This window comes from Acanthopagrus latus, chromosome 1 (assembly GCF_904848185.1).
Source record: "Acanthopagrus latus isolate v.2019 chromosome 1, fAcaLat1.1, whole genome shotgun sequence".
In the NCBI taxonomy this organism is placed as follows: domain Eukaryota; kingdom Metazoa; phylum Chordata; class Actinopteri; order Spariformes; family Sparidae; genus Acanthopagrus; species Acanthopagrus latus.
Window position 1 is genome coordinate 29,298,050 of NC_051039.1, and position 288,358 is coordinate 29,586,407.

At 40.3% G+C, this 288,358-nt stretch overlaps 1 protein-coding gene and 2 long non-coding RNA genes across 9 annotated transcripts; 1 reads left to right on the plus strand and 2 right to left on the minus strand.

The window, feature by feature from the left end:
• The first annotated feature begins 32,901 nt into the window (after positions 1-32,901).
• On the plus strand, positions 32,902-216,080 carry LOC119026073 (VPS10 domain-containing receptor SorCS1). 7 transcript variants are annotated; one of them, XM_037110191.1, is made up of 28 exons: positions 32,902-33,937; positions 123,841-123,908; positions 134,866-134,965; positions 152,874-153,032; positions 162,981-163,054; positions 166,487-166,551; positions 168,662-168,780; positions 168,990-169,079; positions 170,878-171,057; positions 172,140-172,286; positions 174,041-174,143; positions 179,627-179,703; positions 181,381-181,472; positions 181,829-181,936; positions 185,389-185,506; positions 188,458-188,591; positions 191,671-191,784; positions 193,321-193,492; positions 196,051-196,237; positions 196,892-197,025; positions 198,612-198,738; positions 202,451-202,563; positions 205,228-205,362; positions 208,386-208,485; positions 208,955-209,060; positions 209,691-209,848; positions 209,976-210,023; positions 215,594-216,080. In XM_037110191.1, the coding sequence occupies exons 1-27, from the start codon at positions 33,218-33,220 to the stop codon at positions 210,011-210,013; spliced, it is 3,738 nt and encodes a 1,245-aa protein (XP_036966086.1). In that variant the 5' UTR covers positions 32,902-33,217; the 3' UTR covers positions 210,014-210,023; positions 215,594-216,080. The 7 variants fall into 7 exon arrangements, 3 of the variants coding, with proteins under 3 accessions (XP_036966086.1, XP_036966071.1, XP_036966080.1); XR_005077035.1 differs by lacking the exon at positions 209,976-210,023 and having other exon boundaries at positions 209,695-209,848; XR_005077036.1 differs by lacking the exon at positions 215,594-216,080 and having other exon boundaries at positions 209,695-209,848; positions 209,976-210,019.
• Positions 98,470-107,193, minus strand: LOC119026100. Its single transcript, XR_005077040.1, has 4 exons — positions 106,761-107,193; positions 103,721-103,746; positions 103,554-103,626; positions 98,470-98,606 (listed from the first exon to the last, which is right to left on the minus strand). It is a non-coding gene; the product is annotated as an uncharacterized LOC119026100 (long non-coding RNA).
• Positions 108,285-111,112, minus strand: LOC119026105. Its single transcript, XR_005077043.1, has 3 exons — positions 111,017-111,112; positions 110,852-110,924; positions 108,285-110,173 (listed from the first exon to the last, which is right to left on the minus strand). It is a non-coding gene; the product is annotated as an uncharacterized LOC119026105 (long non-coding RNA).
• Positions 216,081-288,358: the final 72,278 nt, after the last annotated feature.

Genomic DNA, 288,358 nt, shown 5'->3' on the forward strand with positions numbered 1-288,358 from the left:
GAGGAAGCAAAGGAATGGGGAGAGAGACATAATTAAGGAGCAAGAAGGAGAAGATGAGGAGAGGGAAGGAACGAAAGATGGAGGGAAGAAAGCCACTGAGGTAGGAAGCACGAAAAGGGAGAAAATAGAGGAAGCGAACAGCCGGCAGAGCTAGAGAGACAAGTTGAGCCGAAAATCATTCAGCACTAAGCTAAATGCCAACTAAGAATAGACTTTGAATCAATCAAGGCTGGAGAATTAATATATCCCCTGGAAAGAACGTTTAATAGCGGATAGCCCCTTGAGATGAACTCCTTTTTCGAGGGGGTCCAATACAATGGAAACAACATACTGTTAGCATAGATACATAAAGGCTCTCATATAAAGACCCACTCACATGTCATCACCATAAGCCCACAATGCTCACATAAGTGGGATCTATATACCACACAACACGTAATGATAATAATAGCAGTTACTTTAAAAAACAACCAGGATGTGCCTTACCTAGGGAAGGAAGACATCACCATTAGAGGTAGCAGCATGTTTTAAGTAATGATCATTTTGAGTGTACTGTTCTTATGTTAAAGGAACTATTTGTAATTCTCAGACACCTGCTCAGAGGTAGTTTACACATTCTCAGTGTTTAGTTACACCCTTTTTGTTATTTATTTCATATATTTAATTTCTTTCCATGCGAATCATTGTTGAAAGTTGTCAAAAATGTAAAGACGGAAATGATTATTTGGAGACCTCCATTGATACAAAAGAACAACACATTCTATTGATGTAACCAACACAGGTCTGCGTTAGCAGGCATACTAAACAACCCTTGTAACCCACATTTGAGAATAGCTGGCACAAAACCCTTTCCAGCAGGTTGAAATGTTTCATATCAGTTATTGTGAACACCTTTTATGTTCTGCCATTTGTTACAAAGGTACAACACACCAGCTATAGATATAAACACCGGTGTGCAAAAAACAAAATCAGACACTAAATTGCCACTCCTTTTTCAGAGGAAGGAATTCACCCTGGTGTTTGGTGTATAAAAAATGAGATGAGAGCAGCTGCGGAAGAGAATAAAGGGCAGGCTGGTAATTAATCACTGGGGGTGACTGGACTGGAATACTGGTCCTGAAAAGACAAAGGTGTGGCAGGAAAATTATATCAGTTCAGACATGTTGTTTTTTATTAGAACATGTTTGGACTGTGTTTATTATACACTATACTTACTGATATATTCATGTTATCAGTCAGATATCTTACAGTGTGACTCAATTAAATTGATCTCTGTTCTCTACTCCAAAGGAATAAATGAACTGTGACTGGGTCTAAATGAAAATATTTATTAACTGAGTGAAAACCACTAACTATAATGACTTACATGAAATAAAGTCAAATGAAGCAGAAGGCAAAATGATGGCAAGAAAGTACCAAAGGGGAAGAAAGAGCACGGAACACAAGTTTCCTGTTGATTTTATGTTTAGAGGAAACGTGTGTATGGCCGGTCAACCAACCAAGAGTCTCCTCCTTTCAGCAGTCTCTTTCTGTCATTGCTTGAGACGGTAACTTTAAATTATTAAAACAGAGATTAAATTGCACACACATAATCCACCACGACCCATTAAAATATCAAAAATAAGCATCATGTTAACTGAACAGAGACATTTTTATGAGTTAATGCTTCTTTTAGGCAAATTATCGTGAAGAACAATTACTTCATGCAAATAACGTTTAACTAAAACAGTAAATAATTCAAAACTAAATTGCTAAATAAATCGGGATTCTACAACATCTTCTACACTAATGGTGCTAAGATATGTCCTGGTCTCTTAGTCTGTATACTGTACGTATCAACATAGAAGCAATTACCCACACATGGTCAGAAGATGGCAGTACTGTCACTTGATAGAAATGCAATAAAAAACTTCAATGAATAACTCAGGCTTGAAAAATGTTAACAACATTTATACCATGGTCTGGGGGAATACTTGATTCTGACTGGCTGCAGGGTGTCCACTAACCCCTGATATATGGACACCTACTAAGTAGTTCCAGTCAAACTGACTGTTCACCGCTGTAAATCAATGTGCTAGCTGGCGTATCAAATCTGAATCTTTTATTTCTAACACTGAGTGCAGGCCGTCAGTCCTTCAGTATCCTCTGAACACCACAGAGTGGCGACTGTAACACACAAGCTGCAGAAAGTACGCTTCCCCTCTAAACTTACTGATGCGTGAATAATCTCACATCCTTTTCGCTGTTCAGCTCTCTACTTCAGGCTGCGGCCATAGTAACGTTACACACGGCCGATCATTTGTTCGTGAAAATCTTAGTATTGATTTGGGGACAATGACATGACTGGTTAGCTAGCTGGTCTTATTAGCTAGCATGCTGTCAAATTATATTTACTGTTTGTCAACCGTACGCAGTGTTATTGACTTTGAATCTTGCTAGCATAGCGTTAGCTTTCTGGCTCATCACTCAGCGGACTAGAATATCTCCTGTCGTATCTATGGTCCGTCCTATTTACTAGAGGAGTGAACACTGCTTCCATTGCATAAGAACCTTATGGGAAGGAAATGATTGTTCCAGGTTTTAGTCAAACCCTCAGGCATTACCAGGGAAACTTAGTTATGGCTTGTGAAAAACTTTATATTTTGATTGTAAAATGCATGGAAATATAAATTAATGATCTTGATTTATTTTCTTTGGCAAATGACCATAGTATAACCGGGATAATGCCCTTTGAGGTGTCCATAAACAGGAGTTAATGGACTATGCGCAGTGGAGGATGGTTCTTAGGCCTCCACGTCGTCCATTAACTCCTATTTATGGACACGTCATCAGGCATTATCCCTTACTTAATTTTCTTAAGTTCTTTTAATGTTGGTGTCCACAGCCTTCGAGTTTGTCAGCCGAGTTTGTCCATTTCCTTTCTTGAAAGTGGGCAAACTCTCCAGTCTAGATCGCATCATTAATGAAAGTTTTATGGCTGTTAAGTGAGGAGAAATTGTTTTGTTTGAGTATACCTAAGATGACCTTGTTGTACAAAGTAAAAATATGGAAGATCTTCAGCTACTTATGACTTACTTGTCACTATAGAGCTCTGCAGGCACTGGTCGTTTCTTCATAGGGGCAGAAGTCAGACCTGCTCCTTTTTCATACTTATTGCAAGAATTTCATGATTTATTAACTGCAGCAAAGGCACTGTTTGATATTGCATACAGTTAAATAGCCTCATAACCTGTTTCCCAACCCAAAATCTTGCCTCATCTCATAGCTATAATGTCATTTAGTTACAATGCGGTGAAATGAATTACTTCAGTCCACCAGCGGTTCCTTTCAAATCACAATTTACAGTCAACTGTTATAAATAAAGGCAATTCATAAGTGACAGCAGAGCAAGAACACGCAAAACTCAAGCACACTGCTGAACCTCCAGGAGCCAGTCAAAATAAGACTGCATCCTATAATCTTCACATGTGGCGTTTGTGTATTAGCTTACATAGCTCAGTTTTCACAACGCCACAATAAAAAGGAAACGCTAACAGTTGTAGTCTTACAGTTTGTGAATTAATATTAGTTAAACTAAATACATATTTTGGTACACAAACCAGTCTAAAAGAAACATTGAGAGTTCAGCTTCAAACTGCACCTTTTAACTTGCCCAGAGGTGTCTCTATCATCGGACAGCCACACCAATATTTACTTTATGGTTTTATGTCTTTTTACATTGATTTTCCATCTGGCAGCTGTTGTTTGAGATATTGATGAAAGCCTCTGAAGCTTTGACTTTACTAACTAACTAACTGAGGCTATAAACATGTAGCCATTCGCAGCCAACTCCAGCTCATCACCCTCTCCTGTGGCAGACTATAGACTACAGTGACTATAATGACAACACGTCCCTGGCTACTTGGGAGTAGATATGTTTGTAATGCAATACATAGCATCTTGGACGTAATGCCAATTTGTTTTTTCACACTCTGTTGATAGGGTTAGTTCATTGCTTGAATGTTTCAACCAAAAAATATGTCCAAATCTTGCAAAAGCCCCCTTAAATGAGCAAATTGTCCTTGTCAGTAGGTGCTTGAATTTAAAAAGCATGACTGCCAATTTCTTTGTTAGTTTTAGGAACAAAAAAATAAGGATCCTTAGTTCATTTGCATGAGTATGAGGATATGTATAGTGTTGGATATTGTTTGAAATAAAATGGATACATTTAAAGATGCAATGAAGCCAATGGTAATGTCTTCGAGCACTGAGTGGTAAGCAGTTCAAAGTTCTGTACATTGCGCAGTGATGAGTTTGGTAAGGGCAAAATATGAATCTACAGAGGCTACTGTAAATGACTTAATAATAGATTTTGGATGGGCCGTAGTTGTTGAAGTCATGGTGGTCACCTTCCTCATGAAGTGGCATGACTATGGCACATTTCCAGGCAGATGGAAGAGCACACGTTGATAGAGAGTTAAATAAATCGCAAAGTTTATACATTGAAATATGACCAACCAACTTCATAAAGTTGTTCTCAGTGCCATCTGGTGTAAGACCACTGCCACCCATTACTTAATTAATTGCACAGGTAGTACAACAAAAGATAGTACTTGTAGATATAGAACTACTGAAAGATTCACATTCCATAGGTGGATCCAACAAATGAGAGCTACCTACAGAAGAGAAATACTGACTAAAAACATTTAAGATAACATTGGGGTTCATTGTTTTATAAAATAAACACTGTTGTTGAATCAAATCTGTGTACTGGTATTTTAGTTTGAATCATTAATAATAATATGAATTGCTATTGTTCCAGAACTGTTTGGAATATACATATAGATATGTTTTTTAAAGAAGTCTGTTTAGCATTACATTATTTTGTCTTACAAGCAGGATTCTTAGTTGTCCTGTTAATCTTTGAAATGCTATCCCATTGTTGAAATAGAATAATGAAATCAGAACTGATCCAGGATAAAAGTGTACCTTTAATTTTAATTTCCCTCCAGGGGGCATGCTTATCCATGGCTTCACAATAAAGATAGTCCCAAGCATCTTCTAACTGAGGTATAAGTTGAAATCATTTCCGGTTTATTTATTTCATATTGTCTATGAAGTTAATCAGGTTAATCAGTCAAAATTAACACTCTTGCATTTTCAAACTCTATACATTTTGGAGAAAGACTTGATAATTTAATCCTCTATACACATAAGATAGCATGATCACTGAAGTAGTCAGATAAAACACCAACATTTATAATTCAGGAGGAGTTACAATGACTGAGTCTAATAATAACTTATATCTAATGGAGACTATAGATAAGCTGAGTTAAGTTTACACTTTTAAGCAGGTTTTTATCTTTTGATGAAGAACCATTGAGCCAGTTACAGTTGAAATGACCCTAAGATAATCATTTCACCTGAATAGTCAAGAGATGTAAGGTTGCAATGATATGCCTCGAGTCAAGATGGATAGGTGGAGGTATTCAAATATTACCAATAATGAGATGTTTATTTTCACAAACAAAAATACCAAAAAAAAACAAACAAACAAAAAAAAGATGGCATTACATGGTAAGGTCAGGTAGTATGTACTGAGCACCCATACTCTAATGAGGTCAGTTATGTAGAGAAGGCTCCTTATATGTAAGCACATATCTTTTAGACCTTTGACAGTAGCAAACATGAGTCAAAGGAATGATAGTGGTAGACACACTCTTAAGTGGGTCAAAACTCTTTCTAGAGGAGACCAACGGTGAAGTCCAGGTAGATATGATCATGTGTTCCATTATCCACAAGCTCCTTTTTTTCCCTGGAGAGCTTCAGGATCTTTAACTTGTCCTGGAAATTGAGAAATTTATCCAGGGTTGGTAGTGATCTGACTCTGGAGTTTTGCTTGAGGAAGGATGGAGAATGATGACAGCGTGCAATGACATATGAGTTATGTAACCATGGGTAATCCATGCTCTCAGCCTTCTAAGGGACAAACATTAAATGTAGGTTGGAGACCCAACTGTGGTTCTCAGTGGCCTCAGCTTGTTCTGTCAGATAAGACTTATCCTTTTTTTGACTTCTTGTGTCAGGTCCTGTACATCATTAGCGGCAGTTCTCTGCTCAAGTTCAGAGACTTAGTCAAACAATGTAAAAAAATAATTTTCTGCATAGTTAGTTTTCTGTTGCACGACAAGTTGGTTTGATTGTCATAGATGGATTAGGTTGCAAATGGATCTCACTAGGACCTTAGTAAGCAAATGTTTGAGCCAGCAGAGTTGAGCTTGTTGCACACACACGTCCTAGAAAGACCAATATGTTTTAAATAATGCCTGACAAGGGAGCAATGATCAAAACTGATTTAATACAACAGCCATCAAAGGATCTTTTTGATAAAATATGAAAAATGGATACATCAGCAGGAGAATACATAGAACAAAAAAAAAAAAAAACCTCACTTGTATCCTCATAAGTGGGGCACTTGCTTTGATATGTTTTCTCTGCTACAGGTACCGTGCTACCTCTGGAGGTTTGACAGCTTGGTTTGGTCCCTCTACATCTCTTCAGAGTTAGTCTGATCTCTTGTAAGAGAGAACACACTGACTATGTGACAAACACGGCCCCCTATAGGCATCAATCCTCAACAAAGACTCCATTTGAAAAATTGAAGGGAATGCAGGGTCTGTCTGTTTCCTTTCATGCATAGTTGCATTTACTTAGCCTCCCTTTCTTAGCACTTGATTATGTGCAAAGAAATGCCAACAGAGCTAAAAAAAAACAAAAAAAAAAACAAAACAAAACAGACACTCATGCTGTCAACTGCCCAATGCATTTTGTATTGGAATTCTATGAGAACTAGTTCACATGCCATCAGACTCTAGGTAAAAACATGTGCACTCTGAGTATTCATGCTTCTAAGAATGTGACAATTTGTTGCCTAATTAGCTTAGAGATTTTCACTCAATGAAAGATTCATCATAAAGCTGTTATTATTGTCAGCATAGTTTTTTTTTCCGATAATGTTTTCAAAGACAGTATTCTCTCTGCCTGCTTCAAAGACACATCCAGAAAGATGGCAAGAGTTGACACAGATTGCTTAAGCTGCACCCACTATGTGCTTTGAAAAGTCCATTTTGCCACTGATGATATAATAGATGTCTCATGAAACTTAATCCTGCAAAATTCCCGTCTCTCCATTTATCACTCTTAATCATTTCCTGCAGATTTCTCAAGACCACATTTATTGAATGCATCTATCTTTTGTTGAGGCTTTGGACAGAGATGGATAGCCTCACCTGGAAGATTTAAAGACTCCCTGAGCCCAACACAGCACGCTGACAGTTCTTAATTCTTTTAAATTCTAACCAATGCTTTGTCTCAAGCACACCTTCTTACAAATTGTGGACTCACACGAACATGCATTCAAACCAACATACCTGCATGTCACCAAAGCTGAATATGTTGATTGTCAGCGACTCCCAGAACAACGTATTTCACCATACCCCGAACAGCATGACCATTACAACATGAAAGCGACCTGCGTTCCATGGTCACGGGTTGGTAAGAGTTTTAGGCAAAATAACTGCTTGGTTAGGTTTGGTAAACATTTACTCTTTGTGTTGATGAAGCTTCTCAGACATTCAGCTCTCTGTAATTTAAAGTGCTATATCATTAGCAACTCGACTTGTTTCTATATCTTGAAGACGATTCACCTCTCATCCAACTTAATGTTTATACCCTGTCTCCTTACTTCCTCTTTTGCAGACCCAATAATTGCTCCAGCCACTCGAGGTCAACTAACACGAAACATTTAAAATGTGTCATAAAATGCTGCTGTCATAGTTGACCTATATACAGTCATTTTTCAAATGCAAGCATTACAAGCGTTAAGAAATCTGACATTGTTGGTATAATTTTTATTCAAAACATGTCATGTCATCATGCCATGTCACCAGCGACCTTCCGATCACTAGCCGACCTGCTCTACCCGCTGAGCCACAGCCACCCCTATTCAACACATGATTTTCTTTTTTCAAAAATATTTATGGTTACCTCTTTACCTTTGGGGAGCTGCACTAGTGCCCCTTAGTTGACCTGAGGGCACCAAATTCATTATGTGTGTCAGTTGGTTTGTGCTTCAATCATACAGGAAAAGGACATTGGTGAGAATAGTGAAACTACAGCTTTTCAGTCAAGTTGCTTAGCTGCTTCTTCTGCCTGCTTACTCACAGTTGATACAAACAAATGGTCAATCCATCAGTTAAAAGTGTTTAAGTGTGGACAGATGAAGTTACAGCAGCCCTACAGGACTGTTCTGACTGCACAGACTGGCAAATGTTCAGACACACCACCACTCAGGAGTACAAAACATCAGTCTTTAGGTATAACCAGTTGTGTTCGAAATAATAGCAGTGTGTTTAAAACAGCGAGTGAAGTTCAAAATCCTTATAAAAGCTTTTATTTCCATACGTGCAAAGGCTGTGGGAACACTGCATATTCTATTCCAGATCAAAACATGTTGAAACATGTATCAAATTTGTTATTACTTTACAGAAAGTAAAGAAAAAGGAATATTAGGCTGTTTTAACTTGTAACACTGTTAGTAGCCCCTTTCACAAAGAGAAGCCACATTATCGCTGCAGCGGCAGTTCACCAATTCTCCTGACTCTCTCACTCGTGGGGAGGGAGGCTGCTTTCTGGGGGAAAGTTCACTGACGTCTCGGTCTGAAGGGACTGTGATTTTTGTCAGCACAAACACTTGGTGAGTTTAAGTTTTTTGCCATGACAGACGCACTTTTTCGGGCAAATATGTGATGAAGAGTCGGTAGAACGGGAGGACATACGCTTTTCCACATATGTTTCCAGTATTTTTTTCCTCATATAAGTTGCCAAAGACAGTTACACTTACATAGAAACTTTTGTTTGGTCCTCTAACGTTGCTTTGTTGGACATTTGTCTTTATTTAGTTGAATGAGGGACTTGTGTAGTTCACCAATACTGCACGTCTGAATCTACTTCCAGAGGCGTATCAGCGCCAGAGTGAAATTTCACCCCTCACCGCCTCCGAGACATTCACACAGAGGTATTGAGAATTGGCGCAGGATCCCCACATCCAAACAGCAGTGTGACTGGGGCTAGTGTCTGCATTTTTCTTTACAAACTCAAACCTTTACTGTATGAACTTTAAAAATGCTAGAAGATGTACCTTTTCCTGTGAATCACAGTTTATATTTAGTTGTATAACCACTGTTTCAGAGAAGTGCTTTGCATCTGTGTTGCATGACCAACTTGTGAATGACACCTGTGAATAGGTATTCCAGTCTAGGACTATTGGACTACATTCAACAATTCTTCTGCATTTCTTAGTTTTGCCTCAGCATTTTCAATGTCACCCCATAAGTTTTCTTTTGGATTAAGGTCCGGGGATTGGGCAGGCCACTCCATAATATTAACCTTGTTGGTCTGGAACCAAGTTGCTGCTCGATTACTGGTCTGTTAGGGGTCATTGTCTTGTTGAAACAAGGCAACGTGACGTCTACTCTGCCTCCAGAGTACCGGCCACTGTTCATAACCACAGTGGATGTGAGAAAAATCCTGCTGAGGCTGAATATAAATATTACTGCTGGTCCAGATAATTTAAGTGGCCATGTAATAAAAACATGAGCCAATCAGCTAGCTGATATAACTACTGACATTTTCAACAACTCACACAAGATTGTGCCCTCCTGCCTCAAGAGAGCAATTATTGTTTCTGCAACTAAACAGTGTCTAGGCTTAATTACTAGTGCCCTGTGGCTCTCACCCCGATCCCGAGGAAGTGTTTTGAGAAACAGGTTCTCCAGCACATCAAAGATAACATCCTTGCCAGCCTGGACACTAACCAGTATGCCCTCAGAACCAACAGCTCCACAGAGTGATCCACATCTACTGCCCTTCACGCAGTCTTCATGACCCTAGAGAATAAGAACAGCTACATCGGAATACTATATATTGACTTCAGCTCAGCATTCAACACAATCTCACTCATGAAGCTTATGGGACAGCTATCTCAGTTTGAGTACAACACTCTGAGCCTGGATGTTGGACTTCCTCACAAGATGATGCCAGAAAGTACTAATTGGCAGTCGCACTTCCTTGACATTAGTGCTCAACAGCAAAGCCCTGTAAGGCTATGTGCATAGCCCCCTCCTGCTTACACTGTACACCCATGACTGCACTCCCAGAAATCAAGAGACCCTTACTGTTATGTATGTGGATGACACCACAGTCACTGGCCCCATTATAAACAACAGTGAGAGTTCATATCAGGAAAAAAAATCAACAATGTTGCTAGTGTGCCATCAATGCAGTGTCCCTTTGTTGTGAGCACAAGTTTAGATGTTGGCAGTTGGAGGAATGTAGGGATGACATCATGACAACGAGCAGGTCAGATACAGGACTTTAACACAGGGGACTGGACTTCAAATCCCATTTTAACATTGACATACAATTTAGACTGAGTTTACTTATTGTCAGGTTGTTGTTGTTGTTGTTTTTGTCAGTCTCTAGGACTAAATAGACTTACATTTGATTATCTCAAAGTGTCCTATGTTACCCTCATGTGCTGAAATGCAAATACCAAAACCCTTTTTTAGATGCTGGTTTCATATTTCAGTTCAGTCAGACAACTCATGTTTGACATGTTTATTACAACTGTGGAACATCGAGTTTGAAATGTTGTTGATATGTTTGATCTAACAGTACCACAGGTGTTGATCCCTATCGATCATATAAATGAAAGGTTTTCCACTGGCACAACTGAAGTCATTGACTGAACTATCAAATGATGACCCTTTGTGTTGTTCAAAATGACTTTAATTGCATACCTCCATCATTCATGTATCTCTCCCACATTGCCCATATACAAAAATGTTTTGTTACATTTGCATGTGGCAAGCCATCGGTCACATGCTTCATGCAACGGCCTTATAGTTGCCATTGATGCCACAGATTGATCTTTTTTTGTCATGTTGGGGAGTCCGATGCCTTTGCCCCAGTGCTGCTAATGCTGTGAAGAAAAACTTTCCTGTTTTGCCCACAGTACCATTTCACTATGTAATCACCTAGCTCATGAAAATTGCAGAGGTGGTGAATAATTTAATGTGGCTGCGTTAAAAAGTATGTGTTGTACGGTGTCATAATGGTGGTGGTCCAGACACGGGGAGACAGATAGTAAAGTAGATAAAAAGAAATGCGGGTGAGACATTTTTCTTTGTCGCTCATTTACAGCGTTCACATTACCTATTCCTCTGTTTCCAATATTTCTTTATTGTTACTTGAGGGCATGCTTAAATTCAGACGAGGACTGACCTGCTGTTTAGCAGCAGAGGAAATGAACGTACTGTCCCCTTGGCATAATCTCTATTAATCTCCCATGTATTTGAGCACACGTTCTGCACCAGAACTGAACTGCAAAGCATAGCATAATTAACTCAAAGCACAAGTTGTCCACTGTCTTATTATGCATTGTAAGGAAATTTAGTCAATTATGTAATTCCTTCTCAAATTGTGTCCACAATCAACTGTCTTTGAAAAATCTTATTCAGAACATTGTAAGAGGATATTATGCTTCCACATATGTCTTGGCTTGTATTTATTATAGCTCATAATAAAGTATATATTTTAATTATTTTTGCAAATAAACTCTTCACATATACGAGGTTAAAGGTAATTAAATTATTTTGCACAAAAGTATGCCATTCAAACCATTTCTGCTGCTAAATCCTTCTGCAGTCAGAGTTGTGGTTTTTCATTTCTCCAGCTTATGTGCATAGGCATGTGTCAGAGGGGAGGTCCACACTTCTCAAGGCAACATTTGAAGGAATATAATTTGAAAAATGCAGTTTCAGTTTAATATCTTACATTACCATACAGTTAAATGTGACATGAGTTTTGATTTCATATAAGTGAGCAGATATTGTGATATACAGGATGTCGTTGTCTGAAAATACAGTGTGTTCTTGCCACTGAAAAGGGCACTTTAGCGCACGTTTTGGTGCCCAAGAGGGCACTTTAGCATGCATTTTGTCTCCCAAGTGGGCACTTTAGGGCGTGTTTTCATGTCTAACCAGCCAAGGGGGGGCAGTTTAGTGTGTTTTGCCAACCAATAGGGCACTTTAGCATGCATTTTGGCTCCCAAGAGGGCACTTTAGTATGAGTTTTGGCTCCCAAGAGGACACTTTAATGCACGTTTTGGTTCCCAAGAGGGCACTTCAGTGCACATATCTCTCCCAAGAGGGCATTTTAGCACATTTTGGCCCCCAAGGAAGCACTATTATTAATGTGATTTTAATTTCTTTCATATTGTCCAGCCCTACCTGGCAGGTCCCTCTATAGCCTACAACCAACAACAGAGGGTCAGGTGGGACTGGATGTCTTGATCATGGTTATTTTGGCCAGTGTGTAATCAAGTATAGTATATATGAAATATAAATTATTATTCTATTTAATTTAGAAGGATATATTTAAAGTTAAGAATCAAAAGCAACGATTTGAGATCTGTAACACTGACAAGAAAATAAAATGGTGGAAACCAAATATTTATGCAGGGCTTAAGTGGACAAAAATGAATGATAAAGGCTAAAATTTTACCATGTCATCTTTGACTTATGTTAGCTGCTTTTCCAGTAAACTAACATGGCATACTTAGTCTGTCTGGATTCCCCTAAATCCCTAACTTCCAATGATGCCAATATATTTGTGCTAGATTTAGGCTGTTACACAACTGCTGGGTTTAACATGTTAACGTACGCAGAGGTACACTGGGGGAAACGTGGAACTAGTTAGTTGTGCAGTCCTGATAACCTGCTACCTTACCATGTTTACATACACTCACAAGTGTCTGGAAGTGTACAGACACTCTCTGTCTTTCCTCTTTTTTTTTTTTTTTACTTCCATTTAATTTTAAAAGTACAGTAGACCCAAACAAGGTTATGTAATGAAAAAGTAAAGCAAACAGAACCTTTTAAGTTTTAGAATGGAAAAACCATTAGCTGGTATTGTAGCTCAATTTGAAAGGCATCATTACTGCAGAGTCCCTTGGCACTTCAGAAGAATCACAAGAAGAAACACTTATGTAGCTTGGGTGTAAAAGTTATGGATTAAAGTTAGTTCCTAAATCAAAGGGGAAATAAGGAGAGACCGCGTACAGACAGAAAACAGAAACAAATCAATCAATTCATTTATATAGCCCAAAATCACAATCAAATTTCCTCAATGGGCTTTACAGTCTGTACAGTACAACAACATCCTCTGTCCCTAGACACTTGATTTGAGTGAGGGTTAGGGTTAAACGTGCCATGTTGAAGGAAAAAAGACCCTTTTAACTGGGTAAAAAGACCTCATGAAGAGCGACCGGGGACAGATCCCTCTCCCAGGATGAACAGACATGCATTAGCTGTCAGAAAATAACAACAAAAAAAAAAAAAACAAAAACAACAAAAATAACAACAAAACAGAATATCTGATACAAACTGGAATATATGTAAAGTGTGTAGATCCAGGATACGACTGAGCAGGACGAGGCATCGGCAAGTGCTGCCCGAGCCACACAACCTCCTGTCCATCCTGGCCACACAAGCCACACAAGATAATCAGTAATCGACAAGAGAGATCAGAGTGAAGAGGCATACAATCCACAGAAACACAGATATAAGGAGATAGTGAAACAGAGGAGAGAAATGATCCACTGGAGCCCAGGGTGTGCAATCTGGATCTGACAGTATGTGAGGCTACAGGAGCCTGGAGAAGTATATGGTCCCAGGGTCAAAGCCAGCCTGAATGACAAGAGAGGAAGAGAAGCACAAAGGAAAAAAAAAGAGGGCCACAGAGTTGGAGTTAGAGACGCTAGCTTTGCTAAGATAGCCTTTTAAATGTTAAATGTAACATTTGAACAGAAGATGTCGCAGTTCTGGACAGCAGCGCACAGTTTTGGCTTAACTCAAGCGGGCTAGAGCGAATGCCTTGTGTGAGCGTGACTGTGCTAACTGAGCTAACGTTGGCGAGTTTCTGGAGCAGAAGACGTCAAGCTGCTCTTGGACTCTTTGCTGTTTCCAACTAGGACCCAAATCAGAATCAGAATCAGAATCAGAAATGCTTTCATGTCCCGCAGACTGGGAAATTTGTTTGTCACAGCAGCGACAGAATATTACAAAAACAGAAACATATTACAAGAACAGGAACAATAGCAAAAATAAGCAATAGAATTAAAAAGGGAAGAAATAGACATATATACATATTTACATGATATAGTGCAAAATTGACAGCAGTTTTTTTGTTTTGTTTTATTTTTATACATAGATTTTAAATACAGATAATAAATAAAGAAATTGAAAAAAGGACTTCGCCGCCGCCACCATTTGGTTTCATCTCTCATCTCTTGTTGAACTGTTTCTTCGGGGCTGAAGATAAATGTGTGCTAAATTGTGCTTTTACTGCGATGAGGAAGAGGAGTTTATCGGCCGCATCGTCCCCAAGCAACGCACAGGCCTGCCACCAGGTTTTACAGGTTGTGTGTGTGTGGGCCCACTTTGTATGTATAATCTAATTAAGTGTTTGAATGTATTTTGCAAGTATGGCAGTATTTTGAAGGTATTTGAATAACTGAATGCAGTCTTAAAAACCTGTTGAACGGAGAGAAAAGGGAACAATAATGAGTTTTGCTTGAAGAAATAAGCTAATAATTAGTGGTAAGATATTTTGATCTATGCCAAGTTATTTTCCTTACTCTTTAAGATAACTAGTTTCTACTTTTCTCAAAAGTATTTGTATTTAATACGTAATTTAATAAGCTAACACTTTATTTCAGACGTATATTTTGTGTCATTGTACTATTTGTGTTTTTTATTATTCCTAGAAAACAGGTCAATATTATTTGTGTTTCAGTGAAAACTAGTAAACTATTATATATGCTAATTCAAGAAAGTTGTTGGGTCAGTTATTTCAAATAGGACATTTTTAAGGTGAACATATTTTACTGGTAAGTTTGACTATGTATGTGTGTATCATTAAGGTATTTTAATTATCACCCAAAACAGGTAAACCTTCATGGTAGCAACCTTAAACAAAACCAAATCCAAAACACCCCATCATTCAAGTCAAAAGCTAATCATAGTCACTTAGGTGTTTTGTACAGGGTAGTGGGGTGCTACACTTACATGTGTGTCATGTTCCTCATCCATAACAGTAAAAGCTAGATTACATGAAAGATATTTCTTTATCAGTATTACATTAAAGGATCAACTGTAAAAAATATTCTTGAAAATCAGGGTATACATCTGTCTGATCTCTGTTTTTGTGCGAATGACAGTAGGAGGCATGTGATGAATGGCATATGTGATGGCACCTTGTATAAGAGCTTTAAATGAAACAGTGAGAAGATTGAAGATTATGATGGAGTAGTAGTCTTTCAGCCCTCAAAAGGTAGTATTTGGCCAATACTGTGTTGTGCTTTGTGGTTTGGATCCAAAAAGCCAGACATGACCTGCTACTTCAAACCATTTGAGGAGGAATAATATCACTATATCTTTCACAAGCAGGTTTTAGTGGCAGCATCTTATTGATAAGTCATGGAGACATGTGAAGGTGCACCCACTGTGCTGCGTGTGTGGTGCCGTGGCAAGGCCATGACTACAGAACTTTAAGCAATTTAATGGTGAATATGGCTGTGGAGTCTGCCTTCACCCTGGGGTGCAAACAAGGAGGGACAAGGAAACTCAAGTTTACACATGTCAGATGAAAAAACCAAGTGACAGAAATCACAACACCACAGTAAAATTGGACAAATTGCTTAAAGAGAAGGGAAGACTATATTGGGCATAAAGGGCATCTGTAATATAACTTGCCAGTTCTGAAAGGCATACTGCCACAAGACTAACACTTGTATTGGGCATTACTGATAGAAGGCTTAAGCATACTGTTGGGGTCTGAATTAGATACAGAACAGACTTGTACTTTGTTGAAGGTGTGCAGTCACTGTACGAGGAAGGGCACATGACACTCAGTGTTCATTCACTTCTGCATTCAAGACAAAGCGTTGTGCCTTTGGGCCCATTGTGGGCTCACTCAGCCTTTATCTTTGACGATTTCAATGGATGTCTCATAAACAAGTAAGAAGTATTCAAGCTGTACCACCACGAATATGCAGATGAGTGGCTTTACCCCATGCTTTTCCCTGTTTAGAAAAGCGATTCCCAGCAAATGCACCAGCAGAAGTTAAAGATTTTGGTAATGAAATGAGAACGGAAAAGCATTGTGTGAAGAAGATTTGCCCTTCGTCCACCAAGATTAATATCTGTTGGTGACCAAGCTGCTCTCTAGACAGTGAGGGATGTTCCCACAAACTCTGTGATATATCCTTACCACAAAAGGAATACTGTGAATGGAGACATTGTTCATGGTCATATGTACAGCACATACAAAAGAAAACAAAGAAACATTTCTATTGTGCTTTCTAAGGTCGGGAGTATTTTCAGAGTCTTCCACTGTACTGACATGGAGGATCAGTGATTATATGCCAGAGGAAACTATGGTGACTGCACAGTGCAGAAGTTAGCTAGATGTTCTCTTATCAGAACTCCACTGAGCTACATATCAACTGTCCACTTTCCCACAGGCTTTTACAAAACCATAAACACTGCTCAGATAGTTAGACCATGTATGTGTATTCAATGACCACAGTCCAGCTTGATAGTATGTCAGCTACTGAAGACATATCACTGTCTATTAATGCATGTGAAGATGATCACTTATTCATTCAGGGTTTCTGAGCTGGTAAGTAACTAACTGTAATTACTGTAACTGTAATTGAATGTAATTGAACATTTGCATTGCACACGTTTGTATGAATACAAATATCCCTCTTCTCCATTCTAATTCAAAATGTGTGCTTATTGATTCTTATGTCTTTGCACACTTGAATTAACGGGGACCTTTAACTTACATTATCTCATATTATAACACTTGAAGAAATTGAATATTTCATAGATTACATATTTAGAAATACAATTGCAGACTATAAGAAACACACCTGGAAGTCTTTAATGTCTCACTAAATCTTAGGTATAACTGTGTGCCATGTCATTGTTATTAACACAAGTTCAATCAGCGTAACAAGTGATTATCAATACTGAGTTATCTAATTAGCCAATGACCTTTCATTGTTTTTTTTACGTCGCTGTGCCATCGACAGAAAACTTAGTGGACACTACACTTCTTACTCTGATCAAGACACTGAGCCAGGAGTTGGAAATGCCATCAAGTTAACAATGTCTCCAGGGTACAGACAGCTCCCTGCATCTCTGTGCTGCATGTTTACACTGTAGGGTCAGTTACTGCTGTCATGTGAACCTGACTGCCCTGGTGTCATATCCAGGCTGTTTAAAAGCCTGATAGCCACCATATCATTTGAATGACTTCTGCTGTAATGGAACAAACAATGGATTTTCTCTATCAACTCTCCACCAGAACAGTCCTGCTTGGATAGGGTTTTTTTTTTCATTTATATCAGTGGCACATGTGCATATTCATTTGGCTTTCATGACCATGATAAACCTAAAACATTGCGTGTGACATTCTCTATAAACAATGTTTCGTTTGCAATGTCTCATTTTGTCAGCATTGTCAACATTTTGATTAGACTATTTTTTCTGTGAAATATGTGTGTGCATAGGTGCGATGTGTTTTATGCAGTGTTCGTGGCATTATCATTTCTCTCAGAAAGATCAAGCAGGCACAACAAGAAGCTGGAGATAATGCACAGAGCCACCGCATCCACAGAGTCCAAACTGACCGCTATAAGCACACAACTCTCCGACGTAGAAAGTGGCTTGGACCTTTATTTGACAGCACTAGGGCGCCTGCAGTTGATCCACCTGCGACTCTGGCTGTCACTCTATTCGCTTTTAAGCTTTTGCCATAATGGTTTTATTTCTTGACAAAGCTTTTCTCTATGAGTCACAGAACATAGTTCCTGTTTTATATTTTTTAATGTGTTTTCTTGTATGTTGTGTGTACTTCAGTTTTTGACATAGTAGATTTAGAAAAAAAAAAACAAAAAAAACATTCCAGTTCATAAGAAAACTATGCAAAGACATAACAAAGGCTTGCATTATCTCAGCCTAAATATAAAGGGATTACATTCATCTATCAAAAGAAGAAAAGGTCTGGCATACCTAAAGTCAAAGCGCTTTTATGTAGGATTTCGTAAGGAAACACATTTATTGGAACAAGAGGTGAGAAAATTGCGTACTGGGTGGGTTGGTCATGGTAAGCGAGTCACTATGTTGATTAATAAACACTTGCATTGTAAATGTATTAAAAAAGAGCAGTGATGACTGGGAGGATTTTAAGAATTATGAAATATAGTGCCTCTCTGTTGTTATAACTATTGGCAATGCTCCTAACACAGAGGACACATCCTTTTGTGCGTCACTGGACCACAAGATGATAAGAAAACAAGAGCTTTCTTTGTAATAACCATGTTCAGCACCCAAGACAGCCAGATGTTTGGTCTGGCTGTGGTTTTAGAATTATTTAAATTAAGCACATGAATGAAAAATATCTCTTGCATGTATCGCTAATTTGTATTCTGCTGTATTTTATGAATGGGCACTGCCTCTTCAATACACTCTTCACAGCGCTGATCTATTCCTGCTGTGGTATTTGGCTTATGGTGATCACTTCCTTTTCATGGACTGTTTAAAGCTCTTGTCCACAGAAACATGATCTGTTGACCATGCAGCCAGTTTCCTGATATATTCCTTTCTAATAGGAGTGACAGATTGACTGTTTCGCTCGCTAAAGCCCTTTTATAAAGCCATAGATTGCTAAGCTGAGCCGCCGCCAAAACCACAACTCTTCCCAATGAATCCAGGGGCCGACAGGGTGTCTATTTAGTCATAAATATGCAAGGTGGACTCAATTACTCAGCAAATTGTACACACGGCCATCCTGGCCATAGTTTACTGTGAACCCCCCTCAGAAACAAGCCCGTTATTTATTTGACTCGGCTGAAGGATGATGTGCTGCAGTAACTGTCACCAGTTTTTGGAGTGGTTTTTTTTTTTCCCATTTGGTTTCAGAGCAGTAATGGCTTGTGCCATTTCAGTGATTGAAAACAATTGGTTCAACTTCACCGAATCCTATTTTTTTCTTCATTTTTTTTCACTGCTCTCTAAGTGAGTTCACTAAGGAGCACATGCCCTTTGATTGAATAGATGTGTCCAAATATATAGACCATACCCCCAGTAATTGTTGCCAATATATCACATACAGCAGAGATAGAAGATGTTGAGAATTTTCTGAACATGTCTCGAATGTTAAACAAGGGTAACAAGGGTGTCTGAGCTGTTTAGCAGTGATACTTATTATAGAAGCAACTATACTTATTATTGTGTAAATGTCAATAAACATCCAGCCCTCCAGTTTCTAGGTCATAAAATGTATGTGGTTTCTGTGTGTTTTGAATAGACACTTGGGATTAAACAAAATTAAAAAATAAAGAATAAATTAACCAATTAAATGCATATCTTCATTATTTTTCAACAGTAGGATTCTGTTGCGTCTCCTTGTCATTATTCAGCGACATCTCACATCAGGGAGCAGATGCTAATAACTGGTGAGAAGTGAGACAGACTGCTTATTAGGCATGCTCAAACTGAACCACAACACCACCCACCATCCTGCAATTATTCTGCAGTCTTTGTCTGAAATTACAGCTTAATTGAACTTTTCACAATCATACCATTACAGACTGTTCCCCGGGTCAAAGTTGACTGGGTGGCGAAGGGCACTGAAACTTAAAGACATCATTAGCACAACTCTTCTCATAATTATCCTCTCAGGCTGGTGGCTCTGCTCAGATGTGAGGTCAATTACAAATATTCTCACTAGCATGGAGGTGCATGTAAGCAGCAGGTGTGCATTTTCAACCTCAGGAAAGAATTAATCAGTTATGAACCAACTGTATATACTAAATAAATAAAGATATGTTCTAATGAAAATATACATAATATCATAAATCATAATCAGTATTTTGCCAAAGGAAAGAGGGGAGTTCAGTCGTGAAGCTAGACTTCGTACTGTACAGTTTTGAAAGAAGAAAAAAATCACAGTTTTCCTTGGCCTCCTTGGGACTCTCACCAGTTGTACCACTGCAGCTACAGCGGAAACCAGCGGACTTAGAGCTGGGATCAAAGACAAACAAAGGTAAATTATAAATTATTAAGAGATGATTAGTGCACTGCTGGTTTTGGTTTCTTTCTTGGATCTGTTGGCAATATGAAAAATATAAAAAATCATCCATATCCTTTAAAGGGATAGTTTGTGTTTTTTGAAGTGGGGTCATATAAAGTACATATCTATAGTCGGTCTGTTCCCTACCATAATCACCGATCATGACATCATTTTATTTCATCTCCTTATTTTGAACATTTGATTATTTATATATTCTTTTAAACTCAAATTAAACATAAAAATAAATACCGTAATATGTTAATATGTGATATGAACTAATTGTGGCACACACATACCATTTTATTAATGGGCTAATGAAATGACTGAGAATATTACTTACCATCTTGGAAATAAATTAATAAATATTTCCACATACCCCCTGTAATGTCTTCGCAGTCAGACCGCCCTTTCTTTTGGCACTACATTTTCTCAACCGTAGAACCTCTGCATCCCTACGCATTAACGCAGCTGGTGATCTGAATACTGTGTGAGGCCCAGTTGCAAGACAAGAGGTTTATGCACTCAACTGTTTACTTTCGATCAAAACAAAACTTAACAATTTCAGACACAGACCGCAGAACCTCCGTATCCCTACGCATTAGGCAACTGCGTAGGGCCACAATCAGTTCATATCACATATTCACATATTACTTATTATTTATTTAAAAAAAAAAAAAAAAAAAAAAAAAAGAAGAAGAAAAAGAAAATGCAGGATAATTAATTGTTCAAATTAAGGAGATGAAATAAAATGATTTTCATTTAATAATCAGTTGTGTAACGTTTCATATGACCACTTTTGGAGAATCATCAACACTCATGAGTGAGGGGGTACTCATGGTATGACAAAAAGGCTCAGGGGGTACAACCACTGCTCTATATAATGTACACTTGAACTGTTATAGATGTTTTTAGGTGAGCCTTGTTTTAGGTGGTTGAATTTTGCTTTTTCTCTGAACCCCGTTCACTGCAGTACAAAGCTGAGCGTCTGGGCTGGAGCGGCTCTCTACTTCTCCAAACTGAGGCTGCGCTGATCAGTGATTATGGTAAGGAACAGATCGACTGTAGATATGTACTTTATATGACCCCACTTCAAAAAACACAAACTATCCCTTTAAACCTGCATGGACTGTTTGTCTTGCAACTGAGATAGACAACAAGCTGTAAAAACACAATGATTGAAATATCACTGCATGGGGAACACAGCCGCAAACAGCAGAATATTTACACATCCAATACAAACAGTTATGCAACATTAGCATTTATTGAGAGTCACAGCCATTACACTATTGTAGCCATTGTCTAATTATTCTCTACTTTCATCTGTGTTCTGAGAGGCTGATTGGACTGGTTATATTGTGGACTGGTGACAGTGGGACACAGAGGCAGACTGGGCAGGTGAGGATGTGTTGACTTTACAGTGGGACAGGCAGGCTGAGTGAACTGCTTACAGTGGGGTAGACATTCTGAGTGGACTGGCTACAGTGGGACAGCAAGGCTATTTATGGCTATTTAAATGAGCTCTTTTCTGATTAAGCCAGGCTACACTGAGGAAGTGGTCAGTAGGGTTTAAGTGTGGAGATTAACTTGGCCAGTCTAAAACCATCCACTTCTTTACCCTGATGAACTCCTTGGTTGTTTTGGCAGTGTGTTTTGGGTTGTTGTCTTGCTGCATGATGAAGGATCTCCCAATCAGTTTGGTTGCATCTCTTTTTAGATTGGCAGTCAGTATGTTTCTGAGCTCATTCTGCTGCTGCCATCAGGTGTTATATCATCAGTGAAGATCAATGAGCCCATCCCAGAGTAAGCCATGCAAGCCCAAGCCATGATATTAGCTCCACCGTGTTTCACGGATGAGTTTGTGTGTTTGGGAACATGAGGAGATCCTTTCTTTCTCCACACATTAGCCTTTTCCATCATCTTGGTTAAACTTTGTCGCACCAGTCCATAAAACTTTGTCCGAGAATCTATGAGCCTCACATACAGAACTCTTGTCTCATATGCATCATTTGGTGTCAAACTCAAATATTTTCAGTTTACACTAAAAATAAAGGAATTGGTCTTGCTAGTTTTGGACTGGAGGGGACTGTATGTTGAATGTAATGCAAATTATTTTGTAGCCTAAAAGTGCTCTTTAATTTCACAGTAGTATCATATATCATTAATGGCTTTACCTCTAGATAATCACATATTTATGCATGGATTTTTTTTTTACTCTTACTTGAAATACACAAGTACTAGTTCCATGCCTGCACCTTACATAAATTCATTTGATGAATTATTAAAGGGGCTCTGAAACAATTTGTTGCAATTTTCATTCATCAACCTTTTTATTGACCATATGTGAGCAGATTGTAACGTAACATGAAATATGCTTCCCCACTTCTCTCTGATGCTTGCAAACCTGCAGAGGATTTGTTGAAGTAGTTTAATGCTGCTGGACTGTAGCTTCTTTTGTGATGGACTCTACTTGATTTCCTGCAACAATCCAAACAATGTAACTTTATGAGTGCCCCTCTCCAGTCAGAACAGAAAGCAATAGTAGCTACCATTAGTTTAGAAATGGAGCCCGCTGACATAAACTAACAACTGGCTTACAGCACAACACAAGGGCTTCACACAGCCCCGGTGAACATTTGACTAGACAGCTTTAAAGCAACTGGCTCCAGAGAGTCTTGGTATTTCTTTTTTTTTGTGTTGTGAGTCAAAACAAGGAGGAGACTGCTGAATGTGGAACAGGCAGGAATGAGGTGAGGAGCCCTGAGCCTGAGGCACTGCCTGCATTTAAATGTAAATAGTTACATATAACTTTTCAAAAACTTATGCACAAATTTAGCAAACAACTATTTATATTCATATTATAACTAATGCAGTTGGTTCATTAAACATATTTGTGGTTTTCACAGTAAAAAATCTAACTTTTTCCTACTCTGATTGTATGTTATTTTCTGATTTTAGGCCCATTGTGTTAATACAGTATATCAAAATGAAAAAAATAACTGTACAGTCACACATATGAGATTGTGCTGAAAATAATGACACCAAACAAGGCAAGGTAAATAGCTTTTAAGGTGAAATATAATCTATAATCAAAAGTAGTCAAAAACAGCCAATTATATCCCTGACGTCCCACCTTCAAACACAAACATATCTGGCCATCCATGAAAAAGCTACTTAACCTCCCACTTTTCTATAGGAATACATGCTACCTACGGGAAGTGCACTAGTTATAGTAAATTCTTAGTGCCACTATTTTGTAATTTCAACTTTTAGCCACAGTGGCTGCTGTTCAGCAAAAAGTTACATAGTCCAACTGCAAAGCAGAGAAAATGCTTTCCTTGTTAAATATTCTTAGAGCAGACTATTCAAGCACACTGCTTATTGCCTGTGGAACACAGCTTTTTTCTCTTGAACGACCTCATTCTTACTCATATTCTGTTTCCCTGTGACAGAGGAGTTACAGTGGCTCTAAACAATGTCCCTGCCTGAAGTATCATTGAGTATAAAAGGTTGTAGTATCTTATGGATAGGTGGTTTTTCCATGTTTAGTAATAAGTCATCTTGAGCACAACCATAGAGGTAAACAAAGCAGCTAGATGAGCTCCAGCTGCAGTAAGAGAATAGTAACAGATTGTTAATTTCTTGTCTGCTGACTCCCGATAGAAGGCGATGCTGTGCTTCGCTTTCCCTCTGAAGGTCACAGGCACTTTGAAAATCCAGAGCGGTGGTCTGACAATGAGATTCATTAATAATTATCATTGCCTTACTCTACTGCTAATGTTCCTGAGCAGCAACTATTAATATTTCAGCCCTTGCAGGCATGCTTTTAAAGCAGTCATTCATTTGGCCTTTCTAAAGGGATACGATGGATCTTGTTCTCCCTTCTTTACCTGGCTTTCCAAAACTGCCCCCCTCCGCCTCTTCTGGCTGATGTTGATATGAGAACTCAAGATGTTAGAAGGAAACCACAGTGACAACCCAAAAAAGTGTGCTCCCACCTCTCTGCCTGTATTCTTCTGGAGCACTTGAATAGAAAAGCCAGTCTGATGAATAGGAGCTAATGGCTTATCTGTGGCTGACTAAACACCTACTGAATAAACAGCAGCTGGATTCAGTTGCTGCTCTAAATATTAGAAGCACAGCTGATTATATGTCCAATCACCAGCACTTTCTGGGAGAGTCATTTCACCCCAGCAGGATGTTGAAAGGGGATACATTTCCAGGAAGGCAAATGCAAATCTCAGAAGATGCTGAATGCTGCTGGTGAGAGCTGCCTTTGTGTGTGAAATATGCACATTTCCTAAATCGTATGAATAAAGCCACTGTGTAGTGAAATGCCTAATTCAATAGACTGAGAAATTCCTCCGTCTCCCTCTGTTGTTCATGACAATTTCAACAAGGCACAATTGTTGCAACTTTGGCCTATTTGGTGAATTGCAAGAAAGCATCAAATTGTTGCTATTATATTTGTGTTAAATGTGTGTGTGTGTGTGTGTGTGTGTGTGTGTGTGTGTGTGTGGGGGGGGGGGGGGGGGGGGGTCATGAGTTAACAGTTTGAGTCAGGCATAAATACGGTATAACGTGTAAGTTAAAGTATGTGTTGTTTGCTTGTGATTGGTTTGTGTAAGGAACAGCCAGCAGCAGCCGTACTAATATAATGTATCATGATCTGTTTCCCCCATAAACAAGCCAACTTTTTTGGCTGTCACAGTCACATTCCTTCTCCAGGGCTACTCTGCACTGCTGGAGTGTGTCTCTCATGCCAAAATGCAACCTAGGCTTATTTTCTGAATGTACCCGAATCAAATGTTCATGTAAAATTTGCGATTTACTGTATTTTCGTTTTCAGGTCAAACTCATTTTCAATGGCAGTGCTACAGGCAGTGTTACAATAGCATCCAGAGCATTTTTAAAACACTAAGAAGCCTTAACACAACATGAAACTTTGCTCGTGGTATCACCAAGGTCTCTACACATGAACTCGAACATTGTTTGCTAAAAGAGAGTTGTGAACTACTCACACTAGCAGAGGCTTGTTCCGCTGGCAGCCGTCCTGCCAGCTGAGAAGTATCAATTTCTGAATGCGACCTAACATGGAGGTGAGTTAAAGTGGACCGCTCCTAAAGCTTAGCTCCATATAAATGCACGGATGATTTGTTGTTTTGTCGTTGTCTAACCCTAACCCGTATGTATATATATATATATATATATATATATATATTGTTTCTTATATATTTAAGATATATAAGAAACAATACTAAAATCAAAAGCTGGAAAAGTCACATGAGCCATCACGTTGTTTCCGAAAGACAGTGGCGGTCCACCTTAACTCTCCTCCAAGATATGTCATATTCGGAAATCGACACTTCTCCACCAGCAGGATGACAGCTAGCGGAACAAGCTACTGCTAATCTGAGCTGTTCAAAAACTTTCTTTTTAGTAAGCTGTGTGTACACAAACAGTGTTCTAAATGCTCGTGTTCATGTTTAGAGACCCTGGTGATACTACGAGCAAAGTGTCATGTTGCGTCAAGCCTTCTTAGAGTTTTAGAAATAGCGATTTTGATGTTATCGTAAAAGTGCCCATAGTATTCACATCGAAAATGAGTTTGGCCTGAAAACGATAATACGGTAAATTTTGAAAGTGGCTGTTCCATTGTAATTATGCTCTTAAACGAAGGTTTAACTCAGGTACATTCACAAAAAAAAAAAAAAAAAAAAACCTAGATTGCATTTTTCCCCACGATCAGACTTCAAGCTCAACTGCTAAATTTCATGTGTAACGGCTATCAAAGAAAGGCAGTAATGATGTAAAATTTGCTAGCTAGTTAGTTAGCTACCAAGGCATCATCAAAGAGGATGAGCTGAGCTTTAGAGACGGGGTGAGGAGTTCAGACATTCAGAGGGAACTCGGAGTAAAGCTTCTGATCCTTAGGGTCAAAAGGAGACAGCTGAGGAGGTTCCAGCGCCGAATAAGGATGCTTCCTGGACCTGGACTTCAACTCGCTAGAGGGATTATGTATCATCCGGAACAAGAACGCCTCAGGATTCGCCAGGAGGAGCGGGAAAGCGCTGCTGGAGAAAGAGATGTCTGGAACGCCCTGCTTAGCCTGCACGCATGGCGACACGACCCTGGATAAGTGGACAAGAAATGGATTGATGGACATCAGCAAAGTAGTAAGAATCGTTGTAATGACTGTTTGTAAGGAAAGGACCATAATACAGTGTGTTGAAACTTTTCACCCTACTCCTCTGTATCAACAATAATCAGGACACAGAGGGGTCTAGCTAAGTGGTGGGAGCAGGGGGTGTACTAGAATGGGGCCTAATGGGATACTCACATACTGTGCAGCAAGACTGGCAGTGTCAAGGTTACTTTACATCATGAAGGCTCTTTTTCAAGATGACAGCATTAATGAGCACAGTCCACATTCAGTCAGTCGATCCCTCATTGCCATTAGTTTGTGCTTTCATCACCATCTTAATGCAGAATCAAATTACTGCTTTTCAAATACCAAATACCAATACAGAGCGGAGCAAGAGCAGTCACACTCTGCAAATTTGGGACACCGCTTGAAATTCAGTTCTTGAATTGGAAATAGAATTCTAACTAACCACTGGTCTATTTCTGTCGCTGTGCTCTCTTTCTGTGCCTCATGCAGGATTGGCTTTTGAAGGAAGGCTGCAGTCTACATTTCACAAACTCATATTGTTATCGGTGAACAGTTTTGCAATTAATGGCATGCTAAGACACAAACATGCAGAAAAAAATTGCAGGAAATTGAAAGATGCTGAGCTCGGATGTTGAACCCCTCTTCATGAGCCCACGGTAAACTGATTGCTCCTGACCCCACGCCTGCTCTCTGCTGTGGCTGAATACCAATGTTACTTGGAAACTTATTTATCTGGAGTAACTTTTCATTTGAGTCCAACACAGGGAATATAAAAGAGCCATTTACTTAATCCCCCTCTCCCCTCCTCTTCTGTCTTGCCTTGGCTTCTTTTTGTCTGACTTCCTGCCTCTTTTCAACTCCTACTTGTTCATCTAGAACCTTTAAAACTCAAGCTTTTGCCTCTGCATTTATTTGGGCTTGGTTTGTCTCCGGCTCTCTAGTTTAAAGGGGAATTTTTTGGCTCAGGAAAAAAAAAAATCGTGTTAATGCTCTAAAGCTTTTATTGGACTGAGGGTAGCCCTGGGAGCTAAGCAAGGGAGGGGGGAAAATGTTGTATAAAGCAGACTGAAATGACTGAAACTAATATAAAGTGTTGGCTTTAAAGGTATGACCTCCAAAAGGAAAAAAAAAAAAAATGAAACTTCTTAACTTACTTTTTAACCAAATTGCCAGGATAAATTTACATTTCTCTAAACCATGGATGTATTTAAACGTGTCTTTATGTTGCAACTTTATATTTCTTTAGGTTAAATTTTTGTGACAATGCTGTGCTGTGCTAGTCTGGTTAGGTTTAGGCATAAAACCCACTTGGCTAGGTCGAGGAAAAGATCGCATATTGCTTGAAACCTGGTTTTGTTGCCACAAACACAGCTGGAAATAGTCTTCTTTAACTCTCTAGTGGTGTTACAAATGTTGTAAGTTTCAAACTGTAGTTATTGGCTAAGTAGCCCTCTCACCCAGTAACAGCATCATGAACCCTTTTCACCCAATATGGAAGTCCACTCTTATTAATGTCCGTCCATAAATATTACCATAAAGGTCGACTGTGAAAGCTTATCATGACTCATGATTACATTTACTGTTAGACTACAACTTCTAGCAGCCACATAATTATTATGGCACTAAAGGAGGAAGTCAGGCAGAGTAGTAGTAGTAGTAGTAGTATAAAGTCCATTGGGAGAAAGATGGGGACATATCTTGGAGAAGGCTAGGTTAATTGAGTTATGTGAGTTATTTTGAATTACTAATTTAGTAAAGTGATGTCACACATATAATGTAATGAACAAACCTTACATAACACATGTACACTCATAAGTGTACGCTGAAGAAATGGAAGTAACACAGTTATTTTAACCTAAATGATGATGTTTACCTAAACCTAAACCTAAGATCTGGCTGTGCTTGGAATCACATACTAATGAATTTTTCATACTAACAATGATGTCAAAATGAGGGTATAGTTACTGTTCAGAAAGTTGTTTTGTTTTGTTTTTTTCAAATGTCATTCTATTTTATTTCTTTTTCATCACAGACTGCATCTGTGCATGGTAAATCAGCTGTTTCGATTTCAAATTTGGTGCAGTTTAAGAAAATTGATGCCTGATTGAAAGAATGCTCCGCTATTGTTGGAGATGAGTAGCTCCAAAACTGCCAGCCAACTGCTCAGCTTACAGACCACTCTTACCCCACAGCCACTGCAGCCGATGCAGCAGATGACTTCGGTCACATTTCTGTTTGCATCACATTTATTCTGTTCATTTTACATTTGTGTCCAAGAAAAAAAAAAAATATATATATCAACAGCAGTGACATAATATGAAAAATGTCTGTGTATTGTGTTGCGGCAATATCTATTCATGTTAGCATGTTAACCAGCTAACCCTTATCCACTTTGTACCTTAAGAGATGACAGTCCAACAGTAAACAAAACCAACTGTCCCCCAGGGTTCGGAGCTTACTAGTTAGTGACAGCTATAGTAAGCAGCAGTTAGCGGTTACTTTGGTGATATGGTACCCTGTATTTGTTGTAAGAGTTAACTGAGTGGCCAATTCTAACATATTGTGCCTCTGAAGCTTAGCACTGCTTTAGGTAAACTTGATAATATAAGGTACAGGACATTGCCAGAGACCTTCTCCAACTCTTTTCATTTGCACGCCTCGTTTATCTTCATAGATATTTTAGCTTAATTCTTTTCTATTGTTATTTTTCTTTTTTAATCAATCTCGCACCACCCACAATATGCATCACCAGGTGAACGATCTGCTAGTAACAGCATACTTAACGATTGTTCAGAAGGCAGTAGGCAGTATGTACTGATTGAGTTGTTGTTGTAGGCAGTATGTTAGTATGCAATTTCAAATACAGTGTTTTTTCTCAATGGCCAGGCAAGCTACACACATTTTAAAGATGTCAGTAAACATGTGTTCCACCTGCCTCTGCAAAGGCTTTCAACCAAGCTCCCTTGACTAAGTTACATTTCAGTGAAGCCAGGGGGTATATATTCTGTCCTCACTATTGCATCTGTGACATTTTAGTGTAACTTCTGAATCTTAACACCTTGTTGTAAATTCATAATCCGAGGGGGCACAAATCAGACAACTTAGGCCTGCATATTGCTTTTTGCAACATCCTCAAAAATCAATTTCTGTTATTGGCAGGGCATTGATTCCCTGTGAATGGATGGTGAGTCCAGGCGGGGACAGCAGATGATGCGGGATGTTACCGCAGGAGACTCACACACACACACACACACACACACACCACAGAACTGGTTGATAAGTGTCTGTGAGCCATATGGGCCCTGTCCATTGCAGCACCATTAATCCAACACAATATGTCTGCTTAATGCCGTGTGCCGCGAGGAGAGGCAACACTTATCATTTTTAACGTCTCTGGTCAGACATGGCTGGCAAGGATCGCTCTCCCCCCCAAAAAAAGGGAGGGTGTAATCAGGCTTCACTTTAAGAGTGTAATTTAAAGGGTCATTTCACTTGCATTATGAAAAAACATGCCAACATTTCGGAGGTCACTGTGTGTGGCTGTGGCAGTGCATTTAGAGGCAGCAGACCAGAGATCTGCACAGGTCTCAGTTACAGCCTATCATAACCCTCAGATGAGGTTAAATCAGATCAGTTCAGTTCTTTTTGCATTGCTATGTGAGTTTCATGGTGATTCATTATCACTACTGTATGAAAACATGCTTTTGAATTGCAGGAAAAATGCTTGTCAGATAAAGATTTCTTTGCACCAATACAGATATCAATACCTGGGGGTGTAAAAAAAGCTGAATCATATATACATATATGTATATACACACACACACACACACACACACACACACACACACACACACACACACACACACATTTAAACCTTAGATTACATTGCATGTTTTGTACCACCATAGATATATACTAATATACAGTATCTGCAATAATATCACCTGAGCGTTACTTGATAGCAGGTCACATTGCTGCCCCTGTTGGTGTTCGTTCTCTGCACTTTATTTAGGTCTATCCTTTGTCTCTTTACAATCCTTGCATCCATTTTTGCTGGAGTTTACGTTTTATTTTAGATTCAATGCCAGAGTTCCTTAAATTCTCACTTTCTACAGTCTGTGCATATAGGAACCAAGGTTTGGTTGAGCGGAGGGAAAGATTGTTGTTACAGCAAATAAACTGGGTAAAGTCAAGGTCGGGGTTAGGAAACAAAAACACATGGTTAAGGAGCCTTTCATTGAAATTTTTGATTGAAGGCGTTTAAGGCACACTCTGTTTTGGTTCACTGCCACCGCTTTTTGGCTGTTGTCGGCAGCTGTTTTCAAAATCCACTGCACACTTACTGCCCAGCAGACAGATGTAGTTATTCTCTAGTTAATGAACATAATCGAGCATTTAGGAGCTGAATTACAAAAAGTACAACATTTTTTTTTCTCAAGAGTTAGCAGTTTAAGAACACAGCCAACAGAGTGAATATTGGACATTCATCAGGTGGACACAAACCAGCCCACTGTCATGCCAGAGCGAGCAATTGATCTGCCAATCCAGCTGTGATCAGTGTGTCGGCGCGTCGGTCTACCTTGCGTAGGCAAGAAAAGAACAACGAATGCATTAAATGCCAGAAAGTCTGTGTTGGGAGGAGGTTGGGCAGTTACTTCATAGAATGAAAAAAAATACAGCCTGAGTGTTGGGTAACGCTGTAACTTAAACTTTTCCCTTTTTTTTTTTGCTCTGACCCATCCTGCCAATACAACTGACAAGATGGGCCAAAGTCAGGTTTTCTTTCTGGTTCAATTTTATTTAAATTTTCAAACACTTGTGTAAAAAAAAATATGTTCTGTTGAGCCTTTTGACTATGAAGGGGTTTAACAATCCTTAACTTATACAATAAAAAAAAAAAAAAAAAAAAAAACTTCCATCATATTTCTGTCCCTCCTGACAGCCAAATGTTACAAGAGCATGCACAGAGGGACTATACGGCATGTATTCCAACCAGAAAGAAACAATCGGATTCAGTGTTCACATGGTTATTAGGCGTTATTATTTTCCTATCGAAGGGATTGTCACCGTCCCTGATCTGACTGATAATTCAAATCGGGCCAGAATTGGATCAGAAGAGGTTGGATCTTCCGAGGGAATTACATGAGACACTTTTATTCTGAGTAGGCTGTTATTCTGAGTACTACGGTGAATGTGAGGGTCCGTAGAACTGCCGCTAATTAAACAAAATGAGTATCTTTTCAGTTATAAACTCATTTTCATTCAGCTCATACAGTCTCAACCCATTAGGCATGTTTGAAAACATGCATGCGATTAAATTACCCTCTGATTGATTAGGAGATAGAAAGGTTATTGCGTAGATTGATCCTCAGGAAACAGTCACACATCCTAACAACAGAAGGAGAATAAGTGTGGCGGAATGAGCAGCATTGAGCAGTAATCACCACAGATGGGTCGGCATACGACTGTCTTAAAACTGATGTGTTTATTTTGAACACACTCGATGCAACATGTGTTGGGAGGAGGCAGGTTCCAACAGTATGTGGAACTCTGTAATGCTGTAATCTTTTTGCCGTTAATCGTTGCCGTTGCACGTGGTTATTTTCTCCTGCTGGTAAAATGAATCACCTCTCCATGCACAATCTGCCCATTTGATTCCCTCATGGCGGCATCCTCGGCTGTGAGCTAGAAAGCAGCCAGCTGTTGGGGTAGTATGTGGCCATTTGTATGTCCCTTTGTACTACTAAGTGCTCATCAGCAATCACCATAACCCCCAGTCATTAGACAGCAGAGAGCAGCGAGAGAACTTCCAACCTCGCTGCTCCGTTGCGTCCCTGTCACCGGAGATACTCAGGCTCGCATGTTGGGGACCGAATTACAAACTCAAAACACGATGTCTCTCTCTTGTAAGGCGCTTAAATATTAATGGTTTCCATCCGGAAATGCTCCCTGCATGTCTCACCTTACAGGTGTTTCTCTGGCTCGCCCCCAGCTGGTCTGGTACATACACAATAAATACTGAGGCATTGTCTAATCCTGCAGGGATGCAAGATCGGTTGCAAAATGCATGCAGAGAGGGAAGAGCTGGGGGAAGAAAAAGTAGAAGAAAAAAATCTCATGTTCCTATGTTAGCTGTTGAATTTTTTATTGCTTTTTTTTTAATAAATCATAGAAGCTTCCATCCCTGACACACTGCACTCAACTGGAACGCATATATACGTTCCAATTAGCAGAAACCCCTGTTGAGACCAGAAAGGATTGAATCTAAACAGGTTCATCATAGACCAAAAAAAAAAAGAAAAAGAAAAAGAAAAAAAGAAAAGTATTCCCTTTCATTTGCTAAATTAAGCAATTTCTTTCCCCTGAAGGAAGCTGCTGATAATCTGCATTAGGAGACAAACTGCCAGGGATAGACGCTCAGAGCATGTGGCTGCGAGGAGAAATGAAAGAGCAGTAGAACAAAATGAGTGTTTCACCGACTGCTTTAATTATAGCCGACCATATGGTGTGAAATAACAATACGAAGTTAGACGGTCCAACATTATCTCAGTCTGGATCCGAGGCTCCTCCCTCCGTGCGTGCGGGGCTCGATTTGATCAAATCCGTCAACTTGGACCACTTAGACTGAGCCGCACTTTTTTTTTTTACAACACCGCATTTGAGCAACGCCACAACTTGCGCCGCAGTTCCTCCTCCTCCTCCTCCGTCGACGAGTGTCAGTTCAGTCCCCGAGAAGACAAAAGAGAAGAGTGCGGAACAGGACCTCTTCTCGCATCCACAGCACACCAAATCTGCCCGCCAGCAATGGAGAGGGAGGTCATATCTTGTCCGAAGTGGCACCGTGCGCTTTGGTTTCTGCTTTTCAACATGCTTTTCCTCTCCCACGCCGCTCAAGCTGAGATAACTTGCAGGTCGTGCCACCTGGGAAATAAGTGGGGTGCACGGGAATTACTGCCGAATTTTAAATTTCGCGAAGCTGCCACGGAATTAAGGGGAGAAGTTTTTGGATACGGAGACGGGCCGGGGAGATCCGGGGCCGCGAGTGCCGAAAGTCGGAGGCTCCGTTGCGCAGGAGGCTCCGCTGAACGCGGTCCAGAGCGCGCAGGATGCACGGAGCCGAGGCTGAAAAGGAATACAGACAGCCGGCTGCACGCAAAGGGCGAATTTAGTGAGAGCGAGTTTGCGAAGGTAAAAGTTTCTCGCGTCAAAACGAATGGCCAGCGGAAGACCCGCGACGGCGCAGGTGGACCCTCCGCCACCCGGTACGCAAAGCGCGCCAAAAGGAGCAGTAATGATGATGAATCCAGACCCGCCGGCTCGGCCCAGAGTCAGGACCCGGGAGTGGGCACGATCCCGGCGGCCGGGCGCAGAGTGATGCGCTCTGAATTGCGCTGGAGCGGAGACGAGAGGAGAGCCGCCGGTCCAAGGCAGGAGGAGCTAAAACTTAACAGTTCAACGTTCGCTTTGACCGGGGATTCATCTCACAACCAGGCTATGGTGCACTGGTCCGGCCAGAACAGCAGTGTAAGTCCTTTACTATATGCACTTTGAGCACCACCGGCCGTATAAGCGCGAACCGACAGAGGAGGGAGACGTGCGAGTGTGTTGGCCGTCAGGTGCGCACACAGCAGCCCCGAGAGCGAGGAGGCAAACCTCTGCTGCGTTTAAGATGTGTGTGTGTGTGTGTGTGTGTGTGTGTGTGTGTGTGTGTGTGTGTGTGTGTGAGAGAGAGAGAGAGAGAGAGAGAAGGAGACTTTAATTAAATTGTCACCCCCCAAATGGGATATTATGGGATGAAGCTGCTGTCTTTCACCATACCTTTTCCCACATTTGTGTTTTCAAAGACAAAGATGGATCACTTGGGTATTAAGTATAATTATAATGTGTAATATTGAGCTGTAGTGCAGAACAGCATCACGGGAATCACAAGACAGTGGTCAGTGCTTTGTTCCAATTCTTTAGAGATTCTAGATGATCACAAGTTGAAGTGAGGACTCAAAATTCACACACACTTTTGATCTGGCCAGTGTTGTTTTTCTTTTAAGTTTGGAGAGGGGGAGAATGCCCACCGGTAGAGGAGTGTGTGAAAGAGCGATGGGCTTAATCTCAGGAGCTTCTTCAGTCTGAGCAGCTGAATTGATGTCGGGTTAAAGCTGTTCAAGTTGAGCAGGGAGCATCTCTGACCAGAGGGCAGGATTTTCAAGTAGGTTTCTGGGGACAGGTTAAACAATCCCAGCCATCTTCCTTCCCCTTTCTGAAGCCGGGTTTCCTGAGCCACAAGCCTTGGAACGCCCGCAAACTTTGGAGCCGAGGTGGCCTCTCTTTCTTCGCCGGCTTTCAATCCTTTCATGTAAAGGCAGGAATGAGGAGATCAGATCAGTGAAGTTGCTGTATAACAGGAGCTTTAGACCAGAGCCGATAATAAGCTGTCTAAAATGTTTGTTTGCTCTTTGTTTGACATAATCAGATGAACAGCAGAAGCTGCACTAGAGGCGGGTGTCACACCTCAGTACTCTCTTGGCTCCACATGTGTACTGTGTGTTACACTGAGCAGGTTACAGGAGGCAGTTCTGATCAAAAAACTAATATGGATTGTCTGGATGACAGATTTTTGCCTGTAGCCTGCATCTCAGGTGTAATGTTTGAGAATGGTGATTACTTTTAATAGCTTAAAAACAAATGGTTTTGTGGGAAAAAAAAGAAAAGGTTAGGTCAAAGAAAGAAAGGTAAGGTTGTGAAAAATATTGCAGCCTTCAACTAATAATTTGATTATGATGAATTTAATGACGTTTTCTCTGAATTTTATGATTGTTTTCTCAATTTCTCAATTAATTATTTAGACTGAAATGTAAAGAATAGTGAAGCCCACTGTGATGCTTCATAGTTCTTTTCCATCCAGCGATCTAAAATCCAAATATAATCAGGTAACAGTAAAATAAAGGAGAGCGAATCCTCACATTACAGTTTGTAGAATCAGAGAATGTTTTGCATTTTTGCAAACATAATATTCCCGACTCCCTCCAGCTGCATGTCAGAGGATCTTTGAGCAAGATACTGAACCCCTAATTGCACCTTGCATGGCAGCCTCCGCCATCAATGTAAGAATGTGTGTGTGAATGTATGAAGGTGACAAGTGTTGTGAAGTGCTTTGACAGTCAGCAGACTGAAAAAGCGCCACAGTACTGCAAGGCCGGTTACCTTTTAGAAAAAACAACACCAGCACGGATCAAACTGTTGTAGATTATTTCTATGACGACTGATTCATCATTAAATCCACTAAGTGTTTTCTGCTTTAAAATGATTGTTTCGCTGTCAGTCATCACACCTGGATTTTATAATGGCACCGAGATGGTAGGAAGGAAAAAAAAAACAAAAAAATCAAACTTCAAATGGCGCAGGCCTGTGCTGCACATAAACAGATGCAGATGTTTTATTAATGTGTCTACAACACAAAAGGTGAGCACTGTCAGTCGTTGCCTTCACGTCATTGCGACAATGTCAAACATGTCCTGCACCTGAGTCCAGCTCTTCTTACTCGCAGTTGTGCTTCCTTTTGCAGCACATCTTCTGATGGACTTGATTAGAATGTCCCCCCATTACCTGTGATTAAAAGCACAATATGGAAGAAAAGGAGGGATTTTGGCATTCCAGTTCGGACAGTGAGGTTGAAAGATGTTGGAAAATGTTTGAGAACCAACAATTGTTCATATTGAGGAAATCTCTGTTTGAGTCCCTGAGCAGCCTGCCTCCTCCGAGCGTTATTGTATCATTCTGCACAGTGTCATCCGTGGTGCAACGCATTTTATTGCTTGTTTTACCAGCTGCCTTTAATGCAGCATTTTGTCACTCACTGTAGGAGAAAAAAATAGACGGAAGAGGCTTTGTCTCGTATTGAATCCAAACCCGTACAAACAGGCTTTAGGTTGTATCCCATCACGTTTGTCTTTTCAATTTTAGATTATTGCTTTAAAATGTAATTAGCATGGAAAGAAGGGAGTCTTCGGGCAGCTTAAAAACAAAAAGCGCCAGGGAACAGTTCAGATGTATCTACTTGCTGCGAGGACTCATATCTCAACACACCTGCTCCCTCCACTACAGATTCAGAATATGATTACCATTGACGGAGAATCGAAGGCAATAAAACATATAAAATTGTCTTTTAATCCCACACAACTGTGATCCTGGAAAAGGAATAAAAATAAGTGTATTTGTCTGGGCTGTCCATGAGTCAGTGTCCTGACTGTTCCACAACTGCACAGCTCGATGTAACACCCACACCACTTAGCCCTGTCTGTAACAAAACCAATTACAGTCAAACACGTATCACCAGCTCCCATGCCCTCCACTTCGCTTCTGACTGAAATTCCATCCCGTGCCTCAGGTGTTTCTGTGGGCTTAACAAACTACTGTAGCTCATAACAAAAAGTGGGAAAAAAAAAAAAAATCCTGAAAATGCCAGAAACAAGATTTCCATTTCTTTTTTTTGTTGTGATTATTTTTGCTTTCTCTGCCTCTGCCAATTTTTGTTTACCCTCCAAACAAAACTCCTATTACTATTTAGCACCCCTGTTGGATTCTGTGATCTGAACTGATGTGGAGCTATGAAACCATTTGCCCCTATTCTTTCAGTCACACACACACACACACACACACACACACACACACAGCTTACTGGCGGCTGTGCGAAAAGAGACGATCGCGATTAAATATGTAGAGTTGTTGCTATAAGCGGGAACAGACATCCTCAGTCTTTACAATCTGAGCTGTTGTATAAATAAACAGATGAGTCAACAGCATACAGATAAGGCCCTCCTTCACTGCTGTTAATATTTTCACCTTTAAGGCATTTACAAAGCTTGTTTTTATTTTAACATTTCCACATTACTGAAAGCCTGTATGCCAGATTGGATCGGAGGTTATAATTATGACTCATGAAACGTTGGCCACAGGAGTCATGTAAGCCTCGTACAGCAAATACAGGGAAGCAAACGTAACATGAGTAAATACACACACACACACACACACACACACACACAGCAGATGAATGGACAGACTTTAGCAAACGATAGTGCGTGGTATTACAATAAGACATGAGGAGTTGGTATATCATGCCTCTTGTGTGTGTTTGCGTTGTGTCTAGAAACGAGATAGTAAATAAATAAGTGAATAAAAGTGTGAATAAAAGTGTGCACGTTGACATGTGAGTTGCCTTCAGCTGTGAACGTTCTGACTTCAAACTTCTCTCGAGTCAAAGTTTCCACCAGCAGTCCTCAGTCTGATCATGACGCACGCTTTGCATTAGGCAGTGACCTGCAGCTTAATCAAAAACTGACTCACCCTTGAGGGGAATGTTACCTGAAGTGAAACCAAACTGTGTTTTCAGTACATTCCAGGATATGCTTTGCAATCAGGTTGTCTTTTTAATGCAGAGAGCTGTACTAGAGCTGAAAGGAATAATTAATTAGTTGTGTGAGTGATTCAGTTTAATCACCAACTATTTTGATAATTGATTAATCAGTTTGAACCCTATTTCAGAAGAAAAGTAAAGATTCTCTGATTTCAGCTTCTTTAAATGTGAAGATTTTCTGCAAACATTTTTTATACACAACAACTAATACATTAATTGAGAAAATAACTGACAGATAAAAACATATTGAAAATAAGTGTTAGTTGCAGCTGAGGTACTCTCTCAAAACCTTTCCTTTGTGTCTGCTTCAGTAACCGATTCCTCTACATTCTCAATGAAGATGTTTGACAGCTCCCCAAGAACTGGTGGTAAGCTTGTTGCATTCGGCAGTGTAGGTGGACAGCAGTGTAGTGATGGTGGGGAAAGATTGAAAGAATGAATCGCTCTCCAGTTGAGACAGTCATCTCCTTCAGAACCAGGAGGATAAAACAGTGTTAAACAGTCAGAAATTCTGCCATTTATTTCAAGTAAATCACACATTACCACAAATCTGATTTTTGCGCCTTACAGCATCATCTTTAATTTATAATTACAATACTTTGCATTCCCAAACACGAGGCTGAATTGAATCTCAACATAAATTGAATAAGTATATGATATGAAAAACAAAAACACAGCATAACAAAAATGTATTTTATTTCACAATCATTTCACCTTTAGGTTAAGTAATGACAAAGTCTGTATTAAATAGTTGCAGGTGAACATATTCTTTTCTTGTTATCAGTCACATTTGCCATTTAACTGACTTCATCTGAATTTTAGCTGTCAGTTAATTAGCCTTAGATGTTGCATTATTCCCCAATACAAGAATAAATAAACAAAACAACACAGTGTTATCTGAGTAGTGAAATTATGGCCAGCCATTACATCAGAATTTCATGGCTTTACAGATATATTAACACAACATGCTCTTCTCTCAATCTACTGTGCTGAGCAGGAGGTTGTCTTTGTCCTGTGTTTTGCCTGTTAGGCAGCTCTTCCTGTCTGAATATGTATTGCTCCCAACACGCTCCCGATACTGGAAAACTATGGTTTATTAGAACTTTATGCAGCTCAGGCCATCAGCTCTCTCAGTTATGGTAGCTTTGTACTCTCCAAAGTAATTGTTGAGAAATCAGATCGCAATGACATTGTTAGAAATAATTGCACTGAATGGGGCAACAAAAAGTTTTTTTTAGCAAAAAGCTAGGTTAACTACAGTTATTTTGAAGATAAATTAAAAAATATAACCCAGACTTTTTACAGACTGATTTCCTGGTTTGACCAACCACACTCGACACAGTCATGAAAGAAGGCAAATATTTACAGTGGGATTGTAAGTGACATCAACCGTGCTGTCATTTTTGGTTTCATCTCAGAAAAAAGTGTTAAGCTAATCTCCTAACTGTTTCCATGTTTACAACCTGTATGATTAACTAATTGTTTGTCTAATGGAAGTATTTTTACACCACAGCAAGTATTTTGATAAGTTCAGTGTTTATATAAATGATAGAACAGATTATCTGGACTACAAAAATAAAGATGAAAAAAAAAAGTAGTTGTAATAAACCATAGGTTTGCTCTAACTGTATGAATGGGCATCACAACTATCCCTTTGATTCAGAGAGATTTAAAGCAGTCTGATGGTTTATTGGGTTTGTTAGATGTTTGACACAAATAATGTAATCAACCCCTGCTGAAAGAGGACAATGACTTGAAGGTTGTGTTATATTAAGTGATTTTCCAATTATAAAACTATGTCATGCTATTGTTAAACTTCTACATGCATATTTAAAGCAATGCTAACTGCATGGTTCTACAGATGGCATGTCCTAAAATATCAATATATAAAGAGGAGAAAATGAGGCTCTGGTTATTAGAAGGAATTGATAAGGCACAATATGGTTATTTTCAGCCCTCCTCTGATGGCCAATACTAATACGGTAACAAATAATTTCACGTTTGGAAATAAGTTAATAATCTGTACTTGTCTCCTCTGAACACTTGCAGAACATGTGTTGCACATTGCACATTGTGTTTTCTTCCCCTGGAACTGTAAAGCCCACCATGGCGATCACATATCTGACGTAGTTCACAAACCAACCTACAGGGGGCACACCGCCACCTACTGTAGTTCAAAACAACATTACATTAACAGGACAAAGAAAAACAATCTGGTTTCATATTAATGTCCCTGCTTACACCTACAGTCTTCACTGATTTTCACAGAATAAATGACATGATATAAATTAAACAGTACTGACTGATAGATACTGTGCATCCCTCGTAGGAATGTAAAATGATTACAGTAACATTTTCTTAGCCAGCATTTGTAGAATTGTGTGTGACGCCATCATTTACTTCAGTCAGTGCAGTTTCTGTAATGTTAGACACTTGGTTAATGGTACAGACTGTATTCTGGTTTAATGCCGTTATTCTCATTGTCTATCAGTGGGATCCATGGGGGTTGTTGGTGTGTATTGCTGTCTCCCTGCTTTGACACTACCACTGAGGAGTGCCAAAGTTGAAAAAATGTACATGAGGCTTCAATTAACCCAGTGCTGCAACACCGGACAGCACTACTCAAATCGCAAACTCATCCTGTGCCAAGATGTCAATTGTTGGTTGTGAAAAAAGTTGCTGAACTCACTAATTCAATCTCTAATCTCTGGCCCAGAAATTAGAGGCACATCAGAGCCTCCATCTATAATCATGGAAACACAGAGAGAGAACCAAAACCGATCAGATACCCGCTGTGTTCTTGGCTCTTGAGGAGCAGCATTGAGATTCTGAGAAAAAGGTTACAGGCAAAGAGCAGACTCACCATGGGGCTGGTGGCATATTAATCGAATGGATGTACGACATGCACCGGGACAGTATTATTTACATTATGAAATGTCAGGCATTGAGTACTTTGCTCCGTCACTCAGATGGATTCAGGCCGACATATTGTCTACCAGGCTTACAAGTTTACTCTTGAGCTTTAATTCCTCCAGAGACATAGAACATGTCCTGCTGAAACGTGTCCAATAACATTTTGAAGTGAAACTCTAGAGATTTTTGAGTGATGTTTCAAAAGATTTTATCGCCACTTAATGAGGAGTCAATCACATGATGCTCTTTGAAGTGTTGTGAAAAAGTCAATCAGGTATTTCATCACAGTTGACAGTCTCACACTTCCTCTCTGGTTGGTGAGGGGATGTATGGTTGTGTGTGCGTTCTCATAGCCATGGCAACGCCCAATTTACTGCCAATCCTTGATTTGCTTCACCAAAGTCACATCGATGCTGTGCTGTGGGATTCTCTTTGCACCATCCAGCCTTCATAATTTGCTAATTTTCAGACATTTGAAGGCTGTCAACGCCACATGGAGTTGCAGGATGAGCTATAAACTGAACACATTTACAACATGCTCATCCGAGATGGCAGAAATCAAACCTGCAATTCAGGACAGACGCGTGTAAATGGACATGATTTGTGCAGCAGGAGAAAGTGGTCAGGTTAGAGGAAAGTACAACTCTCTCCTCTCTGAGATGAACAGCGCTCTACTATCTGATAGTTTGTCGTGTCTGCAACATATTTGTTATCTTGTTTAAAAACGACAACACGTTAAAAAATATGTTAGAATTAGATGATTTTCAGTCAAATAGGTGTATGGATGGAGCTGTGTTTGTCCTATATTTATTATTCTGTCTCTGTTCCAAACTGAAATATCTCACTATAATAGATGGAATAAAATTGTGTTAACTCGTTGTCATTTGTCATATTTGTAGATCACTCTCGTTCTCAGGCTCGCTCCAGCAGTGCTCATCTAAATGTATAAAAGAAAATCAGCCAAATCAGAAAAAGGAGACAGAATAAGAGGATCCAAGTCAAAGAAACAAACAGTGCAGGAGTTAAAATATGGGAATATCCTAGAGACAGTACAAAATAAAATAAAATAATTATATGATGTATCTATAATGCAATTGGCCAATTGTAACATCACCCACTGGTTTGTGGACTTGTATTTTATACCTTGAGGACTCGTTTTTTTTGGAGCCAGTTGTGACCATTTAGACAAGAGACTGGCGCAGGGGAGGATCGTAAAGGGCAACACCTGAGGGTTTAATTAGTAGCTGGAGCGATCATTTTAATCCCATAAGGTTCTTATGTAATGGAAACGCTGTTCACTGCTCCAGTAAATAGGACAAACCTTAGATACAATGTAGCAACAGGAGATAAACTAGTACGTTCAGCTCATAGAAGCCTTTGGCTCAGCTTTGAGCTGGAAAGCTATTGTTATACTAGAAAGATGTAAAATAGATAACATTGCATACGGCTGATTAACAGCAATTATAATTTGATGGTTTGTTTAACAACCGGACTTGCTCGCCAACCAGCATGTAATTGTCCCCAAATCAATGTTAGATTGATTTCATGAAAAATAATGGGATGAGACGTGATCACTTGTGGTACTTGTGAGTATCAGTTTGTTCAGGACATGGAAGAACTACACTCAGTGTTGCTGTTGTTATTGATTTTAGATACAGGGTGTAGTTCTTCAGTTTAGAATGGTATAATGTCAGTTTTAGTGGCAGTTCTTAGTTTCATAGGTGTCCTATCAGAATGGAGAATGGAATAGACCATGGTATAACCACTGCTACAGTCTTCACCACCCTCTGTAATGCCTTGTGGCTGAGGACTGCCGTACCAGGTGGTGATTCACCCAGCTGGGATTGCCTCAGTTGTGCACTGTTGTTGTGAAGTTGTGAAGTATCCTGGAGTCCATGTTGAACTTCGGCAGCCTACAAAGAAGAATAGCTGAAGTCTTGCTGTTTTTGAGACGGTGTCATCAAAGAAGGAATACTGCACATGCATCACCAAGTAAGATTTTATGTTTTTCATCCAGCAGTTTGCCGCAGTGAGCATGATTGTAATGTCATGCACACACTATGCAGCACACTGGAGACAGCATGACGGCTGCCACACACACTGGCTTTTCCAGAGCATCGCCCCGTATATCTTAACCTCTTGCACATATGCACTTGTAAGCCCAGACAGAACGCCAGAAACAGCTCTCACACAATCTTTATGAGTCCTAAAGTGCTAATCAGGATTAGTCCACATTATCAGTTCTAATCATGATTCGGACTCATAATGTGTATATAGAGAGCATGGCGAGTTTACTGTAGCAAAGCTTCAATAAATACTTTGTGTTCACATAAATAACCTCCATATTCAAATTTCATCTCATAGTGGGTGATGACAGTCATCATTGCAGTCATTTTGGCGATTGAATTTAAAATATAAATACTATTGGGCCAACTAATGGTCTGGCTATCCATCATACAATATAGATAATAGGTTTACATTATCTGACACCTGAGCCAACAGTGTGGACGTGCAAGTGTTATCCAGTAACATCTCTATGAGTGGTTTTGGTCACATTTGTTAAAGGTCTTCATTAGAGGCTTCTCCTTCTCTTGTGCTTTTATTTTCTTAAATCTGTGTCCATGTTTCTTTCTGCGTCTCCTCCACCCGTTCTCCCTCCACCTCGCTCCCATGCACCTTGTAATAGTCATCCCAGGTCACGCCACAAATCACATTGTGAGCTTCCAAATCAGGTTGCGAACATCCAATTGTAACGTGAGTGTGGCCTAATCTGTGCGCTTTCAGACCGGTTACTTAATAGGAGAGAATGAAAAAAAAAAAAAAGAAAAAAGGAAAAGACACATTGAGGCAACAAGCATAACTGAAGCCACTGTGTGGGCTAAGCGATCCTTCGGGTATGTGCCTGGGAGTGATCAGGCAGGCGGACGGTGTCACGGTCCAGTGAGCAGTGTTTACTTGCCATCAGGCTGCATATGCCCATAAACAAAGTAGGATCCCAGTCCCCTCTCTTTTTAGAAAGAAAAATCCCACGCGAAAAGCTTGTAAATGAGTCGGTATTTCATTCAGTCTGAAGATACATGCTTTCAGACGCTCCTCTTCAATCATCCTCCACCTCTGAGTTTCCCCTCTTTAAGTTTTTCATCAGTCGCGCAGTGACAGTACTTCTGCTTTGTCTTTTGTCTCAGCCCACTACATTTGCAGCCCCTTTATTTTTTCACGGATTCGTCTTGTGCTGTACACGAGAAATTCAGCTGCTCACAGTGTGGATTATATAGGAGGTCATTAAAGAGGGTGATGGTTTATGGAAACTCTTGTTCTCGTCTCCCTTTTTTTTTTTAGTTAATGTCTGAAAACTGTGCATCCATTAGAGCTGTTATAGCTTTGTGCTTTTGTCTATCTCATTACTTTATATTTTATTCGATATTGCTGCTGCCCTCTTGATCCTACACTCTCTCACCTTCTTCAGCCTGTTGCACCTACCCCCTTTCCTTTCCTCACCCTCCTCATTAATACACATTTGACAACTGGCTTTGCACTTTCCCTGTTCACATCCTACTCCAAGGACGACCGTGACACGGTAATTTGGAGAGGATCTGTGTCTGAACCTTGTAGCCTCACTACTCGTCTTCGCATTTAAAGTTCAATCTAAAGTAGGGAATTAACTTTTTAAAATGCGAATCTACCAGCCACTGTCACCCGCCTCTCAGTATGTGTGTATTTTTTGTATCTGTGTGTAGATGCGGCAGCCAGTAGCTCCTTCTACTTTCGCTTCATTTTTTTAATATCATTTTTTGAATCCATGGCTACTTCTACTGAAACACAATTTACCTATGATTGAGATGCACTACAACATTGGAAATGCTGCGACCACCCCAGGAAGAGAGGAAAAAGAGGTGGCATCAGAGCTAAGACGACCCCACATGGGGTTTCTCTACCGAGTCTTCTCCAGGCTAATGCCCGGTCGCAGGAGAATAAAATGAGGGAGGTTCACAGAAACATGGTTAACCCCTGACATCCTGGATCAAGAAACTGTACTGGATGGGCAGCCCTTATTCAGAGCCAACAGGACGCAGCACTCTGGTAAGAGGAGGGGAGGGCTCTGTGTCTACGTCAATCATGCTTGATGCTCAAAGCGGTTAAAGTGGATGGAACGGTGTTCACCCGATGTTGAATGATGTCGACCATATTATCTGCCCAGAGAATTCACCAGTGATTTTTTTAAGTTACTCTGTACTGTACATTCAACCAGATGCGAACTCCAAAAATGCGCTGCAGGAATTGTCTGATGTCATCAGCAGCAGCATGACTAAACAACCGGATGGAATTTTCAGAGGTTTGGATTGACAGTCCTGTGGCTGCGTGCTCAGCCACCTCCTGCTCACGCTGTACAGCAATGGCTCTACTTTCAGGAATCAAGGGAACGCCATTTTGAAATATGCAGACTATGCCACCATCATCGGCATACATCAGTGCATCAGTGAGAGCTGAGCTGGAGCATGATTACAGTTACAGTTTCCAATGCTTCCCATTAATTAATAGACATGCAGCCCACCATAGTCTAATTTGCTGCATCATAGTCTCATATTGATCCAAACATATGTATCACCTCTCATAATAGCGCTGGAGATTAACATAACATTTTGCACCCTTGCTTCAGCAATGCATTCTGTACTCCCCAGTCAGCCAACCCCCCTGCGCCCTGCTGTACGAGCACATTACGCTGCCTCCCCCTCATATCAAAGCTGCGCCAGTGTAACTTTAATGAGGTGGAATTATCTATATCTTCTGGTCATGGAAAGAAAAAAATAATAGGAAGAAAGACTTACAAGAACAGCTGTCTCTAACAGTAAAGTTAAGTGCATGTACCAGCTTGTATTCAGTCTCTCTCCAGTCTGTTTGTCGGTTTTGTTAAGCTAGCTGGGCAGTACTTAGTCTATTTCTCTCTGTATTTTATTTACCAGCCACTCCCAGGCAGCACTGTTGTGTGACTCTGTGCCTGAAAAACACGAGACTGAAATGCAACTTGCTTTATTTATTATATTCAACAAATGCCAGTGGGAAGCTGTGTACTCATGAACCACGGCTCGGAATGATTCCCGCGTTGTGTGTGTGTATGCCGTTCACGTGCACTCGACAAAATGACACTCCAGCAACCTCATCCACACAGAGTAGTCAATTTATAGTCAAGATGGCACTCACAGGCACACATGCTCCTGAATCGAGTCAGTGATTATCTGGTTTCTCAGTTAAGGTTTAGTTACAATTCAGAACTTATAGGCTACAAGATTAAAAGCAATACATTGATATGGACTATTGATCATAACTAATAGTCTTGTGTTAAAATTGTACAGCTAGAGCTGTGTAGTAGAGTACATTGTGACGACTGGACTAATCACCTGACAGCAGAGCCAAAGCTTGGAGTTATATTTGATTTTTTCCTACTTTTTAAATTTCCCATTAGTTCACAATTATTGCCATGCTATTTATGAGATAGCCTCTTATTTTTATTTTTTCGTATTATTTTTGTTATTTTTAATCTCAAAGTGCACAAGATTGATGCATTTACCTTTAGAATGTGCATGACTTTATTCCGGGGGAGGTCCACCCACCATAGCCATGAAATCCTGTGGAGAACCAGGTTCCTTGGAATTACCATCTCTCATCACACATCTCCACCCTGGTTAAAAAGGCACCGAAAAGGCTTCCTACAGAAACTTAGGAGGGCTGAATTCCGGTGCAAGTTATGGTAAACTTTTACAAAGGAGCAACAGAAAGCTTCCTGACTGGAAACATCACACACTTGCATGGTTCGTGCATGGCCCCGGACAGGAAGGCTCCACAGCGGGTGATTAAAAACGCCCAGAACATTACATGGTCCCATCTACAGAGCGTCAGCGACATTGGTTAAGTGAGATGTCTGCACAGAGGCCAACAGATACTCAAAGGCAACATCCACCCCAACCACAGCCTGTTCACCCTGCTGCCATCTGGCAAAAGATAAAGAAGTCTCCACTGACATAACACCAGACTATAGAGCAGCTTCATTCTCCAGGCTGTGAGACTCCAGAACTCATCCTCAACACTCCACTGTCTAAAACAGATGATCAATTTACTTTGTAGTAGTGAATCATTATGTTGAAACATCTACCAGCCACTTTAATATTTTACCAAAGCCTTCAGTAACAGCGCTTTTTTTCCACATAGTGGCCGAACAATGACCTTTACCCCTTACTCATGTTTAAAAAGATACATTTGAGTTTAGCCAACATTTACAATAGTTCTCTTACACTTGTGGTAAAAAAGGATTCCATCCTGAAGCTGTTCTGTCTGTAGTTTGAACAACAAGTCCTACAATGTAGCATTTAGAGATACAGATAGTGTTGCACTTGCTAATCCCTAATATATAAAAAAACTTGTGCTACACACAAGAGCCAGTTTCCTTTGCGTTTCTGAGCTGATCTCCTCCTGGCTTCAACTCAAACTACAAAGACACATTTCCCATAATGTCCGACTTTTTCTTCAAAAATAAATCCTTACTAAAAATAAATCATGAATCTATTTGCAGAGAGAACATCCATAAAACAATAGCCAAGAGTCTCCATTTGATCCTTGGGCAGTTACAGAACAATCAGAATGCGTTGTTAACAACAAGTCATTAGTCATGTCAGTCAGACCTGTTGCCTCGATGTTTTGTACATTTCTTTTTGCTAATAAGAGCTGAAATATTTGATAAAGGATGTGTTAGCTCTGGAGCAAACTGAACCTGAGGCTGCTGTTTCTGGGCAAAAATTGGACCAGCAATCAGAACAAAAACCTAAATGCTTGAGCCTTGACTTTTGTACTCCAAATAAAGGCCATTATCACTCCCAACTCGTCATATAAAGCAGTCTTGCTGCCAAATCCGTGTATCTGTGTGTAAGTCAGATACGTGTTCTTTACACTGTAGTGCCATTATCTCCGCACTAACGTCAGTGAGCTGTATTTTCTGGTGACATAACTGCAGCTGCCCCACTGCCCTGTGATGTGATTGACACTTTGATGTGACTGATGGTGATTGTGTTGATGGGTTTGTGGGAGAGAGCAGCTCTGTACAATATTAGGAGAGTACTGAAGCGCAGCTAAGAGGCTGAGCTGCAAGGTGGAGCGCAAACTCACAGATCAGATTTCATCTGGACGTTTGTGACAGGATTAAATGTGATTTATATACTATAGAGAGAGTATTAAGTGATGGTAAGGAGTTAAATGTACTATGGAATGTCTGAAAAAGTCGATTTGCCATATGGAGCTCATGGAGATACGGCTGATACCCTCTGGCTGCGTATTTTCAGTCTGAGGCACAAGGATTCAATTGCTGGTCATGGTGTTTATATATTATCTGTTTCCTTTTGAAACCTCTTCCTCCTTGTAGCAATTCAAATTGACAAGGATGATTCTCGCAGCTATTGCAAGGCAGTCAGAGGTCTTCTTTTCAGGAGGCAGAGTTCCATCTCACCCGTTGATTAGGTTCAGAATTGTACGGGACATTTCTGCGGCACAAATCCAATCCCTGGCAATCTGAAAACCGCGGGAACGTGTCTGAAAGTGAAGATGAAAAAGGTGTTTTTCGCGAGCCGAGCGCGTTGACTGTGAGAAGCAGATGAGATGGACAGTCAAGTTAATTGACCAAGTCTGATATAACATGGGGCACACGGAGTGGTAGATACAGCCAAGGCAGACCCTTAGCAGCACAAAGAAGAGCGGGAGAAGGATCAATTTCTGATTCTCAGCGCTGCTGTTGTTTCCTGCTCTGTTTGCATGTGTATCAAAATAAGACTCAGGAAAGGGGACCTTGTGCCCACTCAAGCTCTTGAAATTGACATGGTGCACACCGAATACTTAATGTTCAAAAGTAAAAACAAGCGCGTCTTTTTTCTTCCTTCTCTGCCTTTACAACAGCCCACACACTCCTGGCTCTGCATGCGCTGTTGACCCAGCGTAGGGCTTCACAGATCTTTTAATGAGTCCATTTCACATTGCTATTCATTATCATCAATACATCCTCCTGCTACCTTGCATGTATGCTGCCACCATGCAAAAAAGTTCAATACAAACAATGCTATTTGGAGCTCATGCTAAAATTCATTATTTCTTGTTTTGTCTTATCTTGCTGGGTGGTGAGGTTCACACAGTGCTTCTTTTCTCTGTAAGCTGCCAAGGTTCTGAAAGGCTGATGTAGGGCATCCATTGTGGGTGCGTGAGTGTGTGTGTGTCTGCATGTATGCTGCAGAACCTGCTGTTGAAGCAGCGCATTACTGACTGGGATCAGCCAAACTCGAACTGTTTCTTTCACATCTGCTCACACAATTAGAAACAAGTTAACAAATAATGGTCTGCTCTTCAGGTGGCAATAATTGTCTGCTGTAAAGTCGTCATGGTTACTTATAATTGAGACCTATGAAACATGATTGTGTCCTCATCAAACACGTGACATTTAAAATCTTTATTCCAGCGCGTGACTAAGAGCTGAGCTAACACCTCCGTTTAGCTGAAGTGCATGATGCCACATTAGCGCTGCAAATCAACACAATGAATTTTAATTGGTATTGCCAAAGTCAGGGTACGCTATCCAAAAATGACACTTAAAACAGCGGATCCTGTAATTATGATGTTCATAGAAGGGGAGATAATACGGAGAGAGTCTTTGTGGAGAGGCTGATCAGTCTTACGGCTTTAATAGATATTCCCTGCAGATTGCAGTCCCTTCAGTGCTGCTGAATGTCAGAATGCACTTGACTGCTGGGAGAGGATGTCTGGACAGCTTTACCATCTTGCTGGGGGTGACATGAATTTTGTGAGCTCGGATGAACAGAAAAGGAGAATTAATGCTGTCAACCAGAGGCTGTTTTTGATGTAGGTTGCCATAGTTTGTAGTTTTCATGATGAAGCTGACTCACTAATCATATTTCTATTCTTTTTCTATAGAATATATTATCTGCCACTTTGTATAAAGACTGTTGCAATGGGAAAGCAAGTTTGTAAAATTGAATTGTTCTCATTTTGCCTGTATAACTGTGTATGAAAGACTAGAGGACAGAATCATTGTTCCAAAGGTATGATAACCGTATTTCCCACACATAGATTTTCCTTTAGCAGACTGTCTTTTGAGTGACTAAATAAAAGGTGCTCCTGACAAAGAAGGCAGACAACCTGCCTATAGAATTAAAATAAACAACATGGTAGTGTTTTCTATCATGTCAACAGTGTGTGTCCATCGGAGTTCTTCATTCTTAACAATGGCCTAGTCTATTAGTTTATTAACCACTCACCAAGTCTTTAGCTTTGATTGTTGTAATGACATTTGTGTGGCAAGGCTTGGTCTTGGATCAGCAGAAAGTAGCGTCACGATGAATCAGAATATGTACACAGCACACTGAAGGTACGAAACAGTGCCCAGCAGATTATTATTTTTTTCTTTTTTCTAATGATGGCCAGTTCACTTTCATTATTATTTCAAAACAGATATGTCGTTCACAATGTTGCAATATCAGGGGAACAAATATGGAGGGTACAAGGTAATGCCCCATATTTGTGGGGGTGATAGATGGAGGCTCCATCTATCGCCTAAGTCGCAAACTGGTTGACAGGAACTTGGTGAACATGTTGCACTGGTTAAACCAAGAGGTCATGAAGATCTGTAACTATAGTGACAGAAGGAGAGCCAGTTAGGTGTTAGCAGCAGGCAAGCAGCAGAGTCCCCCACTGTTGATTTCTTTGACTTGTTTTTTTTTTGACTTTTCAGAACGCATAGTGGCTGATAAAGATCGGAGCACCCTTAGACTCTTAGTCAGTCCTTCAGGTGTCTGTGTGGCAGTTCTATTATTTTATATATAAAGGTCAGCTGGTCCGGGCCTGCTGGAGGTCTGTTATTCTACCACAGCCACGCCTCCACATGTTCAAAGTGGCATACTGGCAGAGGCTTCAGCAGGGTATGGATTTCAAATCAGGCTAACTGCTAATACTTATGGAGCAATTACCCTTGCGCAGTACAGCTGGCTGCAGCTGGGAAGTCATTAGAGCACCGGGCTGACAGACAGCAGGAAGTGTGTCTATTGTGGTAAAACTTATAAGATAACAGACAGATGTGGACACATCTCTTATCTCATTGTCTTCATGTGACTGGACAGACATAGATGTTGGGGGTTCAAACTGGGACTTTGGAAATCTATATTGGATTCATCAAAGTTTAAGGACACTGTAACATGTTGATTCCATTGATATTTATTTTTGGTATAACAGATATGATCTATCGTACACATATGCACAATTTGCTGATTTATTTTCCAGATCAAAACATAATAGAGAAGACAACAAAATATAATTGTAACTTAATAGGATATAATAATGATGTATTTTTTTTGTTCACACTTCAGAGATGCAGACGGGGAATCAGTCAGATCCACATCAAGTAAAGACATCAGTTTGCGTGGTGTTTTTCATGAAGTTACTCATGACTCTGCTTCACACAGTTATTCTGATTACTGCTTTTTTCTTCTGCCTGAGTTGGCCTACTTGTTTTTGCAAGGTAACAGTACGTACTGTATACTCGGGCAGGTTTTGGCTACTCGACCCGTCTATTCCCTCACTGTCTCTGCATATTAAACTGACAGCTCTCGGACAGACAGCTGGGTGGGAGAGACTAAACAAAGAGCAGAGATGAGGAGAAACCTGTCTGTGGATTTCTTTTCATTAAACAATAAAGCAACAGTCTTAACAGATATTGAAATAAAAAAAAAAACAAGCAACATCACTGACATTGTATTGCAGTAAGAAAAAAAATATGGTTAGTATGAAGTATATTTGTTGATTTTGTCGCTTTCTAACTGCAAGAATAATACTATTTTAGTGTTAAGTAGTAATTAGTATAGAGCACATACTGTATCCTGTATATAGTCAATATGTGGTATGAAATGAGGGTATTTCCTTACTGACAGGGAGCTAGCTGGCTGCAGCATTTTCCTCAAGAGATAAAAACACATCTTGGAGAATCTGCAACGTCACAGCTGATAATCTGTAACCGCGGATGTACCGACAACACCTAGCAAATTATTCATTACTACATTAGATGATTTATGAGGCAACATTCAACACTTTTATGGAGCTCCACTAGTTTGAGTCACGACACAGTGGTGCGATTTTGATGCAACACACATCACTCGGGAGCTTAAGGTCAAAAGCTTCCAATTACAGATGATGACTTTTTTGTCCACAGCCCGTAATAGTGACCGGTCTCTGGCTCTGCTGATGACAACTGTGTAATTTACGCTCACACTAAAATGAATAGAGAAATAACATTTGCTAACATATTTTACAGCTGAAAAGGTCTCGACAGTTGTTCATCCAAAACAATTTGCAGGCCAGAAAGACAGATGTGTCGGCGCCTGGTTATTTAGTCACTGATTCATTTGTGTTGCTCTGCTCAGTAAAAAGGACGTTTTTCAAATAATGATCTTCTTCTCGAACATTCAGATTGTTCAGTTTTCTTGTGGCTTCAAGTTTGAAGGGCCTGCTGAAATACAGAAATCTGCAGAATCAAAATCAAACAGCTGCTACAGTATTGACAAGTGCCTCATCATAGGTGTGATTTTCTAAAAGCTGATGGCAAATCAAACTGTCCTACATTTTTGTACTTGTGGCACCGGCTTACCACGAACACCTTTTTTTGTGCCACTGGCAATGCCCTGCAAGAGGTGTCCATGTGTTTCAGGAACCAGGAGAAGTCGCCTAGAACAATAAATCACTTCCTGTTTTTTTTTTTGTTTTTTTGCAGCCCCATCTGTGTATAAAGTCATCCTTGAAAAAACACACCAGGGACACATGAAGACATCTGGAAATACAGTACCTGCCACATCTGCTAATGTCTAAACACATTTAACTCAACCCTGACATTACCATGTGAATTACCATGTATCCCTTGGATGATGCTTTGATCGGCCCAGCTTCCCTTGTCACAGCTCTTGAAGCGGGCGCCCAGCCATCAGAGCCCATTAGACAGCAGCAATGGAAGGCTGTTGACACCACAACTACAGTAGCGGCACTGGATCGTATTTAAAAAAAAAATATCCATCTGCTGTTAACAGCTCAGAAAACATGCAGAGAGGAAGCCACATATTAGCAAGTTGCTGCATACTGTTAGATGTTGTGCAGGCTGTGTGCAGTGTTCCCTCTATGATGAAGCTGTAGCGGCAGAGGTGTCGTGCACACAAATCTTTTGTTTCATGATGGAGTGTGCGATTTGACAAACAAGCTTTTATTTTATGACGGCTGTCACCCACTGGTGACCGTTAACACCAACTGAGATGAGGCTAGCTAGTTGTGGGATTGCAAACAGCTAAGTGCCTGCTTCTCCTACAGGTTTGCATACAGACAGATCATTCAAATTTCCATAAATCAAGTATTTTTGTCCCCTAGCAGCTATTACTTGTCTTGGCAATCCCTCTTAAATTTTTTTTTTTTTTTTTTTTTTTTTTTTCAATATAGATGGTTTACTGTAATATAATAGAATGGGCCATCTATGGAAAGGGAAAGGACATACATTCATAAATATCTCATAAACTGTCAGCATCATACTAGGCAAACAGGTACCCCATGGGAATATGCTCATACGTTGAAGGACGTCCTCAATAGCGCCACCGATGGTCAGTTATTAAGCATTTTGCGTTTGGGCTAAAAACGCATGAACCGCTTGGGGTAATAGAACCATTCTTGTACCATGGGTTTCCTTGATGAAGCTGAGTAGTGGTCAAAAGTTGACATGCACCTGTAAGAACATTTATATCATAGCAGTCTTGAGTTCCAATGACTCATGATTTTTCTGTAACTGAATGAGTGGGGCACAAACTACTTTGCCACAAAAAAAAAAAAGAAAAAAGAAAACACCATGAAGTTTGGATCAATAATGGATTCATTATTGTTCTTAGTAAAATCAGCAGGGTTCAAGTCAGGACTTGGGAAGGCCATTCTGAAACCTCAACACAAGCCCGATTTAGCCATTCCTTTACCACTTTTGATGAGTGTTTGGGATCAATGTCCTGTTTGAACAACCAACTGTGCCCAAGAGCCAATCTATAGGCTAATGATTTCCACATTTCCTGAGGAGTTTGGAGATTCTCCTCCTTCTTCATTATCATTTACTTTCTTTAGGGCAGCAGATCCACTGGCAGCAAAACAGCCTCAAAGCATCATACCACCAGCACCATGCTCGACAGTAGGTATGGCGATCTTGGTGTTAAAGAATTATATTAAATAATTACACTATTGTTTCATCAGAGCAGAGAATTTTTCTCCAGAATATTTTCTTTGTCCATGTGATCAGCAGCAAACTTCAGTCAGGCTTTAAGTTGCTGTATCTGGAGTAAGGGCTCCTGTCATGCACGTCAGCCTCTCAGCTCACTGTAATGGAAAACACGCTTGACCGTGGACACTGCGTCTGTCTTCCAGCAGCTTCTAATTCATTGCAGACTTGCTTTTTGGTGTTTTTTGGTTGACTCTTGACCATCCTGACCAGTTTTCTCTCAGCAGCAGGTGATAGTTTTCTTCCTGATAGTGGCAGTGACAGAGCTGTGCCATGCACATACAAACACTTGTTTGTATAGTTGATCTTGGGACCTGTAACTGATTAGAAATGGCTCACAGTGACTTTCCTGACTTGTTCAAATCAATAATGCACTCTTTCAGATCAATGCTGAGCTCCTTAGACTTTTCTATTGCATTGTTTGTGGCTTAGTCTAATGTCTGTATCAAACAAGCCCTATTAAAATGAGCCCAGAAAAGTCATCAGCTGTTACCAATCATTATCACTCAGTAGGAGTTAAGAGGCCATGCTACAATGCAGATTTGATTACATTTCTATACACATCCTCTATAACACATTGTGATGCGTATCTTTATGTTGATGATACAGTCTTGTACTGCTGTGCTAAAATTAAGCCATTACAATTCTCCTGCAAGCTTTTCACCAACTGCAAGATTGTCTTTTTGACCTGAAATTAGTCCCCAATGCAAACAAAACCAAATTCATGATATTCTCAAGAGCCAGAGATATTGCAGACATAAGGGTTTCCAAATACAAATATCTGGTCTCTGTTTGGATCAGACTCACATTTCAATTTCATATTAACACATTTGTTAGCAAGCTATACCAAAAAAAAGCTATTTATACAGTAACAAATCCCCATGTTCTGTAGAAAACACATCATTTAAGCAGTTTTTTTTTTTCATCTGTCCTGGATTATGGTGATGTTATCTATGGACATTCCACTCTTACTCCACTAGATAAGGTTTATCACTCTGCCCTCAGATTCATTACTGGTGACTGTTATTCCTCTCATCATTGTATTCTATATAAAAAGTTGGATGGGCACCTTTAACAGTAAGACGTGACAGCCTTTGGTTCCTGTTTCCTGTTTTATAGCCTTGAAGAGCAACATCACCATCAGGTCTTTATTAGACAGGTGAGTCACTATTCAACAGGCTCTATTGAACCACACCATCAAAGCCCTGATATTCACAACCCATCATACCCACATGTTCCAGCTGTAATCTAACTATTTTAAAGGCCGTTGTTCCTTCCTGGTTGTGGCAAATAAAGGACACCGTTGACTTCGACCCCTGGATCCAGTATGATCCAGCTCTTGTACTATTCCACTAGTGACTCGATACACCCTGTGCTTTGCACTTTGAGCGCAGACTTTTCTGTTGAAATCTGCCACATACAGGACATCAGTTACTGCATGCTTTGCTCACTGTGAGCAAATGCAGCAGATTGCTGAGGACAAATACATGCATTTAAATTATTCATCCTTTACTATCCTTTTTTTCTAGAGTTAATGAAATTTAACAACATCTTTAATGACAAGAAAAACGTATTTATAATATTTATGTCGATATAATAATTATTACTAATAATCGTCAACACCTATGAGGGATTTAGCCAATTGTTGAGTGATAGCTGTCGCGCATCACCAACAATATCAAAAATTCAAAAATGATTATTCATAGTTGTTGCTTCGGGACCATGGACAGTGCTGTTTGTTGTGTGTGGGGAGGATTTGTGCAGAGGGAAACATTACAGGGCTTGGACGCCCTGCTGTACCCTCTGCTCTGAATAGTTGTCAATGTAAACTTAAGAGTTAGCAGTTTGAGTCAGGCACAGAGACTGCTGTTGCGGTTTGGATAGTTCATTTAGATATATATGAGATATAGATATATATGGAGATATAAAACACAGCCCTCTCCACCCCTCTCCTGTCCTCTCCATCCTCCTGGAAAAAAAAACAAAAAAAAAACAATAATAATAATAATAAATAAATATAATAAATACAAATAAATACAAAAGCAGCAGTGGGGGTCATGTTTCAGCAGCAAAGGTGCTGGGTGCATTTAGGGAAACACTGAAGTGGTACAAACAAATAATATCTAGCCGCTCATGTGGCAAATTTAGCAGGTGTTGTCGTAAAATTATACGACACACACACACACACACACACACAGACACACACACACACACACACACACACACACACAAACACATGTAGATAGATACCAGAATTCAAGTGTGAAAACAAGCACATAAGGATAAAAACACTATAATGAAGTGATGGTCTAGCCACAAGATCTACTGAAAATAATTGTCATTCTACTTGAATATGTGGAAAACTGAGTAGTTTTACTTATTGGAGCATAACAATGCAGGTATTGCAAAGTAAAATAATGAAAAAAATGACGAATAATACTCTGTGTGATGTAAATTGAGATATAACTACCAAACTGAGCGACGATTCCACCGACTGCTCACTGTGTATATCTTGTTACTTCCTCCAAACTCCTCCAAAGTACTTTTACCTCTAAATTGTACTCAGCTGAAAAACGTCAGTGCATTTACACTGTGACGTTGTCACATTATTTTGGAGTTAACTGTGAAATGCCTCAGAACAGAAGCTGTTGGTCCTTCAGTGTTTTTAAGGTGAGCCCTGCTGTTAGTTATTAGCTCTGCTAGACTCAATATTGAGGTACCTGCACTTTACTTGAGTATTTCCATTTTCTACTCCTTTCCACTCCAGCACATTTTGGGATATTGCACTTTTTGTCACACTGCTACTACATTTTTGATGATTTACTTTGCACATTCAGATTAAAGTATAATCAAATATCTGATGTAATATTTTTGATACCATGGATTAGATGATCACAATGACTGACAGGTGATTCACAAGACAGACAGCAGTATATGCATTAGATTGCTGCGTCGTTGCCAGCTACGACATTCATATACATATTGCAACATCTATGTTTAGAATTCGACAACACAGACTAAATGCATAAGCAATTAATAAACAAGGTGGGAAGTCTTCGAGGAAACTTATTCGACATCCTACAGGGAGAGACACCCAGTATGACAGACAGCAGGCCAGGGAAGGCATACAAGGATCGGAAATGGCCATCGCATAGATCCACCACAACAGCTGGAAGAATAGCAGGTCTGGAGCCTGTTTAACAAACTCTGAGCTTAAATCTGACCAATGAGGATTAACTTTGCATGCCAGCAGTATGCCATTAACATCACTGGTAAATACTCAATAGACTTGCATTTCTATAGCAAGTTTTTCAGTCAACTGACCGCTCAAAGTACCTTATAACACTTCTCACATTCACCCATTCACACTCACATTCATACACTGTTGCCAGAGGCTGTCATGCAAGTTGGTGACCTGCTCATAATTCAATCAATCAATCAATCAATTGCTTAGCAGTTTGGGGTTCAGTGGCTTGCTCAAGGACACTTTGACATGCAGCCATGGGATCTGGGTGATTAAACCAGTGACCTTCTCATTACTACGCATTAACGCTCTACCTCCTGAGCTTCAGATACACCAGTTCTTGTTGCGTTAAACAGCAGTCGCACACATGCCAGAGCCCATGGTGTTTTGTTTTGTGTAGTTTGTTTTACTGTAACTTGGAGGGATTTATGTGCGCCACATTTTAGTCCAATACAAATTTCTACACAGGGACAATAAAAGTATGCTCCCACAATACTCCTGGCTGCTCCTTACAATTTATAGTTTTTCAATTTTAAGTTACAAATGCAAGTGAAATGATTGCTTGGTTGAGCCACACAGAAAACAGTTTCTGCAGTTAATCTAGTGAAAAGAATATATCTGTGCCAAGTCCTGTCGCATTTTGGTGTTGTTTATCTCCAAAAGTACCAGATCCATGTACAACAGAGCCCCTAGTAGCCTATCATTTTCAAGTGGTTTTACTGAAGCATTTCTAAATAATTAATTACGAAAGACATTAAAAGGAAAACATGTGATGTTAATTAATCAGAATTTTAAATGTTCCAGACCACTGACCTCAGTTAAAAATCATATTCAGAAAGTGGAAATCTCTGTCTTACAAATCTCTTGTGTACATTAATGGCAGGAAAAAAAAAACAACAACAACAACAAAAAAAACAGGTAATAAACAGTAGATTTTTTGGGAAAAATCAATGTATTGCAGGTGGCAGAATGATAGATTGGATAAGTGTGTCTGACTACATCAGGGTCATTAGTATTTCAGGGCTTCCTGTGGGACACCGTGAATACATAGGTCTAATTAATTCATTCACTAAGCAGTGAGTCAGTCCAGGGGGCAGCAAGGACCTTATAAAGCAAGACTATGTCATATTAGGAATCCTTCCTGGAGCTGACATGAACTGAAAAGAAATCAGCCCACTCCGGTTACAAAAGGCAGTGTGGCCGTCATACCTAGTTGAGTGCTCTCGCCGTGCATCATACCTTTCATACTTTTCTCTGCTGTCGGGGAAATGCATGGAAAGTAAAAGGAAAGCTCAAGTTCAACCATGTGCAATAAGGTGATACTCCATGTGATTATCTTTGTGTGAGCAGTGGATGGCACTTCACACCTTGACTCACCACTTGCCCGAGCGCTGTGCTGTGGAGGTGTATGATAGTGGGAGGCAGTTGAATCGAGTAGCTTGGCAAATTCTGGACACTACACCTCTAATATTCCAAGAATCCAGAGGAATGTAACATAAATCATAAATCTGGTCATTTGGGCAAAGAGAGGCTTTATTTTTAATGAGCTTGAAGATCTGCTGAACTTGACAAACATCAGTCATCAGTGCTGGGATGTATTACCTGACTCAAGCTCAATCATATCCTTTCTGTATTAGACCAATTTGATAGTGATCCATGGCAGTTGTTTTTCTGAGTTAATCAGTTTACAGGCAGTAGTGAAGTCTTTCTTTATCAGTGTTCTAAGTTAGAAAAAAACAAAAAAAAAACCCTCTTTGCAACTACAAAGACATCTTAATAGCATTATCCCCATAAGAACACAGGACTAAAACCCCTTGCGATTGGCCTTGTAATATAACTCCTATATTTTAAGTTTTTTAAATGTTTTTAAGTGTTTTAAATGAATCATTTGCAAAATCCGACTTGAATGCAGTTGCTGTTTCTGCTGTTGTTCCTGTTGTGTGTCTTTTAGCCAATGAATTGTTTGGAGTGTGTTGGTCATGTTGTGCAGTAGCGCCTATCTTGCCTTGCACACAGAGTGAATAACAGGACTGTACACTGTAGCACATTTCTGTTGATTTCACAGCATTATTACTGTATAATGAACAAATGCTTTCTGTATGTATGTATGTATGCTTATACACATATGTTGCTGTAGATATGCAAAAAGCCATAAAGCCATTGGCGGGTGAAATCCTCAGTTACTGTGAATCACGATACAGTGATTTTAAGAGGGATTTTTTTCAGCGGTAGCCCACAAAGAATAACCTCTCTTTGCTGACGGTACATTCAGCATTATCTCCAACGTAGATTTTTCTAGTTCTGTGTTTTCACGCCTAGAGGAGGAGGTCATCTGTAACGTTAACCGTGATGACCACCTGAATTTTTCCACATCGTTTGTTACAAGGGGTTATTGACAAGGTTCTACACCTTCTTCAGCCTTTGACTTCAGCAAGGTAAGCTCATTATTTTGCAACTGTCATGTTAGTTAAGCACAGTTTTCTCATGTAAAGTTACTGCAGTATGTAACTTAAAAAGTGAGGCAAACATTAGTGTGCATATTATGTTATCAAAATAAACTATTTGCACATGACATTTTGATAGATTTTGTTATCTGGCAATATTTAGTTGATGACGTTATTGGTTTGTTGTAGGAGTAACATTACTGGATAAACTTCATCTGGAACGTTGTGTGTGTGTCCTTGCATGTGTGTGTGTGTGTGTGTGTTGGTGCACAGCTCCATTTGGAGAAGCTTGTCACTCATTTTTCTCTTGCTAGCTACCGTGCAGCATGGGTGGGCCAAGGTGAAACAGAATTCCACAAGAGGTAAGACGTTCAAACAACACAACATTTTTGACAGGACTATGTTTTCTGAGCATTTTTGCTAGTCTTAATGTGATCATACCGGGGTCTTATTACCAGTTTGTGGAAGCATAGGTAAACAAATTGCACTGCATTAAGATCTGTAGCTTTCTAGTCAAGTCCCACAGGTTTTTTTTTGTAGCTGCAGTAAAGAAAACCACAACAATTGTCTCAGCTACATAAAGGAATAAGTGAGTATGCATTACATATGTTTTTTTTTTTTGTTTTTTTTTTTCAAAAGCAAACACTGTTGTTTCTCTGCTGACACAATACCTAGATATACCATGTTGAATGTGCACAGAAACCGTGCAAACTTCAGGTTTCCATGTAGGATTTCCGTTTGTCCTTGTACTTTCAACACATTTTGTGCATTACAGACATGCATGTACTAAAACAAAACAAAACCTGAACCAGCTAGATCGCATTAATTTATGAATCTAAATTGTGGGGTTCGGCAATGCACTTTTAAATCTTCACATTTTTCTCTGTAAGCATTTGAAGTTGCATACCAGGAATGGAAAAGAGATTGCTTGCGCTTTCAGCTCTTGTCAGAAGCTCTTCAGTGTCAGATCTTTGTTCGCCTCACACAGTAGCAGGAAACACACAAAGGACACAGTAGCTTGTAGAGATGGAGGCATGGACAATTATGATTCAAGAATGCATGATGATGCTGTTGTTATGGGATATGATGACCTGACAGAAACTGTAGAATTTTCTGAGGTCAGTTCTGATGTTTCACGCACACGTTTGGCTCTCCTTTACTTAAGAATGCAAGCAAAGATGCTTTTACCTGCTTCCACAAAATCCACTCTAATAGAAGATTTTCTAAAAGTTTGCACAACTGCGATGTCACAGATGTTTGTTAGACTTCATGAAGGACTTTCAAAGCTTGAAATTCCTGATGAAAGGATTTGTAATATCATAGATGGACTATCAAAGGAGATCTTATCAAAGATGTATAATGAGGGCTGGTTCAGATCGGATACAACCCGGAAGACATTATTTAATAAAGACTTAAGTTCATGAGCCCACATAGGTTCATCTTGGATTTAATGCTTATGGTAAAGAGCAGATGTGCCTGTATGTCCCAGTGAAAGACACTGTTAAAGCTCTGCTGAACCTGCCATCCATGAGAGAGCTATAATGTGTCAAAAATGCACCGCCCTGAAGATCCAAATGTGCATGAGGATGTGAGGGATGGCAAGACTTTCAAAGAGAACACCCTTCTACAAGAGTTACCTTCCTCAATCTCAGTTATCTTGTATCAAGGTGCCTTTGAAGTTGTGAATCCTCTTGGATCTGGCGAGAACAAACACAAGCTCCTAGCTGTGCACATGACAATGAGTGAGGTATTGCATCCTACCAGGTCAGCCATTGATCCCATGCAGTTAGTCATCCTTTGCAGGGAGTCTGATCATCAGTTTATTGGGGCAAGAGAAAGTGCTGCCCTACTTTGTAAAAGACATTGAGCAATCTAGTATTACCTCGGAGACAGGTGAGACTGTCAAGGGGGTAGTAATTGCAATTGTAGGTGACAACCTAGCCATCAGGCTAACCTATAGATAAGCATCGGTAACTGATTCATTTTTTGTCCCTTCCACCACAGGGAAGAAGACACCAGTATCCAGCTCAGGATCAAGACTACAGTTCGGTTTGAAAGAATACATTCAGGAAGCAGTAAGCAGCTATTTAAGCTGCCAGTCTCTTGTGGCAGATTAAAACAGTCTCCTCATTACTGCACACAGATCTGATGTAACCTATTTTCCACAGAAAATGTATTTTGTGCCTATGTGTGTTAACATTTTAAATGTTGAAAGCTTAAATAAATGAGACTTTGAATGACAAAAACAATGTCTTCATTGTATTGTAGTAATGCCTGTAACAGTAGTCTGCAACCTTCTATGATAAAAAAAAAAAAATAATTGAAAAAAATACGGGACCCTATTATTGTAATACCAATGACAGTATTTTACAGGTACTGTGATTAAAATTACAGTAAGCTTTCTGTTGAATTTACCAGAGCTATTCAGCCCTGCTTGTGAGATGATGACAACCTTCATTCAAAATACACCATACAAATAGTTTTAGCAATTGGCCACTTTATTTTGACATTTTAGGAAAGTCATGTATTAAAATGTTGACAAAGACTTTGTCCTTGTATTGGGGCCTCAGCCCACAGACAGGTTAGGAATCTCATTAAATAATGAAATGTGGCTATCATTGTTTTTGACCTTTTCATGTGTTTTGTTTGGAAGAAAGGAGTATCGACAACCTTGTGCCTTAAGTTTTTTCAAAAAGGTAGTTTAACAACTTGAAATGCTGCAACCCCTTTTCAGTTAGATTGTTTTTGTGAGTATGACTTGCATATGAAACTCCAGCAGAGATGCCCTTTGAACTTCCTTTGCTCTATTTGGTAACCTTCCAGCCAGAGGGCCTCCATGCTGAGTGGACCCATCCAAATCGAAGTGCTATCTTTCCATCTCTGGCAAACTGCCAAGGTATGCCTTGCCAGCTTGACCAGGTGCCCATGGCCACGGTGTAGGGGCCAGAGTCAGGTAGCGCTCTTCAAGCCAGATGGCCCTTGCATGGGGCTACATCACTCAGCCCTCCCTCTGAGTCCTTCTGGAGACCACTGGCCATAGAAATGAAGAATCCTAAAAAGGCAGAATAAACACTCAGATTAAACTAAAATCATTAACAAATACAAATTATTGCTCTACCCACTGCTGTCCCAAACATTTCGACTGGGCGATATGTCAGTGTCAATTTGACATTAGACATATTGCCCAGTCGAAATGTTTGAACGCAAATCACAGGGTTACAACAGTTATGGAATACCTTGTAACATAGTTTTTGTGGCCTGGAAAAGCCATTGACTTGTTATATAGCTTTAATGTGCATCATTTTCTGTCTATGTTCATATTTTGAATTGAGTGTGTTGATTATCAGCCATAATGTTGTAACCATCGAAGGTCAACTTACCACAAGCTATGACACTGTGGAGTGCTCGTATATGGTCCTGTATCACTGAAAAAGTTGAGCTCTAAGCTTTAGTTGTAACCAAACAAGATAACGTCCAATGTGCAAGATGCAAGCTTTGCAAAACATAGTTTAACTATTGGAAACATGGGGCAGCACAACTCCTGCTGAGGGAATACAAGCACATCCAACATGAGAAGACCATGAGAAACGGCTTACCAATCCAGGCAATGTCTGACGCAACAAAAGTCACTGCGAGATCGGTAAGAGGACCAGGGACCAGACTAACATTAGTGCTTATATAAAACTTGAAGGACAATGTATTGAATATGCCTGTAGTCTGAAGTGTGTGGAGTGACTATAAACGTCACTGAAATCAGTACCAGATGTATGTTAGTCTCATACGCGTCTCACAGCATATTATCGTCTGCCCAATGACAATTCCTCACACAGAAAGGCCAACCAAGACAGATTTGAATTTAGTCAAGTCCAGTGCGTTCTAGTGAGCTTATTAACCATGTTGCCCTTTTCCCAGCTTGACTGCTGTAAATTAAGAAAGAAACAATCAATGGTCAAATGACAGACTGCATTGCAGCATGATGTGCTGACAAAAGTTTAAGCTTAAAATGATGTGGCCACTCTCTCCACACAATGCACACTCTGCCTGCAGGCCAGCACAAGGTCAAGGTTAGTGGCAGAAGACACTGTACAAGCATATCTATTCATTTCATATCTGTAGGAAGCCGGTCAGTTGGTGGCTCATACGAAACATCCCTAGGGCCTCACACGGTCTTGATATAATGTTATCTGTCCGCGGATGGAGATTGCAGGCTCAGATAGTGATTTAAATGGTTTTAACACAAAGATTTCTGAAGGTGATAAAGAGTGCTGAAAGTTGCCCAATATCTGGCTTGTTTTTTTATGGACTTTAGAGGAATTCAGATGCGTTGTGATGTGGAAAAAAGGTAATTAGGTTCATGTTTTTATATCTGATGTTGTACGTTAGAGGCTTTGTCATAGTGTTGGTCCACGTGAGTTTGCGGTTTCCCACCCAATCAACAGCGCAAAATTATTCTACCGCAACACATGTCGACCCTCAAACAGAAGCCACTACCCACAGCACGACCCCCGTCACATTTCTCAGACACAGAAGAAGAAGACAGGAACAGTATCTGTGTTGTGTGGGGGTACTTCCTTTCACCTCACTCTCTGCTGTCAGATGTTGACTGAATCAGGTTAAAGATGGGAGGCGCAGAAACAGAAGCATCGCTGATGAAAATGACAGTGCATCTACCCAGTTTGGATATTGAGATGCAAACTTGCCTCCTTCCCCAGGAATACATGTGCTCGGGTAATCTGTAAAGAAAAAAAGAAAATGGAGGGACCTTTAAATGCCTGGCACAGGTGTGTGCAAGAGTAATTGGAAAGGGAAAACTGATTCAAACAGGGATTAAAAACATAAAAAAGAAGTGACTATCTCAATATGCACCAGTCAGAGAGATTTTGAATCTCTAACACTTACAAAATGATGTAGTAATACAAATGTTTTCTGATTCACAGGCAGCATGGAGACAAAAACAATAATGCACTTCACAGATAGTGGTGCGGTGACAGACCACTCTACAGGTTTTTACTTGATGTCACTGTGACATTTACTGATTTGTTATTCAAATAAAGTCTGACACAATGAGCGCAGGCCGACATTTAAAGCTCCCTGTCTGTCTGCCTGTTGTCTGTAGATTCACCCATAACACGTTTTCTCCTCCTGGGCTCATCTTACACTCTGAGCAGACTTTAACACTTCCAGAATAACATGATAATTATGTGCAGCGCATGCACATGATGTGAAAAACAACTTGAGCGCATGGTAGTGTTAAATATTAGCGGAACAATTAGCTGTAATTTGTTTTCTTATGAAGACTGCACTCATGGCTTTCGAAATTAATTTACCACCCACGGTCCAATGGCCTCGTGTTCATCCATTTGTATCTCATGCAGGATCATAGTGAGGTTTGCAGTACGTCTAAACTCCACATCGCAGTCAGACCAGGTCTTTGGTACTCATATGAATAAGTAAAACAGCCTGGTTAGCATCATTTTACTGTAAGGCAGCCTTTAAACTGCCATCACACATCAAATACCCCTCTAGTGTCACTTTATGCAGATATGCATTAGAATAAAGAGCAGGAATGGTTTTGGGTGGTCGACTGGCCATGATCTTTTCTGAAACCTTAGTAGTTTTTGTGCCTGAATCTAACCAAGCTGCGACTATTTGACAATGTTTAAACATTTTGAAAGTCATAATATGTGATCTGTATGTCAGTAAGCTTTATTTTGATAGTCTAACAGGATGCTGCATATTATGCATTATCACGGAGCCCGTCAGGACCAGCCTTTAAATCACCTTTAAGGGTGCCGCAGTTTGGCTTTGTTCTGGCAAGTCTGCTTGAAGGGTGTGTTGGTTTTCGACGGATGTGTCCCACTGAGCCTCCCTTTCTCCTCCAAGGTCAACCATGTTTAAGAAATAATCTAAAAAAATCACATAAAAAAAGGATTCTTTGCCAATCGATGTAATCATCTTAGTCATACATAAAAGTCCCTCGTGAATTAAATGACTCAGGCTTGACAGAGGTTTTATCTAGCTTTTACAGCCTTTATAAATAGATTGTTACTGATTAAAATGAGTGATTTATTGAAGACTAAAAAGTTCCACATTGAAAACAACGAAATAATAGTACGAGTGCATTTTTCATAGGACTGTAAAGTTGAAGCTGGCCTTGATAGCTACTCCAGCAGCAGCAGCAGCAGCATTGATTCATAGGTTTCCATCTTCAAAAAACAACGGAACAAAGTCTAGACCTGTTTGAAGATGTCTATTTTTATCTCAGGGAGACTTTTTTTTCCCCGTTATCTTTGGGAGACTTTTTTGTGTTTATATGTGCTTGGTATGCAAGAGCTTCCGTTCCTCCACCTGGGACTCTAAAATATTGCTGTTTCGAGCACTTTTACTTCATCTCATGGCAGGAAATTTGCAGCTTGCCGGCTTTTTTTTTTAAAGCGTCTTTTTCAGTGCCACCGAGGCACATCGAGACGAGCGGTATGTCTTTGTTTCTTCAGGTTTCTACCTTTTTTTTTTTTTTTTTTCCCACCGTCCTTAAACTTGAATGCTGGGATTCCTTCAGCTTGACATTGTGATGGGGCAGCCTTGCAGAAATATTGTGCCTAATGAGATTTCCTCGTGTGTTTCCCATCGCCTGGGGGCTTCAAGAGCCTTGCCTACAGTAGTTCAAGTGGAGGTCTTATTACCGTATTCCTCAATCGAAGGACTTCACATTCACACCTCAAGCAAATTTCAGCCTGTTTGATCCCTCAGCACTGCAATGATCAGTTGATCTGAAGGGGAAAAAAAAAAAAAAAAAAAAAAAAAAAAATATATATATATATATATATATATATATATATATATATATATATATATATATATATATATATATATATAAAAAAAAAAGAATTTGCCTTACTCTCAGATGATGAGGGATGGAGGCATCAGTAAAACCCGATCTTATCGCACCTCATGTGTTCTGCCAACAGTTTGCAGTTTTTAATTACAGGAGAAATGGGTATCAGGTCAGAGTGATGCATGTAATGTGTCATTAGATGTAACAGACCGTCTTGTCAACCAGAATCCATACGGAAAAGATAAAAAGAGCTGCTTTAATTAGTATACCTGTCAACGACAGGTGGCAGCCTCTTGCTAGGTTGATGATATCCAAAAGGCACTTTTTTTTTTTTTTTCAAATATACAACTTGTCCCTCCCAAGATTTAATTTGTTCTGCTTCACTTTTATTGCAGTGCATTTTTACTTTGGCCTCTGGCTGTTTCATGCAGAACACAGACAGCCGGTACTGCCTGATACTTTTGGGGACATTTTCTCTTTCTGTTCCTGACAGCTGCTGCTAAAATATCCAGACATATAACCCATACCAACACGACTTGAGCTCCTGCACGATAATAACGCTACAGATAAAACAGATATCTCCACCATCCGCGAGGGTGTTGAACTTGGTTAATGGCATTCACAAAGGAGGAGAGTCGAGGCAGTTGTTTCATTACCATCAATCATGAAATTGTTAATTTTAGTGATTAATGTTGGCTTCAGTCTCCTTTGCTATTTCTTCCCTGTCTTCATATACATATTTAGCTCATAGGGATGGTTCCAGCCAAAGCAATGTCATAGCAAGGATAAATTAGAACTTCATATAAATTAATGTTGCAGAAATAAATGTGAATGCATAATTAGCAAGTGTCATTAACAGGGGATGATTTAAGACTTAATGATGAAAATAAATGGAATGTTTTGTTTAAAAAACACTTAATTGGGATGAGTAAGTGATGCTTGCAAGTGGCTGGATACTAACACACTTAATATGGAATTCAAGATGTTACCAGCTGTCATTGGAATATATCAGTGAATACAGGGATATGATATTTGGATATGAGAAAATAATGTGCTCCTAATAGACGTGAAGAGCATCTGAGTGTGAAGAGTGAAGATAATTATTTGTTGTTTTTTGACACAATTTGCCTCAAACGCACCCACTGTTTTCCTCAGAGACATAACTCAGACATCACAGTCACCCTTTCCAGTGGTATTGGTATATCTAATAAATATCACTCAATCATACATAAAACATACACTACTCAAAATTAATGAAGGATATTTGGATATTTTGTGTGTTGCATTATTTTTGGTTACCAAAAACACATTTCATTTGAATTTTATTGCATAGCCAGTGTCCAACTCTGGACACAAGCCCCACACTTTATAATTAGCACAAAGTACAAAGTATTCCCACCACGTGCATTGATGACAGCCTACGATTTCTGGCTCATACTCCTCACTAGACGTAGAATATTGTTTTGGCACTCCATTCTGCAACAATAGCAACTTGGACTTCTTGGGGGTCACATGGTGGTGCCTCAGTGGGCATAGATGCAACACTTCAACTGGTCTCAGAGATGCTATGTAGTGATCAGGTCAGGTGACGTCAACCTCCTGGAGATTCAACCACATGAGCACAAATGGGGGTGCATTGTCATCCATTAACATTAAGTATGGAGCGTACTGGCACCACTGGGGGATGATGATGGTGGGCTGAATGATGCCTTGCAGGTATGACTGGCCCATGACTGTTCCACTGTAAAACTCCACATCAGTTTTTTTCCGTCCATTGGTGTTACAGCCCAATCTGTCACACCAACTCCTCCAGCTCCATGGTTCGGGGCCATGTTGACAGCTACATAGCACTCACCCCTAGATTTCCAAATGCGGTGCCAGCCATCAGTCTGATGCAGGGTAATCCTGCTCTTAATGATGTACATCACTGATGACCATGGCTTGCTGGTCCAGCATGTTGCCTGGCCCACTGCAGACATGCTCCATGGTGCCTGGCATTCAAGGGTGTCACACACGATGGTCGTCTGGCATTCAATCCATAGTGTTGTAACCTGTTCAGGATGGTCTGATCAGACACACTGATTGCTCTGACAGCCCTCAGACATCTCTGGAGTTGGCATCCCTTCAGTGGCATCCCGGTGGCATGATGCATAGTCCCTCAGACACCGGTTATATGCCCAGTTAGTAACTTGTGGGGCACCATTATGATGCTTTTCATGAACTGAACCAGTGTTTTGATGTTGCGAGACCAGTCTGCTTAAGACATTTGGAGTTGATTAGCAAAATGGATTTGCCTACTCCCTGTCTAGACACAGGCCAAAACCAGACGGCACTCTTGCTCAGTCAGCTTACTTCAGCTGACCATGACTATTTCAAATGGCCACAATGGACACTCATTATCCATTACCTTTTATAGCCCCCAAACAAACATTTTTGCACAAAAACAGCTTTCACTATATTTGTGTGAGTTTTGAATTGAGTTTAATCAATCAATCAATCAATCAATCAGTCTTTATTTGTATAGCGCCAATACAGTACAGAAGTCATCTCATGACACTTCCCAATTTTTTTCAATATAAGTTTCCAGAGACAGTAACTACAACATTTCTATTTTGTTTGATGAGTAAATAGCACTTTACTTTTCAACCTGTGGATGCCATTAGACCGACACCCCCCTGTCCCACGCCTTCAGCTTTTCCATTCACACAAACGCTGTCTTGCCTCTGTCATGGCTCCGATACTACCTCCTGAGGAGGAGCAGCAGCGAAATGCCCCCATCTGTAACTTTCACACAGATGGTGATGCAGAGAAACTGTGCATGGCTCAACTACGATGGACATTTTTTAATGGTTGTTCTGTCTTCGCTAGAGAGCTAGTGTAGTTCAGGAGTGACATGAGGTCAAGCTAGTAGCCCTTTGACATTTATCTAATTTAAGCAACTCACATTTTCATGAGTTTTACATTTTCTAATATTGTCATGCTGATTGATATATGGGACAGGCCTGACATTGATACACTATGTTATTAATGTGCTACGTATCTCATATAATTAGGATGCTGATCACTATCCTTCCAGTTGACAGGCCAGGTAGCTTGTTTGACAGCCTCTCGTGTTTTGTACTCCCCGGGGAGGTTTTGGTTTCTGACTCTTGGGTGCTTTGTGAGGTTTGAGGTGTTTCCTCCCATGAATTATAACGTTTGTAGCAACTCTTGCACACAGGCTCTTTCATGTCAGTGAGTGAGCATCTGTGTCTTATCTGCTCTGTAGACAAAGCAGTCCTACAGTAAACTCTGGCAACCCATTTGTTGACTAGCATAGGGCATGGAGATATTATTTGTGAAGTTAACACTCTGTTGTTGTCAGTAGTATACATGTTGAGGCAGATGCATTACTTTTCAAAGAAGCTGAGGCTCACGCTTTATCAAGGGGGGGGGGGGGGGGTGAAGGCAACTTGGCTACCTTGCTACTACTGCCACCTAGTGGATAGTCACATGATGCTCTACATTTCATCCTCTTGTTCACTCACTCTTGGGAGACACATCTGGCCTATAACAAATACTAAATGCTGAGGTAATCAAACACTGAGGCAATTTTTTAACTCCAAAACTATTGTAAGGAGCATCTCAAAAGTGCTAAAAAAGTTAGAGCACTTCTTAAAGGGGCAAGAAGATGATTTGAACGGGACATATTAAAAGTGCATCATATTTAGAAGTCAGCATCTACAGCATTCTTATTTTTACACAAGCCCTGAGGGGCAAGTGAGATTTTAACAACTATATGAAAACTGCACAGCATTCATTCTGTGCTTTGCTCCAGGCGAGGGGTGGGATGTGATGGTAAGACAGCGCTGACTAAGACAGTATTGATTTAAGATGTAAGTTGTCTGATTTTTTTACAACTAAACGTTGTTGATGGAATAATGGTTGCACTTCACTACAAGCACAAGTCCGAGTGCGCGAGGTTAGGGTTAGGGTTAATTTACCGCATCTGTTTCACCAGCTTCCCAATCTCCACAATGTCCGCATGCAGCCTCTTGTGGCCAAAATAAGTATTACAAAAATAAACGCTCAAAATTTGCCAACACGTATCAAACTTTGTTGTCAGATGATATCCCAGGCTGAGGGATACCACTGATTGTCGCACATAATTTGGGCACGTGAAGCTCTCAGTCTGATTGCTGAAAACATAGAAATACTGCAGTGGCACTCTTGAGTAATGCTGATAGATGCAGGGACGTTCACTGTCCTCTCACTGGTAAAGGACAACGTGGATTAAATCAAGTGTTTTCCCGCCTTCAACTCACACACATGCAACTTGTTTTCTGTGCCAGTAGTAGTCTTCCTCTCAGTTGTGGTGATTCACTGTTCACTGTAGACGCCCATTGACTAATGGCAGGTTAGCGTGAAGTATGACATATTCCTCGCCAAAAGAAAAAAAACGATAATACATAATTTGCTAACATATACTGTAATAGAAGCAACTTGTGTTTAGCATGCTGAGAGAAATTAAAACTCTCCTGCAGGAAACTGGATGCTTTCAGGACATGAGTAGTCATGCATCTCTTGTGGTCAAAATGAGTATAACAAAAACACTTGAGCTTTTTTTTTTTTTTGTTTTTTTTTGTTTTTTTTAAGAAAATCGATAACCAGAAAAAAAATGGAAATTCTCACTTGCCCCTCAGGGCTTCCGTAAAATGTATTTATTTTTTTTGCCATGCAACAATTCCATTTTCATTTTGTTTCAACCACCACTTCATCTTTTTTCTGTGCAGTAGTTATTCATTTGTGTTTTTGTCAGCTTCTTTCTTATTTTTGAATGAGACTCTGAGAACTTTTTTACTGTGTATTTTTTAAATACCTGTTACATTTTTTTCCCTTTCATTAATACATAAGAAGGTAAATTTACACATTATTAGTATATGCCGATCATTGGAAGCATCTGAATAAATTACTTGTATGTGTAGGAGTTGTTTCTCACCTCTTATTTCTCGCAGCAGATCTGAGCAGCAGGATACCCACATTACGTTCTGTTGTGATCGACAGCATGGCTTCAGCATATTTAAGTACCAACATCTCATGTGTGAGACATGGAAGTCAGCTGATATAGAATGATGTGATGTGAATTATGCATGAAGGCCCTCTACCTGAACCCTCTGTCACCTAGTGGATGATTTGTTGTAATTACAGTGTGGTAAACGCAATCACAACATTTCCACAGTGCAGCCTGACACACTGTGCACTAAGGTTTTTAATTATATTTTCTATTGAATTTGATATTTTAGTAGCGAGAGACAGCCGCTGTTTACCAAACTTCTCTGCCCGAAACATACAGTAACTTCTCCTCACTCAGGCAGAGAAGTGTGATCAGCATTTCCTTGTTTGAGTCACAATTAGAAATTGTGTGTGACAAATCGAGAAATTGGATGAAATGGAGAATGAACAATTTGCAATCTAACTCCATTTAGCAGCAAATTGGACAGACATCTGTTTTCTTGTCCTTTATCTATGTCGCATGTTGCTGTTTTTTTTTTTCTTTCTCCCATTTCCCTACTAGTGGGTGATAATCCAGCGCTTTGCTGTCATTTGAATAGCATGTTTGTCCTGATCCCTGCAGTGTGCGGCTGTGTGATTTTTCTCTCTGATCTTCTGCCTAAAGGACTGTAGCCCTCTTTATAATGTAAGTGGCATTTCTGATTTAAACCCAGACTGTCAGTGCCCAGAAGAGAGGACAGGTTGTGTGTATCCATCAGTCACTGTGCACAGCGAAGACATCCAGTCAGACGTCAGACAGGTAGGAGTGTCACCACCGGTGTGCACCACATAATATGTAGCATCAGTAAGATTAATGTGGCGCCATAGCGTGGTTTGAGAACGTATCACTCACACTGCAGAAGAATTGACATCTTCATTAAACTTAAGAACATTTGAATTAAAGCAGCATGTCGCACATTTACCGAGTCATTGTCTAATATACTGGGTCCTCAAGAAGCGTCTGGTTGTAAAATATTAACTGGATTATTATTCTATTAAAGGTCTCGCTTCAGTTATTTGCCGCCGACAAGTGAGGAAATAGTGTGGTATAGCAGAATATGAGCAGTAGTTGAGAAACCGAGGCAGTCTCACAGCAGCTACACACTTTCCTTTCACACAGTTTTGCACCTTGTTATGACATACAGTTCATCATGCATGTCCTTTTTTGGTTAGTGACGACAACTCACACACCGACAAGAAAGTGAAGCATAAAGTATCACAATTGAGTAAATGCATTCACAATTTCTCAATTTACTCTCACAGATGGTTCACGTGGTTTCGCTACATTTTCATGGTGTAATATGTGAATCCCATGTAAACTGCCATGTGAAACCTATGAGATCACATGTGAAACCTATTGTGACTACCTGTGAAACTTATAGCAGATTAAAGCAGCCTCCGTCATCATCAAATCAGAGTGTATGCATGTTGTGAATCTGACTGTGTAGGTACATCATACGATCTGAATAACATGCTATTCAAGTAGGAAAAAGACTGCACCGTTGGCTTTAAACCAGCTTTTTGTTGGTCTATGGCGCTGTTGCTATCTTGCTGCTTCAAACTAGCAATCAGCCATCAGTTTGCCAGACCACACCACACTTTAAGACAACACGTCCAGGGCCACACAGGTGGGTGCAAGTACATTTGCTTTATTTACAGTCAGTCTAAAACCAGCACTGAAACTTCACTGTCCTGTATGCCGACTTGTGCCAAGCTAAGATAGCGCCCATAATCCTAGAATTTCAACACAGTTGCCAGAATATTGCTTACAGCTAAACCACTGGTAGCTTGAATCCTTACATTTTGTATGTGCTGCAACTTTGTATTTGTTTAAGTTCCATTTTCTAATTAATGTTCTGACAACACTGTGCTTATAGTCTGGTTAGGGTTTAGGCATAAATACCACAGTTAGCGCTACGAAAAGATCAAGCTAGATAGACTGGCAATCATCCCATGCAGGGTTTACATGAGACTTTGTACTCAAAACAAAACGTCCTTTTTCATTCAAAACAACAACAAAAATACGATCTGTGAACACTCTGTTGCTTTTTGTTGTTGTGTCATAGATGTGACAAGAATCCTGCTTGCAGCTTGATATGACGATTTCAGTGCATTTATTTTTGTTGTTCTTACCCCTGAATTTTGAGGAAATGGCTCTACAAAATTCCTATGCTTCGTCTCATAATGCTGTTTCAAATGGGAAATCTTCATCACAGCTATAGTCTTCCAGGCATACTAAGCACATGGGTCTTCTGCTGGTTGAAGGGCGAATGAATGCAAATTTGTCAGTCCATTCTTCTTCAAATTGTCGATTTTCACTGTCCACTTTTCTTTGAGCAGTGAACTTGGAACACAACATTTTCCTGCTCCTACAACCGGCAAAATGTCACTGTGCGAACTGCTCCAAAAACAAAAGTGAAAGTTAAAAATTGCGCTCGCAGCAGTGAGCGACCCACCTGTCTGTGTATTGTTGGCACAGAGACAAGTCCCGGTATACATGTGCTGACCCAACCAAAACACATGGTGAAGGAATAATAGTTTGGGGACCACAAATAGGCGGCCGGGGGGCCGGATGGGGCCCAGGGGCCGCCTATTGAGAACCACTGGCCTAAAGTATTTGCTGATCAGACAGTGGTAGTTTTGTGCTAAGCCTACATTTGAGTGCTGCTCATGATACTCAGAGTTGTTCCAAGCATCAATGGAAACTTGAAGACAGGTAGTATTACCAGTGGCACAATGTGACAACTTGTGAAGGGGTCCTTAGCATCAAAAAAGACAGTTCTATTTAGCACTTTTGAAGCACTTTACAGAGAAAGCAAATCAAAAGAGTTGCCATGCTGAGAGTTTGAACAGAGGCCCTTTGTTATCCCAGCTAAACAGCTGGCCAAGACAGACAGCTCTGTGCTGAACTGAAGATGATTCTGCTTTGGGTTTGTTTTCCCTATCAAAAGGCTGCAGAGAATAGAGCTTTATGGAGAATTGCATTACTCTGCATAATTACAATACATAATGCACCATCATTTGTCATCCCCAGCCAAAAAGCTCATCAGACAAATGTTTGGTCTCCCAGTTGTTACGTCATTTGCAATAATATCAAGTCTCGTTTCAGAAGCTCAACAAAGTCTGTCAGGTTATTTGTAAGGATTTGCTTGTGTTCGCACAAAGGGATTTTGATGTTTGTTTTTACTCTCCATTAAGTAAGTCAGTTTACTGCCTAAGTATATTCATCGTATTATACTTAGTAAGATACTTGTCAGCTTCCTCAAGTGTCAGCATTTCTCTGATTAAAGAAAAAAAAATATATGTAATTCTTTAAGCCTTCCTTCCCTTCAGCATGGATCAGGTGCCGGGAAGTAGCTCATTATACTTGCGGCCTTCAAACGCAGGCCTTTTTATAGAGCACATTCATTAAACATGATTGTGAGTTTAGCATGGATTTCTGCCAACACTTACTCTACATGATGTTCATATATTCATAAAGCCATTGTATTTAAAGAAACAATCCATTATTTATGGCCCTAAGTATGAGCTGCCTAAGTGCAAGGGTTCAAAGCTTTTATTTTTGCCTTGAAAGTAGTGTCTATTGCACAGATCCACGTATGGTTTTCTTACTGCCCTGATTTTTTAGGTTATACCTGGACCAGAGATACATCGTCCTGGGGAGAATAAAAATGGAAATGGAAAGAAAGGATATCACATGTATGTGATCTGCCATGATTGACAGGACTAAAGTGTCTGGAGGCCTTTGAATAATGGCAACTTGTTCCCCTATGTTTTCTGAGTGAGCATGGATCCAACTAAACGAAGCCCTATATAACAGTACCTTTAGCTACCATTGTTAAATCTGTCACTGGGTGCCCAAGAGATCCAGTGCTAGACCTGTCTCATACTTCTGCTGTCTGTAGGACTGGGCTTTCCACAACATAGGCTACTCCATATGATTTATGTGGATTTTTTTGGATGAAAATCCCTGTTCACTTAAGAAATGGGAGAACAGTGTGTTCATGGGATGGAACTGTCACAGAGGGTTTTTAGTGGTACTGTTCAAAAGGTTTTGGAGTTGCCTACACTCTCTCTAGAACTTGGTTTATCTTGCAGTAAACTTCTACTTAAAAACTTGAAACTTGAACTTAAAAAAAAATGGAAACAGTAATGCAAAGCCCAGTTCAGATGTTCCCTGACAAGACACAGCTGTTTCAAAAATACTGCAGGGAGAGGCTGCAATAAACGGCCCTCTCCTAGCTGAAACACGGCTTGCTCCTGCATGCTGTTATAACACTGATAACTACAAAAACAGACCAAACTCAGCTGGAACACACAATTTCCCTATGATAGGAAGTAAGATAAAGATAAAAGATAAAAGATGATTGATCTGAGTGATCTGAGCTTCTACTAGCTTATACTGACACTGGGCTCACACATGATGCCTCTCACGTGATCGAATGGGGAAGCAGATGTAAACAAACAGATGTGGTGAGCATGGTTCAGCAACCTGCTGAAGTACACCACTGAAGTGAGAAATGACCAAGAGCAGAATATTAAACGAGTCGGGATGAGGGGGGAGACGTGTTCAAAACAGGTTTTCCATTCTTCAGCAAGTAGTGGAGGTGAAATTTCAAGTTTCTATCAATTCTAAAAAGATCCAGATTTTAAATTGCAAATACCAAACGCAGCAAATATTATTGGGGCAGCCACGTTGAGTCTGTGAGCTGTTCAGGGACCGTAAGACTGGATCTGTAAATCCCTCACATTTCCTGATAATCTGTGCCAATAGCAGGCTTTGAGTGAACACTGCACTGGTTTCATCAATACTGGAAATTTAATTGTAACAAGTAACTCACTATCACCATCCTCATTTGTATTTTTGAGACCAAAAAGAAATACATATCAAGCCACAACATAAGTTTTACCTTTTGCAGGGAGTTATACTACAGTTTGTTTGAAATGTTGAATAAACTATACACTTGTGGTGGTGTTTGGACTAATTACATTATAAATGGGTACAGAATCTTAATGGGATGTGTGGTCTGTAGCATCGGTCCAAAACTTCTTCTTATTGGCTTTGGAAGCAGAATATTCAGCTCCAGATGAATTAGGCTACCCCGGATCCCCAGGCCTTTCATTTGTCAGCTCTAATGACCACCGTTCCCTCCCTCCTGCTCTGCTGTTGTTTTACCTGTAATAATAGATTGATTTGTGACTCTGAGGCAAAGCAGCTGTGAGTTAGAGAGAGAAAGTTTGCAATGAACTCATTAAAGTTTGTATCATCTAGTGTTTAGCACAGTGATTATAGCGAAAAGAGCCATCTGCTTGGGGGACATGGCTCCCATCACAGCCTCCGATGATTTAACAAACAAAGTTGCTTGCTCCTGTCAAAAAGCAGCTTTCCAGAATCAGCCTTCCAGAGGGGTGGAGCAGAGATTTGCGTAACATTGTGAGCTCATAGGTGGAGGTGTACCTCAAGTCAATGAATTTTATGGAGATGATGTTTTCATGGGGTCCTCCTCGGTGCTCTCTGTGTGAGTCAATTAATGCAGTTAGCTATTAATCTGTTCTTCAAAATTGGATTGGCTTACTGAGAAATTAGATTGACTTGTTTCTCATTAAAGGGCAATATCGTAGTTAATTCCTTGCGGTCCCTCCTCTGGATAACATTAGCATATTTATCTCAAGCGGTGTATTACTGGACTGGTATTCAAGAAAGCACATTTTTTTGGGTGGACCGATTCCTTTGTTATGCTACTGCACTAATAGCAATGAAATAATTCCATTAGTCATTTGCTCAAATGCTTAAGACCACCTACATTTCTATTTTCCTGACGAGAATTCTTTAGAAGCAAATGGTCATTGTATCTCAGAAGCAAAGGAAGAAGTGACATACTCTTCTCATGGCACTGTAAATCCTCTTCAGCAAAGTGTTGTCAAGTGCTGAGAACTGCAGTTACAGCCGCCATGATTTTCCCCGCCTTTCAACTGCCAGCCGGTTCCTATTGGGTTCCCAGCCACGGGGAGTGGAGTCCCCTCTCCTCCTGGGGGTTTGCCTGGAATCCACTGACACACCCATTCATTCAATTTCAGGATATCACCGTTAGATGGCACTTCCCTCACGAAAAACATATACAGCATGAATCCCTTTAAACCTAGACAATATTCTTCTATCCCATTACACCTCAGTGGCAAATATTACACTTTTATCCCGCTAAATTTTTCAAAGCTTTCGTTAATTTAGCCTTACTGGCTGTTTTACTCTACTTACTTAATGTATATTGTATATCAATAATCTAAACTTGTAGCTTGGTTATGTCATTATAGTTTAAGCCACCCAGCAGTATATACATTTTTTATAATGAGCTCATTCTTTACCCGTTGCCCTAAAGTTATGAACACATTTTGCATCAATAGTTATAATTTGAGAATATATTATACATATATTATTCTGAAATGGACCATTTGTTCACAAAGACTGTATGTTTATTAAGTTTGTTTAAGCACGTAAAATCTTTCTGTTCTGATTATAATATCTCTCACTGATGCACCCCAGTAGCTCAGTTGGTAGAGTGGGTGACTCATATACAAACATACTGCAGAGGACCAGGGTTATAGCCCGTTTGGAGGTGTCTTTGTGCGTGCCATCACCCTGCCTCCTGTCATCTCACAAACCACTCTGCCAAAAGCAGTGAAACATTTCTCCCCTGACCGTAACTGTTTAATCAGTCTTTCAGCCACCGTGTTTATAGTATACAAAATGGCTGGGACTTCCAGTTCCCGAGCTTTCTCTATTTTAGCTAGAGTACTACGCTTAAAATATTCCTCATAGCATGTTAGGGGATGATTAGGCAGTGTAATGACCGATTCTCAGTTATAATTTTATCAGCACAGCCAGGTTTAGGCGGTGTTTAGAGAGCCTCTCTACATCTGTCTTTGCTCTTTGTGTCTGTGGACTCACGCTGACAAAATCCGGGACAAAATTCTCCAGTTGATTCAACAGCCTTGCAGTAGCCAGACGGGAGTGGGGGCTGGGAGATCTGTTGTGATGTCCACCGAACAAGAACGAAGAGATGCACTAATGATGTGTTTGGCCTCTGTCACCTCCCAAGATAAGAAGAGGATGTTTGTGAACACACTTTTTATAAACTGATTGCATCTCTTTTATCATCCACCACTGCGTGAGGATTTTCTGAAAAAAAAAAAAAAAAAAAAAAAATCTCAGGAACATTATACAGTGCAATGACAATCATTTCTGCTGAAAATGTGTCACCTGAGCATAGTAGTTCATGCGCCTTGTAGCCACACTCAGTTAGGGAGTGTCCTTACAGAGTGGTTAAGGACTCGAGGGCTCTGTTTCAGAGTCGTTAGGGCCCCTTGAGCATCTTTGACCCATTTGGCCTCATCATCACTGCAACTGGCGTTTAGGGGCATTATGATTTGGCCTTGCGTTCACTGCGTCATCACAGGGGGTTTCATTCCAGATAAGGATGCTTCCAGGTCCGAGCATGGACCTGTCACGGAGGAACGGGAAGTTTTAAGATGCTTCCTGTGTAAAATGTTTTAAAAGAACTTGAGTTTGCAATTTACATCTTACGCCATCTTTGTCAAACACTGTGCCACAGTTCACAACACATCCACAGGTTCACAAAGTTGAGCTCTTGCAGGCTCCGGGTCACACTATCCGTCCTAACGAGTTTAGCGTTCATGTACATTAAACAAAACTTCAAGATAACCATACCAAATGATACATTCTGGCACTTCTAAACAAACGTTGTGAAACCGTCTTGAAAAGTTAACAGTACAATAGCCGTCTCAAGAAATCATAGTAGAAATGTGATTGGATCATTTATCCAGGTTCAATTTCCCATAATGCTTTAATGTAGTACATGTATGATGAATCAGAAAATGGATGGAAAAAAAAACCTGAACCTCTGTCGTGACAAGGGCATCCCCTAGGATACCATCCGTCCACTCATCACGAGCGTAGCCAGATGTTGTCTTGCCACACACACTACTGGGTCACATTATGCGTTATGCGTTGCTGTCATAAATTTCATACAAGTGGAATCAGCCTGTGATTAATATTACCCAGCCAGGTATTAATGGTTTTTAGAATTACTGATTGTGCTTCTGACAGACGACCAAGTTATGTAAAAATATGATGTTTTCCATAGGGCCGACCTAAATATTTCAAAGCTTTTGCTGTAATAATAAACAAACAAATAATAATAATTGTTTGTGGGTTCCTTACTATGAGTGACCCATTTCACAGTAGAGTCATTTGACCATTGTTCAGGCAGATCATATTTACATATTGATTTGTGTAGCTTAAACCATACATTTGGCAGGCCAGAAAATGTTCAACACCTAGAAGCTGTGGGTTATTTTGGACAGCAACTTATTTTAGGTAGGTCATTTAAGTATGAGGATTTATTGGGAACTAGAATGAAAGAAAATGTATCAGTGAGAAGGAGCTATTCATCCCACATCAAAAGCTGGCAAATTAGCAAAATAAAGGTTTGGTTTTTAAAGCCACTTTTAAGCACATAAAAATGATAGCTGTAATTAGAATCTGTGTCTTGATCGCTCTGATCAGAACAATCTCATCTGCTATCATCACAAGAGACAGTTCTTCAAACATCACACTGCAGTTTAAAGCTGCTATTGGTCTTAGATCATATCAGTATTTGTCTAGTTCTTGGGGAGGAAGTTGAAGAATACAAATATCACGTCTTCACTTTTCGTCTGTCTCATGATTTGCTGCAGAGCGGACTAACAGGACCTCTGTTTTCAGCCGCCATAATTTATTTAGAAGTCAATTTTAGTGTCTGATTTAAGTGCCTGCTTCATTTGTTTCAGCTAATAAAGCCAGCAGCTTCATCGGGATAAAAAATGTTCATTACCTTTCAGAGTTCACTGGGTTTTTATCTTTCCTGTTAAGAGGGTTTTAAGTGCCTTGTTAAGTTGTCCATTAATTCAGTCCGTATTGATCTCTCATGGTCGCTGGAGGGCAGGCCAAATGTCAATTCTTTGAAATCTTCCTTTTGACTTGTCACAATGCTTACATGCTAATTATTTTTTGAAATGTTGTACCTTCAACAGAACCCTTCCATTAGTGATTAACATTGTTTGATATTTCTCTGCACGTGGTCATTATTTGTGTCACTGCTGCAATTACCATGGTGGGTATTGATGTAAAGCTTTTGCTTGTCTCCAGGGTTTTACACTTTGTTAGTTAAACCTGGGACAGCAGATTTAGCCCTGATCCTCAGCTAATTGTTATACGAGTTTTCATCATCCGCTCGTCTCTTGCTTCAGTTCGTGTTTCCTTCTTATCGCTAAGTCAATAGTTTGCTCTCTCAATTTGGTGAATAGCTGCTTTTTTACCCGTTCTGTGACGTCCACTTGCTTATTTCTGACACCTGCAACAATCCAGTAACTGACTATTCCAGTGAGACAAAACCTTTTTAGTAGCACCTATGACAAGCCAGAATAGATCAATGACAAAAACAGTCAAGATCCTCAAATAGTTTCTCCCCTTCTCCATCACAAGCAAGTTTCGAACAGCATTTCAACTGCTGTAACTTTCTCTGTCTTCCCCCTCATTCTCATGGATAAAAGTTTCTCTCTTTCCTTTCTCCCACTCCTCCCTGTTCACTTGTCAGATCTGTTGCCCGCCACAAATATAGACACAACTTTGGTATTTTCTAATGCTATTTACATTAAGCCCTATGTATCTATTTTACTTGCCTGCCGGGCTACATAGTTCATTTTATTTTTGTCTGCAAGCAACCCTCCATGGTTCCCTCACTCAGTATTAGAGACAAATATAGAAACTGATAAACAGCAACATGAACTTGAGCCTCTTAGCTGAAACTAAACTAATATAATACTAATATATGTGTTCAACATATGTATATAGTTAAAAAAGTGTTTCTTGTATGGATCTTTTCATTTAACTCTAATTTCAGTTCTCCTCCTTAACAGCAACAGAGCTGCTGCTGTATGCTTTGACACGTTCACCCATGAGGTGCAGCTTTAATTTCTTTTTGAGACTTTTTTTTCTCTCACCCTGTGTGATTACTTGAATATACTCATCTGATACATCCATTGTGAGGTGCAGTCAAAAAAGGCCCAGAGATTATATGTGCAGAAGCCTTACATTTTAAATGCTAAATGGGCCATAAACCATTTTAATATGATATTAGTGCTGCTGGATGATGAGTATATGATGAGTAAGTGCAAGGTGCTCTGAGTAACCAGGTTAGTGCTGCTACCGCAATGATTTACATTACTTTAATCCAACTCCCAGCATTTTTAAATACTTTCTATTGTCATTTTTAAGAAGCTGGCCTAGAGAAGAGCATGTGGCAACTTTTGTTCAGAGAAGGGTCCGTCTAAACAGTGACCTGGTTTTCTAAAATAAAATAAAGTCTGTCTTGGCATGACAGGGCATTTCTATTCACCAAACCATTCGTTAGAAAAGGGTTGTTTTTTTTTATTTATTTAATCAATCCTACTGTATCTCTGGGCGCATATGATGGTAATACTCCATTCACTGTGATTTCAAGCTTAATTAGCCAACTACTCAGATGCTCCTCAGATAAATGTGCACAGTGCAGACCAGGCTGTCCCTCTTGGAAACCATGCAGTAATCGATTACTTGATTTAGAGTAGCACATGGGTGATATGTTTAGGATTATATGGGCAAGAGAAAATTGTTATCGTAAATCTTAACTGGCTGAAAATAATAATACATTTGTCAAACTGCTCAGACAAATTAATTAAATTACAGTGCATTAACACAGAGAACAGCAAAATGTATTCGACCTGTCAGATGATACACAAAAGTAAAAACATATTTTAAATACAATTCTTAAATCTTTTCTTTCATAAATCTTTCTTTGCTCTTAAAATATGAGTTTGTGACTAGAAAAAATGATAAAAAAAAGGTAAGTTAACGGTAAAGACTTCTGATACAAACAAGTTGGTTTTTGTTTAAGTGTTGGGCTGTTGGACATGAGAGATTAACTCTGCTTCAGGTTGCAGTGCCTTCAGATAATTTTCTAAAGACTTATATTCTCTTGCATATATTGGGTGATATTCGTTTTTACTAACAGATAGTCCGTCCTAGTGTCCTTTCATCTCACCCCTTGCCGCGCACCTTCATAATTAATCTAGGGGTACTGCTGCTCCGGCCGGCAGCCAAGGCTCCCGGCTAAAGCACCTTTCGTACTTCAGGGATATACCTCTGTCCTTTTAACCACAGAGAAGAACAATGACCTGTCTAAAGTGATTGATCTCCCTGAACTGGCAGCTGGACGACATATTTCCATTTCTTCCTCCTCTGCTAGCTGAATGTGCAGGCAGACTTGTGAAGGTCAGACTGGCAGGCATCATTCACAAGTGACTGCCAGGAGCATTCTACACAAACATCAGTAACATTGCTTGTAGTATTCAGAGTGTGCAGCATCAGGTTGACTCAAAAGATTGCCTCAACTTACAGTCAAGCTACCTCTTTACTTTTGTTTTCTCTGGGGAGTTGGTGTTATGGCCGGTCACAAAAGCATTTATAATGGCGACATTAATTTCACTTGAATCGCTGCAGTTACTGAATTCACTTGGGGAGGCATTGTAAATCAGCATGACCAATAGCACCAATAGCAAGCTGTCTTGAACACCCTACTAGTGTGTGGATCAAGAATTGGTTAGTGAAAAATATAGGAAGCTATCATTGCTTGTTAGCTGTGCTGCAATCACTGTATTTATTCTGACTATAAACTGCTGCACAAACAGGAACATTTGTTCTAGCCACTGTTGCAAAGTCCTTGCTCATAGGAGATATGTTGAGTCTCTGTAATAAACAAAAAAAACTAAAACTAAAAATATATACCGCAGATTCAAAGTAGGACCTAATTTTGTGATTTGTTAAGGACCAAAAGAGCATGCCCACGGTAAGAGTTGAGCAGTTTGCCACAGTGTGCCATGTGTTCCTGCAGTAAACCTACAGCGTTCTTAGTATGCCTACAAAAATTCACAGTTTTCCCAATATGCCCACAGTAAACTGACAGTGTACCCACTATGCCCACAGTGTATCCACAGCATGGACAGTTCAATGTGGGCTCAAATACTGGCCTGAAATTTAGGGCACGTGTAGGCCCCACACCAAAGGGCCTGCCTGCACTAAGCCCAGTGGGTATGCTGCAGGCCGATGATGCCCACCACTGGGGGTCCACTCTGCTCTGTGTTGGAAGCCCACACCCTGTGTGTGGACAACAGGCTGGTACCTTCGTCATACACTTGCAGTTTAGGCAAGAGAACTACAAGATACAAGGTAAATAGGTGAAAGAGTTATAAAAGAAAAGAATGGTTGAGTTCTTTAGTCCTCCTACATCTATTTTAGACAATGAAGTGTTGATGGTGAGTTCAGGAGTCTCATAGCCTGGGGAATGAAGCTGCTCTGTAGTCTGGTGGTATGACAGTCGATACTTTTGTAACTGGGGTAGTTTTAATCACCCACTGAAGAGCCCTCCTGTCCTGGGCCGAATATGCCAGGTTGTAATGTTTCCAGTGAAGATGTTTTCTATCGTTCAGTAAATGTTGACCAGAATTTGGCTCCACAATTTAGCCTTTCTACAATTCTGTAGGAAGAAAAGCTTTTGCTGTGTGTTTTTTTTTTTTTAACTGGGGTGATACTAAGTGATGACTGACATAAGATGGGACTTCCAAGTCCCTGTTCACCTGCTTCACTCCAGCTCCACTGATGTAGACATGGTTGTGTGTCTTTGCCTCCTTACTTCAAAAATCATCAGTAATCTTCATGGTTTTGCTGACATTAAACAGTAGATTTTTCTCCGTGCACCATGCTGCAAGACTGTTGATTTCCTCCCGATGTGAACTCTCATCATTGTTTATAATATTTCAGATGATGGTGATGGCGTCCACGTACTTAAAAATAGACTTATCCTGATGTGCAGTCATGGGTGTACAACGTGAACAGGAGGGGGATAAGCACACAGCCCTGGGGGGGTCTGGTGTTGAGCACTGACTTAGAAGTGCACCAATGTGAACATTCTCTGGTGTGCTTGTGAGTAAGTTTAATATCCAGTAGCAGAGTGTTGTACTCAAGCCCAGAGTGTTTAGTTTTCCAATCAGCTTCACAGGTGAGGTTGTGTTGAATGCACTGAAGTCAACAAACTTCATTCTGATGTAGCTATTCCTGATCTCCAGCTAGGTGGAGGGCTGTAGAGTTGGGTGAAGGTCCAGGCAGGCAGGGATGTTGTCTGGGATGTGCTGGAGAAACATTTTCCCAAAGCACCTCAACAGAATAGGGGTGAGAGCTACAGGGCAGTAGTGACTAGACTAGACACTACAGACTTTTTAGGCACAGGAATGATGGTAGCTGTCTTGAGGAGGGACATATGATGGGGGCACTCCTGCTTTTGTCGCCTGTGACATTCTGAATCACTTGCCACATATCTTTAGTGCTGTTGGTGTTGAGGTCCCTCTCCACTCTATGCTGATGTCTCCTCTTTGCCTCCTTGATGCCAGCGACATCCATCACAGCTTTGCTCTGGCTGTGTTTCCTTGCCACAGGACTGAAAGGCAGCGTTTTGGCTCTGAAAGGAGCCCTCAGCTCTCCATTCACCCACGCCTTCTGGTTGGAAATGATATTACTGTCTTTGTGGCAACCGTGTTCTCGACACATTTGCTGATATATGATGTCGCTCAAGACGTTTATTCTTCAACACCAATGTCTCTATCCTGAGGGGCAGCCTCCCTGACCATTTGACAGTATGTACACTTAAAAAAGACCTAAAAACTAACTACTTGGTTAGTTGAAGGTAAATATCATGGTTTCAGTTGAATTGACCTTGTTACCTGTGGAACTACGTAATATACATGACTGCTGTGTACACAACGTAACTTCAATACCACATTACTTGAAAGAAGTCCTTGTTTACTTCAGGTTTCACACTGAACATTAACAGCAGTCTCCTGAGTGACAGTCCTGTGCTTGTTTGACTCAACCATCCATCCCTAAACCCCTCCCTAAGTGAACTTTGCCGCTATTGATACTACCTCTCTCACTTGCTCTGACCTCTACCATGGCCACGAGAGGCTGTCACCTAACAAGAAACGTCAGTATGGGTTGGAATAAGGTGCATCACATTTGACCTACGTGATCATTGTTCTGATGAAGATGAACCATAGTCTCCCACCAAAATGAGGCTACTGGCGTGAAGTAATATTTTAAATGTTTGAAACGGCGTGTTCATCATAGGTTGATATAAAAATAACCCAACATGCCAGGACATCTATTCTTGTGTCAAACCGAGTGTGTTATTTTTACACTCTGTAAACAACACTGCAGAAAAGAAACGGAAACAAGCAAAAAAAGAAAACACCTTATTCAGTAATTAGGACCTGAAAATACACTGGGAAAAAAAGCTTTTGATCAAGAGAAAAAAAAAAGTCCTTGTAGTGCAGTATGCCTCGGGGCTTCCCTTGCTGCGTCTTTGGCTAGCCACTCATTAGAACTGCAAAAAACACCCATTTGCCAACGTTTGGTTTGTTCTGTGTGTAAAAGTCTGTGTTCAAAACATGTTTATTGTGTTAAAGTCTCCCCCTCCAGGTAAATCATTTTGTGCATAAACAATTCAGAAAACATCAGCTTGGAAAAAAAAAAAAAAAAAAACTAAAAACTTCTGATTTTCTCCTGCCAAAAATGTGCAGCTGCTGCCTGCGGACCTATGAACCTCCTTTAGAGGAAAATGGCATTGATGCATGGTCTTTCCTCAGTAGAAATGATTGATACCACACAATGGAAGGACTAAATTGCCACAATTTGTTTAGATCCTTGGCAGAGAATATTTTGCATTAATAAAACATTATCAATCATTACCACGAAGCCGTGTGTGAGCCTGTGTGCAAATTAGTCTCCCATTTATAGCCGGAGATGTGCTTCTCAGTAAAACCAAAACACATATGTCTTGTCATCTGCAATCCGCCCAAGTCTAGAAATTTGAATAAGCCAAATAAAATGTGTTAGTGTGCATGAGGCTCCATGCTTATCATGTTTCTTGGAGAGCACGCATGAAAAAACAACAAACAAAAAACTTTTTTTTGTGAAACTCCATTTCATCATCATTGACTGTAATTTCCAAAGTAATGAAGCTTTTGCTTAGATGTGATGATATAATATGAAATACCAACAAGTAATGCTCTTTTGACCCCTTCTATAGGTGTCTGCTTATGCAATAGTTCCAATACTGTCTTTCTGCCCCTTAAAAACAGAATGCCGCATAAATAAACCGGCGGCAAACCAAAAGAATGGGAAGAGAAATGAAAGGCACTTGTCTTTTACCCTGCAACACTCTCTTTGTCGTACTCTCCTGATTAAATACACAGGACCAGGAATGGGTAAACTAATTAGTCTCTGTAGGGATGAGATGGAATTAGAGAAATGTAAACCAAGCAAAGGACATGAATGAAGAGCGAGGGAGTTTTTTTTTTTTCATCACTGCCTGGCCAGTTCTGTGCCAGGCCTTTTTCTTTCATTCCCAGAGAACACAGATGTCATTTTGCTTCCCCTACCTGTGATATTTGGCTCTGCTTTCTCTGATTTTAGCGCTTGTAATCATGACAACAACCACAGGTTTTAAGTCACAGGAGAGATTGATATTTTCTCTCCAATCACGAGCTTTTCTAGGCGGTGGGATTTGGACTGAAACATGAATGGCAGGTGTGAGGTATCGTTATGTTGTCCACGATGATGTGCTACTTACTGACTCGAAAACGGTGGAGACAACGTGTTCTACTGCATGAAAACGCCTGCAAAGAAATCACAGAGAAAAGGTTGCTAATGTTAGCCTATAAAGCACAGCGCACCTTAGTGGCCAGGTAATGAAGGTATGTCCTTTTTTTTTTAAATAGAATTTTGCCAAGGTGGAAATAGTTTCCTCTGTGTCCTTGGTTGGTTGGTTGGCTGGTTGGTTAACAGGATTACATAAAAAAAATAAAAAATAAAAAAAACTATTTATCTGATTTCTATAAAACCTGTAAAGAGGATGGTTCTCAGCCAAGAACACACCCCATTAACTTCTGCTTTGGATCTAGACATAGAGACACATCCAGGATTGTTTTTCTCACTGTCTTTGCTATTGTGAGATGGGGTAGAAGATGACATTTTTCTAATTTCTCATAGTAACACCAGAAAATATAAAAGCATCTGAAGACAGCATACTGAGAAAGTCCAGTCTGCTTACATAAACTTGAGGACACGTGATGATGTGTGAGGGTCATGACGGGTTTGTCACAGGGGAGATTTCAACCACTACAGCGTGTGAATCTGTTCCGACGGGCACGGATGCACTCGAACATGAGTTGTAGGAGCAAAAGATGGAAACGGGGCTGAGCGCATGAATATAAACTGTAAAGTATAATTTTAATCATAACCTGATGCATTATTTTATAATCCCTGAAGTAAATGGTGACTTTTACATACAATAGGTCACCCAACTTGCTGTCTTCCCAGAGATTCATATTCTCCTCCCATCACGCCGAAGCGAATACGGAGAACGCTGTTGTCTGCATCTTTGCAGTCGCTCTGGTCCTGATGCTTCCAGCATGCAAATGAAATAGACAGTATGACATTTAAGTAAGTGCCATGCTCTCGCCTTTTGACTTTACCCTCCCTCAGCTTCCCGCTCACTGTATTATCTCGGAAACTGATGCAAGCAGTCATCGCCATGAGGGCTTTGGCAGCGGATCCCGCAGAGGAACACTATGTATCATTCACTTATGCCGAGACACCACGGTGACAAAATAGCCCGCAGTCCGGCCCAGTGTGGAGGAGAGGTCATCATGTCTGTTCGAAGTATTTGTAAAGGCACCTCTTGGGGCAAATCACGGAGACTCATGCTGTCTCATTCAGTTCTTTGGGCTTGTAGAAGGATCCTGCTAAGCTGAAAGCTGATTTGTGGTCAGGTCACAGAGGATTGAACAAAATTGGTTAAAGAAAAGAAGAAGAAAAAAATATTTTTAAAAAAGCTGAAACGTACTCCTTCACCTCGAATGAGAAGTTTGTTAACTTTTTGAATTTTTCTTTAACTATAGGTCTTTCAAACTGTCTCCACAACACACTACAGATACAAAATGGGCATTCTTTTTTCAGCGCCCTGCATCATTTCTTTAGGCATCTTTCCATATTCATAGAATCTGAGCACTGCTCATTTTTTTTAAGGCAGTTTCAGAGCAGCGCATGAAAAATGTACAAGCTCCAACTGTGTAATACAGCCTCATGTTGTGTTGCGTATGGAGCTCACCACAGTCCTATCAGCCCCAGTGAGGCCCCTCTCACTGGCGCTCTACTGACAGCTTCCGACAAGCTAGTGCCTCCATCCACTTCAAGGTATTTAAGATAAGGCACAGGTGGAGATGGAGAGAGAGACCGGGGAGAGAGGCCAACAGAATATTTTCTTTTGTTATCAAACATGCCTGTGGCTGTGTGGGATTTCCCATGAGGCTCAGAGCACAAACAGGCCTTACGGGGAACTGAGTGAATGAACCTCCTGCAAAAACGGTAGGGTAGCTGCGCTCTGTATCGTGGGACATCAAACCGAAACATGCCTGGACGTTGCAAGCCAGTCATCCCCTCCGAGAGTTCAATTCTATCAATGCGTGCCGAGCTGCCTCCTCTTTTACAGCTCTGTGGTGTTGCATTCACACGTCTTTCCCCATAGACCTCATCACTGCCTTAAAATCAAATCAACCCGACAAAACATAATCCCCACTTACGTTCGGCTTTACGTCCCGATGAAAGTAATGGTGCCACTTTGTTTGCAAATTGGATCGGAGATTTCAGTCTTTCACCTTGTTCCTATAAGTCCTTGCTATGTTGGAAAGGGTCAGAAGATGCAGGCTACAGTTCGCACCCTGTCAGCGTTAAAGGATTCCTTCTAATCTATTTGATCTCATTAGAATGCTCAATAGCATGCAGTCATGCTACAGCTCACTCTTTATAGTGGTCAGTCTTCAAAATCTAGTTGCCAGATTTGGGTGAAGATGGAATTTTACTGAAACAGAAAGAGGATGCCTACAGAAGTGAAAAAAATCAGTTCTTTCTTCTGCCAGGGAGGTGGACTATATGTATTTGTGGTCCCAATAATTCTTTGAAGAATGGGGCCAGACAGGCCACGGGCTGAAGAACAGGGGACTGGTTGTTTTGGTGCAGATCTGTGGGAGCAGAAATATGATGCTGCCAGTTGAAACACATCTGAAACCAGACACGCTGTTTTATTTCCTCATTGACTCAGTCTGTATCAAAGCGTGTGTCAAAACGCATTGATGAGCGGTTTACTATGAGTCAGAATAAAATCCTGGTTGAATATTGTTTCGTTACTCATGACTATCTAAATTTAGGGTTGGTTTATTGCACATAATGTGCAATCATGTATCGGCTCCATGCCAAACCTAGATTTTGTTAGCCTACAAACCTAGATCTCGGTGTCGTGTATAGGCCAATAAAGCTCAACAGCGCCACCACCAAAGATGTCGGCTGCTGTCCAGCACAGCACACACGCGGGTGCTCACCCGTCACCTCCAAGTAGAACAGTGATGGTAAAACACTTACAGTACGGCTGTTTTCATCTTCCATCAAATGCAAACAGCAGCAATGAATGAAGGCTCAAATCAGTGCACAAGTAAACAAAACATATAGCCCTAAACATGTTGAATCTGCATAAAAAGGCTGCCAATCTTGGGGTGCTGTTTAGCTCAGTGGGTAGAGCGAGCGTCCCATGCGTCCTCTCTGCAGGAGGCCAGGGTTGGAGTCCCGGCCTGGGGCTCTTCGCTACATGTCACTCCCCCTCTCTCACCCTGTTTTCTGTCATGTCTTCAGCTGTTCTGTCAACAAAAGCCCAAAGGTTGCAGATCCTGCTCTGTGATATAAGTCATTTTGCATATATTCCATAATTTCTAGTAACTTCATCAAACACATGCATTGTTTACAGTATGTGTTTATGAACACAAATAAAAGTACACGCTCTGGCAGACAGTAGTGCTAGAATGCTGGTTGTCCTAGTGTTAAGTTGATGAAGGTTCAGTCTGGTAAAAAATGTCCCCATGCTGTCTTGGGCTCATATTAAAAGGTAAATCTGCACAGTCTGCATATACTGTAGCCTTCTGTATGCCATGAGTGTGTTGTTTTTACAAAAAAAAAAAAAAAAAAAGCTCAATGTCTGTTTGAGGAGCTGCTGTCAGGAAATCCGGGGTCAAACCACCGACCGACCCACCTTCGTATTAGCAGATGACCTGCTCTACATCCTGAGTCACAGCTGCCCCAGTGGGATTAAACACTATCTCTGGATGTAAATGATTTGTGTCCACTAAAGTGTTTCCAGGTTGTTTAGTGGAGATCTGTGCCAAACACTTGACCACCTGACAATACTTGTACATCTTCATCCTTCTTTTCACCACTGGTGAAGTGACAGCCCAGCTGACCACATAATTACAACATAGATACAGACTAATGACAACAGCTGCGCTGTATGATTGGGTACATCCAGGTTCAAAGACGAGTGAGCCAACAGAAAGTCCTTCACTTGCTGCCACACAGTTGTGATTAGACTCCACACACACAGCTGTAACTCTGCAAGGTGACAGCATGTCACACGTCTCTCAGCTCTGTTGTCACCTGTTTTAATACCGCCACATTCACAATTGTCCTTATTCATGCACACTCTCTGTTAATCCTTTTATTTTGGCTCGCTAGAAGTACTTAACGTCCTCGTTAGTAGAAAATGAGCCACCTTGTGAATAAACATCTGCATGAAAGAACGGACAGCTCATGATCCGGCCTTGACTGAGGGGCTGTTCCCGAATAATGGTCTGAAAAGAGAAAAAGAACAGATCCATTTAGGTAAATAAGACCTGGGATAGAGGAGAAATCACATGAAGTACAAGCAGCTGGTCAAAGAGTTTGGTCAGTTCAAGGCTGATTGTTGTACTTCTTTTCAGATGAGTCAAGGACAGTTTAATAATGAAGTCAGTCGTTTTCTGTTCTGAGTTGAAGTTTTTTTTTTTTTTTTCAGCGTTGAGACTACTCCTGCAGAAACGCAAGATGCTCCAGGCACTAAAACACGAGGCGCCCAGGGCACTAAGCAGGGCATAAGCAGTGTGCAAAATGCTTACTGCCTATTGACAACACATGGAAAAAACAGCCTCTCACTGCAAAATCTGCACTTTGTCTGAACGGGCCCTCAATGGAGGTATTCTATCTCCAAGTGGCTTTTCACTTTGATAAAAGTTGTATACACAGATATGTGTCGTCCTGGTGGAAATCATGAATATATGAAGTATCTATAAGGGACTGTTTTAATAAAAAAGGCCTTCAGGTAAGTTGCAGAGACAGCAGCTTGGTGCCTGTGGGGAGAGAATGACTTTGGTGTCTGGCAGAAGTCCCCAATCACCCTGTGGGACCGGACATAATTTACATAACTAACATCTTGATTTGCGTAAAGTGAAATTAGGGCCTGCGCTATGTTCAATTAACTCCACGGATCTTCCTGTAATTAAAACTCGGCGGTCCCCCACTGTTCAATAACTCCGTGCCAGGAGAGAGGGAGAGAGAGAGATAGACAGAGAGAGAGAGAGAGAGAGAGAGAGAGAGACATAAAGGTGGGGAGGCAGACTGAGGGAGAGCTAGATAGAAAGACAGAGATAAAGAGGGAAGGAGAGAGGGGAAAGGGAGGAAAGATAAACTGCTGCTTCATCATGTTTTCATCAGATATGACCTTGACAGTCATAATGGTTGGACTGGAGATATAGCTGGAGAAGAGCCACACTATCCATAAGTTGAAAGTTAATGTGAGGAGCATTAAGCATGGTGGCCCCTTTATAGCGTCCTTGCCAGCTGTTGTATGGAGATCAGTGGTTGTGCTGCTGGCCCCTAATGAGATGTTTCTCCTTAAATTGATTACATAGGGGACAGATTATTTTGAGCTGTTAAATGCTCTGTACTTTTGCCTTCAAGTTAACTCTTTCTTTTTTTTTTTTCCTTTTTTTTAATTTTTTTTTTTACCTCTCCCAAGTCCCTTGCTGTTTGCTAATTGCTGTAATTCTGGCAGTTTAGCATTTCTTTTCTAATCACTTAAGGATTACACAAAGTGAACTTATTCCTCAATAATCACCTCTTTGATTCCCGACTGAGCTCTGCTGCAGTGCGGTCTCAGGCCCGTCCTGTGATTCACTACAGACTGCTGAAAACACTTGTGTTGCTATGATATGCTGTGATTCTAAAACTGCAGTTTAACTCCCATGCTTCTCTTTTATGCAAGCCATTAATCTTTATTATACATTTACCTGAAAAGTGCAGAGTGACATAGCGGCTGCGTCTGTAGTCTCTCTGTTGCCTATACAAAGCCTGCAAAGTGGCTGTTTTATGGGAACAGTTAGAGAATTTTAACTAAGCCATAATCTCTAAATTGATCAAATTGCTTCCAATTGTACTGCAATGTTTAATTCATGAGCAATAAGATGCAGGTAATACATCTGAATATGAGAGAAAAAAGGCCAAAAACTTCTGCAATATAATTCTGACTTTTGGAATGATTTGTTTCAGACTAATGGTTTGCTGATTATTTTCATGTTTCTCTCTAGGATGTTTAAAAGTGTGAACTGTGTGACCTCTATTAGCTACAATGCCATAGGAAAAAAAACTTGGAGACAACATCGCTGAGCCCGATGGATAAAAACCTCGATCTGGATCTTGCATATCATGAATTTAAAACGTGTTTGTTGCATTACTTTCATTTTCTTCTTTACATGCATTTTCCTTCGAGTTCGTGAACTTGCAGGATGCCTTTTGGTGATTAGCGTGGAGCTAAAGACCAGCTTAAGCGTGTTCATTTTGGCCATGTTCTGCTTATACCTGCAATTTCTGGTTCAAACCATCACCTAATATCCCCGGCCCGATATAAAATGGGCTGCATATATTACATGTATATTAAATGCCTCATCCTTACTCTGTAAATGCACTCCCTCTGTGGCAGTCTACTTACATAAAAGCAAACACACAGCTGGCTGGTGTGAGCTGTGTGTGCACTTTGGAAACCAATAAACATGGTCCATCTCCTGCTAATTGTAACAGACATAATTAGTTACATTGTCTCTGTATATAAATAGGTTAAGGCTAGTAATGTGTTGCAGCCTTTAGCATACAAGACACTACCTTTTAAATGATTGGAAGCATCAGCTGAGTCTGTCCACTCGGGACTGTCAGGAGAAGCAGAGTCCTGGCGTGAAACGCTGCTACTGGATATCACAGATTTGCTGACAGTGATGGGGGCCGCCGATGGTGGTGTGGGGGTGCAAAAGGCCTAATGGCTGCCCAGAGGCGTCTCTTGGCCTCTTTGACAGAGCACTTTTTTTTTTTTTTTTTTTTTTAAATCACAAGAAAAGTTAATCCTCAATCAATGAAAATGTAAAGCAGTTGCTTTCTGTTCTATTTGTGCTGATAGCAGCTTAAAGGATCGCTATTGAGGGGCTCAGACTGCATTTGCAAGTGCCTGGCACGACTCCTAGTCATGTCTCGCCAGGCTTACACACAGGGGAAAAGGCTTCCTAATGCCCCTAAAACAGTGAGGAGGTGTGTGTTAATGCCCCACATGTTGACTCGTGAAGGCAATTAGAGATTTTTTGCCTGATGCAGTAATGTAAAATATCCACTGTGGTGAAAAAAAAACAAAAAAACTTTTTTTTTTTTTCTAAATTTGGATCGTATTTTCTAAGCCTTTATTGTTGAAGAGTTAGCCATACACATTTGCACCAAATACATAATGAATGCCATTTCAAATTGTATCTCACTCCTCTTTTCATTTCCTTCTTTAATGGCTTAAGATCAGGGGTATGCATGTTGTTACAGCCATATATTGTTTTGCTGACACCGACAATTCTGCTTGTCAAGTCATGAAAATGCACTGCGGCTTGTTATGGTAATATTTTGTCAGCTCGCGTGTCAGGCCCTGATAAGAGAAGTCGGGACATTATTTACCCCGGAATCTTTATGGCTCTCACTAGGCAGCCTTCCTTTAAAGGTCCCAGAGAAAAGCTGAATCAAAGGGAACCTGGTTGTGGAATAATGGGCGACACTAAAGTTGCATTTATGTATGCTGCATCTGTAGTGTGCACTGGTAATAAACTGCAGTTTAAACTTAAATTTTACCCCTTTCTTAACCCTATTTTTGCTGCTTTTTTATTATTACTTCACTTCTTTTCCTGGCTCAGACGGAGAGGTGGAAAGTGTGCACATATATTTGTAAAACAGCTCTAAAGTTACTGCTGCTATAAGCTACCCCTAAAATTAAATTCTGTCTGGTACTTACCTACAGGAATGCAGGGCCTCATATTGATGCTGGATCAGAGGGTTTCATTTGTTTTATGCGAGCACTTCTCATTTTGTCCACTATAAATCACATCTGTGGTGCCTCCAAGAATGGCTCAAAGCTGAAACAGATTCCTTCCAGCTTGTCACTGCTGTAATCAGATTTGCCACCTGTTTGTCTAGCTACTGGGACATTTTTTTCACCTCAGAGACTCCTAATTATACATTATCTGATGCTATTTTTGTGATAACATTATGGAAATGTTGGAAATACTTCCAGGATTTGCATTAGATTTGGGAGGGGATACCATGTGTGCTTGTTTATTTTTTTTCCTGGTGTGCCAGGAGAATAATTCACTTCCTTTGGAGGAAGTTTGGAAGCTGTATTGTTTGTGTCACTGGAAACTTCAATAGTATCTTTTTTTTATCTTTCAGTGATCTTCTCAGTGTCTTTTAGAAAACATTTTAAGTTAGAACATCTTATTGGAAAAGTATTTTTACTTAACTTGAATAAGTCACCTTTGTTGGGTCTGGTGATAGGGCTTACAAATAATATGTCATTCATATATCAGGCTATGCCTCAATGTACAATATTAATCTTAATATCCACATTTATTCTCTTACATACGGTACATTTTCAAATAGTGGCTTAGGCCAGAGATGTATGGTTCTCACATGACAGCATTGCGACAAACTGTTAGGTACCAGGATGATTGTCAGACCTTACGCCGGTGCAGTTGGCCCTGGGTTCCTCCTGGTGCAGGACAATGCTGGCCCCAACATTAATGCAAAAAGTAATAACACTATCTATCTATCTATCTATCTATCTATCTATCTATCTATCTATCTATCTATCTATCTATCTATCTATCTATCTATCTATTTTTTTGCCAAGGGAGGGCACTTGCAAAGTAGTTTGAGTAGGTGGTGACATAAGGAATATAAATACTCTTTTGCTGAAATGAGGAACACAGAGTTTTATTTATTTTATTTTTTTTTTCCCAGACACAAAACAGATTTTACAAAAGAGTGTTGCTAAGAGATACATAATGAGATATCAGTAGGAAGAGAAATAACTTTTGAAAGTAAAACCATATTACCAAAGGGACAACGTTCGTTACGATGCCATTGTTAAATTCAGTATAATTGAGGGGAGAAATTATGCTAGTAACTAATTTTCCATGACAAAAAAGCTTGTCTGCGATATTCTGATGATTTAATAGGATTTTATTCTCATTTATAATTACATCTCAGTAAGAGGGGAAGATCATCAAGACAGCAAATGCTGATGGGAATGTTTTTGTTTATGCTGCTCCACCGCCCAGCCTGTCAGCTCTACCCACTGGCATTGAAATACGGAGGATTTTTTTGTCAGTAACAACAGTAAAATAAAACAAAAACAAAAAACAAACAAACAAAAAATCCTAATAACAGGTATAAGTTGCCATTAGGGACATTGTTGTCCTCCCACTTTTAAACTAGGGACGGTGCCATTGGCTCTACCTAAAGAGCCCAGAGACACTGCAGCTGCAGCCAGTTGTGTTGTGGGTTTAGCAGAGCAACTATGGCTCACAGTCTGTTGCTTCAGCTCCGCTGCTGGCTGGCTAAAAGAGACACAAGCACAGTTCTTTATCACCAGACTGCCACTGACCATACAGTTAGGAAATAATAACACGGCAATTACGCTGACGGAGATTTAGTTTAATCAGACAACACAAGAGACACTAATTAGTGTGATATTTGTTAACTTTATGATCAGTGGCAATCGGGGTTGTGCTTGTGTTTTTCTCACAGATGTTTAGAACAGACAGCCAGCAGTAGAGCTGATACAGTGGACTGTGAGCCGTAGTTACCACCACAACTGGCTGTTGCAGCTGCTCGTTGGTGGAGCAGACAGGCTGGGTGGCTGAGCAGCAGCCTGGAGGCAGCAGTCAACCAGCCTGTACTCTGGACATAATGAGCCCAGAGATACTCTGACAGTCAAGGGTGGCTCTGGAGGATGAGTGACCCATACAGGAGCAGCGGAAGACAGGGAGAGAGGCCACAGGCATGTGTGTTTAAACTTCTGTTTATAAACCGCCAAAAACAGACATGACGAGAGCTATGTTGTGCATTCACAGTTTGAGTCAAGCACAGAAACTTACCCAACAAAGCCAAATAATGAGAGGTTCAAGTACGACTTCTGTGACCTGTCCCTGTCCCGTCATGCCGAGTGCCCACTTGCAAAGCAGCCACTGATGTGTTTTTTTTCCACAGTCGAATATTAATATTCACAATTTTTTATTTTTTTATATTTGAATATATATTCGAATTCATATTATTTGTTGACAGCCATAGTCAACATCTGCTGTCACTCATTCACTTCCGATGGGGGGTTTTTGCATTTGTGTTGTGACTTTTGCCTTTGTACCTTTGGCATTTGTATTGTGCCGTGCATGATCTAAGTTAGAGCTCCCCGAAAGTGAGACCAAAACATTAGAGGAGTGAATCTTCACTGGCCTCATGATTCGGTTTGATTAATGGACAATGATCTTTACACAAATGCACATGGCTGCTTTTTCATCATTTAAATTCCCCTTTTATTCAGAAAGTCCTTCCAAGAATCAAACTATGGCAGTCTACAAAATAAAAGCTGCATCTTTTCAGTTCGTAACCATTGCAAAAACAAAACCTTTATCCATCTGCAGTGCCATACTTGTTTGTTATTTTTTCCACATGGCAGCTTTAAGATAAGGCATTTATTGATTCCGCCTCACACACCTTTCTTGGACAGCAAAGTTGTCAACACCTCCTCGGATCTTGGCTTATTAGCTGGGCTTGCTGTAACAGTTATTATTTATGGTACTCGCTGTATTGCAGCAAAAAATTCCCCTGCATCCCAAAATGCATTTTCCCCATAAACTGCGATTAAAACAGAGATGTCTGTAAAACTGTTGACAGAACCCAACTGCAAACAGTGTTGATTATGACTCTTTCTATGAGAAATTTTTGATGTTATCATAATGTTAAGTTGTTGGAAATAAACCCGGATGCTAGAAACTTTTTGTGTTCTGTCCTAATCAGCAAATGTGAGCATGATAACAGACTAAACTTAGATGGTGAACATTATATATTATACATGTGAGGCATCAGCACGTTAGCATGCCAGTGTTTGCATTTACCTCAAAGCTGTGCTGTGCCTATGTATAGCCCTACCGAGCCACTACCATGGCTTGAGACTCTTGTTTGATTTATCTCAGCCTCATGTGGTTAAGTGAGCACAGTTATGTAAATGTCTGTGTGCGACCCTTGAAGGGTTACAGCATTGTAGTTATGTTCATATAATACATTATTATTCAATATTTCACTGATATGATTTTCTTAAAAATACCCAAAATGCATTTATTGAATAATACATTTTGTTTGAAATCTGTTGACACAGCGCTACTATCATTGACTTAAATTACACCCCCAGGCTCAAGTTTTTTATTACATTTATTTTGTTCGCATTACTTTTTACAACAAGGGCTGAAATAGATTTAAAGTGGTAACAGTCAGGAACAGAGACTGTAGTAATCTTGCAGAGTTAACCTTCGATTTCCAAACGCTTTTGGCCAAGATGTTGGTGGTAACAGTTTTCTAATGAAACACACAAACAGAAAAGAAAAGCCAAATAGGTTAGCTTTTCAGATATACAGTCCTTGTCCACAGTGTGCCAACTGAGAAAAGAGAACAGGAAGCTATAACTTGTTTTGGAAAAGCAGCATGTAGAATGCTTTGTCAATGCCAGAGCTTGGTGAGAATTGAAGCAGAGTGAATGTGTCTGAACTTAGACGGATGAGATATCAAATTGGCGGGTAGGAGTGTGATAATCAGGGAATCGGAGTCTGAAAATTGCATCAGAATGGAATCATAAGCCTGGCCAGAAGAGAGGATTTGCTGATCCCTGACCTTCTGTTTCAGAGCTGAGGATTTTAAGTAATGAGATCTATGCAGAGAAACAACTCCACTGCCAGACCGCCAGACTTCAGCATACTGGGATGAGAGCGTCTGCCACTACACAAAGCACATCCAATGGATTTTTAACACATATTTAGAAATGTGCTGTAGCAGCAGTAAAAAAAAAACAAAAAAAACAAGGGTTAAGGAGGAAGAATGAGAAGAGAAATGACTTTGTGTTGCAGCAAATAGACCTTACATAAAGGTATAATATGCTGTAGGGCTTTCATTGTGTCTTATGTTGAATATGTTACCCACTGGCCTTTTGTTAGAGGGAACGGCTGCCTGAGCAAAAAAAAAAGCACAAATGAGACCTTTTTTGTGGGACATCGATTGAAGCTGCAGATGCACTAACTGCTGGATATTTCTTTGAACTCTCTCAGTTTGTCATTTTATTTTACATAACCATCATTGTTTCTTCACTAGTAATTACTTACTGAAGACTGCCAAGGTTAAACTTGTTATTCAGTGCAGCTACCACCATCCACTGGTTCCATTGGTTTTAATAAATATGCTAACTGAAGGTTTCCTGTGAAGCTAAAGCTCATTTCTTAACTTTCTAGTATTATCTGTCCCTTTTCATGGACATGCAAGCGGCTTACTACTAATGGTAACACAATGGTATAAGACTCCAACAGTAAAACCTGCAGTTCCACATACTTGTCCTGTCTGCTGTCTTGTAATCACTTGCTAAGTCCTCCTCACATGTTATTCTGGTTGGAAATGATCCTGAATAAAAAGAGTGTTTGTCAGACAAGAGAGTGTTGAAAATCCCCTCATTAATTCTGTTTTTATCACTGGAATGATTAGATTGTCTTTGGAGAAAGTTGTGAGAGGGTCCACCAGGCTGAGATATAGCATTACTCAATTTGTGCAGTCTAAAGAAACATTTTCAATTACATCATCTGTTTCAGAAAATATAATCTAACTGCTTAATCTCATTGGGCTAATTTGCTTCATTATCTTCCTTTCACAGATTTTTGTTTGTGGCTGGGCAGCACATGTTTATGATCCTGTTTCCAATATATACCCAGATAGCAAAATTGTTGCAGCTCAGATTTGGTCCACACCAGATCCATTCATCTGGCCATTTTACCATATGGAATGATGGCCCTGGGGCAGTCCGCTCCTGCTTGCCAGATCTGAATCACAAGCAGGGCATACCATGGTGACATGTCAGCCAAAAGCCGACCAAATAAACCAGAGCTGGCCCAAATTAGGGTCACAGTTCATTCTGTTCTGTTGGGCTGGATCTAGTAAAGTTAGCCTTATTTACTGAAGTGACCACAGAGTTAACACAATGTCAAAACAATGTTCATATAACCCCAAAGCCAACGTTGAAAGAGCAAACTTTACAAGAAATATCTTGATATCCGAATATCTTGAGGCATCTCATTTGGGCCCCATTACATGTTGCCACTATAGAGACTAACACTACTGCAAAGGTCCTGCTTGCTCCAGTTAGCACTTGCCTGCAGCTCAACAGAAGTCTGCCTTTTTCCAACCATCAGTGTAAAAAGTATTCTCCATTGAATCCCTGCATAAGGAGATGAGGATAATTGGATGGAACAGTAAGAGACAGTTGAACAAAACCTGCTCCGACAACTAGGAGAGATACTACATTAAATGAAATCAAACAGAGCGAGAATGAAGTACACCATACGACGAAGATTTACTCTACATTGCAGAGCGCAGAATAGACATGGCTGAGAATGAGCATAAAATTAAGTGTAACTTAAAGAACGGCTTTTACATTGTACCATCTGCTGCCCCGTCCTTTTTCGCTCCGTTAAAGCTGTCGTGTGTGTGTGTGTGATCAAACGGCATTCTCTCAGCCTTCATTTTGTCATCAACCACCAGTGTTCCTGGACTAAATATGTAATAATCGTACTAATACTATTTATAATAATGATAGTAATACTTATTTCTATTATCTCTGCAGATATGTGTCCAAACTCCTTCTGAAGAGTAGAGGATTTAGCAAATAGTCAAAGTGCTTCCTCCATAATTTGACATGTAGGCCTAGTCCAGACATATACCTGTATCACTGGATAATCCTGGATCGTCAGCAAAACATTGTAACAGCCAGTGTTGTCTCTCTTCTGTATGACTTTATTATCACTGTCAGTTTGTGTCTAAATATAAACAGTATAACATCTATACCGTCAGTGTACAAACCCTAATATTCTAGTATCACAACATAGTATACTAAGTGTACTAAGTATACTACTTACACTGTCAAGGCACAATTAGGAAACGAGGGTGTATGTATCATCATTTCCAAAAATCTTGTTTCTGTCAGTCGAGACATAAACACTGACACAGAGTTTCAACCTGGATCTTCAACCTGGAAGGTGTTTTTCAAAATATCCTTTTAAGCTACCTAATATCTTCTTACATTATGTACAAAAAGCCGAAACACAAATCTTCATTTTAAGAAAAACGTGTATATGTGGACGGTAAGGGTGGGGAGATCAGTCCCAAAATATTGATACTACCAATACCCTGTACGCCTTTTGAAGATTGATTCTAGCATCAATTGGGTCGATAAAAAAAGATCAGTTTCAATTTCTCTCTTCTACTTTGTGCCCACATATTTACATTTCATCAACAAGAACAGCTGTAAAAAAAACATTCCATTGTCTTGAAGGCATGTAAGCCTTCTCTTTGCATCTCCATCTCTTTAAGAAAAAAAAAATTGGAAAGAGAACTTGGAGCTGCAGCAGATAAGAAGGGAGGAGGGGGAGGAGGGGGAGGAGGGAAATGCTATGGCATACAGGCCCCCCAGGCAGTTCACTCTCTATCCAGACATATAGAGTGAAAAAAATATCTTAATCAAATGGATTAATTATAGCACACTATAGTATAGTTTGTCGTTTGATATCACAATATTTTTAGGCCATATCACAGTGTACCACAATATTTTGAAATCTTCTCAATAGTACTTCATGAATGTTTGGACTGGGTGACAAAATCAAACATCACAGTATGTTTGACCAAAAAGGCCTAACTTCAATATCAATACTGCAACAATATTAGACTATTTGTACTTTAGGATACTTACACAATAAGATAATAAGCCGATTTTTAATAGCAGAAAACAGTGAAATTGGTCAGACAAAATAACATCTGAGTACTTACAGGCACATTTTGTAAGAGAAGGGAAATAAATGTAATGTTGAACCAGTCCCTTGTTCAAATTTAGGTCCTTGTACATCTTTTGCTTGTCCCAATATCTCCTGGATACACAACAGCAATTACATTACACCAGCAAGTAAACTGAAGCTAAAGTACAATAGAGCTGTCCACTCATTTTTCTCTAACCACGGAGATCATTTGAAAATGTCATTTACATTTCAGAAATGTGCAGATTAACCGAGGATTGTCAAAGCCTACAAATCAATCTGACCATAACAATTTCACAAATTAGTCAATGACCTTTCAAAGACTTGCCTGGATATGTTCCTTTTCACCAAGTCTGTATTGAGAGCTCCGCACCTGCAAATCCAGAGTGTTAGTCAAAGGCACACTGTCTTAATCGGGGCTTCCGGTCGTTTTATTGAGAAGCCAGATTATTGTGGGAAACATACAGGTCTGCACTCCTCCCACATCCCTCCACTTTGTTAGTAAAACTGAAATCTCTGCAAGTTGTATCATGGATCTCAGACTTGAACGGTAAGTCAGTATTGATGTAAAACCTGAAACAACAATGAAAAAACCCTTGAAGCTGCTTATGAACATGTCAGTTGGTAATTCATCTCTTCCTAATCTGCATGTAGCCCTCTGAGGACTTATTCCCCAGTTTTAGCTGACCACAGTGAATGCTATTGGATCACACCACTGTTTTCTCGTGAACAGTGGTGAGCTCATCCTTTGTTTTGTGGCTATAGGAAGCCACAGTAAGCAATAAATATACCAGCAGATAACGGAGTGGAGAGTTATAGTTCACCAATAACTCTGCGGTTTATTGCTTTCTATGGTGGAGCTGTATTTAGAGTTTGCTACTGTGCCCAACACCCTGCAATAGACTCCACATCCCCCTCCCAGCCAGCCCTTTATTAATTTATGCATTAACTTGGAAAATGTCCAGTTAGAAATTTCCAATGGCAACACTCATCGGTGCAAGCTCAAATGATACCACAGTAAGTAATTGGGTGGTGTTAGGCATAACATTAAAAACTATAAAGCGGCTGGAAGAAGCAGATTAACAATCAATCATTCTTGCACCACAGCCACCAGGCCTGTACCCAGACAATATCAAATTTAATTTCCTTTATGTTGTTTTTTGTTTGTCAAGAAGTTCCCTCTGTTTGTTTCAAAGTCATAACTGTTAACAGTTTCTTAATTTCACATACCAGATCAGCACTGCAGGTCCCATGAAGTCAAAATGGATGTTTTTATCAAGTCTTGCTCTATATCTCACCTATACACCAGTGTCAGGCAAAGATAGCCTCAGAAAAAGTCATTTTGTAGGTATTCCTGATGGTATTTTTGGAGTTTGAAACTTCCTGGAAAACAATAAAAACTGTTGATGATTCATCCTGTACTCGGGGGCGTAGACTATTTTTTCATCCAAGATATGCTTACCCCACTTTTTTGACACCGCCATGGCTGATTCAGAAGGAGGTTGCCAGGGCAGAGTCTTTTACGGGGCCGGCCTCTGTACAAAGATAGAAATGTATAACTTTGTAAGCAAAAAAACAAAACAACTCTACTTGTTGCTAAAGTAATTCTTGACTCTTTCCAATGCATACCTCTGGACTGGGACTGTATGCAGCCTCTGAAAAAGATGACATAGGTCAGTTACAATACTGAGTTGATTTATGTAATTTTCTGATTGTTAGATACTGGTGACTTTGTTATTAAAGTCAACGCTGACTGCTACTTAATTTAGCTGCAGTTTGGTAGTTGGCTCTGTTAGCTGTGCAACATAGTCAGCGGTTCTAATTGCTGACTTTGCCAGTAGTCCACCAAGTCCACCTCGGTACTGGATTCCCTGTAGTGTGTTGCTGGGATCAACATGGTTCACTCATTCCTGTGATAACATGCGATGGAGCAAAACAGTTGAAATCACAACGTAATAGTCTTTGGTATATTGTAGTGGTAGGCAAGGCCAGGAATATTGATACTTTGGGGGGGTAAAGGTTGATCTAATGTAAACTCTCAGAGACAACATACCGTAGCCAAAGCAAAATAACAATCCAACCAGAATAACTAGCTAACACATGCTGTGACAGCTTTTGAATAATACGAACAAGAGGTAAGCCACAAAAAGCCAGGGGTCACAATATAATCCTCTGTTTTGTTTGTTTTGGCAACACATGTGTTGACAGGCCCAGGTTCCATTAAAAAATTCACATATATGGAGGTGCTAAAGACACCCTCGAAATGTAATTTCTTGTAAATAAAACAGATGAAGAAAAACCTAATCAATGTAGCATACCCAGAGGAAAAAAAATAAATAAATAAGAAATTGATTGTACAAGTCAAATTTTCTGTGTCCCATGTGACATCTTCGTCAAGTCTTTGTTATGTCTTTGTCATGTTTTTTTGTCATATCTTAATCCCATCTCCGTTACATCATTTGTCATGTCCTTGTTATTGTCTCCATCATGATATGGCCATCACGTCTTTGTCCTATCCAGTCATGTTAATAAATGAACCGAAGCAGTCAAAAAAGAGTCTGTAACCATGAAAATGATCTTCCACTTAACATGAAATGTGTGCATGCACAGGCTTTTGTCTTTCACATTATGCCCAGTATGTGCATGCGTCATGTCTTGTCAGTTCCTTGTGCATGGTAATGTAATTGGAAGAGCCATTCAGATTAAAATGTAGAGAGGTAACGGCAGAATGCAAAACCTGCAGATTTTAGCTGCTGTTGCAGAAAATTGCATGCTATAAATAAAATCAAACTAGGTTTTGATTTGATTAAAATCTTAAGCGTTATAACTTCAAAGACAACCTTGACAGGATAAGACCAATATGAAATCCCCCATATAATCACAGCAATGCCAAAGGGCCAGCAATTCTATCGAACCAAGGTTCACATTAGCCCATTTCACACAGACATTCCACATCATGGCGGCCGCTGAAGGCTCGCCTTTACGCCACCTTTCTTTTTTAGTACCGAACCAAGGAGGGCTGGATTAAAGCCAATCCAGTGTGTGTCAGAGGCTTTTCCATGTATGGATGTAGTATTTTTTTCCTCATATAAGTTGTCAAAGACACTACCAGTTGCCACATTACTGTTGATTGGTCCTGTAATGTTGCTTTGTGGGTTGAGGTGTGGGACATTTCTATTGTATGTGATGAGTGAAGATCTGTTTTGGTTGTCAGACTGTGAACACCATCAGACCAACACACCCCTGTTCCGCGCCTCCGGCTTTTCCATTCACACAGACACTGCCTCGTCTCTGCTGCGGCTCTGATACTACCTCTGGAGGCGGATCAGAGCCACAGCAAAACTGTCCCCCCTCTTTGCAGATGTAACTTTCACACAGACGGCTAGGCGCATGATTACTGCGCTGAAAGGGCAGCGTGAATGGGGTTATTTTAGGCCACGGTCATTCAGGTTGTTTTCATTGATAATGTTTACTCATGTCATGTACTGTACATTAGCCTGCAGGTAATGAATAAGATCAGTGGTTCAGACTGCACAGTCTGCAGATGGATTCTGGTCAGCAGCCACTGGGCCTGTACAGATGATACTTGAAGAGAGAAATGAGACTCAATTCCTCTGATTTGCCTGTTTTCCTTTCACTTTCAGTCCTGCCAAGCTTGCTCATTTGTCCTTGGATTTATTCCTCTAATAGGGGAGCCAGCATGCCTTCTTTCTCAGCTTGTACATACACATTGCAGCCAAGACCACGGCTGGCCCGACAGCCTGGCCTTGAATGACTTCCTGGGTGGGCTGGGTTGAAGTCTTGGTCATGATTGGTATCATGAGGAGACGGATCAAATGCCAATGGTAATTAGAGTAAAGTCTGACTTTTTTTGTTGACCTTCCTAACTAACAGGTGCAGGGCTGACCAAAATATTTCAAAGCTTCTACTGATGTCACTGACATCCAAATCCATGTTCCGGTACGTCAGGGTTTTTTGTTTTATTTCTTTAAAAGCCCTTTAAATCCAAGGAAAGTCGTTCTGAATCTTCGATGCCCAAAACGCTGCATTCAGGACAGGCTTAAAATAGGTTTATATAGACATTAGGTTATCCATGTTTTACTTCGTGCATCATCTGTTGTACAGTTCCAACTGTGTTGGTCTTGATACAGCTGTCTATGTTCATATGGAACAAAGGCTGCTTCCTGTCTTCCAGTGGACAACACTTGATCATCTCATTACCATGGCATTGACAAGGTCACTATCATTGTGACCACAACTTACACTGATGTAGAATGCCTTTGCCCCAAAGAAACATGACATAGAAAATCATATTTTGTGCAATAAGCCAGGCCTCCACAGTTTCTTACCACAACTCTGCACATCATGATAATACTATGTCATGAAAACGTATGTCTCAGAGTAAACATGCATGTGCTGTCATTTTTTGCCATGCGACAATCAAAGTTAGAACAGGTGTTGCACACATCTCACTTGGTACTGACCAGCACACCAAGCTTGGGTAACCTGAACCAGAGACAAGAACAACTGGTTGTAACATTGTGCTGGCTTGAAATTGTCTGCACTGGCCTTGGATCAAAATCTGCCAAGCTGACTATGTTTCTTACACATCCAAATATCAAACAAGTGATACAACACAAGATAGAGCAAACCAGCTGATACTACTTACTAGTCCGACAGCAACAAGGTCAGCTTGATGTCTCTCCGCAGCCAGTTATTCCGCAAAGCTCTTGGCAAATAACTAAAGCAGATCTGAGATCTCCAGTTGTCTCTTGCCTCTTCCTAGCTTCCTCCGTCATGCTGTCTATAGAGGCTGCTGAACATGCTTCTGTTGCCTCTTCCCACCTGGTTCTGTTTCTAGTGCTCATTCTGGCTCGGCACCTGAAATCCTCCCCCTCCCTGCGGTCCACAGCTTCTGTGATAACGATGTGAACACCGACACTCTGAGCAGTCAGCTAGCAGAGCTAACATGCTAGCTGACTGTTGAGGCTGAGCAGCTGGAGGACTTTAGAAGGATAACCAGAACATATTTTCTCCATAAAACATGATTCAGTTCCACCACAATCACTGAAAGCTGGTGCTGTGTGTGATGTACTGTGATCCTACCCTCTCAGATAGCGCAGAAATAAGCAATGGGGGGGTTGAATGTGGATGTGAAACAAACACCAATCTCCCCTGTTACAAGACACTGTGCCATCAAAATGATTTTGAGGCTGTTGTTTTCAAGTAAATTAGTTACATAATGGTGCTTTAACTGCTGCTGCTGTTTGTCTTTTGTATTATCATCAGTGTCTTCACTTTAAACACTGTCAGTACTTTTAGCACAGATATCACACTCAAATGAATTACATGTATAATGCTGGCATGTCAGAGTGCTATTCACACAGTGCATTGATGATAAAAGGAGTAAGCAAATAAGAAAAGAGGGTCAATGTCAGCTCTATATCGGTGTCTGTGTTGATTAAGCCATAGCTGAGGTAAGGTGAGCTGCTCTGGAGTGCTTCCTTTTTATCACAGTCTCATCTAATCACCTTTAATAAAATGCAAATGATGAGAATAGGGAATCTTTAATGTACAATAATGGGAACAAAGGGAGAGATGGGAGGGAACATAAGAGCTTGTTAGTAACCACCTTTGGTTTGCTCTCCCGGCAGGTCCTAAGGGGACTTCTTTTAGTCTAGCATTGCCTTGGGCAACAGTTACCCAGCCCTGAAGTGTCTGAACTAGTTGGAATTAAGCACAATCAATGAGGCGTAATTCTCTTTCAGAAAGTTGACAAATTATTTTATACCTCTGCCACATGAGCATCTTGGCTGGGGATGACGCTATTCTAAATCCTTTATAGGCATATTTAACAAGTAGGGAACCAGCGGTTCTCCAGACAATGCCAGTTTGAATAATTAATTTACTTTGGCAGTAAGATCCCTCTGGTTCAGTTCTTCACAGTCCATCTACTATACCTATAAGCTAACCTATTTCAAAGGAAGCTTAAATGATGACATGAGAGAGATCAATATAATATTCTACATTTATTTTGCAGCCTTTCCACAGCTTGTGACTTCTCCTCATTACATTAAATCACATTACACTGCTCGGCAACATATACATCTATCTCTGCGGTGAGGCAGTGCCTTTACCAGTTCTCACAAACTTCACAGAAGTGGATTGTCTGGCACTCGATTCATGCCTTTTATTTATCACAGCACATGAAAAACATCCTTGGGTAACAGCAAAATCAACACACGTGATTAAAATTCATTTATTCAGTCTTTTTGCTGAAATAATGTGAATAGGGAGACGATATTTCTCTCAAATACGATGGGTGAGTAACCCAGTTCTGCAGTGTACCACAGGTTAGTTTTTCATTCAGTGTAGGAGATCATGACATACTTGGAGTGATGGTACGTGTTATCAGCAGCCGTGAAGTGTCCCTGCATTTCTTTTCAATAACTGCGTCAAGTGTTATCTCCCCCTATGACAAAGTGCTAAACAGTGATTCATTACCTAAACATGAATTGTATGCAGGCATATCACTCTTTTAAAGCTGTAAGAGTGTTTCACAGCAGCACCAAATAAACACATGAGAGGCCTTTCACTCTCTCTCAATTTAGGAAGCACAAGAGATTGTGAATCGAATGCTTTGGTGCAAATGAACGGTTCGGCTATTGAGTGGGCATATCCATATGTACGGACACATAAAGTTTTGCTGTGTCTCCCAGCACAGTCTCAAGAGCGTGGAGGCGATACCGGGAGACCTGTTGTTCATTGTACATTAGTTAGTAGTTAAATATGTAATAGACTGTATGCATGTAATAGAAGAATGAATGTTTATGTGAGAGAACAGTACAGACGACAAGCCATTTACCACATTTTGATTGGCTGGAGAGCTGGATGAGACAAAACATTGTTTACAACATTAACATAACATTGTAAGCAATTATTTGAAGGATTCTGAAATACTGTATCAAGGTCTGCCTTGATATCAAGAAAGATGAGAGCAACAGGGCATTTTGTCTGCTTTGTCTGCTTTCATAAGCATTCATTAAACAAATGAAGACATCCAAACAGGACTTCAGTCCTGTTATCCGAGTTCCCTTTTTTATTTGTGTCCAATAGGTCTTGGTATTATCAGACATTCTGTAGCCCCCTGGTAGCTGAATGGTTATAGTCCATGCCACAAAACTCAACTCCTGTGGGCAATCTTTATTTCATGTTGTGCCTCCAGGTGCATCTCAATTTTCTTATCCGTCCCTCCTGAACCGGAAGTGTGTGCTATCCTACAGACCGTCCCACTGCTCTTATTTGTGCTCCGAGCAGTGAGGATTGAGAAGCGAGAACACATGAGAGCAGCTTTCAACGTGGTCTTTTCACCGGCCGACATGCCCCCTTAGACGCTGCAGCAGAATATCACCGAATACAGAGGGAAGTAATGAATAAATATATAAACTTATTCTGTCAGTTGAAATGGTTCATGTGCCTCGGGGCAGGCATAATATACAGTGCACATTATGAATACACAGTGTAAATACACAGTACATGGTATAGATACACAGTACATGGTATAGATAAACAGTACATGGTATAGATACACAGTATGAATACACAGTACTCAGTATTGATACACAGTACACATCATGAATACACAGTACTCAGTACATAGTATAGATATATAGTATAAATACCTAGTACTCAGTATTAATACACAGTACACATTATAAATACACAGTACTCAGTATAAATACACAGTACATAGTATAGATACACAGTATAAATACACAGTGTATAAATCAGACTAAAGCTTGTTCTTTCTGTGCAGCTGTTTGTTAAACAGGTAACAGACACTAAATCACAGGTGCAGTTTGAAAAAATCCGTATGAACTTTAAAGAGTTTAACCAAAGCTTCATTTGCAGAAAATGAATAAGCAAGATAACAGCAGGTGCATCACATGTCACATATCCTGACATGTCTGAGAAGAAATAAAACTGTGAGAATGAAACAAGAACTAAACTCAAACAAACCACAAAACCAGACCAGAGAGCTGATACAAATCAAGCTGTTAGAGCATCTCCAGAGATCAGCGGCTGAGAAAATAAAGTGAACGACATAAGTAAGTCTCTCTTTTAAAAGAGCTGTGCGCAACCACAAATGCGGTTCATCAGTTTGACTTAATTGATTATTTAAATCTCTCAACAGTTATTAGGTCTTTGTTATTTAAAACATTAAATAACACATTAAACATTAAATACATATATATATATATATATATGTAGCCGGATCATAAAGGATAAGATCTGACACACTGAAATATATTTTAGAGGATCTTTAATACCCCGGCTGACCTCAAACAGGGACAGCATTAATTTGCTAATTTTGAGACAGACGTTTATAACAATCAAATAATAAAAATAGAAATAAAATCCTGTTTCTTTTCCTTTCTGACTTCTGACTTAATTTATAACTGTCAGTACAAAACAGACAACAACAGTGGCTGTATTTCTATGTAAACAGAGAATAAACATACATTAATACATTTCTCAGCCACACTTCTCATTTTAACACATTTTACAGTACACATCAGTTTTTAACTCATATATACTTCATGAATTAACTTAATGTACACCATGAATTAACTCTAAACATTAGGAATGAACTCATATGTAAATATTTTTACATCCCTTTTATAACATATATTTTTGTAGTACTCTTAAATCAACTCATAATACACTTTAATCACAAAACAAAATCATGTGCTCACTTACTCTTTTCCTAGCTTGTAGCTTGAGAGCCTCACCCCTCTCCTGGATGTAACACACACAGCTCTCTATCTCCCCTCTACATGGGTGATAACATGCATATCATAAACAAAAGTTTGACCATGAAATTATCTTAATTAACATTTTGGAAACGTATATGCGGCCACTTACGCTGACCCGTGGTCCTCTAGTTTTATTCCCGGTGCAGTGGACACAATATAAACACACTCTTTACCGACGACAAATAAACGTGAAGTTTCTGGTCACCAATGTCAGTCTGTCGGCTCGGTCTCACTCTAATTCTTTAACTGCAACAAGTATTCTCTCTGTGTTACCGGATTTATCCGTGTCTCTTCATACACACAAGGAATACACACTTCACCATTGCCCGTGCTGAGGAGACTGCTGTTCGCGCGCATGAAGTCTCATGTGATTTTGTCATTCTCGCGAGATCTCCCACCAGGCTGGCCCGAAAGTGAAACTACACATCCCATTAGGCACAGCACGTACAAAGAAACACAGTAACCCCTGTCCACTTGGCTACATATATATAGAAAATGGGATGGCACTAATTAATTTAATGTCTAATGAGGGAAACATGGATGCAGTTTTGGAGAAATGGGACATACACTGCCTCACCTCTAATTCCTGTCTGCCGTTTTACTTTACTCTGTCAAGTAAAGATCGATAAATGCCCCAAAAGTTCGTTAAAAAAATGCCAGTAATTCAGACAGTGACTAGAATCATATATATATATATGTAAAGATAAAAATATGTGTATATCATGTTATAGTGCAGGGGTCAACAACCTTCCTGTTACTGATTTCCATTCTAGAATGATCTTAACGTTAATCAGTCACATCAGCCTCAAGATTAACATTAAGTAGGATTATGAGAACCAAGTCAAAATGCAAATCTACAGCACATCTGTAATTTAGTTTTATCAATATGACAGCCTGCAAAGCAACATAAAAAAATCTACCATAATCAGCACATTGTAATTATATATGCGAGCACCATAGGCTGTCATCCTTATCTAAACATCCACTTCACCTTTAAATCACAAACCAGCCAAACCCTCCATCAAAGTTGTTTATCAGCAATCTTTTACTCTCTGTAGTCACAAATGAAATGAACAGTTCATATGTCGTCCTTCTGCTTTCAGTGACTTTCTCTCATTTACAAAGTGTTGTACACCATCCAGCTCAGGCAGCTTGATATTTTTTTTTCTCCATCTGCTTTGTGCCAATCAGTAACAGAGAAGGGAGGATGGCCATTAGGGGCAATCAAACTACTGGAGGTAACAGACCGCACAACTGGCAATGGCTTAGAGAGAGTTAATTTGGCATGCGGATGAGAGGGCATCTCAGCATTTCCAAAGAACTATCTTGCAGACTTATAGCTGGTGTGCCACTGGTTAAGTGTGCCACAGATTGCCTAGTGCTATTGTTGTGTAAATTTCTGATTGTCTGAATGATAGAACTGTCACTGTTGTCCAAATCCACAATTCATTTTGACTTGAGATATTAAGGTCAGGATCTATCTTTCTATCTATCTATACACAAACACACACACACACACACACACACACACACACACACACACACACACACTTGTAATTAGCAGTATTTCATTTTGTTTTCTTTTTTTCTTTTTTTTTGGAACACGTGCTACTTTGTCACAAAAAAACATTTATGAACATTTTGTTTATTATAGTACCAACGAAAATGTGATACAATCTGCTGGGTCAAAATTAGACACACAGCAACTTGAATAGTAAATCAGATTTTCTTTGTAGCATGGCATCTTAACTTTTTTCCTTATGAGCCATTATGAATCATCAGCTGCTCTGGGATGGCCCTCTCATTGGTTGTCTGGTTTGAACACTACTGGTGTAATCATCCAGATTTTAAATCATTACTATCAGACACAATTATCTGCGCCAAACACAATCACAGTTGGGCACCCTACAGAAACAATGCCATTGGAACTCAAACTATGTAACTTTGCCAAACTATTGTATGCCACTCATCGTGTCACTAACAAAATACTTTAAACTTACTTTAAAACTATACTTTAAATCCAAGTATGGTGGTTATGCAAGCATCCAATATGCCTTGAGGTTAATAATTTGCTAACTGTATGCAGTTCCCTTTAACGACTTGCAGCAATTTAGTAAAGGTTATATATAGGACATACACTGCCACTTGCGCAAAGAAAGCATCATCTGAATGCACACTGCTCACCAAACTCAGATCCCACTCTACAAGTAGGCAGTGCTGATCAGAGCTTATTAAAGGTTTTGCAACTGCATAGTCTCCCTATACTGCGTTTGTTGCTTCAAATTGTTTAGCATCCTATGAACAATACGTGTGTGTGTGCTGTTTGTCTGCAACGGAATGTTTATGACCAGATGGCTTCTTTGGCTGCTTTGTAACTTTCTCAGGTGTGTTGTTCAGGGGCTGATTACTGGAATGTGGGCCCCAGGCAAATGTCTGGTCAAGGTGGATTCTAATGTCATGCTCAAGTTTAAGAAATAATAACGCATAATATGCTATATTCTTTTGTTGTGAACAGGCACTGCACTGGTTTATGTTGAGGGCTATGTAAATGTGTTAATAGTGTATGTGTGAAAATCAAGATTATACGCATAATTGGATGTGAATATATGGTATGTGTGAATTCAAGTTTGAGTTTGCTCATGTGGAGGTGGAATGACTTCTAATTTGCATGACCCCTTATACACATGGGCATATTTCACATGGACCAAGCACTCACATATTTATACATTTTCATGCAAATGTTAACAGATATGTTTTTTAATGCACATGGACTATTAATAACAAAACGTGAATAAAGAGCAGCGCTTGTAGCTTTGTCATACTGTGTCATCATCACAAAAGAACTCACAATACACAATCCCTATGTATAGAGAATAATCGTTCTGCATATGTTTAGTGCATATTACCAGTAAGTACACCCTTAATGTCTTCTTTAAGCCTTTCGTGTCTGGAAATGCATTCACGGCTCCACACTTGTAAGATCTGAGACTTAATTGCAACAATGTTAATCCCCTGAATCCCTCCAAGGTATGGTAGACAAAAACCTACACAGTACAAAGTGGGTTAACAACCAATTAGGAGCAGCAAATAGGTAAAGAGCAAGGAAAATTACGAGTCCCAAAACCACATCGTCTTCAAAAAGAAAAAGAACAAAACAAAGGTGACAGGTACGTGTGGATTAAACACTCAGCACTTGAAACTGCAGGCAGTCACAAAGTCCTCCTCAGTATTCTAAGGGCATCTCTTCAAATATCACACATCCAAAAATAATCTGCTGCAATGCAATCGAAAAATAGAAAATGTATATATTTCCCGTTATACTCAGGAGAATATATTGGAGAAAATTAGATTTGTATCGTTTTGGCAGCTTAACATCAGCTGCTAATGAAGACTGACAGAAATCAGGCCACAGAGGGCTGATTATTTGCTGATTAATAAGCAGTGCCTGAACATTAGTATGCTATGGCATATACAGTATAGCATCCCAGAGCTATGCACCTCTGACAGGTCTTGATCAGTTTTGATGCCAATGAAGACATATTTTTAGATATGTGACAAGCACATGAACACCCTGTTTCTAGCTATATTTCACTTTTATATTAGCGATAGGCAAAAGTGATGAATCTTCCAAAGGAACATGTGACAGACTAATCCACAGAGTGTAGCGCTCCTGGCTCAACGATCCCCCTTGAGTCTGACAGTTTGAGGTGTTTGGAAGTGTCGGCAGGTAAAACTTGTTTACACCAATGTCAGTGTGTGTTGCAGTGTTCTCCTTCCCTGAAACTTCATTAAAGAAGGAATTTATTAACAAAGCTGCAAAACAGCTTTTGGTTTCATTAAATGAATCTGTGTGGCAAGAAACTTTATTTTTGTCCCTCTGATTATGCATCATCGTCTGCGCTCACATCATTCTCCTCTTCTTCTTTTTTTTTTCCCCCTGTAATGAAACAGTGCAAAAAGATCTGTCCCCTGGTGAAATCTGGTCTCACGTGATTACAAAAATGAGATGTGAGAAAAACAAATAGTTCATAATGCCCTGCAGACCATCAACCCAGCACATTTTCCTGTTCTGAGAGTTTCAGAATGTGTGCCGATACGCAATTCATATTTGTTTATTTTGCCTCCATGTGCCCCAGGAAATGGTAATTGTTGTTTGCATATGCACGTTTGGGTATTTTGATCCATGATGATATTTTCTCTCCTCCATCCAAGGACAATTACCAAACAGTAAAGAAGATAACACTGTTTGCTAGCAGCAAAGGCATACTTTTGATTAAAAAGAAATAATGGGGACATATTTTAAACACCTAAAGCTTTGCACAGACACAGTTGTTACTGATCCCCACCCGGAGCTCAGGCTTCCCTTTGCATGGCTAATATCACTGCACTTTTTCTTTAGACATTTGGAAACCTTGTCAAAGAACCTTCTGAGAAGCAAGTTTTTTTCTTTGAACTGCTCTCTGTCTGCTCCAAAATCATGTCAAAAGTAGTGGGTAGCTTTAACAACGGATGATTTTGAAAGAAAGGATTATGTTCTAAAAAAGAAAGGAAAAAAAAAAAGTTGAACTTCACCAAAGACTTTCTTTAAAGGTACATTTTCTCTCTTTAAACTCATTCAGTTAGATTTATAAGCCTCTGCATAATCATCAACTTCGTATATTTTAAACATACCAGACAGTTAGTTGGATCAGGCTCTTGTGTGGGTTGTGCTTACAAATACTACCATTAAAGTTGTAATGATACTGTGATACTCCGCAAAGTGAATAAAGCACTCAGCTCACAGTGTACTAAAAAGACAGTGATTGGTTCCTGAAGCATCCTTTGTAAAGTCTGGTTGAAATGCATCTTTGACTTGACTTGAGTCGGATGCTATTTCGGAAAACTGAAGAGAGTTCCCACAGAGGTTTACACTGTACCTGGAAGCTCTGGGCTACACTGAAACAGATGCTGAGGTACGGTCGTCATTGCTCCTGCATGTGGCCTGTGAAGAAGCACTTTCGTTTTTGCACTTTCTCTTTTGCAAATGAGGAGGTACAACAACATTTGGCTGCCATAATGCAGAGGTTTGAAACATAATTCAGTCTGAAAGAGAACTTGTCAAATGAATGATACATGTTTTTCATGTCTGTCCAGGGAGACTGAGACTGAAGTCTGTCAGTCCGTAAGCAACTGAACTCAGAACAAAGGCAAAGTCTTTTGATTTCGGTGCTTTGGAGTCGTCCCTAATCAGTGACAGAATAGTGACTGGGATTAATTCCAACTCCATGAGAGAGACGTCGCTGAGAGAAGTTGACATGTCTTTGGAGGAAACTAAGCATTTTTCAATCATCAGAAATGACTAAGGCACAGCTAAACAGATGCGCGGGGAAGATAAGCACGTCCAAAAGAGAAAACATGCAGTAAAAGAAAGACACAAAGCACAAAGGAATGACAAAAGAAACATTTAAATGCCAAAGGTTTGGGAATCAACATGCACCATGAAGCTCTCCAGCTTCTGTGGAGAAATGAACCATTTTGCTTGGATGTGTAATGACAGTGATAAAGGAAAACAGCTTGCTATTGGTGCAGTGCATGCAGAATAAACAGATCAGAGTGACACAAAATCAGAAACCAGAGGAGTGGACTGCAGATGTGACAATTGGGCTTGGCCTGCGTAGCAGTAAAACACACCATAAGGCTGAGATAAACTCTGCATTGGAAATTTACAATAGAGCAATGAAGGATGTTTCTGTAGGACTGAATGATATAGAAACATACACTGATGGAGATCTTGTTGACACTAAAGAACAACATAAGAGACTGAGGCCGGCTTCGGAATGAGCCAGGGTTCAGAACCTGAAACTAAATTGCTACGAATGCAAAGTAGGACTGGAGGAAAGCAAATATCCGGGACACATTCTTTCAGAAAATGGACTGAAACTGGATGATAGCAGGAAGATGAAAAAGAAGTTAAACAAAATCAGTGTTGTGACTGCGGTGTAAAACTGCTGGACAAACACTCTACTGGAGACTGAGAAGGAATCTGGACTTTGGACTCTGGAAGTGATGAACGACCTGCTTGCGCAACCAAGATCATACTCGGTGCAGACTCCAAATGGACAAATCTTCAGGAGAAACACAGAGTTCCTCTAGAAAACAAGACTGCTGCAGGAAACAGGAAACCCTAACCCGACACACACATGCACACAGTCGAGATACTGACAATGTGCCATGAAGTGACACGCGTGTCCAGAGATAAGTCACCTGTTAGGACGTTGTAGTTTCTGCACTGTCTTCATCAAAGGTGTTGGCATGCAGTTTGTTAATAAAAGACTCTGCAGAGGCCAGGCCACTCTCTGGTATTCACAAATCTATGGCAAAGTTATACTCAATGCTTTGCCCTCTGCTCTATCACAAATCATCATGAACCTTCGATCTCAGAAATCTACAAGTAACCTAACCACTTTCTCTGCCTGTGCGGGCCTTTTTAGAGTCTCTCTGCCCGCACTGTCCTACTTCTTCTAATTGGTCACATTGGTGGCGTGAACGTCCATCTGTCCAATAAGCGAAATGGGAGTTGATCTATTTTCTCCATCTGGAATAGCACATTTTCTATAGATCACCTACCCACGCTGGTGTCACTTCTTACCCCCTAAAGCTGACTGGATCATCTCTCTGTCTCTCTGTGGAAATGCATATATGTGAACATCTCCAACATCTGGCCTGAGGGCCAAACTCAGTTCACCTTTAAAACACACAGAGCAGATTAATGGCTCTGAAGGCTCCTGGACATGTAAACCCAAACATCGCCACATTCCCACACTCACCATCAGGAAAACAACGTGTCACTGTTAAATCATAGCTCAGAATGTGGTGCTGAACAGACACCTTGACATCAAGTGGGAGAATAATAAGACCCATAAGATACAGAGAGGTCAATGTGTTGGAGATTACAGACTGATTACTGGAAGTAACTATCGGCAAGTTGAAATATTGCATTGACCCTTGAATAGACTTAACTTGATGTTTAGGTCTGAGTTTGTACAACACCTGTTTAGTTTCACCTTGTGTGAAAACTCACCCCAGCAATGGGTTTCCATGCAGTTTCCTAGTAACGTCAACTAATTTGGGATTAGTGTGTGAAGTAAACTAGTTGAGCAACGTGTGTGCGAGTTAATCACACATGTAACTTTGCATCAAATGTTGTGCTTTTTATTTTGATGTCTGTGGTTGATATGCTGTTGCCAGGCCATATGAACTAAAATGAGGAGAAATGTATAGCAGGATTGACAAAGCGAAAGGGTCCAGATTTAAATGACAAACCAGACATGGAACAAACAAACGATCTTTCTCTTTTTGGTTTCACCAACACCTGAGAAAAATAAATGGATCCTGAGCTGTACTCTGCTATTTCCACCAGCATATTGATACTGTAACTTTGTCCGTCTGCTGTTTGGTACTGGTTAGGTGACAGAGGTTTGTTTATCAGAGCTTTTCTGAAGGCAGATGCCTAATCCAGCTTGATAAGGAGTCAATGCTGGCACTTACCAATCCAAAACAATGTGCGTTTGTGTGTATGTGCATAGAGCAGCATCTTATTCATTGTCACTTAGCACATTGTCTTTGCTGCCCCTCACCTTTCAATTTTCATTGTATCAATTTTTCACTTTTTTTTTCTTCCCTTTTAAGGTTGTAATTACTTCTAAGGCCTTCCTAAAATGTCTTGACATTTGGCATGGATCTGACGGATACATCGGTAGATGGATATTATCAGGCCATATTTGCTTATCGGCCTATCAAGTTCAGGTTCAAGGCCTATCAGATTTCCAGTGAAATACACACTGTTTCAGCGTAATTTTAGACAGTATGTTAAAATGTAAAATATCCTAATGCCATTAATTATCATTTTGCACAAATGCTTGATAAACACATTTGAGGAACATTGTAAATAATATGCGCAGATATATTGATTTGGGACTTTTTTTTACTGAATAAATGCGTTCAGCTTTTGCCCCCAAATTGATCAGGCTTTAATCTGAGGCCATCATGGCAGCCCCTTTATTTCATGTGAGCGGATCAGTTAGTGACATTTTCACCACAGACCAACAAAAAGGTGAAACCAAACATGCAACACTAGCTGCTCTGTCATCTCAGCTGTAGTTTGAATGTGCAGAAAGTTGCACGTTGTAGCATGAACTTTTTCTTACTAAGCCAAGAAGATAACAATGTTCCTCCTGTCTGCCTGTCTTGTTATGTTGACCGTAGCAGGTAGGGATGACTGGTGATCCTGAAGCTACTGTTTTCACATTGGATGTCTGTGGCACCACTGTTAGAATAGTGGATTTTGATGGTAACTGTTTGTGGCACATACATCACCAATTTCATCTCTTCTCTTTTCATCAGTGCAGCCCTTGTACAAACACACTAACGCAGCTGCTCACAGGTCCAGTACAATCTTTTGAACACCCAATTCTGCATTCTTGTAAAGGCGGTTTCTTTTTAAAACATCCTTTAATCACTGCATGTCTATTCTCAAACTGTTACGCACAGCCACCAGTTATGTCCCATGTCAATCTGATGCCTTCATGCTCCTCTGCACACCCCTGAACTGTCAGAACCGAGTGTGTGTCTGTCCAGAGGCTGTGTCTGCTGGCCTTGGCAGAAGGGAATCTTGCCTCATCTTAGTATTTACAGTAGGATAAGCCCACAGGCCTAATTGGCATGGTCAGTGGTGAAGCATATGCACTTTCCAGTGGGAGCCCATCTGACAGGGCCACTTGCTGATGATTGCCCACATAGTCTCCATATGTGGCAGACAGAAGGGCCAGTACGCACATTGCCCTTCAACTAGTGAATCCAAGGCCGGCTCATACCTCAGCCTTTTAAAGGACTTCAGCCATAATCTGAACACCTTTCACGCCATGCACCCAGACAAATATACACACAAAAACAGCCTTACAGGGCAACTCTGAGCTTTAAAAGCACAACTGCCCCCCCACCACCTTCACCTATATCCAGAGGGATACAGTGACACATACACAGAGGCACACAAACACAGAGCAGAATGACCCAGAGATGCTAAAAACATAATTGTACCATTACCCTCACCTTCACCCCTCTCTCTCACACACGCACACACACACTCAGCCTTGCAGTAGAAAATGGTGTTGCGATTTGACGAGAGAGAGAGAAACAAGGAGGGGAGTGGGCAAAAACTGAGAAAGGGAGAAGCTGCGTGGTGCGAGTGTGAATTCAGCCTCCAGCTGGGCAGCTAAATGGACTTGGTCAGTCATTAGCATGCTAAGGTCTAGTCCGGACATTTAAGGTTATTCATTCCCCAGGCTAATCCTTCCTGAATTGCTCTTAATCAATGCCTTTTTGCTACTGGTTGTTGGCCTGCTGGTTATTTTCCACAACATCCTCAACAACACTCCAAAACCCTGCCAGCTACACCCTGGCTGAGTGCACCACACGTTTTCAGTGTTTTGGGGGCTGCAGATGTTAGTGCATACATAATAAGCTTGATCACAGGAGCCCCAACCTGGCAATGTAATTCCACTACCCAAGGTGCATCTGTTCTGCTTGTACTCACAGGAACCCCATGCTGGCAGAACTGTTTCACAAAGTCACACAAGTCATACAGAGGCTTGGTTGCTGCCGCAGTAACAGAAATCAAAAGGCAGATGGGCCAAGGGGAAACAGTTGGATATTGGCCGTGCACAGCGTGGCACATGACTTAAAGGCAGCAAATGAAAAGTGTGTAGATGCTGTTATTTATTGTACTCCATACACAGGGAACTAGTTTCAGTTTCCCCGATAGCAATGTTGGAGATACGTATTTTCCAGCGCACCACAAGTGTGTGCGGATAGATGCGTTTCCATTGGCAGCATCTCCTCTTCACCCACACCATGTCACCTGACCACTGTGCCGTGGGTTACCCACAATGCATAAGGGTCATCAGATACCCGAATCAGAATCAAAACAATAATATCCTTGGGGATTTTGTTATCAACATGAATCATTACTCGTGAGCTGGAGAGGCTGGAACACTGATACTGTTGAATATGTCTCCAGTCTAGGTCAAAAGCTTACATACACTTGTAAAGAACATGTATATAATGGCGGTCCTGAGCGCCAGTGATTTCTACAGCTCTTATTTTTTCTGCGATAGAATGAGTGGAACACAACCTACTTTGTCACATAAACATTCAAGAAGTTTGGTTCAATAAATCATTTATTATAGGTCTTCTGAAAATGCAACCAAATCTGCGGGGTCAAAAATACAGATACAGCAATTCTAATATTTGGTTAAATGTCTCTTGGCCATTCTCAGTTATTTAGGTGCTTTTGATTCACATCCACAATCTTCTGGTCATCCTCTGGCTTAATGTTCAACCTCTCCTCTTGACAGACTCAGTGAAGTTCAGCCAGGTTTGTTAGCCTCCTGGTACAGACTTGTTTCTTTCAGCACAGTCCACATGATCTCAATGGGGTCTTTGGGAAGTCCATTCTAAAACCTCAATTCTACCCTGAAGGTTTCACCTACATACTCCGAGTGACTTTCCTGACTTGCTCAAATCAATAATGCACTCTTTCAGATCAATGCTGAGGTCCTTAGACTTTCCCATTGTAGATTTTGTGGCTGAGTATAATGGCCATATCAAACAAGTCCTATTAAAATGGGCCCAGAACAGTCATCAGCTGTTATCGATCATCATCACTCAGAAGAGGAGGCCATGCTACAAAGAAAGTTTGATTCCTGCAACTTTTTAAAATCACCAAAACTGATCATTCAAGTTGCTGTATGTGTATTTTTAACCCAGCAGATTTGGTCACATTTTTTAGAAGACCTGTATTAAATGTATTATTTAACCAAACTTCATGAGAGTTTTTTGTGACAAGTAGCATGTGTTCCACTCATTCCATAAAAAAATGAGGGCTTGAGAAATTATTGGAACTCAAGTTTGACAAGATATACAATCGTTACAATTCATTGTTAACATTTAACCAAGACTGTATATTCAACTGAAACTGCAGCATTCCCTGTAAAGATATTTTTGACTCCTCTGCTTCTTCGGAATTTTATCCATTTCAAATACACCTCCAGTCACAAAGTAAATAGATTGTGAGTTTCCGCGCTGCTTTACTTCTTTTATGCTTAGAGCAAAATGTGATGTTTCTGCCTCTGTTTTTCCCCCAAGACTTTGGCTGACCCACTTTCCCTCATCGCGTGCACCACAAGGGTGTTAACAGAATAAGGAATATTTACAGTGGAGTGTTTAGAATCAGTTTGATATGTTTAAGTAATGCGTTTGAAGCAATTAGAGGAGATCACTCTAAGTAATGCAAAGTATATATGGTGGATGCTGTGGATGGAGATCCCTGGTGTTGACTGAATGAGTTTTACCCTGGCAGAGACATTTTAGAAGATGAATGTCTTGTCTTACGTGGTGATCAGTGTCACAGAATTAAAACTGATCAAGGTCCCTAAAAAAAAGAAAGAAAAGTAGTAATGGTTTTAAAGACAGTTAAATGACAGTCGCCAAGTGCACAAGATACATTTTTGTTAATGAAATGTATTCTATGTTTCACGGAGACGAAAAATAACAAAATGTAGAGTCTGCTTTTTATGCATATGGTCAGTGGTAAACATACCTCAAAACGACACGTCTGAACCAGTGCAAAATTAGCTGATGCGAGCAGCCCCGAGGAAAATCTGATGTGATCCAACATGCAGTCAACCAGAGCAGCCAGCAGCATACTGTACAGACAGCTGCCGTAAAGGGAAGCAGTATGCCATTTTGTCTGCCTTTCACTGGTCACACTCTCTCTCCCTCACATCAAAAACTGCATTTTTCTCCTGTGATGGTTATTAAATTTCACAGTCTAGTGAGAGTACTCTTTATATGTCAATTCAGTCCTATTCAGTTTAACGTTGTGAAACTTCTTAAATAGTAGGAAAAGTACTGCACCTTTGACTTGAGACCACATTGCTGCTGATCTATGGTGTAATCACTTTTGGCTGCCTGAAGATGTGCTCATTTTAAAGACCTCCTCACCCAGGGGTGTGCATATGGGTGCAAGTACATTTGCTAATTACACAACGTGGGTGCTGAAATTACAACTGCATCGGTGAGTCGATGACACGCGCTCTGTGTATTACCGATTTTTGTTTTCACTCAAGCGAAAAATAGCAGCAGATGGAAACCTCCGATCCATGTGCATCAATGAGAATACTGTAACCTTCATCAAATCAACAGACAACCCACCTCTCTGCCCTCTTCTTCTGTCAAATTGAAAATGCCGATGGCACTTGTTTATCTTGGTACTCTCCTAATATTCATGTAACAGCACTTGATGGAAACTTACATTGTCATTAATAGATTTCCAGAAAATTCTGTTGAAAGGTGCACTACATTTGGTTGGAAACCTGATTATTTACTCTATATTTTAATCGGCCCTGGCCTGATTAAGTCCTGAATTTCAACAGAAGGGCTGACTTGAGTTTAGTCCCTTTACACTATGTAACGAGAAAAAAATGGAAAACAATCTATTTTATATGATGCGATGTAGAGGAGGAGTTTGGTATTCTCACAGCCCGAAGAGTGAAGCTGCTCTGTAATCTGGTGTTACGGCAGAGAATATTCCTGTTTCTTTTTCCAGATGGCAGCAGGGGGAACAGACTGCGGTTGTGGTGGGTGTTTCAGTGTCCTTTAGGGTCCTTTAGACATCTCACCTCACAGTTGTCACTGATGAGGTACAAATGATGTTCCAGGCAGTTGTAATCACATTCATTGCATTTAAAATAAGAAAAAAAAAAAAAAAAAGCAATGCGTCTACCATAACGGATACTCTTGAATTATTGCTGTTTTGCACTGATACTGTTTACCTTGCTAATGAGACATTTCATCAGTAGGCTTTGTATTGATTGCAATGCTTTTCTTGATCTGCAGGTGATTCTGATGCTGACCAAACTATTTGACTTCAACCTCAACAGCGTGACTGAAAGTTCATTATGGAGGTAAGCTTATCCCACTACATGAGCTCGTAACATTCCTAGAAAACCCCAGAGCAACCAAGAGTTTGACAAAATAAATTGGTCAAAAGGGAGTGTAGAGTTTAGTTCTCTTTTTTTTCTGATCTTTTCTTAATCTTGTGTTTGAACTGCTCCCAGCACTGCTCTTGGTGAAAAAGAATGCCAATACTGACAACGATCCCATAATGTGAATTAATGAGACATTTAAAGCTTGAGAAAGAGGCAACAGTCAAAAAAACATCTCTCATATGACAAGCCTGAATAGCCACCAGAAATCGCTCACATGAAAGCCACTAATCAACACCACTAGAGCTGCCAGTGTTATCCAGCAAATTACCTTGACCAGCCTTGAACACAGCGTAGACTTGCTTGGAGCGCCAACCTCATTTCTGACTCGATTCTGATGTAACTTTAGTAGAAGCCATTTAGGAAGGAGTGGGCTACATTTAAAAAAAAAAAAAAAGAAAAAAAAAAAAGCCATAACCAAAGAAGATAAAATGTGGTTCATCATCGTTCCCTATGAAATGCAGTGGCACAGACGTGTTCTCTCTAGGAAAGCAGAATTTATAAAGACTGACTACATCATTTAATTTAAAGAAGTAAAGAGAGAAAAAGACTGATCAGCCAAATATTGTTAATCTTGCTAAATATTTAAACTGAAACATTTATGAAATGCGCGGAAGCCCCCAGAGCTCAATGCAACATTGTCATCAACTGAAGAAAAAACATCTCCTACAGACTGCAGGAAACATGCTGCAAATACAGAATACACCATCACATTTTTGATGTCTGAAGTGACGGTATGTGGACCTTTGTGGAAGATCATTGAAAAAGAGTTTTTTAAGACTTTGCAGACATTTTAAAACTAAACATTTCCATGTAGAGTGGTCGTAAAGTCTAAGACCAGATTAAGATTCTGTAGTAATTAATTATTATCTTAATTCAAGATGGCCTTTCTCAGCGTCAAATCATGGCCAGCCTCAAGTTTTCTCGGGGGGGTGCTGTCCAACATTTTACATATGGTACTCTCCGACTCTTTACAGAAACTGGATTGTTGCATTAAAAGAACAATCTGGCTGACCCAAAGAGACCACACCATTAGAGGAGTTTGCTCCCTGAGAGATAGAAGAGCAGCTTCATCACAGATACAGATTTTTCCAAAGATAAAAATGCGAGGCTCCAATCAGAAAAAAAGTCCTGTCAAGAAGGCTGTCTCGTAGCATCTCAGGGGATGAGTAGCAGTTTCTAAACCACATCTCAGAATGGAAACAAGACCCGATGGCTGAGGTTGGACAAGAAATACCAGAATTACAGCGGGTGACTGTAGAAAATGCCATTTACTGATGAATCCAAGTTAATGATGGCAGTAACAGAAGGTGTGTATGCAAGGAGAAGAACAAGAGAGAGAACGATACCACACTATTTCAAACCCACAGTGAAACATGTGATGGGAATATATTTACGTCTGGGGCTGTTTTGTCTCATCTGGAATTAGACAGCTGCACATAACTGACTCTACCCTGACCAAGGAGGAGTACCACTCCATTCTTAAGAGACATGCTACACTCTCAGGTTTGTAGAGAAGGATTCATACTGCAGCAGGATAATGAACAAACACACCTTGCACCTTACTTAGTCAGAACCACTTGAAGACCAAACAAGGCCATGGGGTCCTGACTGTCATGGACTTCCCTCCACAGTCACCTGACCTCATCCCCACTGAACATTTGAAGGGGCACTTGGAGACTGAGAGAACCAAACATTCCATGACATTACAAGAGGCTTTGTGGGACATGCTCAAATTGTGCCGGGATAACACGAGTCAATAGGTTTTGCATTGAACTTCTGGAGTCAGTATCAGCTCAAGTGCATGCTGTCAGTAAAGCCAAAAGGGAGACATACTGAAAAGATCCAACTTCTCAGAAATGAAAACAAATGTTTTAGTATGTTGACTAGTGGTATCAGACTTTTGGATCCCACTGTATTTTCTGTGCAGCCCGTCCCGCTACCAATGCAATGTAAACTGTGTACACAAACTCAATACTCAATACGTGTGTTCATGTGTAGAGACCAAGACTCAAGATTGATTTGCTTTAAAATGATGTTCTGTAAGTAATTTGACTAGCAAGAATGACGTGATGACAGATGGACCAGTTCTTTTTTTTTTTCTTCCCATGTGCCTATAATATGGCCTTCTTGTGGCTCAGATATAGCAAACAGTAGCAGACCACAAAGTCTTATATAAATCAGCTGAATAGAGGTGAAATTCTTGTGGAGATCCCAAAGTTTGGAAATATCAGATATGTCAGACAGAAGTATGAGGGAGACACAGATTAAAAAAAGAAAAAAAAAAAAGAAAATCCTCAAGATATCTAGATGCATTCTATTTGATGCAATGGTGCAGCTGAAAAGCGTGACATCTAGAGTTTGAGTGTAACACTTGGTATAAGAATCATGTAGCTTCAATAGAGTGACGAAAGCAAGCTGATACTGACACTGCATATATGATTCTAAATATGGGAATTGATTTATGTTCTTAAGATTTAAAAATGAGGGAAGGGGTTATATGAAGATAACATATACCAATAGAGGATATACCAATTATCACTGGATATTTATGCATTGCCAACATGTTAACGAATAGCTTATGAATATCAAATTCAGTTTGGCCAAGGCAACCTGTAGCATTCCATTTACTTTCCCTCAGTTTCACCAACTCTTTGGATAAGTCTGCTGTCTGAATGGATAAAGCAGTTCTGATTATATAAAATGTAAAATGTGTCGAAGAGCTCTTCCTGTGTACTGAGGTTTATACCTGTCAGCTTAATTTTTGACATTAATGTTTGAGGCAGTAGATCCCTTTTCAAGTTTGAACACTTAATGCCCTGCTTCCAAGAGTGTTTTTTAAGCTGGAGGGGCAGAAAAAAGAAGGAAAATCCTGTATGTGTGTTTTCACCCTGGCAGACTTATGACACATTTTACAGTATTTAAGATTAAAAAGAGCAAAAATAAGGATGGATACCTTCATCTTTTGATTGACAAGTGTTCAGCAGAGCAAACATGGGGTGGGGGGATCATATGAGTTTTATATTATACTAACACTTTAGTGAGATGCTGCACAAAAATCTGAAATACATCATGGATATAAAGTAAAAAATAATCACTTTATAAAGTTGATGTGTGAACACATTTGCAAACAGTGGCTCATTTATTGGTTCATTTATTGGCAGCAGTGTTTGTATCCACATGTTAAATAGAAGTTTAATATTCATTCTTTTTCAGATTTGTTTTGGTATTTACCTTAGCCAATAAATGTTCCTCTATTCTCATAATTTAATTGCTTACTTTGGCTGCTGTTGCTAAGCTTTTGGCAATGATTGTTTAGTTTTTTTTGTTTTTTTTCTTGCAGAGTTTGCCATACATCATCACCTCTCTCTCATACATATGTGTCATGTGTTTCCCACACATACACTTTGCTGTTTATTTACCTGGGCAGATTGCCCAAGTAAGTCATCATGGTGGCCCGTTTTGACATTTTTAATTTAAACGTTTTTGTCAGTTCAAAAGAAAAATCTGTCACCCTGTCCACCTGCACATTCAACTTCCCATGAAGTCAAAATCCATGTTTTGTTTTTGTTGTTGTTGTTGTTGTTGTTGTTGTTGTTGTTGTTGTTGTTTTATCCCACATGACTTGCTCTTTGCTTCACTTATTTGCCAGCTTTAGGCTCTGCTAAATACATGCTGCTGTTTTCATCCTGTAGTATGCTGAGGCATCTGCAACAACATTTTCCATCTGCACTGTAAATGGTAAATGGTAAATGGTCAGTTTCCCCTTACAATTGCACTGTAGGGTAAAATTTGAATGACAAATAAAGTAAGTCTAAATCTTAGTCTTTTACTCTTGTGTAAAGGCAATTGAGTTAAATCTAACATCTGAATACAATCATATTGCCTCTGGTGTAGCAATAAGAAAAGCATCTTCATCTTCCAGTGTTTTGACTAATGCTGCCCCCACATTTTCCCTTTTGTTGTTTTGAAACTAGACCAAGCTTTGCTTGAGTTTTTGGAAACATCAGTATCACGTTTAAGAGATTTGTGTGAAGGCACTGGGACAAAGTGACACTTCACCATCAACTCTTTTGTAAAGACTATGCTTTAATACATAAATCTTTGAATTTTGGAACACATTAATATGATTGTTGTCCATCCTTCTGTCTGTCTCTGTATTTTCATTTAACCTTCAAAGGTTAACAAATTATTTTCAGATCCCTTGTTCTCTGCCGTTTATATGGTAAAAAGACTTCAAGTTCACAGAGCAAACAACACACAGTTTTCCACAGAGGCTGCCTAAAGGCTTAAGCGCTCACCCAGAGCTATGGTAAATGTACCATTATATGACTGTTCTTACCTCATAGAGGCCCAAGTGAAGCTATTGCTCTGTGTCGCTGAAGTCATTACCCTCGTAATGGTGCATCTACTGATGATGTTTCACTCACATTATTATAAATCCGATGCCTTGAGAAAACAGAGCTTCTATTAATGGATGGATGATTGAAGGTGCACGTGGCTAAGCTGAGGTATTGAGCGAAAGACAGAGGAATGAAGAGATGATATATACAGTACTTTGAGAGAGCAAAGAGGATAATAACAGCACAGAACATTAGCAGGCAATACACAGGCACAAAGACAGAGCAGCAAAGTTACAGATAACTGCGGTTAAGATAGCCAATCGGTCTGCCAGAAACGCAGCGCTCCTCAGGGAGAGTTTGAAGCTATACTAGGCATCTCTGCCTGTTGTGGCCCCAGATAGCAGCATGAGGTAACAGCTTGAAACTTTTACACAGAGAAATCACATGGCATTATGTGTGCAGGCAAAACCTGTCTGTCATCGCTTAATGCCAAAGGACATATAAAGGAAAAGATCTCACACAAACACGCTTTGATACTATGAGCTTTTGTCAGCCTTCATTCCCTTTATTTACAGTACAAGGAACCAGGTTCATTTATCATTATACAGCACAGGATCATGCAAAGTAACACAAGGTGAAATCTGTTTTATTCTTAAAAAAAATATATATTTTGTGGCAAATATCAACAAAAATCATAATAGTGGATAGAAAAGTTTTGCAGGGATGTAAGAACCACATTAATGGGACATTGTACGCCTTATATTTGATGACCCAAGAAAGAGACTCAGAGATCATCTTTCTTTATAATCACTGAACGAGTTTGACTGCATTAATCCCACACATTGTTAATTTGTCCACGTTAATGAACGCACACTGGCTTGCCTTGACTTTCTGTTTTCTTTCCACCAGCAACGTTATCTTCTTACTTTGTCAACAGTTTCATAAAGCCAACCAAAAAACACATATCGTGCTTAGGATTTGTTCTAATGTCATGACACTTGTTATGTAGCCGATCAAGACCAGCGTGGTCCTGAATGACATTGCAACAACCAGGTGCACTTACAAGCTGATATAGACAAGAAGGGGGCTTGCATTAAATGAGAGAGGTTGCCTCACATTCAGTGGGTTTACGGGAGGTAGGTATACCAGAGAGCTCTCTCTCTCTCTGAAAACTCATGTACATGGTAGTCCACTACCACTCGGTAACCACCAAACAATCAACTCCATTACAGGAGAATAATTAATTGATGGCTGTGAGGCGAGATACATTCAAGGGTTACAAGGGTTAATGGATGGTTATCCTCAATGGATGGTCTCAGTGGATCAGTGTGAAAGATGAGCTGATGACAGTAGTATGTGTATTAAATACCAACATGTTCTCACTCCCATTGTTTAGTTTTAAAGTTGCCATTTGTACGAAAATGGATTTTTGAGTCTCATTCCCAACTTGTCAAAAACTGACACTCAAAAATTGACTTTTCTTACAAGTAGCAATTTTAAACTTTAAACAGTGACGCTCTACCTACCGCCATGTTTTGTATGTGAAGGGTTACACTTTCAATATGAAGCTCGCGGTCAAACAGCTCACATATATGACATTGGATTGCTATTCACATCACGGTTCGGTTAGGTGAAGGCACCAAAACTGCTAAAAAGAGAAAAGGATATTTCTCAGGGTTAGAATAGCTCAGTCTTGTCACGTCACATAATGTGATGAAAGTTATATCATTAATATACATTAACTTACTTACGTTATATAGATTAAAAACAAATCCTTCTTTAGTTTTTTTTCACAAACCAGACGTGAACCACCCCCCCAACCACTTACTGACTTGGACTTTTCTTGCTCTTTCTACTACACTTAGAGGGAGAGGACCACTGATCATGCTGCTGTATTTAACGCATGAGAAGTGAGAACAGCTGGACATACTGTATTTACCCTCACAACAGATTAATTTATAAAACTCCAGCAGGAAGTAGCTTGTTATTTCAGGCTGTTAGGATTCCCCTATTTCTTCTTTTCCATTTTGAAACAAACTCCTCAGTAGTGTAGCACTTGCTGGCCCCGCTGCTGCACAGAGTAGACGCCTCCGCTCATAGCGTCCATCGTTAGACTATTGATTCTTTAAAAAGCAAAACTACGGTGGGGGAGTAATGTAATTGGTTTAAGCTCGACTGCAGTGTAACGACGGGATAACAGACTACCACGCCAAGCCTAGTGCAAGGTTTAAATGAGTTCCTTATTAGGAAACATTCAGTCAGATTTGCACTGTTAGAAACTAATGTGCATACAGAGGTTAATATGAAGAATGAGCACTGCTGCTAATATTGAAAAACTAGTCATATACAAATGTATACAAACTGCTGTTTGCATTTTTGTATCATTATGTTAATAATGGAAATAAAAAGAAAAAAAAAAACTCATTTCTAGAAGTATTGATAGACAGATAGATAGATAGATAGATAGATAGATAGATAGATAGATAGATAGATAGATAGATAGATAGATACTTTATTGATCCCGGAGGAAATTGCACCTTCCTACAAGCAGACAGATACTATACTTGATAATACTGTTATTTATCTATTTTCTAAGTGTCCTACACCATCAAATGGCGCATCAGCTGTCTAAGATGCAAGGGGCACCAGCTAAAATCTTGCCAAGGCCACCAGATTGGTCAGCGCAGGCTGAGTGTAGCTTCGATAATAGAAGTTTGCCACGAAACCGTGAAGGGCAGGGAGTTGATGGAAAGGGATTGCAGATGTGGTGGAGGGAGAGGGGGAAAGGTATGATTTAGCCTGCTACTCAGAAGATATACTGTACTGTCTGAGTGAGCTAAGGGGTCCCATAAATTCATCCTGGAACACTCAGCTCGGCTGCCATTTGTCCACTGTCTCAAGCTGTTGGTGTTTTGTCAGTGCTCTAATGCAGCGAGTGACCTCATGTTAACTACCCTAAGATGTATGCAGCTCTCATCCTCCAAACCATGATTAATCCAGCCCCTATGGAAAATGAAAAAAAAAAAAAAAAGCTTTGTAGCAGGGGCCTATCAATGTATAGTAGACCCTGGAAATTATAATTGAAACTCTATCTAATAATGAGTGTTCATAGACATTATTATAATCTATTTCAGAGAAAGTAAGAAGTGGGGTTGAATTGAGGAGGTTTTTTTTTTTTTGATATAGCGTATGTGTGTGAAACGAGTGTGTTTCATGGATGTAATTGGGAACAGCTCAATCATCCTCCGAGCATATACAGAATCAATTTTCCTCAGCGAGCCATATCACTGTAATAGGACTCGGTCATTCTTTCATTTATTTCCTTCTTGTTTAATCCAACATACGGACAGTGCGAAGCATTGGCTTACCTATAGTGTCTGTGGAGCCACCATCCTCACCATTGATGGAATCACAGCTGTGTGGCAGGCCACAAATGAATAGCCTTTCAAGAGCCACTAACAAGGCAGAGAAGTTTCACTCTGAATTGTCGTCCTTGAGAAAGTATCCATTTCTTTTAACTTTTCATCTTTGTTGGATGTGCTGGGGTCGGGCCTTTTTTTTTTTTTTTTTTTTATTGGTCCATGTTGAAAGTTGCAGTGGCACTAAAAATATGTCATTGTCTCCTAAATCAAGTGATTCTGTGACAGTGGCCTCTGAGGAGTCGATCAATAGCCTGATGATGTCATTGTCCCATGGTCCTGGCTGTTGATGGATTCGTATGAATTATAGCGGACTCATCCAGGAGAGTTCGCCCGGTGGCAATGTATTTGCTCACCATGGAATCCAGCCCGTATTAAACCTCAAAGGGTTAGTTAAATGAGGGAAAATTGCCAGTGTTCCATAAATATTCCTGCATTTTCACAGCTGTTTGTAAACGTCAAGTGTGAAACTCAGAAAACTCTTCAAACAAGGATTTAACAGCTTCACGGAAAGAAAGTGAAGGGAATAAGCACATCAGTCGACGTGAGTGATTGCTTCATTTGAAATCACACAAGGCACTCCGCAGTGTCTTTCCTGCATTTTAAAGATTTGCATGCTTTGGGCTTTTTATCTAACTTCATGTGAAATTGTAGTAGCCCCTTGATTGAGCCTCAAGCCTCTGAAAATAAATCAGACCTGACGGCTCAAACTTCCCAAGACAGACTGAAAGGCAAAATTTCAACTGAACACAAATTTTGCATTTGCACTTTGAGTATAACATTTCAATATTTTAGCACCTATTCAAAGCTGCTCTTGATTTCACTGTTCAAAACTCTGTCTATTTCTGTGGAAATAAACTCAAACATCATTACAGCCAATGTTGTGATCATGTCAACATAAAGTCTTTACATTTATTTTACAAACCCGCAGTTTCTGTGATTCTGTGTATTTATTAAATGACATTAAGGATCATTTCTCTTATCTTATCTTTATTATGTGTTTAGCTATTATGGGGTTTAACTTTGCAGGACTTTGTAACTGTGTTTTGAAATCTGCTATGTCAATCCTTGTGTTGTGTTGGTAGAGAAGAGGCATTTGGCAAAGAGAGAACACATAATAATCTTAATCGTATTATTCCTGCTCAGAGTACTCTTGGATCATATGCAGTTGTGGTCTAAATTTGATACTCTTGTAAAGAAAGAATATATATATGCAATCTTCAGTTCCAATGATTTCGACAGCTCTCATTTTTCTGTGATGGAATGAGTGGAACACATAGTCGGCTACTGCAAATATGACCAAAACTGCTGGGACCAAATATGAACAAAAGAAAGTGAATTACCATTTTTGGTCAGTGTACACAGTCAAGTGTGTTCTGCATCAACATGGGTTGAGAGGCTGCCATGCAAGAAAGAAGCCCTTGATCCAGACACGGCACCTTAACGCTCGACGGAAGTTTGCTGCTGACTTACAACTCTGTGGTTATATGAGACAAAAACTGAGTTGTTTGGCCACAATGAGCAGCAGGATGTTAGGAGAGAAGGTGAGGCATCTTATCCCAAGAACACTGTACCTACTGTCCAGCATGGTGCTGGCAGTATTATGCTGTGGGGTCGTTTAACTGCCAGTGGATCTGCTGCTCTACAGAAAGTAAATGGCATAATAAAGAAGGAGGATTATCTCCAATTCCTCAAATCATCAACCAGGAATATTGGGTCTTGGGTGCAGGTTGGTGCTCCTACAGGACAGTGAACCCAAACATAAATCAAACATTGTAAATGAATGGCTAAATCAGGCTAAAGATGAGGTTTTGGAATGGCATTCCCAAAGTCCTGACTTGAACCCCATCGAGAACATGTGGACATGATCTATGGGAGATTAAAAATGAAAACCTAAATTCTGCATGACACTGAATGGTGGTCTCTATTCAACCATTTGTGGCATTTTACATTCACTAATCACCTTTTTACTGGCAATAAATGTCCCTGTTGGTTGCCTTTATAAGTGTGTGTCTCTTCTTAGTGCCTCTCTCCACTCACCCCCTTTAAGTCGTATGCAGAATAATGAGTGATTGTTACAAGTAGCTGTCATACGCAGCTGCTTTTAATCTTAATCAAAGACTCTTTTAGCTCATTAAATCAGCTATCTGACAGATAGATGTGTTGTATTTGTAGCCTCTAATGGAAAACTTCGAGTCGCACGCGATGATCCATCATTATATCGTAATCCAGACTGCAGTAAAATAACCACACAGACCTCTGTTTTTGCTTCACTCTGGCCAGTCTAACAGTATTATGTCATGTTACACAAAGCAAACCATTGGGCGTTGGATATGGTGACTTCCCGTGAACACACTGGCACACAGATCACAGTGAATCATGTTGAGACATCAGCTCACTGAACGTCATGAATTATTTTCACTAAACTTGTTTTTTAGCTTCTATGGCAAAACGAAATCTGTCAATTATTATATGTTATTATGTACCAATTAACTCTAGTTTGAATGTCTAGTGTTCTGTTTCTCCACATTTTTTATGTTCCACTTAATGGTTTTATGTTCAACTAGAAGCAGGGGAATTTTAATTCTGATGCTTTTTGATTTTGTTTGTCTCTGTGGTGTTTTTAGTGTCATTTGTATGATACTAGATTGTAAAAGTTTGTGTCATTACCAGTTTATCAAAGAATAGCATTTGTTTTGAACCGCACTGATATTGGACATTTGAGGCAAACAAAAACTATACACATACACATCTTTGTCTCTTTGTGTTTGTCTGCGGACGCTCGCTGATGTGTGCAGTGTGCCAAACAGCAGCTAAAAATGAACTTCCCTGAACTTTTTTTCATTATTTCACCTTTGTTACTCTGTGGTAACAGGGACGTTTCTGTGTTAGGATGTGTTGTTTGTTTGCAGCTGCAGCTCGAGTCACCACAGAGTGACTGTAATGAAGTGGCCCCTGTCTTCCCACCGGGCTTCATGTCGCTGTGTTGATCACAAAAGGGACTTAATTTACGTCTGTGCTTATTCGCCCCTCACACTGAATTCTCGAGGGGAACTTTTAATTGCAACAAGTAATTCATCAAGTGTTCATCAGACCTTTTTGATTAAATTTCAGGTCAACTGACTACGGAGCAACGTACCAGAAGCTGAATGACAAAGTAGGAGCAAAGACAATACTCAGCTATCTGTATGTGAGCCCTAACAACAAGAGAAAGGTAATGTCATTCTTCTGTTATTTCTTTAATATTTGTCTTGATTGTGTGAGTTTTGTTTCCTCCTCCGTTTTGGTCTGATAGAGTGTGTTGGGACAGACATATTGATGTCCTACTCATCATTCAATGTTTGATGTCTGTCTCTCGCCTTGTCACTTTCTACATACAGTGAATACACATGAACGGACATGGGGACAGATAATTTACAAACATACGTTTTCACAATTAAGGTAATAATGTTCACATGTGATTGCAAATATACTTAGTCCCTCTAGGGTCACATGTAAGGTTTAAAAGAAACAAAGTTCCTCCGTGCTCTCAGATTCACAGATGGATTTTGCCCTGTTCTTTTATTCAAACCCGCCTCGCATGGACTGCTTTGACCACATCCACCCAGTAAATTCAATTGCCAAATAAGCACAGTCATAGAACAAAAGCATTAAAGCATTAATTTGGGAATCTGACTTATTTGACAGATGCAGTCTCCTTCAGAATGCTCCATGGGGAATGCATGCATGTATGTTAGAAAGAACTAAAAGAATTACAAAACCGTGCACAGGAATGTTAGTTAAGCAGGACCATTCCAACTTTTCATTTTAGATGCACTGGTGAGTAACAAATCCGTCAGCTCTGATGATTCATGGACTCAGGGGGCTCTGAAGTCCAACTTAAGTATATTTGGTATTCTCAAGATATTTCATATTTTTCTAATTACTTTCCTGACAATGTTTGCCAAACCATTTTGATAAACAACTCAAGTTGGTGCTCAAAGTTACACAATTGATCCTGGTTCTAGATTGGAACAATGTCATATGATAACAGTGGAATCTGGGAGTCATGCATTGGTTTGTATGGGATATAAAAGTAACTCCTTTAAGATGAGGGGCAATATGTAGTGTGAGAGCTGTTGAGTGAGAGAAAGAGAGAGATCATTGGTGGCCGTGCTCGGAGCAGGGGGAAAGTTAAGCAGTGAAGTTGTCTGTATGACTATAAACCACACCCCCATCCTCTGTTTAAGAAAAAAAACATTGACCGTTAGACAGGGAGAAGCATGCAAATATACACTATCATCATCATCATCATCATCATCATCATGAATAGACTATAGAACTGGGGACAGTTGTAGTTTAATTATCAATTATTCATTTATATCAATGAATCAATTATGATGCTTAGTTTACTTAATAGCTGTTCCACATGGGATTAGAGAGTAAATTCGTTATCAAACTAAAGCCCCAAGTATCTATAACATGCAGCAGTTTCAACGTCAGAACCGTGATACGGGCCATATGCTGGGGACCTGGAACGTTTTAATAACAGATGAAGAGAAGAGCCAGTGGCATATAACTCAATGTCATCTGCATAAAACATGACAATTGTTGGTGTTGGTGAGATGATATTGGTTATGTACATGGTGAATAAAAGAGGACAGCGAATGGACCCCGAGTTCTACATGAGAGATAGATGTGAACCCATTTTAAGGACCAATCAGCTTCTGGTCCAGTCAAGCATAGCACTGATCAAGCATTAGGCAGCTTTTCCCCCAAAATACCAGGATTCACCTGATAAATGCTTTAAATGGGTCTGGAATGGAAAGTGTAGCACATTGTAGATCATTGTCTAAGGTTTCAATAATAATTTAAAGTACACATAATGCAGTTGTTGTGCTCTGTCTTGATCTAAATCCTGATGACTTGGACTGAAATATGTTAACTTTATATCAGACACACATCGGATAATTTGTATGTGTGTCCATGATTTCTAAGATAGTTAACTATTTGTTCAACATTTTACCAGACTGAATTAAATGATGGTGAAGAGCCTGACTCACATATCATTTATCATGATTTGATTTTCAAAATAGACTTCAGAAGAGATTCAGGCAGGGGAATTATTTTCCAGGGAGTTCCAAAACTTGGATACATTGCCAGAGTTATTTGCAAGTGAGGACAAGTATAAGTCAGATTTGGCTTATACTAAGACAGTTAACTGGCAGCAAAGTATATACTGTACCATTTCTAAAATGAATGGCTTGGCTACAGTTTCATTTTTCCTTTCTGTCTTTCTAGAACTAATTCAGCATCCATTCCCTTAGGTGGTGACCTTGTATTTTCCTGGGTTTGGGTCAATTGCTAGAACAATCTGGCGGGGTTATTTCCTTGAGTCAATTATTCTCTGATAATGAAGATGAAATGCAACCCCACCTACAATCCAGTTAGTTGGTCTGTCAGTGACTGGGACACCCATGATGTCAGTTAAAGGTGCTAATATGGTCAATTAGACACCCTTAGCTACACATGGATGCTGGAATGTTTTTTTTTTTTTTTTTTTTTTTTCTTTCTGGGAAGATGCAGTCCAGCTAGCATGCAATTCTGTACCAAAACAATCTTACAGAATTTCACTTTTTTAAGATTAGATTGTATTATATAGTCCAAGGTCCAAAGAATCAACCTTAAAGTAGAATCACACATGCCAAGGTGAACCAGGGAAAATGTCTGTTTTGACTGTAATGTTTAACAGCCAGTTGTTTTAACTGAGGCAGACTCAGGTATAAGTTATTCTTTGCTACCATTTGTTGTCATCACTTGTAAGTTGGATAAGCAGTGCATGTTCAGTCGGACCTTGGCAGAGCCAGTGAAGACAATTGGAGGCTTTTCTAATGAGGCAGTACTTCACAGGAAACAACTGGAGAGAACAGCAGCCTTGGAGTCCAGGAAACCACTTAGTTAGACAACAGCAGGCCCTAGTTTAAACACACAGAACGGCAAGAAGTGAAGACCTGCAAACAACTTGGCGGGTTGTTAATATCCTTTCACACACGCAGGGGAAACAGAGATGGCTTAAAAAAACACTCTCTCACAGATTCACATGCACACCATCAGGCTCTCAGATGAACACATACATGGTGGATCTATTTTTGCATGCTATCCTCATATCTATCTCCTGTCACCTTCACTTACTGTCACATATTCTAATTATCTTTGTCTCACACACGTTCACACTGGCTCTCTGAGTCTTATGTCTCTCTCACACTGATAGTATTCCCATGTTGCCAAAGCATTGCATTAATTTAGAAAAGGCAAACCGGACTAATAGTCTATAGCTACAGCAGCTGCCCCATGCAGTAAAACAATCATGTGGAAGTAAAAAATGAGAGACTCATGAAAAATACAGACACAATTTTGCTTTCCTCAGATCCTTGCCACACCTCTGATGAAAAATGTAACCTTGGCCTTGGAGCGGCAAAAAACTTAGGGCAGTGTGTGCATATTAGCAATACATAATTACAACTAGTGATGATTGAATTAATGATAAGCATTATTAATTTAAATCAATAAAATGGAGGACCACCCTAGAATCAGGGAACAATAACCAGACCTGAAAACAGTCTCAAAAGGAAGTGAATATTTGTAAAATATTTGAAATTAAGGGACAGTGAAGAAACTGAATCCAAGCACTGACCACCGAACCAGCTGTTACCACAAAGCATAGGGCTGATCAATGGAGGTGACCACGTGAGGCGTGAACAAACAACGGCAGAACACTGTCTGTCGATCGAATACATGCCTTTAATCACAGTGTGGTTTGGACAGGCTACACTCTGATGGTCCGAATTTCCTGAATTTGTGTGTCGCAGGTGTTTCTGCTACACCGATGTTCAGTGTTATAATGGGGTCATTAACGATTAGTTTCCAGCAAGCTGCTTCTAAAACTATGTGCATGTATTTACCTGAACATATGCATGTTTGTACGTGTGTGTTTGTAGAGGAAGAGGAAGAGAAAAAGTGCTAACGCCTTTCTATCCCTAAGGGCTGGTGAATGGACTTGAATCACCTTCAGCTGGTTCTTGATAGAAAAGCGCCTTATTGTAACGGCATGACGGCAAAGCTAATACTTCGCTCCTACAGAGTGGAGAGGCTTAAAATCAGCTTGTGATGAGCACAAAGACCAAGCACAGTGTTTTACAGTGTAAAACTAGAAGCAAAAGTGTCCACTTTTGGACTTCTCAGACTTGAGTCACTTGAGGATGGATCCAAAAGCAAGTCAGTCCCCATGAGTCCCCTTGTTAAAATGCCAAAATTTAGAGCTTAAATAAACAGCCTTGAACAAAAAAAATATATATATTTTGGTCTTGCTAATTTCCCCATTTATGACAACTGTATGAGGCTAAAATTGTATAAAGCCTAACTCACTCGTTTACATTATATTAAAGTTATTCATGATTAAGAGAGTGGCAGCTTTGAGTGACAGCTAACCGCATGCTGTCTGCTTGGTTTCACCCCACTCAATTCCAGTGATTGATCCTGACCTCTCTGCTGCGTTTGTGGTGTTAATGTCTTCTGGAGGATTTTCCATGCAAATAACAGAGAAAGAATATGGCTTGATATGTCTATAACTACAGACCAGAATGGAGGGTAAGCTGGTGTTTTGGATTAATAAGTGCTCCTAAACCAGCAGGCAGCTGCTGGAGCTGGTGAGCTCTGGAGGAGACAGCCGTGGGCAGAGTTTGGAGCTCTGTCGAGGGGAGCATTGCATTTTCTCAAGCTATGGCGTTCAAAAGTGGATTTATCTTCACTCTCGCTTCTCAACCTGTCTGCAGCAACGAGCCATAGCGGTGCTGATATAATAATAAAATCAACACACTAAAAACAAAATAAGGAAACACATGTTGCACATTAAAAGCAGTTTTAAAAAGGTGAGGATTGTGGAGCTTTGTGAGTGAGGAGGAGGATTTTTGAATTGGGTCTGTCGTGGGACAGAGAGCCAGTGGAGATCCTGGAGGACGGGGCTGATGTGGTCACGGTTGTGCACGAGCAGCAGAGTTCTGGACATACTGAAATTCATTAAAGAGTTCGGATGCCTTGCCGTAGAGGATGCTGTTGCAATACTCATTCCCAGACGTGAGGAATGCGTGCATCAAGCCGAGAAGCAGAGTAACTGAATAACCACAAATGATCCTGTGATCATCTCGCATGAATAACGTGAGGTGAGATTCAGTTCTTGTGAACGCAGAATGCTTGTTAGCCTCGGTTGGCTCGCTAGCTTTCAGCCAGTGGGTTTGTTTAATTAACCACGCTTGCTTCATGTGTAACCGCACTCTGCCTCGCCCCCATTTTCGTTCAGCTGGGAGTGAGGCACTAGAGTCAGGCACTGACGAGATGGCGGCGTCCAGTAGCACCAACCATGAGCTTCATTCCTGCTTTTTCAGACACCTATGTTGATTCCCCACTGGCTCTGTCCACTATCTGCTCCCACTTGGGACTCCGAGTTCTACAGTGGAGTCTCGGGCCTTGTCAGACGAAACTTGCTTGAGGAAGCCTATTTCAGTGGAATACAGAGAAAAGTAAAAAAATAATAGTAGCGTGCTGTACTGTTCAATATTGCGCCATGGAATATTGCGCTAGGTGGACAGACAGATGGACAGGCGTTGTCATCCATCCTGTTACTGGGGCCAAAATATAATACGAGTGCACATAATATAGAAAAACAGACTTTGGAATAACCCCCCGCCCACACACACACACACACACACACACACACACACACACACGATCTCTGTTTTTCCCATACACATGTATTCACCCACTCACATGCATGCTTGTAAGGGAAAGTAGCAGATACTGAAGGTTCGTCGGTCTTGCTGTCATCTATGGCGCCATGTGACCACTGCTGGTGGTAGACAAAAGCCCCTTTCTTCAGCCAGCAGTGGAAGTAAATCAGGCCTCTGTGGCTGCAGGGGAGAGAGGGAGTAAAGCACTGAAGGATGGAGAGTTGGTTGGAGAGACAAATGGCACAGAGAGCAAAAGAAAAGACAGTGAGCAGGAGATAGGAGAGGGAGGAAGGAGACAGCAAATAAACTGACAGAGAGCAATTGAGCATGGACGAGTGGAAGGGGGGATGGAGAGGAAAAAAAAAAAAAGAATGACAGAGCTAACAAAATGGAGAGACGGCCCAGGGGTCACCCATGGAGAAAACAGACTGACAACACAGCAATTACATCAATTTTCATATTGTGGCTTCATACTGAGCCTGTACATGAGAGAACACATCTCGAGGACACATTAGGGGAATGATTTGGGGGTTCTAGCCTGAGATTTTGTGAGAGCACATTATTACAGTAGATGGCAGGGGATGGTGAGTGCTGGTTAAAAGAAAAAAAAAACAAAAAAAAAACAAAAAACAAAACACAGCCTCACAGATTGCAGTCTCATACAAATGGGTAATGCCTCTAATGGCTTGAAAACAAAGAGGACTTTTTCAAGAGGAAGCGTCTGAGTGACAGATGGATTCACTCTCTGCTACTTTACACTCAGTGTGTGTTGTCTTAAAGGAATACATGACCACTTTTTTTTTTTCTCTATGAACGTATTGACTAAAACAACAATTGCTGGCCTCAACTGTTTTCACAGCAAAAATCGTGCTTGTGTGTGTCTGCCGGCTTGTTTGTGTGTGCATGCATGCATGTGTTTGCAAGCACGGCACTCAAAAACAATTACGGCCTTGTGTGGCTCAGACGGCAACAACAGGCAGGTGGGTGGAATAGGAATTTACCTCAGATGAGACCTCTCCCACTGTCAGGCTTCAAAGACTTTTGTTTATTGTCTCACTTTTGGATACAAGCTCAGACTTTAAAGTGAATTTTAATATTTCATATCCAATCCAGAAAAAAAAAAAAATCGGGGGGTCCACAGACTGTATGATGCAAAAAAAAACAAAAAAAAAAAGAAAAAAAACTTAGAGGAATGTCATACATAAATACTCAGGGTTATTTAATATTGATGCTTTTCTCTGCAGTAGCCATGAGTGTCACCTTACATGAAAGGTTAGGCTCAATAAATATTCATGAAGCGTGAGAGCAAAAGAAATCACCCGAAAAACTCTATTCTTACTTTTTTAACTGATTTAACAGTCAACAATAAGACTTAACTTTCTTGCCTTCGACTGGAAAATGTCTGCATTTATGCAAGTACAGATTATCCTGTTACTGACTTGTAATTCATATTGAAAATAAATAAGGCCACGCCCACTAAGCACATTAGTCTGATAATAGGACATTTGGGTTGAGTTGTTTTAATGGTCTTGGAAAGTAGACATGGACCAAAAGCAATAGCAGAGCATCAAATGGATCTCAATGGTGGAAGAAAAACGAATCAGAAAACACAATACATTCAAAACAAATAATGATAATAATGAATAATGTGCCTAATGAGCCAAAAGGAAAAACAAAAAAATAATACATTAAAGCAAGATCATGAGGTAATTACATTTTGTGAGAACACAGAGAGCACAGAGTTAATTATTTACATCCTGTGGTTTGTGAAAAGTAGCTGTTTGGCACAAATGGAATTGCTGCCTTGTAAAGTGTATACCGCAGTATAACTGATACCACAACTGAAGAACTGAACAAAACGCACAATGTGCACGTTATTTAATCTACTTACTGATGCCAACACGTTCATGTATTTCTCTGGCTGAAAACTGAAGTAGTCCTATTATGCATTTTCTCTTTTTTTCCTCCCTCTCCTTTGTTCTTTTACGAAGGTTCTTGTGTACGTAAAAGATCTTGGAGTTTGAAAGACCAAAGCCCACACCAACGGGAGCTCCTCTCTCCCACGGACAGCACTGCTCCAGACAGAGGGGGGAATACATAGCTGCAACACTGACCATAAGAAACATTATGTTTTATTCTGAGCATTAAAGCATGTAAAAACTATTCCAGTAGAGACCCAAAATACAATTGTACACCTGAAAATGACCACAACATGTCTCCTTTAAATGAATAGCACATGAGTGGATTCCCAGTCATTCACATGCACAGTGCTGACATTAGCATGCTGGCACAAATACATAAGGAATTGCTTGTCCTTCAAAAGTAAGAGTGAACAAAGGATAGTAATTACTTGGTATTTATTTTTGTACTGCCAGCCATGTAGAGAATGCAGGTATAGTCAGCTTAAGTGACTCAGTGGGAACAATATGAAACCTCGATTGTCTTTGAGATGTACAGTAGATTAAAGCTTGGCAGCCACACGCTGCTGACGAATAAGACTGATGATTTTTGGCAGCGCTGTGTGAACGCTTTTTAGGGTAGTGAATATCACATTCGTATCATTTTGGCAACCAACATTCAGCCAGGTGTGAGGAGTGTGAAGGACGGACAGATCTGCTGTTGCGAAAAGAGAGAACTCTGAAATTATGTGAAGCTAATAATTTATTGAGTCCAGAAGCTGTGTTCTGCCGGTTAATTATGTAGTAACGAGTGAAACATTATTGTTGCCTGCTTTGGTCTTTAATAAGATGTTGTAAAACATCCTTCTACATGACTATGTCTGTCAAGAAAAGAACAACCCAGATTTCTTCATCATGTCGGCTAATGAATTTCTTTAAGACTGTTATTCAGCTGAGATCTATTCCAAACTGAACACACGGACTGCTATTTTAATGGCAGCAAAAGAGGAGACTTCCTCCTTCAGACTTAAGCCATCATGCCATCATCAAGTTTCAGCTTATTTATAGAAAATAAAACGCAACAGATGCACATTATTTTCCCACATAGAGCACAGCGTTAGCTTGTCCTCAGCAAACTTCATGCTGCAGTGAAATCATGGAGACGTTCCTAATGAAACAGGTCAAGTGTCAGTGCGACACATGCTTGCTTACACCAGACAAACCTGGAGCAATACCACCTGGTACAGAGCAGCATACTCATATCTCCTTCAACTGCAAATAGTGTTGAGATAAAGCATGGGAAAAGGAAGGTGAAGTGTTTTTTTCTTTCTTTTTTTTTCTGTCAGCTGGTCTTTTTAAGAACACAAAGCATGCCAAATGAATCACAGCAAATCAGCCTTCCTTTGCTTGGCTGGAATGTCACGCATCCAGCGGTGGTAACGCAATCGAGTACAAGTTAACGGATGATGGTTTCGTTTGAGGTGGTGTGGTGGGGGTTGGTGGCGCTGGGAGGAAATGCAACATCTGTCAGCCCCGAGGCACAATCTCCAAATGGCTGCGACGAGCCGAGAGGCGAGAGCTCTGGAGCCCCGCAAGACAACACAGAGACAGAGGAGGGGAGACAGGCTGAGAGACACAAATACAGATGGATGGAGAGACGGAGGGAGATGAAGACAGGCTGACTGCGTGAGAGACTCTCAGAAATAGGAGAGGGAGAGAGAGGTGGAGTGGTGAAGGAGATGGGATGGGTAAATCTAGGTGAGCTGTGGTATTCCATCAATATTGTTTTACTTCCCTTCACAGAACATTGCCCACTTTCTCAGCATGGGAGTGCAAGCTTACTCAATGCGCCTGACACTGCCAGGATAAGGGACCTGGATTCCCCTCTAAAAGCTCTAACCTACGCTAACTGTCGCGTTATCTATTAACGGTGACTGTGAAGAATTATGGTACTTCAGCAGCTAAAGACAGATCAAGATGTCTAAAGTGCGTCTGCTGATGGTTAACTATCTAATCTGATTTTGTTTGTCAGTTCTCTCCCTGTCCATTCATGCGTAATTAATCCGTAGCTCTGTGTTTCTACCCACTGCTCGCACGCCTCACAACTTATAAGGGGCAGATAGCTCGCTAGCCGCGATGCAAGCCCAATTATAATGAAGGGCGGGAGCTGACATGTTACTGTTTGTCAGGTCTAGCGGAGGGTCTGGGGTGAGCTGAAATGTCAGGCAGTGTTCAATTAGTCCAGCCTTAAATGCCTCCGATCAAGAGACAGGAATTGCGCTTAATAAGATGGATCAAACACTTGGAAGCACCTGGTCGATGCAGCGGGGGGAAGCAGAAGTAATAATTATGAATATGTGCACCGACTGTTTCTGCTTTCATGTCCTGCTCTTCCAGCCACGCAGCTCCTTGGAGTTTGATAGCGTCTGTCCAGAATGTTCATTAATAGATGCGGCAAGATTGATTTGATGCACTCCGTGCCGCCAATGCAGACATTTTGAGACGTTAGCGTGGTTCCACATGGGCGCACAGAGGGCCCGTCTTTTACTTGAAAGGTGGAGTTCAACTCATTAGTAATACGGCCATTTTCCCCCCTTTGCTGTGTGTTTGTTAGCATTAGCCTTGTAATAATTACCCATCTTATTAAGTGGCAAGTGACAGTGAGCAGTAATCTACAGGTGTGCCACTGATTGATAATGTATGTTACAGGAGTCTTCTATAAAGGTTCAAATTCAAATATTTATAGTCACATTAAATACTTTTTAGTACAAATACTCTACTGAAAACATAAAACTTCACTCAGTCCATCTACTCTTGTTGACTTACCTGAAAGTGCACATGTTTTCCTGAAGTCCAATTAAAAATGGACATATCACATTTACAACAGTAAGTCCAGGATGATCCGGCATGAATCTCGGCTCACATTAAGTGCATGAGTATCAGTATGAAAGGGTAATTACAGCAACTTACCTTTTTAAAAGCGTGTAAGAGAAGGAAAGATGTCCATGACAAGATTGTTCTGAAGAAAGAGTAGGTGAGCAGTACATTTTTTTCAGAAGAGTCAGAGTCAGAGTGTGAAGAAGGAAGTCTGCTAATGAGAATAAATGTTACCTGAACAAAACTTTTAAACATTACCTCATCCATAAAACATTCCTGCCGTATCTTGGTTGTTTTTTTTGGTGTGTGCACCACCAGCAAAGCAAATGTTTGCCGTGAAATAAACTCAAAACTTGCTCGAGTTTGACCATGGGATTATTTTTGTCATTCACATTACTTGCACGAGTGTTAATTTTGCCCTAAACAGCCAGACCTCTTCACTCTGTATCAACTTAAATGTTAAGAAGTAATCTCTGGGCTCTCGACCGGGCGGTAAATGGCTCCAGAGAACAGCAGGAGGTCTGTCCCTGCGACATTTTGTACATTTAAAGTGCATATAATTTGGTTCCTGATTTGTTTCTACGGAGCTACCACACCGAGACCACACAATCTGTGACTGGTCAGCACAGGCTGCTCTTGTTTCCTCTGGGTTGAAATCCTGGAGCAGACAGCCTGTGAGTGCTGTCCATGCAGTCAGCTGCAGCCAGTAAGTGGGTGGTTCTGGACGGTGTGGCCTGTGTTTGTCAAGCGTGCAAGACTGTAAGGCAGGACAAGCCCTCAAAAAAAAGAAAAAAACATGGACAGGTACCATAACAAATAAAACCACAGCCGACACAACCACCTCTCTCTCTCTCACACAGTGACTAAATGTTTGGTTTGTTTTTTTTATGAGTGAACTGTGTTTTTTTTAAGTTTTCTCTAGGTTCTTGACTTGTTGCACTTTAGGCCAAAGGGGTTTGCAGGGATGGCAGGAGACGCTGAGACCTTTAGCCGCTCCAGCACATCTTTACAACTGACATTTATCAACCTCTTGTGAATACTTTACTTTCTCCTGGCTAGACCTGCTCCCCTTTCACTGCCCTTTGGCTTCAATTATCAGACTCAATACCTCTGGCTTATAAGTACAACCCGCAGCTAACGTTTCCCTTTTTCCCCGAGTCTGCGCTGATACGGATGTGAAATAATCCACAGCGGCTTCTGTTGCTTGGAGGAACATCTGTACAACCAGAGAATCCTCTCCTTTTTATAAATGCATTGTGCTTCAGCCCACCCAGTGAAGTGATAAGTAGGTTAAAGAAGTTTTGCAGTGATTTGTGCTTTGTTTGATGTTGTTCTTTGAAACAAGTGAATCAGAGCAGATTGGAACATTTAAGACAATCATAGATCCTTGAATAAGACAGGTGAAAGAATTGGTAGAAGTGTTACGCTTACAGAGCATAGTGTGCAGAAGCTGACAAACGTGAAGAAAGCACTTCTCAGATACCAGGATAAATATGAACCGTCCTTGATCCCCCACCTGATCCCACAGGTGGAACATCCTGCGTCTACGGGTTGTTTTTCTGCTCTAAAAACAAGCCAGAATCAGGTGAAGTTCATTAACTTCTATTAAGTCACTCCAAACCACATCGTTGTCACTGTACAGCAAGAAAATTGACTTGCCCCAGGGCAACTCAAGCTCTGTTATTTGATCCCCTCTTTCACTGCTTTTCTAATCTGAACCCGCTTAAAGTCTGACAGCAACACAAGAGCTATTTATTGGAGGGTATTGCGAGAAATTAGGCACAGATTTGTAGAGAGGAGTCACAATCCAATTACTAGATGACTGTGTGAAATACCAAATATGAGGCTAATTTAATTTCAATAAATTGTATCTTGGAGTATTTACAGTACTGAGGTGATAGAATTAACTCAAGTATTCCTTACACATATCTTAAATGTCCTCCAGCCAACACATATACGCTTCATTAACCTTTGTCATTTTCAACCTTTTTGGCTTCATAATTTACAGTCTATCATGCACAGACACACACACGCACACACAGACACACACACAAATACTTGGATTCTTTTGAATTACAAAGCTTGATTTCTAGCTAAGTTTCCAATTAAAGTATTTTTTTTTTAGCAAATTGTTTTTTCACAAACGTTTATTCTTTTGGTGTTAAGTTCAACCTCTATTCAAAGAGGCTGTTTTAGTTTAATTGATGAACAAACAGTCATGACCAACAGGCTGGCATCAACAGCGAGTGTTATCACACCCCGCTCTGTCAGTCCGACCATTTGTTTTGGTCACTGGGCTGGGCGAAAGTGCATGTGAGTACCTCTCCTACGCTCTAACATGCAGTATCCTGTAAGTTGCACCCTATGAATGTTGAAACCACAAACCATTTCTATTGGTCTGAGATGCTGGTGCTCCAGTGCAATATCAAGTTGCAGTTAAAATTTCATCACTTGGGGGTAGAGAAAGTTCAAAGCCCCAAAGTCTATAGTTCATAATGTGTTAGCAAACTACTGCCAACTCATCCAGCGCGGAACAACATTAGCATATAGTTCACATCTTGTCTGGCAACCTGAGAATTCCAAGTGCAATGTTTACTCTCCTTTTAGCCCTGTTTTTAAGCCGTTTATATTGCTCCCTAAATATTTAACCAACAACCAGTTGCCAACTTTTGTTTGGTGCAATGGAACTAGCTAATAGTGGGTGCATTGCAACGTTTATGCTGAAAAGGATGGTCTGATGCTAAAAAAACAGATTTAGAGTGGTTAAGCTGTGCATGAAGCATTTTCGTAAATGTCTTGAAAAGCAAACTTAAAAGGTTTTAAAGCATGTTGGTTTCCCTTCGTCACCATGACAAATATTACATAGAACATCTTTATATACGCTTCTCTAAAAAGGTGAGGCTTGAAAATATTGATATTGTATCTGCAAAGCAACTGTTTTCCTTTAATGTTTAGCTTTAATTGAACTTCACCAGCTGTTTTTGTGAACTGTGATTGTATTTTAGTTGTTTTAGTCCCCTTTTTTTTCATGAGATGGTGAACAACAATACAGTGGAACCCCGACTCACTAAGTGAATTCGTTCCAGAGGGTCTTTCGTAAGTCAAAATTTTCGTAAGTCGAAGCACCTTTTTCCCTATAAATAGCCTAATTCGTTCCAGGCCCCCTACCAGTCGTGTATTTCTTCTACAAATATGACTTAATATTTGAAAAAAAACACTAAGAATATTCCAAAATACAATCTGAAATGAAAAAAATAATTTATAAATGATAAATCTATTAATAAATATCAATAAAATAAATTATGTATGTACCTTTTGAGTGAGGCGATGCTGGCTGAAGACGAAGTTCTTGGTGGAGGAGGAGGTGGTGGAGGTGGCGGAGGCTGAAGAAAGCATACGTATGCATGCATACATACGTACGTGTACATGTACATAACATTATGGAATTTAATTGTAAACATTAAAACTAAAACTTACATTTATGTTAATTAATGTACGTACGTACACTGTGCAATGATATTTTTTAAAACATTTGTTTAAACTTATAATTTTTTTTCAAATTTTCTATCTTATAATTTTTTTATTTCGGTCGCGGCAAATTTGAAATTAACGTGAATTTTCCTGTATTTGTGGGATTTCGTTACGTGGGCAGAAATATTGCTGTTAAGTGCCTTCGTAACTTGAATTTTTCGTTAAATAGGGTCTTCTTAAGCCGGGGTTCCACTGTATTCTTATTCAAGCCTGTCATATGTTTGTATATGCGTGCTACGCTGTGTAAACTGGGAGAAGCCCATGTAAAATCCAGTTATGGGATTCAATGTAAACATCAACATGCAAACGTTTTATTATGAGCTAATTCTGAATGTGGGAAGGCTTTGTGTGGAGCAACTGAAGGAAAGGAATGACTGAAGATTGCAATCAAGGCAAAGCCTCCATATATTCACACCAACGTAGAATTGAATAACATTATGCTACAGGACTCCTTCCTATACTGTGGCATTCATCCTCCAGTATTTTCCCCTATATGATTGAGAGGTTACCTAAGGTTCTCTATACAAACGTAAAAAACAAAGCCTCTTCCATCAGAGCAGGTAATCTCCATATTCTATCTACACATCTCTCCAGGGTAAATTGATCTCCATATTCTGATGTATGCTTGTGGAATACACATTACTGTTACCATGCTAAATCTTAAAATGTTCTTGTAATCTCCTGTTCATCAGAATTAAATCAGACAATTCTGAAGTTGTCTATTAACTATTATTGAGCGAAAAGTTAATTGGGATTTGTAGTACAGACGGTGTATGAGTAGATTTGATTGGGTTATTCAACATGAGGCTCACGTATATGGCATTATACGTATACGTATATGGCAGTATCCGTCTTGTGATTAATGGACCGGTGTTAGTGGGTCCGCCCACCATGCCTGCTGTTACCCCACTGGGTGCTGACAAATGACTCACCAGCATACGAGCACAGAGTTTGGTGTACAGTGCCATACTGTGAAGGATATTGACTGTGAAAGCAGTGTGTATTCTCTTTCTCACTGCTGTCTGATGACATAATGGGCATAAAAAGATTGTCATGCCAAAGGCCACTTCTGTGAGAGACACAGGGACAGTGCCTTTTCTGCACTTACATAACTATTATCGACCTGTTGGCGACAGCGGCATCGTGTGAACTTTAACGGGGTTCTGGTACTTGCTGCAGCCTTTGGCTTTGCAAAGACAAATCTCCATTTATAACACGGAAATGAACACTCTTATTTTTTGACACATCAGTCAGTTTCTACTGGGTGGTAAAGACTGTGGAGAAGATCACCAGGACTATACTGCCCTCTCTGCAGAGCATCGACAACCTGAGAGTCCACAGGGGAGCCACCTCCATCCTCAAAGACCCCACCCACCCCCAGCACGGTCTGTTCACACCTCCACCCTCAGGCCAGAGGTACAGACGTGTCAAGTCCAAGACAGCCAGACTAAAGAAATTTTGATACTAGAATCTAAAATCTTGAATCTTGACCTGAGAACTCTTTTACTTTAATTCCACCAGCATGTTCAGATCCTCACCAAAGGAAGAAATATCTTGGACCATGTGTATACCAATATTCCTGGCAGCTAAAAAGTCTTCCTATGTCCTCACTGTGGCCTATCAGATCGAATTTCTCTGCTTTTTCTGCTCACTTACTCTCAGTTTATAGTGACCCTCTGTATCAACTGTGATAACAGTTTTATCCATCAGGTAAAACTGTGAAAGTGTTGACAGATGAAGCTAAGCAGCCATAAAGGACACAGGCAAATGTTCAGTGATTTTATAACAACATGAGTCCTGAGGAATGTACACCTTCAGTAACATCATATATCAGGAAATGTGTCGGTGACACGATGGTCACAAAGACAGTAAGAGCAAGGCCGCGTCAATTTCAGACAATTCACAGCAGTTTTCGGTGTTGCCTGCATATTACCGTGTGCAGTCGTAAAGCTGAACTTCCACGACAATCTGCAGTGCCGCTTACTGATGCAAATCCCACTTTTCATGCAGTGCATTTCCCAACCAGAATGAAGAGATGGGGCCTGTAAAAAGCTGCCTTTTGTTCAGGTGACAAGGTAGCACACAACACTGCCAGTTCAAGACTGAAAGCCGGCATCTAAGAGACCAACAGCATTTAATATATGTGCCAGGTGATCCAAAATGTCACAGGCTACATAAGTAGCTCATCATGAGTGAGGCCACTCTTGCTGAGGGTGAGTTAGAGTTTAGATTCTCTGCCGAGCCCGAGCCTGACCCTGACTTTTTTTTTTTTTTTTTTAATAACTTGTGCAGCTCTCTTCTCCCTCTATTGTTGTTTGTGTTTGTGTCGCTGTCCCTCACCCCCATCCCCAAACTGTTTTGAGAAACAGGTTCTCCAGCACACCACAGACAACATCCCTGCTAGCCTGGACCCTCACCAGTATGCTTTTAGAACCAACAGATCCACAGAGGATGCCATGTCTACTGCCCTCCACACAGTCTTTATGCACCTGGAGAATAAGAACAGCTACATCTGGACTGTATTTGTTGACTTCAGTTCATTCCTTAACACAATCTCACCCATGAAGCTGATTGGAAAACTAAACACTCTTGCTAAAGTACAACACTTTGCTACTGGATATTGGACTTCCTCACAAGCGCACCCCGGGGAGGGAGGATTGGCAGGCGCATCTCCTCTATGTTAGTGCTCAACACCGGAGCCCCCCAAGGCTGTGTGCTCAGCCCCCTCCTTTTCACACCGTACACCCACAGCTGCACTACAAGATATCAACAGAACTTTATTGCATGGTATGCGGATAGCACCACCATCGTTGGCTGCATTAAAAACAACAATAGGAGTTAGTATATGCAGGAAATCAACAATCTTGCAGCACGATGCACAGAGAACAATCCACTGCTCAACGTCAGTGAACTCAAGGAGCTGATTGTTGATCTTTGAATAAAGGAGGCAAAGACACACATCCCTGTCTACATCAATGGAGCTGAGGTAGAGCAGGTGAACAGTTTTAGGTTCCTTTGAATTACCATCACTGAGAACCTGCCTTGATCATCAAACCTCACCAGCCTGATTGAAAAAGCTCAGAAAAGGCTCTTCCTTTGAATACTTAGGAGCGGTAAATTCCAGAGCCAGATTCTTGTCTTTTAGAAGCAATTGAAACACATAGACATGTTTAATCAGGGTTACACCCGGGGGTGATTTAAACTCATAGGCTTGCAGAACCATATAGACTTACATGCACATGCCCACACATCCACAAGTGTGCCTCTCCAGACTCTCTGCTACTGTACACTCTAATAATGATGATGAGAATGCCTGGGTGTCTTCAGCTTCACTGATTCAATTATATTTGCATATGATATTCTCTGCGGACTTCTTTGTGATTTTTCTGGGGACCATGCCAGAATGTGGCGAAAAAAAAAAAAAAGAAAAAAAAAATGTTGGACCTCTAAGAAAAGAGAGGCGCTCACGGGAAATTAGAGCTTTCAAGGCCTGACTGAGCACAGAGAGAGGCAACCAGCAGATATCTGAATGATGAGGAGCACACAGCCACTCCACTTAAACAGAGGAAAAATACACACACACACACGCACACACACACGTTTGCAGCAAGATGTATCATAGTGATTATATCATCAAGCCTAACGATGCAAATTATTATTTGAGAGATGGCATCATCAGTGGAAAACTGACTGTAGATGACAAGTTTTTAACATGCTAATCTGCAGCAGCACTTGCAATAATACACTTAATATGTCAGATATGGTAATCAGTCTTGATTGACTTGCCTCTCCGTGGTCTGTCTTGTCAATACTGCAGACATTCTCCACTTGATGAAGTGCAGACAAATGACAGGACTTCAGCAAATCACAGAGTGATAGTCATGCTCCTGCACATTTTTTTTTTTAAGTATATCAATTAAATTGTTAGTTCTAGTTTTAGTGGCATTGTACCGGTGTTTGACGCGGAACATGACTTGCTGCGAATGCCATTTTCTCGCCTTTCTGTTCAAGCTGCTAACACTGTTCTTATTCATCCCACTTCTGTCGTCTACAGATCATGCTGCTAACTGATCCAGAGGTGGAGAGCAGTCTGCTTATCAGCTCTGATGAAGGAGCCACCTACCAGAAGTACAGACTGAATTTCTACATCCTCAGCTTGCTCTTCCACCCTGAGCAGGAGGACTGGATTCTGGCCTACAGCCATGACCAAAAGGTTAGAGAACAAGAAAGGCATGTTTAGCACTTGTACAAAGTATGAAAGAAGCTGAGTGGTAAGTCAGATAGAAAACAACAGTCGAGGATTCGAGTGGCTCACAGCATAAATGTGAGATTCTGTTACACAAGAGTTTGGCTCAAAGCGCACAGAAAGGTGATGAGGTGATTTTTTTTAATTCACTGATGCCCATCCTTGACTTTCTACATTGACATTTTAGAATTTAAAAAAAATCACAACATTCAGAGATTATAGTCAAGATATTTTGTATAACTTTGAGCCTTTTAATCAATGCTGAATGAAGATGATGAAGTAAAGAATAAGAGGCAGTAAGTCAATAGTCTTGGCACCTTTCACAGAGTAAAGTGCTTCACAAGACTGAAAAAAGTCAGAAAGTCAAAAGTTTTAAGTTTCCTAAGAATTCAGAATTGTTTTGTGAGTGTTAGTATCACACTTCTTGCTGTACGTGTCACCTACAAGGGCATGGGTTTGGTTTCGATGTTGGTGAGGACAGAGGAAATCACAGATACTGCAATGGAAGCGTTTACAACGGCGTGCCCTGCTGGGAGGTTTCTAGGTGTCTGCTGGCACCAGAAGGGGCAAAAAAGAGAGCGAGGAGAGCAGTTACACAGGTTACATTACCAGGGGTGCAGTGCTATTTTTTGTTTTAAATTACTGGAGCACTGCTGAGATGCAGTCATGGGTGCGTACATACACACGCATGCGTGTGCTGGCCACTGACGTGCAAGGACACAGTGATTTTCTTTTTTAGAATTAATAATTCACAAAGACTGCTAGCATCTTTTTGGGGTGGAACATTTTCCTGCATGCATGGTTGTCGCCATGAATACTGAGGTCATGCATTCTAAAAGGAGCAGCATTAAAAACGAATTAAACAAAAAATATATACATATATTATTACATTTCTGACACAAGTACTTTTACCCATATCTTATAGCCAAGACTTTTCATCTCATAATTTCCACCGTATATGTCATGATTATGGCTGCTTCTCTCATAATGGAAATATTTAGTCATGAAGCTTAGTTGTCATCTTATTCTTCTCTTTAATGGGCTATAATGAGTACCTGCAGCAAGTAAGCTTGTTTATTCAAAGCTGGTGCTGTGCACTGTAACTTTTGTCATAATGATTGTCCCCCTGTGAATAGTTTTGCCATTGAAAATGTCAGAGCAGAAACTCCTAATTGACATTTTAAATGAATATAGGTTCATAGTTTGGGTCAGGGACCAAATACAATTGCTTACGGTGTACTCTTGGTTAGCCATTTTGACAGAGTAGGTCATTGAAACGGAGCCACTCGACCCTCACAAACAGACAGAAGGACAGGACAATATGCAAGATGCAGACGCACACAAAGGAGGCAGGAAATGGGGGAAACAAAAAGTGAGCTTTATTAACAAACGCTCTACAAATACAAAAAAAACAAGGGATCCTAGACAGATAAGCAAACAAGACAACATACAAAGTAGCAACTGAAAGGCTCAAAAAACAAAGAGTGCAAAGAAAAAATCTAAACAAGAAGTAGGAAACCAAAAACATACCAAATGGGAGACACGAGCAACGACAGGCCAAGACGGTGTGGCCAGGAACAGACAGACTGATGGAGTAACGGGGAACATCACAGGCACATCACAGAATGAACTGAACAAGACAAGAGGGAGGGCAAAGACTATACACAGATACACTAATGACAAGATGAGGGACAGGTGTGGTGAGTGAGGAGGGAGGATGACAGGAGAGGGAACAAAGGCAAACGCACAGAGGGAAGAACATACAGGAGAAACTGAAAAGGAACAAGAGACACACCAGGGCCTGATTTCAAAATGAAACACAGCAAAAAGACACTGAATCATAACATTATGTGTTAGCTCGTTACCTCTTTGTCACATACTGTAACGAGCTGGGCATGAAAAGCTGCTCAGCTTTGCTAATGAAAAGATGCCAGCCTTTGTTGAAAGCACGCCATACAACCAAGTTAGTTTTAGCAACGTAATGTTCTCACTTGGAGATAAAACAAAGTGTCAGAGCGACGCTGTGGCGGCACTACACCCACGTACATTACCACTGTCACAAGCCTAAATTAACCAAGCTCAGAAGGCACTTTCTCACCATGCCTTAGAAGCTTCAGATGTTCTTCTGATATTATTTATCTGGGAATCTGAGCCAGCCTATCACGCGTTAGCAAGAAAATGCATCGCCAAACCTATTGTGCCGATATTGGTTAAGGGACAGCCATAACAGAGCTCAGTTACAGTTAACAGGTGGTTTACGTTTTTGGCATATTTCAATGAGTAACAATTATAAAGTATTTATTTCTTAAAATGATTTTGATCACGATATAGACTTACATCATATGATTACAGTCATGTATTTTTCACTTGCGTATCTAAGTAATTCTGCCCTTCTTTTTTCGACACTTTTTTTTTTTCTCATTCCTAATATTTAATGTACGTTTCCTCTTCTCCTGGAGGATCTGGGCATCCTTACACTGTGGTTTTAGGCTTTCAGTTCAAGGAGTCTTCCATTTATAATTATCTCAGACACTCAATGATACAATATCAGTAATTTAGAAGGTACTCGGAATGTCCCAGCACATGATTCAAGGCCCAGTGCTGCATAGTGAGGAAGAAGAATCTCAAAGCTTCTTGGCTGTTCGTGTGTTGCCTGCTTTAGATGTATTTTGAAGAAAAGGTTTTTTTTTTTTCTTTCTGTACAAAACACACATGACATTTGACATCCTATAAATACAACTGGACTAGCTTATTTTGTACTTTTTAATGTTTCAGCTGGCCACTAAGGTTGTTTAACCTTATAGAACTGACTGACCGACTGTGTCTGTTCCACTGGATATTTAAAGCTGTAATTTAGTGGAAGCTGATACTGGACATCTGGTCAGATTCATAACACTTCTTGTGCTAAATAATGATCAAATGAAGGAAGATAAGGGAGGGCCCGGTGCATGTGAACTTAAAATAACAGTTTGCATTAATAAAATGCTTTTTTCTGAAGAGCAGCCCATTTGGTTTTAATGTTTCAGTCGAGATGAATAATGAAGGCATTCTCCTTTGCTGAGGAGACATGTGGATATGTGAGAGCATGCCTCTCTCTCTCGGTCCCTGTCTCTCTGAGTCCCCTCTGGAACAAAAATCACACTTTTAATGTGCAGGGAGTACAATCCCTCATACACACACCCACACATATACACACCCATAGCTTATATTTAGCCATACGAATTACTGTGATTCTGAAATGCCTGAAACACATAAACAACATGCCATTTTTAACGAGTTCCGTTTGTACTCGATCTACCTGCGTACTGCCTCCAGAAAACAACCACGCTTGCACTCTCAGTCCAGCACTGACAAAAGCTCTCGTCTTCCTACCGTGAGTGTTTTCTTCTGCTTTGTCACTAATGAAAGACACACGTTTGGGAGGGCAGTGTGGCAGGATTCATGCTTTGTGGACAAATATAGTTTGCTCTCTCCACTTTAGACACACAAGGCTTTTTAGTTATTGTGAACACTTTACAATCATGTTTATAGTTACTTCGTCCATATTTAAAAGCTATGTCACTGCTTTACAATGAAGTGCATTATAAAGCATGCATTAAGCAGTTTTTATTGAACAGCTGCAACTAATGTTTGTAACATTTTGTAAATGGTTCATAAAAACAATGTAGTTTATCTATAAACAGTAATTGGAAGGCCATTCTGAAACTGAAGCTAAAGTACAAACAGAACTAACGTTTCTAAACCTTTGCATTTGCTTGATAAATTGTGTATAATGTGTTTCATTGTTTGTTAACACTTAAATAACTATCAACTAAACTGTAATTAACTGCACTGTACATCTAGTGTTTATTAATAATGGTTATCAAAATGACACTATGCACTATAATAATAATAATAATAATAATAATAATAATAATAATAATAATAATAATAATAATAATAATAATTAAACCTAAAACACTAACTATTGTGATTACATGTAAATTTGCCTAATTCATCTGGTTCAGTGGATAGGGCAACATTCAATGGATTTATTCTGCCATGTTGAGTCAACTCATACAAGATATATAACAACTAGTTTTTACTAGACATTTTGGAATCGAATTACATATTTATCTTTAACCAAGTTATTACATTTGTTGACACTGATAAGCATTTTGCACCGAATGTGATCCTTTCCGGGGAAATTCAGGTTGTGAGTGTGACAGACAAATTGTGAAGGGCTTTGCTAAAAAGGCTGACCTGTAGTTAGTGTGATCTGTAATTATTTTCTGACACAAGTTTCTACAATGATATGCTCACTTGTGTCGGTGTTTCTTTTTGCTCCATTCAACAACTTGGCACAGAAAGGTACCTCATTTAGCTAAGGTTTCAGTTAAAGACAACAATGAACAAATCCTGAAAGCTGTTTCCTTACACTCTCAAGTAATCCAACATTCCTCCAAGCAGAATTCAAGAAAGGCAGTGTATGCCCTGAGTTATCTATTCCAGGCAACCCCGCCTAAACGGCTATGGACACAGATTCTGACCAGCACCAACGGCCTTCATATGACCTTAATCACCTACACATACGCCTTACACTGATGGACCTTACACAGCCTATAGTCAGTAGATGATTTGTTAATGTTTAACAGGGGGGATGGCCCAATGGGAGCACCGCCCTGCCCCAACACACCTATGTACACCTCCCAAAGGACATTGTTGCAGGACACCTTAACCATAACTGTGACATTTCTAATTCTACAACTCCATTTCATTCAGATATCTTCCTTTTCTCCCTACTACAATTGTCTTTTTATAACTGTATTAAAGTAATGAGTAAATACACCTTTAAATTGTATGGACTGAGTTTATTCAGGCAGGGTGTTCTTATGTCTCTCACAATACACTTCAAGCAGGGTCATTTTAAGTTGCATGTCCCACATGACCCCTTAGAATTTTTTACAATCTAAATTCCTTGGAGGACACACATTGAACATTGTGCAGAATTGCAGAGCCCGACCGCTTTATCAGTGTTTGTCTTTATCGATTTACCAGCTGATTTATAAGGTTTTAAAACCTTATATTTAAAAAGCATGATGCAGAAAAAACATGCTTGGGGTAATTTAAAATTGGTGTAATGACATAGTTTGTTCAGCAGAGTGCGTTTCAATGGGTGATAAAACAGCTGGTGTCTGAAAATGTAACAGCTACCTCACTAATGGTTAAACTATAAACCAGCACAAAAATGACAATTGGCAACATAACATAAGCCACCATGTTCTGAACAGACACACTTGAAATGCTAACAGAAATAAACATTTTGGTTTTAGAACATTAAAAGCAAACTTTTGTTGATCTGGTCATTTTTAATTTTTATACAATTGGGAGACTGTACAGGGTGTTTAATTTTGAAAACTGACAGGATGCTCTATGCCTGTCCTGTGTCTCTGACTTCCTGCCAGCACAGTCTGCTCTGTGTAGCTTGTTGCAGCTTCTGTCAAAAATAAACCAAGCAGCCGGATCGCAAAGAAGCCGTGCCCAGCTTGACTTCACTGTGTGTCTGTGAGCTCATCGTGACCGCTTGTGATTTGTAACACACTATCAGCTACTAAGGGATGGAGAGTGATGGCAGGTTGACAAAGGGGATGCTTTTTGCTAATTTTGCTAGGAAGGGGGACAGCATCCCCCCCTCATACTCCCTCAAATCGCCTACTGCCTATAGGTCAGGGGTCTCAAACTCAAATTACCTTGGGGTCCCTGTCAGGATTGTTATGTCGTGGGAGAGCCACCACAGAGTTCGAGTACTAACAGAAAGGGAAATATTTCTATACATTTTTATTTTATTTCCATTTTCAACATAATAATACAAGTATGCAAACAGCAGTTTGTGTGCATTTTTATCATTAGTTAACAGTAAGTATAAATCCTTTTTTCCCTACTCTTGAAATCCTTACTGAAACCTTGCACTGAACCAACAAATGAAATACAGTTGTACTTTATTTCTGTCCAGTCACCTGGCAACCAGTTTAGCTCGTATTTTCTTCATATTTAACAAGATAAATGAGAAGACAGAACAGGTGTCATATTTAACATTTAGCGTGGAGAGAGTTAGGAGAGCTGATTGACAAGATGATGGCAGAGGATCGGTGTCAAAGCGAAAGGCTAACGCGCCTGTTTGGCAATATGTGGGATTTCAACTCATAACAAGTAACCTGATAACATTAATGAGGGAAAAGGAGTTGCTGCCGCTCTGATGAGTTGGACGTGTGCATCCTGTCACCTGCAGCTGTTCATCAAACAGCTCCTTCCTGTCCATTACTCCCACAGACTGAATAAAACTACTCCCAGACATATTTAAAACATGATCCTTTGTCTACAAATGTGGAAAAATAACTGCTGTTGTGGTCTGTAGGTGAATTTATGATGAACGTCAGCGGTGCTTACTGAAGTCATTGCATTTCCTGTGACTAGTCAACTTCAAAAATAAACATTATTTGCTTTTAAGAAAAAAAAATAAGAATAGAATTGTGTTTTTCAATTGCAAATGAAGGTGTAGTTCAAATTAATGTAAAAGTCCTAAAACAAATAATTAAATGACATTTTCTTGTTTCACATATGACATCAGGTCACGGGCCAGATGGAGGGGGGAGTGTGGGCCAGAAGTGGCCCGGGGGCCGCCCGTTCGAGACCCCTGCTGTAGGTACTTGAGAAGCTTAATTCAGGGCAGCTCTTTGCAGAATATCTAAAATATCCAAACTTTCATCATGTTTTATTAATAACTATGCTAGTATATTCATATATTCTAAACACTTTAATTTTGTACAGAATACAATGTCATTAGCACATGAACTACACTGATCACTATGTATAATGCAGGAATGCAATTACTATTAATAGTTTTATTTAAATTTTACTTGATTTTTAAAGAAACTAGACACTATTCTATTTCACTGTAGAAAAATGTAATTGAATGGTAATCCTCCTAAAGATATGATATAGACCTAAAGATGAGCAATACACAGACAATTGCAAGTCTGAAAAACAATTAACAAATGTTAATCTCATGACACCCACAAATACACTGTATGTTTTGACCCTTTAGGGGTCCAAGTCACTAGATTGGAGAATATAACCCTATGTGACAAGATTAACAACACAGATAACATTTTGTCCATGAAATAAAAATGAACAATAGTTTTATATTTATTGGACTTAAGCAGCTGACATATTCTTCTGACATCTTTAGGGGCTGTTTGACTTTAACTTTGACTGAAACAGGCTGTGGTTCTTGGAGTGTGTTTGTGCTGTGTCTTCACTCCTCATGTGTCAGGTGCCGACTCGCTCGCCCACCCAATCCCTCACCCATGCCCTAACTCGCACACATTGTCTCCACCCCAAAACAAAAACTGCTTCTCTTTCAGTTTCCTCACCTCCCTCTGGCAGTGTTGCTGCATTTGTTGATTGAGAGACCCTTGGAGGTTGTGAAGGCTGCGTCAATCCCTCCAACCCCTCCTCACTTTCTCCCGTCTCCTGCTCTCTGCCTCTTCACTGTCACTTGCTTGGCTACATACTAACTTGCTGTGGGAGGATAATTAGTCAAAGTGATTTCCCACATCCCCACCCCCACCTCCTCCCCGAACCACATCCCCTTTGCATCTGCTTAGCACAGCTTGGCAGGGGAGTCATGGAAATCTCAACACCGACGCTGTTTGCCTCTCCCTGTTTGGAATGAGAATATACGCACGCCAGATGCAGTAGTCACAGTGAATATATAGTTTGTGATACAATAAAATATCATGAAGCAAGTCAGGAATTCAAATAATAGCTCTGTTGTTAGCGGAGTGATAATCTGACAGTCCCCATGGACGCTTTTTAAATGCAGGCCCACACGCCACCCGTCAGGATAGAATAAATACATATAATTAGAAAATAAATTAATAAACAACAAACAGCGTCACATTTTTGTTATCCGCTAATAAATGATTGTTTACACATTATGCATGGCTGCCCATGCTTAAAATGGAAAATAAAAAAAAAGTCCAGCTTAAAACATTGAAATGACTTTCTGTGCCTTGTTAAATCCCAGCTGTAAGCTATAAAGTCAACGGATTTGCCATTGTGCTTTGTCAGAGGATGTAGGTGTGTTTGGAGACAAAAGGACTTTAGCGGCTATATCAGCTTGATTGTTGACCTACTGAGCAGCCAACAGAATACGTAGGCAGAATGCAAACTAAGAAATGCCTGTCTGGGGCACAGGGGGCTAAGACACAGAGCATGACTGCACCGAGCCCGATATGTGGACCTTTTCCTGATGTCTCTCTACCAACAGCTTAGACTGTAGACCCTTTTTTCTGAATCAGATCAATTATGAAATGGCATTATGGACACTGTACTTTACTGTACTGCACTATCTCTAGTGATGTAAGATTACTGTCTCTGCACCAAAAAAATGGTGCAGAGACATTTCACTGCATTATTCAGTTTTCTGTTTGTTTGTTTGTGTGTGTTTGATGTCAATTTGTTGCGTAGCTGCAAACACGTTAACATGTAAAACACCACTAACATTCATGTTGTTGGCCACTTACTGATTATAAAAGTCCAATATTTGTTCTGTTTCGGCACCCACCAATTCCACAGGAACATTACCAGGTCTACACGCTCCACAATGTTCACCCGTGAGTCGCTAACTTAGACAAGCAAGTAGCATTTACTGAATAGTAAATGAAATTTGTTTTAATATTTAACTGAAATAATTCATCAAGCCCTTTGTCACTGAAAACATCTGCCCGTTGCATCCAGAAATGAGGTTGATAAAAGCATTTGAATAATTTGCAGAAATACCAAAACAATAAACTACAAGTGGCTCTATTCCATTCTGCATAAATATTGGTTGTTACCGTAAAAAAAAAAAAAAAAAAAGACCTTCCCTTTTTTTGGGAAGCAGGTCCAATAAAAAAAAGGGAAAATTGGTTCTGGAAAAAAAAAAGATTTAGATGTAGAAGTTATTAAATATAATTTTCAGCATTGTGAGCTCTGCAAATTAAATTCCATTCACTTAAATTATATTTGGAGGAAGAAATCTCAGTTGGAAATACAACCAAAAAAAAAACCAAAAAAAATCAGTAAATATCTAAATATTTTATTATCCTGTGGATGGACCATTTAATATTGACCTAACTCAATAGTTTGGTTAAAAAAAAATACTACTTTAATCAGCTAAAACATCGACCTCTGAAATGGAACAATCACAGGAACAAATTAAGATGCTGCAGGGTTCTTATTTCTTATTTCTATGCTAGCTCCATTACACAGAGATTCCACATGCATTCTCCACCCATTCTGTGCAGCATGGGAAAATCTCAGCAGTCCGGTGATTTACTGACTAGTGAACAATGGCTGTATTGAGACCACCCGCAATGCTCGGTCTCCTCTCCCCATCTCCGCTTTCCATTCACAGCCTTGTTGCAGCAAGGTGCGTTTCTTTAGTGGCGAGTAACCTGTGCTAAGTACATTTTCTTTATAGCTCCAATCTTAATTTGCAGTTCATTGTGTGTGTGGCAAAAAATCTCTCATGCTGTGTTATTCATCTGCAGGATTCAAGTCTTATGTAAATACTCATCTAATTTAGTGGATTCAAATAAAGAACTTACAAGTACATACAGTGGGTTTGTGTGTGTGTGTGTGTGTGTGTGTGTGTGTGTGTGTGGCAGCGTGAGAGTTCTCCTCCCACTTGTTGTTACACTGCTTCTATTATAAGGATCACTGAGCCACTTAGTAAATCAATGTGTGAAAACAAACCTAGAGAAAACTTGTTTGCGAATGCACATCGTATTGAGGGCAAACACGGCATTTGATAGTAGGAACGCTTGTGCTGCACAAAATTGGTGAAAATTGTGTATGAACGCTCACTGGTGCTTGGTTGTCTTGCTACAGCTCTACAGCTCGGTGGAGTTTGGGAGGAGATGGCAAGTCGTGCATGAAAGAGTGGCTCCCAATCGTTTCTACTGGTAAGTACAGAGATCTGGATATTGTTAAACATTTGGTAGCTATGAATAAATTAGGAACTACATCTAAACGCATCACCATGATACAGTTTCAGCATGTGTTTTGTTCAATGAAAAAAAAAAATCTAATTGTGAGCTTTTCATTTACCCAGTACCTATTAATCATTTCAGCTCAGGCCCATGTTGATGTATACTGATATGCCAGGGGGTTTGTTATTCAGAACGATCTTGGAAGTCATTGGTCAGGAAATTGTTTGGAAAAGGACCTCCGTTGCCAACTGCAAAGGTTGTTTTTTTTTGTTTGTTTTTTTTTAAACGGACAGTCACCTCTCTCACTGGTTGTCACATCTAAACCACGCCAAGAGCTGCCAGTAGATCCTCAAAATACAGCAAAACTTAAAGATGTAGTCAATTTAACTTTCATTCACCCAAATGAATATTTTTAGACATGGTCCCAGGATTTATCAAAAAGATGACTGCTTCACACCAACACATAAGCTACGTACCAACCACACTACAAAAAAAAGGCAAAAACAACACCAAGTCACTTAAACTTCAGGGATAACAATCTGTCCATTTAGGACAAGAGACTGAGAATCAACTTCACCTGCTTTGGTGAAAGTTTGCTGTGTTTGTTAAAGTGACATTACTAGGTGCACGATCCGATCCAATATCCAAATAATGCACCCTTTGTATAGCAGGGAAAATACTGCGCCTTTGACTTTAGACCAGCTTTTTGTTGGTCTCTGGCACAGTCACTCTCCCTACCTCGAGATAGCAGCATGCCTGGCCTCACTGCACTTTAAGACCAACACACCCAGGGATGCACTGATGAGCACAAGTACATTTGTAATATCCACAGTGTTGGCACTGGGCATGAAAATGCCAACTGTGCCAGTCTGAAACCAGAAATATGACTGTGCTATGCTGTGCCCTGCTTCTTGAAGTGGTCTGCGCCAAGCATAAGATAGAGCTCCCTGTCTTCATGAACAGCAAAACCACATTATCCACTCTCTGCTTTTCAAAACATCAAAATTACATAGTGATGTTTCCCTTATTTGAGGAGACAATCTTTGTGCAATTTCAGTGGAATTTAAAATGCTGCGATGAGGACAGCTGACAGAAAGAATGTTCATCACAAGTTTTACACATTCAAAATTTTACCTCTTACAACGTTTAGTCTGTATGAAAATTAACCTACATGAAGGCCAGTTGGGTCCCAACCCACAAGTGGCCCTAACAGCTGTGAACCTCAGAGCTCACACAAGTCCTTAATGACTCTGTAAGGACACTCCCACACAGAGTCTGCAGAAATGTGAGAAGCCTCTTGGATAAGAGGTGAAACATCGTCAAGAAACTGAAACAAGTCCGGTTGCCTATGACTTAGCACTTAGAATTACTATGGATGACTGAGAAGCTTCATCGACATCTCCCAGCAGTATTATTGAACTGGGACAAAACAATTATTCTGCGATGATCAGCAAAACTTGTACTCAAAGTCATATGAAGAGCATTTTTTGGCTTTGCAAATGTCCCGGACGGACTATATCATTGCCTGTCCACAAAGTGAAGAGCAGACAGGAGCCAGAGAGGTTTTTAAGGTTTTCATTATTCATGTGTCTGACATGCCTGATCATCCTCTGTCGCAGAGAGTTACATTATGTGACTGACAGTGTTCAGCTGTGGAGAGAGGCTTTGAAATCATATTTGGGTGCAATCAGAGTATTGCGATCCATTGAGGTGAAATAAATTTATAAGATTGAAATAATGTGGTTCCTGTCAGCAAGGCTTTTCAAGCCAAATTTTGAAATTCTGCGTTTGAAACTGTCGCATACTGACTGTTCAGGTTTCAGATGAATGTTCAGCAGGCAACCTTTAATTGTTACATTTCACATTATCAGTCCCCGGTCTCCCACTTCGATTGTCTCACTGTCACGACACAGCTGTCCAACTCAGTAGTATCTATCATGTCTGGCCTTTGTACGATAACTAACACCTAACAAAAAGCTTTCACCTTAACAAACTGTGGCGGAACTGTCAGGGCAGTAACAAGCTGGGCAGTCAGGAGTGAAGGGAGCCTAGAGGGCTGATGCTGCAGAAGCTGTCAAAGTTCTATTTTGGGACGCACACTGTTCGGTAGTTTCGGTGGTAGCCCTGGTAATGAGGCTGCAGAGGGAGCTTACGCCTGCTGTACATGGGACCAGACATGTTAAGAAGATGAGGAGTCATAAGCTCATTTGTGTGGTGCTTGCTCACACAGCACAGGTCGGGTGTGTACGGTGCAAACTCGAAAAAACGGCACTCTAAATGTCACCGCTATAGTCAGCTAATCAGTTTGTGAGGGTTTTTGAGTGCAGCAATTAAATGTGTTGCACATCTGCAGCTGCCTCTATGTGATATCTTGGCAGGCAGCAGCTCCATCTCATGACTATGTCTATTTTTCTTCCACCTGTTCTGACATAAAAACTACTCGAAGAGCATGCAGCTTTCCAAACCATTATCATTCAAACAACCACTGTGGGCCAGCAGCGTAGAAGGTCCCCAATGAATACAAGTTAAAAGAAACCACACAAGTCCTTTAAGTCAAAGACTTATTCTTTTCTTACCTCGCATTGTTCTTGGTACCTGAATGGATTATTCATTGAAAATGGAAATGCATTTTAGGTAAGTAGGCCAACGTATTCACAGTTGTGATTCATCTGTGAAATCACCAATAATACCAATAAGTATAATGGTTTGAAGCCATGGTGGCTTCTCATTCCCCTCACACACACACACACACACACACACACACACACACACACACACACACACACACACACACATGCACGCACACACACGCACGCACACCTTTTATTCCTTTTTCCATTTAAGTGTGTCCTATGTGTCCACACATTCTCTCTTTCTCTTTCTCTTTCTCTTCCCCATCTCTCTCCAGCGCTCATTCTCTCTCCCTCCATGTGTGCTGCCTTTGCCTCTCCTCTGATCCCCCAGTCTTTTTAATACATTTTTAATGCCATAATGATTATACGCTATTCCATCTGCGGACATCCCTACAGTAGCAAGAAAATCAATGGCTTTTCCTCTACTAATGATGTCAGGAAACGTCTTCCTCCATCTGTCTGGGGGAAAAAGGACCTTCTGGGGGCTCTAAACATTTAGATCACACAGTAAACCTGAAGTTCTTTTTCCCTTACACTTAAAACTGTCAAGCACAATGAAGACAAAGACACGGTTATTTCCTGTGGCCAATTCCTGTTGATGTTTACCACAACTGTCATAGCGCCTGGCTTAACCTCTCTGTAGTAATAAATTTGTCTGACTTTGCAGCATACAATCTCTCAGGTCAGACAGCAGCTATACAGTAGGTGGCATCTGCCCGCAGGCAGAAAGACCAATGGTGATGTTCCTGAAACACATTTGTCTACCTTTCAGGTCGAAAATGGGTTTGGACAAAGAGCCGGGCCTAATTCACCTGGAAACCAGCATCTCTGAAGGACGTGAGTAATTGAATTCCAAGTTCAGCGCTCCATTTTTCTCGTGTCTTTGTAGTGTATCCTGAGCATTGTGTTAAAGTACAGAGGAACTGGGAGTTGTGTGGACAATTCTGCTGAAGGGTAATGCACAGGGACAGCAGAAATGGACAAGTCTGGGGACGCACAATGACAATGGAGAGAAAAGTAATGCATATATTAAAATACTTTTAAAAGCAAGTGATTTTACTCAGTGGTGCTGTTGCGGGTATGGAGAACTATCACTCATCCTCCTGACTGACACTGGGATATTGTGGACTAATGTAGTATTTGACTTAACATCCTTAGTCAGTATGGGGTCAGGAGGTCTGGAAGGCAAGTCAATTTTTTCAGATAATTTTTTCAATTTATTGCTTTATCTACCCAAGACATGCCTTACTTGCATACACACCGATCAGCCATGACGTTCAAACCACGTACTTAATATTGTGCAGGTTCCCCCTGTAAAGCCAGAACAGCTCTGACCCATAAAAGGTACGGTCAGAAGACTTTGGGGGTGTCCTCTTGTGTCAGGCACTGCACAGGGACATTTGTAGAGGGACCTTCGGGTCCTGTTTGTTGGGGGGTAGGACCTCCATGGATTGGACTGATAGATAGATAGATAGATAGATAGATAGATAGATAGATAGATAGATAGATAGATAGATAGATAGATAGATGTGCTACAACCTGGACACACTGGATGCCTGTGTGCTGTGTGGCAGCTGTGTTACTGAGCTGCTGCTGCTCACTCCCGTCTTTTTGTCTTCACATAGGCTGTGTGGCAGCTGCTGCTTTAGTGCCAGCCATTGACTTTGATAATGATCGATAAATATGATGACGTGATTTTTCCTTTACCCTGCTGAAAGAGCGAGAAACCTGGAGGGGAACAAGAGCAATTTTTGCTGAGAACCGTGCACGTGTCGGCGAGTCTCTGAATCTCTAGATCGTGTCACACAGCAGCCACACTCGACACACGTGTGAGAAACACGTCCTATGCATCCATTGTGAACGATCTAAGCCTTCATCCAGTTTGTCCAGCCTGGAGGGGAATGGAGTTTGAAATACGTGAATCTTAACAGGAAGAGTGTGTCTCAGTAGGTGGCCCAGCAGTTTGTCTGGAAGAGCCTGAGCCCCCATACAAGGGCTTTGTTTAGCTCGGATTATCTGGCAATGTGTAGGGGTTTACAGATCCAGTCTCCCAAACTGCTCAAGGACTCATCAGGGCCACCCCGATGTTTGATATCTGGATGATCACGTCAGTACTTTCCACGCAGGACCACAGTAACGAGCGCGAGAGACATCCTGAAACTGCTGATGGTCTTGCCAAAAATGATATCTATATCTCTATGAACATTCCAGCCCTTGAGGCTAACGTTAGCTAGCATATTGACATCTTCTATCTGACTGGGATATCACGTCTCCCTGACTTGTTTCTCCTGCTTTCCGCTTTCTTACTGAAAAGTATATACGTAACTATTGCAAGCTGTTGCACTTTTGTTCAGTCAGCTTGCACATGCACATGAGTGTGTGTTGCGCCAATATTCTTAAAGTCATCTTGTTCTGGTTGAGAAAGAAGAACGTCTGTATTGATTCTCGTAATGACCTGATATCAGAATAGGTACGCTTTTGAAACGTCTGTAGCCTGAGCCTCAGCCTTAGGTTTCAAAAGACGTGTCAATGCCACCTTTCTGTCAGAGCGCTCTCTTTGAGGCCAACACAGCAGAGAGAAGCCAATCATACAAGCACACATAGCAAAGATCAGCCGTGTCAGATGACTCTCACTGTTGATCAGCTGCGTATGGTGGAAGCTGACACATTTTGGCAGTGGCTAACACGTGGGGACAGGCTCTCTCCCAGCGCTGAGATAGAAGGTAAAGAAAGCAATTCGCCTCGCTGGTCATCTGTCTTCCTCTCCACACAGCTCCTCCCTTACTGGGACCACTTTACTGACACGAGTAATGTAGGAGGCCAAAGGAGGCTGTGTGGCCTGGTTGAAGGCTGCCTCTCTTCATTGGCTAATACCATCACTGAAGCCATGGCCTGACGTGTGGGTATGTGTGTGTCTTTGTGTGTGTGTGTGTGTTTGTGGGAGCAGAGGCGCTGTATGTCACCTGCAAGCTGCAGAACTGCACAGATGCCAACAAGGGCAAACCATTCCCCGGCTACATTGACCCCAATTCTCTGGTGGTGCAAGATGAGTATGTTTTTGTCCAGGTAGGTAATTGTCCAGTTTGCTCACTGAAAAGCACCAGACACAGAAAGTGTGGCGATTTTGAAGGAATTTCTCAAGGTCATTCTTAGAAAGGTGCTATTACTGCAGTTTTATGCCTCCCTGAAGTGGTGAAAAATGCTTTATCTGTTTTTTTTTTTTATTTTTTATGTGACTCCAAAATGTTTTCACTTAACGGTTTCATCACCTTAAGGTGTCAACGGCAGGGAGGCCAATCTACTATGTGTCTGCTAAAAGAGATGTCTTCACACCCATGAAGCTGCCCAAGTACACTCTGCCTAAGGTAACAAGTATATTGTTGAATTCATTTAAATGGACATGAACAGATACTCATGAGTTCTTAAGGATTAACAAAAACTTAATTGACCCTTAGCAAGAGTCCACAGCTTATCGTGTGTCAATAACAACAGTGAGACAGATTTCAAATGTAGCTGGTATTGCAGCAATTCGTCAAACTGTTCTGCATTCAGTTACACAGGGTGTGCTTCCAGCACTGTTTGGTATGTGGGCTAAAGTTGCATTAAAGCACAAGTTCATTGCTGGCTCTGCATGACACTCTCTTTGTTATTTATGGGCAAATCAAGGCCGAAAGTAACCCCTTACAGTGTTTCCAGAATTGTTATTCCGCGCTGCTCCGTGGGCTCATGGCCTTGCCTGTCACGTCCCCATTGACAATTAAACATGTTTTATTCAATCAAGCCCTAGGCGCTCCAGTTGCTGTCGGCTCACTGCAAGGTGTTATTGGCACAGTCAGAGGTAGATGAAGCACACAACCAAACAGCATGGCCTCAACAGCATAATCTCTGCCCAATAGGCCTGGCAAAGTGTAAATGATTGTAGTATCCTCTTAGTTCAAATAAGTGAATACAGCAGAGAAGTGAGACTAATTATTGAATATGATTAAACCCAGCAGGGGTGTATGAACAGTATACAGGGGGGAAAAAAGTTTTCACATCTCTGAGACTTAAGAGATGTAAATTCAGTACTTCTCAAATTAGTCAGTTAATTTAGATGTTGTGACTTTGTTTTTGTTTTGTTAGGATGTGTATTCAAAGAGTAAATTCAAGAGAAAGTTTTTCATTGTATTCTAAATAACAATGACTGCTATAGAATTGAAGTTCATGTCATGGAGTTTCTTGAAAAAGAAAATCATGTTGAAACTTCTTTTAGATCCACCTATCCGTGGCTTTGTAAAACCCTATAGCTGTATGCCAAATACTTTTTTAGTTATGAATTTTTGAAGTTTGGCCCTTTTTTGTGATTCAATGATTTTGTGATTGCTCTTACCATTTGACAACAGTTATTGAAATTAATGAATGTTGCAAAAATTCCTTAGGGTCTCTTGGATGTTCAGGACATTTTTCCAGTGAATGATTATCGATTGGTGAGGCCGAGAATACACATCCAATCAATCACAGAAATGCTGAAATTTGGCTCAGAGGGGCAAACTTCTAAATTTCATAACTTAAAAAGTGTTTCTTGACATGAACTTGGAAACGCTCTGGATTTTGGGTGAGTTGGTGCGGAATGGCCCCTGAATTAAACATTACATCATCCATATAAAAAAGAAAAAGAAAAAAAAACAAACAAAACACCTCATCCATGAACATTTTGCATTAGTCACATCAGATAGACTTTATCAGCACTGTAGCTGTATAAAGATAAGTTCACCACTAGCAAAGTGAGTTTGACCTCTGTGTCATTTTATAATTATCGCTTCCGTGGATTGCTGCTGCAGTCAGGTTGATAAACAGGAGTGAGGATGAAGCCACTATAATCCCAGAAGTTAAAAAGAAACCGCTGAGCTCTCCTCTTGTCAGTCAACGGCCCTGGATCAGAGCAGAACCCGGGTGTTTATTCCTGCTCTGGTGTTTAGTCCTCCAGAATGTCTGGCTCTGCTGGCAGCTGAGCAGAGGCCTGATATTATCACACAAAGCCTGCACACAAAAACAAAACAATGGCTAAAAGAGTATTGTTAGAAATATGAGTGAATATATATTAATATGTCATGTATATTAAAAAGCAATACAAAACACTGGTGTGCTGACATGATGTATCTTTGATATTTGCCTCTCTGCCAGGACTTGCATGTGATCAGTACAGATGAAAACCGCGTGGTTGCAGCTGTGCAGGAGTGGAACCAGAATGAAACCTACAACCTGTACGTGTCGGACACATCGGGGGTCTACTACACACTGGCTCTGGAGAACGTGGTCAGCAGTATGGGCCCAGAGGGCAACGTAATGGTCGACCTCTATGAGGTAAACACACGTCGACCCGGCAGGAATTATATCAAATCTGTTCTTCGTGTATCACGCAGGGCTGAAAGTATTGACTCTTCTTTAGTTTGAGATTTGTATGCTGCACGTGAGGCCCATCCCCCGACAAGGCCTACCTCCCCCTGAGTCTGCTGCATTTGTTTTATAATAACAGCATCACATAAAGGCCTGCTTGATGAGTGACCAGCCTGAAAGTGTATAATAAACACTGATCAACATTTTGGAGCTGGAAGAGAGATATGATGAAATATACTTGTTTAGTCATTTTGTAAAGGAACTCTGCTGGTGTAGGCCTACAGGCTTCAGATCACATTATGTGAATACGAAGCAGCTTCAATGTGCTGACATCGACAAAGGGGATTGTGCCAGGGATATAGATTTTTGGGATGCAGAGATTATTTCTTTCTTTGATGAATAATAGCAGATATTACTTCACAAAATGCACCTAATCCGAAAAGGAAGAAGAAAGTGTGTCAAAGGCTGTTGTTTAGGCTCGGGAATGCAGGCAGGATTTTTAGATACATATGAACACCAAACGTTGAATAAACGTATATCTCTGAATACGATAATGAGGCTGCTGATGATGCTGCTCATGTCCTGCTGTGGCCTCGCTGATAGAATCAAATTTACTGTCTTGATTGAGGTCGCCACCCAAGACATATACTAAATCTCTCCTTCAAACAGGATTGAGCTATCTGTCAGTTACTAATAAGAGGAGTTTCATTGTCTTATGTGGCTGTCACTGGCTCAATTCAGCATCCCTGAGATATTCCTGGGGGCCTCGAACAAGGAGTCAGATTCATTTAAGACACACATTGATTACTCAAAAGTCCCCTGCCAGTCGATCATTTCCCACTCAGTGTTTGTAGCTGTGTCTGGTTTTGTTGGGAATACAGAAGAGGTAAGTGTGCGTGCCCCAGGGTTTTTGATTTGCTTCGCAGTGCATTGATTCATTTTCTGCAATGTGACTTGAAGATATGGAACTGCCTAAAATCCTAAAGACATGTGAAGTGTGTTTCTGTTTTCATTAGGAGCTGTGAGTTGCTCTCTTTCTTATTTCCCAGGTGGCGGGAATAAAGGGGATGTTCCTAGCCAACAGGAAAACGGACAACCAAGTGAAGACGTACATCACCTACAACAGAGGCAGAGACTGGAGGCTACTGCAGGCCCCGGGCAAAGACCTGAGGGCCAACAGTATCCACTGTGAGCTAGTGAGTGTCTGCATATCTGCAAACGAGCCACGGTCATATGTGTTTTTATATGTGTGCACTTCCATCAAAGAGAGGCCTTGACAGAGGTTGACTGATCCTTGCAGCCAAGAGAGGCCAAGCTCGGAAAGAGCAGCGCCCGTCAAAGCTGAGTGCTCTGAGGCTGCTGAGCTGAAAGGTCAGCCGTTTTGATTCAGTCCAATAAGCTGACCTCCCATTTAAGAAACACAGAGAGAAAGAGGTGTCAGACAGAAGCCGTCGCTTCTTTTTTTCCGTCTGTCTTCCAGAAAGCCTCCGTTAGTTGGGTGCTTCTTGTGGTCCAGTCGTGTCGAGTTTACTGTCAAAAGCCAAAGTTACAAAGTAAAAGTGAGGAAACTAACTGCATGTGGTGTTGATCGATGAAGAGCACCCACTTTGGTCGCCATCCTCGAGATGTGTGCTTTATTGAAAATGTGGGATGACAGTGTAGATGTGATTGATTGTGTCAGGATCAGAATCAGAATCAAAATCAGAATTCCTTCATTGTCAAACAGGGACATTTCTTCGCCACAGCAGCCAACATAACAGTAATATTACAAATGAACAGTGATAAAAGTAAAAAATAAACAATATAATAAAAAGGTAAGAAATATAATAGACTTGTATAAACATACAAACATAATCTTGTACAATATGAATTATGTAATTATAATCACTACTGCAAACTACACATTGTCTGCACGGCACATCTTTCTCTTAGTATTGCTTTAAATCGAAAATGATTTGATGAACCACTTAGCAATGCAGATACATCTCCCATCTCCTCCACCCATAGTATACAGTCATTTGTCAGGAAATGTCTGAGGTTTTGATTAACCTCTAAATAGCCTGTCACAACATGGCCTGCACCACCGGCATTTTGCTGGGTCATAATGAGTATTGTGTCGGTAAAGGTTATCCCAATCAGAATTAATGGTGGGAACAGCCGATGGGGAAATGGTGTTTGTGAGAAAACCTGTGAGTTGGGAGAGGGAGCGCCGCCATGAAAACATATCACATTGGGCCCCATCACAACTGTTAACAACTGCTGTCACCACATCTCCAAGACACAAAGGACCCATTCAAACTTTACATTACTCTACCTTTGCACCTTACATGTCCATTGTCGTCCAATACTTTTAGTATGTTTACTGTGTAAATATAATATACAATATACAAATATAACACTATTTGATGCAAGACTTAGAATATTATCTAAATCTAAATGTGCTGAAGGTCATATTTACAGTCTAAATGGAATCTTTACTGTAAAGTTATTGGAACATAGAACATTTGGTTTAAAATAAGGTCATAACTGTGTGACCACACGCTGGTATACATGACACCGAAACAAACAAACGCAAAATAAAAACAATAGATATCAGTACATCAAATATGTATATTAAAAAAAACAAAAACAAACCAAAAAACATAAAAGGTAAGGTTAATTAGTATGACTAAGAAAGACTCCTAACAATATGGATGTTTAATATTTTGCCAAAAAATAAGTAAAACAAAGAGACAGTCATTTTTATATTATATTTTGTATATTAAATTAATTATGATGGGTTGATAACTTAAAATGGTTTTCTAAACTTAATTTTTGGGCCCCTGTGTCAGTCATACGGTGGGAGGGATATGCATCCAGTGGCTTTGTCCAGGAGATTCTTTTCAAGGATTTTTGGTGTCGGCTCAGTTTGAAAGTTGTGATAATTGAGTTTGTGATTTCTCTTCTGCAGCCATACTGTTCGTTACATCTCCATCTCCATGTGTCTGCAAATCCCTACACATCTGGAAACATAGCCAGCAGGGAGTCAGCGCCGGGGATCATTGTCGCATCAGGTGGGTGAGAGGGAATCTGTTCTGAGTGACATGTTGTTTCTCTTTTCTCTTTCTTCTTGGAGTTCAGAGGAGTTGTCATGCAAAAAAAACAAAAAAAAAAGTTATTTTGAAACTCTTGGAGAGTTCTTCTTTTTGGTAATTAGAAAATAGTTCTACTCCATGTGTTTTCTGGTTTTCTGTCTTGTGGACTGAAACCTCTGCCAGTTGCTGAAATGTTTGTAGAACTGTTTCGTCTTGGAGTTGTGAGCGGTTTTCTTCAAAAACAAAGCCCCAGTTGCCACCCTTTATGTCATGACCATTCTGAACTGAAATGATACCTCTGCCTCCTCCTAACAGTTCTTTTCTAAATAATTGTTAAAGCCACTGAATTAAAAAAGAGTTACATGTTCTGTGCTGTTTAGTGAACTAACATGTATTGATGTATGCACATATGATAAATGATCATATCAATTAGCTTGCTTTCAGGACGTAGCAAGTTTAAACAGACGGAGGGAGATCTCTGTTGGTGTGTTGGTTTGTCAGCAGGAATACACAAAAAAACTATTGAACAGACATCAATGAAACTTGGATGGAGGATGTCTGTCAGCTCAGAATAGACCCTGTTAATTTATTTAGGATTGTGTTTCTCAACATTTTCTTAATTTCTCAGGGAATAATGCATGGTACTTTATGATACAAATCAGGCATATTTAGGTGAATGTGTGTATGTGAGAGTATAATTTGATGCAAGTCCTAATAAAAGTGTCATTCTGATTAAAATTTAAACCATTATTGAATGAATGAATGAATGAATGAATGAATGATATGATATTTCAAACCAACAATTAAACAACAAAATAAAAACAAACCAAGCAAAAGTAACAGTGTCTGAAAAGGAGTCGGTAGAAGTAATACACTACCAACTATCCCCAGTTGATTTGCAACCCAGTTTCATAACTAAATAAAAATCCCAGTTTATGTGTAATCCAAATATCCATCCAGTGTTGCAAAGTAGTAAGGAAAACCCCTAACACAATCTTTCCTCCTCCATATACCTGCCAAAAATATATTTTTTGTACAGTATGTTGAATTTATTTGTAATTGTGCTGTGTTATTATTTAAACAGGTCTAAAAATTAGCACCTGTTGGTGTGATTTTAAACGCCTTTTCAAAAATGAAACCTCCTCGAGTGTAATTTAAAGTCAATACTGGATCACAGTTTAAATTGAATTTTTTGAGCAACAACACTGAATTAAATATAGTTTTTTAAAAAAACCTAAACTGAGTTTTGTATTTAATATTTCTGAATTTAAGCTAGTTTTAGCCTCAACAATGGTTTAATCAGAAATGTGAACGTTTGTTGTTGGTTTGACAGAATGCATCTGATCGAGATGGTAAAATGAATTCTGTATTGCACGGTGTGTTTAAATTTCATTCAGCATGAGGCAACAAAGGAGAAATGAAACACCCGTCCAAGACTTTTTTGTGTTTATTTATTTCTTAATGGCATTCAAAATTGAGTAGCACATCTCCTTTTTGGAGTTTCCTTTTTCCATTACACAGTGTTATGCTAACTGGAAGAGACAAAGACCACGAAAGACAAAGCCCAAAGAAATGTGATTCTTTCAGTTAGTTTAAAACCTTGGTTTCAGTTAAGTGATGAGTCCACCATGGCAGGCATGTCCAGACTATTCCACAAAGGGCCGATGTGGCTGCAGGTTTTCTTTTCAACCAAGCATTAGCACACCAGACCTGACTCATTAAATCAACTGGTCTCAGTCTTCAGGAAGTTGATTGGTCAAACTGTGTGCTTTTGACTGGTTGGAACAAAAACCTGCAGTCACACGGCCCTTTGTGGAATAGTTTGGACATGCCTGCACTATGGCAGTGCAACTCCCAACACAGTATTAGTACAACATGTGTCACCTCACCTTTCAAGAGGGCCAAATGACGGAACAGAAAGCCAACACACTAGAAACTACATAATCCTCATGGTTCAGCCCTCAGAGCGTTGTGAGATCACAGGGGAGAAAGCATGCAGTCTCATTGACTCAGTGGGGAGAAAACAAAGAAATGGAGGAATATGACTTCAGCAGCCCCCCAGGTGAATTCACACCTCAGTGATATTTACTCCCGCATGGACCGGCACTGTCAATAACACATCGGCGCACGCCTCAGGTGTCTGGAGAAGGCCAAGCTCACACAAAAAAAAGCATTGGTGTCTGGACCTTTGTGAAACATTGTGAATTAAACAGGTTTCAGGAACGTGGGAATAGAACAATCGACTGAATTGGTTTGATCTCTGAATTAGAAGGGCTTCGATTTGGCTTTAACCTGGACATGAACAGCCGTCTTCAGCATCAAAGTTCAGTGCTTTTGATATACCAACCGTTCACCGTAACCTCGTTCATGCCAAACATGGCTATAGGCCTGGCTTGCACAACTGATTTATATGGCGGTTTTGTAATGAGGGTGACTTTAACTGATATTTTTAATGCTGTACTCTGGTTTCAACCACATGCAAAAAAAAGCCCTGGGTTTGAATCCAAAGACCAGTTTCCACAAGTCTGAATGGGTCACACAGATTCAAATGAACAAGCTCACCTTCATAGCTATATTCTTTTTGCTATATTGCAGGCATGTCCAGACTATTCCACAAAGGGCCGATGTGGCTGCAGGTTTCTTTTCAACCAAGCAGCAGCACACCAGACCTGACTCATTTAATCAACTGGTCTCAGTCTTCAGAAACTTGATTGGTCAAACTGCGTGCTTTTGACTGGCTGGAACAAAACACCTGCAGCCACACGGCCCTTTGTGGAATAGTTTGGATATGCCTGCTGTACTGTGTCAATAGAACCTCTCACCCATCCATCCCCAGACCACAATAGTGTAGGGGCTAATTCGTTATACTTATTTTATACTCATGTGATTCATTATGGGAGTGCTACAGGCACTTTTACGATAGCATCGAAATCGCTGTTTGTAAAACACTAAGAAGCCTCAACACAACATGAAACTTTGATTGTAGTATCACCAGGGTCTCTACATGAACACCAGCATTGAGAACATTGTTTGTGTACACAGAGTTTACTAAAAAGAAAGTTTTTGAACAACTCACTTTAGCAGTTGCTTGTTCCGCTCGCCACCCTCCTGCCAGCTGAGAAGTATTGATTTCCAAATGCAAATTAACATGGAGGTGAGTTAAGGTGAACACAAACAATGTTCTCAATGCTTGTGTTCATGTGTAGAGAGCAAAGTTTCATGTTGGGTTGAGCCTTCTTAGTGTTTTAAAACTAGCAATTTTGATGCTATTGTAAAAGTGCCCCTAGCATGTCACTGAAAATGAGTTTGACCCGAAAACAAAAACACGGCAAATCTTAAAAGTGCCTCTTTTGTCATAATTATGCTTTTTTTAATGAGGTTTGACTCGGGTACCGGTAAACAAGCCTAGGTTGAGGAGAGCTGTCAGGTTTCTGGATATAAATAAAGTACAACTGTATTTCATTTGTTGGTTGAGTTCAAGGTAATAAGTTATTAAAGATTAGGAGGAACAAGATTTGCACTTATATGGCTTTTTACATTTTTGTATTATCATGTTAGTAATGGAAATACAAAATTACATATTCAGAAATATTGCACTTTCTTGTAGTACTTAAAGACTGTAGTAGCCCTCTCACGTGAAGACAATACCAACAGTGGCCCCGAGATAATCTGAGTTTGAGACCCCTGAGCTAATGAATTCTTTGAGCAGCTCTTGTGATCTGGCCTTGGGCTGCAGTGTCTTCTTGGACATTTTAATAAAATAATAATATATCCATAATGAAAAATCTATCTGGACATCATCAATTTTCCTCATTGAAAAAAAAAAACAAAAAAAAAAAACAGTTGTTGATGTGTAATGAATTGCAAAAACCTTGAGATATGATGCATAGATTACTCAAAATGAAACATCACCCCCTTCCATTTTATCATGCCTGATCATATTATAGGCGTTCCCCCCTTGCGAAGCCCGTTCATGTTCATTAGTTGCTTTCAGCTCACCGTTCACCAAAAATATGTGCATGTTTAATGAATGTGCCCCTTCAGAGCGTTCATGCACAACACAGATATGCAATTTTGGTGGATTGAGGACTCAAAATTTTCACAAACTGTGATTGTGGGTGCTTTTAAGTCTATGTCTGTGTGTCTGCCCTCTGACTGCATTTCTAACCTAATGTAAGCAGCTGTAAGCAGTTTTTCTATTTAATTTTTAAAGTAGTTCGACCTGACAGTTGCAGCTGCCACTCTGCACAGAATAAGCGGGTGTAGATAATGGAAGAATGGGATGGAACTTACAGCTTTTAACTTGGTAAAATGTTACTGTGACATAACAAACGGGAAAAGCCATTGGAACACAAGCAGAATATGTTTCGTTCAAGGACAATCATCACCTCTGCCAACATGAAAGTGAAACCAAGAAAGATTTTTTTTTTTTTTTTTTTTACCAAACTCCCTGACACTCCTTCACATCTCCTTTATTCTTCCTCTCCATTGCCTTTGCTGCAAGTGTTGAAGCCTCACACAAGTAATTCAGACAAAGTGCTCTCAATTTAGGTTGGATCAAAGACACACAGAGCAATGAAGTGCAAGAAAATATAAGAGTTTGTATGAAGCTACCACTCCATGAAATTTGGCAAGGAGATATATTATATTTGCTAAACGTAGACAGTCAGGGACGAAGAAGCTGGAGCAACCGTCTGACAGAGCTGTACAATGTTTTTGCTGTTGTTAAAGGGCTCATCGGGCTTCAACACAAATCTGCAGAGCACTGTGTCACTGACGTCACCTGGTGGGAAGTTTGTTGGGCTCTAAATCCGGCATTTCTGTTATGTCTTAGCTGAGTGGCACGTGTGCACGCACAGCACATGTCTGCATCACTGCAGCAAGATGAGAACGTCAACCGCCGGAGGTCAGCAAAAAATGTTAGGTTACACTACAGGGACTGTAAAGCAAATCGTTTTTTCAAGGAGTGCTTCGACAAGGGGATAACCAGAGCGCCGAAATGCTCACAGTACTTTACAGCCTCGTGTTTAACCACCTGGCACCAATTACAGGCTAAATTAAAGCAATTACAACAGTCTGCACACGGCTGGCATCAGGAAAGCTTGTCTTAATATGGCCAGAACTGCTGAAAGATGAATACAGTAATCTGGATTTATTGGTTAATTTAGGGGTGTGGGCAAATGTCGCACTGCAACATTTGCCCACACTCCTACGAGATCTACAGTAACAGTACATCTCATGGAGTGCTATAATTACCTCCCCAGTCTGCAGCTGCAGGCTCCAGCTCCCTTCTGTATCCCTACTGCTGGTCTAAAGGCTCTTTATAGAATTTGGATTCTTATTTGATCACAAATAGACTTCATTTCCTGTGTCTGCATTACGCAATCCCGCCCCCCCCCCATCCCAAACACTTCCTGAAGCTTGTCTTGTGTCTCTTCTGTGAATGGCGTCTGTCTCTCAAGGCTCCATTGGCTCAGAGCTGACCACCAGCAACGTCAGCGTGTTTATCACCTCGGATGCAGGAAACACATGGCGACAGGTGAGGGGACTTTTTTTTTTTTTTCCTTTATAATGTCGTACTGTAAAAGTTCAAGCTGAAAATGAAACTCAACCTCACTTTATTTGGGAAATATGGAAACTGTAATACCTCCGCAGCTATTTTTTGTCATATTTAAGATTATAAATAGCCTGTCTTCAAGTTCTGGGTGGATATATGAAAGCCGTTGAGTGACTTTAAAGGGGGCCGGCGTTGTTAGGCGACACACTGTCAACTTCAGTGGTGCGCTGCTGACTGAGGAACACATTGATACCAGCAGGGTTTTAATTGGGCCATGGCTGTCCAAGGCTTTGATTATGCACTTAATTAGTTAATCTTGGAAGCCTCTTTGCCACACTGACTGGTAAAAATGTTGTACCAAAATACTCATGTGATGCAAAACAACGCGAAGAGTCTCTGCAGGGTTTTGGTGTCATTTTGTCTGTGCTGGTTTATTCAACTCCATGGTGACCATGGTGCACAGAAATGTATACTTGAATAGGCACAAAACTTGGGTCAGAATGTAAATCGATCTAATTCTTCGTCCTTGTTTATTGAAAAACATGCCTTCATCTGGTGTTTATGTCTTCTTTCACTGCAACAGAAAAGAGTGTCTGCATTTGCTGGATCTGAAAACACAATACAAGTTTGCCGTCTTGGTTCAGACTAAGGATCTTCATATTATTATTTATATCTCCATAAGTACAGATGCAACCCCCTGCTACAAGGGGACAGGGGATGTTGTGATGCCATTCAGTCTGACAAATAAACAGATCCTGCACTCATCAAATAAAACTCCCACACTCGCACCCACCAAAGCACCCACGGCTTTTAACAGTTAAGCGCTAGCTGTTTCTCTTTGATAGATGTGGTGGTGGCAGGTGATCAGACTAAGGTGGGGAGTTCCCAAATCAGAAATTGGATGAAGCAGTGCCTAATAATGCTGGCCCCTAGCTTGTCAACTGCATGTGTTGCCATTTGAATGTAAATGTTGGCCCTCATGAATATTGCATTAGTCAAGTAACTGACAAAATCTTTACGCAGATAATACAAAAATACTGACTTCAACTCCGTCGAAATGACAGCTGCTGGCAGCAGCATATATATGTTATATTATGAATATCACAGACTCACACCTGATAATTAATGTTTCCAGTGAAGTGCCCAGTCTAATCACAGCATGCCATATGGAGCAGCATGGGTTTCACTGACCTTCTATCCTCTCATGGAAAATATCCTCCTCCTCCAACTCCTCCTCCTCCTCCTCCTCCTCCTCCTCCCTTGCTCACTCTGTGATTTTATCATACAGGCTTTTAATCTCCAAACACTAGCCAGTGTTCTTTTAAGATCCATCATCAAATGTAATCTTAAGGGTTATTTGAGTCCCTGCATTCAGTGCTGATGGGTGGGCCTTACCTCACTTGATCCTGATGATTTCAATTTATGGGGCCTGTGTTTGATTAAACACCTCAGTGAAAAATAATCATTACAAGCTTATCCACATTGTATGCTGTGTGTGTGTGTGTGTGTGTGTGTGTGTGTGTGTGTGTGTGTGTGTGTGTGTGTGTGTGGTGTAATATTACTTTGCTCACTTGATTGAGACAGCGCGGGTGTGTTGGACATGCAAACGGGTAACAAGCCGCTGTAGAGTGAGCACTCTGTTTTTTTGTGTCCCGGCAGATCTTCAATGAGGAGTACGCAGTGCTGTATCTCGACCAAGGAGGCGCGTTAGTCGCAATAAGACACACGCCGCTTCCCATCCGGCACCTGTGGTGAGTCGTTATGACAGAGACACCGTTTGTCACAGCATGACTAATTCCCCCGAAGAAAGCAAGTCTTAAGTTAGTCAAACAAAGGGAAATTAGTTTGTCTTGGAACTGATGGACGATATTGTTCTGTGCAGAAAATCCACCAAACCATGGAGAATTCCGCTTTTACAATTGTCATTCCATTTCACCATTCTGTGTTTGAAGCCGTAATGAGTCTGGTTTCCACTGATCAGTGACTCAGCCCTGTGCCAAATATGAAATAAAGTTGTCAGACAATTGTCTGGGTCATTAGCTTTCGCACATAGTTGGGGCGAAGGGTGAGCAACGGTGCGTTGTTCCACAGCTGTTTGTGTTCCCAGGTTGAGCTTCGATGAAGGACGACAGTGGAACAAGTACAGTTTCACCAGCTCTCCTCTGTTTGTGGACGGGGTGCTGGGAGAGCCCGGGGAGGAGACGCTCATCATGACGTAAGTGACAGATTTGTCAAAACGTTAATTAAAGCAACAAAACAAAAAATAGCCCTTCTGTCTGTGTGTGTGTGTGTGTGTGTGTGTGTGTGTGTGTGTGTGTGTGTGTGTGTGTGTGTGTGTGTGTGTGTGTGTGGTAAGGTAAGCAAACTATTGCTCTGAGTCAAAAGCCACTCAACAACATATACAAGGGCAACAAACTGCAGCCCAAATGTTTGGAAAGTGACACAAAGTCATGTATAGTTGCTGGTTATTAGTGCTTTTATTAAAAACACTGTTAAATGTAGCACATTGAAAAATATATCTATTTTCATTGATACAAAGAAATAGTTTCGATACTAAATGAAATGTTGTGAAGCTGTAACCTTTGATGAAGAAAATGTAAATAGCTGTAAACTCAACGTACAACGTACGTTAAAACTGTAAATTTACATTTAGTAGATGCCTTTTGTCGACTTACAATAATACATCCATACACTGATGGCAGTGGCTGCCATGCAAGGTGCAGACCAGCACGTCAGGAGCAGTTTTTGGGGTTCAATATGCCCAACATACTGCAGACCAGGGGAATCGAACCAACAACCTTCCAATAACAAGGAGCTGGCTACACAATCTGTACTTATCAGTCATTCGGACTCCCTAACCTATCAAAACTGCACCTGCCCTCAATTCCTTAAACACACAGGATATTGAGGTTGTGAGTGCAGAGAGGCTCATGTATTATTTTCAGGATTAGTCAGGTAGTGGTTATAATTAGGGTCACGGTAAGTCTCCAGGGGAAATATATTAAAGCCTATATATTTTACCTCCAAGTGGCCTTAGAAAGGTTTTTGTTCGTGTGTGTGTGTGTATATATATACACACATGTACTGGTCTCCTCTGCTTTAACCCGAGTCAGTGCTGGGTGCATCTATATGCAAGCCTCCTCGATTCAGCATCCCTGACTGTCTGTTTGCCTTTTCATGAATAAGAAAGATTTCTCTCAAGGTCTAGCCAACATCAAAACTGTCTGTCTCCAGATTATGATCACAGGAGATCAATGCTTGAGCGGCGAGCGACAGCGTGACCGTCCATTTGATGAACATGAAGGAAAATGATCAAAATAATGAAAAAAAAAAAAAAGAATTCCAGAGAAAACAGACAAGAAACTTCACTTTAAAAAAAGAAAGTATAAGCAGCATTTGAAATTGTTAAAGTGCACCGTTTGAATTAGTGTGTCTTCAGAAACCTGATTTATGAAGATTCCTTCTGTGTTCTTTCACATATGTCATTACAATAGCCCAGAGCTGGAGTGCGTGCATATGCTATGACGCAGCACAACTCCCTTATTGCAGCAGAGATTTAGGTATTTGGCACGTGTCACCAAAGGGTTTCCACAGCCACTTCATCAATGTTTCATGACACCTGCCACAAATGACAGACTGACAGTCGGCTCTGTTGTCGGCTCTACAGGACAGAGATGGGGCACAGCTGGAGAGACAGAGAGGGAGAGAGAGAATCGGAAAATGCAAAGCAATAGTCTCGACAGAAAGAAAAGAGTTTGGTTCGGAAAGGGCCACTGCAAAGATGATACTGGAATGTTTGCATTGAGAATAAGTTCCTGAGCGTGAAGCCTCTCAGCTGGCGGACACACCATTAGTTTTCATAAGACCATCATGCACCATTTTTGTTTACTTATTTATTTATCTATTTATTTATTTAATCAATTTGTACTCATTTTAACAGTAAGTGCCTGTCATGGTCGGGTGCCCCCAGAGCTCATTGACAGATTGATTGTGATAAATATGTTGCGGTATGAATGGTGAGGGGAGTCACTGCATAGAAACACATCTACTCAATTTTGTTTGAGATGGAATATTCATCTGGCTAGCTCCAAGTGCTATATTGTAGGCAACTGGACTTGCCTGAACTTGTCTGAGTTTTCTTTTTTTTTTTTTTTTACTTTTCACCTCTCATCCAAGGGGCTTCTTCAGTTCTAACTAACTGGAGGGGAGTTGCAGGCTTTTAAACTCTGTGTGGGAGTGTCCTTACAGAGTCGTTAAGGACACGTGTGAGCTCTGAGTTTCAGAGTTGTTAGGGCCTCTGAACAGGCCTTCATGTGGGATGTTTAGGGCTAAATGAACCTAGGTGTGAATGGATGTAAAGCTGTCTGGGGAGGGAACTCAGTACTGTGTTGTAGGTGGCTGATAAGTAGTGTCATAGGCCACCTCCTCTGTTCAAAGATGGTCTTTCCAGTTTGATATAGATGGATTGTTTTACTCCTCTTGCAAACCGTCTGTCCTCTCTGGACAAGATGTTAAAATGTCTTCAAGAAACCGAAACATGTCCAGTTGCTTTTATGAACTTTATGACTGAGAACCTTCATCGACATTATCTGGTTAGTCTTATGACCTTGGATTCTGTTTTGTTTTTGACCATTTAAAAAATGTGAATATTCATCTGACTTTCAGACGGAATACGCGGACATCATCGACATCATGTGTGTATCATCAGTTGAACTGATTGCAGCAGACAGTAATAATAGCTTTTAAATCACTGTGCTAGCACTAGGTAGCTTGACAGGACAGACAACTACACTGACATTTGTGTGCAAACTGAGGGCCCATCCCTCATCTCTCTCTATTGAAAATTAGGGGCTATTGGGAATAGTAGTAGTAGTACAATCATAACCAGGTGTTACATTGCACACTTTGATGATCAATATATATGTTGATAATTCTAATGTAATAATGTAATACATACTTGATACTTAATATGTTATCAAAACAGGGAGTATTACTACAACATTTTTTTTTTCCATTAAACTGGATTTGTTTTTTTTGTTTTTTTTGTTTTTTTGCAATGAGAGTCTATATCAATTAAAAAGAAATCACACATTTTACAATAAAACTAAATAAATCAAGCCACTTTATAAGATTAAACCTCATAAATTACCACTTGGGGATTGCTTTAATCTCTGGTCTATTACAACATTTTAAACATGCAACCATCAAGACGATAAAAAAATTGTAGTTACTGCACTCTGTCTGGTGCCAGCTGTACCACTATTTATAATTTCCTGAAACAGCTGGGCGCTGTAGTTTTTGGCAAATGTGAACCAAACAGCAGTAAATAATGCACTTGTGGGGTTCATTACCAATCTGATGTGTGAAAGGTATGCTGGATGTATTCTATGTTGTAACTACAATGCCTGTGTTCATAGTAATAAAGGAGCATGTCACTCAGTGCAAAAGTGTGATTCACCAGCGTATTACTAATGGTTTAACAATAGAGGTGTTTTGCAGAGAAGAATACGACTCAATTTATCGTTGCTTTTGGTCCTTTCATGGAATTTGTTGACTGTGAAGAAAAACACAGAGTATCATCAGCTGAAAGCTTTCACACCAGTTCTGCTGATCATTATCTGCACCATGTTTTGTCTGTAATGAACAACCTGCACGGCTGTTTTCCAGGATATTCGGCCACGTCAGTCATCGCTCGGAGTGGCAGCTGGTAAAAATAGACTTCAGGTCCATCTTCAACAGGAGGTGTACGGAGGCGGATTATCAGACGTGGCACCTACACAACCAGGTATGCTCCATGCCAGCACAGAAATGAACGCCAGCACAGAAATAAATGGACTTTTATCACACATCCTAAAAAAAATTGAAAAAAAAATTCACTTGCTTTATTCCTTGTCAAAAATTAACAGTCAACAGGCCCCTAATATAAAATGATATTTGCAAATTACCAAGAAAGCAAGAAAAAATATCACGGTTTTCGTTATCTTTATTATTTTATTATGATTCGATTTCAAATTGAAAATATAGTTCAGATGATTGTTACATGAGATGTAAGAGTCAAATATTAAATTGAAATCATAATAATGAATTATGATTTAGAATCATAAATATGACAAATAATAATAAATGTGCACCATGATGAACATGGGTGGTTTATGAGTCACTGGTGAAAGTAATTACTGCAACAGCAGGCCCAGCCCCTCAAACGTGAATGTCCGTGAACAACAAAGTTACAGGATTGTCAAGACAGTAGAGAAGCGTTTGCTCATTCGCTATTGGCTTTTTTTCTGTGCAAATGGTTATAATGTCACCGGGAGCGTTTCCCGCTCAGCTGCTGCACACAGGTCACAGGGTTGAGGCCCTCCCCTCCCCACACACTGAGGTTCACTGACCGTGAAAACATAAAGAGCCACCAAACTGGTAGGGATGGAGCTGGAAGATGATGCCTTCCGTTATCATTAGTTTGTTTAATTAGAGGCATGCTGTACAGGATTTGTTGGTCCCCCGTTCATTGAAGCTCTATTTGAAGTTGGCACGACTCCCCACCTCAGTGAGGGGGACAGCGCGAGACAGAGCAGCAGTGGTCGAGCAAGCTAGAGAATGAATGAAGGCAGCATTAATTAAATAATACAACATTAGTTTCTGATTTAATGAAAACTCTGTAAAGGAAATGCCCAAACTGAAAGCATTTGTAAATATGAAATTGTACATGGTAATGAAATAAGACAAGGGAAATATGAAATGTGGAAAATCCAGAACAGGGAATAGTTAAGCTTAAATGGAAATGTGATATTTAAATCTGTCTTAATAATGGGTTACATGTAAAGGGATTAATTAATGTAAATTGTGAATGTAATAGCAACTCAACTCATTCCTAAATTACCTTGCCCTCACAAAGGAGTATTCTGCAGTTTTTGAGCACTGATATTAGCTCAACCACTGACTCCCCCACGAATTTGGCTGCAGTTTTGCACCTTGACAAGACATAGACCAGCCATACAGTAAGTTTTAACCTAGACTTGTTCGAATTTTAGCTTTCAGTACTCAGCATCAGAACATCCAGCTCAGGATGGGGAACATACCAATGTCATCACAACATGTCTACTTTGACCCCAGCTTTACTTCTGAACAACAGTCCAAAGAGAGGCTCTGGTTTAGGGGCCCCTCTGGGACCTACAGCCTGCACCCAATGCTGAATAACTTTAGCTGTCTCCAAAATGACTCCCTTGTTTACGCATTTTCATCTTCCACTATATGAGACGCTCAGTAGTTGAGGTGAATTTTGGCACGACTGTAATTTCTACATCTATAAAGAATTTGCACTATATAGTACGATGGAAGTTATTTCAGATACAGCCTTTGATGTGCACCTCTATCAAAAGCATTATATTGTGGGAATGTTTCAGGGTGCACAAAGAATTTGGGAGACTCAGATACAACAGAGACAGAGACAGTAAAACAGTGTCAGGGTAACATAGAGGAAGTGATTCCAAGCAGCTTATGTATCTCATGTCAGAACTCTGAGCCGATGGATGCAACTCTGTTCTGCTGCATAAACAAAATCCCTAACGAGGATTTTAAGTTTTGACTTAATGGGCTATTATTACAAAATAAGATGCCAGTTACTTCATGGAAAATTCAATCTGCAGCCTGTAGTCTGTTTGGTTGAAACACAGGTTAGGTTGAGCGGGGCCACTTGATCAAATGCCAGTAATGTGAAATCGATGGCTGACCGTCTCTGCTTTTAGCTTGGCTGCGCAGTTAGGAGACTAAAGCTGGACGTCTCTCAGGTCCCAGAGCACTTATGCAGATTCCTGCTGATGCTCTGAGTGAACCAACTCTATCTCTCTACCCCCTGCATAGATTAAACTTGCCCAAAAAAAAACCCCTCAACCTGGTCAGGCCTGAGGCTGAGCCAGGGAGTTAGAGCACACCTTTATTTATGGCCCAGTTCTGTAATTGGTTTAGACACCCATATGCTCAGAGCAGGCTAATGATCAGAACTTATAGTATGGCATTCAACAAGAGTCCAAGCCAATTACTGGGCTAACCATCCTAAAATAGGTGCAATAAGTCCTGGTCTGCCGCAAAACACTACCTAAAAACAGAGGACAGTGTTTGTGTTTTCAGTCCACTGGGAAAGTTAGGGCCATTTTCAGGAGCTGGAAGTCTATTTGTGGATACAGCCTGATTTTTTAAGCATCTCACTACTGACACCTAATGCACAAAGGCTGAATGTTCTGCTGGAAAAAAAAAAACAAAAAAAAACCCTGAGCAGCAGTGTAGTGAAGGGTGTAGTGAAACATTCTGGTGTTATCATATTTTTTTGTACCCCAGCTGATTTTATATTCGCTTCCTACGCATTGATACGTGGCTAAAAATGGAACGGGTGCTGGCAGCTTTTTGCAACTGAAGCTGCTTCTTATTCGTTCATCTCAATATCTCAAAAAAAAAAAAAAAAAATCTCTAAAAAAAAGAGCTCAAGCAGCACACTCACCAGTGTGACACATGCAAGGAGGAACAGTTGTTAAGTTAAGCACACCAAACAGCACAAGCCTGTAAAAATTCACTGAACAGGGATGCACAACACGCTGAAGTAAGGCGCCAGTGCTTCTCACACACAGTGAGAGGCACACACGCTTGGCTGCACCATGTAAATTATTTATGAAGGCAAGTTCCAAGGGTAGCTAATTTTTTAAACTCTCTCCTCTCGGTTCTCTCCTGGAATCGGGCCCACAGGGAGAGCCGTGCCTCATGGGGGTGAAAAGAATCTACAGAAAGCTGAAGCCCACATCCAGGTGTGTTATGGGAAAGACATACTCTGTGTCCATGACGTCGGGCCCCTGTGAATGCACGGAGGCTGATTTTGAATGGTAATTGTGCTTTTCTTCTTCTTTTTTTTTAACCATCTTATAATACTGTCCTATTTGTGTTCCCTTCTGTATTGTTATTACAGGAGAAAACCACCACAGTCAGTTTACTCTACTGTTTTCTGCAGCTAATGAAGCCATCAGGGTTATTTTAGCTTGCGGGTGGACTCTGTACCTCCAAATCTATAAACCGAAGCCCAGGTTACAAACTGGGGCAGGAAGTTTGAAATATGTGGGTGTTAAACGTCTTATATAAAGACTCATAGTGACTGCATGCAAAATATGTAGTTTTGTATTTTTACATGAATTAGAGCAAGGTCCAACAAAAGTCCTTAATATGGAACTTAATATTCCACGAATATTCAGAATAAGAAAGCCTCACGTATCTACTGTACCTCAATCTGAAGAGTCTGATCCAATCTTAATTGGTGGAAACCCTTGATAATCCGTTCAATAGGATAGTGCCTAATTACCATGCAAACACTTAATCTGAATGTTTCTCTTTGGCTGAAATAAATCTATTCTCTCTGGCTGAAAGACTTGTGGATTGTTGAAAAGGAATCAAAACAATGAGTTGTTCAAACAAGTGTGCAAAAGAGGAATGAAGCCAAATTCCCTGGAACCAGAAACATATTCCTTCTCTCACATTTCAGCAACTATACCGTATCTTGGTTTGCTGGTCTGGTTTGAATAACAGTGTAAACAGCGTTCTGGCATCACATCACAATGTCATCAACAGTCAAGCCAGAATGAACTTTAAATTGAACTTTGGATCCTGTGTTCAGTGTGGCAGTAAAATGCAGAGAGCTTTCAACAGTGCTTTCTTAATAGTACAAACTTTCATTTCATTCAAGGGCTGACACTGTGCCCCAATTACTACAGTTTAATAGTACAAACTAGTATGTAGTATGTAGTTCTTTCATAGTATACTGTTTTTAAGGTTAGTATACAAGAAATCCATTGTTAACTACATTAGTTCGGATTTTTTTTTTTTTTTATTTATTTATTTTTTAATCAATTTAATTTCAGATTTTTCACACTTCTGTCTGTGGCCCTCAAATCTGACCCTGAAATTGTACTGGAAATCCTTAAAAATAGCTCATAAATAAGTAGTCTAAATTATTTCCTACACAGCTGGGCAATGTAGTTTTTAATGAATGTTTCTCAACCAGGCAACAATAGTCCGTACATGTTTGGAACTACTCCAACTGTGAATGTTTACCCGTTTGTCACACTGGTAACAATCTAATTTGTGAGTTGCACAGCGGGACAATGTACAAGAACACAGTAAAGACTGTGTTTGGTCTGCATACTGACATGCTGGCAACGCTTTATAACCATCACTACACCGTGTTTGTGGAAACACTAATTCATTGTATTGAATACAAACCTCAGAAGAAAGAACAAATAACAGAAGTTAAGTGTTAAAGGAACAGCTCACCCAAAAACATACACTCTGTCATTATCTACTCATCCTTACACAGATGGTGAATTGGGTTAGGTTTAGTAAAACATTAAGACCACCTAATACATTGCAACTCAAGTAAACGGGGAAAAAAAAAGGCTTCATCCAAGTCTCATCAAAAAACCAAAGACCACGTTGTTGGAAAATGTCTGATTTACAGCCATTTTTAAGTTAAAATCTTCACTGTAGCTGCAAAGTTAAAAATGTCCAGTGTGGGTGCACAGGCTCAACCATTTGTCAAGTGTGTAAATAACGTATTTTTTAAATCAATACCTAGGTTATTCTGGAGTCTTTGATTACGTCCAATGAGCTGTATGGAGCCACTTTATTAACATTCATTTTTTTTAAGGTGGTATTTGTTAATTACATATCTACTTCAGTTGTTTAGGAGAATGCTACAACTCTGTTTTACTGCCAAGCTCCAATAATGTTTTGTGGACTAAAAAAACTTCACCCAGCATTCATCATGGCGGTGGGTAGATAATGACTGAATTTAAATTCTTGGGTGAATTTATCCTTTAAGGAAGCTATTTCTAACACATTTGGCACTGAACAACATCCTTATAAATAGTGTGAATGAACACTGTCATATGTCCCCAGGTTTAAGGAAACAGGCTTTAAGTGATCGATTAAAAGATATGACATCAATGTCATGCATAACCTCCAGATTATAATTATAGAGGAGCTCTGGCTACTGCTGCTGCTTTATGGAACCTATTCAACTGCCTAAACCTGTGTCTGTATATGTCTGATTGTGTGTGGGTGTGGGTTTATGTACGTGTGGATGGTTACCTGAATGTGTGCCATCGACCATGTGCCAAAGTGGTCGGAGGAAAAATAAAAAAAAAAATCACAGCTGCTCCTTGTAGCTACTGCTGTTCTTTGAACAATCAGCAGTATTAATGTTGCTTTTCCCAAATCAGCACGTCTCTTGAGTGAGGCGGCTCTTGGAATAAGCACCATCAAAATCATAAATCACCAAGCCTAATAGCTTTCATTAACAATCACAACACTTCTGCATCTGTGTGCATGTCGTACTAATTGGGGCAATTTGTCCCTATCATTTTGGGGACACAGTGAGCGCTGCCTTTTCATTTGTAGGACAAACAGCTCGTGGGCTGCGTTTATAAAGCACCAAGGAGGCACACAACAATTGCTGTAACTACTTTGAAGTAAACACTAAAACGACATTAAGTTTATACGCTGTTTTTTTTTTCCCTACAATTGCGTATCACAATTTTAATAAGAGTCCAATAAGTCTAAACTACAGCGCAGATGATGTTTTTTTCAGCTTTGAATGTTTCATTAATTTTTCATTGACTTTTTCCTGTGAGTAATATCAGTCATTTTGGGAGTGTTATTCTAACCTGAAAAAAGTCGTCTTTAATCAAGTTTTCCAAGCACAGTCTCAGGAATGAAAAAAAAATATAAAATAAAATAAAATAAAATCAATATTCTGGCTCACACAGGGATTTGGTGGACCAGGGAACATGTGGTTTGCATCTTGTTGTGTTTAATGGAAATGTTAATAGTATCAATCGCATCCTGTGTGGGCTGATAACTGAGGATAACTGCTTAACTTAACTGCTGTGTTTGTGTCTACTCGGATCATAACAGTGATTACGGCTATGAGAGACGGACGAATGGCAAGTGCACCCCCGCCTTTTGGTTCCATCCATCATCGATGTCCAGGAGTTGCACCATGGGGATGACATTCCTTAACAGCACTGGGTAAAAGCACAGACCTGAGAGCAGAGCCGAATCGACACACACATTCTTACGAATAGTTCAGGGTACATTAATTAGTTTCTGAGGGACAAAATGGACAAGCTGGCGAACGTGTGGGCTATATGATCAAACATTCACTTTTAAAAAAACAATCATTACCCACAGGCACTGATGTAATCTAGTGCAGGAGAAAAAATACTTGTGAGTCATGTCAAGGCTTTGAAAATAGTGTGAATGAAAGATTCAGTACCCACTTCAGTGTGAAATATGACTTAAGACAAACTGATTAGGTCGTCATGGTCACATGGTTACAAGCAGTTGGCACAAAAACTACCTGGTTAGATTAAGGAAAAGATCGAGGTTGGGGTGAAAATGTGCTAATGTGTCCAGACCATCAACCCAACCCTTCTGCTTGCACGAGCTTTATCGCTCTTACACTTTTTTAAAGATATTGTAAACTTCTCATTTACTCCAAACTGCAAAGGACAAAACTAAAAAAGTGAAATAAGCTGGGAAAAACCAAGGTTTCCTGGGTGAAAGACCTGCGTTATCCAGCCACAAGAACTTGCTGTGGAGTTGTCACTTTTGCATAAGTTGCTGTAAATGTTTCCTACAGCAACAGGAACAACACCAACACTGCAGCATCAGCTGCACTGATGAGCACATGGTTGTATTTAATCTTTTAAACCAACATGGGTAAGAGGTCTTGAAAGTGCTTGCAAAAAAGTAAAATTGAACATTTACATTTCCCAGACAAATGCTTATGAAAAGATTGTCCTTTGAACAAACACTACTTTCTGCAAGTAATGGATATGATTTTTGTCCTTCGGCTGTGGAGTATTTGAGGGTGCTCTCAAGTACGCCTATTTCAACACACAAATTTGGATACTCAACCAAAATGACAGACAGTTAATATAGTAAATATGGGGTCATTTCAGAAGCAGCCATTCTCTTACACAGTTTAGAATCCTTGCCAAAGGGCACCCGGGTTATACTCCTGTTTATGCCCAGTCACCACGCTAACAACACCCCAAAGTGAGTTAGACATTTTCATTCGTATGTGTTTGGTGTAGAGTCTCCAGTGTATGGACTGTTTATGGAGCATGGCAGACAGAGGAAACATGCAGCTCACTAGACTCACTTGTATCTTTGGTGATGGCACAAGCTCAGATTTTCTGTTTGAAATGGCGCAGAATACATTTTTAGGGCTCGACTCTCCAAACCATTTAGTCATTTACTTCTCATGATTTGTAGCCATGCAGATAGCTAGTTATTCGTCCAGCTTCTGAGATTTCCACCTTTATCTATCTGCGCCCCCGTACAGTCAAGTGATTCACACAGCTTCGACAAACAAACATGTAATCAGCAGTGTCTCTTTCCAAACACAGTACCCCCGCTACTCTGGATAATTGAAATCAAGCGCACTGCTGTTATTTTTTTGCTCCTGCAACAATTGCTTTGTTTTATTCGCATCAGGGTGACAGAGTTTTTGCTCTCCCGCAGTCAGTCACACAAGCTTTTTGTGTTCTCCAACCCCAGCTACAGAAAAGTGGTGTCTAATAACTGTACAGCTGGAGTCAGCATGGAGTACACAGCCAGAAGGCAGCAGTGTCCCATCCAAGCACCCAGAGGTCTCCACCTGGTCACCAGCGAGGGCACGCTGACAGCTACACTGGGAACCAATGTCACCTTCCTTGTTTTTCTTGAGGAGGTAAACTGTTTTCTGTGCTTCTCAAAATGAACTGTTACCCCAAGAACATCTCATTATATTTAGAATGTATGCACAGTTTAAAAAACATTAAGAAGCATTTCGCATTTTGTGCAATTTAGGACCCCCACAGTTCCTTTGTGCAACAGCACTGTCATAAATACATAGCCAAGGGCTGGAACAATTTGTCACATATAAAGTAGGGGCTAACTACAAGTGAAGCTCATTACGTCCTAACAGTGGTATGTGTCTTAAAGTAAACATGTATGTAATGCTGTGAATCTACCCTGTCACTGAAGTGAGAGCAGAGCAGGAACAAATGATAAGGAGAGTGGCTGTGACGGAGAGACCATCCATACTATTACATGAAACTGTACCATCAAAATGATTTTGAGGCTGTAATTTTATGGTTAAAAAAAAAAAAAAAAGTCATGCTTTAAAGTCAGAGATAATTTCCACATAACCCATCTTTACAAAGTCTAATTCAGTATTCTAGAAAGCAGTATTCCCTTCAGACATACTGTATCAAAGTGAAAGTGACACTAGAAACACTTGTTGCATTCTTGTGTATCTCTCCTGCCAAGTGACAACCATGTTTCACAGTCAAATTGTTAAAAATGTGGAGTAGGAATTGTAGTTGGCTGATGCTGGCAGCTGTGTCTCCTGCTTGCCACTATAGACTATGTCCCCCTGGCTGGATCGTTTCTATGGGGACAAAGAACTACGCTCAGCTCCGATCATGTCATGTCATCATCATACTGCTACTGACTGGATTTGCATGATAAAATAAAACATACACAGTGTTTTGTGTCAGTATCGAATACGAAGATTTAGGACACAGTTTACACTGTAAAGCCTTCACTAACAGCCCTGATAGCCTTTGCTGGTCTTCTGAACCAAAAAGTGATTTGACATAGTGACACAGCCACACCACCATAGAGCCATGAATGGATTAAGAGAGTGTGGAGCTGCCACTCAGCCTTGCTGCCAATTTGTGACAGGAGCTAAAAAAATATGTGGCCTGAAAAGCATTTCCCCACAGAGCACCATTATAAAATACATGTCTTGGAGCTTTAAAACTGCATATCAAAACTCTTTGAGTTGTGTGTGTGAGTGTTTCATCGGTTATATAAGTGTGTGACATCCCAGTGTAAAGTAGTGGACTGTGCATGTACAACATGCTACACAACATAGAAAATGGATGAACCCTTTTTTGTTTTTTGCACTGGGTGAGCAATGAATGGAATTTTGTCCAGTTGAAACAATACATCCATGCTCACCTCTCTAGACCTTCACCCGGAGCTGGTTGTACCCCAGGAAGCTGCACCCTGACATTTTTAAATCATGTAAATGAAAGTACAGATATAAATGAATCAAACCATCATAAAATTATCCCCTTAAACTATCATTTTTGCAGCTACACTAACTTGTGTTGTTACACCAGACATCTTGTTTTTATTGTTTTTAATCAAAAGCAGCTACACATGTCCTGGTTATCAACTTTTTACACGACAAAAGTTTGAATTAGCTTAGATATGTCTTGCAATTTAGTAAATCACTCGTTTGAAACCAACTAGTATTACTGAGGACAGTTATAAACAAATAAGTATACAGACTACATTGATATACATCGATACAGAGCCAATGCATCTCAGTCTTCTTGGGCTAGGGTGATTAGACATCCTGAAAAATTAAGGACTGTCACGAATGATGATCAGTTGTCCAGAATCCTGTCTTTCCTTTCCTGAAAATTACATTAAATCCAGGTTGTGATTAGTTATAGTAACCATGTGAAATACTCTTTTTGGTGTTGCGCACAGAGGGGCACTGTTGCGGCTCTCCATTAGCAGGGACTCCAGGGTTTGGCAATTGCACGACAATTCATTTAATAACTAGGATACAATTACACTTTAGCAGGATAAAAATGATAAAGTTATGACATTCATATATCCAAAAGGTCAGCTTCACTGTGACATTCTGATCATCTGCAAAAAAGTTCCAGTCATTATTAATTCTATTTTTCTTATCATGTAAATTAGTTCTGCGGGCAGGCAGGCAGCCATGAAGAGGACTAATGTTACATGGACAGGTGTGACAGGCACCAGGTTGCTTAAATTAAAAAAAATACAAATCATTTTACGAAACTAATAATAATAATTTACACACTGTTGCATAAAACACAGCCATCATGCTTCTTTTTTCTCATGAAGGACAGTCGAGGTAATGAAGAGTAAGTTGTTTTTTTTTTTTTTGGACTCATGACTCATGATGTTAAGGTGAACTTAACCCTAATCTGGTAACCCTAACTATGGCTCTGAAGGGAGTAGCAATTCATCACACACTGATGTTGATTTCAGACTATAGACACCCTTTGGTGCACCTGTCCATCTAAAGTACCAAACACAATGACGAGAACATAACCTTTTTGACCATCACGCACCTTTTTCCCAGAAGTCTTCTGTTTCAGTGAAGCGTGATGCAGCAGGTTTTTTGGAAACCAGAGTGAATGTGTGGGCGACTGAGGGACCTGCGGACTCCCTGAGAATGTTTGTTCTGTGCAGGGCGACGGGGCGAGGACGAGCATCACGCTGGACTTTGGCGACGGCCATGCTGTGACCTACTCCAACGTGAGCTCCATTGAGGACGGGATCAAACACATCTACAAAACCGTGGGGATCTACCGGGTGACCGCCACCGGGGAGAACAGCCTCGGCTCTGAGACTACCATGCTCTACCTGCATGTAACATGTGAGCTACTGAGGAGTTTGTTTAAAGATACAAATGTATTTATTTAGATAGGAGTTTTGTCAGTTTTTTGCACTCTCGAGCACTCTCGGCTCTCTCTGCATTGCACTTTTTTATCACATTCTGTTGAAATGAGCCTTGTCAGCTTACACACACTAAACAGCACGTTCTGTGCTTTATTTCTGCACAGAACACACTCCCCTCCCATAACCAAACAAACAAGCGAGATGGAACAAACCCCACTACATTTATACTCACTGCAGCTTATGCTTCACAGACGCTCAGCCCATGGAAGCCTATGCAGCCTCACATGTAATGGCGCTGACCACCCCTGGTGTATTCAGGGGATGACAGATGTAACAGAGCTGACTTATTGATCAGGGAGCGACGCTGCCCCCACCAATCTGTCAATTCTATGTGCCAGCCAAACAAATAGAGCCACCGCAGGCTCAGGAGTGCCACGGATGAAAAATAACACACAGATGGCGTCCAACGGTCCCAGCGCAGGAGATAATTCTGAACAAACTCATCCACACTTATAAAGCCACTCTTTTTTTCTCCATTTGAAACGATAACGTTGTTTTTTTTCCTCCCCTTCTTGCACATTGCGCGCAGTGCATCGAGTTCACCATGTGATGTATATGTGTGCCTGAGTAGGTCAGCTGGAGTATATCCATCTCTCAGCTCCCTTTGTGGCGGTGAGGAATAAGGAAGTGAACCTGACTGCTGTTCTGTGGCCCAGCCAAGTGGGAACGGTCACCTACATATGGTGGATTGGAAACAACACCGAGGTACTGTGAACTCAAGACTTTACTTCTCTCTGAGCTTTTACTTTGTTATGCCTTTGCCCAACTGCAATTAAGTAGGATGCTGACTCTTGCGCTCCAAAATGTGAGAATCATTATTTTGTTAAGCTATTTCTGTGCAACTAGCTTGCAAGAACCGTGGCCTCGTTAATCAGGTTCAATATAAATTGTGGAGCATGCTGATGTAATAGAACTCAAAGCAGCTAAATCACTAATAGTCAGTGAAGTGTATCCATCCTTTATTTTTACTCTTAATTCCTTCAGCTAAGGTCTGAAACTGCTTTGCAGAGCTGATCGATCCCACAGTTGAAGGGTCAGAAAAGACACATTTTTCTACTAATCCCTGGTGGCATCAAGCCATGCAGACAGTTTGATTTTTTTGCACACAGATCTTGAGATGTCTGCCTTTGAAATGTATTCCCCTTTATATAATGCAGGAAAGTGCAATTTCTTTTGTGCACATTAAAGCACAGAATAATTATATGTTAAAGGAAAGTCAGCAAAGTCTCTCCTGAGAAAAATGTCACAGTTAATCAGAAGCAGTGGATATTTATAAAATGTAATGTAAATTATTACATAATTGCATGTAATCACCTAACAGTTTTTTAACAGTTTTCACACAAATTTACCTGCTAGACTATCTTTAGATGCTAGCAGTAAGCTATGTGTGGCTGATTCCCTCACACTTTGCCTGGGTCATGTTCAGCCTGGACAAAATCTACAAAAACATATGAGCATTGAACACCTATGCAGTGGGCTTTATGCCAATCCTGCTGATATCTATCCTCCAGTACTAACGCAGCACAGCATTGATATGTCTGGCTAAAGGTGTGTAATGGTACCTGATGGGAAAAAATGCATTAGATGTCACCCTTTATATTTAACTTGTGTTGTAAAATTATATGGAAAATTGACATGTACGTAATTGAAAAGATATATTTTTTTTCTAGTGTGCAATCATGTGTTTCATGAAATGGTGAACCACCCAGGCCAGCTTCTAAAATGTTGGTTGAATCTTAGTAAGATGTTATTTTCTTGGCAAGAAGAGACTAAGATGTCAAGTCGCTTAAACGAGTCAACTTCCATCTCTCTGCATGCTGTAAGCCCTGTATGGAGCAAAGCGCCCCTCTCATTATCTGTCTTCGTAATTGCAGCTAAGTAAATGTGTTTGTTCGGCTCCATCAGGGGCCCTCCACGAGGACAGCCCGTTATGTCGGTTTGTATCGCAGCGCGGCGGGATTAGCATCTTATAGCTTTTTGAAGAGCAAATGGAGACGTGAGTGATGACAGGAAGGAGCTGCTGGTGTCACACAGGGAATCCTCTGTGGACCCCGACACTGTGCGAGGCAAGGCACAGAATGCTGCAGCTCTCGCAGTGTGCTCATATGTGTGTGAACGTGTGTGTTTTTACAGTGCACTAGCAGGCTGACACCTCTATAGTGTAAATAACAGCAGTGTGAGACCGGCGTTGATAAGGGTCTCTCACCGGAGGCCCCAGACTCTGACTCTCCTCATCTCCCCCTATCTCCTCTATGTCTTTCTCTCTCTCTCTCTCTCTCTCTCTCCCTCAGCAGCCAGTAATCACCCTAGAGGGAAGTGTGTCATGCACGTTCCCCCGGGAAGGCATCAGTACAGTTACTGTGCAGGTGTCTGTAGGGAATTCCATTCTGCAGGACAGGAAAACCATCGCCGTCCACGGTGAGCCAACTCTGTGACTGTGCTGCTCTGTAAACACACACAAAACATGTCTCACAATAGTCTACTGTATAATGATTATTTAAGAATAACTTGGCTATGACCCTCATAGCTAATAATTTTGTAATATTGTTCCCAAGAGTTGCCACTTTGCATTAAGTTTACTTTTTATCACAATTTTATTAGATTTTTTTTTTTAAACTAGTGCTGTTCCCGTTCAAAATATTCTGTTCAAAAATGTAACATATGAGGCATTATTATTCATTTAACTCTTCAGCGTTACATTAAAATTAATGCTCCACCTTGAATAAACCGTTGCCTGGGGCCCACACTTTCATAATCGGCCCCTTAACAATCCACCCCAGAGAGTTACAAAGCAGCCAGAGTGGCTGGTCATAATCTGTTTTTAGAGTACGCTAAAATATGATCCAAAAACAATTTAAGGGACAGATGCAGTATAGTGAGGCTGTGTGTAACAAAGTCTTTATTCATATTTTATCAGCACTGCCTACATTTAAAGTGTGATCAGAGTTAGTTGCGTGTCCGATGCTGTTTTCTTCTCCAGTGATTCGGCCCACTTATTCACGCTTAAAGTAAGCGTCTGTAATGTTGTTAAAGTGGACTGCATGCAGTAAGCTGAGCCATTCATTTCTAAACAGCCATATTAGTCACTTGTGTTGACGTAAATACCATGGTTATATATTAGGCAATGGATTTAATTAGCAGAGGTAGTTTTCTGATAATATTATTATTATTTATAAGATAGCATGGCAAAGTTAAATATTTTTTCTGTTCCAATGTTTGCGATCTGGTTAAGCACAGATTATATTGTAATGTGAGGGATTTACAGATCCATTGTTGTGGTGTGATCAGACCAAATGCTAAGAAAATATTCACGTTGCATTGCTCATTTTGATCGCGGGGTTATTCACTTTTAAATCATGTCTACTCGCATGACGCCATAAAAATGACTGCAAACGCGCTGGACGCAGCTCGCTGAAGTTCACCGCGCCGTGTCTAGCGGAGCTGATGATAATGTGAGCTGCCAGTGTAGGCTGCCTCAGCTATCAGGGAAGCCACATGCAGCCTCTGCACAGTGCCTCTGAAATCACAAAAGTACAAAAAACACAAAATCAGCCACACCAAGAGTCCGAATCATGACAATGAACTCAAAACAAAGGGATTTCTCTGCGATCCGTCTACAATAAATGAATCAAAAGGACGTTGAATTAACAACATAATAACCGTCGTGTATAAAGCCTGAGCTCATGCTTGCCCAATGCTTGTTCCCTGTGTGGAGGTCAGATCAATCAGATCTGTGCTGTGCAAACATTTTTCCAAAACTTACCAGGTAGTCTGACTTTCTTGCTCACTTCCCTCCACGGCAGATCTTTTCTTGTCCGGTCTCAGTGCAAGTAGGTATGTTATCGTACAAGTCTGGTTGTCCACAAATGGCCACGTTGGGTGATTATTATCCCCTCCTCAGTGACATTAATGCCTGATAGGCTTTTGCGACTGCGAAATTGCGAAATTGATGCTTGAGTCCATTATTTTCAGCTTGCGTGATTGATTGTTGCTTGACTTGAAAAATTTTGCGTCTCATCATCGACCTTGAACGTAATCCAGTCACACTGAAGAACAGAAAACCTGTGTTGACCGCGTCTCCCAACTCGTCCAAATGAACTTTTATGCCTTTGTTTTTTTTTTTTGTTTTTTTTTTTTTTTATTATAGCAAGTTGCTGCATCGTACCAATTCCCATTTTGCTTACGTCTGCTCTCTCCCCATGAGATCACGCGAGCGCAGTTTCAGTATGCAGGGCCATGAAGGCAGAGAGTGCTGAAGCTCTGCCCCCACCGACACACAGAGCAGTGTTCGCTGTTTATTGCAAAAAAAAAAAAAAGTGTTATAATTGAATTGGTTGCAGGTCCAGATTGCACCAAATATGGCACTGCACTTCCTCAGCAACCTCTCAAGCATACAGCAGATCGGATGATATTGCTGTTTTGTTAGTGGAGCAGAGAGAGGCACTGAGATGAGGCACTCGAGAACACTTATACAGTCACATCCTACGGACTGTAATGGAAGACTCAACCTGAGTCCTTCACAAGAAAGCTGCATTCCAGCAGCGTTAAACTACTTAAACTAATCATCCACAGGCTTGTATAGGAAACCAAGAGAAAGGGAAGGTCAGTCCACTCACATATGGCATTACAAACTGTGACATAGAGCCCCTTTATTGAATCGGGTAGTTGCCACATCTGCCAGCTGTTGTGGAACTCTCTTCTAACCCATGAACGAAAAACCAAACCCAAACGCCAAAGTCATGTTTGAGCTAACATCACGGTAGCTTTGTGCTGCTTCGTCATTATCACAGCCTTGATATATGTTTCTGTTATCTAGAAAAGTTTGTTATACTGTAAACATTATCTATGAATGCCTCATAAATAATGTATTTTTTCTAAATGATTGTTATTAACCATCAGGGAAGCTGTGAAAGTAAATGGCACCTCCTAATTGCTGAGATCTGGGAACACTAAACACAGTTGCTCAGATATTCAGATGGGTTTTCAACTATCCACCCGGTTTCCCAAAGACCTTTAAAAGAGAAAGAAAACAGTCATATTAAATCCCAGGATGTAAACACCCATCACAAATTACAGATGGACTTCTGCATCTACAGTAGACCTGTTTTACACTATACTTGTACATACAGAATTCCTGTCCAATAAAGAATTACAATGATTCACAACCATTAGAGCTCTCCTTTAGAGACGCAGTGCATCGTTGTGTCACCCACAGGTCTCTAAGGCGCTCTGCTCAGGGTTTGTTTAATTGTTCCTCACTCCAGGCTCGAGGCTAAAGGAGTCCGTTCTTTTGCAGTTGTTCCTCCTAAACTTTGAAACCCACTCCTTTTGGGCTTAAGATCTGCGGCTCCTCCAGACATCTTTACGACGCAGCTGAAGAGCCACCTGCTTGTTTTTAACTCTGTCTGTTATTTAGAGATGCACTATATCGATAGAGGCATCGATATCATTTATTAAGCAGGCTGGTTGTAAACAGACGTGACTGTTCCAATTTAAATACAGTTTATTTGCTGGTGTTATTATAAAGCTCAGTGTTACTACTGTTAGTAACCCTCATCCAGTCGGTCATGATTGATCAGACACTGTGCCACAGCAGTCCCAATGCATAACATTGCCTTTTCTAATCACCATATCGGATAGTGGACATCAAGCCTTTGTTTTTGTAACATTGCTGTGTTTCCCATTGCTCTGCCATTACTTTGATGAGATTTAAAATGAGCAAGAGAGCTTAAATATGAAAACAAGACACAGGTTGAAATAGACTGGGGCTGTCAAAATAAAACGTTCATTTTGATGACTTAATTACATGCTTTCCACTCACTCACCACAAACTACTCTCTTCTCAAAGGAGCCACGCCACTCTTATAAACACCAGGAGTCAGGTTTGGTGGATAACATGAAAGCCCCAGATTCTCCTGCAGTCCATCCCATTTTAGTCTCAAAAACACTTGATGGAAGTGTTGACAGGAGCACCACTTTGTACAATTCATGTAGCAAGGAATCTTCTAGATTATTGGATTAGATTATTTTTTGATGCTTTACAGTCCCCCCCCACCCAAAAAAAATTCATCAAAAGTAAAAAAAAAAAAAAAAAAGAAATATCTTATCTCATTTATTTTATTCCTCGCAGAATATTTCCGGTCACATCTGCTTGCCTTTTCATCCAACCTGGACGACCACAACCCTGATGTTGCCGAATGGAGGCTGGATGTGAGCCGAGTCATCAGGAACTCTCTGATCCAGGTGAAGCTCTCCCTCTCTCTCTCTCTCTCCCTCTCTCTCTCTCTCTCTCTCTCTCTCTCTCCCTCTCTCTCTCTCCCTCTCTCTCTCTCTCTCTCCCTCTCTCTCTCTCCCTCTCTCTCTCTCTCTCTCTCTCTCTCTCTCTCTCTCTCTCTCCCTCTCTCTCTCTCTCTCTCTCTCTCTCTCTCTCTCTCTCTCTCTCTCTCTCTCTCTCTCTCCCTCTCTCTCCCTCTCTCTCTCTCTCTCTCTCAGGCCCTTTCACAGAAACCGTTGGTTTACTCTGGTAAATACTGTGCTCGCCTGACAGGACCTCTGACGGTCTGTAAGTGCATCGTGACCTCCCCGAGGCTTTGAGACATGAATCTGACTCTTATGATGATAAATGACAAGGCAAGAGGGAGGAGAGGGGCAAAAATGCAGTTCAAGAGCACGCTGATTGCAGTGGTTTGCACACACACACACACACACACACACACACACACACACACACACACACACACACACACACACACACACACACACACACACACACACACACACACACTGCGAGTTCAGGGCTGTGCAGTAACAAGGTTATGGATGAAGCATACAGAAGAATAAATGTCAGTATGTGCTTAATGTGTGTGCAGCACGGACCTGAAGGGACGCCGGAACTTCAGTGCTTTGCTCCCTGTCAAATGTAAGACATGATTCAAACCCACACACGGTATTGTCAGCTGCAGGTTGTGCCTCATTAACTTCCTGATTTCTTTTTACAGCACCTTCAGAATGTCAATACTTCTGTGATTCTCAGGAAAAAAGCAATCTGGGCCTTGCATCATATTTTCACACTTTTTGATCCGGCAAAATCAAAATTGATGCCAAAAATATACCCGGCTCCTCAGTCTTCAGTGAACATGTCTGTTTTGTTATCTGTTACTGCCATCATTTCTTCATGACAACCCCAGCCTGGAAGGCAGTAAAGAAAAAAAAATGAATAAAAAAAACTTTCAGATGGAAATATGACATGGTAGCTTAAAAAAATCACATTCACCAAGATTCAATGCAGCGATTCCATGCGAGAGCTGACAACAGAGGCTCCTGCAGGAATAAAGAGATTCAGTAAATTACTGAAGAAGAACGGTACCATATATGCATCAACATTCATCTACGTGGTTCTCCTAATAAAGCATCTGAATAGAGAAGGTTTAAATGTTGTACTAGTGCATGCATAATAATAATAATAATCATCATCATCATCGTCGTCCCTCATTTCCCTAATAGAGACCTCACATATTTGACATAGTTGTTCTTCATTGCTATGAAGAGTCTCTTAATGATCTCCAACTGATAATCAGTTATGGGATCTTTTATAGAAGAAAAACAAAACAAAACAAAAAAAAGCTATCCCAATAAAATATGGCAGTCGGTGTGGTACCAGAGGAGTGAAACTCTTTCTTTGACAACAATCAGAGGCCATTTAAATGAGAGCATTACTAGACCCAGTCATTGCTTCTCCTGTCTTGATTTTAGGTGGCAGACAGTTAAGAGATATTTTGCTGTGTAAAATCTGGGTTTTTAATACGGGGGTCCACATTCCCTAAGGGGCCCTTAGAGTCAGTGCATGGTGGTCGCAACTTATAGTTTGATAATATGGTTTTGAAAGTTTTGAAATATTTTGGAAAAAAAAGTAAAGGTATCTGAAAATACTCATCAACAAAAATCCAAGATATTATTAGCAAAGACAACTGGGAAAAAGAAATAAAACGTACACAACGCTGATGACAGGCGATCCACGATTCCTTGTGCAATCATGCAAGCAAGTTAACCGAAGGTTATGCTATATCAGTGTGCAGTGACTTTCCATAACAGCGATCTGGTCCAAGTACAATGAAACGCTACTTGAACTGTATTCCAACTTCACGAGGGGACAGTTGTCTGATGTCACACAACAGTGGCAGCACCCATGAGGAGCAACTTGGAGCACTTGGCAAGTGAATGGGATAATACGACATTTTTCAAATATAAATGTGCATAAAACAGAATCTATAATGGCGTCTTATTATCTTGTGTCATTTTCCCTACTCTGTTTATTTTACACATGCACAGAGACTGAACTGCTGATGGTTCACTCATATTTAAACATGCTATAGAGATCATTTTGGTAGGCAAGTTTTTGATAACTTGGTGTCGAGGACCTGGAACACTTGGAGGTTGACAGTTACGTAAATGTCGACTGGGAAATTTCAGCCTCTGACTGAAACACAGCTTTAGCTGTAATATTAATCCCATGTGTGTGGATATCCTTGTGAGCTTCTTGTGCGACTTAGTCATTATGGCCACATAACACACCACATTGTGTTTATATTTTGTAAAAGCACCTAAAAGCAGTCTAATTAATATTTGGCAGATTGTTCAAATGAGGAACTATCTGTTTGAAGAATTAGTACAGATACTTATGAATACAATCATGCCATTTGAAATGGTTTAGAAAACATTACATTGTTAGTTAACAGTCTATTAACTTTACATTTACCATTATTATACATATGTATATATTAACCAATGTTATAGCCAGTTTTCAATACTCAATACTACAAGCACCTTATGTGCAGGTTCAGTATCGAGGATGCACGCACCTCTTTTATTAAAACCTGTGTTCCCTCTTTCCCTGTCGTTCCCCACCAGGCCACAGGTGTGAGAGAGGATCAGCTTCTGGTCACCGTCCTCCCAGGATTACCCACCGCAGCAGAGTTTTTCCTCCTCCCCGACAAGCAGTTAACTGAGGGGAAACCAGACAAGAGCTCCGTTCATTTAGATCAGGTAAACTACAACCGCTGCTCTGTCTGGGTCTGCAACATAATCATGCCTTTTTATAGCTCGTGACAGTGTTTGTGTAGGTGGATAGATTGCACCTTGTTATCCTCACTTTACTTCAACCATAACCCCACAGTAATGTTTGAAACATTCTTTCCTTTTGTCTGTTTGTGTGAGTCACAGTTCAGCCTCTCTCTAAATGCAGCTTTTCCAGTAATTGCTCACTGAAAAAACAAAAAAAACAAAAAACATTCAAATTTAAGTTCCTCCTTCCTCCAGCAGATGCCAGTATAGATCCACTGAAGCATGTCCGGGTCTTTCCGTGAGTCTAATTCTAGAACACGCCTGAGGAATCTCTGCAATAGACTCATCAATAAGCCTGACAAGTATTAACAAGTTATCAAGGGGAATGACTCTCAGACTCCCTCAAGTCACATCCAGTGGGGTGTCGAGGTGAGGGGGTGGAGTGGGTGGAGTGGGTGGGATTCTCAAAAGTGCCTGAATATCCAGACAAAGAAATTGTCATGGTTGATCAGTTCACTAAATCACCAGCGCATCAAGATGGACCGAATTAGCTTTGAGCCTCATGTAATAGATAATGATTGATAAAAAAAATCTGGATCTGTGGGAAGAATTCCACGAGCAGCGTCCAGGAGGAAACCGGGAAGGAAATCGATTTTTGCTCGTCCATCCCTACTCACACTTCCATCCCCTGGAAAGATCCTCTCCCCTACGAGTCAGCGATAAATCCTCATTCAAGGTTGGCATCTTAAAAGTGTAGAGCGTGCTCTACCTATTAGGATGTATAATAGATTTACTGACCCCGGTATACAGTGTGAAAAAAGAAATTAGTCACAGCATAGCCTAAATTTAAACTGCTAGGAAATATAAAGGGAGGGATGAAGCCCTACAGAAGCTACTCATCATTCATATCACAATTAATTTGGCAAATGAGGCAGATAAGATAAATGAAGCCTCTGCAGAGGAACAAATGGGATCTGCACAGAGAGAATTGAGGATTTTGTTTAGCTTCGTGCCCTCCCTTTGCAGCCCCATTTATGCTTGTTTCACGAGTGGGGATTAAACAGAATTAAATAAGAGTGCTTTCATGGTATTGGAATATCACTTTAGGTTGTGCATAAGGATAAAAACCCTCGACGACTGAACGAAGAATCTGTGCGGACAAACAGATTGAGAGCGAATGAGGTTGGACCGTGGCGTTCTATAGTTTACCTTGGGGTAAGGGTAATCTGCCTGATTTATATCAAAGTTAGATGTTCTCAGCGCAGAAGGTTACGTGGCAGTTTGGAAAGCAGAGATCGAGTGAGGCTGCATCCTATGCATTATGCATCACAGTGGAACGGTCCCACAGACAAAGACTCTTACATAAACAGGAACACTCAGCCCGGGTTGTTGGTGAGGCAGCAAGGTTTCTTTGGGTTGCGGGTCCTCACACATAATGTTCAGCGCTGAAGGTGAATCAGAGTTGTGTCAATTCTATTCTGTGGCCGTTTTTTCCAGCTCTTCTATGCCTGTGATTTCCTTTTCCTCTGTCTGTCTGACACTAATGTTATTTTAAGATGTTTCACAAGTTAAAGTTAGACGTGTCATGCCCCAAAAATGTCTTTTAAAATGCTTTGTTGTTTTTAAACGGAAACCATATTTAGTCATCTCTTTTTGTAGTCAAGAATGGTGTCAACATGTCAATTACATAGTTTTTTTATTATTATTATTATTATTATTAAAAGGGAAAACAAGCTCCTTGGGGAAACACCAGAAATGCTCCTTTTTGTCTAAACCAGAAGGAGGGGCGGGTCGATGTCAAGGTTTGAATGACAGCAGCTGGCACGCCTCCAGAAACACAACACCAAACGAATGCTAATGCGGCTCCATCTGTTGGATGCGTAAATAGGCAGCTGTTTGTCGGATCAACTTTATAAGATGAAAATATGAACGTCAGCGTTGTGGTTACGGTCTGGTCTGCTGTCCCCAAGTGGCCAAAAAACAAACCTGCTTTAATCTGAGCTGTGTAAGAAAAAAAAAATCAGTTCACAAAAAAACAAGAGACCAAATCAAGTGAACTGTGCCAGATATATATTCAACCATCCTTTTAACCAACGTGTTACTGTGTGTTTTGCAGAAACATTCCATTGTTTGATGCAAGAAATTGCCATTAAACATGGTTCAGTTCACCTGCTTACTTCTCTCATGTTGTGTTCCATTCACTACTTGCCCACTGTAGTGTGACATATATCGGTTTTACAAACTGCACATGTAATTACCTCCTGCATGGAGGCTACAGCAACATTTCACGTCTCCAGCCTGATTGATGTGAGTGCCTTTTCATCCTTATTTCACCTGTTAGCATGTTGTTAACAGTAGTAAATGTCACTCACTTTAAGTTTTTAGCAACAAGCATAAGCAAGAGTGATTTCCAAAAGACATGAGAGAGAGGCACATCTCAAACATCCGTGTCAGGGAGGACAGATTACTCACATCCACTTGTTTATTTGGCATCATCACAAAAGATAAAGCGCTAATGCATTTTGGCACATTCAAAATATACATGTTCAATTTAATGATATTTGCAAGGGCAGAGTTAATGGACCCATCCCTGCTTCCTAGCCTCCTCTGTTACCTTGATTTAAACTAACATTTTTTTTTTTTTTTTTTTTCATGACGGGCCTCTACCCTGGCAATCACTCACAGACTGCCTAGGCAGATGTTTAAACCATAACACCTTCAGAAGTGTTGTCAAGGGCAAGTGGTGTTTGGTTTCCAATTATTTTCCTGTCCGACATAAAAAAAAAAAAAATGAATTAATCTGTGGAAAGTTTGATCATGACAACAAACAAATTTGCTCTTAAATGTCAGAACAGTGGTAACAAATGAGGTGTGAATACCTGGGATGGATGAGGCTGAGGTCTGATGATCTTGGCGACGACCTCTCTCGATGTATAAACAATTTTTTTTTTTTTTACAAAAATAAATTGGTTATCAAAGTCACGTCTCCCTCTGTGTGCCGACAGCTCTCCGAGGTTCTGCTTGGCGCCTTAAATCAAAACCTTGTCCAGTTCACGTTGCGGCCAGGGGTCCAAGTCACCGTGTATGCAGCGCACCTGTCAGCAGGTAAACCAACACAGCTGCATGAATATGTTTCGAGCAGCCCAGGAGGGCCTTTGTACTTCTGCAGTTAGTGGGACAGAACACAAAGCATGTAGACTATCAGGACACCTAGATACAGGACACTCAGGTATACTTTTATTATTTTTGCTCCCCATCTCATCTAATAACCCCACCCCTGTGTCTGATTGGCTCCCACCATGTAGCTACACAGAGACATTCAGAGAGTGAGCATCGTTACAAGTTTGTGTGCCTCTTCCTATTGGGGATGCTGCTACTGTCCTAAAAGGTCTTATAAGATAAAGAGTAAGAGAAGTCCATACTACTGTATATTGTATATTGATCATCTATAATTAACATAGGTGTCTATAATCCTGTTAAGTGCTCAGTGCATGATTCAGCTGGGTGGAAATACAGCTTGTGTGAGTTGTTACCTGCTGACACTCTGTGGCTCTTTGTCTCCTTGTCTCTGCAGCACCCCTAGTGGACACAAGCGAAAACCACAGTGGCTCTGCCATGCTAATGCTGCTATCGGTAGTGGTTGTGGGTTTAGCTGTGTTTGTCATCTACAAATTCAAGAGGTAAAGTGTTCATGAAATGTCATGTCTATATAGTCATCTCGCCGTGCATGATAGGGAGGTGCTGAAAGGTGTCACGGTGTCTTGACAGCTTTGTAAACAAAAGCTGGCTGTGAGGCTACAGAGGAGGTTGATAGCTGCCTGTCAAACGTCTTCACAGGCACTCGGCAGCGCTCCTTGGTGGAGAATTTGCTTTTCCCCTCACACATCTGTAGGGATCCGGTGCAAATTCTTTTGTCAGGCCATTCTTTGCAAAAGAAATGTCAGTCAGCCATCAGCCGCTATCAATATTAAGCCCTTTGAGCGAAGGCATTTGACCTTTCTGAAATGTTAAATTATGTCTCCTCGCCAAGGTGCAGTTTCGAGGGAAAAGGGCACAAACGATTGTGAAGATGTGCAGACAAGCAGAGACGGAATAAAACTTCACTTTTACAGACCTTATTACTTTTAGGCCCTTGAATTAGCATTTACATGCAAATGTGCTTAATCGCATATAAAAGTTACAAAGAAGTCGAGTAAACAAGAGAAGTTGTCTGGCTGCAGATGGTTATACATAATGTACTCCCAATTCCCTGGTTGTTTCTGTAGGCTTTTGTCTTTATCCCTTTGCCTCACTGTAAATCTTTCCTCAAGGAAGATCCCAGGCCTCAACGTCTATGCGCAGATGCAGAACGAAAAAGAACAAGAAATGATGAGTCCAGCTAATCCAACAGAGGCCCCGTCCAGCTCGCAGCGGGACTTGGTGCATTCTTTGGAGATTCTGGACACAGAGTTTAACTCACGGCCCATCGGTGAATATCTACTCTTACTGACTCTTACCTTCAGCTTGCGTTTTAATTTGCTTTTCCTCATTGCGTATTTCATTCCATTGTGCATGGTTTCATGAGACTCATCCTGTGCTCTTTGTTTGTTTCTCAGAGGTGAAATGGTCCAGTCGAGGGGGGGACGAGAGCTAAACAAAGACATGTATGATACAAAATAGAGTCCAGCTGCTTCTCAGTAGTGCAATAACACACTGATCTCTTCCTAATGTCGACCTTTTAACCACCTGTGAATACAGATGGGTGACAAAAGACAGAAAAATCTTTCTATGGTCCCGTTCCTTTCCAAGCTTACGGCTTCAGTTCCACTGAGGAAACCCTGCATGTTGTGGCTCCACCATTGACTGTATATCCAAAATGAAGCCAAAACATGATCTCTCTTTGGTGGCTGGCTGCAGTTACCGGTTATAGCCCCGCCCCATCCAAACTTAGTTTATATTTCATTTGTTATGTGATGCTATTGAATAGGGTGAAACGTCATGATTGACAGCTGAGCCCCACTTGTGATTGAGACAGGCGGATGTATGACGGGAACTCAATACTCCAGCTCCTCAGCATCCATAGGGTGTCACCAGCACAAGATGGAAGCACTCCAGTCCAGGATATGTTGGTTTTAATATATATTATATATGTATACATATATTTATATATATACATATATCTATGGTCTCCATTCATTCAGTTGTGTTTTTGCTGTAAATTGTCATCCATCTGTAGATTCTGACAGGACTGTTGTCTGCGATGGCCTAACATAATGTCTGTTGTCAACTAATTTATTGTGCAATTCTTCTTTCAGGAGTAGAGAATTTCTGCTCAATTGCTATCACTCTACGAATGTGATTTGACAGTGATTAATGCCTGTACCTGTTGTTTTTAGTACATATTCACTATTTGTGTTTCTTTAATTACTTTTGAAATGAGACTTTCTAACATTTTTTTTTTTTTGATGATAATACAATTGACTTATATAGCGAATGCTCAAAGACAAAGCACAACAACAAAACAAAGAAAACAATACAAAAATAAAATAGTCCATGACAAAGAGAACACATGGACAAGCTGAAGAAGATGAGATGAGATGAGAAAGAGAACAAAGCAGAGAAAACGGATGACAACAGGGTTTGTTAGTGGTTGTAGGCCGTCTTGAAGAGGTGTGATATTAGGGATTTCTTGAGGGTGGCGTCTGAGGGGGGGTTTTTGGGAGTGAGCTCCAGAGGTTAGAAGTGACAATGGAGTGTGGGTGGGAGTGTGCCAGCTCAGATAGGTAGGTATAGTTTTGTAGGTGATGATAAGTAGTTTGAAGTGGATATGCGCTGATATGGGGAGCCAGGTGAGGTTATGAAGGCCAGGGATGATGTGGTAAACTTCTATTGGATAAATGACAAAGACATGCCATGAGTTTGAAAAAACTCTACCTGCTAATGTTGTTTTTGTTATAAGGGTTTATTCATGAAAACCCAAAATGTCTGAAAAAAAATTGTTCTCAGAATCCAAGGAACTGTATCGAACTTTGACGACGCTTTGAAATTAGTTAAAATAACCTCTTTTGTGTAAATCTTTCCCTGCTTATGTGTATTCACAAAACCTTTTCATTTTTTTTTTTTTTGGATAACAAAATTCTAACTGACTAGAACTCAGACCCTGCTTTTGGTATAAAACATTTAAATTTAAGAGAAGTTTTGCTTTTCAGAAAAGTTATTATTTCCTGCCATCTCTGCCCACTCTGTGACCGCTGGCGCAGTGTTTGCCTCAGATTCCACGTTAGTCCTCTGGACACTATGTAAGGAATATTTGAAACTGTAAATGTATGGGGCATATAGAATATGATGGCTGAAAAAGAATTGAATGGTTGAAAGCGAGTAGCTCTCTTTGTTTTAAAGACACATCACTAATGTACCGGAAACAGTTGTAACAGAAGAGAGAACAACAATAGACCCGTTGTGAAAGTGTCTGTATAACGGTGGTTAAATTCACGGTCACGATTATAACCATTCAGTACAATGACATATGGACAGTCTAGAGGAGCCGCACGATTAAATTACTTTATCCCCATTGAAGTTAGCCAGGCACTAAACTGGAAGTTAGACAGTTTGGTTGGCAATTCAGGTATTTTCATAGCCGGGAGGTCAAACTTCTTTGGCTTCAACACATCACTGAGCAACTTTCACAGGAATCAACAGGGCTCCACCTCCAACGCTGTGCACATCCTTAATAGACTACATCCAAAATTCCAGCCTTATTGACGCACCACCACTGGGCATTGATAACGAGTAATGACTTTGCACCATCGAATTTAGCGCCTTCACCCATCCATGTCTTACGTTTAGATCAAAACTGAGCTGAGGTGATAAAATCCTGTGTGTACTGCAAAGTCAATTGACAGGTGTAAATGCCGACTTCACACATTCCCGTTGCACACGGAAGTCTGATTTTAGTGGGTTTAAGTGGGATTTTTGACCAGAGGAAAAAGGGGTATAACCGACTTCACTTTGGTTAGATTTTTTGGAGAAGGGTGACTCCAGTGAGGTAAAAGGGGCATCAAGCTTGGGCACGTCGATACGTGCTGCGATGCCAACACGTGCTGGGTGACAGCTCAGGTCCTCAGAGATGAACTGAGTCTCCTGTTTAGCATTATTCCAGGTGAGGCATTTCCCCCCTTTTTTCATAGTTAATAGTGATGTGCAGGTTGACCGGTAATACGCGGGACCCGGGAATGTCAAGGATCACCTTTGTGCGTACCCACTCCCGTCCATGCTGGTCTGAGCACTGGTGTGCACTCCAGTGACAAGCACATCCAGTGACTGCACCGTCAGTTCCACTGGTCGTGTACTGGAAGCACGTCAGAACAGATTAAATCCTCAGACTGTGGCCTCTATTGTTTTTTTTTTTTGTAGAGTACAGCTAAAACACTGAGTAGTTCGACACATCAGACAACTTTTTTGTAACAGTTCACTGTTACAATTTGACAAATGCTTTGTTCATTCGTGAGCGAGAGAATAAAAAAAGTTCATGTTCAAAGTTTAAACTTGTTGAAATGTTCCGACCTCTTTTGCTGCTTTATTCAACAATGAATACCAAAGTCTGGAATAAATACTTTATTCTTTAAATTTTTAATTTACTTTTTTTTTTTTTTTTTACATTTTCTTTTTTAGCTTAGATCCTCTCTCTTCTGAGAGTGGGTGACAAAGAGGAAAAGAGCAAAGAGAGACAGCTCTGATCTCCTCTGCTCCCAGCAGCACGCTCTGCAACACGGACAGCGGCTGCTCTCGGTCTTGTCCTCTGTCTCGTTTATCAGTCTGGTGCAATCATGTTGTTTGCGTTTGGGGCTGGGTATGAGTTGTTGACTAGCATATATTTCAGGGGGCGGGGTAGGTTGGCTCTCACAACAGACCGGGTGGGCGGGGCTATTAAAAGGTTATAACCTTTCCTGCTTCAGCTAACAAACACAGCTTTCTCTCAGAAGTACAACCGTGTTGGCAAAGGCAAGATGCAAGTCCCCTGAAGGCTCCATGACAGTCAGACATTTAGTTGGAAAAAAAATGTACCGTTTCTGGTCAAACGTTGTGAATAAGGAGGAACGTTGCCCGAGCGTGACACTCAGATGTGAAGCGCTTTATTTTATGAAAAGAGAGATGCTTGGTTTTATAACGGTATTGAAGCACTTTCTCTAAATAACTGTGTCAGAGGTTCAGGCAGCACATCAGCACACCGTACACATGACTCTCGTGAGGTCACGCAGCCTCCTACGTCTTCACTGTACTACTGTCTATCACCATGTTTATCACACAGTATATGTGCAAGCATGTTCGACTACTTTATATGACACTTTCTTTGTTAAAAAATATGGTGTTGCATCAAATTGAATTTTCAATATTAAATCCTACAATACTAACAGCCGCCCTTTCTTAACACCGTGACTTAAAACCAACAAAATATCAGTGTCTAACTATCTATCTATCTATCTAGTGTTAACTTAATGTCATTTAGCAGATTTTTGGTTCCCACACCTCACAACTAAATGTCCGTAGTCCGTACATCAGCATTACGTTTAGCAGACATTGGGTTTTGGTTCATAGTTTAATTTGAGTAAGTTTGGTTGGAGCCAGTATTTTATTTCAATTAAAAGTGTTAATATGGTAAATGGTAATATTATTACAGTTTCTATGTCTACTTGACCCATTAAGACTTGACAGACAGCATCAGACTGTACATTTTCAAAACGGTTGCCATTACTTTAAGTTTATTAGAGAAAAGGTCTGCTGGCCTGTCCCCGTATCCTGGGCTATTCATTTCTTTAAAAAGCTCAAGGCTATTTAATTGGTTTACAATATCATCATTCTATTGTAATGTAAGTAATCCACTTTAATACACCAGGTAACCACAGCATGTGAATGCATGAATAGGCCAGATCTGTGGGTCTGAGGGCCTTCATCAGGTTATGGGATATTGCAATAAACTTGAGCTTTGGTTCTTTGATTTCCCAACACTGAAAATTACAAGACAGCCTCACTTGGTCTCATATGAACAATGGCCTGTGGCACCTAATATCAGCTCATGGTAGCAACATTTGAATTTATATTACTTTGCAACAGACATTACTGCTACCTTACAGCATCAGGACGCAAATGAGACAAGTTAGCCGTGACCTGGTCAGAACAGTGGTGCCTTTTACCCTTATTCTATTTTTCCTCCACATCTTGAATCGAATCAATTAGCCCAGCCCTGTTACCTGAGTTCTTCCCCAGTCTGCGTTCCCTCCACAACTACACTGCATCTCCTTCATTAGCCTTTCCCTCCTCCCAGTGTTTCCCTCACCTGTGTTTCTCCAGCTCACTCCACCTGCACCTCATCCCCTTGTTAGTTTGTTTTTTATTTAGGCCTGTGTGCGTCTGGTCAGTGCTCATCTTCACGTCACTCCTGATGTCATCTTGCCTCTGTCCTGCATTCCTGTCTTTTCCCCTGTCCTCATGTGCTCTCTATGTGTCTGTGTGTGTTGTTAGCCATTTCTGTTTTACTGTTTTTTTTTTTGTTTGTTTGTTTGTTTTTCTTTTTTTGTTGCTTATCTTCTTTGGGATTTTAGATTGTCTGGACTCCCTATCAGCGTTTACCAAAGCTTGTGTTTGTGGTGAATCTGCCTGCTTCTTGTGTCTGCATTTGAGTCATGGTTGTTTACATCTAACTAAGGCTAAAGGGCCAAATATTGTTTTCAGAAGTGGGTCATACTGGTGATTCATCAGTATGGCAGATGTTGTGTTTTCTGCTTGTTCCACAAAAAAAGCGATGAATTAACCTTTTTTTTTAAAGTGAAGTGTGTAGGATCTAGGAGAATCTTTTGGCAGGAATGGAAAAATAGAATTTACAATTGTGTTTTTAATCAGTGAAACTAAGAATCATTTTATTACCTTTAAATGAGTGTTGTATATCTATAGCAGGAGCTTGACTTCCACAGAGTCCGCCATGGACAAACCAAACAGTGGCTCTTGAGAGGGCCTTTTGCATATTTTGCCTTTTAGTTGGAACTGAGGGGCGAGGGTGGGATGGAGATGTTCAGTTGGTTGCAAATCAGCAATTGTCCAGAAGATGCCACTACATCCTACACACTGGCCCTTTTAAAGTATCGCTAACTATAATTGAACCAGTTAGATTTTTCTAGATTCACTACTTTCACCGAATATCCTAACACTTGTCTCTCTCCCTGTCTTGTTTGCCCCACAGGATGTGTAAAACCTCATGTACATGTGAAATTCTCCACAGAACTCCCCACGTACATCGTCTAAATTCTTGGACTGGATTCCCACTCCAGGTGTATCATGGATATTTTTTACCATTTGGGACACAATGGTTTTGAGCTTTATACCTGTGCATGTTGGACCCTGCTTACACATACTGTGCTCTGTTCAAACCAGAAGAAACTGTGTACAGGTTTTAAGTTTTCTTTTAACATGCTTTATGTCGGATAAATTCAACATTTTAAGAATTCTATTTATTTATACAAGTCAGATGCATAATTTAGAGGGAGTGCTCGCATGAAATAGAGAAGGGGGAAAAAAGAAATGAGCAACGCTGTCTTGGTTTCGCTGACATCTCTGAGATTGTTTTGCTGTTCTATAAACCTAACAGCAGTAGAGTATTATTTATTCATATGAATATACTTTTATGAAGTATGTTATTGAAGTAAATTACACATTCATTTTGTAAATCATGAATGTCTGTTGTAAATTTGTGTATTTTAATAACAAATGTCATACTAAACAGAAACGCTGTTATAAAATATGAATAGGGTACTTCAAAGCTTTTGGCCCATTGTCTCTTGGAAAGCTGATTGATGGCACAATACGCATTTTCTACTGAAATGTTTTTTTGGTTTTTTTTTTTTTTTTTTCTGATTTTTATTTATTAACAGAAATACAGGGTTTGGTTTTCTGGATAAATTTAACCTTCGCTGTTAATCTTAAGCTTCTGCTACTATAATGATACATACCAGTTTGTAAAAATGTTCTGTGCTTCAGGTTAAGACCACTCAATAGCTGAGGTGTTACAGTGCACCCTCTGACCGCAAGCGACCCCCAAATATCACCAGACATCACACCTTTAAGGAGTTAAAGAGGAGGAAACAGGAGGAATACCCCACAGAGAAAAGTAATCCAAAGTTGTTAAAAGTCATACCCTGGTCACAGCCAACATCCCTACTAGAGGCAGAATATAATTTGTCAAGGCTCAGATTTACCGAGGCAGTTGGGATGAGATACAACTACTTTGTGGGGGAATCCAAAGAGCATGGCTGCATGAAAGAGAGAGACAGAGAGATGGAAGAGTGCTTTTCAGGGTTGTAAGAGGGTTCTTGTTGGATAGAATAACAAGAGGTTGACTTGTTGAATACTTAATGTGGCCAGTCAAGCTCAAGGCCGGCCAAGGTTGGTGACACATTTAGGCTATTGTCCTGACCCGCTCTCGAGTCTTCATCCCAGCTCATTAGAAGGCGCTGCAGAGGCAGGAGAACTAGAGCGCACATGCTACTAGGCTACACAGACAGTTAGCTTGCTCAGAGGGCTGTTGAGCCCTGTGGTACATTGCGTGTGAAATCTGACAGATGTAAATGCCTGATTGATGCCTTTCAAATCTTCATAGGCAACTTTGCCAGATTTGCTCAGCCTCTTTTCACTTTGCAGATCTTTGGAAATGCAGAGGATGAGTGGTTTTGTTGGATTTGGATGACATTTTCTACAAATTGCCACAGTAGATACACCTGAAACCCAGTTAGTCAAGACTGACATGGGCAATTTAGAAGAGTGACAGTTCGACATGGGCATGCACCACACACCGGCGGCTCAGTGTAGTGTTGATTCGTTTGACATCCTTAACAAAGAAGACCCTCTGCACACTATGCCAAGTAAGGAGGAGTTGTCATTTTAAATATAACGCGAGTAAAGTGCTTCTGGTTCCATTGCAGCATATCAAGGGAAGTGGAAAACTTGATCCAAATGAGAATGGAGTGAAGAAAAAGGGATTTAGTGGTGAGCTTTGTTTTTAATGTACCTGCTGTGGGAGAATTCCAAACCCTGGGATTGCTCTTTTGTCGGACTCTTGCCTTTAAGATTACAGGTACCAATAAATGGAAATGAAGCGATGCTTTTGGCACAGTTGTTGAAGGTACTGCACTACCAACAGGGTAATTTGGCCCATAGAGCCTCAGAGGACCCAAAGGCACCTGATTCACTGTGGATAAATATGTTTGTAGGAATCCAATTAACTGCATATGTGTTTGGAGTGCTGTATGTATAAATGTATTGTAAATCAAAATAATGAGGGCCATAGCCAATATTAGATCATTACCTAATTTTGAGGCCCTGTGAAAATATCTCGTCCACCCTTTACATTATGATTTCAGTTCATATTATAATACATGGTACATTTTGAAGTTAGCACAAACTAATTACAAGCCACATACGCTGTTTACCAAGGTTGAGACAATGGAAGGGTTATGAGGGGCTCATATCTCATTTTTGGCCCAGGGCCCCTGAGTTGGTTCCTCCATCCATGGTTGCTTATTTACCTTATTTACTCTAGCTAACAACCAAAAGCTGTGCAACATTTGCAAGTTCTTGATCACAGTAAGTAGCAAACAGTTGCATAGGCAGTGTTTCTAATTAGTTCTGCTTCTAGTGGCTCTCCACTGTAGCACACACATCAGATGTGCTGTACAGCGAAAACATGCAGTCAAGGTAAAGAAGGTGGAGCTGTGCCAGTCCAAGGAGGGAATTTTATAAAATTGTTGATCATCAGTTTTGATGACTAGCATTGTCTGTATGCAACAATGCTAACAAAGAATGGATACATATAGGCCTACTTCTCATCTATTCGCACATGGAAATACAAAGAGCCTGAAGCTCATTAGTCACATATTTAGGTCAACATGTTCAGGTATTTTCTTTTGTTCTCATGACAAGCAGCCATGCAATGTTTCTCTTATTCAAGCTCCTGTTGCTTGTTAAAGGTGCAGTTTATAGGGTTAGGGGGAATCCACTATGTTGCAACACACTAAAAGACCATGACTGGAACTGCAACGTTCCAGTGACAGGATGTCCTGGACCGTCTTCATATGCTGGCAGTTTGGTTTGGTTAGGCATTAAAATTACTTGGTAAGCTTTGAGAAAACATTGTGGATTGGGTTAAAGATAGCATGTTACCTATGTATAACAGCAGTTAAATCAATTGTGTATTACACATAAGGTTAGTCACATTATGGACGTGACTTAACTATGTGGCAAAATAACTCACTGTTGACATTTTTGGTTTCCCAATGGCCATGACCATCCTGGGTGGAAGTCCTATGGTTGTTTAACTGAACTGTCTACCAAAATCTCCTGCCTATGCATCCTACTGTATACTACATAACCTGACTTGCTTCAGTAATAATTACTATGATCATTAGAGGTTGCTGCCCCACAGCAAATGTCAGCGTGGTCGGTCATGTTTTTTCTGATGTGGGCAGGCAGCCCTATGGTAGCCCAGGACTGACAAATCAAACACTGGCTGCGGAGAGAGTCTTGGTGTCTTTTGATGCCACCGCAGGGTAGGGTGAGGAAAGGAGTATTCCGCTTTTTGCAATCTGTACCTTCACCACAAGATGCAACTAGATATAAATAACATTCTGTTGTAGAGAATTGGGAAGCCTGTGACCATGCCGAGCAGATTTTCCTCCATTTTGTTTTAAGCTTTTTTGTATTAGAGTGGAGTAAAAGACAACCCTGTGCTTCTAGTAAAAGAGGATATCTAAACAAGCACATTTGGTTGCTGCATGCTAAGATGATTTTGATAACAATTCTGCGTCTATATTCATTTCGAGTGTCGCTGTCTGTGTTCCATCTGAGGTTGCAGGAAAGATTTTGCACTGAGCTCTTAGGTGATTTATCTTGTTCCACTGCATGGTGTATAAGGGTATTTTTACACAGTGGTGGTTGGGTTTTTGTAAATCAGCAACATCAATGAAATGTCAAGGAATGCAGCAATATAGTAATAATTGGATTTTCTATGCTTAGGTTTTGCAAAGTAAGGATGTAAAGTTGTATACTGAAAAGATTTAGCTCACACTCAGATTTAGGTGTATTGGCTCTTGTCCTAACAGCCTGAGGGAGACAGTAGACGTAACTCCAGAACTACGGTCAGAAACACCAGAGTACTAATAGTAACCTCCGCCTGAGGGAATAGGAAATGACTGGCCAGACAGGATCAGGAGGTCCATCTCCTTTCAGTTTCACAGGGAGGAGGACAGGTTGAACGGACGGGAAGTCCGGTTAACACAAGCGATCCAAGGGCCTTGTGGGTAGGACGAGCTGCGATGTGACAGTTTCCAAAGGTGTGGGGAAGAGTATCAAGTTGTAGGCGAGCTCTGAGCTACACTTTCTTCCCCTCTCTCTCTCTCTCCCTCTCTCTCTTTCTCTCCATGTCCACTTCTCTGCAGAATCAGCAAGATTATTATTTTTGTAGAGAAATATTAATAATAATAATTCAAAAAAAAGAGTTTTATTACTGTACAGCTTTTGTATAAGAACAGACGGTACGGTGTTACAGTGTTTTTGTTTGACCTCAACTGTGCTGTGTGTAATTGTTTTATGCATTTATAATCATATTTATTAAATAGAAAGGAGTCTGTTAACTGTGTTCTCATTTTCTTACAATATTTGTAAAGAAATACTATGTATTTGCTGAAGTAATATTATACCTATATAAAAAAAGAAAAAAAAAAACCAAAGCAACCATGTGTTGGTATTTTTCTTCGACAGACGCATCTGTTTATTTACTGTCTTCTAGACAGAGCTGATATGAACTGGATCAGGGGAGGGAACTTCTTTATGGCAAAATAAGTAATCTCAGATGTCTAATCTGTTTGTTGCGCTTTAATTAAATGTAACTGAAAGTAAAACCTCAGATTATGTTGTGACAGAGAACCAGTACTGTACTATGTATATTTTTCTGTCAGAATTCCCAGTGGCTTTACAACGAGTGCCCATAGATGCCCATGGGAGACAGTGCTCTCCAAATCCTAGGAAACATTGATTTATCTTCCACAATATGTCACTGTTAACACAACTATATAATGTAACAAACAATTGCAACATCACGTGTTTAAGTGTCATTTTGCATTTTAATCTTGCACAGATCTCTCCTTGTGCTGAAACCAAATTCCTTATAATTATCTCCTCCAAAGTTGATTCCGCACTGCAACTACTCAAACGTTGTGACTGGAACAAGTAACAAGCCTTCGTTTGTGACTGGAATTACCGCTTATTGCAAAGAGGTAACTTTGGGATTAAGATTTACATGAAACCTTTTCAAGGCTGATCTCAACACAAGAGAACAGACAGTGCTCACCAAGAAAGTTACAAAACACCTAAAGCAGCCATCCTGCAAAACATTCAGTTTTTGAAATCTGTTAGCATTTCTATTTTAAATCCAATTTGACAATCAAATAAAATCAAATGCTGCAGCTGCATTTTGTACTGTAATAAAAAAAAAAACTCTGCTGAGCATCTGCTGCATTTTGGTGTCATTTATCTCCACAGATTTACATATGCTTCTCTCCTCTGCTGTCTGTGCCAGAGTTTGACACACACTTGTATTCAGGCACACGTCTTAAACTCTGAAATCATCATCGCTTTGTACGACAAAGACTAAATGTACCGACAGGGACCTAATGGTGAGTCAAGTGCACCGCATGAAATACTGTATGTAAATGTTCCATTTGAGCTGGAATTGGAATTTGAGTTCCAATGGCACTGTTCATGTTGGCTGCCCAATTGTAATACTGGTACTGGCAAATACTGGCAAAGATTATCTGACCATGTGAGGGGTGTACAGATTCAGTCTTAAGCCCCCTGAACTGTTCAGAGTCATTGTGCTGCCCCAATAATATCAACAGCGTTTGGTATTTGGGATTTAAAATCAGAGTGATTACATTGGTACACTCCAAGCAGGACCACAACAACCAATGAGAAAGGCCTCCTGGAGAAGCTGACTGTGCTGCCAAGTATGCCAAAATATGGACATACACAGTTGTCACTGAAGAACAGACAGCCTGTGTGGACTGCATCTCTCCACTCATCTAGACTCTTTAAACCTTCTGCTCTAGGTCATTTTCCTCCCAGCAAGTCGCTGCACTATGCTAATCAACATTTCGTTAACCTCTGCTTCGCCACAAGCTCACGTGATAGGGATCACATTTGAGTCCAGCTTCAGCCTGCAGAACCATGAAGCCAAAGCACTGCAGCCACGCTGCTGCACAGAGTGGTGTAGCTGTTTATTCAAAACTGCGCACTTCCTTGAGTCCTCAGCAACAAACCTGCCAGGTTTGAGGTAGATAAACGGTTCTCGAGACATGCAAATGACAGGCAGACAGAGATAGCTGCCACTGTCCGACTTTTACTGTCAAAGTAGAGGAAATGGTCTAACAGGATTCACTTCCAGGTCGAACAGAACGGGTGATGCGCCGCTCACAGTTTGAGTTTGTGCTCAGGGGACTCAGACTGCCGTTAGCCCCAGCAGCTTTGATCATCACCAGTTTGATAATCCCTGCTGACTCACATGCTATTACACAAGCCCTCTACTGCTAAAATCATCTGACTGAGTTGTGTTTGAACTTTTTTTTTGTATACTTTGTCATCAATATACTTCCATATGTTTGATCAACGACATCGCCTTGTGTGTCACAAATGTTTCACTCTGACTGCCTCCTACTTTCCTACTTTCAGGTGATAGTATTGGAAGCTGGTGAAATAGGAGCTCACAAAGTTTGGATGTTCTCTGGAAGTACTCAAACAATTTATATGGGCTTTTCAAATATTTCCCTCTAAATTATTCCCAAGCAGCTTACTTTGGAGAAACCTCAGCAACCTAACCATAACTTGACTTTAAACAAAAGAAAAAGTTCTATGCTCACTTTCCCTTCGCTGCTGAGGGCAGTTTAGACCCGTTTGTCAAGCAAAGAGGACACTCTCATGAATAGGCATGAGTAGCTAAGATGCAGTCATTAAAGATGAAAATGTTAATTTCAGCATGAATATAACCTTAACAAGTTACAGTGCAGATTATAATGATGCTGCAGTAAGTGATAGTGCATAAAGGATAGCAGTAATTACAGCTGGCTCTTCTAAGCTTATTTATGCGGTTCTTAAAATAGCTGTGGTTGCAGCGGCAGTGGTGATAATGATGATGGCCGCAGCAATGGCAAAACTAACACGGACTGAATGTTCCACTGATTCATACGGATGTTGCCGGTGCATATCTCAGCAGAGGCATTCAGGGAACACATATCATCCAACTAACAATAATGATGAGTGTGTTACTCATGGGCAAGAATCATCATATTCAAAACATATCCACAGGCCGCCATTGTCCTTAAAGAAAGAGACAAGAGAAAGGCCACAGGGCGGCATCATTACTGATGTGTACTGATGCTATTGCTGCTGACGAGAGTTGAGGAGGCCCAGACAGAGCGGCCGGGATCCGATTGCAGGGAGGGGAAGGAGGGATTGACGGACTCTTAATCGTTCTTAGCCAGAAGACACTTTTGCGCCCCAGGGAGAGGGAAGATTACCAAGGGATCAATTCCAAAACAGGGCTGGCTCTGCTGACATCTCAAGGTAGTGCACTGCCATGGCCCCACGGGAACGGCTGCCAATACAGGCTGGTATTACTGAGGATGTAGTGTGAAGGAGAGTTAGATAGAGACGATGAGAGGCTTTTGGTTGAAGTAAATAGCAGGATGATTACATAAAGCGTTGCAGTGTTAGCAAGGGTGAGACTTTAAGACTAGGTTACAGCAGCACCAGGGAGAAAATAAATAAATAAATAAAAAACAAAATTAAAAAAAAACATGACATCACCCAATAAGGCTGCAGCAGAAATGAAATGCAAATAATTGAGGTCTGGACATGTCATGTCATGTCATTGTCCGAACCGCTTATCCCTTTCCTTGGGGTTGCGGGGTGTTTCTGCTGGAGCCAATCCCAGCCTTGTCTCAGGGCGAGGGCAGGGTACTCCCTGGATAAGTCGCCAGCTCATTGCAGAGCCCTTACTAGTGAGCAATGTGGGGTTCAGTGTCGCTCAAGGACACTTCGACATGCAGCTCAGCCCTGCCCGGAGCTGGGATTTGAACCAGTGATCACTAGTCGACCTGCTCTACCCGCTGAGCTACAGCCGCCACCTAGGTCTGGACATGATGCATTAAAACTTCTTGACACTCAAGATGTAAAGAGGTCAAATTAAAGAGCCTATGAAATAAAGAAGAAAGCTTCACTGTGTAGAAGTGCAGTGCCATCCACTGTATCGGAGTATATAACATGGTATTCACTGACAGGTGCACTGTCTTTAGTGAGTGAGAACGGGACACGCAGCTCCAAAAATAGGAGATCGATATGATCCAACGTTGATATTGTCGCGGACCGCCACAAATAAATTCATGTGTGGGAAACACTGTAGTGGTGGATTATAAGAGTTCTTTTCTTCAATGTTAAACAACCACTATCACACGGAAAAATCTGCCTGACATGACTGATGTTCACAGAGGAGGTAATGATTGGCAGCTTCTTCACTCTCAGGCATATCAACAAATGTTTCCCTGAAAGTTACTGCCACAGGCGACAAAATGAAAGGCACTGTTGCCTTGAGTAAAATTCAGCCCAGTCACCAGAATGAAGTGTTTGCAGTTAAGAAGCTTGCAAACCACTAACAGGTTCACATTTGTACATGTCGTAGGATACCTTCCATATTCATATTTTTACAGTACATCTATCATATTACATTACATATTTCATTTATGGGACGTGTATGTTTATGATCTGAATTCTATGTTAAGATACTGAGGGGATGATGGTGAAGCTGCAGGTGAGAAGGCTGTCAAGTCAGAGACCGCATTTTGAGACTGCATTACAACATTTATAAACATTAAACCACTGGCTTTTTTAAAAGAGATCTCGGGACAAGTTCAAGCTGAGTTTGCAGCAACCAAAACCAATACTGTAGGCTAAAACAGGATAACAACATAAAATACAAAATTGAACCCAAAGATACATAAGTTGCAACATACAGAAATGTAAAGTCTCAAAATATCTATGATTGAGATTGGCAACATTTATTCTGATGATTGGTTTGGTAAAAATATTTCATTAAGTGTTTCATTTTTTTTAAATGAGGAAATAATCTTATACGACAATCCACTTAGAGTGTTTTTTTGAAAGCTTTCAACCAGATTCTCGATCTTTATCAGCGATCCTGGTTCAACAGTTGTGGGGTTGGCTCATTTTTAAAGACACAAGACAACTATGAATGATGATATTCATGCCAACTCCTGATGACTATAGTGACATGTGGTTATGAGAGCTTTGACAAAAACTAATAGCTGCACCGTGAATATTGATTGTCAAACTGTGTTTCAAGTTCAAGAATGTCAAACTGAAATACTGAAAAAACTGGAGGAAAAAAAAAAAAAAAAACACATATTAGAAATTGTTGACTTGCTCCATGACTGACACATTCACCACAGTTCATCAGCACTGCGTAGCCACTGGTAGGAACATCGACATGTTGACGGGTGTTGCGGCTAGTGCAATCCCATTGCAAGATTTTCTCTAGTATCTTCAAGTCAAAAAAATATTTTCATAAAGAATACAATTTTCAAGAGAGCACAAGGAATGCTTTCACTAGCGCCTGACCTGAATAGCTCAATGTAGAACATAATGAGACTGCGGGGGGGACACAGTAACAAAAGGGATTTGTTTCAGGGTAAGAGGGAAAAAAAAAATGTCCAAACGCCCAAAATGAAAACCATCCCTTTCACCTCAAACTACTTTACATTACATAACTGTTCCCTCCTGCATGGGTCTGTGCACCTGCGATGCCTGGCTTATCGGAGTGTTTGATTTCAAAACTGTGTATGAAATCATTCTAAGGTTAGAAGGGGAAAATGTTCTCTAGCTAATGTTCCTGAGTATTATGTCCTTCTTCCACATTTTAGGTAGATCGGTGTCACATCAGGGTGAAGCATTTCCCCTCCATTTGTCTTAAAATGCTTCAAGTAGTTACATTATCGTTAGACTTTGCTGCAAGAATACCACAATGAATGCCAAGTGGTGTACTGTGGGCCCATTTCTCCTTTTAGATCAAATGACATTAGTTAAACTGTCTATATGTAACACACTTGATGCCTTTTAGAAAGCTTCATATGCACATATGTATATTGAATAACCGTTTGGTAATGGTTAGTTTTCCCAAATCAAAACCCGTGCTCATAAGCCACAGTGAGGGGGCCCGGCATTAAAATAGCTCTAACCTGGATAGTGGACAGGTAGTTGCCTTCAGCTTATAATGAACACTAAGTCACATTGCCTAGGCCAGCTCTAGTAATGACAGATTCAATGGCCCATGACGTCATGTTCAATTAAAAGCTGAACATGATGACGAGGGCCTGAGCTCTGCAGGAAGCAGACCTAATTGCTTCAAGAGGGAAAACTCTGAGAAGGAAGGGCAGGAGGAGGACAGGCTCAGAGTGTGTGTGTGTGTGTGTGTGTGTGTGTGTGTGTGTGTGTGTGTGTGTGTGCATGTGTGTGTGACTGTGGTGTGCATCTGAATGTGGAGACAACTGACAGGCCTGTGACTTTTGTTCAGTGTGCATCAGTCTGCAAGTGTCCGTGTGTGATGGTGCCATCTGGGTTTGCAGCACTTTTCAGGCCTCAATTGAAGAGAAAGTGTCATTTCTAAACCGTTTAAACTAGACCGGGGGGTTTGTGGATGTAACTGGGACAAACTGTAATTGTAATCACTTTGTCTTTATTTAATATGATGCTACACTAATAAGATGTTTATCAGGACGCAAACATGTTTGTCTCCATCAGTGGTTCCAAAACCTTGTTTCAGCCTGTCTAGACCTTAACACTGACAACAGACTTTCTGAATGTTCCTTTGTTTTCCAAAAGGTTCCTTTTCAGCAATCTAAAACACATTTTATGTGTTTAGAAAAGGCCAAACAGTCAGCAATCTATCCTTTAAGAAACACCTGTGTAATGTTCAGAGGGACTGAGACAGACAAACTGTTTCCAGCTAGTTAAAACCATTGAATATGAGAGTTGCAACAATCCCATAGACTCCTGTTAGACAACCTGAGTAGCTTTTTTGCAATTGTGTTCAGTTTTTTCATCTGCCTTAACCTGCCCTCTTTTCCTCTGTGCTGCAGACCTGCCACACTCACCAGCCCATCCAGTCATGCCCAGCTCTGCCTGTTTTCTCACCTGAACCCCTGCTCTGGACTTTTAGCTTTGGACCTCCTAGGAACTTCTGCTGCCTCATTTTGAACTCCTTGATTGTTTTCATTGAAACAGTTTTCATCTGACTCCTGTCTGAATTATGGGTCCAGTTCTGAATACTGCTAGAGTACTGAAACATTCTCATTGTTTCATTATGTTAAAAGCTGTTACCTGGGGGTCGGGGCACACTTCACATTAAGTTTAACTAATCATTCCCACAAGATGATTCAATTAAACATAACATCTACAAATCCATAGTATTTAGAAAGGGTCCCCATGTTTTTGGTCAACAGCGCTGATTGGAACTAATGAGAGCTACATAAACCATGTCACCACAAGGCTACAAGATCAGAGAGTGCTGCAACTCTCATATTCAACAGCTCTGTGCAAAACTACTGCAGTCTATTCAATTACTGCAATAAATCCTACCTTCAGCAAGGTTATAATGTTTAGTTTTTGTTTCAACTTTTTTAGACAGGTACTTCATGGACATGTTGGAGGCTGTTTGTGGAGCTTGCCTGAATAATGTATTACTTTACTGTGCACTTTACACATTTGCATTTGAATGGTTTTATGTGCGGTCTTTCTTTTATTGTTTTAGATAGATAGATAGATAGATAGATAGATAGATAGATAGATAGATAGATAGATAGATAGATAGATAGATAGATAGATAGATGGATGGATAGATAGATAACTTTACTGATCCCCAAGGGGAAATTAGGTCATCATAGCAGCAGGTACAAATACAAATACAATCAAAATGTAAGGGCAAATATAAAAACAATGAAGTACTATACATTCTGTAAACAACAATAAAGTACTATATGCAATAAAATGCTTGGGCAGTTACAAAATAAGATAAAATACTGAGGTAGATAAAATAAAATGCTGAGCTAAGTCGAACTTAAGGTTCAAGAGAAATAAGGTGCAGTTTTGTTAACAGAAGTAATAATTTAAAGCGTAATAAATGATGTGTGTGTTTTTGAGTGAGCGTTATAGAGTCTGATGTCACCAGGTAGGAATGATTTCCTGTGCCGTTACTTTAGGCAGCAGGGTTGAATGAGTCTGTTGCTGAAGCTGCTCTTAAGCCTGTGCAGAGTTTTGTGGAGGGGTTGAGAGACAGTGTCCATGATCACCAGCAGTTTGGCCAGCATCCTGTCCTCTGCCACCTCCTCCAGGGTGACAAGATCAGAGCTAACAACAGACCCTGCCTTCTTGATGAGTTTATTCAGTTTTAATGTATTATGTATGATGCTTTGAACTGCCCCTGTGTATGAAATGTGCTATACAAATACACTAGCCTTGCTGTTCTCACCTGCATCTTCTCAAAGCTACAACATCAAGAAAGTCTTTACCTTTCCTCGTAATGTAAATACACTGATTTTTAGACTGGAAATCTAGGTTTCCAGCTGTAATACATTCTGCTTAGTGTTTATCTTGGTCACAACTCTTTATGGGCAGTCCACTGAGTTCAGTCAATTTACTTGTCATAGGGAGTTTTACGTTAACACTGAGAACAAATTGGCCTGCATTACAGACAGGGAATGTTAGAAAGGCATAGAGGCAGTGTCCAGATACCAAGACCTCTCTATTTATTATAACCATGCACAACAGCAACGAGCTTAACAAGCACGAGTAAGTAGTGCACCCATTGCTGCATTTGGGAAAGAGCTTAGATTTGGTATTTGCCAGTCAGGAGGGATATCATGGAATGGGGCAGCTGTGGCTCAGGAGACAAAGCCAGTCGTCCACTTATCACAACGTTGGCAGTTTTATGCTTTGGTCCACATGTTAGACACTGTCCACAGGCAAGAGACTGAACCCCAAATTGCTCCCGATGGGCATGGTAGCAAGCTGTCATTGTCGTGTGTGTGTGTGTGTGTGTGTGTGTGTGTGTGTGTGTGTGTGTGTGTGTGTGTGTGTGTGTGTGTGTGTGTGTGTGTGTGTGTGTGTAATAGTGGGTGAATATGGGGGAATTTGCTTTGGATAAAACCACTTTACTGTATGAATGCAGTCCATCTATCATTTACCATGGGATCAGCAAAAGCCTAGATTATAGAAGGAGTTGGATTGTTTTTTTTTTTTTGTTGCTTTGACATATTTTGTGTCAGGAAATGTGAGTATATAATGTCTTCTGCTTCAGTATTGACCATTGTGAATCTGTCTTTCCCAAAGGTCCCCACATTTTATTTATGGATAATACTGCTTTGCTTTAAAGGTGTTATTTGTAAGAAATGGCCAGCCTGCTGCTCTCTATACTTCATGCTGTAGCTATCTTTGGCTGCACTGACGAACTGCCTTTAACAAGTAGCTCAGTTATCTGTGGAGCTAAGCAACCCAATTAGCTGACAGGAGTCTGCCTGCACCACAAACTCAGATCATGGGGGATTCTCTGTGGTCAATAGGGATCACTTTAACCGGGCTCAGCTGCCTCCCAGTGAACACGGCTGGATACCAGACTGGATCCAGGACTATGACTGTTGAGAATGGAAGGGCATGAAGGAGCAGAGGAGAGCACTAAAGTACACTGTGTAAAGCTGGAATATTTTCACATCTTACACTGCAAATTGAGGTTTTATTGTCACCAAACCATAAGAGATTGTGGAAAGACAAATCAAGACTGGTTTGGGGATCTTTATTTTGTTTGTAAAGTTTGGATTTGGTTTGTTTGAGGATGAGGTAGGTGGATGAACCACAGGATGATACAGTTTTTGCCCTTCCTGACCTAATTTGCCCCTTAAAAACATGTACTGCTAACAGGTAGCATAAAATGGACCCAAGGATCGAATGTGGATCACAGTGACCATCTGGAGTTAAAATGAGCAGGTGAGGCACTATAACCTACCTTGTATATCCCTCCTATGCAACATTAGAGAAGTAGGTGAAATAGCCCTACATCAGAGAAGGTAGCTTGATGTTAAGGCAAAGCGTTTCACCCAGTTTCTCTCCCCAATAATTGGATAGGCAAGTTGACATCCTGCCCAAATTCTGACACATCAGTGCTGTATATCAATACAGATGATATTGTGACAATGTGTGCTAGATTCTGGGTATAAATCCTAGTTTCGATCCTGTCAGTATGGAGTCGTGCTCCTTCAGCTGCATCAGTCCTCGGGAAGTGCAAAGACAGGCAATTGAGTATAATGAAACTATGCATTTTCAACAGCCATGTGATTGAGAGAGTTCACCCAGTGATATGGATGGAAGCTATCCAGGGTGGATCCCAGTCTTCCATCCTAACGTAGGTCAATATTACAATTCACTTTCTTACCCACTCATCCACATCAGCCCCTGAGCTCTCCTCCCCACACTGTGTCACAGCTACAACAGCTCATCTGTAAATACAGACATAATGTTTCAGTATATCTGGTGGAGTAGGACATGCACTTATCAAGGCCTTTGCCATGTCCAGCCTCGTGCAGTCCACACCCTGCTGATCTGCTGGGTAGCTGATTGCTTCCCCCTGCAGGATCTGCCCTGCAAGCTAAAAAGTGACTGCTCGGGATCAGAAGATTTACTTTTCCAAACAATGGACTCTTCGCATGTCTGCGGACCAATGCTCTACACTGACAAGCCACTGATCACAGCTCATTAATTCTAGCCTCAGGCCATTTAAGATCTTCACCAGATCAATGTCAGTTAACTGATGTTAAAACAACTTCAAAAGGACAAGCTAATGGAAGCTAAGTGAAGCACTGGTCACACAGGAAATTATGTAATGTGTTGTGTTGCTGCCAAACATCACCCAAGGTACAGGAATACATTATTATTAGAGTTGACGCTTCACACACCTTGTGACATCCCAGCAGTGGTCAAGTTATTTTTTTGTGGCCCCAGATGGGTCCACATACAGAGTCCTGTACTCTTTCATATACACATGGTGTCCCACCTCTGAATGCCGTCACATGTATCCTCCCTCGGAAGCAGGCAGGTGACTCCACTTCCTTGACCGACCACAAGTCATATGTAGTAGTTCTATATAAACACACAAACAAATGTGCATACTGTAATATACACACATCTAATGGTAAGAACATTCAACAAACTTACTGTTGTTGCGACACCGCTGAGGGGTACCTCACTTCCGATCCAAACATCAGGTAGTACAGCGATTGTGAGTACAACCTAATGGTAGGTGTCCTGGTCTGTCTTTTAGGTGCACCATACTGAAAAAGAAATCAAGTATGTAATTTGTCACCTCGACTGTTGTCTTGCTCTTTGTTGGGTAGGCATCTGCCCATTTAGTGTAATAATCAACTATGACACATATGTATTGGCTGCCACCACCTGTCAGTGTGAGTTTACCTACCAAGAGGCTCAGTTAACTGAAAGGAAAATGAATAAATAGGACATGAGAATGTGTGAAGTGTTTGAAAGCTGACTGTCTGCGACCGCTGCCTCCACCTCCATTAGTTTGTACTGCCTCTTTCCTCTTTCTTTATAATCACCCTCTTGGACTGGCACCGAGGACACTGATCAACCTAGAAAAGACCTGGAGTAGTATTAGACCAATTGACAAATTTGCGATGAACGGACACATTAGTTCAGTGTTACATCCATAGACCGCCCTAGTACATTTGCAAGAATACACATTACACTCCCCAGTGCACCAGGACAGGACTGGTAGGTGGATGAACCACAGGTTATCAATAATGAATTGAGCATCAACAGAACATGTGTCAACAGAAGAGTTTGAGGACGCCAACTCACCCACTTGCAAATGTTGTTTTCCAACATTCAACAACATAGTACCTGCAGATAATGGCACTGTGTGTTCTCCACTCTGCAATGTCCACCAAAACAGCTGCAGTGGAATTCCTTGAAGATGGAGTTAGAATCTGCTGCATTCAAGACCACTTTCGTCAGGTGTTTGTTTTTGTTTTTTTTGTTTTTTTTGTTTTTATGCACCTGCATATGTAGCGCAGCTCCCAAACTGACGTTTCAGTGGTAAAGTGTTAGATTTCTAGGGAGATGAACCATAGCAGATGATCATTATATTCTAGGGATGAATGTGCGCACACCCTTACCCTTTATCCTTAAATTGTCAGTTCTTCTCCATAGTATGAATCCCTCCTTGATGGTCAAACCTTCTCTTATGGAGCTTAAGGAAGACCTCCTGAACTATTTTTGGATCCATTTCAGAATTCCCTAACCCTCCCCAGCTACCACCAACTATCTCACATCCTCCTCTCCTACTGCCCTCTCCACCAGCCTGCCCTTGCCTCTTCTCACACAAACACAAAGTTAATGAAAAAATGTACAAGTAGACAAATAAGCATAAAACAGACTGCCACAAACAAACAGACACAATGGACTGTCTTACACACACAATTCAGTTACACAAGTGCTGTCACTTAATAGGACAACCACTCAGTAGCCCTTTTCACACTGAGACTCTGCATTATTCCAGCAGCAAAGGCTCGCCACTTCTCTACCTTTGTTTGCTCACCCTGAACCAAACAGCCGCTCCAGTGTGTAAACTCATACAGCACTGCGGATCCAATGGAGGCGGGATGGTACATGTCATGATGTTGAGATCGCTGTGGTTTGTTTCAACATGTGTCCTCCGGTGTCTCCCTGTAAATCTAAAATGTAAATCTAAATGTATCGGCTGACTTTTTCTAATCATATCGATTCAGTTATAATGTGTTGTGGTTGAGATCCTGACTCACCATGTATCATGGAAAGTGTAAAAGTTATGTTTTACACTTTCCATGATGTGTAAAACATAACTTCTTTTCTATGATGTGTAAAAAAGTTTTTCCAACAGAAAAAAAAAAAGTTCACTGAAGTCTCAGTAGGGAGGGATGACTGTCGCAGTGGTTTTATTCAATACAAGTTTCCAGAGATAGTAACTACAACAACACAACAGTGGAACGTTACAAAGACATTGTGAACTGAAGTTTTTTGCTCTGAATCATGTCACATAATCACCATTGCTATTCAACCGCGAGGGCTGCCTGGCTCTGCTGGCGGTGACAGACGCTGTTTTTCGGGCAGAAATGTGAGCGTCGGTAGGACAGACAGGATGAAAGCGGCTTTTTCACGTATAACTCTGGTATGTATTTGATGGGTGAAGGACATGTTCAGTTGTCAGACTGTGACAGTCAGACATCAGATCGACACACCCCCGCTGCATGCCTCCGGCTTATTAATTCACAAAGACACCAACTCGCCTCTGATACTACCTCTGGAGGTGGATCAGAGCAGCAGTGAACCTGTCGACTCTCTCCGATCTGAAACTTTCACACAGGCAGCGATGCGGAGGATTGTCGCATGATTCCCGCACTGAACGTTCAGTGTGAATGGGGGCTAGTCGCACGCTATCACTGTCTTATCTCTATCTTGTCTCTCCAACCTGCTCACGCAAAGATGTGATATGTATGTGTTATATAGGCAACCCCCCCAACCCCCATATTGGTTTGAATGTCTACACTTGTGAATGGGTTGCCACGTTACAGCAGGCTGTGACTCTCCTTACTGATGTTCCTCTCTACACCTATGAGCAACAATGAACCAGTGTCTTTCCCTGATCGCACTACAGGTGACTGTTGTGTGTACTTTGGATGGCAGTGTGTTGACTTTTGTTGGATGTGGTTAAGATGTGTGAGATACATGTCTTGACTTTGCTATGAACCATGATTGACAGTCCATACAGATGTTTGTATCACAAGTTGATCTCACGATGAGTTCCTGCTGGATGTCACCATACTCTGCAGACTCTGTATCACCAGCAGGTTGTATGACAGTGTACACAATTTTCATGTCAACTTGGTGTCAGCTTAGTAATGATGTATACAGCTGGGAACGATTGCCTCTAGTAACTGTTTGAACTGAGTGTGGAATGAAAGAAATAATCGATGGTAACATGTTGTGTCACAAGTGAACCTTGATGCTGCACACACGACTCCACAGCTAACAGTGGTCTCCCCACTGCATCCGCCTTGCTCAGCGTGAACATTTGCTTTTTTCTGACAGGCATCGACACAGTCACCTATGCTTGTGTGCTCCGTAGCGTTTGTTCAGTACAGGCCATCAATAAGACAGGCACACTACACTCATAATAGAGTCCATTTCTCACCATTACACAAACTTGCAGTTTTTACATTTGCCAGTTGGGAAAATCACCTCTTGTCAGTACAAAGTGGTAGTAGGAGAAAGGATGGGCTGGGGCTAGCTAGTTGGCATGCTAACTTCACTAGACACATTTTCAGCACAACATATAGACTGTGACATAATGGCAATGCTGTTGTTTCTTGATATTGCTACATCCCCCAAGGAGGTATGTTTTCACCCTTGTCCTTTGGTTGGTTGGTCAGTTAGAAGGCTGGGTTAGGGTGGACAGGTTAGGGTTAGGATGGGTCTTGACCCAGAATAAACCCCATCAACATTTGGTGCAAATCAAATAAATCAGGCTTCTCGGTGGCTGGTGAGTGAGTACAATTTGATGCTAATCCTAGATCTGGTGATCGTAAATTATGCTTAAACAGTTATCAGTGATTTGGAGGTTATACAGGACTATACATACCTTGGCAGTGTATGAACTCTTCTGAGTGCCAATCTTTTGAATGTTTCAAAACTAAATGTGCTTATAAATTACAAACTGTCCCTTTAAATAACCACATTTAAGGGATCATTATTAAAAACTGTTTGGACCAATTACAGGTTCCTGTAAAAAAAAAAAAAAAAAAAAAAAAAAAAAAAAAAAAAAGCTTTGTTACTGATAGATAGTTGTATGTCTTTTCTAATACTAAAATCAAAAAAAAATAAAAAATCAATTCCAAGCCCATTTTATACACAGTAATGTATTAATGATAAGCAAAAGCTAGAGTTAAGTAAAATGAGTTACACAGATGTCTGCAGAGCCCTTTTAGCTTTACAGCGCTGCAAGGGCAAACAGGGATCATCCAGTCTTTATTTATGGCAAAAGCAGAGTTATAGAGAAAGGCCACAGCTAACAAGCCAGCTCTCCAATCTCAGTCCCCTGAGGAAAAGGGGCACATGGAGAAGACGTACAGCTGGAGCCTGGGCATCCCAATGAGGGAATGTCATTTTGCTCTCCTGGGCAATTTACATGCTCTAATATTAATTGCTATTGGAAATGTTTGATTTGATTAAGGGGGGAGTCCCAGCGGGGAGCTCTTACTGCAGCTGAGGAGAAGGGAGTGGCGCCTTTGCTCCTAACCTTGTTATGCTGAAAGGCAGCTCGTACTGAGTCAATAATGCAAACAACATGCACCAGTTCCGTCTCTGGAGTGTGTTTGCACATTTCTACATGTGTTTTTTTTTTTTTTTTTTTTTTTTTTTTTACGAGATCTATGACACAATAGTTGACGCATATGAAAAAATTATAGGAAAAAAGCTTTTGTACATTTATTTAGATCAAAACACACACAATCGCTCAAGCATACTCATGTTTGACAAATTATATGTATCCAGTAAACGCCATTAGAATTTTCAGTGGATTAAAATATTGAAGAAATGCTCACATGCATGTAGCAAATGTTTGATATAGAACCGCAGGATATGCACACTGGATCAGATGTGCATTTGCATTCTGCTGATCACTACTTAATTCATAGGAAAGGTTTTCTGTACTTTTTTTCCTTTATGTATATTTTGTTTTGACTGCGAAGGGTGTATTTGTCCCTTGGCCTTAGCATAAACAGGAGCTGACAATAAAATATAGCCTGCAGGAGAACTTACCATTGACTGAGAATGAGAAGAATCAGTGCCATTGTATTACCAAAGGCTGATTTGCATAACTGTGCGTCTGTGCAAAAATATATGTGTGTACAGTGTGCTGGAGTGTGACTCAGGGTTGTTATGAAGCAGATGAGGAGCTAAACTGTAACATGCAGCAGAAAATAAAAATAAAAAAAAAATAAAAAAATCTGCATCTAGTCAGATCAGATTATGTGGAAACAAATATTTTATAATGTCCTCTCTTGACCTCCACTCAATGACGTTAGGATAGGGTATCCAGGATTCTGGCAGGTTTATCTTAATGGTCCTCTTCAAATAAAACTCACAGCCACTCAGCTAACTCTGGAGAGAGATGGATTTACTTTACTTACTAGATTATCTGCCTGCACAGAACACTAGCTGATGAAGTTATCATTTCCTGACGGCTTCAACCAAATTCTGTCATAACTGCAGAAATGCATGCGTCAGACTATTTCATTTGCAACACTTTAGTCATGCCATGTTTGTTTTCCTTGTGGACATTATTGGAGATGCAAACAGAACTTTCTCAGACAGACAGTATTTCATTAAATTCCCCTTCAGCTGTGCCGACAGTCTTATCTGTTGGAGAATGAGCTAAGGATGATGAGGACATCGTATCTGATTCCTCAGTTCAGTGTGGCGGTTTCATAGGAAAAATTACATTATTTTGACAGCCACCAATCACTGTTTGAAATATGTTCCACCCATACAGTATATAGAATGTATATCCCATTGAGTATTTGTATGATTTCCCTATGTTAGGTATTAATTGCTTAGTTTCAATAAAACTGTGACTGTGAAAGTAGAACTGCTCATTAACATATAAAGAAAATAATTTGAGAGTGTTATTCATTCTCATTGTATCGCCCATACACATGTCATTCTTTACTTATTTTCTTTAAATACATTTTTGTATTATTTTAAAATATTGTGACCTTTTAAATCCCAGTATGTTATCACTGGATGATTAATAAGGCAATCCATACCACAACCCGTACCTTACATGTTGTTGGAGTTCCGACATGTCACACCACACCACTGTGGGAAGTTTTAAACACATGACATCACACACAGTGACATCCCTGCATTCGCTCTGAGCCGACGCACCAGTCGTCAAGTTTCCCCTGCATCAGCCAGAGCTCGAGACGTTGCATGCAGGGATCTGACAAGCAGTATACTTTTCCCTCAACAGGGGGAGATGTGGCTCTGTCATGTTCACCTCACACCTCCGTCAGTGATGTGCACCTTGCCGAGGCTCCTCTGCTCCGAGACAGTGATGAGAGGTGCAGTCCTGCCACACAACCTGGAGGCTGCTGACCTGGATTGAACTCTCTGTTTTTTATATTATTTAATAGGATTTCATCGCAATGTGTCACTCCCTGCTGTCTGTCACTTTCACTGACTAAGTGCATACATATGCTATGACATGGCAGGGAGTTCATCATGGTTTTCCAAACAGGAGAAATCAGATTCTGTGTGGATTATTGAATTTTATATTGCAGAGAAAAGCAATACGGACACTGGTAGTAATATGGATTGAGCAGCATTAGCCTGGGAAGTCTGGGTGAACATATGAGGGATATAAAGATACCGTTCTTGCATGATATGCTAGGTCACAGTTTAACAAACAGCATGATTAATTGTTCGCTGTAGCTGTTAGCAACAGATTATCTGACGTTTTAGCATTAAGGCTGAATTAAACATTCAGCCACACAGAGCAGATACTTGTATGAGACCACCATGGGAAAATGTATTTGAACCTTTTTGCAAATTAAGATGACACAACTTGAATCTACATCAGACTTGTTCATCAGGACACTCTTACTTAAGAGCCACAGTGGCCAGAGAAATGGAGAGCACATGGTCATCAGTAACCATTTTAGTTCCTCGCAACCCTCATAAAAAACACATAGGACAAAGATTTAATTCATATAATATTTAAATGTTGTCACTGCAGACTTAATGTGTGTGTCTCAGAAACACTTGACTCACCTGCCCCTCACATTTACCTCCACTGATGGCATCACTATAAGTCTATTCATGCCTTATTCATTCTTGTCTCATTTTGAACAGTTCATGGGCACAAAAAAGTACTCTGTGCCAACCCAGACTGGTGCAAAATTCTGCTTCTTAAAAGGAATACTTGATTGGAAACCTGTTTAAGCACCGAACACTCACCCCCTGCTGACTTGAAAGGTGGCTCTGGAGAGTGTCTAGGTTACTACCTCTCAGTGGATGACGGCAGTGGTATCAAAATGGTCCTAAATGTCTTGAAAAAAAAAAAAAGACTGACAAGAAGTAAAAAAGAAAAAAAAAAGTGCTTTTGCAATAACACAGGTGATGTCACAGTATACTGAGACATCCTGGAGTACACCTCTCCAAATCTGCTGCAAGGTGAGGAGTTAGTGGGCTTTCGGCCCTGCATTAGAAGGGGCAAATGTTTGGGGATACTTAGGATTGTTTTAAGTGAGGTTGCAAGAGGTAAGTATCCATAGTCAGTATATTTCATACAGTAGAAGGCGAGCATGTCCCCAGTATGGAGAAGCAGATGTGTGGTATAAGCTTGCAATATACATCAGGAAATGTATGTTATCATTAAGTATCTGCTATATTTAGAATACCTTCACCACTTTACCCTGCCCTCAGATAGCACATTCCTGTTAAAAGCAAGTTCCAGCATCTTCTGGATGCAGTCTAGGTATATGATGCACTGCTTTCTACTGCTCCCTGCTCCCAAAGAAACAGAAAGGTAACCTATTTTAAGGATAACCCATGTTTAAACCCACAAAACTACAATTTTGGTGTGAAAATTGTATTTGATCACCTTTCCTCATCCTTCAGTTAGTGCATTTGGACTTCCAGATTGACCCATTTAGTAAAATTATACTTTTTTGGTTGTGGGTTGCGGTTCTTATACAAATAAGCTCTAAGATCTTTAGTTAAACGTAACCTTTGCTATATTTACATACGTTTCAATAAAGGCACATTCATTTAGAACTGTCTAGGTTTTGAATATCAATCCACACCATCCAACAGATGAGGATCGAGACTTTTTAGTTGCATGGAATTGCAGACTATAGGCTACTAACATCCACATAGTGTCATCCATCCATTTTTTAGAATTGCACCTGCAGTCTGTTCAGCCTGTTTTAATCTGCCTTCCATTTTTGAAAACCTCAATTTGGAGAGAAGATGTGAAGGAAGAAGGGTTGGGGAGAGTGTATTTTCAGTTCCAATTTCTAACTGTTTGATGACAGCAACTTCTCAAATGCTGTGTAGTAGTCACTGCCTTCAGGGCGGAAGTACAGAGCACAGAGGTGCAGGGGAGCTCACTTTGGGAAAAGCCTTATTCCCTTAGCCATAATTGGTCTTAATCATAAGCCTGGCTGAACAGACCCGAGTGCGGTTTTGTAAGTGCCGTTTGGTAATGTGTGTTTTTTACGATGTGTTGTTGAATGTACTGCTTTTTAGATATTGTCTGTCATATGGATTGTCTATCTGACAGGTACAATGCTATGAAAAAGGATTTCCCCTTTGGATAATAAAGTCTAAAGTCTAGGATCAAAGTTATAATAGAATACATTGAAATGTTTAATGATAATAAAGCCCTAAATGCCCGCTTGTCATCACTACAGCAGTGAACCTTGCTCCCAGTCATGTCCTTTGTGTACAAGTGAAAGCATCCCAAAATATAGAACACAACCAAACATTCAAATGATCAGAATTCAAATTGTCTGGCTGTGCATCTACGCAAGCAGCCTCATAAACATGTTAACTGCATTACAGATGTGGAACACTGAAAGGGATGCATTACTCATCACAGGGAGCACCATTCTGTGCCTGTGTACAGTTTACACTGCTGTATGATAAACTGCTTCGAACAGCCACAGAAAATCTCTTATAGTGTTCCGGATGTTACATGGAAAAAGTGCAGTGAGGAGAAGAAGAAAAAAGATGGCTTCAGTGATGTTCAGGACTTTCATCTGTTCCAAACAGGACCCTGGCAGAGGAAGCAACCACAGGGCTCCACCCCCACCCAACCCCTCGTCTATGTCTCATCTCCTCCTCCTGCTATCTCAAGGGTTATGTGCTAACTGTTTGGTATCCCAAAATGGAGCTAGATGATGACAACAGATCGATGGCTTGTGTGTTAAAACAAGTGTTCATTTTTACCTGCTGTTTTGACGCTGCCCTGAGAGTTTTAGTAATGATGGGGACAACATTTAGATTCATCCAGAGTTTGGAAAGGCAAAAAGGACCAAAAACACCACTGCAATCACAGGTAGTGACTGGTCTTGAACTAACTTTAAGCATGAAATCATAGGAAAATGGTTTTGAGGTGGCAGTTTGGAGATGTGGGGCTTCCTGTGTGCTGTATGTTTTGGTGCTTGGATTAGTGAATATTTTTGGGTTTTCGTACACTGGACTATTTGCTGAGATCACCAGTTTGACCCCTGCCTGACTTAAGACTATGATTTTTGGACTAAAAGTGCACAAACTAGTGGCCTGGAAGCAAACAGCTGCTGAGGTGAAAACAGCTAACGTGGACATGGAAAAGTCAGTAGACTTTGTGGCAGAGGAAGAATATCCTGGACAAGGTGGAGGTGTTATGTCAGGCTAATGCAGAAACACCAATGATGGAAGCAGGATTGGGAACTAAAAACAAGCTTTTATTGAAAAGACAAAAATCCATAGGGATCAAGGAACAACAAACCTGCCATAAAATGAAACGTGGAAAAGCACGCTGCACAAAAAAACAAATAGATAAATAAAAAATAAGATGGTCATCAAGCTACACGGAACATCAGAGGAAGCCAAGGTGTTGGTCATTCAGTTATATAAAATAGATAAAAAACCTAAATTATAAAGTATTTGGATGTACAACAACTGTGGTTGACAACTTATTAGAAAGAATAACAAGTGAAATCTGCATATAGAAAAATAACAATATAATAATTAGGTGTGTGTACATACAGGGTACCAGGGTTTAGTACTGAATCATTCAGGGACTGGATCGAGGTGATGTTTTCAAACATCTGTCAGAAAGTATTTTTCTTTTGTGGGGAGTTCAGTGTCAATCTGTTAAATCCAAATAAACAAAAAAAGAGTGAAGAGTTAATCAAACACGATGTACATTATGCGCGTAGTTCCAAAAATGATCAGACCCAGTAGAATAACATCCCACTGTGCCAGATAACAGATAACATATTTGCTAATTACATAGAAAACCATACAATGAGGCAACTATCAATCAGCGATATCAGTGACCGTCTACCAGTTTTTACAGTCTATGACATCAAACACAATTTGGATAAGAACCCATAACACAGACAATGAATGAGGACAAAGAAGTTAGTGAACACATTAAAACCCCAATTAACTGGCACAAACTTTGGAATTTCCTCATATAAGGAAAAGGATATTGACAGTGAAGAACATATGAATAAGTCAACTAATATTATAAGGAGATGTAGGAAGGACTACCACAGTAAAATATTAGATAATAAAAAATAATGTTAAAGGAATATGGAATATATTAAATAGTATAATATAATAATAGAATGTAAGTTATCCTCAGTATTTTACTGATAATGATAATTAAATTATAATATGGAAGATGTGGAAAATCGCTTTAATATATATTTTTTGTGAGTGTTGATCCACCCTTGACAACTGAAGAGATTACTGATCATTCTACTGAAAGGAATCCCAGATCTATGTTTCCGACAGCAGTGGAAGAGAAAGAAAGTATAGATATTGTTAATAAATGTTTTTTAAAAAAGGCGTCTACTGACTTTAATGAAACAGACATGTAGTAGTAGTAGTAGTGGTAGTAGTAGTGAAAAGGATTATTGATTGAATTTCAGACAAACATTTCCAAACAAAATGAAAATAGCTAAAGCCACTGTACCTCACAAATTACAGACCTCTTTTTTTACTTCCACAATTCTCCTAAATTTTAGAAAAAAAGTTTTTAATGACAGACTGGAGAAATTAATTAATAAACACACATTATTAACTGACAGTCAGTAGGGATTCAGGCTAAACAATTACACCTTTAGCATTAACAGAACCAACTGAGGAACTAACAAACTCAGATCATACAAAAAAAACGTATAGCTAAGTTATTTTCTGGACCTCAAAATGTATCATGAAATACTGTGTAACAGTGTAACTGGATCAATATGGCATCAAGGCCATAGTTTTGAAGTGGGTAAGTTATCTAAGCAGCAGGCAACAATTTGTAAAGTTGGAAAAAATTCTCTTCAAAGAGTTTGGACATTGCTCGTGGCGTCCGTGAGGGGTCAGTGTTGGGTCCTATACACTTTATACTGTACATTAATGAAAGTATGTAAAGTAAGCTGGTATTCTTTGCTGATGATACAGATATATTTGCTTGGATGGGAATCTACAACAATTTGAGGTGATCACTAAGAAATGGCAAAATTAAAAAGGATGGTTTGATATAAATAAATCGTCATTACATTTGAATAAAACAAAACATAATTTAATTTGGTAATTATAACGCAAAAACTCAAGGACAGATACAAATTGATGGTGTCAACAACGAGAGAGTTTAAGAGTACACATTTCTTGGGGCAACACATATAAAGAGTTCACTGCAATCAGCCATTAGGTTAGTTCATGATGTTGGATATTGGAATCACACTAACTAATTATCCTAAAAATAAGTCAATAACATTTCAATTCACTGATCTTATGGAAATAACTAATACTACATTCATATTATATAAAATATATATATATATATATATATATGGGGTGGGCTTAGATAAAGTCACACTTCTTTCTATTCTTTCTACTCCTTCCCACATGTAATTATAATTGCCTGTTTTCTTATGCACTACTAATGAAGATTTGTGTGTGAAATATGTGTAGGACCATGTTTTCATGTTTTCTTTTTTCAGTCTCTCATACAAACCCGTTCACATTTTTTCCCTCGCAAAGGTGCTAATGTTTTCTGCACTAGATGGCACTGTGCACATGGCTGTGAGAACACTCCTGAATACTGTGAGTGGATCAAAGCACACAAACATCAGTTATGATCAGTAATTGACACTGTGTTTTTTATTAAGACTTCTACCCATCAGGCTGGCTCTGTTGCCGTGGGAACAGGTCTAAAATGGGCTGCACAGAGCCACCGGGTGTAATTTACTCCCTATCTAGCATTTCTAAGGTGAGTCACTCTAATGCATACAGCAGCTGAGTTGAGTCAGCAAAGGTCACTGAAGATGACACTACACTGAGAGTGAATTAGCAAGAGGTCCCTGCCAGGGCCAGGTGCTGAGCTGTTAGCCCTTGTTTGCTTACAGCCAGGCAATAAAAGTCAAGTCTTGGAAACTTACATCCTGTTAAAGCCTTAAAAGTCTTACCTGAACACTGTGCTGGCCAGGTAATCCAGCAGTAGAATAAAATGTCAGCCTGACTGGACGTGCTCAGCAAACTGTTCTAACGCAACAGGAGGGCTGCTTAAGTCCTGTGCAGCACAGCAGGGACAGCAGCTCCATGTCCATTCAGACTGAGATAGCGCATCTTTAATGGCTTTAAGTGGTCTGTTTAAACAATACATAAACATATACATATAACACACACACACACATATATATATACATATATATAAGAACACATAAGAAAATATTTTTCAATTACTTTGTAATCAGAGCCCCAAAAACATGTCAATAATCTTAAGCAGCAGCTGTCTAGTATGTGACTTTTATCTTTGAGAGTAAGTATTGGTATGACAACTCTTCATTCCTCCTTGAGTCTTTTTTAAGAGTGAATGTAAACAAACATGAATGATGATCATCTCAAGTTCCTAGTTTTTATGACACCGAAATACAGCTAATAATGTTGTGACTTTACTGTTAACAATATAGTTAAAGGATACAAACATTCCATAACGACGTTCAGCGTAGACAAATTAGAAGAAGTCTTCATCGAAACCAACTCAATACATTATTATTTAAAATCAAGATTACATCTGATGTAATGATAAAAAAGACTCCCACCAATGGCAACGCCATAAGGTGCTTTCTGAAAGTTGCATATAAAGTCATGTTAATTGCAAAACTATTAAGTGATCTGCATTTTGTACGATTTGGCATCTGTCTCCTGTTTCTCTACTGTTTTAAATACAAATTCCAGGTTTCATAACAATTTGTCAGATGTAATGTGAATAGCTTGATAGCAAATGTATAATAGCAAATAGTTGGCAACTTTGATAACACAGCCAAACATCAAGACATAGAACAGGGAAACCAGCTGACGTCACTATTCAACAGCAACAGCAAGTCCAGCTCAGCATCTGTCAGTGGCATCTGCTGTCTTTTATTTAGCGAAGCTGTTGCCAAGGACCAAAAAGCCTAAAGACTCTTAATCTCTTGCCTACACCCGAGTCACTGTCTCTTTCACTTCCTACTTTCCTACATCATCATCTTCTTTGGTCTTTTACCTCACAGTTTTTGGTGACTGGTAGCTAACTGGTAGCTACAATAGGCAGCAGTTACAGGTTGCTTTCAGGACATTCCATATATTGAGGTTAAGTTGGCAGGCTGTACTTGACTTCTGTCTGACGATCAACTACTTCCAGTACACTGATGCAAAGCATGGCTGTGCCATGGCTTCACCAGTGTGCCCAATCTTGGCCAACCTCTACATGGAAGAAGTGGAGGGCAGAGCCTTGATCACCTTCACAGGAAATGGTCCTATGCACTGGTTCAGATATGTGGATGACACCTGGGTTAGAATCAGAGCAGGGGAAGTGGAATCCTTCACAGAACATATAAATGCTGTGGACAACAACATTGAGTTCACATGGGAAGCAATCAGAGGAGACTTACCCCCAATTTCCACTGGATACGGTCCGCTGCATTGCGGCTCTGATCTGGTTTTGCTCCACCATCCGGCAATCCCCACCGGTTGCGGTTTGAGTCCACGGTACGGTAGACAGCTGGCGCCACGAGGCCAAGGAACTCCCGTGATAATCACATAATCACTCGTGACCGCAGTAATTGGTCTGTGTTATTAAAAACAACACAAAGTGTTCCCAACTGAAGGATCAGCAGAAGAGCTTGTGTTTGTCTCTTTTTTGAGATTTGTGCACTGGTGTCAACTCGGAGTGTTTTATTTTGAAAAGTAACCGGATGTAGTTTGTTATTTTCGGCGCTTGACTTTCTGTCTGCTCAGTGCTAAATTCAGCTGAATTGAAGTCCTGCATATCTGGTCCAGAGGGCTCCGGACTGCTGGAGCTGGGACGGAGCAGATACGTAGCACAGCAGACCTGGTGGGGATTGGCACATTGACTAAAGTGAAACGTATCAGCCCCGCAGCCGTGGCGGAGATGCAATGCAGCAACGACGTATCCAGTGGAAACTGGGGGTTACCTACCAATACACTGAAACTTGTCCATCCCAAGGCCAAAACACCTAGGCATAAGCCGAGTAATGTAGTTTATCTGGATCAATGCAGCCAGGACAAAACAACCTCTCCATGAACGAATGGCACAACATAGGAAGGCCAACTTCTCGGGTCAAGACTCTGCTGTCCACTTACATCTGATAACAAAAAACATTCCTTTGAGGACAACAATGCAATGACTTGGCTAGAGAAAACAGATGGTCTGAAAGAGGATCCATCTATGTCAAACTGAAACAACTGTCTTTGAAATGAGGAGGTGGTCTACGACATTTCTTATCACCCGCCTACAATTCTTTACTGAGTTGCCTCCCAAGACAGCTCAACACCCATTCACATCTGCGCTCTCCTAGTCTTAGTCTTAGTTTGAGTATTCCATTTTTGTGTATTTATTTATCTATTTATTTATTACCATTCTAATTCAATTTCAACAAGTATGTTTTCTGCACTGTTTCTGTTTTGGTTTATTTATGGCTCTAGTCATAGACATGTGCAGCATTCACCCAGAAGTAGTAGAACTTAATAGAAAAAAAAAAAAATAAAAAAAAAAAAAACAGTTACTCCTGTAAGCAACAACAGATGGACTGCACCATGTAATGTTAAGTATAGCCACTAGTGCTTAAAGAGCTCATGTCTTTCAATAGATTCCTCTTTTTTGCTGCCACAATTTTACAGCTGGGGTGTTTGTGATCCCCACAGCACTAGAAAAGCACCCTACAGCGTTGAACAGTTTTTACTTTCTGCAAAAGAAATAGAGCCGGAAAACAGAGTCAAGAGGACATTGTTTTCATAAAGACACATTGCTGTTCAGGCAGGTACTCTGGTGATTTAGTATTGTATTTCCATGAAGTTGAGGGACTTACTATTGTGCACGCTATGCAGTGTGCAGTTAAATAACACAGAGAGGAGCATTTATTAACTGCATTTCAAGTGATTATTTATTTATTCATATTGGAAAGATTACTTTCCTTTATGTTATCATTTGATTGTAAATTGTGAGGCACTGTGTTTCAATATGAGCTCCATAATTATTATTTTCACATTTAACAATTACAATTAGATATTACCGCCATAATTGTTTACAGGTACATGAGATTAATTAATGGTACAAGCACTATGAAATAGCCACAGTGGTGCATAACATAATGACAGGTGACTAAATTTAATTAAAATTTGCTTCTTATTTTCTGTTTTTCTAGGTCTTTAAAGAGGTGGAGTGGGCACGATATCCAAACAAATGTTTAAGGACCTGTCTACTCTGCATCTGTTTGAGTATAATTGTTTATGGACAAATGTAGCTTATGCATGTGTTCCCCCCCACTTTTACAAAGGCATAACCACGACTTTATTAAAAGATCATCAGGGTTATTTTCTCAGACTTTAGACACAGTTAAATATAAACCTTTCTTGTCACAGCTCCTTATGATGGGTAAATCAATCTTTATGTGTAAATCAGCCCCTTTAAATACCATTTTTCACTACTCAAAACACCAATAAATACATTTGCGGCTGCTGGATGTACTGAACATACCTTCAGCTATGGCAAAAGAAGAAAACATGCAAAGATGCACCACAAAATCTGAGTTCAGTAAAATGACACACAGTCACGGAAAGATTGATCTCCATTGCGCTCTCTGAACAAGATCTGTCAAGTAGCCAGAGCCTGTGGTCACACACTCGTGAATAAAGCTCGAGATGGAACTGCTTTCAGCATTCAGAGGTCGAATAAAGTATACTTTTCAAAGCACTGACGACTGATGATGTGAGTTCAACAATGCCATTGGATACTTATATTGAGGATAAGAAAGTAGTGGCTTCTTGTTCAATACATCTTTGATATCACTCCAGACTTCATATGCTCAAAATCAGGGTTCATCCACATATCAGTGGCTCCATCTGTCTGTGCAACCGCTCTGCACACACATTATCAGTGGAGTGGGCAGCTTAACAAAGCCTTTCCAAACAAGTTTGTGCAGCAGTTTGAACGTGTTGACAGTCCGTATCAGAAGTTTTTCTCTTCCAATTCCTTTGAAGCAATAATGTATGAGGGTTCAAGAAAACATATGTGTATAGACTTTAGTAATACATAATTGTTCACATCTGTCAGAAAGAAAAAAAATCATATTCAGCTGAGTTTAAAAAAAAAAAAAAATCTTTTATCATAAAAAAATATGAAATGTTCTTAATACAGCTTCTTCAAAAATCGTATAAAAAGATTTTATTACCATACTAAAAATGTTATGTCTACCATATTTAGTTATTTGACTGGTTTCCCCTGTTCATTGTTCAGTTTTTTAAATGACTAAGACCAACAGAGACCACCAGTGAAATTAAGACATCAAAAAACAGAAATTAAAAAACAAAACAAAACAAAAAAACAACTGCAACCAAATGTTGATTCAGTTCCTTGTTGCTAAATGCTGTCAGGGGTGTTCTGCTGCACTACGAAGTCTCTATTTGGATGTCAGCTCTTCCATATGCTCCTGTGCACCGTGTGTTTTGTTGCCTTTTATCAGTATCCTTTGGGATAAATTGAAAGTCCAAACAATAATAACACACAAGATTAATTGCTTGACGTGCATGTTATGGCCTTGAGCCAATATATCAAAATGTCTCCAAGAGGGATAGGCTCTAAGTCTATTTATATCTTAATCTTTTTTTCACAAACTATACATGCAAATAAATGTACATGCAACTGCATTTACATGTGGTGGCTGCTCAGATTATATTCATGCTGAAATATGTGGAAAAACAGCTTTGTACATACATAATTTACACTAAAAAGGCGACGATTCTCACACTACCGCACATAAACACCACAATTCTCCCTTTTGCCTCATTAAAGCATTGTCAGTACACTGCCAGGACATCTTTTGCTTTGATTTTGAAAAGAAGTGAGTAAAAATGCCTGCAACTATTTTGCAGTTCTAAGGCAAAGGAGCCTGGCTGTATTCACAGTGAGTATAATAAAAAGACATGCTGCCACAGTGACCTGGGCTAACAGTCTAATGTGTATTTCCTAGACTGTGCATCTGAGAGATATAATATATAGAGGGTATATATATAATAGAGGCTTTCCAGAGACCAACTTGTCCTGTGAATTGAAGCTGATCATAATGATGACTGTGTAACTACAAATCTGGCTGTCTGGCTAACAACCCTAAATCTCAGAATCTCTATGGTGATAACAGATGTGCTAAGAAGACTAATGACATCTCCAAGTCTCATCAGTTTATTTATTTATTTTTTCAGGCACATCATACTGAACAGATTCACTACATTTTTGAAATCAATCTAGAATTCTACACAGGCTATGTAATGGCTCCTGTTTCACTCACACTTGACATGCTTAACTACAGTGCCGAAATGTGGTTGACTTACACCCAGTGTACGTACACCCATCATATGCCACTGGGGGAGTGCCAGAAACTGCAGTTCCTTGAATGGCCACTCCAAAAGTGAGTCATCTCCCAGCACCCAATGTAAAATGTCCAACTTTACAGCAGAAACAAGCATGTTTACAGACATAGCAAAAAGTACATTCAATACATCATCACAGACAGGACAACAAAACAAAAAAATAACCTCATTCTCACCTAGCTTACACATTTACATTTAGAGCATTTAGCAGATGCTTTTGTCCAAAGTAACTTAGGACACTTCCACATGCTGGTCAGGGAAACTGAACCAGCTTCCTTCCGATAACAAGACACTGGCTCTACCCCCTGAGCCACAGTCACCCATACACAACAAACAAAGTCCTCCTCTGGCATGACACTAAACCTGCTGGTCTCCAAGGCTATTTGTGACATTTCTGAGCATGACTGTGCACATAATGACTTTTGCCTTTTGTTTAAATGATACTTACTTCACAGAAGGTCCTACAGTACAACTGTCCTTCATGAAACAGTAGTCAACTCATTTGTCCAGGGATGACTATGCAGGATGTCCCAATTAAATTATTTTCAGTGAGTCTGTGATCAGACATCTTTACAAGTCTATACCATCAACATTTATGTCTGATGATTGGATGTTCCAATCCCATATCCATTAATGGCAAAAACTGGAGTAAATTTGTGAACTTCCAGAAAAGATCAAATAGCTCTGTGATGTACAGTATTACAGTTTGTATGTTCATGGGAACCCCAAAAACCAGAGGCATAATTGGACATGAGACACACATATATTGTAGAGTTTTGTATAAGTATGGAAACAAATTACCACAATGTTTAAGTTTATTCATTACAGAACCCAGTGCCATGCCTGCTGACTGCGCTAGAACATTGACAGCATCTTTAACTGCCATGTGCTCTTCCAGTGTCCCCCTATTGTGTCAAGCTACATGTGTCCTGCTGCTTTTCTCACTTTGGCTCTCTGCCACAATTTCCATCCTCTTTCTATCCTCTGTTGATCCTCCTCTGATCCCACGGCTTGTGACTCATAGGACAGTTTCTTGGTGGGACGTCGATTTCTCGGCGAGTTCCTCCTTGGTCTGGGAGGCAGGTTGGTGCCCCTGGCTGTTACATGTTCCTCCCCTCCTTCACTCACTTGTTCTGCCTCCACATCCACTTCCTCCGTTTCTGTGTGTTCAAACTGCTCATCTGCTGTCTCAGGTAAACACTTCTCCACATTTTCCTCCATGTTGTCCACCTCCAAATCCTCAAAGACTTGACTCTTTTCACTCTGAACGTAGTATTTTTTTCTGTTGTCCCTTGGCTTTGTGAGAGGTCTTATTAGCCTGGGCATAGGCCTGTGACAGACAGTCATGCAGAGTCTGGACATACTCACTATATTCACATGGCTCATTAGTGGTCTGGAGCCCGAAGATCAGATCGACAGGGAGCTTGGGATGCCTGCCAGACATCAGGAAGTATGGCGTATATCCTGTAGAATAGTGGTGTGTGCAATTGTAGGCGTGTTTCATTGCATCCACATACTCATGCAACTGGGGTTTCAGATGAGGCTCCAGTGTCCCAAGCATGTTCATGAGGGTGCGGTTAAACCTTTCAGTGTTTCCGTTGCCCTGGGGGTGATAGGGAGTCGTGTGGGTCTAACTGATGCCCCTACACTTACACAGCTCCTTCACAACAGCACTTTCAAATTGTAATATCCACCGAACCCCAGGAGTTGCAGCACTTCCTTGCAGTTTGTGGGCCTAACCTAGTCCTTCACCCTGCTGATCTTCTCTGGATCTGTCCAGACTCCCTCAGCAGACACCAGGTGACCCAGATACTGCACTTCCTGTCTCATCAGCTGGCATTTGGAGGGTTTCAACTTCAAGCCATGCTCCTGAAACCAATTGAACACCAACTGCAGTCTCTCCAGATGCTCATCAAAGGTTTTAGAGACTATGATGAGGTCATCAAGATAAATCAAGAGGTGAGTGAAGTACAGATCTCTAAAGCAACAGGTCATGAGTCTTTGAAAGGTGAAGGTGGTTCTGCAGTCCAAAGGGCATTCGGTTGGCCTCAAACAGCCCCATTGGGACGCTGAATGCTGTCTTGTGTTAGTCATGCTCCGACACCTCCACCTGCTTATAACCTGATGTGAGGTCAAGTGTAGAGAAGAATTTTGCCTGCCCCAGGGCATTCAGGGCCTCCTCTATTCTGGACAGGAGGAAGGCGTCTCTCGTGCTCTAAGAGATTAGCTTTAGGTAGTCAATACATAACCTTAGTGAGCCGTCCTTCTTGGTCACAACCACTACAGGTGAAGAATGCAGGGGCAGAGAAGGCAGCAGCAATCCTTGATTCAAGGTGAGTCAGCTTAGTCATCTGCTCCTCTTGGCAAGGGGCTTATTTCTTGACCAGCTCTGTTAGCTCTGACCACTCTGATGTACGTTTATCTTTCTCTGTCCTCACATTTAAATTACCCTTTGATGCAATCTGGACCTGAGTGTAGGTCTTCTTGGATTTGTTTAGTGGCTAGAACTTTTTTGTTACTTTTGCCAGAGTTCTGAGCTCAGCTTGTTGCTCCCGGAAGCTCTGAAGCCATGGTTTCATTGGAGCAATACTCATGTACACCTCATGTAGACCTGCCGGGTGAGTTTACAGTCACGGTCAGGGAAAGGCCTGCCACCTCTTGGGGTTTCTTCTACAGCTCACAATGTTGCCTCCAGTGCAATAGCATAAGAGCAGCACTCCCTTAGCCTCTGGCCACGCTTGTAGAAGTCAGCTAGCGGGTCCAAGAAGCCCTGTGTGTCACCGTAATCCACCCTCAGTTCTGCAGATGCCTTTTCAGGGGTTTGGTCATGGGGAGGCAGATTCAGGATCAGCTTTCTGGCCTCACCACTTAGGTGACACACCATCGTGAAGAAGCGAAGGTGAAGGGGGAGCTCTATTGCCTCTAGGGGGTATTGCATGTCACAAATCCAGTCCTCCACAAGCATCTTGCTATCAGCATTACCAGGGAAGACTTAGACATTCTTCACCTGGTAAGTTTACAGGACACTGCCATAGGCTGCTGGTGGAAGGCTTGAGGTGGCTATGGCTCTGACAGGGGCATTTAGTGATGCATGCATGTGCTGGATGGAGGGTGGAGGCAGGAGGGTGGGTTGGGGGACTGTATCAGGATAAATGCTGACATGAAGAGCTGAAGAAGGGGGCTGTAGATGTACTGGGGCTTGAGTGTGGGAAGAAGGTGTGCAGTCAAAAGCTGCATTGTTAACATTCAGAGAGGTGGGTGCAGCTATAGTGGGACCCCATCCACTGGTGGCAGTGCAGGGGAACCTGAAAGTGGTCAGCAGTGGCTTGTAACATGTGCAGCTGGGGGATTTGTCCATACTCTGTGCCTTGGGGGGTCAGCTCAGCTGTAGAGGGGTTCCTCATGATATTCATTGTGTGTGGTGTTGGAAAACTTGACATGTGGGCTTGGGGCGCAGGTCAGGGATCAGCATTTATGGTGGGGACCTAGGGTCTAGGCGGATAAACCTGTGTTTAAACCTGTGTAAGGGGAGATATGGTGGGCTGCTGTATGACTTGTGTCTCTGGGAAGTTGGGATGTGGGAGACTTTGAGGTGGCAGGGTGGCCATAGGCCTGTGCACGCTGGTCTGGGGCAGGACGGCAGAGGCAATGGTGGTCTGCACAGTTGCCTGAAACACTGGAGGGGTTGCACTTGGGTTTACAAGTGCTGGTAATGTGGACACTTGAGCTGGAGCTGCACGGGCATTGGTATAGGGTGGCAGCATTGGGGGAGCTGGGGTGCACTGTGGGCCCAGTGCTGAGTCTGTGGGCTGCTGGACTGGAGTGTGGTACTGCAGCTGCTGACTAGGGGACCTGGAGAACTGTGTGGTTAGCTTTAACCTCAGAGATGACTGTTGGTTGCTGGTGCCAGCTCCTTCACTGGAGAGGTGAGGATGTGTCCCCCTTGGAGACTCATAGCTGTGGCTTGTTACCGGCCCCAGAGTCAGGTGGGTGGCCTGATGTTGCTGCAGAGGGACCCTTCTTCAGTGGAGAGTCTGCATATTCACTCATCATCTTCAGTGTTCTCTATATTTAGATTCAAATCCCGGCTCAGGGCAAGGCTGAGCTGCATGTCGAAGTGTCTTTGAGCAAGATACTGAACCCCACATTGCTCATCAGTGAGGGCCCTGCGATGAGCTGGCGACTTGTCCAGGGAGTACCCTGCCTTCGCCCTGAGACAAGGCTGGGATTGGCTCCAGCAGCAACACCCCGTGACCCCATGGAAAGGGATAAGCGGTTCAGGATAATGACATGACATGACAATTATCACTTGATACCCCAAAAACTCACATTAAACTTAAATTTAACTCAAAACATCATTGCACAGCTCTGTGTTTAGTATAGAGAATGTGAATGAGATAAACCAGCAACACTTGGTTAATATTAATCACAGATTATCCTTCTGGAAATGTTCCACACATAATATACTCATTTACATTCAAGTAGCTTTAAATTTTCCTTTAATTTTTCTTTCCTTAAGGATATCATTAAAAGACCTCAAATGAATAACACAGCAAGATGCACTTCAACTTTCAAAGGATATGTTGGAGAGGATGAAATTCCTGGCAATGCATCTCCACACTAATAGCTCAGTTCATCACACGATACAGTTGGATAATAACAATTCCAAATATCGGCAAAGTGGAGGATGCTGCCGAGTCTGACAGCCGACAGCTGCACTTTCTCTTCGGTCTTGAAGAGTCACAATCTGGGTCACGGAACCAAAGATGTAACCCAGCCCATTTGATATTGCACCTCTCTGCACCCAGAGACACTGCGTTGTGTTGATGTTGTTATTGTTGGGTGCAATATGAGGGACAAGTCGGACACAGGGATGGTCAAGATCGTGGCTGAGACCGCATGGTATATTGAGTGTCGATGCTTGCAGCTCCACCTTGCAAACCATAAACAAGCACTGAATCAAAATGGCGGCCCCACAGAGCTAATAACTGAAAACACGGTGTCCGGTAAAAGACAAACAGCAACAAACGCTTACACCTGAGGGCACACATAATACAACAGTGCCATCTATTGACCAAAATAGGGAACTGCCTTAGTTCTATAAATAAATATACTATTTGTGATGTGTCTTTATCAATCAAGCAATCAATCTTTACTTGCATAGTGCCAATTTACAACAAAAGTAATCTCATGACACTTTCTTTGATTGATTGAATTGAGCAGTCAAGCAGGCATTACCACAGCAGCACAGCCAAACACCATCCATGAGAACCTGCTGGACAAGGGGGCATAGAGACTCTTGGGGAGAAACCAAGTCAGTCACATATATTAATGTGACATGAATGTGTACAGATAGACAGAAATAGAGAGCCCCTTGGTGCATCGTAGGAAATCCCCTGGCAGTCAAGGCCTATGGCAGCATAGTCTGTGTAGGTCCTAACTATGAGCTTCATCAAAAAAAGAAAGTTTTAAGTCTACTCTTAAATGTAGAGAGGGTGTCTGCCTCCTGAATCGACACTGGAAGATGGTTCCATAAGAGAGAAGCTTGATGGCTGAAGGCTTTGACTCCCATTCTACTTTTGGAGATCTGCAGGTAATGTGGTAACAGGGTACTAAAACATGCAGGTACCTGGTATTTAAGGGTTTTTTTTAATTTTTTTTATTTTGTGAGGAGTAGGATTTTAATTTGAGTTCTGGATTTTACAGGTAGCCACTGCAGAGAGGCTAATAAGGGAAAAAAAAACATAAAAAAAAATCTTTCTAATTCTCTGCTTCTCTAATATGAGTTCTTGTCAGCCGGATCAGCTGGAGAGTCTTCAGAGACTTATTGGAGCAGCCTGATATTAGGGAATTCCTATATTGAGCCTTGGCGTAACAAAAGCATGGAATAATTTGAAAAAAACAAACAAACAAACAAACAAAAAAAACCTTTTTGTGTTAAGATGTTCTTGATTTTTGCAATGTTCCGTAGGTAGTAGAAGGCAGTCCTTTAAATGTCTTATGTGGGCCAAATCCTGATCAAAGCTTACTTCCAGATTCCTTATCATGGTGCTGGAGGCTAAAGTAATGCAGATTAGCTATATTATTAGATAATGTGTCTCAACGATGTTTAGGGTCCAGCACAATAACTTTGGTTTTGTCTGAGATTAGAAGCATAAAATGCAGGTCAACCAGGTTTTTATGCCCTTAATACATGCCTGAACTTCAGCTAACAGATTAGTGTTATGGAATGGAGTTCTCAGTGTACAAGCAGAGATCAGTCTGATAAATAGAACCTGTACCAGCTCAGTGCGGTTTGTTTGATACCAATTACATGTTCCAGTCTTTTTAATAATGATGTGATGGTCAGTAGTGTCAAAAAATGCACTAAGATCTAACAAGACTAGCCCAGAGACAAGACGTCCTTCAGATGCAATTAAGAAATCATTTGCAACGTTATGCAATGCTGTTTCAGTGCTCTGCTGCATCTGAAATCCTCACTGGAAATTCTCATATACTCTATCTTATGTATAAAGTCACCTTGCTCATTGGCAACTGTTTTCTCAAGGATTAGATAGAAAGGGCGTTAGACATGGGTCTGAAGTTGGCTAAAACCTCTGGATCTAGTGTTGTTTTTTTCAGAAGTTGTTTAATTACAGCTACTTTAATGGACTGTGTTACATAAACTGTTAACATGGACACATTGGTCATGTCAAGTGTATAAGTGCTATGGACAGGTATAACTTCTCAAAGCAATTTAGTTGGGATTGGTGTCTAAGAAACGTGTTGATGGTTTAGATGAAGAAATCATTGATGTTAACTTGTGGGTCAGTGGTAGAAAAGCAGTTGAAATATATCTGTTTTAACAGCTACAGTTTCTGAGGTTTCTTTGTTTAGACTCTAAACTGGTACCATCTGAGGTCAGAAGTAGAATTTTTTTCATAAAAGAAGTCCATACAGTCTTTACTGCTCTGTGTTATAGGAATACAAGGATCAAGGATCAGGGTCAGGGTCAAGGTCAACTTGGCTACAGTGCTGAAAAGAAACCTGGGGTTGTTCTTATTTTCCTCCATCAGTGTTGAAAAAGAAACTGCTCTGGCATTACAGAGAGCAGTCTTAAACATTTCAAAGCTTTCCAACCAGACTAATCACTTCTTTCAGTTTGGTAGAGAGCCATTTCCTCTCAAATTTTTGTGATGTCACATTAGAGTTAAGTGTCATTGGCAGAGTACAGTAACATTATCAACACAATGATCAATCTAGATGGGACTAGGATTAGCTTTTGCAAGAGGCAACTGTTCTGATATTAAATCATACGATGACTGAATACATTCCTTGAACTGAAGTACAACACTGTCAAACAGACATCTAGAACAGAAATGTTTGCCTTGTCTGATAAAAAAGCATTCTGTGGGAAAACTATAATATGTTCAGTTTCAATGCCATATGCCAGAACATGGTCAAGTGTGTGATTAATGTGAGTTGGTTCATTTACACACTGAAGGAAGTCTATTGTGTCTAAAAATGTGGTGAATGCAGTACCAAGACTATCATAATCAATGTCCATGTGGGTATTAAAATCACAAAATGTAATTACTTTATCTGTTTTGAGGACTTAACTTGATATAATCAAATTCAGAATGAGGACCAGGAGTGCAATAAACTTTAACAGACTGTACTTGCTGTATTGTTTTCCTGGGTGAGAGAGATGAAGAGAAAGGCTTTCGAACAAGTTGTAGTCAAATTTTGGTTTAGAACTGTTTAAAAGGCTTGAGACATACACTACCAGTCATAGGTTTGGACACACCTTCTCATTTAATGTTTTTTTCTTTTTGTCATGACTGTTTGCATTGTAGATTCTCACTGAAGGCATCACAACTATGAATGAACTCATAGGGAACTTGTCGGCCCATTGCCTTCACTCTGCAGTCCATCTCATCTCAAACCATCTCAGTTGGGTTTAGGTCAGATGACTGTGGAGGCCAGGTCATCTGGCACAGGGTCAGGGTTCCCTCCATCAGTCTTGTTCTTGGTCAGATAGCCCTTACACAGCCTGGAGGTGTGTTTGGGGTCATTGTCCTGTTGGAAAATAAATGATGGTCCAACTAAATGCAAATTGGATGGGATGGCATGTTGCTGCAGGATGCTGTGGTAGCCATGCTGGTTCAGTGTGCCTTCTATTTTGAAAAAAAGATTGTGTCTGCTACTAGAACTCTGAGTGTCATTCATCGGGGCTCTAATCTGAGGTGCTGTTAACTTGCGATTTCTGAGGTTGGTGACTTGAATGAACTTCATCCTCAGCAGCAGAGGTGACTCTTGGTCTCCCTTTCCTGGGGCATCCTCATGTGAGCCAGTTTCGTTGTAGTGCTTGATGGTTTTTGCGAATGCACTGGGGGACACATTCAAAGTTTTTGCAATTTTCTGGACTGACAGTTCTTAAAGTAATGATGAACTGTGGTTTCTCTTTAGTTAGCTGATTGGTTCTTGCCATAATATGAATTCTAACAGTTGTCAAATAGGGCTGTCTGCTGTGTACCAACCTGACTTCTGCACAGCACAACTGAAGGTCCTAACCCCATTAACAAGGCAAGACATTTGACAAATGTAATAGTCGAGAAAATAAAGAAAAAAACATTAAATGAGAAGGTGTGCCCAGACTTTTGACTGGTAGTGTATATAGCTGCTACTCCACCTAGTCAGTCGGTGTCTTGAAGAATGCTCATATTAAAGCTGCAGTCTGAAGTTTTGAGAAAAAAGAGGTCATAATATATATAAATGATAATATTATACTATATCTGCTGTGCTGCAGCCCTGCCTCCAAAGCCCCTCCCCACAGAGGGGGGCCCACAAGCAGGCTTGTAACCATGGTAACAGAGGACGCCAGATAAGACAGCGCATTCATAATAACAACAACAACATAAACCCTGTTTATTCTGTTTCTGACCAATATAACTAAATTACAATGACGAGTGCCTCATGCAGATCACGGTAGATATCCTAAGTAACAAACAATATTCATCATGTCGTGATAGACAAAGTTACCAGGTAATCATTACCCGGTGCAACATTTTTGCCATGCTGCCTTTCCTAAGCATGAGTAACATTATCTATTTAAACCAATTCAACCACTTCAGAGCATACTGAACACAAAATTTATAACTGCCCCGTCACTTGAAAGACACTTCTGCTAACCAGTAGCCATAAACACAAAGCTTAATACCAGAGTCAGCATACAAGCTAACAAGCCAGATTTAGCAACAACTACATAGCTGGACTGCAATATCGTAAAATAATATGTGCTATTGCGAGTATTACTGTAACCGCCACCACCATAGCCTTGTGGTTAAAACATAGAATGAAACATATCAAGTAGGTGTCCTTACTTGTCCAGCAGAAAAGCAGCCAACTCTGCGTCGCTCTTGAGTCCTTACAAATCCCACCGCTCCGACTCTGAAATGATGCTCCAATATTAATCCATGTTTTCTCTCTGGCTTGGTCCAATTCTTTTTACACTGCTTTTCTACGTTAGTCTTATTTTTTCTCTTTGACGTGGGCAATGTTGGGGCATTTTTCTGCTCTGTTGTTGTTGTCTGTTCTCCACCATTGTTTACAGTTTGAGCTTGAACATATCTGAAAAGACACTGCGTCTGTGCGGGAGAGGGGCACTGCCCAGTACGCACTGCATGAGGGAGGGGGGCTGCCAGCAGCATATGCAGGAGAGTGATTGACACTCCTCAGAAACTCCCCTTGGCTCTGATTGTTGTATTGACCTGGGAGTGGTGGATCCTTGCAAATCAAATTACAGCCACTGGGTGGAGCCACAGACAGTGGACCAGCCCTTGATGTGATGTGATGATGTCTGCCATCTTGAACAGTCCATGACATAATGTTCCAGGAGATCATGCCGGCTATCCTGGTCCTCTCCAGACATTCTCTAGCCAGCTTTGGTTTTGCTGCTATTCATATGCTTCTTAGAGCAATTAGCATCTACGCGAGCTCCACAATTGTCATGGTTCGCTTCCGTCAATATGTGGCACAGACGAACGCGACGTTCACAGGCTGTAAATTGTCATTATCTGCCGAAAATTTGGGAGGTTTACGGGCGTTTCCTCGGACAAAAATCGCACTTCTCATGCAGTGTTTAGGTGATTGGGGGTTGAAATAACTATGTTACTCATGTCACCTAAGTTATGCATGCATGTGACTTTAACTATTTGATTAGCTTAAAATCTCCTTCACTGCCATTATCATTACTATGGCCACTTTAGGTCGCTGCTTAACAAGAAATGTTAATATGAGTTGTAATAAGCTGCTTTCCCCTGTATGGTCATTTTTCTGTTGAAGACTGTGTTTAAATGCATAGTCTGGGGGCTGGACCTACAACATATTTCATGCAACTATATTCAAACAATTGTCGATATATATTAAGCAAAACAAGGTTGCATTAGAGCAAAAGACAGGGGATTCTGGGGACCATGACTGTCTCTATAAATCCATCAAATAGTTGAGATATTCCAAACCATACCTGAGTGGTGAACTCAGTAATTCGCTGACCAACACTGCCATCTTACCATGCCTCTAATATGGCCAAAATCAGGCTTGAACACAGCAGGAAAGTGTTATTGGCAACGAAGACTGCAGCATATGAACAGAATCTGACTTGAGAAGGTGTCATGTGATGGCTACAGTATGATAGGAATTCAAAAAGAATCTTTAAAGATACACAGTTGTATGGTGTTGAACATTAATTATACAGCATTATATCTGCTGCATTTGTGTGACTATGCAATATATTAGATATATGCCAGTAAATTATGTATATCTAATTAACCTTGTTCTGCAGTCTGATGGGGAGATCCAGATTGAAGCTCCAACCATGCTGATATGTGAATACCGTAGGCCATGTTTTCCATTTCCTGCTAAATATTAAAAAGCAGCCACAGGTGATGAGAGTGGGAAAGGAGATTTGTTAATTTGTCGGGAAGCCAGCAGGTCTGGAGAAGCTTAGCTTTCTTTGCCACTTCCTCTAGACCCCCATCACCATCTGATGTGTTGTATTATTTAAACAACTATAACCACATCAATCAGATGTGGGTCAAATAATGTTTGCCAATTACTCTTTTGGTATGTAGGTAAACCTCCTTGGTGGTAATGAAAATAACACATTTTATCTGTTGAGTAATATTTACTGAAAGAGCAAAATCATTAATCTCAATCTAACAGAGTTCTTCTAGTCACTCATTATGCGAAGAATCAGCACATTGATGAAGTAGTTGTATCGATTGTCAGATGATACAACAAACACTTGTCAAATGTGTTACTTCATTTAGTTTGTGAGCTCCTCATCCTTGCTTTGTGCTACACAAACTGTGTGGGACAATAAATCAGCAGTGGCGACAATCATTTTGCCAGCATTCCAAAAAAAACAAAAAAAACAAAAAAAACACACACTCAGAAGGCTCTGTCTGTGCTCACAGAACAAGGATTTAAATGGAAAACTTAGTATTGGCGTGCCCAGAGTAAACACACTTTGTTGTCTGATGTCTGATATTCTGTCTCATGGACAACACTGAAATGATCTTTATCTTAGAAATAACATCTTTTTGGATGTTCATCATATAAAGCTGTCATGTAAGCACTCTTGCAAAAAAAAACTTCCTTTACTTCAAGAAAGCCCTGTTTACAGCCGGTTTTGGTGCAATTCCCAGTGAGAGACGAGTAGTCACACTCAGAAAATTTGATGAATGAATTGAAATAATTTTTAGTTAAAACAAACATGTATTTTGGAAAATGATGGTGATGATGAAGCTGGTGGTGGTGATGATGATGATGATGATACAATCCTTCAAGTTCTTACACCAGTCAAAAGCTGTACATGTTGTACCAGCACAACTTTGTACACACAGGGTGTGTGTATATGATATTGCTATACATGATGGCGTGGAATAATAATGAAAAAAAAAAAAAAAAAGATCAAAAAACTGCATGAGAAACTGCACGTTGTGAATTGGTTGTTGTTTGTGTGTGGGTGCTTTTAAGTGTTCTTGTGCAGGTCTGTATAATAACCATTTGTATAATAGTTTGTGTGGTAAGAGCTTTCATTTCATGACAAGTGTTACTGACAACACTGACTTTTGTTCCTCCATCCATGGGAAATACTAATTATCTCTGAAGCACACCACATTACCTGAAACTAGATTTTACAGTGCTTTGTGTTAGTAATTAGTAACAATTAATATGTGACATAAATCAGTTGGTATTATCTTGTACTCTAACCACACATCATTGAGCAGGCTGGTTTCGGTTGGGACAAACACCTCATTTATGTTATTCCACCAGCAGGTGGTACCCATAGAAGCAAGACTGATGATGATTACAAGTAAGTTTTCATTTGTGACAAGGACAATAAAATCATAATGAGAACAGAAAAGTTGGACAAGTTGTATATTGACACAGCACAAACTGAAACTTACCAAGGAAACTATTGTAGTAGATTTGCATATATAAATATATATATATGTATATATATATATATATATATATATATATATATATATATATATATATATATATATATATATATATATTTTTTTTTTTTTTTTTTTTTTTTTTGTGTACATTGGTCAATTTAATTTATGCTAATAAAGTAGCTTTGTGTCAGAGCTTTAGTAAGGCTGATGACATACTTGCCATTTAGAATAGATGTTTGTTTTTATTCCAAAACAACAAAACACAGTGTAGCCCTTTTCCAAGCTACTGTGAGTTCTCTCTTGTACGAACCACACACACTGTACTGGGAATTAGGTTTCTTTTATTGCCTTAACCCAGGGGTACTCAAATACAAATCTTAAAGGGCCACACAGATTTTTTTTCAATGACAAGGTCCATGTATTGAGGTCAGTCAAGCCACATGCAATTATACTGTAATATCTGAAACAAAATGTCCTTTTCATTCAAAACAACAACAACATTACGAACTAAAATAAAAATGTCCATCAAAATTTCCATTTTGACACAAATCAAAATACATAGTTGAATATTTCCTCTTTTTGTTTGCCTTCAAACATTGTGTCCATCACTTCAGTCATGCATTTTTTTTTTTTTTTATTATTTCTGCATCTGAGAATGGCTTCTTGTGCTTACCCAAAATCCACACCACTCTAAGTGAGCACTCCGTTGCTTTTAATCTTGCTTTTGTTGTTGTGTCATAGATGTGACAAGAATCCTGCTTGCAGCTTGATATGACAATTTCAGTGCATTTATTTTTGTTGTTCTTACCTCTGAATTTTGAGGAAATGTCTCTACAAAATTCCTATGCTTTGTCTCATAATGCTGTTTCAAATTCTAGTCTCCTGGCATATTAAGCACATGGGTTTTGTGCTCGTTGGAGGGAGAATGAATGCAAAATTTTCAGTCCATTCTTCTTTGAATTGTTGATACACTTTTTTTTTTAGCAGTGAACTTGGAACATGCCATTTTTGTGCAATCTAGGCCCCTATAGCTGGCAAAATGTCAAGATACAATCTGCTCCAAAAACAAAAGTGAAAGTTAAAAATTGCACTCGCAGCAGTGAGTGACCCAACACGTGCTGACCCAACCAAAACACATAATGAAGGAATAACAGTTCGGGAGCCACAAATAGGAGGCCGGCAGGCAAGATGTGGCCCGGGGGCCGCCTATTGAGGACCACTGCCTTAACCCATCAAATACAATGCTGCAAACACGGGGGCCAAACATGGCTCGTGCATCTTGTGCTATTCTCCTGCTCTCCTCCTCTCGTATTGCTCTCCAGGGTGTTTCTCATGCCTCCTCCAGCCGAGGTCCAGCCCGCTACTGCATTTAAAGGGAGAGAGTGATTAGTAACTGGGTGCCAGCTCTGTCAAACACTAACCTGGCTCTGCTTTCCTGAGTGCTCTCTACCTCTCTCTCCCTTGGAGCCACCCCTCGACCACGCTCACTTCCACACAGATAGCAGCTCTTTGTTTGACATGTACACATGTACATATCACACTGTATATACACATATACATACTGTATATATGAATATACACACACACACACACACATATACACTTATACATACACACACACACACACATATACATATATATGCACACATAAATACATATACACTTTCAAATAGCATTTCCTGATTTACAAGAGAAATGACATCAAAGATGAATACCAACCGGTTGTTTTGGCCAATGTATGTCTGGTTAACTCCCCCCATCTCTATTATAAAGCAGCACATAGTTGCTTCCTTTAACTATTCATTATCTCCCATGTAAGGATGAGACCACCCTGAACAGGGGGTAAAATCTCTAATGCATTTGGAGCTTGTTTATAGAGTTGATGACTAAGTAGGTAAGAAATTGAAATGTACCATGTAACAGTTAGAGAGGCTCTGAAGGACAACTGACAATAGGCTTAAAACTGTAGTACACTAGCTCAGCCAATCAGAAGAAGTGTAACCAAATTCCTTGGTGGCCATTTACCATTTTCACCATAAACCATTTAAGCCCCAGCTTCCTTACAGTAACTAAAAGAGCTGTATGACATTGAGATTTGACATGATCATAATGTAAAAAATATTATCAAGCAGCAGTAAGGGAAAAGCCAGCTTTTGTAAGTGTTCGCATCATTGACCTCAATATATATCAATGGTCAAAACAAAAAACATAGATTTCTGAGGATTGCCTTCATGCATTTACAGATTAAATAAGTTAGTATTCTTAAGGCAATGCTGGTCCCCACCACTTCTAGCTACATATGTGTAACCTCAAAAACTCGTCTACTTGGCACTTAGTAGGACTCTGTGACTTGAAATGCAAATTTCAGAATGACACAACTCTAGGATCTCTGGGGCCAACTCAATTCATCTCATATTGGCAGAAGTAACAGGTAATCATTAGAAGTGGCATCTAAACGCCGTGATTAAAAGACCCGACCTTATTTTCCTGAGGGTCAGTTGTCATTGAACCATGGCAGCAGCCCAGCACCTTAAACTGATACAGTGCTTTAGTCCACTTCAAGAGCAAATTTCTATTGGATGGATTTAAAGGACCAGTGTGTAGTTATACACACTGGAGTATTAAATGGCATGTAGCGGTAAGGTTCTAGTTGGAGACACTCGCTCACCCCACCCTTTCTGAGACATTGGAGAAGCTCCAGAAATTACGGTTGCATTAAGACAAGAAACACATTTCTAACTAGGGACTTGACACCCAAGTGTTGAATATTACTAAACTAAATTTTCACCAAATTTACTAAGTTAGTGATTAACCGACTTTATGTAGACCTGGTCTCCTGGCACCACTGGCTTATCTGTCACTGGCCTGGAATCAGGGACCCTGCTCTTTTCCTATAGCTAGATAGCAAACATTCCTCCATTTCTGTCTGTAGCTGCTCAATTGGAGTGCCCTTATGAGGTCCTCTCAAGTGTGAAGCAGGCATGGATCGACCCATGAGAATTTCATGCAGGGTTAAGTGAGGGGTTCTGTTAGTTTGCATGCAAAATCTCATTAGCGCAGGCAGTAAGGCATCCACCCAATTCGGTTTAGTGCTAGCACAGATTTTGGTTTTACTTTTGTTCCTTTGTATCAGTGTTCAGGGCTCAGTTATCACTAGCATATAATGCGTCCCATGTACTGATTTTATGGTGTCTACATCGTCTCTGACTAGATGTCTGGGGTCCATCTAGTTCCAGGATCTGGCTGATTTTGCATTATTTATTTTCTCACTTTGTTTTGGGCACAGATTTTACACAGGCCGTGCTGCATTAGAATGATGTTTTCTGGGGTGGTATCTGGCACTAGTGACACTAGCAGCACCACAATAGATTTGGCTTACATTTGGCGTTAGGATGCAAGTTTTGCTCCCTCATCCGCTACAATATTTCCTCTCACAATGTCACCATTAACTTTCCTATGTGCTTGAGAATTGATTCGGCCAAGTTTTTAATTTGCATCATTTCTGAGATGAGATCAGCATTTTGTTTAAGATTACTGATTGGAGCACCATCTATTAGCAAACAAATCAACAGCTCATCCACACACTGAGTCCCCCTTGGCCCCACTTTTATGGCATTGCAGGTGTGTCTGCTTCAGTTTCCTCCTCAATCTCTTGCTTTTCCACCTTTGTAGTTAATGGCTGAAGTATGCTGCTTGGTGTCAGAAACGGGGCTCATCCTTCAGTGCCTCTCGACTTCTTTGGATTTACCTTTCCACTTTCAGGACTGCAATATTTTGGAAGAAGAATGACTTTGAGATCTGAACAGTTCCAAACATGCAGGATATAATCTAGCCACCCCTGTTGGGATTAACTGTCTGCTTGCTTCGTTTTGTCTTTTTTGTTTTTGAGATCTTCATGGATTTTCCTTGAAAGGTTTCTGTATTTGACACCTTCATGCTTGAGTAGCTTCATTATTTCTTGTTCTGTTTCCCTCTTTTGTTGACTCTTTTTGATGTGTCCCTGAATCCTCACACATGCTCACATCAAATGTTGCTCCTTTTGGCCAACTTGGATCCAACCGTTTAGTTTGTTTCTCCCATTTTCAGATAGTCTTTCTTGTCTGAAAGATATTTAATTCCTAGGATAACTACTGGCAAACATGTTGCAGTGTGTATCCTTTATTTTAAACTGAACTTTGAAGTCAAATGTCCTGCTTAGTTTGGTTACTACAATCTCGGACTACAGGGCACCCCCACCCGCCACACCCATGGACAGTTCAACCCTCCCCCCCACCCCTACCATAGACAGTTCAACCCCCCCTCCCTACCCCCACGGACATTTCAATCCCCCTCCCCTTCACCATCACCAAGGAGCAGGTGAGCAAAGAGCTGAGGAGACTGCGCCCAAAGTAGCGGGCCCGGACAAAGTGTGTCCAAGGATGCTCAAGGCCTGCTCTGCTGAACTGGGGGAGCAAGACCAAGGAGATGGTTGTGGACTTCAGAGGGAAGAAACCGCAGCGCCAACCTGTGTCCATCGAGGGGGTCGATGTGGAGGTGGTCAGGACCTACAAATATCTGGGGCTGCAGCTGGATGACAGGTTGGACTGGACAGCAAACATGGACGCTGTACACAGGAAAGGACAGAGCCGTCTGTACTTCCTGAGAAGGCTGGGGTCCTTCAACATATGCAAAAAACTGCTGCAGATGTTTTACCAGTCTGTAGTGGCCAGCGTCCTCTTCTACGCTGTGGTTTGCTGGAGAGGAAGCAGCAAGAAGAGGGACGCTGCCCGACTGGACAGACTGGTGACTGGTCTTAAAATGGCTATTGAATCTGTAATACAGTGATTTGTCTTGGTACTTAGCTTTGATACACTGGTGTTATATTCTTATTCTTATTACTGTTTGCATCAACATCCGTTTACTATATACAAATGCAATAAATCATGATCCAAAGTCAACAGTACTTTAAACTAATATGCAATGTATGCCAAGTTAAAAGTAGATTAAGTGAGTTATGTTTAGATGGATATGTTTTTTAACTGAAAATGTAGTAGCTCAAGGCTCAACATCTTAATCAGGCAGCAAATATAAAGGCATACAAATGTTTTGGTATTATGTTGAGATCTAATTAACTTCTTCATAACCCAGTTTTGAACTGAGCACTTGAGCAGCACAGTCAGTCAATCCGACAGTTTGCAAATACACAATAAATACAATACGATCCAAAGGTAGAGGCAATGTTAACCAGAATCACTGAAGCGATCTGTTTTAATTACACAACTGAGAAAATCAAACAAATGTACATGTTTGTAGTTCAGTAAATCAGTAATAAATATACTGATGGTTTAACTGAAAGGATGAGAAAGAAGCGCCTGACCTGTGTGCTTCTATGTGTGGGCATGAAGTTCTGTCTAAGTCACTCCTCCTTCTCTGAGCAGCTCTTTGAGTGACCCCATCTCCTCTTGACACAGCAATGTAAATGGACTTAGTGATCTCACAATGCACTACACAGACTACAGCAAATGACTTCATTTGACCAAGTGACAGCAATATCAAAAACACTTTTAGCAAAAGCTAAACGCTATTGAGAAAGACTTAAACATCACAAAACTTCATAAAAACAGCACAGCGCACTTTGACAAAACTCACAATGCACTCATATTATAGTACTTGGCATGGCAATATGTAGCGCATTAATAATAAGTTAATTGTATCACCAGAAGGAACACCCAGACATCAACTTTTAATTGTACAGCAATAATTTGAAGTAATCATATGCATTTTTTCGCTTTTCTGATTTATAGTTGACTAGTGCTAATTGTAATGTTCTGGTTTGTTGGCTAGGGTTATTCTCTCTCATATTAATAATTTACTTTTACTTGGTTTTAGATCTGCTCAGAGTCGGTTTTCTCTTCTCTTTTTTCTTCAGTTTTCCTCACACACACACACACACACACACACACACACACACACACACACACACACACACAAGCTTTCACCCACAAACATAGTTTCCTAACCTTAACACTCAATACCATACAGCTCTGCACTATATTGAAGTATTTAAAGCACTTTTAGCATTATAGTTCAAGAATCACAATACATGCATCACTAAATTTAATTTTTCAAGATAGACTTCACAAGAAGTGTAGATTCAACATTTGTTTTTCACAGTGTAGGTTTCAGAAATAAAATACACAATAAAAAAAAAAAAACACTGAAATTCCGAACTGAGTTTAGTTCTATATTAGCTCTTTTTTAAATTTTCTCCTCACTTCCACAAGTGTCCTCCCTACTCCTCCAAATGATATAACAGTTATCATACAGTTTCCCAGTGAAGAAGTTAAACCCACTCACGCAGATTGCAAATTGGGTTTTCAGGGTTGCACACTGAACTTTGAACCCTCCATGGCCTGGCCAGCATGCCTCCCTTTTTCTAGTGGGGGACCCCACTTATTCATTATCAGCAAAGACCTTATTCCTCGATCATTCAAACCTTTTGAGATCAGAAAGCGTTAACCCAAAGTTCCTCGGCTTATGAGCAAACAAGTTACATTCATGAATGCTCAGGCTCCACTTCTGCATCAAACTCAAAGTCACTTTTATGAAGTTTGGATTGCAGTCTGGTCTTATCTCATAACCTACTTTTTACCCTGGGTTGGGGCCTCTCATAGACTCATATGTATATTTAAAAATTATACAAAGAGTAACCCTACTCATTTTAAAAATATTTTTTTTTCACTCGCTCAAAGAGCAACTTTTGCTCTTTATAGTCAAGCTCATGTTTCATGAATTCAAGCATTTTCTTCAAATCCACAAGCCCCTTGTATCCCTCAAATCACTTTGTAATCACTTTTCAGGTTCTTTTGGAGATTTTCCAGAGAGTAGATAGTGCTTGCTGCATAGACCTTGGTGAGACTGTGCATGAACAAAAGGGCAAGATGTCTACCTCTTCAGAGAAAGTTAATTTGTATTTCATTTTAAATGTAATAAAGTCAATAAAAGCTCAAAAATATGGACTCCTGAATTTACAAAATTCACTGTCCTGTTAGCGATGTGTCGATCGCAAACAAAATGGAGAGAGAGACAGAGACAGTACTACTGTACAAATAACCTGCATAGGCACATCAGAACTGTACAGTCATCAGTGCAGTTGGAAGGAAAAAGAAGAGCAAGTGAACCTGCAACTAATGAAAATGCCAGTTAGTCTATTACAATGGTGAATTTGAGCACCAAAACAAAATCTGAGGAGCCACTTGGGAGCTGAAAGAGCTCGGCTCTTTTTAGCGAGCTGAGCTATAAGAGCGGCTCTGAAATTTCCATCACTATGTCCCTGTATGTTCAAGGGGAGACCAGGAGGTCAGGCTTGGGGCAGTGGCTGATCAGCAGGTCTGTGACCCACTGGAGCCTGGTGGTGAAGCCTGTGACCCACTGGAGCCCAGCGGTGAAGGCAAAGGCTGGGACCCACTGGAGCCCAGTGGCAAAAGTGAAGGCGAGACCCTCTGGAGGATGAGCTGGTGGAGTAGAAACACTCGTGGACGTTGGCCAAACCGCCAACAGGGAAGCTGCCTTCGACCAAGGCCTATAAAATGGTTTTCTGTCAAAATCTGCTATGGCCTGTAGCATCTCAATCATGTCCACCTTGCCATCTGGAACAACAATTTGTCCCCAGTGTCGAAAAACTGTCCGCTGTAGCCTGCTGGGCCCATTATGGCTAGATTATTCTCTTACAGTGGGGGTGTATTTCTAGGACCCAAATGGAGTGGAAGGAGACAGGAAGTAGTGAAGTTAGGATGTATTTGTACAAACGAGTGCTCTCCGGAGGGTAATGTGGGTGAGAGGACCAGGTTTGCAGGCAGGCAGGCAGGCAACGCTGAAGATTTCTGCTCGAGCCAACAGAGACAAGGGAGTTAGAGCAGAGGCAAAAAACACAGAAATATGAAAAAAAAAAAGAGTTTCAAGAAAACACTAAATATCGGTCACCCTCTGGGACATAATAATCTAGCGCCAAAGTGGTGGAGTGACCAGGTAGATGAAGCAGGTGGGTGATGAGTTGATCTGATTCAGGTGTGCCACTCTGTTGCAGCAATGCCCACAGAAACACAGGGGAGGAGCAGGTGAAGGAAAAGAAAACTACACCCATACATGGAAAAGGCTCTGTCATCCTGTCTGTCCTTAGTCACAGTTGAATGGTAGTGAATATGTGATGATCAAAGAACTTTAACTCAAGATGTGTTTAACACCATCCACCCTTGTGTTGTTGTTATTACTATCTTGAAAAAACTCACTGTGATGGTCAGCCTTTCTGACCGAGACGTCACTGAACTTTCCCCCAGAAAACAGCTTCCCTTACTGATGGCGATTATGCAAATATGTAATTTAGAGCAGAAAATGTAACTTTGGTTGGTCAGGATCTCAACCACAACACATTATAACAGCATCCATACAATTTTGAACAGTCGGCTGATACATGTTTAGATTAACAGGTGGACACCGGGGGAAACACATTGAAACAAACCACACAGATCTCACTGCCATGATGTGTACTGTCTTGCCTCTTTTGGATCCCCAGTCACCGGCGCTGCTTGGTTCAGTGTGAACAAACAAAGGCGGACAAATAGAGTCTCTCTGTGAAAATGGCTACAGATTAGACATTGGTAGTAAATAAATAAAAATGTATAAATCAATCTTGTGTCTCCATCTCTCTACCCACCTCCCTGGTGTCATCCACTGACAGCCCTATATTAGAGGCAGGCTTATGTAAGACCAGAGGATGTGTTGGAGTTGGTCATTGTTGGACGTGAAAATTCCATCATTTTCTACTAATATCTGATATTTGGATATGAATATTTTTATAATAATGTGACATAGCCTATTTAAAAGCATATTAAATTGAAAATTAATCATAATAACATTTACTATATAGAACATTCAGATTGTGAAGTTATCAGCGCATGAAGAAAAACGATGAACAAAGACCGAACTGTGTGGTCACTTTTCGCGTCAGCATCACACAAAGCAGATGAATGATTTTTTTCAGCGCGGAAGTGGAAGGCAGTCAGCCACTGTGGCCATTGTGCCTAAATAGGCAAATATGAATGATGCAAATTTAGACAGTAAGACAAGTACAATAAAACTATTTACAATAAATTATATTGAACTCAGCTGACCTGCGGTTACCTAATGCAGATAGTTGCTCGCTTGAACGTGATCAATACATCAACGAAGAACGCTGCACAGGCAATTGTCATTAGCACTCGAGCACTACATCCTGTACTATGTTGCCACACTGGAGACTGGAATTACCAGAGCCACTTTAGCCAGAGTTTTGAAATTGATGCTGCAAGCACTCTACTCACTGGGAGGAAATCTCACAGCACTCGCTCCTTGTGCTCCAGGTGCAGTCTCTCCTATTTTTACTGTGACACAGGCACGGTTCAGGCACAGTTTTTATGTCCGTATCTGTAGAATATTTTTTTTTCCCCTCTGCACTTTTTTTTGTTTCTCTCCCTACCTCCCTCCCTCTCTTTCTCATTCCCACTTTATCGCTCTTTCGACAGGATACTTGAACGTGGATAATTATCGAAGGCAAACTCCATGTAGAAGAGAGGGCTGGCAGGAGCCCAGCCTGTGTGGACACACAGAAGCAAGTGAAGCTCAGCAATGCAGCCGTCACCCACAAAACAAGCAGACAGTGTAGACCAAGGGTCATAATGACAAAGAGCCCTCAGATTTTTCTATCAATGTTAAAAATGTTCAAGTGTCATTTATATTATTTGGACGTTTTCTTACAACTGGAACAGATCCCACAAGTGCTGGTTTCACTCAGGCCCTCGGTATCATTTCCTCCTCCCTGTGCCCACCTCCTTTATCACCCAGTTCAGATTGCTATGAAGATCATCATTGTAAAGGTCCATCAGCTCTGTGGAAATTTCATCTTGAATGGTATGAATCAATAAATTATACAGAATAAACACTGCCTCTAAAATACATACCAAATGAAAGTGAGGTCACGTGTTATTGGAGTCCACGTGTGAGTTGGGTTGAGAAACGTACACTTTCAGCAGAGCCTCGCTGTAACTGAGTGCCAGATTGTCTGAAGGAACAGACATTTTGCTCAGCATGGTATCTGTGCTGCTGAATCCAAGACGTGTATGCATTCATCATTTCGGGCTTATTTTCAGAGAACGCTGCAGATGGTGTTCAAAACTTTACAGTTAAAAAATGAAACACAGTGGGATTATTATAGCGTGCTCAAATATGGATCTAGAACTTGTACACAATCTGTCCCCGCTGAAGTGCAAATGACGTAGCTTGAGAGTGATGTGCAAGCTGTGTTTGCATTTTTTTTTTCTTTTTACATTTATTGAGAGAGAGCTTTCCCAGTGAGACAGTAAACAACTTCATACATTCACATGCTTGGTTTCACGTGGTTACCAATGTGCAAACAGCAAAATAGGAATTGAATTGGTAATCGGATATTGAATATGTTTTGAAAGTGAGTAAGGTACAGTTGTTTTGAAAATAGGGGGGGTGTCTATTAGAGACTGAAGTCTGATGTGTAAAAAGTGTGTGTGGGTGGGAGTGCAAGGAGTGTATGGAAAAGTAGACAACCATAGAGCCGAGGCCCATGACGGGAGTTCATGACAGATGGACTCTTGGCTAGTTTAACTTCCACAAATTGTGACTTTACATATAGTGTGACTGAAAACATGTACAACTGTGAAGCCTCTGTTCAGGGTGAGCTCAGGCCATAATAACAGATAAAAACCCAATCTCAACTCTGGATCAGTAATCTAATTAGACCCTATGAAAGAAAAGGAACAAAAAGACATTTCTAAAAGACACGCTATGTTTCGGGTGAATGCACAGTTTGTGCACAGGACCACCAAGAGACTACATTCAAAGTTCCACTCATACTTGAACCACTTCTCAGACAAACGGATAAAGAGCAAAGAAAAAGCGAAGGGGCAAACGATCGAAGGCATCGAGGTGATCGAAGATTAGCTGAGCAGAAATGCATGGAACACTTTTTTCACTGCAGTGGGGAGGATGTGATACTGACACGAGTGCCCTCTATTTGTGTTGTTCAGGCCTCTGCTGCTGAGGCTGCAGGGAGGGGCATCACAGTCACAGTCATGGGAATTTACCCTTGAGGAGATGGGGATGTCAGACAAGATAGTGATGGGGAGCCACAGGCATTTAAGACTGAAATTCCAAACGCTTTGACAACCTCACACGTGGAAGGTTAGCCCACTTCACCCTCCCCACTGAAAATCCTTGAGTGACTTTACCCTCTACCCCTCTCAAGCTGCCATTCATCTCTAGTGTCCATTTTTATCCTCTCTGTCACCTGATTTTCAACTCAGATTGAAATGGATCAAAACACAGTCCAACACAGTGTGAGGTTTTCTTTTCATTGTGAATGGCCAGAACTCTCTTCATGCTGTATGTCACATATTTATAGATTAAGTTATATTTCAATGTTAGGTATCCTTTGTAATCAGACCTTTGGACTGTTAGGATTTATGACTTTGTATTACTTTATTGCTTTGTAGCCCAAATATGAGGCTACCTACTTCTGTTAGCACATGTGATAATACACCAGAGGCTATTCTGCAGCGTAAATTAGTAATTGCAAAACTGTGTCCTTGTTTAAACTGACCATCAAACCAAATGTACATTTCAGTTATGCTAATATGTTCTGGACTTTGGCAGTGAGTGGGAGCTGCATGTGATGTGTGAGACTTTTATGTTGTTTATTTTTGTTGTAGTTTTCACGGCGTCTGCTGCAACATAGAAAGAGAGACTGAATAAATCTTCAAAAGACATCTGTATGAATCACAGCCATTATTTAATTAGACCGGTGTAGCCGCAAGCAGCGCTAAGAAGTAATTAAAAAGTCTTGTTATTAAATAAATATTTAGCAGCACAGTGACCCAGTTAAAGACAAAAAAGGACACCCTTGATAGAAACTTAACCTTGATACCTATCTATCTATTTCTATATCAATTTTGACTTTTTTAAAATCTAATTATTATAGCTTTAACCCATACATGACTTTCATCTCATAATTTCCTCTCACTGTTTCTCATAATTCCGACTTTTTATGTCATAATTATGACTAACCATGGGAAAATTAATTAATGAAGCCGAGTTTTCATCTTTTCTTTGTCTTTAGCTGGCGGTAATGATCCCCCACATTTGTCACTGTGAACCTCGCGCAAAGCCTGGCACAGGACGCTTTTTGAACGGTTGACAACAGACAGTGTGAATGCAGAAGATCAGCTTTTTTTTCAAAGCCGCTGCTATACACTGTAACTTTTCTAATAATGATTGTCCCCATGTGAATATTTTGCCACTGAAAACGTCAGAGCAGAAGTCGTAATTGAGTCTGCGCACAAAGTCTGGACAGGTAGTTTACAGGTACCATACAGCTACCATACAGGTAGTTTGTTGGTAAAGGTCCTTAATGCAGTTGCTACACTCACACACTGTCACATAATGTTACAAGTTCTGTGCGAAAGCTGTTCAACTTTACTGATGAGAAGATGCCAACCTTTGTTCAAAACATTCCATACAACTAAGTAGTTTAGAAATTCAACACTGTCACATTTTTTCATTCAAGTGGTGCCCTGGTGTGCTCCGACAGCGGTGCACATATGCTTATTGACTACTCAGAGTGCTTTACAACACAAGTTGCTATTCATTCGGACATCTAACATAGCTCAGGCACAAATGTTCACAGTCCAGGACATTGGAACTATTTCCTAGGAAGGTCTGCTGTACCTGGGTGGAGGAACAGCATTATCCAACACAGCAGTAAGCTACCTGTTAGACTCAACTATTAATGAGCCTGCCCCTTAGATCAAAATAATTTGTAAAGAAATGCAGCAGAAAAAAAACAAAAAAAACAAAACAAAAAAAAGACACAAAGTAGGATTTCAATTTACAAAGCATCTTTATTATTTTGACAATAAAATAGATGCATAGTCGGTGTTTAGCACTGGCTGGTATAACTGCAGACTGTTTGACTCCTGTCAGTCTGTCAGACTGTCACTGTCCATCAGCAGTGCTGAACCACTGATTGAATCACCAATCAATACACTTAGAGTGCAACATTATGTCCCCTGTGGTGAAACACCTGATCACACAAGGTGGAAGTAAATTACGCCAAACAAGTAACCCTCAGGGAACGTTCCGTGATGGTTTTCTGTGGGTATTTTATGGAACTTTCTGCAGTTTTTTGTTTGTTTGTTTGGTTTGTGTGTGTGTGCGTGTGTGTGCGTGTGTGTGTGTGTGTGTGTGTGTGTGTGTGTGTGTGTGTGTGTGTGCTCTTACTTAAGTCTAGATTGGGGACTTTCACCAGCACACACACCAGTTGTTTGGGGACGCCTTTGCCTTTGGGGACCAAAACCACCGTCCCCAATTAGATTTCAATTCAGTTGCATTCAGCACGCTCCAAAATGTGTTTTTTTCAAAAAATCTCCTTAGTCCCTAAAAGTGATTTATTTCAGATTTTCTGTGTGTGTGTGTGCCCCCCCCTCCACCCCCCCACCCAATCTGTGTATCCCTCTACATTGCCCCTAGTGGAAGTGTGTGGAATTGTCTAGGACCCTATAGGCGGTCCACATTTTGCCCGATCATAAAGATATATGGATAGATAGATAGATAGATAGATAGATAGATAGATAGATAGATAGATAAGCCAGCCAAGCGCTATAGGTAGCCTGCATTTTGCCTGATAAGATAGATAGATAGATACAATCTGTTAAAATGAGTTCGCTAGCATGCTAATGCTAGCGCTACATGCTAACACTATGTGAATTGGCATATAGAGAGCTAATAGGTGGCTTGTATTTTGCCTGATAATAAAGAGATAGATAGATAGATAGATAGATAGATAGATAGATAGATAGATAGATAGATGAAAGTCAAGAGCTATAGGTAGCCTGTATTTGCATGATTAAAGATTTATACATTTATGATATATATCTATATATATATATACATATATATACATATATATATATATATATATATATATATATATATAAATATATACACATATGTATATATATGTATATATGATACACACACGCATATATAATATATATATATATATATATATATATATATATATATATATATATATATATATGTAGAGAGAGAGAGTTATAGTTATACTATAAATGAACATGTCCATTTCAGCCCCTTTTGTGTCTACAATAGCATGTATGTAACCTTTGCTCATGTTCAGTGGAATTGTGGAGCTACTTAGGAAATTAGAATTCCTAATCCTTGTCACACACTTCTGCGTACCCAATGTTAGCATAATTAGTTGAGTAACTGTATATTCCTATGCATTGCAAGGTATCGGCAGCATGTGTCTACCATTACCATGGTCAGCCTACTTCTCCAAAACCTACCAAGCATTGCAGCTGGTATGCATAAATGGCACTGACGGTAAATCATTCATAAATCACAGTTAGTTAGCTGTGTTTTTAAAGGTTCTCACATGGACCCAGATGCTCTAGGACAAATAGTAATTCATATAATGGTTTGTTATAGATTTAACAAAAAAATGTATGTGAAGCAAAAGAGATAAATTCAATGTCATAATAACTACACTAGATGTACATGAATAGATACAAATGGTATATGAATCTTTATATGGCAGATGCAGTTCTCAAGCTTGAAATATGTTTTTAAGCCTATAGGGTATGTGTTTAGCAATACGGATGTGGATGAACCTTGGGGTATCAGTATTCACCTCCGTTTTTAACCTGTCCCTTGCACCGGCCACAGACCTAACCTGCTTTAAAAGCACCACCACCATCCCAGTCCCCAACAGGAGCCCAGTCCCTTGTGTGAATGACAACAGGCCGGTTGCACTCACTTCAATCATAATGAAGTGTTTGGAGGGAGTGGTTCTTACCCACATTCAGAGTAATATACCTGAGTCACTGGACCCCCTACAGTATCTACCTCTTCCCCCACAAACTCACAAACCAACTCTACAACTTTGGCATAAAACCCACACTCTCTGAAATTGCCAGTGAGGAAATCTAACCTCAAACAATGTGATGATGAATACTGACACCCCACAAGGACTCAGCCAAAGCTCTACACACTGCTCACCTATGACATTGTTGCCTCACACAAGGACAACATTATCCTGAAATTGGCTAACAACACCACAGTCACTGGCTGGATTGTCACTGTCACACATCACTGATGACCTAACCTGGACAGATGACATCACCCAGCTGGTCAGGAAAACACCACAGTGGTTATACTTTCTAAGGAGACTGAGGAGGTTTGGCATGTCATGAAGATTCTCAGTGTAACATTTGCCTCTTGCAAGTTACATTAAATACATCATTTGATTTTTAAATGGTTACTATTCCTTACAGCAAAATTTTTGCATTAGGTCGAACAACCCCCCTTAGCTGGGATATAATCCCAATTTATGACGGCCTGAAGACAGCTGTTGCTTTAACAAATGGTTACCAAGTATTGCAATATTAAAATGATGGACAGATTCCTATTTAAACTAGCTTATCCTAGCCTAGCCTGCCAGTTTAACATTATCCCTGCAGTCAACCCAACCTCATAACCTGTGTTATCAGTCAATCAATCAAGTGTATTTGTCACTAGTAATTATATAAAGCACAATGGCTTGTGTTGACTGTTCTGCTGTTACAGACAGGGTGTCTCTAGAGAGGTGTTGCCACTAAGATACATAAGATATCACGGCCACTCCAGATAACTTTAGCTGCAGACTAGCATAGTCTCAGCAACTGCAGCAGAGTTTGTCCCTGTCCAGCAGCATGAGAAGGCTCATGACGGCAAGCTCTGGTTGTGTTGCTCCACACAACACCTGACTTTATCAACCCTGCTAGCACCGTTGTTAGTCCTGTTGGCCCGCCACCCAGGAGCCTCCTCCAACACTGCAGACAGGGTTAAACAACATGGAGTGATACTGAATTGTGTAAAGGAATTAGATGTTATTGCCATGATATACAGGTGTTATATCAAGGCTAACAACCAGTTAGATTGCTTGGTATGAGCTCTCCACTTTATAATGTTAAATGAAAACCTGTAAATATTCATAACCTATCTGAGATAGACAGTAGCTGTACTGACATCCAGAGCAATTATCTATGTGTACTTATCCATCTGTATCAGTAGTGTCTTTGTGTAATTGGACATCGACATTGGAGCTGTTGATTGGAGCACAATTGGACATTGTGCTTCTTTGTTTGAGTTAACTCGCCAACTGTGAGCCATTAGTCCCACATCAACATCAAAACACAACACAGAGACTGTTGGCTGTTACCATGATCAGATATATACTGTAAGGTGATTCAACAGGTGTATTAGAAACTATGTATTGATAGTTAGAGAAGAAGAACAGCAGCTTATACAGTTGCATCAGAGAGCTGACCAGCTGCATACCTGTGCGGTATGGGAACTGCATCGACATGGACCGCAACTGCTTGCAGAGAGGTGAAAACTGCTGAGAGGATTGTCAGGGTGCCCCTACCATCTCTGCAGGACATCATCATCACGGACTCCACCAAACCACAACACAACCTTTTCACGTGTATGCCCTCTGACAGAAGGTACAAAAGATGCAGGACCTCTAGGCTGAGGGACAGGTTTTATCCTCAGGCCATCAGACTGATCAGTAGCTATAATCCACTGTCCCTTTAACCCACCTCACCATACAGGAAGCTTCACTTTGCAAACAATTCCACACGTACTGCACAATCACAGACAGATTTTGCCAGGACAGACTTTGCACAGATATTAGTTGCTGTTACTGTATAATGTATATAGATATTGTAAAGTATATATTGTACACAGACTATAGTGTTCTTTGGATACTTTTCTTTCTTTATCTCTCCAAATATTTTCATTTATTTTATTGTATTTTGAATGGCATTCAGAGTGAAAGGCAAAGTAAGAATTTAACTGCACAGGGTTTAAAACTTGGTTTTAACTGTGCATATAACAATAAATGCTTTAATTTGAATTGAATTGATTCGAAAAATTGATTAGAAATTGTACATGGCAAATTTGAATAGCTAGTCAGTATACATACAGTAGGCTATGTGCTATGTGAAAGTAGGTACAGGTAAAATCATCATCATCATTTCATCAGTGCACATGTGCATGATATTAACATATGGGATTAGCATCCAGGCCTCCAATGGGGGAATCATCAGTGATCAGTCAGCAAGAGGAAGATCTGTCATTAAGGAGATAGGACTCACTAGGGCACACTTGCTGTTCCCTACCCAGTTTTGCCATCACAATGGACACACAAGGTGTACCTATGTAATATACTATTTATTTATTTATTTATTTATTCATTTATTCATTCATTCATTCATTCATTCATTCATATCTTATAGTCACTGTTGAATATTTATAAACTAAACACAAATTACAAACTCATTCAATAAATTGATCAATCCAAAATCAACTAAAAGAAAGTGGTCATGATAGAAAGATAAAAGTGAAGTTTATCCCAACCCCCACCTCCTACATGAGGTGCACGAGCCCCGCCCCCCCATTAGGTGGATGCATGAGCTGCATGCTGCAGATGGACAGCAGGAAGATGCCATGAGGAGCTGCCTTTAAGGTAAGCAAACTTTACGTTTTTGAAAATGTATCAGGTTTTTATGCCATGTGGTTCATCCAGTCATGTTATGACAGTGAACTTATAGAAAAGCGTTAAACTGACCATTTTCTGTGGAGTTGGTGGAGATAAATTGTTATTTATCCACAGAGCTAACTAGCGTTAGCTAGCTAGTTACACTCTTGCAAAGTAAGCTGGGTAGAAAACAAGCCTTAGCAAGTTGTTCTGGTGATGGATAGCCTTATCAAACATGAGAATAACTGGACTGCAGCAACCCACCAACAAGACTGTCATTTCAAGGTAAAATTAGCTGGGTTGCTAAATTTCAGGAATTGCTTGTCCTGAGATTAGTTAGCAGGGAGTGGTAGGATGGACACCTTAACATGATATTAAATGGTCACCTGGGCCAAGTTATTAAAGACAGTAGTAATTATAACCTCTGACACAATTGGTTCTTTTATATGTACTTTTTTATTGTTTTGGTGTAGTTCCTTAAGCTACATCCTCTCTGCTCCTCTCTGTCAGGGCTGACAGTTCAGACACAGAGAGGAGAGGATCTCCTCATACTATGCTGTAAGTGCAATACATCTTCAGGAGAAAAATGCCAGTGCTTTATCAATATACCTGTTCAACGTGAATAGATATGTAAATATGTAGAAAGCGATATTTCAATCTGCTCTGTCCCCAGTCATTTAACTGTTTAACTTATTGTGCCAGTATCTTAAAATTTGACAAATACTGACTGATGTCAGCATTCTAAATTCTTTCTAAACTTCACTCAGTATTTTGATGCTAGGAATATGATTTATTATATATACAGATTTATTATTGTGTGCATAATAAAATAACAAGTGTGTGTGAGGGAAGGGTAAACACCTTGAGCTACACACTTAGGATCACAACAGGTTTCCTCCAGGTAAATCCACTGCATTTGCTACTTAAGAGATTTGATTATGAGGGTAAAAAGCCTGCATTAGTTTGTGACTAAGCTATCAGTATAAAAATTACATCCTGGTATAAAGGAAACTAAAAAATGTATGTTGGCTTAACTGGGTGGCTCACATATGTTAATTATACGTGAAATATTCTGTCAAACAGATGATATGGCTGGTTGAGACGGGTCGGTCCTCAACAGGATGCCGAACAACACATTAAACTGAAAACTGACAAGGCTGGTCTCACAGAGCATTTTATCAACCCATACAAAGGTAAGTTCTTACATTTTGCAAGTAGTGTTTGTGTCAGTTGTACAGAGCCTGTTAATAATAATGTTGAATTACACAATGTAAATTCAAAATTCATCACTGCTTCCTATGCGTATCTCAATTACACAAGGCTACTTCATACTGGCAGTGTGGATTTGCTTTTAACATTTTAAAGCTGGGTTAGACAACTTTTTAGAGCCATTATGGTTATATTTAGTTAAAGTCTTTTACCTTGCAGAACATGGGAGTCGCTAGTTTGCCACTGCCTCAAGCGATTAGTTAGTGTTCTTGTGTGACTTTGGTGTTTTAAGCCCAGTTCAGACCAAAGATTTGCAACAAAACGAAACCATTTTAGAACACTGCAGGTAAACATTGCAGTGGTGTGATCTGGCCCGCTTCATCTGACTCAAACCAGCTGATGTTGTTGCCTGCAACTCAGTTTGTCAAGTCTACAACAGCTGGTTTTAGAATGTAAGGCACGTGATGTTTTTTTTTTCTAATTTTCAACCAAGGAGATTTTGTGCTTGAATACCGTGGTAAAAGCTATTGATGTTGGTGGGATTCTACATCTTTGCCTGTTTGCCCTAAGAGACATCGCCCCAGGTGAAGAAATAACTTACAATTATGGGGATTCAGACTGACCTTGGCGCAGACAGGTACAATTTGTTTAATGTTGATAATAGTTGTTTTTGTCATTTTCAGATGAAGCTGATCTCAATGTGTCTTGAGATTTTACCTATATTATGATTGTTTTAATTTTTTTCTGGTTTCCAGCAGAAAATGGCACCTGATGTCAACGGACAGCTGATACCTGATGTCAGTGAACAGCTGACACCTGATGTTAGCGAGCAGCTGACACCTGATATCAGGGACAGACCTCAGGTAGGGGCCAGTTTATAAAGTACTACTTAATCTCTTATACTTTGTAAGGTATTTGTTTTCAGTGTAGTACTCAGTGGGTTTCAGAGTTGGTATTACTGTCCAGTGTTTCTCTTATGACAGCCCAAGTAGTAATGGACACTAAGGATAATGATGTGTGTTTGGAACATGTCCTAAAGTACTGACGGATTTACATACTGGTGTTTTGACATTATACATAGATGAATGTCCCCAATTAGGTATGAGTAGCATGTGTGTGTGTTTGGAATGACGCAAAATGTATAAAAATATTTTTTTTTTCTTTTACAGCAGCAATTGATGTTAGCCAGACAATTGAGGAAGAAAGCAACAGACCTCAGGTAGGGACCAGTTTATAAAATACTACTTAAAGACAAGTTGAGCAAGAACTTCTTTACTGAAATAGCAGAAAATTTCTCCAAAAATGGTCCTACTCATTCATTCCTGTGTGACAGTGTGTGTGTCCACAGAGAGCCTGCCTTCCTCCTGTATTTTCTTATTTCTTGGTGTTGGGGGTCTATGCCTGCCACCTAAACCCCTGCTGAATCCTTTTATATTAGTATGTATTACTGCCCAGTGTTTCTCATATGACAGCCCAAGTAGTAATGGACTACAAGGACAATGATCTTTGTTTGGAATGTCTCCTAAAGTACTGACAGACTTACATACTGTTGTTTTGACATCATACATAGATGAATGTCCCCAATTAGGTATGAGTAGCGTGTGTGTGAGTGTAGAATGACCCCAAAAGTACTTTTAGACTGACATACTGGTGTTTTGACATCATACATAGATGACTGTCCCCAATTAGGTATGTGTAGCATGTGTGAGTGTAGAATGACCCCAAAAGTAATAAAAATAGTAAATACGTTTTTTTCCCCCCCTTTTCCAGCAGCAATTGGCACCTGATCTTAGCCAGCTGTCTGTGGAAGAAAGTGACAGACCTCAGGTAGGGACCAGTTTATAAAATACTACTTAAAGACCTGTTGAGCAAGAATTTCTTTATTGAAATAGCAGAAAATTTCTCTAAAAATGGTCCTACTCATTCATTCCTGTGTGACAGTGTGTGTGTGTCCACAGAGAGCCTGCCTTCCGCCTGTATTTTCTTATTTCTTGGTGTTGGGGGTCTATGCCTGCCACCTAAACCCCTGCTGAATCCTTTTATATTAGTATGTATTACTGCCCAGTGTTTCTCATATGACAGCCCAAGTAGTAATGGACTACAAGGACAATGATCTTTGTTTGGAATGTCTCCTAAAGTACTGACAGACTTACATACTGTTGTTTTGACATCATACATAGATGAATGTCCCCAATTAGGTATGAGTAGCGTGTGTGTGAGTGTAGAATGACCCCAAAAGTACTTTTAGACTGACATACTGGTGTTTTGACATCATACATAGATGACTGTCCCCAATTAGGTATGTGTAGCATGTGTGAGTGTAGAATGACCCCAAAAGTAATAAAAATAGTAAATACGTTTTTTTTCCCCCCTTTTCCAGCAGCAATTGGCACCTGATCTTAGCCAGCTGTCTGTGGAAGAAAGTGACAGACCTCAGGTAGGGACCAGTTTATAAAATACTACTTAAAGACCTGTTGAGCAAGAATTTCTTTATTGAAATAGCAGAAAATTTCTCTAAAAATGGTCCTACTCATTCATTCCTGTGTGACAGTGTGTGTGTCCACAGAGAGCCTGCCTTCCGCCTGTATTTTCTTATTTCTTGGTGTTGGGGGTCTATGCCTGCCACCTAAACCCCTGCTGAATCCTTTTATATTAGTATGTATTACTGCCCAGTGTTTCTCATATGACAGCCCAAGTAGTAATGGACTACAAGGACAATGATCTTTGTTTGGAATGTCTCCTAAAGTACTGACAGACTTACATACTGTTGTTTTGACATCATACATAGATGAATGTCCCCAATTAGGTATGAGTAGCGTGTGTGTGAGTGTAGAATGACCCCAAAAGTACTTTTAGACTGACATACTGGTGTTTTGACATCATACATAGATGACTGTCCCCAATTAGGTATGTGTAGCATGTGTGAGTGTAGAATGACCCCAAAAGTAATAAAAATAGTAAATACGTTTTTTTTCCCCCCTTTTCCAGCAGCAATTGGCACCTGATCTTAGCCAGCTGTCTGTGGAAGAAAGTGACAGACCTCAGGTAGGGACCAGTTTATAAAATACTACTTAAAGACCTGTTCAGCAAGAATTTCTTTATTGAAATAGCAGAAAATTTCTCTAAAAATGGTCCTACTCATTCATTCCTGTGTGACAGTGTGTGTGTCCACAGAGAGCCTGCCTTCCGCCTGTATTTTCTTATTTCTTGGTGTTGGGGGTCTATGCCTGCCACCTAAACCCCTGCTGAATCCTTTTATATTAGTATGTATTACTGCCCAGTGTTTCTCATATGACAGCCCAAGTAGTAATGGACTACAAGGACAATGATCTTTGTTTGGAATGTCTCCTAAAGTACTGACAGACTTACATACTGTTGTTTTGACATCATACATAGATGAATGTCCCCAATTAGGTATGAGTAGCGTGTGTGTGAGTGTAGAATGACCCCAAAAGTACTTTTAGACTGACATACTGGTGTTTTGACATCATACATAGATGACTGTCCCCAATTAGGTATGTGTAGCATGTGTGAGTGTAGAATGACCCCAAAAGTAATAAAAATAGTAAATACGTTTTTTTTCCCCCCCTTTTCCAGCAGCAATTGGCACCTGATCTTAGCCAGCTGTCTGTGGAAGAAAGTGACAGACCTCAGGTAGGGACCAGTTTATAAAATACTACTTAAAGACCTGTTGAGCAAGAATTTCTTTATTGAAATAGCAGAAAATTTCTCTAAAAATGGTCCTACTCATTCATTCCTGTGTGACAGTGTGTGTGTCCACAGAGAGCCTGCCTTCCGCCTGTATTTTCTTATTTCTTGGTGTTGGGGGTCTATGCCTGCCACCTAAACCCCTGCTGAATCCTTTTATATTAGTATGTATTACTGCCCAGTGTTTCTCATATGACAGCCCAAGTAGTAATGGACTACAAGGACAATGATCTTTGTTTGGAATGTCTCCTAAAGTACTGACAGACTTACATACTGTTGTTTTGACATCATACATAGATGAATGTCCCCAATTAGGTATGAGTAGCGTGTGTGTGAGTGTAGAATGACCCCAAAAGTACTTTTAGACTGACATACTGGTGTTTTGACATCATACATAGATGACTGTCCCCAATTAGGTATGTGTAGCATGTGTGAGTGTAGAATGACCCCAAAAGTAATAAAAATAGTAAATACGTTTTTTTCCCCCCTTTTCCAGCAGCAATTGGCACCTGATCTTAGCCAGCTGTCTGTGGAAGAAAGTGACAGACCTCAGGTAGGGACCAGTTTATAAAATACTACTTAAAGACCTGTTGAGCAAGAATTTCTTTATTGAAATAGCAGAAAATTTCTCTAAAAATGGTCCTACTCATTCATTCCTGTATGACAGTGTGTGTGTACACAGAGAGCCTGCCTTCCGCTTGTATTTTCTGATTTTTTATTGTTGGGTGTGTCTGCCTGCCACCTAAACCACTGCTGAATCCTTTTATATTAGTATCTATTATTGTCCAGTATTTCTCTTATGACAGCCCAAGTATTAGCATACTGTAAGGACAATGATCTTTGTTTGGAATGTCTCCTAAAGCACTGACAGACTTACATACTGATGTTTTGACATTATATATAGATGAATGTCCCCAGTTAGGTATGAGTAGCGTGTGTGTGTGTGTTTGGAATGACCCCAGAAGTAATAATAAAATGATAATAATGATTATAATTATTATTATCATTATCACCATTATCCTCTTTATTAATAGAGCAGTCTTCTTAATCAATGTGAGACATTTCTTCATAAAGGCATCAAAATAAAAGTAATACAATCATCAAGTAAGTAGTAATAATAATCAAGAAAGGCTATCTGATAAAAGTAATTTTGCTGCCTTTATGAAACACTTTGTAACATGGATTTAGAAGAGTGCTCTATAAATACAGGTTATTATAATGATAATTATCATTTATTGTTATTATATTACTTTTTGGCCCTGTTTTTTTTGTTTTTTACAAATTCCTTGCTGAATCAGAGATCACCTTTATGTCCTTTCTTAAAACATACTTTCCTGATTTTACTTGAGTTTTAGTTTCCTTTGTACTGTCTTTTATTTTCTTGATATGTATTTTTTTTGCACACTAAATTTTCTATAATAGATAGAAAATTATTCTCCTTCTTCTAATTATCATTATTATTACTGATAATATTAATAATCATATGAATAACAATAATAATAACACTTTTGGGGTCGTTCCAAACATACACATGCTACTCATGCCTAAATGGGGTCATGCAGCATCTTTATCTCAATATGTCTTTAAATTTCAGCTGTATCAAGGTTGATCAGATATTTATTTTATCCGGTTTCCTTTTCCAGCAGAAAATGGCACCTGATGTCAGCGAGCAGCTGACACCTGTTTTTACATTCTGTGCTCCCCAGTCATGGCTGACAGGGCAAAATGTTCAAAATTGTGGGTTCACTTTACAAAATTTAATGAAAATGCAGCAAAATGCAATATATGTCTAAAACATATTACACCAGCAACCTCATGAAACACAAATACAACGTTCGATAAATCTGAAGCAATGCAGCATGTTTGACTGCTTTAGCTAAGCAGCTGCTGCAGCTAATGTTTCTCCTAGCTGTCCCTCCTGGCACCTCCCAGCTCCGATGCTGATGGGGTTTGCCAACTAAAAATGTGGCTGTCTCGACCTCATTGATTCGAGGTAAAACTTGTTATTGTTATTGTTAAGTCTGTAGTTATTAACTCAGGACACAGTCACAGTGTTTCCCCTAATGTTGTATGCATTCAACAGCAGTGCAGCACCACTGCTAATTGATTTGCGCCTCAGCTCCCCAAAGTCCCACTCTCTACTTTAAGCAGCCAGAGTCGGGGATAAGCGAGGGACCCTCCATAAATTTAACACGCCCAGACATTACCACTGTTTACCACGCTTCACTGCTGGTCTTGCTAACTACCTATAACATAAATGTGTCTGCCCACTGCACTAACAGACAACTTGTCTGTCCTTGATAGCCTAAAGAAAGGGCACTATGGCAGAATCTACACTGCATTCTCTGTAGAGCAGCGTTATGTTACAATCAAAAGCTGAACCTCATATTCATATTAGATCATACTCTCCTTACTAAACATACTGTAGCTTAAAGTGCATGCAGATAATAACATTTAATGACTCTTGTCCCTAACAGGAAAGTTAACCACCCACAGGTGACTTTTACCAGTTTGTGCATTTGCGTACAGCTGAAGATCTCAAAAGTGACATTAAAATGATTTGTTCTCAATCTAAAAGTAAACATTCTGTTAAAAAGTTGTTTGATACCAAAATATCTGTTTACAAATGCAGCTAACAAGTGAGTTTAGAGAAGAATCTTAAGTTTAAGTAGTAACACTATAACACTTTGAACTCCAGATTCTATGAATAGAGGCATAACCCCTAAGAGTCATCAGTCAATATCGTGAAGATTTTTCTTTCTGTCCATGTCTGTACAGTATATGACATCATCAGGACCTGAGCTCTGCTCCCAAAAAGGCACTAATTTCTCTGGCTAATGTTGGTGGAGCAGAGAGCCTGCTTTTTTTTTTTTTTTTTTAACAAATTTAACGGGGATGCCTATTTGGATTGTGTTTAAATAATTAAAAAAAAAAACTATGTAGCAATATCTAGCATTCATGGTCTTCTATTTTTGATCAGTTTACCTTGGTGTTGTCCTTGCACTTTGAACAGGAGTACTAAAAGAAAGCAGAGGTTGTGAATGCATTTTTGGATGGACTCCAAAAAATGTTTTTAGTAATGGAATATTGACACCTGTATCTTTTCTTTGCAGACAACAGAGGTAACTCCAAACGTAAGTGGGAAGACAGTGAGGTACATGCAACTGAAAGACATATGAAGCACTTCATCCACACATGCAAGGTACCTCAAAAGGTCGACTGCATTCGGTGTATTAGTGCAGAACCCTATGCACTCAAAAACCGAAACTGGACTGGAGTGAAAAATTATGTTCGAAATCGGATCACTGCCTTGAAGAGCAAGGCTTGTTCTCAGGACTCACGCTAGCTATTTTTTTGAAGTATACCTGTGTGAAGTGTATCTGTTATCTTATTTTAGAGGCTAATGTTAAATTTGTTTATGCCCGAAGCCCTTCTTTCTTTATTTTTTTCTTTTTTTCTTTCTTTCTTTCTTTCTTTCTTTCTTTCTTTCTTTCTTTCTTTTCATATAGCTAATGTTTTTGGTTGTAGTTTGGAGCACAACCTGCTATTATCATGTTGCTAGCGAGTCCAAGAAATTGTTTCTCTGAACATTCTCTAGTCTACTAGTCTAGTCTAAGAAGTATGTTAACTGACTGTTGTCCAGATGCATTCATTTGAAAGCTAGCCAAGTCTGTGGCAACCTATAATTTTCAAGGACATTCCATTTGAGCTGTGTGGCACTTGTACATGATGTCCATGCATTATGTTACTAAAACACAAGTTAACAAACGCAAGTCTGTTTGGTGTATAATTATTTCATGCAGATTTTCAGTGTGGTGTAACTATGACATATTCAATCTACCTCTTAATCTGCATTATTACATGGTCTGGGTGAGTACTCTTTTCTGATGGGCAGTCAGGTGTGTTAATTATACAATAGCTCACGACAGGGTGTTGGGATAATATCACGGCTAAGGGGCATTCTTTGGCCCAACGCAAAGCAGATGCACTGATACTGTAGTGTGATTGCTATTGATAATATAATATAATAATGGGGCACAAGATCACAGATGCCTGAATTTCAATTCTGCAAGAATTTAAACCACAAATATGAACACAGGAGATGACTTTATGTAACATTATACAGGGAGCGGGAGGAACATTCTAGTTATAATTACTACTTCTTTCTTCTGTATGAGATAATTTGGGGTTTACTTTGAGTTTAATGTGTTTTCTTTAGATATCTCAGAAGCTACTCGAGACCAATGTTACTTGATCAAAGATTGAATTTTATATTTCATTATAACATAGTCTCCTCACTGAACATAGCTGAACGTGCATGCAAATAATAACATTTAATGAGTCATGTCCCCAAAGGAAAGTTAGGCACCCAAAGGTGACATTTATCAGTCTGTGTATTTGTGTATAGCTGAAGACCCCAAATGTGACATTAAAATTATTTGTCCTCAATCTCAAGGTAAAAATTCTGTATGGACAAAAGATGTTTAAAACTAAAATCTCAAGTGATTTTCATAATCTGGAGACTCCCAGTGATATATTCCACTTGCCAGCATCTCTCTAAACCATTCAGAAAGTGGTGTCCTCTAAGGGGGGGTGTTGAAATGTGCGCCCTCAAAGTGGACATAAGTAAGTATACGTGTGTGTGTGTGTGTGTGTGTGTCACTTTAAGAGAACTTTTGGGGAATGTTCCCTGAGGGTTCTCTGAAGGTTGTTGTGTAACCGTCAAATAACCTTTAGAGATTGTTCCCTAAAGATTTTACAAAAATAGCAAGAAATCCTTAAGAAAACAATCCATGTGTGGGTTAAAGGTTCAATTAGATTTTTTTTTTTATTTCATAAAGTGAAGTTTTATTATTAGGGCCCGGACAGGTCTCGACCTGCGAGGTCCCTACTGTTTTTGTAATGACCACTTTTACGTCCCAAATGATCACATTTTTCACTGCCTGAACATGCCCCAAAACTCACCAAACTTGGAATATATGTACATCTGCTGAAAAAATGTCATAATCTATTGTCATCGTCAATTTCCACCACTAAGTGATGCTATAATCAAGTAAGTGTGTTTTGGCTTATAACACATATTCTTTGT

Coding starts and splice junctions, on each gene's coding strand:
- LOC119026073 (XM_037110176.1), top strand. CDS start 33,218: ATGGAGAGGGAGGTCATATCTTGTCCGAAGTGGCACCGTGCGCTTTGG. Junction 185,507..188,457: donor CGTGGCACCTACACAACCAG/GTATGCTCCATG, acceptor TCGGGCCCACAG/GGAGAGCCGTGCCTCATGGG. Junction 188,592..191,670: donor ACGGAGGCTGATTTTGAATG/GTAATTGTGCTT, acceptor GGATCATAACAG/TGATTACGGCTATGAGAGAC.